The sequence below is a fragment of the Macaca nemestrina genome, chromosome 5, assembly GCF_043159975.1.
Source record: "Macaca nemestrina isolate mMacNem1 chromosome 5, mMacNem.hap1, whole genome shotgun sequence".
In the NCBI taxonomy this organism is placed as follows: domain Eukaryota; kingdom Metazoa; phylum Chordata; class Mammalia; order Primates; family Cercopithecidae; genus Macaca; species Macaca nemestrina.
The window spans coordinates 90,087,028-90,375,385 of NC_092129.1; the positions used below are offsets into that span (position 1 = coordinate 90,087,028).

General features: G+C 35.6%; 1 protein-coding gene across 4 annotated transcripts; it reads right to left on the reverse strand.

Moving 5' to 3' along the window:
• Nucleotides 1-33,011: 33,011 nt before the first annotated feature.
• LOC105498558 (fucosyltransferase 9) lies at nt 33,012-228,780 on the reverse strand. 4 transcript variants are annotated; one of them, XM_071096708.1, is made up of 4 exons: nt 228,646-228,780; nt 128,476-128,564; nt 52,644-52,839; nt 33,012-35,930 (listed from the first exon to the last, which is right to left on the reverse strand). In XM_071096708.1, the coding sequence occupies exon 4, from the start codon at nt 35,920-35,922 to the stop codon at nt 34,843-34,845; it is 1,080 nt and encodes a 359-aa protein (XP_070952809.1). In that variant the 5' UTR covers nt 35,923-35,930; nt 52,644-52,839; nt 128,476-128,564; nt 228,646-228,780; the 3' UTR covers nt 33,012-34,842. The 4 variants fall into 4 exon arrangements, 3 of the variants coding, with proteins under 3 accessions (XP_070952809.1, XP_011769007.1, XP_070952808.1); XM_011770705.3 differs by lacking the exon at nt 52,644-52,839 and adding an exon at nt 63,796-63,898; XM_071096707.1 differs by lacking the exon at nt 52,644-52,839.
• Nucleotides 228,781-288,358: the final 59,578 nt, after the last annotated feature.

The following is a 288,358-nucleotide window of genomic DNA, read 5'->3' on the forward strand; positions in this document are numbered from 1 at the left end:
TGAGACTTTGCTGAAGTTGCTTATCAGCTTAAGGAGATTTTGGGCTGAGACGATGGGGTTTTCCAAATATACGATCATGTCATCTGCAAACTGGGACAATTTGACTTCCTTTTTTCCTAATTGAATACCCTTTATTTCTTTCTCCTGCCTGATTGCCCTGGCTAGAATTTCCAACACTGTGTTGAACAGGAGTAGTGAGAGAGGGCATCCCTGTCTTGTGCCAGTTTTCAAAAGAAATGCTTCCAGTTTTTGCCCATTCAGTATGATATTGACTGTGGGTTTGTCATAAATAGCTCTTATTATTTTGAAATACATCCCATCAGTACCTACTTTAATGAGAGTTTTTAGCATGAAGGGCTGTTGAATTTTGTTGAAGGCCTTTTCTGCATCTATTGACATAATGATGTGGTTTTTGTCTTTGGTTCTGTTTATATGATGGATTACATTGATTGATTTGCATATGTTGAACCAGTCTTGCATCCCAGGGATGAAGCCAACTTGATCATGGTAGGTAAGTTTTTTGATGTGCTGCTGGATTTGGTTTGCCAGCATTTTATTGAGGTTTTTGCATCAATGTTCATCAGGGATATTGGTCTAAAATTCTGTTTTTTTGTTGTGTCTCTGCCCGGTTTTGGTATCAGGATGATGCTGGCCTCATAAAATGAGTTACGGAGGATTCCCTCTTTTTCTATTGATTGCAATAGTTTCAGAAGTAATGACACCAGCTCATATTTGTACCTCTGGTAGAATTTGACTGAATCTGACTTGTTTTGGACTTTTTATGGTTGGTAGGCTGTTAATTATTGCCTCAATTTCAGATCCTATTATTGGTCTATTCAGGAATTCAGCTTCTTCCTGGTTTAGTCTTGGAAGAGTCTATGTGTCCAGGAAATTGTCCATTTCTTCTAGATTTTCTAGTTTATTAGCATAGAGGTGTCTGATGGTAGTTTGTACTTCTGTGGTTTCGGTGGTGATATCCCCTTTATCATTTTTTGTTGCACCTATTTGATTCTTCTCTCTTTTCTTCTTCATTAGTCTTGCTAGTGGTCTATCAATTTTGTTGATCTTTTGAAAAAAACAGCTCCTGGAGTTGTTGATTTTTTGAGGGTTTTTGGGTCTTATCTCCTTCAGTTCTGCTCTGATCTTAGTTATTTCTTGCCTTCTGCTAGCTTTTGAACGTGTTTGCTCTTGCTTCTCCAGTTCTTTTAATTGTGATGTTAGAGTGTCAATTTTAGATCTTTCCAGCTTTCTCTTGTGGGCATTTAGTGCTATAAATTTCCCTCTACACACTGCTTTAAATGTGTCCTGGAGATGTTGTGTCTTTTTTCTCATTCATTTCAAAGAACATCTTTATTTCTGCCTTCATTTCGTTATGTACCCAGTAGTCATTCAGGAGCAGGTTGTTTAGTTTCCATGTAGTTGAGTGGTTTTGAGTAAGTTTCTTAATCCTGTGTTCTAGTTTGATTGTATTGTGGTTCTTTTATATTTGCTAAGGAGTGCTTTACTTCCAACTATGTGGTCAATTTTGGAATAAGTGTGATGCAGTGCTGAGAAGAATGTATATTCTGTTGATTTTGGGTGGAGAGTTCTGTAGATGTCTATTAGGTTCACTTGGTGTAGAGCTGAGTTCAATTACTGGATATCCTTGTTAACTTTCTGTCTCATTGATCTGTCTAATGTTTACAGTGGTGTGATGAAGTCTCCCACTACTATTGTGTGGGAGTCTAAGTCTCTTTGTAGGTCTCTAAGGACTTGCTTTATAAATCTGGGTGCTCCTGTATTGGGTGCATATATGCTTAGGATAGTTAGCTCTTCTTGTCAAATTGATCCCTTTACCATTATGCAATGGCCTTCTTTGTCTCTTTTGATCTTTATTGGTTTAAAGTCTGTTTTATCAGAGACTAAGGTTGCAACCCTTGCTTTTTTTGTTTTCCATTTGCTTGGTAGATCTTCCTCCATCCCTTTATTTTGAGCCTATGTGTGTCTCTGCATGTGAGATGGGTCTCCTGAATACAGCACACTGATGAGTCTTGACTCTTTATCCAATTTGCAAGTCTGTATCTTTTAATTGGAGCATTTAGCCCATTTACATTTAAAGTTAATATTGTAATGTGTGAATCTGATCCTTTCATTATGCTCTTAGCTGGTTATTTTGCTTGTTAGTTGGTGCAGTTTCTTCTTAGTATCAATGGTCTTTACAATTTGGCATGTTTTTGCAGTGGCTGGTACTGGTTATTCCTTTCCATGTTCAGTGCTTCCTTCAGGAGCTCTTGTAAGGCAGGCCTGGTGGTGACAAAATCTCTCAGCATCTGCTTGTCTGTAAAGGATTTTATTTCTCCTTCACTTATGAAGCTTAGTTTGGCTGGATATGAAATTCTGTGCTGAAAATTCTTTTGTTTAAGAATGTTGAACGTAGGCCCCCACTCTCTTCTGGCCTGTAGAGTTTCTGCAGCAAGATCCGCTGTTAGTCTGATGGGCTTCCCTGTGTGGGTAATGTAAGCTTTCTCTCTGACTGTCCTTAATATTTTTTCCTTCATTTCATCTTTGGTGAATCTGACAATTATGTGTCTTGGAGTTACTCTTCTTGAGGAGTATCTTTGTGGCATTCTCTGTATTTCCTGAATTTGAATGTTGGCCTGGCTCACTAGGTTGGGGAAGTTCTACTAGATAATATCCTGCAGAGTGTTTTCCAACTTGGTTCCATTCTTCCTGTCACTTTGAGGTACACCAATCAGACATAGATATGGTCTTTTCACATAGTCCCATATTTTTTGGAGGCTTTGTTTGTTTCTTTTTACACTTTTTTCTCTAAACTTCTCTTTTTGCTTCATTTCATTCATTTGATCTTCAATCACTGATACCCTTTCTTCCACTTGATCGAATTGGCTACTGAAACTTGTGCATGCATCACATAGTTCTCGTGCCATGGTTTTCAGCTCCATCAGGTCATTTAAGGTCTTTTCTATGCTCTTTATTCTAGTTAGCCATTTGTCTAATCTTTTTTCAAGGTTTTTAGCTTCTTTGTGATGGGTTTGAACATCCTCCTTTAGCTTGGAGAAGTTTGTTATTACTGATTGTCTGATGCCTTCTTCTCTCAACTCTTCAGAGTCATTCTCCATCCAGCTTTGTTCAGTTGCCGGTGAGGAGCTGCATTTCTTTGGAGGAGAAGAGGTGCTCTGATTTTTAGAATTTTCAGCTTTTCTGCTCTGGTTTCTCCCCATCTTTGTGCTTTTATCTACCTTGGGTCTTTGATGATGGTGATGTACAGATGGGGTTTTGGTGTGGATGCCCTTTCTTTTTGTTAGTTTTCCTTCTAACGGTTGGGACCCTCAGCTGCAGGTCTGTTGGAGTTTGCTGGAGGTCCACTCCAGACCCTGTTTGCCTGGGTATCACCAGTGGAGGCTGTAGAACAGCAAATATTGCAGAACGGTAAATATTGCTGCCTGGTCCTTCCTCTGGAAGCTTTGTGTCAGAGGGGCACCTGGCTGTATGAGGTGTCAGTTGGCCCCTATTGGGAGGTGTCTCCCAGTTAGACTATTCAGGGGTCAGGGACCCACTTGAGGAGGCAGTCTCTATGTTCTCAGATTGCAAATTCCATGTTGGGAGAACCACTAATCTCTTCAAAGCTGTCAGACGGGGACGTTTAAGTCTGAAGAAGTTTCTGCTGCCTTTTGTTTGGCTATGTCCTGCCCCCAGAGGTAGAGTCTATAGAGACAGGCAGGCCTCCTTGAGCTGCAGTGGGTTCCACCCAGTTTGAGCGTCCCAGCTGCTTTGTTTACCTACTCAAGCCTCAGCAATGGTGGATGCTCCTCCCCCAGCCTCACTGCCACCTTGCAGTTCGATCTCAGACTGCTGTGCTAGCTGTAAGCAAGGCTCTGTGGGCATGGGACCCTCTGAGCCAGGCGCGAGATATAATCTCCTGGCATGCCATTTGCTAAGACCATTGGAAAAGTGCAGTAGGAGGGTGGGAGTGTCCCAATTTTCTAGGTACCATCTGTCATGGCTTCCTTTGGCTAGGAAAGGGAATTCCCCGACCCCTTGTGCTTCCTGGGTGAGGCAATGCCCTGCCCTGCTTTAGCTCATGCTCCATGGGCTGCACCCACTCTCCGACAAGCCCCAGTGAGATGAACCTGGTACCTAAGTTGGAAATGCAGAAATCACCTGTCTTCTGTGTCACTCACTCTGGGAGCTGTAGACTGGAGCTGTTCCTATTCAGCCGTCTTGGAACCTCTCTCTGAACAAATCTTTCAAAAGTGTGCATTGAGTTGAAGTTTAGAAAGAAAAAAGAGGAGGCAAGGATTGATATGTTTATCAAATTCACATCCAAGTGTTATTTCACATCAGTGATACTTTTGAAAAATGATTTTCACTTTTAATAGATCTCTCATCCTTTTGCTCCTCTCATTTCAAGAGATTTTTCAGTGGAAACTTGTCACAAAGTTCTTAATCAGTTTTGAAAAGTTTTAGCTGATGGTCACCTATGTGTGTTTGTCTAAAACAGCTTGCCTAAAAGGCAAATTCTGAGGCAATGTAGTGTGGTGACAACATGTCTACTTTCAGGTGAAGCAGTCTCCAATTTAACTCAGCCCTCTGCTTCCTGGCTCTGGGACTCGATAGTCATTGTAATTTCCATCTCCACCTGGGTAAGAGGAGGCCAATAATTTATCCTTCTAAACACAATCATGAGAGTTAATGGTATGAGTTTATGTTAGCAGCCTGAGCTTCTGATTCATAGCAGGGCTCCGTTTGCTCCCATGCCATGGCCTTCTCTATTCTTGACCACATACATGATTTTGCTCTGTCTCATCTTGTCCCAGCCTAGCTTTGGCCACTGAGCCTTTTCCATTCATTGAAAATACCTTTCACCCCACTGCTCCAGAGATATTGCAAATACCTATCTTCCTGATAAATACATACTCTTTTTACATAGCACTTGTCACAGCTGGCAATTTCTATTTATTTGTGTGATTATGGGTTGGTAAACTTCACTAGGGTAGGAGTCAGGTCTGTTTTTCTCTTCATTGCATCACCTGTCTCTACTTCTTGCCTGGCACTTAGGAATCTCAGAAAATACTTGAATGTATAACTGAATGAAGTGGAGAAACAGAGTTCTTAAATTCTAATATAAGATACTTCAAAAATTTTGTGGACAGAGTCAGCATTGTTGAATAGACAGGATGCTATCTTTGGAGTCAGATGAATCTGGGTTCTGTTCTGTCAGTCAATGAACCAATTATCTTTAGACAACCTCTCTGAAACTCAGTTTCTACCTCTGGAAAATGGGGCTAAAATATTCAGCATAGAGTTTTGTCTTTTGAGTATTAAGCAGGATAATGTAAATGAAAGACCTACTTTAGTGCATGTATTTGGTATTCATACAATAAATGATAGTGTTAAATACACATAGTAATAATTATAATAATATATACATTAAATAAATAATTGTCCATATCATATATAAAATCTTCATTCTATGTTAAAGTTAAATGTAATCTGCTTATAATCATTACAATTTAATAAGGAGCAATGGCATATTTTTTCCTCTAGAGTAGCTAGAAAGAATGGCAACAGCATTTTTATCTGAATAATTCAAGAGAATGCAGCCTAGGAGTATGCTTTGAGCAAGTTACCAGTAGAGCCAACAAGTAAAACACGTTAGTAGTTGACAGAGAATGATGTCTTAAGGATTTTTGGAGCAAAGAGTATTCGAAGAAAATAACTGAGTTATTAGTTTAGGGTGAAAGACACAAGTAGTAATTCCATTTTACTAAAGGTGCTTCTGATAAATTGAAAGGCAGATTAGAGATACATTTGAGAGCTGAAGACAGACTTGTTCCTTCTCCATATGACCCTGCTTTATGTAGGTTTATGAAGCTTTAAGTGCTTAGAAAGGATTAATCTATTTGATACTTTTGTCTCTATATAAGAGTCTTCTGTATAAGAAGGAGCCGTTGATCAATTTTCTCCTTCTACTGACTTCCATCATCACAGGTGGAGTGCTGTGGCTGACAAAGGGGGCCTTTGAAATTTATAAATAGGTCCACGAGAATTTTTAATAACAGAAAGGCTGTGGGCTGGGCAAGATGTCACTAGCAGAAAGCATCACTTAAAAGCTACATGGGAAATCTTTAGTCATGTTGTGGCTTTGGGTTACCCATACAAGAGGCGGAATATGCATGGAACATGAGTTAGTGACTAACTCCCTAATGAGGAAAAACTCATTGTGGAAAAGCTGCAGGCCAGAGAACACTTTATTACTACTTGGTATGCAGCATGCTTAACAGTCTTCCAATGGCAGAGGAGCCACTTTAGAATTTATTATATACATTAATTTGATTGTACAGTGATGTATTTGTTAGACAAATTACCGCTGGTCTAATTAAAGACGGTCCTAAAGCCACCTGATTACTGATTTACATTACGTTATTTGATTCCAATGTATTTGTGGAGACAAATTAGATGTAATTTCCAGGTAATAAAACTTAAGTGGTGTAAAATCTCAAGGTTACTAGATAAAACATGAATTGAGAACCTCAGCCACATCACTGAATAATGTGAGCCACTGAATGAGGTATTGTGTATCAGTATTATCATATGCGATGTAGGGGAGTCAGAAGACTGCTTCTTTTTTCCTTTTATTTTTAGTCGACACATAATAATTGTACACATTTATGGGATTTATTGTATGTTTTCAAAGGCTAGAAAAGTGGATTTTGAATGTCCACAACACAAAGAAGATTGTTTTAAATTTATTTATGTTGTTGATTTGTGGGGCCCTCTAGTTAGAGGCCACAGTTTTTTCATCTGAAAATCAGTTGTTTGGATTTACTCACCATGGTTGCTTTTAGAAAAACTAGTAAGATGCGAAGACATTCAGTTTTCAGTGCTGTGCAATGAATGATAGATGATGGAAGCTATTTCTTGTGATGATCCTGAGCCCAAGAAGAAACAATCCACGACCTCAGAGTGTAGGTATTTCTATGTTGTTTATCCTGTAACCTGTATGTGAAGACAATATGTATGTATATTAATTATAATTTGCCATAATACCATTGAACATCTGGCCAGAATATGTGTTTATTAACTCTAGGCCAATAATTAAACTCGTAGGAAAAGGCCCTACTACTTATATATCTGAAAACAGATTCATTTCCAGTTATTCCAAATTTAATAATCCTTAGATTCTAATATTAAATACTCTTTATTTGAAGTTAGAAAGATGGCTTTGGTGGCCAGATGGATCTCTCTCAATATTTGCTATCTTTTTTTCATTTGGGCCCATTAGTGAAGTTTACTGCTTCACTTATTTTAATTATGTGACACTAATAGTTTTAAACTAATCTACTAGAACAGGACAGATTTTTAGAATCCTAACCCACTAGTCCATGAAGGGGTACATGGAGATGGAATCAGGAAGAGGCCTGGATTAGAAGAACGTAGATGGTGACTGTTAGGAGCTCTAGAAACAGGAGCCCATCCTAGGGAACTGATTCATCATTAGGAATGAGAATGTGTGCAATGTCTCTGCCCACGGCCCTCCTCCTCTTTTCAAATTGTGTATGCGTGTGTGTGGGGAGGAGGCTGTGTGTGTGCGCGTATCTGCATGTGTGCATGTGCGTGTATGTGTGAGTTACTAACCCAAGGTGTTTATAGAGGACTTTTTCCCTCATTTTATTCTACCTATGGTGGTGGGAGCCCTAGGTGTATGGGAAGTCCTATGCTTGCTGATTTTGCCATCTGACATTTGAGCCAAACATGACTTTCCTTATCTTTTATTAAAGATGTCTTTTTATTCTTATATCTCTTTCCCACCAGAACCTACAGGCTAATTATATGTATGAAAGAAGATTCTTCCTCTGTCAGTGGTCAAGTATGCCTTTGTTTTTTGTTTCTAGTAAATTATGCTTCTTGAGCTTCTTTGTAATCTATTATAACCATCCACCTTCATGATGTATTTATTCCTTCTCAAAAATGGCACTTCTATTTTTTGCACATTAAGCTTCTTTAATAGAATTATTTTTTCATATCTTCCTGTTTTTACCATTGCTTTCTGTTTTATTTCAATCATTGGGTTTGTTCTTTCTTCTTGGATGGGACCTGGCTTGTGACATATAAAGCAAATTCAATAAGTTCAGTTTTTAAGGTGGAAAGCTGAGATAAGCTTGACTGCAAATGTCTAAGATCCTATTTTATTTATTACATGTTCTAAAGGTAGATTAGAATTGAAAACGCTATCAATAGAATCATTCTGGGCTTATAGTCATGCAGTTATCAACTTGAGAACCCAATCCTGGGGCTTTACATTTTTAGATACATAACTTAAGATATATTCAACCATCTCAGGAAAGAATAAGCAAGACACAAGAAGCGTATTTCTGTTCTTGCCATCAAAGCCTTACAGCTGTGCATAATCTCTGTGTTACAGTTTCTTCTTTAATGAAGACACTGAAACTCAATAATTCGTATAATCTCTTCTAGTTCTAAAAAAAGATAGTTGGATTAATGCTTTTAGCTTATCACTTTATTTTTCAGTTTCTACTGAAGGCATTTTTGCAATTAAGAATTAAATAAATATTACCTAATTAAATGAGTGTGATTTTTGCCCATACTTCCATATGTAATACAAATGTAAGACCTCTTGCTAATTAATAACCAAAAGATGGAAGATTAGTGAAGATGAATTAAAACATTGTGTTGATTGAAATGCCAAATGTTTAAAAATAAATGCTATAGTTTGGATATTTGTCCCGATATAAATCTCAGGTTGCACTGTAATCCCCAGTGCTAGAGGTGGGACCTGGTGGGAGGTGTTTGGCTTATGGAGGCAGATCCCTCATGGCTTGGTGCCATCTTCGCAATAGTGAGTGAGTTCTCATGAGATCTGGCCCTTTAAAAGTGTGTGGCCACCATTCCTTTGCTTGCTCCTGCATTCACCATGTGACATGCCTGTTCCCCTTTTGGTTTCTGCCATGATTGGAAGTTTCCTGAGGCTTCTCCAGAAGCGGATGCTGCTATGCTTCCTGTACAGCCTGCAGAGCCATGAGCCAACTAAATCTCCTTTCGTATAAAGTATCCAGTCTCAGGCATTTCTTTATAGAAATTTGGTAATTTATGCCTTCTTTCTTTTTTCCATGGTCAGTCTAGCCAAAAATTGATCAATTTTATTAATCATTTCTAAGAATCAGTTTTTGGTTTCATTGATTTTCTCTATAGAAATTTCTATAAAGAAATGCAAGAACGGTCCAGTACAATAATTATTTACAGTGTTATTTTCTTGTTACAATTACATTCATGTGGAAATTTTGGCTGAATCTTGGTTTGATGAGCAAGAAGAATAGTGGTGGTCAACATGTAATAAATAAATAAATAAATATTTATTCACTTTGTCTCTGCTTGCATGTTTGTTTCATGATAACTTTTGAAGGAGAGGAGTTAGTGAACATTGAAGTATTCCTTAAGTGTGCCAAGAATTTCCCTAGATTCCATTGTAGTATAGACTCTATTCTTGACTCTAAATTAAAATTGAGCAATTTTTTCTAAGTTTTTTGTATTCTTAAATTGGCTTTTAGCTCATTTGAATAATAATTTTTGAATCATAACTTTGTGTCAGGCACTAAAAAGTAAGCAATCATGTTAGCATTAGTATAGAGTCAACACATTCTCCTCAAAAGTAAACTTCTTTCAAATACTGAAAAAAATGATTTGGGGTTAAATATTATATTTCACACAAGCGCAAATTTAATAATGTTGGCAATCAAAATATAAATTCATAATACAGTGTTTTCCATCTTGTTTCCATATGCAACATGTGTTTAAAATAGCTACTTAGATGTGATATGTTTGGTTTCCCTAGAAATTTATCTTTCCATTACAGAAGCTAAACATCTTGATCCAGTTAAAATCATTTTCTTACACTATGATAAAAGCAAGTTTATTGGAAACATAAGTATCAATTTATTTATGACAGCTGATACATACACACATGCATACACACATATATCTCATACATTACTACAATATAGTAAGTCCTCACTTTGTTGATAGGTTCTTGAAAACTATGTCTTTAAAAGCAAAAAGACATGTAGCAGATCCCGAATAAAGTTGTTTCATTCAATGTACTTTTGTTATAATGTAGATGAGAAAATAAATGGTTTTGTTATATGTCATTCTGATTAAAGTTGCAATTTCCAAGAAATTACTGAGGACATGTATTTCCGTATTACTTTCCATATGGGTAAAAAAGCTTATGATTCCACCAGCACTATCAAATATAAAATTCTTATCACAATTTTCTCAGCATTTATTTGATCTTTTAAAATTTGGTGGGAGGTATAAAATAATTTTTCATTATTATTTTATTTGCATTTTCTTAATAAATGTTGGATGTATTCCTATGGGAACTGTCCACTGCTTATTTACTGGAAGCATATTTTTTAAAAACCTTTTTAAACAGATTATTGAGGTATAACTGACATATATTTACAGTATATAATTTCATAAGTTTTGATATATGTATACACTTGTGAAGCCATCATTGCACTAAAGACAATAAACATATCCTGTTGAATTTCTGAAAATGTTTGTTGAGTTTGCCAGTAAGTCATCAGGCCTGGAAATGTCTTTGTGGGAATATTTTACACTACAAACTTAAAATTTGAAAACAGATATTGGGTTATTCAGATTATTTTTTTATTTTGAATGAGCCTTGGTAGTTTGTGTCTTTGAAAATTTTTTCCATTTCATCTAAGTTGTCAAATTTATTGGCATAGAGTAGTCCATAATATTCCCTCATTTGCTTTTTAATAACTCTAGAATATGTAGTTCTATAACTTCTCTCACTTCTGGTGTTGGTAATTTATGTCTTCTTTCTTTTTTCCATGGCCAGTCTAGCCAAAAATTGATCAATTTTATTAATCATTTCTAAGAATCAGTTTTTGGTTTCACTGATTTTCTCTATAAAGTTTCCATTTTCTGTTTTGTTAGTATCTGTCCTCATTTTTATTATTTACTTTCTCCTACTTAATTTGAATTTAATTTTTGACTTGATGCCAGACATTAAATATTTTATCTTGTTGAATAATATATACATTTTAAGTCTGTAAATGTGTTTGAACTCTGGTTTGGACACAGTTAAAGTACTTGGAGATGGTTTTGTTCTGTTAAGAATTGCTTTTAAGCTTTGTCAGGCAGAATCAGAGCAGCCCGTACTCAAGGGTTAATATTTCCTCCTACCGAGGCAATATATTTTGAATCCTTTACTGAAAGTCCTGTTAATTTCAAGGTTTTCCTTTACTCACTGGTAGGAACACAAACTAGTCTCAGCCTTGTATTATTTCCAAGGATTGCACACATGAATCCTTTGAGGTTGTTCTTTCCCTGGCCTCAGATAATTTCCCCACATACATGTTTTAAAGAGCATCAGCTGATTTCTCAGCTGAATACGGGAACCCTCTGCAGAACTTCAGATCTCAATCTCTCTCTCTCTCTCTCTCTCTCTCTCTCTCTCTCTCTCTCTCTCTCTCCCCCTCTCTCTCTTTCTCTCTCTCTCTCTGTCTCCATCTCTGTCTCTGTCTCTCCTGCTATTTGGTACTGTGCTTTGAAAATACGACTGGTTGCCTTTGCCTCTCCAGACTACCAACTCTGTGTCCTCAACTCAGGGATCTTTTTAATCTATTTCTGTTGACGTTTCGGAAGTAGTTTTACTTGTTTTTCACCCATAATTAATTTCCTCATTTTCCTATTTATTTTTGCATAATAGACAATGTCTTAAGAAGATAATTTATAGAAAACAATCAGGAGCTCAGGATGACTTACCATCCTTTAAAGAAGATTTTTATTGCTTCTACTGGATACCTGAGATCACTATTAGACCACATAACTTGAAACTGTGCTTGGGGCATGAGGTTTCCTGTTCTACCCACATGATCTGACTGCATTCTGTACAAGAGCAGTTCCTTCTTTCCTCCTAATACTGCAATGTGGTTCTTTGGACCCCAGCTCAAAGCAGACAGTGAAGTGTGGCAGGATTACGTTGTTTATTGGTCCTAAGTGCTGACTTTTGCCACCCAAGACTTGTGATGATGTTAGAAATGCCTGAAATAAAAAGCAGCTCAGCTTTTAGTGGTGAACAATTATGATTAGATAATAATGCAGAGTAAAATATTCCCAATTGTCAAGTTAAAATCACTGGATTCACATTCTTTCCAGTGCCTTGGCCTTTTAATTCTTTTTCATCAAGCTATTTGTTTTCAGAAGATGATCGTTACAGTTCATTCAGCATCTTAATGTTTAACAGAAAAGTTTTTCTGAAACATTTAGTCCACTGATTTCAGAAATGAAAGTCATGCTATTTTTCCCTTTAAATATCAGTAAGCAGTGTGTTGTAGCTATAATGTCACTGTCTTAAATATTAAATGTAGTATTACTTTGAATCTTCTAAATTATCACAATATTAAATATTAAATAATATATTAGTTATGACAACTAAAAATGTCTCCAGAATTTGCTAAATATCCCACGGGGAGCAAAATTACTCCTAGTGAGAACCGTTGCTACTGGAAGCAGGAAGGCATTTTCCAGTCTTTGCAGCCCATGCTCATAACCATGATACTGCACCATCTACTTGGTACTTTCTGCCCTGGGGAATACACTCGTTTCCACTAACTATCCCACTGCTTATTTCTCATTTTACAGACAGAAAACTATAATTAATCTGAATTATTTCTTTTTCTTCTCTGTATTTTACACTTCCTTCCTTCCTTCTTTCCTTCCTTCCTCCCTCCCTCCCTCCCCCCCTCTTCTTTCTTTCTTTCTTTCTTTCTTTCTTTCTTTCTTTCTTTCTTTCTTTCTTTCTTTCTTTCTTTCTTTTCTTTCTTTCTTTCTTTCTTTCTTTTTCTTTCTTTCTTTCTTTTCTTTCTTTCCTTCCTTCTTTCTCTCTCTCTCTCTTTCTTTCTCTCTTTCTCTCTCTTTCTTTCTTTCTTTCTTTCTTTCTTTCTTTCTTTCTTTCTTTCTTTCTTCTTTCTTTCTTCTTTCTTTCTTTCTTTTTGACAGAGTCTTGCTCTGTCACCAGGATGGAGTGCAATGGCACAATCTTGGCTCACTGCAACCTCGGCCTCCTGGGTTCAAGCGATTCTCCTGCCTCAGCCTCCCAAGTAGCTGGGACTACAGGTGCACCCACCAAGCCCAGCTAATTATTGTATTTTTAGTAGAGACAGGGTTTCACTGCATTGGACAGGATGGTCTTGATCTCTTGACTTCATGATTTGAAAGCCCACATCAGCTTTCCAAAGTACTGGGATTGCAGGTGTGAGCCACTGTGCCTGGCCCTGTATTTTACCTTTTCTACATGTCATCGGGTTCCCTTTCCTTACAATTCACTTATTTCTTGTCCTAATACCTGCCCTGTCCATCCTGTCCAGTTTAAATGCCATGTACTTTCTAAAGCCTTTCCTCATCATCTCATGTGCATTTCTCTCTCCTTTGAATGCGGTTTCTCCCCTGAGTGTGTGAGTTTTATATATATATATATAAAGATATATCATGAAAGATGTGAGGACAAAATTCACTGTATTCATGCGTTGTCTTCTAAAAATACATCAGAGTTCCCTGAGTCCAGTAGGGACCAAGTAAATGTTTGTTAAATGAGTTAACTGCTGTTTTGTGAGAGGGGAAACTAATTGTCTTTCCTAAACTTCTTCTCCAAAGGAACTGCTTCTTTAGATTCCATTATGGACTCGTTATACATTTATCATCCAAGAATTCAACTGAATTATACTCTTCCAAAGTTACTATTTCTGTGAACTACAAATTCTTGAAGCATTATGTCCCATATAGGGACTAGTTAACATTTTGCTTCCAGTTATTTGTCTGAAAAATGAGCTTCTTTCCTTCTTTACTCTTGATTTTTTTGAATAATTTTAGGAGTTGGGTTGTTTGCACAAAATTTGATTTTTCTGCCAGTGTTGAAATATTCATAAATTTTAGAATCTGTGAGAAGAGAATTCTATAACTAATTAAAATTAAACCTGAAAAGAAATATACTCAATTTTTGTTCAGTTTTCCTTATGACACAATTGTTTCTTATGTATTACTTTATTAACTCAGAAATAAAAGCAAATTATAGCCATATTTCAGAAGGAATCATCTACTAGTGCCTTTCAGTAGTTCATAAAAATACAAATGAATTAAAACGATTATATACATTTTGGAAACTTTATGGTATATCCTGCTCTGAGAAAGTTGTAATTCACTGTAACATATTAAAGGTCATAAGAAATCCTACAGCAAAAATTAATCAATGAGATATTGGTTCAACCTCATTTAATCCAGCGTTTCCAAACAGTAGAATTTAGTGGTTGAGCATTGACGTCCTGGAGGCAGATGACCTGCTCTCACATTCCAGCTCTCACACTTTGTAGCTGTGTAAAGTTGGGTGAATTTCCCAACTTTTTGGTTAGGAAAAAAAGAGGTAATGCTAGAACTGTAGTGTTGGGAGGATTAAATGAAATAATACTTGTAAAGTACTTAGAATACAACCTTGCCCTCTGAAAACTCTCAGTCTATATTTACTATTATAATCATTTATATATGACCAGGATTTTTTTCTTTATTTTGGGGAAAGAACTATTGGAATCACTGTGGTATACAAACTTTGCGAGGACTGTTACAAAGATTTTGATGCAGTAGCCAATAGAAGGAAGTCTGCCCAGATAAATTATTTCCTGTCTCTGAGTGCTTACCTGGGGGAAAGATAACTGACCTAAGCAGGGAACAGTTAATGCCTGTATGTGACTGGAAACAAGTTGCAAACTCAGAATTATGGAGCTGAGTTTTCGTCTACCCCCATGGACACTGAGAAACATAACAGTTCTATATCCAGAGAAAAGAATAAGGCATGAAGATGAGAAAAATTAAAGAAGTTAACACCCTTCACCCGTGCACAACACAGACACACACAATTACACATGAGCATGTGCACGTGCACACACAAACACACACACACCAACCCACACATCAAAACACATGTGTAGAAATCCAAACTTGTTCACATAAGTCATACTCATACCTGTAGAGCACTGCGGAGATTCCTGCAGGCTTCCCTGTTCCAAGTCCAGGACTCTCAGAAGGCCTGGCACCTTGAGTTCTCTAAGCCACTTAAGAATAATATCATTAAGCCCCCTTTTTGGCTTATTTTAGCTCATGTTAATATATCTTATTAGCATTTTTTTCAGAAATACCTGAATCACAAATTTCATTACAACAAAAGAACTTGGTAAAACCTCAAATTCTTCTCAAATTTCAAAAGTAGAGATCAATAAATCAATATAAACATGAGATTTCTTATAACTGGATTAAACAAATGGTTTTGAGCTTTAAAAAAACTCATCTTTACCCCACAGGCACAGACAACCGAAGCAAAAATGGACAAATAGAATCACATTAAGTTAAAAGTTTCTGCACAGCAAATGAAACAATAAAGTGAAGAGACAATGCCCAGAATGGGGGAAAATATTTGCAAACCACCCATCTGCCAAAGGATTAAAAACCAGAATATATCAGAAACTCAAACAACTCTGTAGGAGTTGTAACTCCCACAGAGCAGCAATAACAAATACTGGTGAGGATATGGAGAAAAGGAAACCCTCATGCACTGTTGGTGGGAATGTAAATTAGTACAACCACTATGGGGAACACTTTGGAGGTTCCTCAAAGAACTAAAAATAGAGCTACGCTATGATCCCTTTCCTAGGTAATTACCCAAAAGAAAGGAAATCAGTAGAGTGAAGAGATATCTTCACTCCCATGTTTATTAGAGCACCATTCACAGTAGCCAAGATTTGCTTGTTTTTTTTTTTTAATCTATTATTTTTTGAGACAGGGTCACATTCTGTCACCCAGGTTGGAATGCTGTGTCATGATCGACTTCTGAAATGGATCCACTCACCTCAGCCTCTTGAGTAGCTGGGACTACAGGAATTCACCACTATGCCTGGCTATTTTTTTTTTATTTTTATTTTGTTTTTTATTTTTTTATTTTTATTATTATTCTTTTTTGGTAGCCGTAGGGTTTGCTATGTTGCCCAGGCTGGTCTCAAGTTCCTAACCACAAGTAATCCATCTGCTTTGGCCTCCCAAAGTGCTGGGATTATAGGCATGAGCCACCACACCAGGCCCACAATAGCCAAGATTTGGAAGCAACCTAGGCATTCATCAACAGATGAATGGATAAAGAAAATGGCATACATATACACAATGAAGTACTATTCAACCATAAGACAGAATGAGATCTTGGCATTTGCAAAAACATGGGTGGAACTGGAGATCATTATGTTAAATGAAATAAGTCAGACAGAGAAGACAAACTTTACATATTCTCACTTATTTGGGGGAGCTAAAAGTTAAAATAATTGAACTCATGGAGATCATGGAAGGATGGTTACCAGAGGCTGGGAAGAGTGGAGGGGTCTGGGGAGGACAAGTGGGGATGATTAATGGGTACCAAATATAGAAAGAATAAGAATTAGTATTTGCTAGCACAACAGGGTGACTATAAAAATAATTTAATTGTACAATTAAAAATAATGAAAATAGTACACAATTGGATTGTTTGTAACACAAAGGATAAATACTTGAGGTGATGGATACCCTATTGACCTTGATGTGATTATTACACATTGCATACCTGTATCAAAATATCTCATGCATTCTGTAAATACATACACTTACTATGAACCCATAGAAATTCAAAGTTTTAAAAATCCTTTATTTAGAGGTTTAGATAGAAACATGACACACTTATGTATCATGTATAAAAGTTGGAAATCAGAAAGTAGTTTAGTAACAAAACTAAAGATAGTGTCAACAGAGATTATTAATATGCTTGCTTAATTATCTTAATGAAATCATGATTTTTTAAATTTTACTTTAAAATTTTATAAATAAATTAATGATTTGGCCCATAAGGACATAATTAGAAAATTTTGACTGATTGATACAAATTAAATAAGAAGATTCTGAGGTGAATTTTGTGAGTTAGAAAACTCACATGAAATCACATTCCCAGCAAAACTGGAAATACTTTGCCATCAAATTAAGTGACTGTAAATAAAGCATCTCTTATGAAATAATCCAAACATGAATCCATAGGTGATTAACTGCATAAAGTTTTCTGAATAATTCAGGTGAAATAAATGATATAACATAAAATCAATGTCTTCTCCTACTTTTAGGTAGAATAAAGATTTTCATCTGCATATTTCCTGTTATTAAGTAACTATTGAGGGTCTAGGGTGCCAATATCAGAGAATTTTGGGTTTCGGACTTGTTGAAAAATATCTTATTGTGTCTTAATTCATTGGCAACTCTAAACAATGATTCTACTGTTTTTCTAAGACACCTAGTGAGAAGGACGTTAACGTTTTTATTTCTGGATCTGATTGAAGATACAACATTTGCTGATTTACCATTTTAGAAAGTAGACTTAGATGAGACCAGGCGTGGTCCTATACTCCTGTAGTCCCAGCTATTCATTAGGCTGATTTTGGAAGATCTCTTGAGCCCAGGTTTTAAGGTCAGCCTGGGCAAAATAGCAAAACCTCACCTATAATAAATAAATAAATAAATAAATAAATAGATTTGAATGACTACTTTACAAGCTGTAAAGTTGTAAAATTCCTTACAATTTGAATGTGAATTCTCTTCAGCGTCTGTGGTTTCCTGACTTTTTAATGATCGCCATTCTAACAGGCGCAAGATAATATCTCATTGTGGTTTTGGTTTGCATTTCTCTAACGACCAGTGATGATGAGCTTTTTTTCATATGTTTGTTAGCTGCATAAATGTCTTCTTTTGATAAGTGTCCATTCATATCCTTCGTCCACTTTTTGATGTGGTTTTTTTTTTTTTCTTTTAAATTTGTTTAAGTTCCTTGTAGATTCTGGATATTAGTCCCTTGTCAGATGGATAGATTGCAAAATTTTTCTCCAGTGCTGTAGGTTGCCTGTTCAATCTGATGATAGTTTCTTTTGCTGTGCAGAAGCTAAATAGGAATGCTTTTACACTGTTGGTGGGAGTGTAAATTAGTTCAATCATTGTGGAAGACAGTATGGCGATTCCTCAAGGATCTAGAACCAGAAATACCATTTGACTCAGCAATGTCATTACTGGGTATATACCCAAAGGATTATAAATTATTCTACTATAACGGCGCATGCATATGTATGTTTATTGCAGCACTATTAACAATAGCAAAAACTTGGAACAAACCGAAATGCCCATCAATGATAGACCGGGTTAAGAAAATGTGGCACACATACGCTATGGAATACTATGCAGTTATAAAAAAGAATGAGTTCATGTCCTTTGCAGGGACATGGATGAAACTGGAAACCATCCTTCTCAACAAACTAACACATGCACAGAAAACCAAACACCACATGTTCTCACTCATAAGTGGGAGTTGAACAATGAGAACACATGGACACAGGGAGGGGAACATCACACACTGGGACCTGTTGGGGGGTGGAGGGCAAGGAGGGGGATAGCATTAGAAGAAATACCTACTCCATGCAGGGCATTAAATCCTAGATGATGGGTTGATGAGTGCAGCAAACTATCATGGCACATGTATACCTATGTAACAAACCGGCACGTTCTGCACATATATCCCAGCACTTGAAGTACAATAAAAAAAGAAAAGTAATATTCTACAAAATAACTTGCTAGTATTCTTCTAAAGTATCAGTCATAAAAGAGAAAGGACTGTGGAAGTATCTCAGAATGGAAGAAATTAAGGAGACATGACAACTAAATTCTATGTGTGAACTTGGATTAGATCCTGATCCTGATAAGGGTCATTTGTGGGGCAACTGGTAAAATTCAGGTTATGTCTATAGATTAATTAATGATATTGTACGAACTTTTTGTTTTTGATCTTTAAACTATGTTAACATTTGACAAGATGTTAATAGTTAAGGAACACACATAATTAATAGTTGGATGAGGGTTATAGCAGAACCCTGCAAAAATTTTTAATTTTTTTATAATTCTTTAGTTCTTATAAAATGGAAAGTTAAAACATTAAAAAATGTGGAAATACAATTCTTAAAGACTTAATGAATAAACTAGCACTATCTTGTGTCACTTTAGTTCTAAACTGACACATACACACATTCACACATACACAGAGACACACACACAGAACAGATATAGTTTTATTTTATGGTTAGAGTTCATTTCTACACTAAAATGATCATTGCTATTTTGATCCTAGTAAGGATCGAAAGAGTGCTTTTTCCTACTTATAAAGTAAGGACAACAGTTATCTTCTTAATTGTTTTTCTTGCTTAGTCCGAAGCTATCTTTTTTTTTTTAATTTTTTTTAATTTACGTATTTTGAGACAGAGTCTCACTCTGCTGCCCAGGATGGAGTGCAGTGGCACAATCTTGGCTCACTGCACCCTCCAGCTCCTGGGTTCAAAGGATTCTCCTACCTCAGCCTCCAAATTGGCTGGGATTACAGGCGTCTGCCACTACGCCCAGCTAATTTTTCTATTTTTAACAGAGACGAGGTCTCACCATGTTGGCCAGGCAGGTCTTGAACTCCTGACCTCAAATGATACACCCACCTCTGCCTCCCAAAGTGCTAGGACTATAGGCATGAGCCACCGCACCTGGCCTGAGGTGATCTTTTAAAAATAGACATCCTAAAGTGTAGTTAGCACAGAATATAAAACGTATATGTCTGTAGTATCCACATCTGCACTTGGTGAGCCTTCTCTCAGATGAATGGGATCCCAGCCACTCCCTCTCCCCTCCTTTTCTTCTTCCTGACATCTGCTCCTACCTTCTATGCCATGTTCTGCTACCGTTTTTTGCTACTGCATTTCACATATATATAATATATGCATTTGTTTCTCTTTTCTATCTTATTCTAATCACTTGTCTGTACCTGGAATATCATTTGCTGTCTGTTTCCCTAACTTGTGAAATCACATTAATCCTTAACTTTCTAGAATAAACTTTCTTTTAGCACCTATAGCTTGGGTCTACCTCTCTAGTACCTACCCTGCTTCACTTGGCAAAAGTAATTCTAGGTCACAGATTCTAGTTTGTCCTGTTTCACTACGCTCAACTAGGTCATGTTGTAAAGGCACTTGAGCCTGGAGATGATTAGGTTGAGGGCAAGGAGAAAGAAGTAAGATAAAAAAACATTGGCACTAGCATAATTTGGGACATAGACTTAAGGGACACCTTTTGATGCAGTATTCAGTCTGAGTGATCATTTGCAAACATGGTCATTTACTAAACTAAGTAACATGTGTTGACAAATTTAATAAATGGCCAAATGGCCATACAAATATTTTCTTGTAATTCTAAACTCTTATACTCTAAAATTAGAATTTTGGCATGATATAATTTGGCTTTGAATAATTAAAATCCTGAGTTTTAGATCTGCCTCTGGCTTTGGGGCATAATATTTAACATTTTGGCAGAATCTGGCAATCCCAAATGGACATTGAATCTTCGAGAATAATCCATTTGGTCTCTTTTGCCAGATTGTATGTTATAGGTATTTGTGTCCTTGCTGGTTTTGGGTAATTGGGCATATTTTTCTCCTGAATTATAGCGAGCAATCTGTTGATAAAGGTATTCCAATTTTTAAAAAATCCTTTTTACAGTATAAGATAGAGTGAAAACAAAAGACAAGGAGGGCAAAACTCCATCATCCATCTGGAAAGGAGTTTCAGTTTCTTTCAAGCCAGTTCTATGCTCAAAAAAGGTTGTTGGACTGCTTACAATATGAGAAATTCTGAATTATCACTATTGCCAGCTTACTTCAGATGTAATTCCCAAATCAGAATGTGTTCAGTGTGGAGTTTTTTTTCAGCGTACCTAACTACTGAGCATAGGCTATCAAATATTTATATTCCTCCTGTTTGTAGGAAGCATCCAGTCGTGTTCTAGGACTCTTCTCTGTGATGAAAACCACCTTCTGTCTAGAATAGACAGAATAGAGCAGTAACTTGAAGATCTATGTTTTGTTTTGTTTTGACAAAACAAAGTGATAGAGTGACTGGGTCTCACTGTATCACTAAGGCTGGAGTGCAGTGGCACAATAATCACAGCTTAGTGAAACCGCGAACTCCTGGACTCAAACTGTCCTCCTGCCTAAGCCTCCTGAGTAGTTAGTACTCCAGGTACATGCCACCATGCTAGGCCTGAAGATCTATGTTTTTAACAAGAACAACAAAAATATGTTAAAAGACAATGATTTAATAGTGACCGGTGGAACTGAAGTAAAGGTGTATTGTAAAAATGTTTGTGTTCCTTTTAAAATAATAGCTGAGATATTGAGTGCTTGTAGTGCCAGATAATGTTCTAAATAATGTATGTGCATTAACTCATTTAATCTTTACAACAATTTAGGAGAAAGTGTCATTATTCCTGCTTTTCATATAAGAAAATTAAGGTGAAGAGGGGTGAAATAACTTCCCCAAGGCCACACCACTGGAAGTGGAAGGGCTGTAGAATGTGAGCAGTCCAGCCTCAGAACCCAAACACTTAGAGCCACGATATCACATGGTTTCTCTCAGCCAAAGGGAGACATTGTCCACTGAAACACCTTGGAACCGGCCATGAGGGTGGATAAGATGTTATGATGCTAGTTTACATTTTTTAATGATTTAGAGTTTTAAAAAGATACATTTCACGGCTTTGCACACACCCATACATCTGCTCATAATTATTCAGTGACTTTAAATCATGCAGCGGTATGAACCGAATCAAACTAACTCAATGCAAATCAACCAACCTAGTTTACATTTATCAGTTTGAGTGTCAAGCTCCAAGTATTCTGACCTTTTCATTTTTAAATCACTAATGCTTTATCTAACACTATTCTTCTTCATGAATGTACAACTAAAATGAGCCATTTTTATTCATTCTATGCTGTTCCCAAGACCTTGTTCATGTCCTCATTGGAAGGTCTATCCACATGTCCTCTCTGCTTGTTTAACTAAATTCTTCTTTCAAGGACAGTCTCACAACTCATTTCTTCCAGGATGTTGCTAATAACCTTACTTGCCTCTTAGGCTTTGAACACATCTGAAATATCTTTTGCATCTGAAATGTATTTTGCATCACAACGAATATGACCCTGGACTATAATCTTAAGGATGCTGAGAATTCACTGGGCAGAAAAGCTGTCTGAGCCCTGGGAGGTGTGAGAGGTATCACAGATGATGAAACGTCATAGGGTAACACAAGGGAGCGAAAAAGAGCTTAGAAAATTTAATATAAGTCAAATGTTAACGGACAGTATATGATCCGCTCCCAAATAAAGAATTCGTCCTAAAAACTATGAGGAACCAATGAAAAAATCGTAATCAGTATGTGACTTTGGGGAAAAAAACTACTGGTTAATCAACATTTTAAGCTGAATTCTCTCTGTATCACTTTTCCTCTGTTTTTTTCCAGCGGTGGCAGTGTCGAGTGTAGATTTTTTGAGACTTAAGAAGTTACTGCTTTGCCCCAGGTAAGAGATATTGAAGGCCCTATTGACTGAATGAAGCCATGCAGTGGATCAGAAGAAAATGACATATTTGAGAGAAATTTCATAGTCAATTCAATGTGGGGAAAAGGAAAAAGAAGAATTAAGGATAATTCTAAGTTTTTGGCTTAGGCAACATGATTTATAATAGTGCCCTTAAGGGAATAAAAGTTTAGAGGCCATTCGGTGTTTCCATTCCCTTACAGTGGGCTATCCCTGTTAATGGATCTGCAGGAAGTTCGATGACAGTAGGAAACTGGATATAAACACTTGGGATCTTAGCATATTGGTAATTGTTGATTCTGTAGGCCTGAATATAAACAACCAAAAGAGTATGTAGAATGGCAGATAATTCAGAATGCAAGGTGAGACATTTCCAAAGCCAAGATCAAGGCAGAATAGAGAAGGTTGAATGGATTCTCCTATTCCCCATGCATACAAGCCCAAATCATTAACAGGTCTAATTGCAGCCCTGAATCCATTAAAGCAATGCAAGAGTAAGGAAACAAAGCATGTAGAACATTTTATATATGAACACTGACTGTCCTTTTTGATGCAATATTTGTAATGAGTGTATAATCTGGAAAATATGTAGTTTTAAAATCTTAATTCAATATATATATAGAATCTAGATTTGCATCTGAGTAAAAATGAGTCTTCTCAAGTGAATAATTTTGATTGTAAGAATTACAAATAACCAGCACTAGCTAGTATACATTTAAATTGAATTCTTTTATTTTAAATATTCACATTACAGGAATTCATTAGGTCAGAATAGAACATCATTATTTACACATTCAAGGAATAACTCCAGTGCTAAATCAGCGAGGTACTTACACTGAATTTAGGAAATATGACTGAAGAGTTTCTTCTTACACACACAGGCTCAAATCCTTTATACATTTATTTCTGCCTTGGAATCTTAGCACATATTGCTGAAGTCACTATTAATTGCTGAACAAAATTTCACAAAATTATAGCAATCACATCGTGTATTTATAAGCCTAGAAAGACATCCATGAGCAGGAATCCATGTTGTGACAGCATGTTTAAGGGAAGAAAATTTCAAATGACATCTCCAGTTTAATTTGTGGAAAACACAAGTTCTCCAAATAGCTGAATATACAGATTTCCTCTGGTATCTTGCCTTTCATGGCTTATTAAAATATTTGCTTAGCTGCCTTAAAGTGTTATGTTATTTACAGTTTAATCAATGAAGGGAACAATGTGGTAGCAAACTAAGTGCCCAGATCAATGCTAGCTGAATGTCACACACTTACCATATCTTGGTTGGTAAAGTTGGCATCTACAGTGCTAGGACTGGCTACTCCTCATTTGAATTAATGCTTTACTCCCAGGATGCAGCAGGACTCAGCTGCATGAATTTCACTTGGAATAATAGCTAGAGTCAATTTTTTCTTATCATTATACTAACTTCACTGAAGCTGTTAAATTGAACTGGAAGGAACCAATCTTCTGTAAATAAATAAATAAATAAATGTATAAATAGGATTCCCATCATTTTAATAACATTGCAATGAAATTACCTTCCAACAGTGTAAATGCTTACATCATGTTTTAAGTCACTAAGAGCTACTTTCTAGCCTTAATATATTACTATGAATGATTAATTTCATAGGAGGAGAGATGATTCATCCACATATATTACCTGTTTGGAATTAAGCCCTTTCAAAAGAACAGGTGTATTTTCTGAATAAAAGAGAAAAGCTAAACAAAACAAACCCTTCATTAAATGGAATATTTTTTGTTATTTTCAAAGACTGCTGTAAATTATCTGCATGCAAAGGCTCCTCTGCAGCCAACATTTGTATTTTTATACAATTTTTATTACTTAAGTTACTAAGTAAAAGGGTAGGCCTACTTTTTCTTCCCCTAGTGATTACACTGGTTGACTGTCAAGGCCGCCTAGATGTTCTATGTTATTGCCCAATTTACTGTTGTGCAGACCTGACCTCAGGTGACTGGCAGTAGTACTGATTTTGGCAGTGTATAAAAAGATATACTATTCTCATTATAGAAAAAGCTGCCAGAATATTATGTTCATAGAATGAAACTGGTTAAGATGATATTTTCACATCTTCATGCTTTATGCTATAAAGTTGCTATACAGTAAATTGTATCACTTGCCAGCAAATAATTTGTTGTATTTATTGCCAACAATAACTCCAAAAATAAAGTTTTGGGAGAAAATTTACCACAATATGCTGCAAAGTTAGAAAAAAGAAATGCAGCATTGTTTATCGGCTCATTAGCACTAAGAATAGCATTTTCACTTTACCAAATGTTGAAAAAGGACTTTTGAAAGGACGTGAATCATGCAAATGGATTGAGACAGAGCCTGTGTGTGAGTGGCAGTGCAAATGTCCCCAAAGCTGCATGATTCACCAACTGCATGCATTTTTTCACCTAATATAAACACAACCTTAATATAGTCATATAATTTCTAACACATCTTATTTCAAACATGCATTAGCTACTAAAATAAGATTTTAAAGAAAAGCCGATGTTTGATATAAAATAATCATGTTTTTTTTTTTCAAGTGTGGAAAAATACTCTACAAAAAAATAAATAGAAAAATGATTTCTGATCAATGTGTGATTTTTATCTATAAAAATCCAGATGACTAATTAGTGTGCTTAAAATAACCCTATTGGGTCTGCATCGCAATAATACATACACAGAAAGTTAATAGCAAGAAACAACTATTAGCACAATGCAATTAAATTCTTATCAGAAATAACATGAACCTATAAACTGTACATTTGGCATTACATTTCAGGGTATTTTTAAGAGTTTGATTAAATATGACAATACAATAGTGCAAAATTACATCACATTAATAAAACATACAATTACCATCCAAATAGTTTATGGATTACTGACCCTTACAATTCACATATTGGCTAGAATTGGCACATTTTGCTTCAGAACAATAGTTTTGACCTTCCTTGAATGTAAGTCATTTTATTCAAAGTTATACTTGAACTACATAAAAAAGATATTGGCATATGTGTGTCTATATGTGCATTCTTGAGGGAATGAGACAAAGAGAAATCATGTAAAGTCCCAACTGTTCATTTTCAGAACTTCATTGCAGTATTTTGCTTCAGTAACCTTTTAATCAGAGCTCCTGAAGCAATTACAGGTTAACTTTTTCCCTACCCCTTGTAGTGATATGGCCACATGGAAAGGAGCAGTAAGAAAAAAACTGCAAGAATATATGGCAGTTCGTGTACTGTGCCAGGCTAATTAAATTGGAATTTCTAACCAATTCATCAAGATTTATTAAGAGCTTCTCATGTACTTCTAATGTACAGTCCACCACACTCCCTTTACAGATTAAAAATCTATGGCCCAGAAATGTTAGTGAATACAGTAGATTGTGAAAACTGAAACTTGGGCTTTGATCCTTAGTTTACTACTCCTCTTCTTGTTTCTCATTGACACTTTTCTCCTTTTTGCCGCTTTGTGAGCTTGAATCTAGATACAGACTTGTTAGCTCTTTACTTTTTCCATTTAAAAATCTCTTCTCTACATTCATATTGTCTTGGAATCAGAATGAGACATATTATTATAATGAAGATGTTTAATCTCAACAATTTCATTCAAGTAATTTTGACCAGTTGCATTTCTGCAAGCATACATTACTTCCTACCTTCATCTCATACATTATTTACCTCTTAGGGATTCTATAACAATGCCATTTTTTATATTGTCACAATTACTCCCTTAACCCTGATTCCTACCAAACCCAATCTTTCTTTTAAGCACATGAATATATATTGTTTTGAAAGCTGTCATAATGACGACAGCTCTAAAGATTTGCACTTTTATTTAAGGATAAAAAGGCATCATTATTTCCCTAATTTCCTTCCTCGTATCCATTTCCAATGACAGGGAGCCTGTTAGACTTCCAGAGCAAGAGCTTTCATTGATTTGAATGTAGAGCATCTATAAGCTGAAAGTTCTTTTTTTTTCCCCCCTTCTAAGTAAAATCTTGTTCTCAAATATGACAGTCTTTGTTTTTTGATTAATTATTTAAAAATCATATATGAAATATTCAAGATAGATTATCTTTTATCTAAAAAGTAAACTCCTTCCAGCTTTACATAGATAATCAGATAATCTTCATTTGCTTAAGGACTCTTGAGGAAGAAAACCAGTAAATGAAAAGCCCGATCTCATTACAGTCCCTGGAGACATGTATTCCACCCTAGATGAGCTCATATCCTCTGACAATCTCACCTTGGATAAGGATGGCATCTTCAGGATTATCTCATTTGAGGAACTGAAGATGGCTAATGAGGCCAATCTGAGACTGGAGATGTGATATTGTAACTGTGGCCCATATTTCTCACATAATGAGTAGTAGTCTTGGGTTTTTAATTTAGTCTTTGGATACGGCTTCTGCAGAGCCCGCCTTACTATTTCCTGAATCCTCATTAATCTAAATGGAATGCAGCCATGTGTAGAAAGTTAGCACATTAGCATAACTTTCTGTAGAAATGGTCCTTAAAATTGTTCAGATAAAAACCTATATTTGTTTTCCACAATAAAATTCCAGCAAGCTATAACTTAACTTACTTTACATACACAACTAATTCAAAATTGTTTGGTTTCCAGAGAATTCAGAAAAATAAATCAGTTTTTGAAGTTTTCTAATGTTACTGACATAACAGACATTTCTAATGCTCTTTAAAGGAACACAATTAGAAACTACTTAAAAATACTATCTTGAATATCATTCCCTTTTTCATATAGAAGAATAGAAATTTTCCTTGAGCCTATTTTTTTGTTCTAACACAGTACGGCTTTAAAATTGTACACTTGAACAATTGAGATTATTCATGTCAAAACTATTTATTATGCAATTAGGGTAGCCTTAATCACAGTCTGGCTAACAATTATTTTATTTCTGCACCACTAGACAAATATTCCTGTTTATTGAAGTTATACCCTAACATTTTTAAAGTAACTTTTAACTTTTTTAAAAATTAGTTTTACAAAAAGTACATGGAGACTTCCTAAGAAATCATTAACTAGTCCTGTGTCAAAACTAGTGAACCAGCTGAAGTGATAGATTAAGTCAAACTGCTAAATATTCCTAGGCATTTTTCTTTACCAGAAAATGGTCTCTGAGAATCTTCTTGCTATCTATTCTGTGAAATGAACTATACCAACTGATAGTAAGTTAAATTGACTATTAATTTATTGATTGCTCATAACAGGGAGAGAAAATTAGGCCTCCTTGAGTTCCAATTATTTTAAGAAATGGTATATGTATTTAGTAATGCAAACAATGCCTATTCACCACCACTGCCAGCTCCTCACACCTCTTCCATTACTTAGTAATTATGGGAAACATGAATATATGCTTCAGCGCTGTATTTATTTGTTTCCCTTTTGCTGAGTGTTGTTCCTTCGGCTTGTATAAAATTTCAATGATTCCTACAAGCTGCCTGTTTAACATCTTCAGAGTTTTAGACCTAAAACTGTGAAAATAGCCCTGGATTCCTCACAATTATCTTTCATAAGAATAACAGATAACACTTGAACACATATCTAGTCACTTGAATATAATTTCTCAGAAATATGCTACCTCTATTTTACAGCTGCAAAATCTGAGGGTAAGAGAAGTCGAGTAACTTGCACATAGCTAGTGAATGGCAGACCTTGGATTCAATTCTAAATCTGTAGTTGTCAAAAATTTGGATGCTGCAATTCTTTGCCATATCTCAAATGCAAATTACCTTTCTATCTATCAGGCAGAGACTTTGGAACCCAAGAATGTGATCTCTTAAACACATACAATAGAAAAGCAGATCACAGAAGCATATATCCCAGTAATTGTCTAGACCAGTCTTTCCTGTTGCAAAATATAAACATGCAGTTAGAACCTAGAAAGTAAATTAGAGATATTTTTTTCAAGATATGTAGCCTTTTATTTTCCTAAAAGTTCCTCCAGGACAAGAACTAGTGATTTCCTGAGGTATGCCCACATTACTATTACCTGTGGAGCCTTTACACCTGTTAGACTTCTGGGCTTTTCCTCAAACTAAATAGATTAACTCTCTGGAGGTGGGGTTTAGACATCTACGATTTTAAATCCTCTCCAGATGGTTCTAATGTGCATTCAAGTTCGTGAACTACTATAAGCAACTTGCAACTGGAAAAAAAGTCTGGAGACTAGAAATAACTTGCCCTAAATCACAAGACTGGTGAGTTCCATGCTCATGTGTGAAATAATTAGACATAGAAAATGTCTTGGATCTTGAGGTAGAATACTTTACCTATGTATTTAAGAAGATTCCAGGTGAACCAAAGACAGATAATAACTCATATGTAATAGAATACTTCCCATCTAAACAGGTGGGATGCAAACCTCAAAACTAGCAGGACACCAGAACCATCTGGGGAGATTTTTAAAATAAGATTCCTGGTCCCATCTCACACCCAGAGACTCAGAAGCTGTGTATTATTAACAATCTTTCAAATGATTTTTATGCATATGATCTAGGAAGTTTCAAAGGCATATGCATGTTTGAGAACTGCTAGTTTAGGACAGGGTGGTTTACCAGTTATAGCAGAAACAGAATAATTTTGGAAATGTATTAAAAGCATGCTCTTTTTTTGGATGGCAGGAGGGCATGGATTATTTGAAGAAATTCTAATTTCATGGCTCAAAGCCCAGAAATCGGTATTGTTAACACTTCTGGTGATTCTAGGTCAGGTGACCTAGGAAACGTGCTTTGAGTAAAACTGAGAGGAAGCAACTGGTGTTAGAGAGGTTATTTTTAAATAAAAGTATTTTTAAAGTAAATCAAATGCATGGACATATGTTGACTATGAGTTAAAAAATAGCTAAATGTTCTAAATGAACTCAATGTAGCTTACTTAAAATTATGCTATTTTATCGTTAGCTTGGGATTGCCTTAGGTATTTCCAATGACTCCCTAAATTTTTTGCATCAATAAATATCTTCAGATTTTTGTAATAAGAATCTTCATGGTACAGAAAACTCTAAAATATTTCAAAATAATGCCCCAAATATGATTGATTTTTCTGCAGGCAGTTAAGGTGTCAGGGAGTAGTGAGTTCAAAAGTCATAGACAACTAAAGGGAGGGAGGAAACAGGAGGAATGTCAGTTAATTGAGCACTTTCTATATTCCAAGCTCTGGATTAGGTTCTTTCCACATGTTAGTTTAAATAATCAGTTTCATACTTTAAGTATCTACCCAGAGAAATGAGAAGGAAATCTGTATGGAATATTCTAAAAAATTACTTTGTGATGATTATTGAAATTCCATTAGGAATTTCATCCATATATCAAATTCGATCTTAGATAAGAGTAATAGTGCTAGAAGAAACTTTACAAACAAGGTCCAGAGAGGTTAGGTGGCTTTTTCAAAATCAGTTTGTTGAACTCATAACCTACGGTAGCACTCATATTCCAGGTTTAGCAGGCTGTTACTTAGGTTCTGTTAATCATTTTATAAAATGCATATGAATATGGATACATTCAATATGAATTACTAAAGGGGAGAACACTTTGGATAGTAGTGAAGCATACCCATTTGCAAAATGCTACAAAATCTCTAAATGAGACATCCAGGAAAAAAAAAAAATCACTTTAATTGACTGATTGCAATACAATGGAATGAAGTTAGGAGAGAGACTATATTTCTCTCCATGTGGTTTGGTAATAGATATCCGCCCTTCACAGTGCTTGCACTTTATACTCTCCTTAAATACCAATTTTCTTTCCTGTTAGAAACAGTTGATATGTTACTAATATTTGCATAGAATGTTAACGTGATCCAAATCCTTTCTAATCTTTCTTGCGATGTTACTTCTTTTGATGATTTACAATGTGGTAAGATAGAAAGGAGTTAAAATGCCTTACTTTTGCATCCAGGCGACAAACTGACTAATCAAATAAATATAAAATATCATCTCCAGTTGGTGCCAAAAAACACCATCAGTACTCTTAAAAAATATTTTACGACAACTAATGACTTTCATTTATTTATTCAACAAATATTTGATATGACCCTCCTGTACATTAGGCACTGTGCTTATCCTTTAGGTTCTGATGTTTGTTATATTTAACAGCTTGATTGTAATGGTTAAGAAGTTTTCTAAAATGAGATCAGAGTTCAAGGGAGCTCAAAGATATGATCAAACAGTCATAAGGTAAGGACCTGAAAGTTGTGGTAACTTTAATTCATGCAAAAAAAAATTCTAGGTGATTACCTTAAGACTCATGGAATCTAGTTTAAAAATAGACTGACAAAAATATCAGAGGCATAGTTTCCTATTCTTTTCATATTTAACCTCCAATTGGAGGCAAGAATTGAAAGGCTCAGCAAATAATTCCTAAATATTCTGTTGCTTTACACATCAAATGCTCTGAGCTTTCTAAGCCCCTCACAATTAAAAAAAAAAAAAATTCTGCACAATCTGAGATTATCAGGAGTGTTACAGTAAATATAACTATTTTAAGCATGTATTTGTTTCCCGCTAAGATGATTTTTTTTTTCATTTTCTGCTTCATATTGTCAGATATACAGCTATCATAATATATATGGCTGTCAGGCTCTCATGTCTTTCTTGTTCAGGGTGTGGTACTCTGGATGTGGACAATTCAGTATATATTCTTATTAGTAAGGTCTATAATGACTAATATTTATTCATTCTTACTGATGACTACAATAATTAATATTTAAATATTTAGAGTATTGAAGGTAATAGCTTTTCAATATTTTGAAATAAAACATTTTAAACGGTCTGTTCCCTTTTTGTGTCCACAATTTAATTCCAGGCATAATTATTTGTTTGTATAATCAACAGCAAACCAATTTTGTTGAATCAGTATATCTTTTCCATAAGTTTCTTACAAAGCATTGCAATCCACAGGATTTATTAAAGGAGTGGCTGTGAACCATACACTTTCTTGAGGGCTGTATTTCACTTAAATGTAGTGATAGCCCATTTCCTTCTGCTGAACTCAACTCCTAAAATATTTAAACCAGAACGAATGCTAACAAGTTTGATGTTTTATTTATCGTATACCTTCAAAAGTCGAAGTTCTTCTACACGAGGTATACCATTCTATAGGTCCTAAAAATACCAATAAGACATTCACATTTGTAAAAATTGAGACATAATTCTATGATAAAGTAGGAATGCGATTGAAAAAAAAGTGGGATTTAGAGAAATAGGATCCTTAAATCCTAATCTTAACTATTGTCACTAGCTGTGATGTGTGTGTGCATGTGTGTGTATGTGTGTGTGAATGTGTGTCTTGAATAGATACTTCTGGATCTAGTTAATTCATAAGTAGAAAGAAAAGCAATTATAATTTTTATATTATAGCAATTATAAACAACAAAATTATAATTCCTTCTAGCCCTAAAACTCACAGATCAATGGACCAGAGCTAAATGGTTCCACTGAGTCGTTTAATTATTTCACTTCAAATTTAGGAAACAGTCTTCTGGGACTTAGTAATGGGGTTTCAATGCACCTGTTAGACACTTCGTACTGCCTTGACTTGGGTCGTATTATCAGTGTGTGATTATAGTCATAGTCCAACAAAGAGCCTAAATTTGTAGTCAACAATAGAGACAATGCCTTTAGGTCTTTCAGTCCTTTCAAATCATGAACATTCACTAGAGCCAAGGTGGGTTGAAACAATATCGAATGCCTTTCTGCCTTCAAAAAAGCAGGTGGCCCAGACACAGTGACTCATACCTGTAATCCCAGCACTTTGGGAGGCTGAGGCAGGTGGATCACTTGAGGTCAGGAGTTCAAGACCAGCCTGGCCAACATGGAGAACCCCATCTCTACTAAAAATACAAAAAGTAGCCAGGCATGGTGATACATGCCTGTAATCTCAGCTACTCGGGAGGCTGATACAGGAGAATCGCTTGAACCTGGGAGGCTGAGGTTGCAGTGAGCCGAGATCATGCCACTGCACTCCAGCTTGGGTGACAGAGCGAGACTCCATCACAAAAAAACAAAACAAACAACAAAAAAAAGCAGGTGCTTTCTAAACTTGTTAGCAGTGTATCCTCTTTAGATCTCTATGCTTTTTACAGGTCAAAAATTTGACAAATAAATGTAAATGTATGAATTTGACTGTCTTAGCAATTAATTAAATATGGATGGAGATCTTATTGAGGAGGACATCCACATAAAAATATTATTTCTTAATGCATTGTGGTTAGAAGAGGTAATACAGAGAGAATAATATATTGGGTCAAAAGAGTTAACAAAGTTTGCAACTCAGAAACATGTCAAACAGCTAAGCAATTGGGGAAATTTGCTACTTTTTTGCCCCATTAAATCAGCATTGACTCATACAAACTTCATTGAGAGTAGCACATGCATGTAAACAGTCTCAGACTGAATTGAAAGGAAGTTTTTATATGTCTGTCCACTTAATTGTAAGCTCATTTTAGGCAGTGATAGTACCTTGTTCATCTTATTTCTGTGGGTGTTAAGGCAGTGTCTGACACTGCGTTCAATTTTGGCTTAAGAAATATACCTGAGAATCAAACAATCCTCTATTCATTACAGGAATATTCCTCTGCTCAAATCTTTCTGGTGCTAGGGTGAGCTTATTCTCTCACAAGATAGTCTGGGTAGCTGGATCTACGCCCTTTTTACTGAATTCTTTTTGAATTTTGCTGATGTCAACTTGTAATAGGACTACTGGAATAAGTCACAAATAGACCCAAATGGATGTCCTCAGAACATTCTAATTTTTGGATGGATTTTTGGCCTGAATGGAATAAAGGCACTAAAGATTATTTTGAGGAATGCTTTCCTTGAAGAATCTTTAGTGGCCCGTCTTTTTTCACCTACTGTCTCTGCTTATATCCAGCTCTCCTCTTCTCTAGCCTTATGGAGGAGAATGCTATAGGCAGCTGCACGTTCAGGAATATACTCTTCAAAATTTTCATGTAATGGTAGGTTTATTTTGGTTCTGTAAAGCCCTGAACATCATGGTCGTATGTGCTATGTATGAATAATTACCAAAATGGGATATAAAAGTCAACTCCAATTAGTACTTCTAAAGTAGAACTGTCACTTCCTTGAAACAAACAAACATTTTTCTGTGAATTCAATTGCATTTATTTATTCATCCAACAAATGTGCATTGAGATCTTACTCTGTGCTAACACTGTGCGTTTTCTATATATCCCCACTTTATTATATTTAACATCTTATATTTAATTCCTTGGTGATAATTTTATTTAGGCTCTCTGAAATGATAGGACTCAAATCAAATGATAGGGCTCATCATTATGAGCCAAATCTTATATCCATATGGTAAAATAAGACCATTTTAAATAATAGGGCTTCAGAAAAAAAATCTTAAATTGGTAAGTAATTAAACATTTTTCATAAATGACACCATTTATAAATATATTTATAGGTATCATTTTTCTTTGTTATTTGAGGAAATCATTTGTTTTATTATGACAATGACTGTTATCAGTAGCAGAAAGAGAACTGTCTTCGATTTTCTAAAATATTATTGGGATTACTTCCCAGGTGCTGAAAATCACAACAAATTGGATATTTAAAAATACTTGAATAATTTAAGATCATGCGAATAAGTAGTTGCAAATCACCTTAATGAAAATAAATGAGAAGTCTAATAGCTTTCTGAATAGAACAGTTCTGCTTCGTATATTTCTAATTCACTCCATGAACAATTTCACCTTCACAAATGTGGTAAACAGGTAAAAAATAGATCAAATAGAGACAGTTAAACACTTCGTTCAACTTCAGAGTCAAAGAGGTTAGAATTCAATAGCAACATGTTCTTCCTTTGTTATAGTATGCAAAGTTGGAACTAGACATTATAATACTCAGTGAAAATTTTTCATTCTTTAAGATGCGCATCTTCATTTCCCAAATAGATTAAACAGCTGATCAGGGTAGAAACAATAATCAAACCACAAGCTTACATTATAGACAACTACAAAAATGTGAAAAAACAATGTTTACAAATGATAATGAAGAATAAATTACTCTCCAGTGCACATAATTAGGTATATACAGGATAATTTAAAACCAAATGGAATGATTGCTCATGCTGAGCTTTTAAAAATCTCCACCAAAATATACATGTTACCCTAGAGAGGGTGATAAAAATAAATTGTGACACAATAGTAGTATGTTGCATCTCTTCTTATCCTCAATACTTGGATGATATTTCATCAAAATATTTATCAAGTGTGCAAGTGATGAAAAATTTTAATTCCAAAACCATTTCTCTAAATTACCAACAGATTTATATTCTTGATGCCTTTTCACATGATCACAAGCCAAGCAGGCATGTGATTCCCAAAATCGTGGAAGATTTACAGTGAAATCCTTCCTCCAGTTAAAGTAACTAAGGTATAACTTATTGTTTTTGTCGACTTCCTTCAGATACTTTGCTAGCTCACTGGGAGAGTTATAATCTTCCACATGAATGAATGAATCTGCTGGAATGTAATTCTCATAGTTTTCTCTAGATGGTCCCAGAACAACAGGTACAGAGCCAGCCAGAAAAGCATTGTAGAGCTTTTCTGTGATGTAATCCTTGTGGATTGAATTTTCAAAGGAAAGATAAAATTTACAAGTAGATATGGTAGGAATCAAATTTTTATCATTGACATATTCTCCAAATGCTTGCCCATAGGTATGGATTTCAATGCTTTTGCTTAGCTCATTGTAATACTTGACCCTGGCATGCTCAGGGTTCCAGTTACTCACAACCCAGCACACCAACTTCTCTTTGCTTGGCACTTCAAACACAAAGGGATTTGTGCTCACCGTCAAGAAGCCATAAGGCACTTGGATATCTGAGTCGCGGCGATAAGTCAGAGTCAGGTTAAACAAGTGCTCAATGCCACTCTTTTGAGGAGTGTGAGTTGGTGACTCCAAATTCATCCAAATCCATTTCTGGAAGGGTGGCCTAGCTTGCTGAGGTAAATTTGTCAGATCCCAACTGATGTCTCGGTGATGGATCAGAACTGCATGGGATTTGTTGTACAGTGAACGGTCCGTTGTGAGATGGCATCCTTGGATGTTGAACATTGCTTGGCAGGATGTAAGGTCAAAGGTCTGCCCAAATGGCCACACCCACACCAGAATAGTAGTTTCATTAAAATAATCAGTTTTGGTGGAGAAGAAGTTTTTCATTTTCAGCACAGAGCTGGCTGATTCCATTGGACTGAAGATCCAGCTGTTGGTAGGTTTGATGTAAATGAGAAGACATGCCATGAAACAGCCCAGGATAATGCAGACAATTAAAAATGGGCGAAGAATTCCTTTGGATGTTGATGTCATAATTTTTTCTATGAAACAGAGAAAGACAGAAGGGGAGGTGGGGTGGGAATGAAGAGATAATCATAAATATATTTGAGATATATTTAAAATCACAAATATGAGATAAACAGGTAGTAATCAACTGCATTTTCCTTTTCAGTGTTATCAAACCATTAAGAGAAACAGAACTTTCCTCAAAGCCAAGAAACTGCTTTCAAAAGGAAGTTTCCCAAAAACTCTTCTAAAAGTACCAGCATATCTTCAAACCAAGAAACTTTTTTTTTCAACGCTATGCTTAACTGTTCTATTTTTATTTGCTTGTAGAAAACTGGCACAACCTAAACTGTTATCTCTAAAGCCATGACTAGAAGTTTTAGTATTTTGTAACCACATCAGATTTGTAAACATTTCCCAGTTGATATAATCACTTATTTACTCTCATATTCAGACTGTACTATAACTTTGTGGTTCAGATGGAATTCAATAGAAAACTAAACTGTTTTTTAAAAAGTTACATTTTTGTTTTTCTCGTTATAAATTTATCTTCACAGTTTGCAAATGCATTACTATAATCATCCGGTAAAAAAAATGGCAACTCTTGATTTGATACATTTTTAAAAAAAAGTACACTCAGGCAAATTTTATAAATTTAAAACTCACAGTGTTTTGTTTTTATTTATATATTTTTCTTACAGTTTTCTTTGTTTACTTTTAATAATTTGTTAGTACATCCAATATCTACCAAGATGTAATAATCAAATGTTCTATTTGTATTGGAACAACTTTCTCACTTATATAGCTTAAGGGCTTTAAAACAGTTTTCCTTTGTATTAAGATGATACTGGTATTATAAAAATAAATGTAAACAAATTCTCAAAAAAGGGCTGTATTTCATGAAGAACAACTTTGATTTCAAGGATTTTAACAGATTGTGGCTAAAAAGATGAGTGAAGCCTTTTTTTTTTTTTTTTTAAAGAAAAAAAGTGTCTCTGAGTTTTTTTCTCTTCGGCATTCATGCCTCTTTATGGGTATGAACACAAAAATATATTTGCAAAAACTGTTTCTTGATAAAATCCTCACAGATCTTTGAAATTCGTGTTGTTTCTCTTATGAAAATAATATGGCCTATAAATTTCAGACTCATTAAAGTATTTTGAAATTTTGATAGAAGCTAGGATAGGAACATTAGATGTTTCCTTCAAAAAAGGGGAGAAATTGCCCTTCATTTAATTACCTAAATTTATGTGAACATTAAAAAAAAAAGCACATTCTTTTGCTGTGTAGTTTTTTTTTAAAGCATGTGAGACTCTCTGAGTATCTAAGCTTGACTGTGAGTCCAAAGATTTTGGACATTGCATTCTAGATCACTCCCAGAACTACATTAGAATCAAATATTGCAGCTTCCTGTCAAAGTTGGCTTTAGTTCTACAGTCAATAAGAAAATGAAAACAAAAGGTATATATTAAATATGTCTAGGAGCTAAATTATTAATCAACCCTTGGAATACAGAGAAAATCAGGAAAGAATTATGAAGGAAATTTCAGTTATTCAGAATTAAATGACACTGAAGGTTCTACATGCCAAATTTTGTTGTATATTTAAACAGAAGGAAATTATAGGTTTGCATACTTTCCAGAAAAATAATAAATTGGTCAACTCAAGACGCCAGACAAAGAAAAATGGTAAAATGCTAAAAAAATAAGAAGGAAAAATGTTAAGGTAAGGACCAGAAATTTGAAATGAGTAATAACATCACAAGTTTTGAAAATACTCAAACTGTAGGCAAGAATAATGAAGAAAAAAGAAATTCAAATTTAATATCAAAAATAGCAAATATTTGTTGATTTAGCATGGATAAAAATGGCAGTAACTATTTTGAGTAATTTTCTGTTGAAAAATTTGAAATATTGCTAAATAGTTGTATTTTTGTACAAATATTTGTAAAAGAAAAATTCTGATTCAAAAGATAACAGTTAAAGAAATGGAATTTATAAACAATAACAACTAAAAGCAAATACTAGGTCTAAATAGTTTTCCAATAATATCAACAATTTAATAAATTGGGAATACCATCCACCTTTAAAAAAATCATTTTAGAAAATATAAAAATAAAGAACTCATGAGGTCAATTATAATCTTGTTACCCAAGCAAGATATGACTTTTTAAAAAAAAAGTCATTTGTGTTTGTGAACACAGATGCAAAAATACAAAAATTTAGCAATAATAAGTATTGGAAATAGATCATGATGTGATTCAGGAGTAAGTTTATAGAAGTTTAGTTGCATTTGATCCTAAGTATAAATTTAACTAATTAGACCATCTCTCAATTCCACCTAGACTCCACAATTTACAGACTGAAAAACCTTACCGGAAGGGTCTCTTTTCATTGGAAAAACATTAACTTCTAATATGCATGATTTGACTGACTTTTGCATTGTTTTCTTCCTGTGAGACCAATGTTTAATGGTTTTTAGAAATGAAATGCTCTGATTGACAGTTTCCTTAAATCCTTCTTGAACTGAAATGCAGTGGCAAAAACTATTAAATAAATGACGTCAGTTCAATATAATCAGGTTACAACTGAAATAGCCACCATTTAATAAATGCTCACCCTTAGCCACGCATTGTGCCAAGCATTTTACACACATCATTTCCTTTGATCCTTCCAGAACCCCTAAAAAGGACATCTTTTCTCATTCCTTCACAGATGAGGAAACTGAAGGCCAGAGATACAGGTAACTAGCTTAACCACTGGATTGTGCTCTCTCTTTTCTTCTATAATCTACTTTGAACAAATAATACAAACATGAATAATCCATTTGCTTTTCGTGTCTCAAGTTTTGTTGTCTTGATTTCCCTGGTCTCCACCTTTTATTCTGTAATTAAGAACCATTTACCCATGAGTTAAATTAAGATTAATTTCGCTTAACAAGAAGGATATCTGACACATATATATGGTACTTATCAGTGTCAAACACTGATTTGAGCACTTATATTAACTTACACACACATACACATGTATTAACTCATTATATCCCCATTTTATTGATAAAGAAACTGAGGCCCAAAATGATTAAGTAACTTGTCCAAAACCACACAGAGAGTTAATGGAACAGAATACTTTTCAAGCCCAGGCCAACTGGCTTTAGAATCTGGGCACTTGATAATTAACATTTTAGATCACTGTTTCCCCAGGTTGCAGCCAGAATATGCAATCATTTTAGTGATATCAGAATGTAAGCTTTGTGAGGAGCTATGTTTTCTTCACTGCTGTATTGTTATCACCAGAATGTAGCAGATGCTTAATAAATGCTGTATATCTCATAGGAATGAATGGGTGAATTGCTGCATCTCAACTATGTACAGATATTATGCTTGATAGGTAACCAGATACACAAAAATGAACCAAATATGAATGAATGAATATGTACTTTGTTTTTTCCTCTGTGCATTTACCATGGAGCTCTCTATGGAATGACTCCCATTAAAATTGGCATGTGGCTATTCCTACCACTAGATGAGCAAAATCTCCCAGTCCTCTCTTTGTTTTGTCTCAAAGTTAGTATCTACCCAGAACATTTTAGTTTCATGTCTCAATTTCTTTCTCTCTCTCTCTCTCTCTCTCTCTTTTATTAGTCAAATGAGGAATTGGTCACTAGACAGGAACAATGTTCCTTCTACGGTGTGATTTCCAGTTTTCATGCTTCCTGGATATTTTATATAACTTGAGGTTTTCCTTGTTAACTCTCTGCTCACCCTCTCCCCTCAATTTTTCACTGCTGTCAGGGTCAATTACTAAATAACAGGGGCAGTTATTCAGTAACCCCTACTTTGTACAGAGCTGTCAAAAAAGTTTGCCCCTTGGGGCCAAATTGACATCTCCTTGACAGAATCCTTTTCACCTATTCCTCATAACTAAAATTCAGTTGGATACTCACTGTGTCTTATACTGGTAATCAATACAATCTATTTTAAAAACACCTGCAGCAGTGTTTCTATAACTCACTAGAGATAGCAATAAATGTATAGCACAAAGCAAATTGTAACAGTAAATAGGATAATTAAACCTTTTCAATTATTTTTAGTAGTTTCAAGTACTATGAAAGAATGTAACTTAAAGACTTTACCATCAAAAATAATAGAATCTGTGCTAAAAGTACTGCTTAACAAGACGTGGTATGTATGATTCAATTTTCTGTTAAGAGATTACCTATAGTCATTCTTTAAGAACTCTCTACTGAATGTTAAAGAATGGAAGATAACTTGAAATAGAAAAAGATTCGAGTTGTAATTCTCAAACCACAGATACATATCAAGGTATTTTGAAGAAAAAATGTGAAACTAAGGAGAACAGGAGGCTCCCTCAAGGAGAGGCAGTCCTACTGTATGTTTTGATTTTGCGGGGAGGTAGGCATTGAATCCTTATTTTAAATGGAAAGAAACAAGAGCATACTATAGAACAAAGTTCAATGCTTGCTTAAAATGTGGAGATGGAACAGGATAGCTGAGCTTGTAACTTGTCACTTGGGGCATTATACCCAGATTGCAGTCACTACCTACCTCTTCAACCCACCTCCCCTATCTCTCATTAGCAGGATGGTGGAGTTGGAAGAGATTTTCCCTTATGCCATTAGGAGTTGTTGGGTCAGCACATTTGACAGTCACTGTATAGTACATTTACTATTTTGTGTGTGTGTGTGTGTGTGTGTGTACTATCAAACCATTCCTAATAAGACTTTTTGATAGCTGGTAAAAATATGTGAAATACGTAGACTATTTGAACAGAACTTTAGATCAACCTGAGGATCTTCAAGATAAATTCATACCGACTCCAAAGACAACAAATGAATCACTGACAAATTGAAGGGTGAATTAAAGTTAGCAAAGGCCTCAGAAGCAACCTCAGAAACAAAGTTTCTGTCTGACTTTCTTCTGCCCTCCTGTCTTTCACCACTCATTATCTCCTAAAGCAAGCAGTACAAACTAGAATCCCTCTTTCCCAAGGCATTCATAGAAACAAGAACCCTTTTCCTCCAAGGCCACTAATAAAACCTAAAAATATTCCTACACCTTGCACCCATCTTTCTGTGTAAGAACTGGCCATGAAGAAATTTCCTGACCTACCTTGTTCGATTGTAGGTCATAAGACCTGCATTCCGAGAAGATCCTGCCTTTTACCAGAAGGAAGGAATGCTACAGAGAAGCCAGGAAGAATCTTAACAGACTGGTCTTGCTGGGTTTCTCCCTTTGTTTATTTACTTTATTTTATTTTGCTTTTTTGAGATGGAGTCTCACTCTGTCACCGGGCTGGAGTGCAGTGGTGCGATGTCGGCTCACTGTAACCTCTGCCTCCCAGGTTCAAATGATTCTTCTCCCTCAGCCTCCCAAGTAGCTGGGATTACAGCTACACACTACCACGCCCAGCTGATTTTTGTATTTTTAGTAGAGATGGGGTTCCACCATGTTGGCCAGGATGATGTTGATCTCCTGACCTCATGACCTGCCCACCTCAGCCTCCAAAAGTGCCAGGATTACAGGCGTGAGCCATTGCGCCCGTCCCTCCTTTGTTTATCATTATTAGATCAGACCTTTTTTGCCCAGTCACATTTCTATATGACTGTCCGTTCTTCATTAATCCCAAGCATAAAAATGAATAGTTCACCTTGAGCCTTTGAGTCTTAATTCTGAAGGCTCCCATGTAACATAAAGCTATGATCAGAGAAATTTCTTATGCTGTTATTAATTTTTAAATTAATCTGTCTATTATACTCAACTATTCTTCTATTAATCTGTCTTTGTTAGAGGGGAGTTGGCCATGACCCTTATCATGGGGAGGAAAGAGACCACCACTTTTCTATTCCCACACTGGCAATTGCTTCCCCTTCTTCCCCTAATATTCCAGGATCCAAAGTATGTATATTGAATCCTTCAAAGTATATCCATAATTATCTAGATTTTCAAATAAGCCAAAACACCCCACAACAATACTATATGTAAATTCTCAAAACTACAAGGAAATCTCTTTATTTTATATAAGCCATTGGTGTTATCTGACTCTCAACTATTAGTAATCTGTTTATGCAGGCTCAAATACAAATTTGCTCCCCATATAATCACTGTGATCTTCACTATCATAGTATTAGTACAGGATTCTGCAAAAATCTGAATACTACACTGAATGCTTATAATTTAAATTGGGTGGCTTATCTTTTCTTTTTAGGTTTTTTGGTTTTTGTTTTATTTTACTCCTGCCTACAATTTTTATGCAAGATTAAAAACAAAAGCTTTACGCTTTAGCTAGCTATTATACACCAAATTATATTCTGCCTCAGAGTCCTGTAAAATTTTATATATTCATCACTGTGCTTTGAAAAATTCCCTTGAAACTTCAAATTCTATTGAACCTCTCTAATGGGCATTCCTCCTCTAAGTTCTCACAATTTTCTCCATTAAATTCTGAGCCAAATATCTCTTGCCTTTGGGAGAAATGCCATTTCCTTTTTTGGCATGAAGACACTGGTTGATCTCTGGAATGCTATAAAATTTGTGTTTGTGAACCTTTCTCAAAGATCCTTAGATATAATCTCTGGTATTTCCACAGGTAAACCTTTATTTTATTTCCTCAAGCCCTGAGGAAGTTGCCACCAAATTATACCAATTTTGATCACCAACACTTTTCCTAAATATTCCTCAGAATGCTCTCTGGTAGTAACAAGTCCCTGATTCATTTCTGCAGTGGGGTTGTCTTTAGACAGTCCAATGCATGTCTTTGTAATATTCATTTTTGTTCTTTCATTTTTGTCTCAGACATTCGTTTCGACAGGCAAGAGAGCTGGCAACTACCACTTTTCCTGTACTGCAAATTTCTTTATTTTAGGCACCTTCTACCATCTCTGTCTTTGAAATTTTCTTTTCAAATTCAGGGATTCGCCTCTCTTAGTTTGATCTTTCATCTGCTTTCTCTCCTCTCCACTCAATCACTAGTCCTTCATCACTGTCTTTGTTAACTTTAGAAGCTCTGTTTATTGGCTTCAGCTGCAGCTAGAGCCATGCGATCTGACATTGAGCCCAAGTGTAACCTGGCTCATGCTTCACGTGCCCTTGGGGAATACCACAGACAGGACCAGGAGGTTCCTTGCTGGCATTTTTTCAGAACAAGCTTTCCAGCACCCTTTGAGGCCAGCAGTCTTTCATAACTTAGCTGTCAGTACCAGCACTTTCCATGATTATTGTCAGGTTTTAGTCCCTTGCAGCCAACCAGTGCAAGCCAGGAGAACCTTTTAAAAACAGTCCAAAACTCTCATTTTGGGCTGTAGTCTTTTGGACTTTATAAATGAGAATGTCTTCCTTCTAGATGATAAGGTAGGGCAACTAACCCAGTGACATCTTGACATCTCCCTGTCCTTCATATCCATACCTAACCTAGAACCAAATCCTGCCAATTTTACCTCCAAAATATTCCTTACATTAGTAAACTTCTCTCTATTTCCCTAGGTCAAATGTCCATGAATTCTTGTGTGGAAGACTGATATTTCTTTGTAAGTGGTCCACCTGGTGCTCCCTTTTGATCCTTTCAATTTGTTCACCGTACAGTAAATTAGTAGTCCTCAAAGGATGACTCTAGACCAGCAGCATCAGCAAGATCTGGGATCCTGTTAGAAAGGCAAATTCTCCTACCGGAACCCAGACATATGAAATCAGAAACTTTGGAAAGAGGCCCAGCAACATGCTTTGAAGACCTCTCCAAGTGGATCTGATGTACACTAAAATTTGAGGATTCCTCCAACAGGGTGATGTTTCAAACTGCAGATCACATATTACCATTCTGTTTTAAGCCTGTTGATGAATTCCAATTGCTTATAAGATTAAAAAAAAATGTTAAAAGTCTTCATGTAGCTTAAAGAGCCCTGGATAATGGAGACACAGCTTTTGTCTCCAGCTTCAGCACATGCCAATGTTGCATTCCCTCCATCACCATACTTGTCCCTCTCACAGAGCTGCTCCACCAGCCCCCACCTCTCCCTGGCGCAGATTCCCTCCTCTCTTTACTGATATGCTCCTTTTCACTTTTCAGCTCTCAGTTCTACTGGCAGTAGCTTATGGAAAAATTCCTGACAGTTTCCCCACCTTCCCCCAACACACTAAATCAAAGCCCCAAGTACACATTTTATAGTACCACGTGTCATTTTTGCACAGCATTTGCCGCAGTATCAAGTTTACCTAGATTTGTGTGAGTATATGATTAATGTTGTTATCTCTGTTCAATTGTAACTAGGCTCATAAGGCAAAGATTGGGTATTTTCACTCAGATTTCAATCCCTAGTGCCTAAAGCATACTTGTCATATTCTTGCTCTCAACATATGTTTTATGACTGACCAAAGAGCTAACAATCATTCAGCATTTCCAATGTTTAAACCACCAAACTAAGATTTTTATATAAATTTTACCATTTAATCTTCAGGAAAAATATATTTCTTACTGTTCATTTAACAAATATTTATATATATATTTGTTAGATGAACAATATATGGGCATGTGTTTAAACACACACACACACACAAACATATATGTATATTTATTTCTATGTGCCAAGCATGGTTCCAAGCATTTTGCAGGTAATAATTCCTTTAAATCTCACAACCAGATGAAATACGGGTTAGAATCACATCAATTTTTCCAGATGAGGAAACTGGTGTACATCTTTCTGCCTCAGGCCACACATATTGCTTTAAGAATAAACTGAGTGCAGTGGCTCACTACTGTAATCCCAGCACTTTGGAAGGCCAAGGCAGGATTGCTTGAGCCCAGGAGTCTGAGACCAGCCTGGGTGCCACAGAGAGACACCTTCCCTACAAAAATAAGAAAAATTAGCCAGGTGTAGTGTCAATGCCTGTAATCTGAGCTACTTAGGAGGCTGAGACAGGAAAAGTGCTTGAACCCAGGAGTTCAAGGCTACAGTGAGCTATGATCGTGCCACTGCACTCTAGGCTGGGCAACGGGTCAGGCCCCATCTCTAAAAATTATATATATACATTCACACACACACATGAAAGAGAGAGAATATGAAGATTTCAGTTAACAGTTGCAAAGACTTTTATGAATTATATGACTGAAAATTGATTTTATGATATATATTTCCCTGGAGTCATTGTTAATTAGAACAAACTAGATTCACCAACACTTCCCTGTCTGTTCTCTTTCTGGAAGCCAATGGCCAGGAACAGTGGTCACGTGCCATCAGGAGAGGATAGAAAGGTGAATCAGAACAGTGAAGGAGTCTAGATTTGTTTTATTGTTGGAGTGTTTATGAAGCAATTCAAGGAACATCAAGGATTAATGATGCATTAATTGCTGATCCAAAGCCTCTGTGATAGTTGTATCCCCTCCTAACCACATTCTCTTTCAGATAAATTCCTTATGTGCTGCTCTGTTGAGTCAGCTTTGAAAATTAACTAACCTCAAAGAACCAAGTTGCCTAAAAACAATATAGGGAGAGAAAAGGAAGATTGTAAGTAAACATTTCAATTATGTCCCAGAGTTTTCCACACATCATCAGCTGATATATTTTTTTAAATATTTGCAAGTATTTATTTTAATTACTGAAAACAAAATAAAGAATTCTCTCTCTGTAAATTTTTATAATCCAAATTCCCTGGATCTTACCAAACTACTGTATAAGGTCAGACATTTACTGACCATATTGTGAGAGTTTGATCCTATGTTGATCTTACCACTGGGCATTTCTCTTCTTTCCCCAGTTGTTTCTGTAAAGGACCACAGGAGTTTTATATGGATTCCAAACATTTCTAGCAATTACAGTCTGCACCCACCCTACTCGCCGTTTATCATTTGGCTGCCACTCGTCTGAGAATCTGTCTGATGCAAGCTCACTTCTGCTCCTCCCTATTGGATGTGTGGGCCCAGAATCCCAAATTCAGTAGTTCCTTGACCTCTAACTCTGCAACTGCCAGTCTGGCTTCATGTTGCAGCTGAGGAAAACTGACTTTCTGCATCAAACTTTGTTGCTGATTTCAGTGGCTTTGAATTCACTGAAACACTCACAGCTTAATTTCTGGTCCTCTATCTGCTAATGATAGAGGTTTTAGTCCAGTTCACAGGGCAAGGTAGAGAATCCATGGGAAACCAACTGCTTTACCCTCCTTGACTCTTTCCTACACCCTTTTTTCTAACATTAGGCCAGGCCGGCAACCTGCTCTAATCTTTTGCTATTATGTATACATAAAATTCTTGCTCTTCCAGTTTGTGAAGGTTAATTTTATGTGCTAACTTGCTTGGGCCATAGGATGCCTGGATAAATGGTTAAACATTCTTTCTGGGTGTGTCTGTGAGAGTGTTTCTGGAAAAGATTAACATTTAAATTGGTGGATTGAGTAAAGCAGATAGCCCTCCCTAATGTGGGTAGACATCATTCAACCCATTTTAGGGCCTTAATAAAGCAAAAAGATAGAGAAAGACTGAACTTGCTGTCTGCCTGACTGGTTGGACTGGAGCATGCATCTTCTGTCCTCAGGTTTCCTGGTTTTCAGCCCTTAGATCTGAACTGGAATTGACACCATTGGTTGTCTGGGTTTCAGGCCTTCAAACCACTCAGCTTTTCTGGGGCTCCAGGTTGCAGATGGCAGATTGTGAAACTTTCTAGCTTTCATAATCATGTGAGCCAAAACCTTATAATAAATCTTTTCCTATACAGATAATTCTATTTTATATGTATTCTATATATATGATAAATCTCTTTCCTGTTGGTTCTGTTTCTCTGAGAACCCTAATACACAGTTACAAAACAAACACCATCATGCATATAAAGGGACGTTAACATACTAAGAAGAAGGCTGCAGGAGTGAAAGAGAGTATTACTTTAGATGGGGCATTGCTATGACAACAGTTTCTGCATCAGACCAAATTTTGCAGGCTGATCATCTTTTGAACTCATGGGAAACTAATTAGCACCAGCTTTGCTGAGATTAAATAAAAATGTATCACTATAGTTAATGAGGAGCTCTGAAACTTCAAGTTCAATTTACAATAAGAGAACAAACTAAATGGAAAAAATAAGCCACAAAGAAGTCAACAGCCTAAAAAATAATATGATAAAAGTGTAGCTAAAGAGATTTTTAGAAAAAAGGCAAGTTTAATCAACTTGCAGCTGAGTAATCTGAAAATGAACTAATGAACATACTTTTTAGAAACTGATGTTACTAGAAAAAAGGTGGAAAGGCAGAGTTTAGAAGTGAAAATCCAAGAATGAGAAATCACTAATCTTAGAGAGATAAATTTCTCGAACCTTAGAGGAGAGGATTTTTCTTATATCAGGAAATTTCTTTGGCTCCATTTCTTTCTCCATAGTCTGAACAGAACATCCTCAAGGGTCATCTTATACTTTTGTCTGATTTCATTCTTAATAAACAATCTTGTCAATATTAAGTTTACCAAGTTGCTAACTACTCAGAAGAAAGTTCCAAATTTTGTGAACACAATAGTGAAAATGGAGGCCACTAGAAGAGAATACATCAAAGAGAACATTCTTGCTTTTTCCCCTCCCACCAGAATGGAAAAGGCATCTGTCCTCACACCTAAAGCTGATCCCTCCTCATTAAATTATGAAATCTAAATGGGTAAAGTGATCTCATTCCATAGATTATTTTATATTTTTGCTACATCATCCTTTTCTATGTTTTTACTGGTTGTTTTCTATCAGAATTTAAATAAAATCAAAGTTCTCTTATCTTCTATTAAAGAACCTCCATCTTCCCACACATTGCTCCTCTGTTTTCTCAAATAGCCATGTTATTCATATACCTGCCTAAGGCTCTGACTGGAAGTCATTATTTATTTCTTCAATTCCCTAAATCCTACATCTAGTCAATTACTATATTGAGTCCATTGAAATGCTGTGGTATTTGTTAAATCTCACTCCCTGTCTCCATCCTATTGTTACTTCATTGTTTAGGCTTATATCATTTTCTGGATTATCATAATGAACCATTCACTATTATAAATGATGTTAGTCTTGCTTTCCTCCAATTCAAAACAAACACGATGGCTTGAGTGTTTTTCCCCCCTTTCATTCCTTCTGTTAAAAAAAAAAATTCTAAAAGTATTGTTGAGGAGGAAGGAGTTAAAGTAGCTAGCCTGTAACTCCTGCTGACTATCAGGGGATTCCCCTGGAGAATGGGGAAGGAGGGTTGGTGACCTGGTCTAATCTCTTTGTAAACATAACAACTGGGGCCCAGGGCAACAGACTAAGAATGTTTGCTAAAAAAAAAAAAAAAAAAAAAAAAAGCATTTTTATCTATGAGCTACTTTGAGAAAGTTGTTCTTGATTTAGAATTGCTTACTGTAAAGAAACCTAAACTTTGATGAATTTATGAGACATGGCATAAAGGGAATGTCACATAAGCTATACAACAATCTTAGGTACAAAATAGAGATGCTTCTCTCTCAGACCACAGCAGAATAAAACTGGAGATCAACTCCAAAAGGGACCTTCAAAACTATGCAAATAGATTGAAATGAAATAACCTGCTTCTGAATAATCATCAGGTCAACAATGAAATCACGATGGAAATTAAAAAATTCTTTGAACTGAATGACAATAGTGACACAATGTATCAAAACCTCTGGGATACAGCAAAGGCAGAGTTAAGAGGAAAGTTCATAGCTCTAAACGCCTACATTGAAAAATCTGAAGAGCACAAGCAGTCAATCTAAGGTCACACCTCAAGAAACTAGAGAAACAATAACAAAGCAAACCCAAACCTCGAAGAAGAAAGGAAATAAGCAAGATCAGAGCAGAGCTAAAAGAAACTGAAACAGACAAACAAAAAAAAGATATATGAAACAAAAAGCTGGTTCTTTGAAAATAAAAATAAAATTGATAGACCATTAGCAAGATTAACCAAGAAGAAAAAAAAATCCAAATGAGCTCAGTCAGAAACAAAATGAGAGATATTACAACTTACACCACAGAAATACAAAAGATCATTCAAAGCTACTAGGAACATCTTTATATGCATAAACTAGAAAAGCTAGAGGAGATGGATAAATTTCTGGAAAGATACAACCCTCCTAGCTTAAATCAGGAAGAATTAGATACCTTGAACATACCAAAAACAAGCAGTGAGATTTAAATGGTAATAATAAAAAATTACCAACAACAAAACAAAGTCCAGGACCAGTTGGAGTCATAGCTGAAATCTATCAGACATGAAAAGAATTGGTACCAATCCTATTGAGACTATTACACAAGACAGAGAAAGAGGGAATCCTCCCTAAATCATTCTGTGAAGTCAGTATCACCCTAATACCAAAACCAGAAAAGGACATAGCCAAAAAAGACAACTATAGCCCAATATCCCTGAAGAACATAGATGCAAAATTCCTTAACAAAATATTAGCTAACCAAATCCAATAACATAGCAAAAAGATAATCCACCATGATCAAGTAGGTTTCCTACCAGGGATACAGGGATGTTTTAACATATGGAAGTTAATAAATGTGATACATCACATAAAAAGAATTAAAAACAAAAATCACATGATCATCTCAATAGACACAGAAAAAGTATTCCACAAAATCTAGCATCCTTTATGATTAAAACTCTCAACAAAATCAGCATAGAGAGGACATACCACAATGTAATAAAAGCCATCTATGACAAACCCACAGCCAATGTAATACTGAATGGGGAAAAGTTGAAAGCATTCCTTCTGAGAACTGGAACAAGACAAGGATGCCCACTCTTACCACTTCTCCTCAACGTACTAATGGAAGTCTCAGACCAATCAGACAGGAGAAAGAAATAAAGGACATCCAAATCGGTAAAGAGGAAGTCCAACTGTCACTGTTTGCTGATTATATGATTACATACCTAGAAAACCCTAAAGACTCCTCCAGAAAGCTTCTAAAACTGATAAAAGAATTCAGCAAAGTTTCCAGATGCAAAGTTAATGTACACAAATTAGTAGCTCTCCTATACACCAACAATGACCAATCTAAGAATCAAATCAAGAACTCAGCACCTTTACAATAGCTGCCAAAAAATAAAAAATGAAACACTTAGGAATATACCTAACCAAAGAGGTGAAAGACTGCTACAAGGAAAACTATAAAACACTGCCAAAAGCATTCATAGATGACACAAACAATAGGAACCATATCCCATGCTCATGGATGGGTAGAATCAATATTGTGAAAATGACCATACTGCCAAAAGCAGTCTACAAATTCAATGCAATTCCTATCAAAATACAACCATTATCCTTCACAGAACTAGAAAAAATAATCCTAAAATTCATATGAATCCAAAAAGGAGTCTGCATAGCCAAAGCAAGACTAAGCAAAAAGAACAAATCTGGAGGCATCACATTACCTGATTTCAAACTATACTATAAGGCAATAGTAACCAAAACAGCCTGGTACTGGTTTAAAAATAGGCACATAGACCAAGGGAACAGAATAGAGAACCCAGAAATAAACCCAAATACTTACAGCCAGCTTATCTTCGACAAAGCAAACAAAAAACATACAGTGGGGAAAGAACACCCTATTCCACAAATGGTGCTGGGATAACTGGCTAGCCACATGTATTAAAATGAAACTAGATCCTCATCTCTTGCTGTACATAAGATGGATCAAGGACTTAAACCTGAGTTCAAGATGGATCAAGGACTGAAATCTAAGACCTGAAACCTTAAAAATTCTAGAAGATAACACTGGAAAAAACCTCCAGACATTGGCTTAGGCAAGGATTTCATGACCGATAACCCAAAAGCAAATGCAATAAAAACAAAGATAAATAGCTGGGACTTAATTAAATTAAAGACCTTTTTCATGGGAAAAGGAATAATCAGCAGAGTAAACAGACAACCCACAGAATGAGCGAACATCTTCACAATCTATACATCTGACAAAGGACAAATACACAGAATCTACAATGAACTCAAACAAATTAGCAAGAAAAAAACAATTCCATCAAAAACTGGACTAAGGACATTACTAGACAATTCTCAAAAGATGATATACAAATGGCCAATACACATATGAAAAAATGCTCAACATCACTAATAATCAGGAAAATGCAAATCAAAACCACAATGTGATATCCTTACTCCTGCAAGAATGTCCATAATCAAAAAATCAAAAATTAATGATGTTGTAGATGCGGTGAACAGGAAACACTTCTACAGTGCTAGTGGGGATGTAAACTACTACAACCACTATAGAAAACAGTGTGGAAGTTCCTTAAAGAACTAAAAGTAGGACTACCATTTGATCCAGCAATCCCACTACTGGGTATCTAGCCAGAAAAAAAAAAGTTGTTATATGAAAAAGATACTTGCACATGAATGTTTATAGTAGCACAATTCACAATTGCAAAAATGTGGAACCAGCCTAAATGCCTATCAATCAATGAGTGGATAAAGAAACTGTGGGTTGTATATACGATGGAATACCACTCAACCATAAAAAGGAATAAAATAATGGCATCTGCAGAAACCTAGATGAGATTTGAGACTATTATTCTTAGTGAAGTAACTCAGGAGTGGAAAACCAAACATTGTATGTTCTCACTCATAAATGGGAGCTAAGATATGAGGATGCAAAGGCATAAGAATGGCACAATGAACTTTGGGTACTCAGGGGGAAAGGGAAGGAAGGCATGAGGGATAAAAGAATACAAATAGGGTGCAGTGTATACTGCTTGGTGATTTGTGCACCAAAATCTCACAAATCATCACTGAATAACTTACTCATGTAACCAAATACCACCTGTTCCCCAATAACCTATGGGGAAAATTTTTTAAAAAAGAACTATGGAGAAAAAAATAAAATGGAGATGCTTTCTAACATAAATGCTTCCTATTGGGTGAGGTGACATTGTAGACTTCTATTATCATCAACCAGAGATTATATGTCTAATGTGAAAAAGAGGGCTGTGGAGGCTAATAGGGTGTTTCAGACCTCTTCTTGCCTCTTCATTGATTGAACCCTTAAACTACAGGTAAAGCTTCATACTGGACACAATCTCTCATTGAAGTGAGTCTGATATGACAATCTGATTTTATATTAACTTAATGTTTATTATATATAATTTTGAAAATACACACATAAGTAAATGAAAGCAATCTATACTTCAACTCACAGAATTAATAACAATTTCTAGTCTTTACTGTATAGATCTATTTCCTTATCTTAACTATATATTTACCTATCTAGTTTCAATGACTAACTCTGTATGTTATTTTTAAAAATAGTAATGAGAACCAGTAGGTAAAGATCACTTTTCTGCTGCTTTTCTTTTCTTTTTTTTTTTTTTTACTTAACAGTAAGTTGGGAGCATTTGCTTAAGTCATCAAAAAAATTTCATTTTTATTTACAATAACCAAATGAATGGGTAAAGAAAATATACACAATAGAATACTGTTTAGCCATAGAAAAGAACAAATGCTGAGCTTGGAAGACATTAAGTGACATAAGTCAGGCACCAAAAGATAAATACTGTATGTTCTCATTCATATGTAGAAGCTAAGAAGGTTGTTCTTACAGAAGCAGAGAGCAGAATAGTGGTTACTAGAGGGAGGAGAGTGTTGGCAGGGGGATAAGCCAAAGGTTGGTGAACTGATACAAAAGTATGCATGTGTTAAAATATCACACTGTACTCCATAAATATTACAATTATTATGTGTTAATTAAAAATAATAAAAAAAACCTTCACTTACATTTAAAAAATGTAAACAGGAAGATCATCCACTGGTTTCTGGACTATGTGGGGCACATGGCACATTATTCTGACAACACTTACTCTGGACACAGCACACCTGGTTTCAAATCACCACACCTGGATCTACGTTGGCTCTCTGTGAAACTTTTGGGCAACATCCCCAACCTTCCATGTCTCAGTTATTCATCTAAAAACTGAAAAAATACCACTATGCTAGATTTGTGCCTATAAAATGAACTGATACATGTAAATTCCCTGGGACAGTCCCTGGACATAGCAAACACTCAGTAAACATGACCAGGAATAATTGTTGCACTTACACATGCATGACTTAAGATGTATACTTGTTTTGTTATTGAATATGAAATTGCCACCAATAGCAGTAGCAATAATAAACTTTGCATTTCCTCTGAGAGACAGGATTGCAGAAGATTTTCCATGAAGTAACCTAGTTACTTAACCATCGAGCAATAGGTCACCTCTCACAAAAAGAAAGTGGTATTTTACAGCATGAATGTGTCACTAATTGTCATTGGCCACAATGTAAAAGGCAATTTGCTCCATTTTAACTTGATTTTGTCTCATCTTTTAGAGTAATTGCTGCACAATTATTTTGTCATAAGCTGTATGTTCAGTAGGCAAATCTGGCTGTACGAGATTAAGAAATTCATTTTCTCTGATGTGCTTTGCCCCTCTTTGACCTTCAATTTATGAAAACATATTTTTTTTTCAGGTATTCTCTTTGGGAATAAATGATTTTCACTTATTATCATTTTCTTAATTTTTATTGTTCTTATGTATAATAATTCCATTTTTTCTTTCAGCTAGCAAAGTAACTTAACCAAAACTTTGCATATAAAAAATGTTCATTAAATACTTTTAAGTTCCTGTATTTATGTAACATAGTGTTTTGAATAGAATCCCTCTTAAATAATGCACAAGTGAAAAAAAATTGCTAAAGTAACATATAAATCCTGTTGAATAATAAATACCTTTGAAAGATTTTTATCTTAATAAGAAAGATGCTCCTCCTCCGTGCTCCCATAGCTGCTGTGCATCTCTTTGACATAGCACTTGCATTAGAATGACACTATAATTGATTTGCCTGTGTTTCTCCCCCATTAGACCATAAGCTCCATGGAGGCATGAACCAAATTTGTTTTGACTTTCTATTCTTTGTACTTAGCACAATTTCTGGTACACAGGAGACATAAATATCTACTAAATGAGTAAATATGTATTGAACAAATAAATATAAATAATGAATGAATGAAAGTTCAATCAAACATTCTAACTTGATAGTTTTTTTCTTTCTTTCTTTGGAATGAAGAAGGACAAATCTTCTATGGTCATATACAATACGGGATGACTATACCTAAGATCCCAATAACTATAAATTTATAGCTGTAACGATTTCATTGCATTGAGAGAATGAGGTTTTTGCTGCTTGATGTATAAAATAAGACCCAGATTCTTCAGAAATCCCAAAATGTGGGAAACTGCAAAAGGTTTGTTTCTTTTTTAAATTTTTTTAATTTAGTTTTTTTTTAAATTGTGAAATCAAAGTACAATGAGATCCTTAAAGCAAAAGAATATATTTTTTTCACCATGTGATTTTATGAACTGCAAATAGTGAATGCTGATGTGAGGCAAATATTGGCACAGTGCAAAAGGGAGATGCGAAATGGATATCTCTGTGTTTATTATATTAAATGATTAACATAATGATAGCAAAGAAGACGCTTAGATACTACAGTTCATATTCCTTCCACTTATATTTTAGTTAAATATCACATATTTAGTGACACAATAGAAACAACAAACCACGTATATTAGCTTCTGGTTCAAGACTTTTTCCATAATACAATGTCTCCCCTTTTCCTAAAATGAGGAAATACAGTTGTGATATTAAGAATTCAAAATGGAAAAAGTCCAAATTGAATTCATCAAGTGGGTTAGGATTAAAACTTAAACAAATGTAAATTCAAAAGGGAAAAGTCTTCCCTGGATATTGAATTGACCCAGTGGCTTGTCTTGGCCATCCTGGTACACATCCTTTCCTATCATTTTCCTGCTTCCAACACTGCCATTATGTTCTAGGCCTGTGCACTCAGCAAGGTCTGGCATCATGGGAGCTGAGGAGAATGGCAGCGTAGGCAGACACCAGACTTTGTTCTTCAATGTGATGCTCTTTTAGTCCTTTTAAGAATGGGAGTTCCTCACACTATGAGCAAACAAAGGCTGCCCATCAAAGATGCTTCTGCTCTGGGGAAAAAGATGTCTGTATAAATATTCTTGGTGGGTGTAATTCGAATGGAAGAGTAATAATTTTAAGAAGAACTAGTTCTTACTAAGCCTTTAGTATGTGGCAGACTCTATGTTGAGGACCTTAGTAACATTAACCAAAAAATGATAATAATTTTAATACCCTATAGGATCATTTTGAGAATTAAATAAGATAATATATCTAAATGTTTAGAAACTGCCTGGCTCATCCAGGGGCTGGATGAAAGATAGCTGTTACTATATTTACCTCATTTAATCCCAATGATTCCATGCAAAGGTGGAGAGAAGTTCATTTATTTGGAGGCTTTGGGGCTAGAACCCAAACCAAGCGCTTTACCAGGAGTTAACTTCCTGTCTTCCAGGAATTGTGGTTGAATGAGAATTAGGAGTGTAGTCAGAAACAGGTATGTTTTCTGCTTTTTTATAAAGTAACTGGTCAAGCTTTATTTAGCAAATTCTGTGAACCTTAATTTTTTCATCTCTAGATGAGTATAACAATACCTACCTAGGAGGACTGCTGCAGGGGAAATTTAACATAACATGTAATTACATTATCTTCCTTTCTGAACTTTGTCAATGCATGACCTTTATCCTAGCTGGCCTGTCATCTAATCTACCTTAGGGTTGGGTAGGATAAGTAAATTCAGATTTATTAGAGAAGGAGTAAGAAGAGAAAGAAGACTGTAATTTTCAGGTTCTGACATATAGTAAAAGATACAAACTCAATTATTTTTAGAGAAAAAATGTTTAATGCTTTTAAACATATCAAGATTTAGGACTGAGAGAAGTTCTCTGGGCTTTGACCTAAGTGAGGAGTATCACATAATTTAGGGTAATATTTCAAAGAGAGAGAAGCGGCCTCTCACAAACCACAGGAACGGCCAACAGTATAGTCAGACACCTGAGATCTTAAGACAGTTCTCCAAATTGCCCTTGTTTTATGTATAGTATGGGTGGGATGTAGAGATGGCTGGGAAGCTAGTTAGAGGGGATTACCATAATGTGATGAAGTGATGAAGTAGCTGTGGAACTGCAGAGCCTAAGACTAAGCGGCAGTCACAGCCAGACCCCTGAAAAGTCACAGCACCAAAGGAGCTGAGGAGAACCAAGACAGCCAGGCAGCTCCACATAGTGCCCTTCCTGGAGAGTCCCAGATTACAAATTATCCTGGCCTCAGAACCAAAGCCAGCAGGGCAAGCCAGAAGCAAGGAGTCAGGAAGCGTGGCCCTGAGGTTGGCGGATGAGACGATGCCTTTACTCATTCTATTGAATTTCAACTGAGCAAGAAAAATAGGTGAAAGGAGAGAATATCTGAGTGAATAAAAAAGCAAAATTTCCCGAAGGGATTGTTGAAATCCATAGTCAGCAAACTATATGGCTGGTGGCCAAATCCAGCTACTGTCTAATTTTTAAATAATATTTTACTGTAAAACAGCCAAACTCACCCTTTTATGTATTGTCCATGACTGCTTTTGTGCTACAATGACAGAGTTGAGTAGTTGCAACACAGACTGTATATTAGGGTTTCCCGCAGAAACAGAGCCAATAAGATATATATATATATAAATATACCTTACATATTATGTATCCTTATATACGATATAAAATATTTCAAAAACATATTTTATAAAAGTAGAAGATAGATATAAATAGGAGGGGATTAACTAGAGGAGTTGGCTTATGTGATTATGGGGGGCTGAAAACCCACAGTATGGAGTCCACAAGCTGGAGAATCAGGGAAACCGGTAGTGTGGCTCAGACCAAGTGCAAAGCCTGAGAACCAGGGAGTGGACCGTGTAACTCTCGGTCCAAGGCTGAAGGCCTGAAAACCGGTAGAGAGGGAACTGGCGCAAGTCCTGGAGTCTGAAGGCTAGAGATCCTGGAGTTCTGATGTCCAAGAGCAGGAGAAGCTGAAGGTCTCAGCTCCAGAAGGGGGAGAGAGAGAGAGAGAGAGAGAGAGAGAGAGAGAGAGAGAGAGAGAGAGAGAGAGAATTCTTCTTTCCTCTCCTCTGCTTTTTGTTCTGTCTGGGCCTTCAGCAAATTTGTTAGTACCCAGTCACATTGGTGAGAGCAGATCTTCCTTACTGAGTCCGCTGATCAAAAGTCAGTCTCTTCTGAAAACACCCTCAAAACAGACATCCCCAGAAATAATGCTTTACCATCTATCTGGTTATCCCTTAATCCCATTAAGTTAACATCTGAAATTAACCATTACAAACTGAATGGCCCACAAAGCCTAAAATATTTGCTCTCTGGCCCTCTGTAGAAAGATTTCAATTGCTGGTTTATAGCACCAGGTAAAATTTATTTTAAAGTGTAATGTTCATTTATTTATTTATTGTTTCATAATATTTGAGGCTCAGGTAGAAGGCCAGAGTAGTTTTAAACAAGAAACTCTATATTTTCAATTTACATGCCTGTTAAATCTGCATTAAACTAGGTGCCCCGTGGTATTTGTATTTACGTAAGTATCACAGCTAACCACAGAACAGGTACAATATTTGGTTTTTGATTTATATATTTAGCATCGAGACCATTAATTTTTCTGTTTTTTTCAAAGCAACCATATAGCTTACACATTTATTAGCAGACAATGTAGTATTCGGGATGTATTTTGTTGAGACCAAAGATGGAATGAGACAGATCGGAAACAAAAATACAATGCCTTCCCTTTACTCAATAAAGACAGAGCTGAATGTGCTATCTGGGAAGGAGAACCAGGTGACGGGGCCATGGACTTGGAGAAGCACTGTTTCTTTCTCTTTAATGAGCTCCAAGATTTCTCTCCTAAACTGTAATGTCAGGTAACTGGGAGCCACAAGATATTCCTTTAGCTTTAAATAGTCCCTGAAAGACACTTGATATCTTGCTGAGGACATTTTCTCAGTCCAGCTCCAGAAAACAAAAAGTCTTCAATCTAGCTAATGCCTAATTATTAAGGTAAAATCGTGATCGGAATAGCAACACAATTATTTAGTCCACAGCAATGTTTAGTCTAAGATCCCGAAAGTTTTTGAAGTCAGCCACCCCTTTGGAATAGATGAATGCTTTAGAATCTGATGACTTTTTTTCTAAATGCACATATATGAAATGGATTGCATTGAATTTCAAGGAGCTTTGGTTTGTGATGTTTTTAGGTCATCAGTTTAGGACTTCAGAACTCGTATGTATTGCAAAAGTCTTTGAGTTTACTATTATTTACTTTCTAACTGTGCATTCTTATCTTCCCTCATTTATTTCCATCTTCTTCAACTTTTCTAATCTAGTCACACTTTCTCAGTTCACTTTATTGTTTCTTTCCCTGGATCATAAAGCACGATGAACTGGGGACAAACAAGACCAAATGTGTGTATTTTGTTAATCATGGTGATAGTGAGCCTCTTAGAGACCCCTGTGTCTATTTCTGCCAGAAGAAAAATCCTGGTGGGTATTGCCTCTTCGTTCTCTGCCCGCAAGTATTGCTATACGTAACTGGTGAAAGATGACTGTGTCAATCTATAATCTTATCCAGTAGGGATGCTTATTTTTAGGTGTAATTTACTTCTTTCTTATTATAATTTGCCATCATTTAATTTGATTCTGTCCCCATGTAGATGGAAAACATCTGTTCATTTTAACGGCACTTTTTATATGCTTGAAAACAGTTATTAACAACCCTCAGTTCACATTTCTTTAATAATAATCTAAGTTTCTTTAAAATCTCTATAATAATGTGCTGCCTGTAAATATAAAGCTGGAATTGTGAGGACATTAATTTTGAGTCATTTTACAGGAGTGGTGAAAAGTTTGTATTTATTTACTCACATCTCTTTAATGTGTTGCTTGTGGATTTTTAAGGTAGTGCTTGAAATGGTCTGTGACTGCAAAACCTGTGAGGGAATTACTGGGCCACAGGATTGCATATTTCCTGTCTCAACTAGTAGAGCAAATTCTTCATTTTAGAAGTCCTAAATACTTTTTCTATTTCTCTTAATCTTGATTCATATAGTAAAATTTCACATTCCTTTTTATAAAAACTAAACAACAATCAACACAAATAAATTATTAACTATTTTGTTTTGCAAAATGGTTTTTAATAGAAAATTTTAATGACAACAATATGGCTATCACATTTAATGTAAAACTTAAAACTCTTTTAGCAATGCTGTAAGAAGACAGCAACAGATCTTAGAAGATAAACAGTATTAGAGAAAACAAAAGAAAATTTGTGTGTTTTTTTTATTTTAAATGTCCATAATACATTTTAAATTATCTTATTTATCATATTGTAAATATAAAAGACCAGATGTTTCATCTTGCCAAATTCATACCTTTATAAGACAGATGTAAGAATATTTTATCTGATAAAATAGTCACCAGTTTTTTTTTTCTTTTTTGTTGTTGAATAGATTTTAAATGAAGCAAGAACATGAATCGAGGAAACCTCTAGTTAATAGAGAGACCGAGAAAAGAACATACTGAAGTCCCAATTCTTGCCATGGAAGAGGCAAGGTCATATGATTATGTGTGATACATTCTTCAACTTATCCAAGAAATATGATTAGTCGTGAACTTTATGTTGAGTACTGTTCAAATTGCTGTTGAACGGTAGGCAAAGAAGATGGAAAAGTTCTCTTCTCTCATGTAGCTAACATTTTGGCGAAGGATGGCAGACAAAACAAACACAAGTAAGTAAGACAATATCAGTTAAGGCAAGTCCTTTGAGGAAAATAAAATAAGGCATAATTCTACAGAGAGACTAGTGTCTACACAAGTAAGATGATACAGGGATTCTTAAGGCAAGACTTAAATGACAAGTGGGAGCCAGCACCTCATCTCAAGAAAAATCAGCAGAGAGGAACTTAGGGAAATGGAAAAATGCCATTGTGACTGGACAGAATAATGTGTGTCTGTGTAATTACTCATATACTATTCCTCACAAGAAATGCATTTTCTGGCCTTTTCCACAAGCCCAAATTCAAACCTCTCATTTTCTACAAGTCCTCCTCTAAATCCATAAAACCATTCATTTTGACTCCAGCCTTATAAAAATGTTTCTGTTTTTAAATTTTTTTCAATGGTACGGGGAACCTTCCACCTAATCTTATGTTATGTAAATGTTTGTACATGGCTCTCTTATATCCTCAGAGTGTACAGTGCTCCCTTCAAGATTGAGAACCCTATCTCTTTATTTTGTCCTCCATAGTGCCAATCTTTTTGGACAAATTAGAATTTCGTGCATGTTTATCAATGTATTGTACAGACAATCTTTTGGTTTGATGAAGAACCTGCTTGTTTGCTGCTACTTGTCAACCTTAAACTTTTAGTGTTTGTCCAGTTTTTTTTTTTTCAATAACAGGTTTCCTTTCCTCCTTCTCTTGACTTTTGGCAGCAATCTCTAAACACTGGTGGTATGATGTAGAAACCCACACTCTACTAAGACCCCAATTTTCAAGAAAGGGGCAAAAATATACAGGGGTCAAGTATTTAATAAACTAAACATCTCTCAGTGTGGTAGTGATGCTTTCCAAAAAGACATAACAACAATCACCTGAAATTGTATTCAGACCCATAATCATTACTAAGCATTTTGACAAGAATAAAATGATACGAAAAATGTATATGGTGGTAAATGGCAATGTTTCCAAGAAAAATGTTAAAAGAAATCTTTCATTCAATTATCTCACACAGATTACAATGGACTGAATGTTTGTGTCCTACTCTCCCAAATCTATATGTTGAAATCCTGACCCCAGTGTTTTGGTATTAGGAGGTCGGGATTTGGGGAATTCATTAGGTCTGAGAATGTAGCCCCCTCTCCCATAAATAGAATTAGGGCCTTGTGATAAGGATCCCAGAAAACTCTTTCCATCATGTGAGGATACAAACAGAAGAGATCCTTCACCAGAACCTGACCAAGCTCACACCCTGATCCTGAACTTCCAGCCCCTGGAGCTCTTAGAAATAAATTTCTGTTGTTTAAGTCCCCTAGTCTACTGTCATTTGTTACAGTAACCTGAACTAAGACACTGATGTTTGGAGGAAATACATTCTACCACAAGAATTGTCAAATAGTAGTGAACCACAAAAGGTCTTAGATATTACATCAGACAAATTCTTTATTCTGTTAGGTATTTCAAGACGAGGGTAGGATGGTATTTCAAGACGAGGGTAGGATGATGTTTCAGGACACTTGACTAACTTAAGGGTTAGGATGAATGAAGGGAACCAAGAGTAGAAATCCCATGAGGTGATGGAAAGTCTTTGATAAGGTAGAGGGATTCAAAGGTTTTCTGCATGCTGCATGCAGCTAAAGCTGCTATTTAGAATTTTTACTTACTTAAGGTTGAAGATATCACTATTTTGTTTTTATCCTGCTCCAGAAAAATAAGTCATGCATTAAGATAAAATAATCTTGGTATGTACAGAGTAGCAACAAAAGCAAAATGTTTTGTGGGCCATAAGTGGAGGAGCTTGAAGGAGTCTAGATTACAGGAGGAGGAAGAGCGTCTCAGACAACTATTGTGTCTCATTTCACCATTCTCTAAGCCTTACTGGGAACTCCAGCCCCTGTTTCTGTGGTGTGACGGCCTCCATTCAGCCCTCCAGTAGCTGTGGCAGTTGGAACCCAACAGTGCCTTTTCTTGGGCTACAAACCAACTGCTTACTGCCTTGAGTATAGAACATTATTGAGCTCCTGCAATGTACTCACGCATGAGCAACCCAGAAGAGCACGGCAGTTAATGTCTGAGGAGTCAGTCTTATCCAAATGAAGGTTGGAACTGACAGATAAATGTTTTCATCTATCATCCTCCAGGAAAACGGCTCTGAAGCCTCTTCAGAATGTGCCATGGGCTTGAGTCTCAGTCACGTATTTGGTTGCCAACTTGAAAATGCATTCTGGAATCAGTTATCGCTCCTTTTCATTTTCACTTGCCCTGTTCTGCACTTCTGTTTCTTAGGATTGTATGCTCCTCCAAATGACTGGCAATCAAGTCTTTGTCTCAGGCCCTTTTCTCAAAAGTACTACAGCTGAAACAGTGAGAATGTAGGGGAAAAGCGGGGGAAAAAGCAGAGTGAGTGAACTACGTGTTGTCCTCAAAAGAGTAGACAGTTACTTCATTTATGAACTAAATCACTGTTACGAGTAACTTAGAGAAAGTGGGACAGTTTGTTTTATCACTGGAATTTTCTTTGAATATCTACTTGACTCAGAACACAATCCTCAAATGTCCCATTCTCCAGGGTTTAAAAATATGTTGTATGAATGGAGAGTTAGAAAAAGATATTTCTTACTAATCTCAGGACAGTGGCTCTTTTGTCATTATTATATACTTTATTGATTTTTATTAACTTATAAAGATATCACAGGAAAACCACTGTTTTCAACCTAGAAGGCAATGATTATAAGTGACAATAACATTATTTTCTTATTTTATTACTATTCAATAGCACGTGTGTGTGTGTGTGTGTGTGTGTTTGTGTGAGAAAGGGATTTCATTCTGGTTGAACTAGCTTTAACTAGCTCATTAGCTATTCTTTTGAAAGAAAAAAAAAGAACAGTTTGATTTTGATATACTGTTGTACATAATCCTAACTTATTAATATGGGTATTTTTGTTTCAGTTTATGGTTAGAATAAATCCCTGCTGTTAACATTAAATCTTACTTATAACTTATTTTAAACTTTGATTAGAGTCAAACTTGGGTTTCTGCATTTATCAAATAAAACATTTAACTCTAAGCATGACAACATCAATTTGACCTACTGTACACATTATAAACTACATATACTTAGCAACTTCATGAGATTTGGATTGAAACTCAATTTTCCTGAATTATTTCACATCACCAACTTATAGATAAGAAATATTTCAAATGGCAAAGTGAATATGAGGTTCTTATTATGCTGTCTATGCACATTTCCTTCTCTGAAATATTATATTTATAATTTCATTAGACTTTTCAAAACATATCAGAATGCAAGCATTTTTCAGTATCTAATTCAGTTAGAACTGCAAATGAGTCCTATTTGTTTTCAGGGTTGGTTTTATTTCATTAAGTCAGAATTACTTGTTTTATAATTTCATGTGAAATAAATAACCTGTTCACAGGCTAATGGGGGAAATCACTCACTCAAGTTTTCTCCAAATTTCTTTGGTTGGCAAAATTAACCTCTCACTCATCTTTGCCATAAGAAATTAATTTACCTTTCTTTTCAAAAGGAGAAAAAATTGTTTCTTTAAATTTCGCCAAATGGGTCAAAATAATAAACAATTTTAAGGAGCAAAAGAGAGAAATTTGGTAAACACACGGCATTTAAAAGAGATTTGAATATGAGAGAAACAAAGTCTTAATCATAATGCCTAAGTCCTTTAGAACAGTTCTTCAATTTAAAAAAACCTAAAGAGAGAAAGATTTACATTTAAAATGATTATGCCCATCTCCAATAAATAAAACTTTTTTCCTGAAAGATAAATCTAATTCTGATCTTCAGTCGAGACCTCCCCCAATACAAAAACAAAACACTATCCGCAACAAAGCCACCCCCTCCACCCCTAGCAATAATGAAAAATAAATTATTACTTTCTAAGAATTATGATTGTTTTATTTAACTTATACCTGAGATTCATTTAGTACTTACTCTGTGTCATAACTATGCTGAGTTCTTTATTTGCACAATTTCACTGAACTCTCAAATAACCTTATCCTCCATGATAATGACATGAATTTACTGTATTTAATTGGGAAATGAATGTAAAATACAACTGAAATCATCAGCCCAGCTTACTTTGAAGTTAGAATTAAAATCAGCATATTTGCTTCATATTCATCAGAATTTATGTAGGCAATATTAAATCGCCCATCAGCAGATTAGTTACTCACTGCTTGGTAAGTCACTGTAGTGGACCCTGTAGGGCATCACCCAGCTCCTTCCTTCAGGGTCTTGGTACTCACAGGTTTCCCCAGTTGCTGGGCATGTTGACTGCTGACGATATATGTAAAGAAGAGAATGTCAGCTCACTTTTATTCCACATATGTGCTTCTACTCCCTTCTGTTCAGACCTAGCAGCATCTGTACCCATATGCCATGCTTTCCTGCCTGTTGCCACAGACAGGATAAGCTTTATTCCTATGAGAACCAATCCCTTGATTTGTACAGTAAGTCCCATCACCTTGTGACTAATAAAAAAAATTCAGCCCTGTTCTATCATCATTTTTTTTTCACTTTCTATGGGATTATTCCCATCACAATACAAAGACGTCTCTCATCTTAAAAGAAGTCATCAAACTTCTCTTGACTCCACGTCCCTGCCATCTACTGATTCACTCCTGTATTTCACTTTGCGGCAAAACTCTCTGAACTAGTGGTCTACATGTTCACTTTCTTCACTTTTTCTACTTCTATGCCTATTACATACATTCCAGTTGGCCACTTTCCCTTGCTACTTCATGAAACTCTTCTATTTCCCAAGTTTAATGGTCAATTCTCAGTCTTCATCTTATTCACTCTTCCTTTACTTATGAATGGTGTTTGATGCAATTGCTTTCTTCCCTTGTCCTTCATAAACTTTCTGCTCTTAGGTCAAGATACCACCTTCTCTTAGTTTTCTCCGTTTCTGGTCACTCTTTCTCTGCTCCATTCTTGGTAATGCCCATTCTTTAGCAGTCAAGATTCAGGTGTCCCAGAACTTAGTACCTGGTTCACATACCCAATTTTGTTCCACATATATGTGCAAAGTTACCAATTATGTATTTCCAGAGTAGATCACTCCCGAACTCTAGATTCATATATCAAGATGCCTACTTGATCCTTCCATTTGAATTTCCCACAGACATCTCAAATCCATGAAAAATCATCAAATAAAGCTCATCAAATCTCAAATTTGTTTTCAGATAAAAGAAAAATTGAAATTCAATGTTCTACTCAGTCTTCTCCACTTGTTTTTTTCTCTGTCTTACCTGAAGGCAATTTCATCCTTTCAGTTGCTCAAGCTATAATCTTGGGATATATGGTGGACTCTACTCCTTCACTTGCATGTGTACCCAATTAGCAGGAAATCCAGTTGGCTCTACCTTCAACTTATATTTATAGTTTCGCCTTTAATGACTTCTCTGACCTCTTCTTCTTCCCTCTCTTTTCCCCCAATTCTCTGGTCACTCCTTTATGGCCACAATGGCTTCCATGTAGCATCTTGAGCACAGTAGCACTCTCCACCCTAGGTCATGTACAAGCTATTGTCTCTACCTGGAGCACTCTTCTCTCCTACACTTTTGTTCAAATGTTTACCTTCTCAATGAGGCCCACAGATTTCAAGTTGCAACTACTCTCCTCTACTTGGCACCCTCCAAATTTCTTACTCTACTCTTTTTATTATCCGTAGTACTTTTGAGATCATTATTTACTTATTTATGTGCTTCTACTAAAATAGAAACTACAAAAGGACAGAAAATCTTGTCTACTTGGCTCATCTGTAGTGTCCCACATGTCTAGACAGTTTCTGGCACATGGTAAGGGCTTCATAAATATTTGTTGAGGGAATGAAGGAATAATTAGTTTGGTGCCTGGTACATGTAAATGATTGATAAACATTAGCTATATTTGCAATTTCCATATTACCCCTCCACCTCGTGATGCTGCAAGTGAAGGCAGAAGATCTTATGGTATTACAGTTGTTTCCTTCTTTATATCTTTGCTCATTGCTGGCTCTATTGATGTCTACACATATTTGCCATCAAGTTGGCCCAGGCATTTGATTTAGAAATTTTCAAGATCTTTATTATTATTTTCAATTTTCAAGATTTGAGGATACATAGTTGCTTATTAGGAATTAAGGTTCACATCCAATAACTTCCAGTCCCAGAAATAGTCTTTAAATTATTCTTAATTACATTGCTTCTCTCAAACTTAAAATAACCATTTTACATTTTCAGGAATTTATTTTAGGAATCTCAGTAATGAAAGCATTTAATCAGTGAGTAAGAAGTTACAAAGTTAATATACAGTCAACCCTCCGTATCCATGGGTTCTGTATCCATGGATTCAACTGACTGTGGATTGAAAATATATTTTTTAAAATGTGTCTGTACTGAACAACTACAGACGTTTTTTCCTTATCATTATTCCCTAAATGATACAGTATGACAACTATTCACTTAGCATTTACATGGTGTTGGGTATTATAAGTAATCTAAAGATGATTTAAAGAGTACGGGAGGATGTGCAGGGGTTATATACAAATAGTACAATGTATGCAATGACAAAAAACTACACCATTTTACATCAGACACTTGAGCATTCATAGATTTGTGGGAGATCCTGAAACCAAGCCCCAAGGGATACTGAGGGACAACTATGGAGTGCAACATACATTTATCAGCCTCTTACTAATAAGTATCACATTTTGTCCAAATATCACATTTAAAAAAATAGTATAGGAAATATTTTATTTTCTTCAACCAATGGCATTCCAGAATGAATGGCTCTTACTTTCTGATAAAAGTAAAGGATCAAAGGCAAAATGATAAACTTCTAATTTTAACATTCAATTTAAAAAACATTGTTCAAAGTAAAAACTTGCGGCTCCTGTGAGGAACTCAGAGCAGCATATTGGCATTTTAAATCAGTTATATACAGCATTATTAAGAAAAAATATAAAAAGATATCTTTAACTGCTGTATTATACCAGTAAGACAATGTTTGAACAACCGACAATGCACAGACTATGCCAACATTACTATGCTTCTCCGGTCTAACATTGCGTTATCATATTTAACTGTCCTGGCAGTATAATTACCTCAAAGGTTTCAGTCATTAAGCCTGTCACTTATATGACATTCTTTAATAGTAAAAGTACAGAGGATCTCATTTTCTTTTTTTTTTTTTTAATTGTTTCTGAAGCAAGTGAATTGTGTGCGTGCTCTGTCTTTCGTTTAAAAATTTTTTACTTTTATTCTGGATTATATGCTTTTGAAATTAATTTCTGAATAATTCCTGGGGCTGAATCACCATACATCCTTGGGGAATTTTATTACACACTCAAAACCACAAGCTGAAGCTAGAATTTACTAGCTAATTCTCAGACTTTTGTCTGACAGGAAAAATATACTTAATAATATAAAAACAAGGCCAGGTGTGGTGCCTCACACCTGTAATCCCAGCACTCTGGGAGGTCGAGACTGGTGGATCACTTGAGGTCAAGAGTTCAAGACCAGCCTGGGCAATATGGCAAAACCTGTCTGGACTAAAAATACAAAAATTAACCAGGCATGGTGGTACGCAACTGTAATCCCAGCTACTTGGGAGGCTGAGGCACAAGAATCGCTTGAGCCTGGGAGGTGGAGGTTGAAGTGAGCCGAGATCACGCCACTGCACTCCAGCCTGGGTGACATATGACAGAGCAAGACTCAGTTTTAAATCCACAAGCGACAGTCAGTTGCAGAAAATCCAAGTTTGGCTTTAGCTATATTATGAAAATATAAAGGTCTTTGCATTGGGTTGGGTCTTTTTTCTTTTTTTTTTTCTTTGCCTTAGGTTAATTGCTATAATAAAGTAGAGATCACTTTTTATCTTTATCACTGCAGACTATTGTGAGTCAACTCTTTCTTTTTTTTTTTTTTTTTTTTTTTTGAAACAGAGTCTTACTCTGTCACCCAGGCTGGAGTGCAGTGGCGGGATCTTGGCTCACTGCAACCTCCACTTCCCTGGTTCGAGCAGTTCCCCTGCCTCAGCCTCCCGAGTAACTAGGATTACAGGTGCCCACCACCACGCCCAGCTAATTTTGTATTTTTAGTAGAGATGGGGTTTCTCCATGTTGGTCAGGCTGGTCTCAAACTCCCGACCTCAGGTGATCCACTGGCCTCGGCCTCCTAAAGTGCTGGGATTACAGGTGTGAACCACCATGCCCGGTCCGTGAGTCAACTCTTTAGTTATCCTCTCTTGTGAATTTTCTCTCTTATCATTTAGTGAATCTGAGACAAAGATTTACATCACCCTAAACGATTTTACTTTATACTGACCCATTTTGTCTTGTGATTCTAATTGCCCCATGAGATTTCTTTAGAGAATTCCTCTAGCCCATCTCTGACTAATAGAAATTCCTGTGATGATGGAAATGTTCTACATGGGTGCTGTCTCATACAGAAACCACTAGCCATACATGGCTATTGAACATCTGAAATATGGCTAGTGTGACCAAGAAACAAATGTTTACATTTTACTTAACTTCACGTAGTTTTGTAAACCAAAAATAAAATTCTAAGCGCCCCCAACCAACTGAATGGACCCCTCCTCTTGGCCAAGGGCATTCTACAAAAACCCCGAAACACTAGTTCAGGCCGTGATGGGAATGGGTGGTCAGACATGCCTCGTTTTACCTTCCTTTCTTTGGAATTTGGGCATAGCTGACCAACTTTAACATTAAAATGGAGATCTTAAGACTGACAGAGCAGACTCTTCAGGTCTGATAAGAAACGTTTACAGTCTATTCTCTCTGAAGTCTGCTACCTGGAATAATAGTAACCTTGATCTCCAAAACTGTTTATCTTAACCCAGAAACTCCCTTCTATTGATTCCAGGTCTTTAGAGAAACTCTTTCATCCAATTGCCAATCAGAAAATCTTTGAATACACCTAAGACCTGCAGAGTCAACCCCCATCCCCAACGTAGAGTTGCACTGCAGTTCTGTATCCTGAACCTATGCACATTTCACGTGTATTGATTGATGTCATATGTCTCCCTAAAATGTATAAAGTCAAACTGTAGCCTGACCACCTTGGGCATATGTTGTCAGGATCCCCTGAGATTGTGTCACAGGCGTGTCATTAACCTTGGCAAAACAAACTCCTGAGACTTGTCTCAGGTACTTTTTGGTTTACAATTTAAATTTAAATAGACACATATGGAAATTCTGGTTTTAGCTACAATATGTGAAGTGCTTAGCTGGGCACAGTGGCTTGTGCCTGTAATCCTAGCTACTCAAGAGGCTGAAAAAGGAGGAATACTTGAAGTCTGGTGTTAAAAGAGAAACTTCTTAAAGGAGTTTAATTGAGCAATGAATGATTCATGAATCAGGCAATCCCCAGAATCACAGCAGATTCAGCGAGACTCCAGGGATGCTTCGTGGTCAGAACTAATTTATAGACAAAAAAAGGAAGTGATATACAGAAATCGGCAGTAAGGTATAGAAACAGCTGGATTGGTTACACGTTGGTGTTTGCCTTATTTGAACACAATTTGAACACTTAGCAATCTGTGAGTGGTTGAAGTATAGCCACTGGGATTGGCCAAGGCTCGGCTTAGCTATTGTTACAGGCACATACTCTTGTTAGGTTTTCAATCTTGTCTGCCTATTAAGCTAAGTTACAGTTCATCCACAAGTACTCAAATATAGAAGTATGAAGTCCTTCTCAGGCCATATTTAGTTTGTTTTAACACTGGTAAACATAGCAAGATCCCCTTTCTCCAAAAAAAAAAAAAAAAAAAAAGAGCTTGGAAGTAGTTACTGCTATCTTTGAAACAAGGAAACAGAAGAACAACTTGTAATTAATCACTTTTCTTTGAGCCATAAACTGGTAGGGACATTTAAATTAGTAACTTTCATGAATTGTTGAAGCTGGTTGTGAACTAGCATGAGAGTGAGAAACTTGTAAAGGATGCAGTCTTGGAGGACCTCTCACATTTTCTTAGAATTTCCAAAAGAATCTCACAAGGAAGAGCCAAAATCCTCTCCAGGCTCTGAGAGGCGGAGAGGAAAATAACCTTTGTGAAATACACCTGGAGCAATCTCCATGACAAAGGTCTCCTCTCCAAGGGAAAAGACTTTACCTGAGCCTTATCTGGCCTAGAGGAAAGGCATTCCCTATCATCCTCTAGCCTTTCTGAATGACCTAATCATAAGATTAAAGAACACCTCTCTACCACCTATACCTTAATATCAGGCCAAAAGGGCTCCAGTATAATAGCAGAGAATTACAACGGAAAGAGTGCCAGATGTAGCCTCTATTTAAGGAAGAATTGTTAAGTAAGCACAAAAACAACACTGGAGACAAAATGAGGACACTAGTTAAGGTTGGTCTGTGACACATAATACTATAACAATCATTAAACATAAATGTGTGGTTTTATGTTAGTCTGACCAGGAGTTAGATTATTTTTAGGGCCTATTTTCTTCAATTCACATCAACTGATACACTACTTCTGGCTTTCAACAAAAAATTACAAGGGAGTAGAATAGTAGTTACTAGAGACTGGAAGGGGTAAGATTACAGTTAGATGGGGAAGTGTAAGTTCTGACATTCATGGTCTGTAGGTTAACTATGGGTCACAATAATATAGTATATTTTCCAATAGCTAGAAGAGAGGATTTCGAATGTTTCCAACACAAGGAAATTGCAAGTCTGTATTTGAAGTGATAGATATGCTAATTACCCTGATTTGACACATGACATACATACTGAAATATTATGCTGTATTCCATAAATATGTACAATTATTACATGTCAAGTAAAAATATCAATAAAAATCAGAGGCATGCTAAAAGGCAACAACAAAATAACATGTTTTGAAGAGAAAAAGCACGCATCAGAACTAGACTCAGATATGTCACAGATTTTGGAATTAACAGACAGAATTTAATATAGCAATGATGAATATGTTAAGGGCTCTCTGGAAAACATGCAAGAAAAGATGAGAAATGGAAGCAGAAAAATGAAAGTGCTAAGAAGGAATAAAGAGGAAATGGTAAAGATCAAAACCACTGTAACAGAAATGAAAAAATGCCTTTGATGGGTTCATCAGTAGACTAGACACAGATAAGGAAAGAATCAATGAGTTTGAAGATATGTCATTAGAAATTTCCCAAACTGAAATGCAAAGAGAAAAAAAGAATGAGAAAGAAACAGAACAGAATATCCAAGAACTATAGAACAATCTCACACAGAATGACATATGCATACTTAGAATATCAGAGGAAGTAAGAGAAAACAAAGAGGAAGAAACATTTGAAGTAATAATGATTAAGATATTTTTGAAATTAATAACAGAAATCAAACCACAGATTCAGGAAGATCAGAGCACAACAAATAAGATAAAATGCCAGCAATTTTATATCTAGGCAGTTTACATATTCGAACTACAGAAAGTCAAAGACAGAACAAAAAGTCTTGAAAGAAGGCAGAGTGAGTGAAAACTGCCTACAAAATTCCTACTTTGAATATAAGGACTCAGCTAGTTTAAAAGTAAAGGGATACACAAATACATGCTATGCTAATTGTAATTAAAAGAAGGCTGGAATAGCTATAAATTTCAGAAACAGCATACTTCAGAAAAAGAAAAAGTATCAGGGAAAAGATGAACATTATATAATGATAAATGTTCAACTGTCCAAGAAGCTAAATAACAATCCTTAATGTCTGTGTGCCTAACAATAAATGAGTATCAAAATACATGAGATAGTAACTGATAGAACTGCAGAGAGAAATAGACAAATTCATGTTTGTAGTTGGAGATTTCAACACTCTTGTTTCAATAATTGACAGATCAAGCAGGCAGAAAATCAGTAAAAATATAGTTGACCTGAATAGCACCATAAATAGCTGTGTGTGGCTAATGGCGCCTGTATTGACCCTACTTTCTTGCAATTCAATGTATGGTCTTTGGAACAGCAGCATTGTTTTTCTTTGGAGTGTGTTAGAAATCCAGAATCTCAGGTCACACCCCAGACCTACTGAATCAGAATGTTCATCTTTAGCAAAACGCTCAGTTAATTTGTATGCATATTAAAGTTTCAAAAACATTGTACTAGATCATCAGGAAAAACAAAAGCATTCTCCAGAATTAGACTGAAATGTCTACTACTACTATCTTTTGACTCTGATTATTAGCACTGGCTACTGCTAAATATCCTTGGATCATATCTGGAGACAGGAAATAAAAACAGCATGGTGGTAATTGGCATCCTCCAGAAGCCGAAAGAGAAGCAACACATTTTTAATTCTCAGGGCAGTCATTCTCCAAGCTCCTAAACACACTTTCCACCAAACACCACCTATGACTGTGTCTACAGCAGATTATGAACAGATTTTATATGCACTCTTCTTGTTCGAACCATAAATTTTATGTGTGGTAGTGCCTCAAATATATGGAGTGTGTCTTATGGATAATTTCACATATCCAGAAAAGCATCAGAATCAGAGAAGAGACATAGGCTTTAAGGCAGTGAAAAAATAGCCATCAGTCTATAAGAGATTATTCATATAATCTAGAAATGTAAAACAATGGATGGCCCAAATAATATTCATATGACGTCAATGGGCAATTTTCCCCTAAAAATGTGACTGGTTCTTACTAAAATGCCAAGCCCTTCAGTGAGAAGAACAAGAGATAAGGAGTAGGGATCATAAGAGATAAACAGTAGGAAAAACGTAAAGAAATTGTGGCATTTAGCTTTTCCTAACAGGTAACAGGCACAACTACAGGAAAGAATGGGAAGCAGACACAGTGAAGAAAAGAGGTGGAAGCAGACATGAGAAAACTTGAAAAGTTTTGCAGTAGAGCAAATTGTCTGGTCAACCCCAGCAAACATTTTCAGAGGAATGGTAGAATCTTAGACCCAACATTCTGTCATGCCCAAAGGCCCCTGAAAATATTTGGTGAAATAAGCAAACTACATTCTATAACTTGACTTGCCTCAGTGTCCACGTAGCAAAACCCAGTGGAGTCTCCAGCAATCCAGAGGTGCTGACATTTTCCCCCAGTGACCAGACCAAAAAGCACCCTCATCTTTGACATACTGTCACAAGTTTTATCAAAAATTTTAATAAACAAATAACTTTGACTAAACCGTGAGCCTATTTCAGTGGGTCTTGATGGCTCTTGTATTTGACATTGAGACCTTCCATAATGTGTTGAATGTACCTGCTAAGAAATCATTACCAAATGATGATACTACAGAATTATATTAAGGATTATTACACACAACTTGTTTCTGAACACAACATCCCTGAATAGCAGTATAATGCCAAAGATTCTTTCTAGTCTAGAAAAATATGTGTAAACATTCTACTTTAGCAAAGATCTGTGAATCAATTGTTAGTTTAAGCAGAAGGATTAGTTGACTTTTAGCATGCTAATACTGTTTGTCATCAAAGAAAACGTTGACTAGAAACATTTTATTATGCTGGATGTTTTGCATATTTTATCTGAAGTGTGGTAGATACAAGCAAATAGTTCGAAAGATAAGGACACTGCTTTCTAACTGATATTGACAGTATTTCTGTCCCCCAGTAAAAGAGTCTGTAAGTAGAATGCTCTTATTCTACTTTAGCAAGGCCACTCTTTTGCTGCATACATGATGAACTTGCTCCAAGGAAGTAATGCTAGTACTTTGTGATATTTCACTATCTTGCTGTATCTCATCATTGTCTGGGCTGTGGATCTGTATGTTTCAGAGAATATGTAGTGCTATTACAAAGAGATTTAATAAGAAATGCAACTCATTATGCAGATAACATACAAAAATTTAGGGCATTAAACGTATAATCTTGAAATATTGTTTGTACCTAGGATTCTGCCTAAAGTCAAGTATTAAGAAAAGTCTGGAGAATCTTTTGATCTCTTAGGATGTCAAGAAAATTGGCCCTTTTATGATTAAGACAGTGGACAATTGCAAGAAAAAATGCAGAATTTCAAAAATTGGAATGTGTGAAAAAGGAACCAAATGAATATTCTAGAAGTGAAAATATATTGCCTGAAATTAAAAACTCATCTGATGGGCTTAAGAGCAAACTGTGTTTGGAGCAGTGTTTGGAGGTGTGAACCCAAAAGTATCTGAGACAGATCTCAATCAATTTAGAAAGTTTACTTTGTCAAAGTTAAGGATGTACCCATGACACAGCCTTAGGAGTTCCTGCAAATATGTGCCCAATGTGGTTGGGGCACAGCTTGGAAGAAAATCAGTAAAATTATAGTTGACCTGAATAGCACCATAAATAGCTATGTGTGGCTAATGGTGCCATTTTAGGGAGATATGAGACATCAATCAAATACACTTAATCTGTACATTGGTTCAGGTCTTGAAAGGGGACAACTCGAGGCAGGGGGGCTTCCAGGTTACAGGTAGATATTAAAATTTTCTGACTGGCAATTGGTTGAAAGAGTTATTATCAGTAGAAAGGAATGTCTGAGTTATAATAAGAGGTTGTGGAGACCAAAGTTTTATCATGCAGATGAAACCTCCAGGTAGCAAGATTCAGAGAGACTAGCTTGCAAATGTTTCTTATCATACTTATGGTCTATGTTTACGTTAAATGCTGATCAGTTTTCCTGAATCCCAAAACAGAGGATAACATAATGAGGCATGTCTCACCCTCTACCATCCCGCCATGGCCTGAGCCAACTTTTCAGGTTAATTTTGGAATACGCTGGCTGAGAGGAGGGAATCCATTCAGATGGTTGTAGTGGGGCTCAGAATTTTATTTTCAGTTTACAGAGGAAAGAAGTCAAAATCCACTAGTACAAATTATTGGAATGGTGATTATCACTTCTTCACATCCCATGGTAAAAGGCAAAGTGAAGTGGGTGTGTTTTTTTGGATATCTGGTGCTCACATATTAATAATGCAGAAGTTATAGGTACTGATTTAAATATCTACATAATGTATAATACAGCTTTTATTGAACAGAAAATGTAAATTCAGAGGATACAGGTGTGAAATTGTATTTTAGATCCCTTAAGTATTTGTGTGGTCTGTAGATATTCACATCCACATTCAGGCAGTCACCTCTAAAGATGTCAAAATCAACCTGGTTATCTATCTATCATCTATCTATCTATCTATCTATCTATCTATCTATCTATCTATCTGTCTGTCTGCCTCTAGCTATATCTATATTTATCTGTATCTATATTTCTGTCTTAGTCCATTCAGGCTGTTACAACAACATATAATAAACTGCGTGGCTTATGAACAACAAATATTTATTCCTCACAGCTCTGAAGGCTGGGAAGTCCAAGATTAAGGTGTTGGCAGATTTGGTGTCTGGGGAACGCCTGATCCTCACAGAGGACATCTTCTAGCTGTGTCCGATTATGGTTGGAGGGGCCAATGATATTCCTTGAGCCTCTTTAATAAAGGCACTTATCCCATCCAGGAGAGCTCTGTACTCATGATCCAATCACCCACTAAAGACCCCATCTCTTAATATCATCACATTTGGGATTAAGTTTTGACATATAAATTTGGGGCAGATATAACATTCAGATGATAGCAAATTTCTAGCTATAAAGTCTTTTCCTTGAGTTTGATCTTGTGCCAATTACTGTTTCTACTCTGGTATCACAAAATGAATCCAGATTTTCCTCTACTGAGGAATATAATCCCTCTTAATTTACCCTATAGAAGTAGATGGAGGTTATCCAGTAATTACAATTCACCTTTTCATAATCATAGTTTAAAAACAGAATATTGTCTTTCATTATTTTTCTCTGTCAGCCATACACTCTCTCTCAATCATTAGCACCTTCTGATTATTATTATTTCTACTACTTTAAGTACATAATAAACAATAGTAAAGAAAAATCCAAATGTGATAATTTTGCTTTGTAAAAGATTATATATTAATCAATATGAATTTATACATAGATCTGCATTTTCATTTTTCTATGTTATCACCAAAGTCTATTTCCATAGATAAGAGCTAGTTATCTATGATAATGTATTTGTGAAAGTCATCAATATCTATTATTAGCCTCTCTCTTCCCCTTTTTTTGACTTATTTGGAACAATTTAGTGAATCATCAAGTTGGACAAATTTTTTATCATTGTATATAACAATTTAATAAATAATGCCTTGAGTTTTTATAGCACTTACTTTTTAAAAAACGTTCATACATATTATTTCAACTACACTTACCAATTGTTTCACTCCGGATTGACTAGAGTGACTGTTCTACAAATCAGGTAAAGCAAGTCTTTGCTATTCAAATAGAAACACAGTTAGTAATGGAAACCAAAGCTATTTATTCTGCAAACTCAGGCAGCATAACTGTGGTATTTTTCATCAGCACAAATTATGAGGTGCTGAAAGGACTGGGCAATTGAGAACTGTACTCACAGTTTCCTCCCCACTCTTTCCCCCGACTCTTCAACAGAGACACAATTCCATCATTGACACAGATTTCAGAATTCCCAGTTTTTATTCAGTGTGCCAAAAATTAAATTAGTAGTTTAAGCTTTGAGCCTGTTGGAAACAGGGAATGGCAGTACTTTTAAAAGCTCAATCAAAATGTCTGTAAGGGCAAAAGTCTAAAACCTTTTATCTTAATGTAACTAACAAGTGTCCTGATAATTCTTCTATCCTCTGATTTTATCTGTCAGCCTAATTAATTTTTTGTTTCTTTGATAATATAAATTTAAGCTAATGAAAAATTATATTCAAGGTAGAATCAATGAATATAAAGTAGGATAGCAGAAAGTAGCTGTGGCCATAACTAAAAGTTGACATGGTTAACTTTGTCACTAGTAAAGCATGGATCAGTGATGCAGTTTATCAAGACAATTTATTACATCTACTGCTAAAATAATCAATGTGTTTAGAATCCTGTTGATATAAGACTCATATATAAAATTATAATGCTTGATTCATTCAGTCATGTTTAACAGTTACTAAATACCATATTAAGGACTAAAATGGGAGAAAAATGAATGGAACTTGGATCCTGGCTCCAGCAGAAACAGTTTAAAGCATGAAGGGTGCTTTGAAACACCACAGGCAGATCTTACATGAGTGAAGGAAAACAGGTCAAAAAGATTTAGTCAGTATAATTAGCCTGTTTCTGAAAGCTTATTTTGGGAGATATTTCTACAAATTACACATTTTTAAGTCATTTTACAGACATATAGGTCTACCAACACATTTGGTCTTATAGAACCCATCTTAATAATTTATGTTCTAATTTCTCATGTCTTATTTCATTCTTTGATTTTTGGAAGGAAGTTATAGAGAAAAGATGCTTTTAATTTTTTTTTCTTTGGCTCAACTTAGCAGTATATCATCATTCAGAGGGATCAGCATCAATCCCTGCATCCCTGTGGTTGATGGGATCAACATTTTCTTCTGTGTTGATTCAAAAATCACTTGTCTTCAAACCTACTCCTGTCTTTTCTTTAGAGACAGGCTCATTTTTGCTTAATGATACTATGCAAATGAAAGGAATACATTTGTAAAAATATGATTTTTCTAGCTATTTATTTTCTCTAACTCTAAAGTTTTACTTGTAAACATCAATTATATTATCCAATCTTTAAGAATCACTAATAGAGGCCGGGCGCGGTGGCTCAAGCCTGTAATCTCAGCCCTTTGGGAGGCCAAGACGGGTGGATCACGAGGTCAGAAAATCGAAACCATCCTGGCTAACACGGTGAAACCCCATCTCTACTAAAAATACAAAAAAAAAAAAAAATTAGCCGGGGGTGGTGGCGGGGGCCTGTAGTCCCAGCTACTCCGGAGCCTGAGGCAGGAGAATGGCGTGGAGCTTGCAGTGAGCCGGGGTTGCGTCACTGCACTCTAGCCTGGGCGACAGAGAGAGAGGCTCTGTCTCAAAAAAAAAAAAAAAAAAGAATCACTAATAGAATAAGCATTATTAGAAAAGGTAACTAGATAAGGCCTCAACAATGATGACTTTTAATTAGCACTTTTGCAACATGATGTTCTGAAGAAAATATGATTAGTGGTTACTATAATGTTTACAACGTCATTTACCTGAACATGGACCTTTACCTTTACATTGATCAACATCAATCCCATCAACAATAGGAATGCAGCAGATAATCTACAAGCAAGTGCTTAAAAATAATTTAACAAATGATGTTAAAATTCTGAGGATTCAAGCCTAAGAGGCTGATTCAGGAAAAAGAAGCGAGAGTTTGAATTTTAGTCATTGATGGTATAGAAGAAAGTCAAAGGCAATTTCGGTGATGAAGCAACAAATCTAATATTATGAAAGCGGAAAAGGTGGTTGGAGATTCTTTCCGCTTTCTTTTAATGATCAAGTCTCCCAAGAATACTTGATCATTAAAAGAACAGAGCAAGTTTCTTATCTGAGAGCTGATTAATGAATGTCTGTCCCTAGAATTATTGAAGGAGTGATTAAGAAATTAGGAGATATACCTAATGTAAATGACGAGTTAATGGGTGCAGCACAACAACATGGCACATGTATGTGTATGTAACAAACCTGCACGCTGTGCACATGTACCCTAGAACTTAAAGTATAATAAAAAAGAAAAAAAAAAAAAGAAATTAGGGACCAATCTATTTTGCCCTGTTGCAAAAAGGTTTCCATCTGAAAGAAGTTAATAACTCCCTTTATCAAATCATAAATTCAAATAGATTAATATTTGATATTTCACAAAATGCTCCTGAAGAATAACTTGTCTTAATAAAATATCTTAGTCTCAGGAAATACACACACATACACACACATATCATATATATTATAGAAAATTTAACTTACTTTGTATAGTGTTTATTGCTTTAATATCATACACCTACACAGTGGGGAAAATCCTTCTCCACCATCTGTCCATTATGATATGAAAATGAATTAAAGACCATTAAACCATCACCTTGCTTTAAAAAATATAAATCAGAAATGGAATCTTTGAGAGTGTGTCCCTTTATTTATCTACAAAAATGACACAAATGTAAAGTTCAGGTAAATGACATTGTAAACATTATAGTAACCACTAATCATATTTTCTTCAGAACATCATATTGCAAAAGTGCTAATTAAAAGTCACCATTGTTGAGGCCTTATCTGATTTTCTTTTCTAATAATTCTTGTTCTATTAGTGATTCTTAAAGACTGGATAATATAGTTGATATTTACAAGTGAAATTATAGAGTTAGAGAAAAAAATAAAGAGCTAGAGAAATCGTATTTTCCCAAATGTATTCCTTTCATTTGCATCGTATCATTAAGCAAAAATGAGCCTGTCTCTAAAGAAAAGACAGAAGTAGGTTTGAGGACAAGTGATTTTTGAATCAACAGAGAAAAAATTGCAAGGCAATGTTGCTCAATATTCATATGATATTGATTCAAATTATAATTGCAGGACTGAGTAGTTCCTACTGAGGAGTGGTTTCATTCCTGTTTTATAAAACATTTATATAAATAGATCAAATACGATTTTGAAATCATAACTGAATTAGTTTTATAGTCTTCACTGGCATTTCTGAGGTTTAAATGTTTAAATTTTCCTACATTGTTTTTGCTTGATTGAGAGAACCATTAAAACCATGGTTGCCTTTAAATGTCATTATTTGTCTAGAATAAATTCTTTGTTTCTTTTTTTTTAATTATACTTTATGTTCTAGGACACATGTGCACAATGTGCAGGTTTGTTACATGTGAATACATGTGCCATGTTGGTGTGTTGCACAATTAACTCGTCATTTACATTAGGTGTATCTCCTAATGCTATCCCTCCCCACTCCGCCCACCCCACAACAGGCCCCAGTGTGTGATGTTTCCTTTCTGTGTCTAAGATTGTTCGATTCCCACCCATGAGTGAGAACATGCAGTCTTTGGTTTTCTGTTCTTGCAATAGTTTGCTGAGAATGATAGTTTCCAGCTGCACTCATGTCCCCACAAAGGACATGAACTCATCCTTTTTTATGGCTGCATAGTATTTCATGGTGTATATGTGCCACATTTTCTTAATCCAGTCTATCACTGATGGACATTTGGGTTGGTCCCAAGTCTCTGCTATTGTGAATAGTGCCACAATAAACATACATGTGCATGTGTCTTTATAGCAGCATGACTTCTAATCCTTTGGGTATATACCCAGTAATGGGATGGCTGGGTCAAATGGTATTTCTAGTCCTAGATCCTTGAGGAATTGCCACACTGTTTTCCACAATGGTTGAACTAGTTTACAGTCCCACCAACAGTGTATAAGCATTCCTATTTCTCCACATCCTCTCCAGCACCTGTTGTTTCCTGACTCTTTAATGATCGCCATTCTAACTGGTATGAGATGGTATCTCATTGTGGTTTTGATTTGCATTTCTCTGATGGCCAGTGATGATGAGCATTTTTTCATGTGCCTATTGGCTGCATAAATGTTTTCGTTTGAGAAGTGTCTGTTCATATCCTTTGCCCACTTTTTGATGGGGTTGTTTTTTTCTTGTAAAGTTGTTTGAGTTCTTTGTAGGTTCTGGATATTAGCCCTTTGTCAGATGAGTAGATTGCAAAAATTTTCTCCCATTCTGTAGGTTGCCTGTTCACTCTGATGGTAGTTTCTTTTGCTGTACAGAAGTTCTTTAGTTTAATTAGATCCCATTTGTCAATTTTGGCTTTTGTTGCCATTGCTTTGGTGTTTTAGACATGAAGTCCTTGCCCATGCCTATGTCCTGAATGGTATTACCTAGGTTTTCTTCTAGAGTTTTTATGGTTTTACGTCTAACATTTAAATCTCTAATCCATCTTGAATTGATTTTTGTAGAAGGTGTAAGGAAGGGATCCAGTTTTACCTTTCTACTTATGGCGAGCCAGTTTTCCCAGCACCATTTATTAAATAGGGAATCCTTTCCCCATTTCTTGTTTTTGTCAGGTTTGTCAAAGATCAGATGGCTGTAGATGTGTGGTATTATTTCTGAGGGCTCTGTTTGGTTCCATTGGTCTACATCTCTGTTTTGGTACCAGTATCATGCTGTTTTGGTTACTCTAGCCTTGTAGTATAGTTTGAAGTCAGGTAATGTGATGCCTCCAGTTTTGTTCTTTTAGCATAGGACTGTCTTGACAATGTGCGCTATTTTTTGGTTCCATATGAACTTTAAAGTACTTTTTTCCAATTCTGTGAAGAAAGTCATTGGTAGCTTAATGGAGATGGCATTGAATCTATAAATTATCTTGGGCAGTATGGCCATTTTGATTCCTCCTATCCATGAGCATGGAATGTTCTTCCATTTGTTTGTGTTCTCTTTTATTTCATTGAGCAGTGGTTTGTAGTTCTCCTTGAACAGGTCCTTCACATCCCACGTAAGTTGGACTCCTGGGTATTTTATTCTCTTTGAAGCAATTGTGAACGGGAGTTCACTCATAATTTGGCTCTCTGTTTGTCTGTTATTGGTGTATAAGAATGCTAGTGATTTTTGCACATTGCTTTTGTATCCTGAGACTTTGCTGAAGTTGCTTATCAGCTTAAGGAGATTTTGGGCTGAGAGGATGGAGTTTTCTGAATATACAATCATATCATCTGCAAACAGGGACAATTTGACTTCCTCTTTTCCTAATTGAATACCCTTTATTTCTTTCTCTTGCCTGAATGCCCTGGTTAGAACTTTCAACACTATGTTGAATAGGAGTAGTGAGAGAGGGCATCCCTGTCTTGTGCCAGTTTGCAAGGGGAATGCTTCCAGTTTTTGCCCATTCAGTATGATATTGGCTGTGGGTTTGCCATAAATAGTTCTTATTATTTTGAGATATACTCCATCAATACCAAATTTATTGAGAGTTTTTAGCATGAAGGGCTGTTGAATTTTGTCAAAGGCCTTTTCTGCATCTATTGAGATAATCATGTGGTTTTCGCCTTTGGTTCTGTTTATATGCTGGATTATGTTTATTATTTGCATAAGTTGAACCAGCCTTGCATCCCAGGGATGAAGTCCACTTGATCATGGTGGATAAGTTTTTTGATGTGCTGCTGGATTCATTTTGCCAGTATTTTATTGAAGATTTTTGCATCAATGTTCCTCAGGGATATTGGTCTAAAATTCTCTTTTTTTGTTGTGTCTCTGCCAGGCTTTGGTATCAAGATGTGTCATCTGCATAAAATGAGTTAGGGAAGATTCCCTCTTTTTCTGTTGCTTGGAATAGTTTCAGAGGAAATGGTACCAGATCCTCCTTGTACCTCTGGTAGAATTCAGCTGTGAGTCTGTATGGTCCTGGACTTTGTTTGGTTGATAAGCTATTAATCATTGCCTCAATTTCAGAGCCTGTTACTGGTCTATTCAGGGATTCAATTTCTTCCTGATTTAGTCTTAGGAGGGTGTACGTGTCCAGGAATTTATCCATTTCTTCTAGGTTTTCTAGTTTATTTGCACAGAGGTGTTTACTGTATTCTCTGATGGTAGTTTGTATTTCTGTGGGGTCCATGGTGATATCCCCTTTATCATTTTTTATTGCATCTATTTGATTCTTCTTCTTTTCTTCTTTATTAGTCTTGCTCATGGTCTGTCAATTTTGTTGATCTTTTTAAAAAACCAACTCCTGGATTCATTGATTTTTTTGAAGGGTTTTGTGTGTTTCTATCTCCTTCAGTTCTGTTCTCATCTTAGTTATGTCTTGCATTCTGCTAGCTTTTGAATGTGTTTGCTCTTGCTTCTCTAGTTCTTTTAATTGTGATGTTAGGGTGTCAATTTTAGATCTCTCCTGCTTTCTCTTGTGGGCATTTAGTGCTATAAACTTCCCTCTACACACTGCTTTAAATGTGTCTCAGAGATTCCAGTATGTTGTATCTTTGTTGTCATTGGTTTCAAAGAACATCCTTATTTCTGCCTTCATTTTGTTATGTACCCAGGAGTCATTCAGGAGCAGGATGTTCAGTTTCCATGTAGTTGAGTGGTTTTGATTGAGTTTCTTAATCCTGAATTCTAGTTTCATTGCACTGTGGTCTGAGAGATAGTTTGTTATAATTTCTGTTCTTGTACATTTGCTGAGGAGTGCTTTACTTCCAACTCTGTGATCAATTTTGGAGTAAGTGCAATGTGGTACTGAGAAGAATGTATATTCTGTTGATTTGGGGTTGAGAGTTCTGTAGATGTCTATTAGGTTTGCTTGGTGCAGAGTTGAGTTCAATTCCTGGATATCTTGTTAACTTTCTGTCTCGTTGATCTGTCTAATGTTGACAGTGGGGTGTTAAAGTCTCCCATTACTATTGTATGGGAGTCTAAGTCTCTTTGTAAGTCTCTAAGGATTTGCTTTATGAATCTGGGTGCTCCTGTATTGGATGCATATATATTTACGATAGTTAGCTCTTCTTGTTGAATTGATCCCTTTACCATTATGTAATGTCCTTCTTTGTCTCCTTTGATCTTTGATGGTTTAAAGTCTGTTTTATCAGAGACTAGGATAGCAACCTCCACCTTTTCTTGTTTTCCATTTGCTTGGTAGATCTTCCTCCATCCCTTTATTTTGAGCTTATGTGTGTCTCTGCACGTGAGATGGGTCTCCTGAATACAGCAAACTGAGGGGTCTTGACTCCTTATCCAATTTGCCAGTCTGTGTCTTTTAATTGGAGCATTTAGCCCATTTACATTTAAAGTTAATATTGTTATGTGTGAACTTGATCCTGTCATTATGATATTAGCTGGTTATTTTGCTCGTTATTTGATGCAGTTTCTTCCTACCATCAATGGTCTTTACTTTTTGGCATGTTTTTGCAGTGGCTGGTACCGGTTGTTCCTTTCCATGTTTAGTGCTTCCTTCAGGATCTCTTGTAAGGCTGACTTGGTGGTGGCAAAATCTCCCAGCATTTGCTTGTCTGTAAAGGATTTTATTTCTCCTTCACTTATGAAACTTAGTTTGGCTGGATATGAAATTCTGGGTTGAATATTCTTTTCTTTAAAAATGTTGAGTATTGGCCCCCACTCTCTTCTGGCTTGTAGAGTTTCTGCTGAGAGATCTGCTGTTAGTCTGAGGGGCTTCCCTTTGTGGGTAACCTGACCTTTCTCTCTGGCTGCCCTTAACATTTTTTCCTTCATTTCAACTTTGGTGAATCTGACAATTTTGTGTCTTGGAGTTACTCTTCTCAAGGAGTATCTTTTGTGGCATTCTCTGTATTTCCTGAATTTAAATGTTGGCTTGCCTTGCTGTGTTGGGGAAGTTCTCCTGGATAATATCCTGCAGAGTGGTTTCCAACTTCGTTCCATTTTTCCCATCACTTTCACGTACACCAATCAGACGTAGATTTGATCTTTTCACGTAGTCCTATATTTCTTGGAGGCCTTGTTCATTTCTTTTTACTCTTTTTTCTCTAAACTTCTCTTCTCACTTCATGTCTTTCATTTGCTCTTCAATCACTGATACCCTTTCTTCCAGTTGATCGAGTCAGTTACTGAAGCATGTGCATTTGTCACTCAGTTCTCGTTTCATGGTTTTCACTTCTATCAGGTTGTTTAAGGACTTCTCTACATTGGTTATTCTAGTTAGCCATTCGTCAAATCTTTTTTCAAGGTTTTTAGTTTCTTTGCGCTGGTTTGTAATTCCTCCTTTAGCTCAGAGAAGTTTGATCCTCTGAAGCCTTCTTCTCTAAACTTGTCAAAATCATTCTCTGTCCAGCTTTGTTCCATTGCTGGTAAGGAGCTGTGTTCCTTTGGAGGGGGAGAGGCACTCTGAATTTTAGAATTTCCAGCTTTTCTGTACTCCTTTTTCCTCATCTTTGTGGTTTTATCTACCTTTGGTCTTTGATGATGGTGACGTACAGATGGGGTTTTGATGTTGATGTCCTTTCTGTTTGTTATTTTTTCTTCTAACAGTCAGGACCCTCAGCTGCAGGTCTGTTGGAGTTTGCTCGAGGTCAACTCCAGACCCTGTTTGCCTGGAGATCAGCAGCGGAGGCTGCAGAAGAGTGAATACTGCTGAACAGCAAATGTTGCTGCCTGATCATTCCTCTGGAAGCTTCATCTCAGAGGTGTACCCAGCGGTGTGAGGTGTGAGGTGTCAGTCTGCCCCTAGTGGGGGATGTCTCCGAGTTAGGCTACTCGGGGGTCAGGGATCCACTTAAGCAGGCAGTCTGTCCATTCTCAGATCTCAAACTCCGTGCTGGGAGAACCACTACTCTAGAATAAATTCTAAACTGCAGCTTCCTTTATAACTAAAATAAACACTCCCAAATCCAGGAGTATTGTTCACTCTGACACAGTATACATTACTCAACTCATTTTATTAGGCATTCTCTTCCAAAGGAATAACACAAAAATAAGCTCACCAGAATAATGAAAAGATTACGAAAACACCCAGATTCTCTACAGTTTATCACATTTAATACTTATTCAACATATTCTGAGGAGCTCAAGGTCCTCCTTTGTGATGTTTTCAGTGACTTTGGTAACAGACTCTGAGGTATCATGGGCAGAATTATCACACTCATTTCACAATTACAACAAACAATGAAAGTGAAGGTACTGATCATATTGTATTATATAGGCTCAAAGAATATAAGAAGAAATTCTAGCAAAACACACATCTTGGTTAGCCTTTTTAGCCAGTCATAATTTCATGTCTTTCTCTGGGGCTAGGTACAGTTAACTCAGTTCCTTTGGGGATAAGTTTCTAGGCAAAAGCATTGCACTTTATTTCTTTCTCTTTTCTCTAACAAGGAACCAACCCAAATTTAATAGGAGCAGAGGGGAAAAAGAACATTTCAAACTAACATTGTCTGCCTATTATTTTATTTAACGGTAACATATTTCTATTTTTTATACATAGGCAGTCATAATTTGTACATTTGAGTTCCAAACCTCAGCACACATTAAAAGGAGATATTTCTTTTATACATTATAAGAACTGGATTTATGGTGAAATAAAATGAAAAGAGATAGTGCTTAGAAAAACAACAGCAAAAAACGTTCAAAGCCACTGAAAGGAGTTAACCAGCTTGCTTTAGGCAGACAGTAAGGGAAGGGTCCCTGAAGAACATCTGACTTGACCTGACCTACAAGCACCTACACCAGATATTTTGTGCAGATAAGGGAACTTACACAGGGGCTTGCCTAAACATGCCTGGAGACGATTAAGTGTCCACATGCACACTGGGGTGAATGGGGCAGAGCCACCTGGAATTTGTGCCTTATACAAATAGGGAATCCAGCTCCATCAGCTTATATATATAAGAGCCCTTGTACTGTGAAGGGCAACTAGCAACCTGCTTTCAGGATGCCCCTTTTTGCTGAAAGCTTTCATTTTCACTTAATAAATTCTACTCCACTCACTCTTCAAGTGTCTGTGTTCTTGATTTTTCCTGGTCATGAGACAAGACAAGAACCCAGACCTAGCTGAGCTAAGGAGATAAAATCCTGCATCACCAGGAATGAACCCAAGGCTCCAAGGGGAAAAGTTATACTCATAAACACCAACAAAAAAATTAGAAAGAGACCATGGTGAAAGTTGCACTGGCTCACAGCTGTCATCCTCAAAGTATTTGCCAGTTGGAAGGAAAATTACTGGTCCTGGACCAGTGTGAAATTTGAAAACTTTCCTGTAGCATTAGACTTCACTGGTGAAGAGAAACGCATCAACCTAACCAAGTGCCAGAAGTATCCTTTGAACACCAGCAAAATAACTATTACTTCTATGAAATCAAGTCTCCTACTGCAACAAAATCCTAAATTAAAATGTTGGAAGAAGCAGTTGGTTTTATAGCCTCCAAAAGAAAAGTTAAGAAAAAGCAAACAAACCACTGTTCTGTATTAGTTTGCTAGGGATACCATAACAAAATACCACAAACTGGGTAGATTAAGCAGCAGAAATGTATTTCCTCACTGTTCTAGAGGCTGGAAGTCCAACATCAAGGGGTCAGCAGGGTTGAGTCCTTCTGAAACTCTTTCTTGGCTTGCAGATGGCTGCCGTCCCGCTGCCTCATCTCTTGGTCATTCCTTTGTGTGCTCTTACCTCTGGTAGCTCTTGCTTTTTTTTCTTTCTTTTTTTTCTTTTTGAGACGGAGTCTCCCTCTGTCACCCAGGTTGGAGTGCAGTGGCGTGATCTCGGCTCACTGCAAGCTCCACCTCCTGGGTTCATACCATTCTGCTGCCTCAGCCTCCCAAGTAGCTGGGACTACAGGCACCCACAACCATGCCTGGCTAATTTTTTGTATTTTTAGTAGAAACAGGGTTTCACCATGTTAGCCAGGATGGTCTCGATCTCCAGCTCTTGCTTTTTTTATAGGGACATCTTGCTTTTCTGATAGTCATTTTAGATTAGGGCCTAATCACTTCTTTAAAGACCTTATCTCCAAAAACATACTGGAGATTGGGACTTCAACATGAATTTGAGAACACATTTCAGACCATAACCCTCTCTCCCCCTCTCCCAAAAAGACAAGAAAGACCTTTACAATAAACCTTTTGACACTGACTCTTTTTTTTCCCCCTTCTAACTCCCAATTAGTAACTTTCTGGATTTCAAAGAATCAGATTTTAAAATTGCTATAAAGCTTGCTAAGAGCATTCAAAAAAAAGGCAGGCATTATAGGGAAGTAAACCTTGACTGCTGTAGAATTGAGAGAATCTTTGCTCTGATGATTGGGGATCATTTTTCTGTATGCTAGAGAGAATACTTTTGTGATTTAAGAGCCAATTGAAATGTTAAGAAAGTTTGGGTATCTGCAGTGACTGTCATTGCCTCCTCAGCATGTGCTGTGCCTCTCTCCTATTGCACAGCAGCAAGCACTTTGAAGGACTGACCCCAGTGCATGAGACCTAATCCACTGCCTATGCCTGTCTTCCAATCTGCATATCCAGGAGTTGTCAGTTACACTGATTGATTCAGAGGTGTTCACATGAAATACTTTGTTTCAAACAAGATGAAGCCAAAAATTTTTGACTATTGGGAGAAAGGTAGTTATCTTTTTACTTAATCTAAGACATTCTCTTTATAATTGGACAGTATTATAGGAAGAAGTGATACTTACAAATGCAATCATTCTTTGCAGGCACAAAAATAGTTAAGTCACAGAATGAAGCTTTTCATGGAATAAAAAAGAGCCAATAGAATTATAAAAAATTGAGTGACTTGATCAGACTACACCCAGAGTCCACTAACCTCTGAACTCTTAAGTTAATAAATTTACTTTCTTTAAGAGAATTTAAGATGTACATTCTGTCTCATACAATCTTACTTTACAAAAAAGTAAAAACATGTTTACTTTAATACCTTACAATTTTCAACTAACAAGTAAAAAGTAACTAAGTACTGTTTGTTTGCTTTTGTATTACTATTGGAATCTAAGAAAAATCATAATTTTTAAAAATAAAATTTGACCAGATAATTTGACCATATAGATGACTAAAGGGAATAAGAAGAACAAAAACTCAACATTAACAGAGGATCACCATTTGTGAAGATGATTTTGCTGCTCTGTGTTCATGTATTTCTATCACTTTTGCTAATATCCAACTTTAAGATGCACAATGAATATTATTAATTTGATACTATAAAACATGTGTTGAACTCTGATTTAAAGAGTAATATAAACTACCATCACCCATTGTGTGGAAGCAAATGTTGTGTCAAACAAATTAACCATTGGATCGAAAGCATCTCTTCTACTTTTTCCTCTCACTCATTGAAAACTACTGCTAAAATGAGGTTAATGTGGCAGAAACATACAGTCTGATGATCAAATCCAGAAACAAAAGACAAATATAGTAGCTCCCCCTCCAGGAGAATTAAGATTTTGATCATTTCCTCTCCAGATTGAGATTGGCTGCTAGCCATTACTTAGCAAAAGAAATGTCTCTGAAAGGGACAGGAAATTAAAATGCAAATGGTATAAAGAAATAAAGACATTCTATTTTTTTAAGTGACAGCAGTGATTCTAGCATTCGTAATTGAAAACTATAAGGAAACTGGAGAAGTGAGATTCAAGACAAAGTGATAAATGAGGGACCTCAGGAGATGGGTAGTATTTCCCATAGTCTTATTTAACAAATTACTGTTTTTGTTCTGCCTGACTGAAGACCTTTGTAAAGGTCTGAGATTTAATGGTCATTATCTTGATTCAGATACCATTGTAGCAGAAATCATAGGATTTGTATTTTCTTAGCTAAATTCAGTCTGACTCTGACTTTTCAGGATATTTCTCAATTTCATACTTGAAAAGAGACCTGAAAAGTATTTATAACTTTTTCTCACACTGTCTACTCAGGCGAATCCTGCACACTTAGAAGAAATGTCAGTTTTTCCAGTATCCCCCAAATATAAATTAATGCAAGGCATCAGTTAATGTCTAATGTCCTTTTGTGATTTTAAAGACAGGAGGACAGGGAAAAATGAAGCAGCTGGCTCAGGGAGGGGCAGAGAGCACATCCCAGACGAGTTGAAGGGAATCCAGTCCCAGATGGTCTGATATGCTCTTCAATTTTTGATGTTCTTCAAAAGTTGTTTATATGTATTTCTTGACCAAATTTGGATTCTTAAAAATGTATCTTGGCAATTACCTATGACAATTAAATACTTTTTGTAAGTACCCCAATTTTATATCTACTTATTAAACAGGAGACACGGAAGGGCTTTTTAAAAGGCACTTCATTACTTTTACTGATGAGAAGAATTACTGGTTTCTCTATCATACCTAAACATTCTGAGTCCATTGAAGACTGTTCCTAATTGGATTTCTATAGTTTTCCCAGAAGGTTCCCAGATGCAGTTTGCCTAGCCTCTGTGAGGCAAAGCTCAGCTTTCACTGAACCGTGTTCATTGGAATGCAAACGCTTTTTATGTTATGCTTCTCAGGTATTGCTTTGAATATATATGCATTTTTAGCAACTTTCTTCTGAAAGGCAATAATTATCTATTTACAACTTCATCAACTGAATGTTCAATCATATTAAAGTATTTGTACTTGGCAGAATATTCATAGGCAAAGTCATACAACAAATCATAGTCCAAAATGCCTACACAGCGAATCAGTGTGCTGTGACCCTAAGTAGACAGGTACTTAAGTAAGTCCTAATGCAGTCCCTTCATCTTAAATGGCAGGGGCTGGAGAGCAGATTGCGTTAGAAGGACATTTTATAAAATTATAATTATTCCAGAATTTTTCAAGCCCCACTCCAGTGATTCACTTATTTAAAAAATATTTATTGAACAGTTGCTATGTACCAGGAGCAAGGCTTTTAATTATGAACAAAACAGACCTCACCCTGACCTTCCCAGTGCTTTTGGTCCAGTGGAGGAGATAAGCAGTGACATAAGCACTTAGAACTCAATACAAGGAGTGCTATGAGTGGGGACAGGGTGCTCTAGAAGACAGGGCGGGTGCCAGATGCCTGTGGGAGGGATATCCACATATATATCTAGGTCATCACACAAATCTTCAAATCTGAACCTCAGGGATTAGGTCTGGGCTGAATTTTTAGATTTGGATGTTAGCAGCGTATACAGCGTGTAACAGGTAAAACTATAACAGAGTAAGAGATGACCCATTAGATGAGCCCATGACCAAAGACAGAATCCTGGGTAGCACCAGACTTTAAAAGACAGGCTCCTTCCCTATGGTTTCTCAAAATATAATGCTGATCTCTCCCTATGTAAAAATGGGAACAGTTTCAATGACACTAAATATATCTCTGATTTTTTTCTATAAGCCTTGGCATCAAGTGGACCTGTGAATAGATGCGTCCTCTGATCCCATTTTGAATGCTTCTCTACTTCAATAATGTCCTTGCTGGTATGTCTTCAAGATTGCCATTGTTTTCTATCCCAAATTATGGAGCTTGAGAAATCGTTTTATGGTAAGAAGCAGGCTCTGGTGATTAAAAATAGTTTCAAAGCTCACAGTTATGTCTTGCTTATATAACTCCTTTTATACTGGATCGTTGCTTCCTGGAGAAAGAGAAAGGGTAAAATATTCCTTAGGTTCAAAATATCCTAGCTGAAACTCAAAGCTCATGAGAGATCTGGATAGTGAATCTGAATATAACAAAACTCAGCTCACAGCTTTGTGTAACTGGTCTCTTGAGAATTGAGGGGAGTTTTGTTCTGCAAAACTTTGGACAACGATTCTTTCCAGTGAACTAGCATATAGATGTGCTCTGAAGCCATTTGCAGTGCCCTAAAGCAAGGAGGAAGGCAGAACTGATGTCTTTACCTGGTAAAATCGTTAAGGAAGGCTGGTCCCTTAAAGTATGTCTGCACTTGGCCTGATAACAGGAAAACAATTTCATTTCACTTTAGGCACCAAAGACAAGAAAGGCAAATACAATTTCTTCATTCTCTTTGACAGATTTTCATTTCTCTCTGCTAAAATGTGATTATCTCCTTCAGATATTGTAATGTATTTTGGAAAAAAAAAATTCTATTATATATAATTACAATGGCTTGGCCCATAGAATGAGGCTCATATTGGAGTAGAGGTTACCCTAAAGATAACCCACTATCAAGTTTAATCAAAGAATTAAAGCCTCAAGCAGGGTTCTCCTCACTTTCCCTTTCAGGTTAAATTTAACATCTATTTTAGCCTTCAAAATGACTTCAGGTTAAAACATTTTTCTTGCTGTTACCTACTCTGCTAAGTTTGAAAATCATATTTCCAAAGTATCAATTAGCATTCTATTTGCTATCTACAAATCTAAATTATGGAATCACATTTTTCCTTTCTGTAGCCACGTTAATAAAGATAATTAGAAAGCTTATATCAGTGATACAGCACAAATCTCAAGACAAATCAAGTAACTTGCTATTATAAAACTTCAAAAGCTAAAACAGGAACAAAGTAGGAGTGTAAGAGTGTTATACCGCCTTTACCCCTAGTCCTAGGGAATGATATAAACCTTTTATTATAATTATCCCTATCAGGTCAGCTCCACACAGCTCATGTAATAGGTTTTAACTGTTCACAGATCCATGGTATTCTGGAAAGAGGTGGACAGTCTTCAGATTGGTGCTGCAGGTAGAACACAGGACAATTTTCAGTGGCACGTGGGTTAGTCTCTACTGCAACTGTGCCTTTTCTCCACTTTAAGGAATTGTTGAGCCTGAGCTGGCATCACCTCCTTCAATCCATCCTACACACTGCTGTCAGAATAAATCTCCAAAAGCACAGCTCTGGTTCTGTCATTCTCCTTCTTAAAACCCTCTATACCTGGTCCATGTCTGATGATTAAAGTGCACGTCAGGCCTCCAAAGCTTTACACCATCTAGCCCCTCACAGCCCATTGATCTCTTTCACACACTAGAGGCTCAGAAAGATCAAGTCCTCTTTTCAGTTGGTGCCTCACACTTCCTTCTCCCCTTGCTTTTTCCTTGGAATGCTGGATTCATCACCCTCCCCACTAATTTCCATATTTTGAAGTCCAGGTCTATCAAAAATACCACTTTGTTTACAATGACTTCCCTGATTCCTAATTGCTCCAGCTGGAATGTCTCCCTCCTGAATTCTAATGTCATTTTATCTGAAACTGACACCATTTAGTATAGCACACCAAGTATAGTATAACATCATACTACCGACCCCATTTTCTCTTTTTGTATTCTATTCTTGGACATGACTTATCCCTCCTAAGAGAATCAAGACCCAGGTAGGCAGAGTTTATCTTTTACTCTAGAAGTATAATTATTACAAATTATAGAGAATAGAATGCTGGTTACCACAGGCTGAGAAGGGTAATGGAGAAGGGGCATAAGGAGGGTAGGGTTAATTAGTACAAAAACGCAATTAGATAGAGTACAATTTAGTGTTTGGTGGCATAATAGGGTGACTATAGTTAACAATAACTTAGTGTATATTTCAAAATAACTAAAAGAGTGGAATTGAAATGTTCCTAACACAAAGAAATGATAAAAGCTTAAGGCGATGGATATCTCAATTGCCCTGATTTGATCATTACACATTGTATACTGTATCCAAACATCACATATATATAAATATGTACAACTCTTATATATCCACAATAATTATAAATAAAACAATTTTTAAAAATTCAGGCAAAGAAATGCTTGCTTTTTATGGAATGCATAGATATATTTTTTCTCACAATGTTCACGTTTCAATAAGGTTTTTTCTCAGCTTTGCTGACAATTACAAATAATTGAGTTTTGTTTGATGTTGATAATACACACACACCTGATCTAAGGCAATGGGAGTTCTGTGATTTAGTGAAATTACAGGACTTCTTTAGAAGGGTTATACTAAGAAAACATTTGTTTCAGGTTTTAAAATTATTCACTCACTTGGGCTAAAAGGGATGGAAGAATGAATTTTAAGTTAATATTTTCATTTTATCCCCAAAAATGTTCCATTGTGGTTTCTAATAGAGACTTTTTTTGTTTTTTGTCTGCCTTAAACTTGGTTACATGTCATCTAAATTAGTAATCATGTTCCTCATTATAAAAAAAATTGTTCTCTGGTGATAGAAGAATTAAATTTAATTCAACAAAATTACATAGAATACTAACTCTGTACATAATAAAAGCAGTCTATTATTTTCAAGTAGTTCAAAATCTTGATTTTTTTATTTTTTATTTTTTGAGACCGAATCTCACTGTGTTGCCCAGGCTGTGGTGCAGTGGCACGATCTCGGCTCAAGGCTCACTACAACCTCTGCTTCCCAAGTTCAAGCAATTCTCCTGCCTCAGCCTCCTGAGAAGCTGGGATTACAGGCACATGCCACCACACCTGGCTAATTTTTGTGTTTTTAGTTGGAGACAAGGTTTCGCCATACTGGCCAGGCTGGTCTCGAACTCCTGACCTCAGGTGATCTGTCCACCTCAGCCTCCCAAAGTGCTGGGATTACAGGTGTGAACCACCATGCCTGGCCTCAAGTAGTTCAAAATCTAACAGCCCACATTTTAAGCCAGGGTCACGTAAGACTAGTTAGAGAACATTTTGTTGGGATTTTTGTGCACGTACACACTCAGAATAAAGACAACATTTGGTTAGATTTTCATGTATTTACACTACTATAGGAGTGGCCACTTTAAAAATTTTACTGTCTTTTCAACCCTATTACAAAATATATACTATCTGGAGCAATATAAACCTCAGGCAGTACAAAATTGTTACAACTTGAGCTTCTCCAGGGCCGCTCCAGGCTTTGGAATATTTAAGTGTTTTGATAGGGTCAATGAAAGTATCAAGAACTCAGGAAGCAATAGCCTTCAGAGCACATTTCCACAGCTGGACTGATTATACTGTGTAATTTTTACTGAAAGCAAAACTGTAAATTTGAAAAAGCCAGCAATCTGAATCCGCTTCGATGCACTACAGAGTACTCACTCATTTTAATTATCCAGCTTAATGGAGAGACTTGCTTGATAATTAAATTCCCCAGAGCTCCATGAAGCTGTTAGAATCAAATAGTTATGGAGATAGGAGGGACTTTGGCAATCTTTCTAGACCCAATTTCCTATTCTCTAGGTTAGAATCTGAGACCCTGAGTGGTAGTTAATTACTCAAGATCACTTAATCAACTAGAACTTAGATTTTTACATTTCTAGAATAGTGATAAGTCTATTGCCCTAAACAGTTGGAAAGATTTTTAGTTACCATCAGCTTTGTGAGATATTTGGTGTGTTAGAAAGGGCTTTTAAGGAAGGATTGGACTTCAATTAATTGCACATGGGCTGCCCAGTTTCAACACTTTTTTTTCTTTCCAACATAAATGTTGCTTTTAAAGTCTTTGCTTTGTAGTGTTTCTAAAACTAATTTTCACTTCGGTACTCTTTATCCCATGTTCAGTGGTTCTTTTACCTTAATCTCTGATGTAGAACCATATCAAATGCACTTTCTTTTTTTCTGGAATATTAACTATATTGTAGTCCCAGATCATCTTTTATCTAGCGTGGCTGTGATATATTCAAAGAACCCCTGCGGATTATTTATACAAGCCTGAATCCATCGTGGCCGGCCATCAACGAGTGATGCTTTAGCACTCTGTATGAGATTTTTTGAAAAACCCCTGAGGTCTTCATCATTCAATTAGCATGGAAAGGATGAAGAGTTAAGAAATCTTCACTCTATATCCTACTAGTGGCAAATGTTCACATTGCTTCTAAATACATGAAGAAGATTTACTTCTTTCTTTGGGTTTAATAATTATAGTCATAAGCATCCTGAAGCTTAAGTTTTCTCACAAAACATACCAATCACTTTGGTATTTTTATTTTCCACAGTTGCTCATCTTTTTCTTTTGCTTTAGGACAAACATGAAGATAACGAAGATTTGGGGCCAGGCGCGGTGGCTTGTAATCCCAGCACTTTGGGAGGCTGAGGCAGGCAGATCATCTGAAGTCAGGAGTTCCAGACCAGCCTGGCCAATATGATGAAACCCCACCCCACCCCATCCACTAAAAATGCCAAAATTAGTCAGCTATGGTGGTGTGCACCTGTAATCCCAGCTGCTTGGAAGCTGAGGCAGGAGAATTGCTTGAACCCAGAAGGTGGAGGTTACAGTGAGCCGAAATCAGACCACTGCACTCTAGCCTGGGTGACACAGTCAGACTCTATCTCAAAAAAAAAAAAAAAAAAATTGGGCAAGTAGGGAGAAAAGATCATGCTACTATGATAGATAAAGCAACTCTCCCCATTTTGCATGGCACATCCCCTTGCATGTGAGAAGGTAATTGTGTTCGCACTGATTGTTACTCTTGGCCTGCTAATTCTTTGCTTTCTATTTAATTTCTGAAAGAGAAGCATTTGTGTGTGAGGTATTTTATATTTCATTATGATGTAATAAAGGAGCTAAAGCAAGCTTGATTAAATTACAGATATTCAAAGACAGACAGGGAATTTTCAGTTCCAAATTTGGTGCTGTACAACTGGGCTTGTCAATTAGCAGCAATAAAACCTTGGCTTGAGCAGACCCATGAGCATATTTAGCTGGCTCCTGGATTCATCCTTTGAAATAAATTTAAACTGCATTTTACCATTTTACAATAAAACAAAACTTTCACCAAGCAGTAATACTGTTTTATGGTAACATGGCAAAGAATGAGAAGGTACATAAAATAAGAATCTAGAGATATCCCTTTGCCTTCTTTCTGTGACAAAGTGGCACTCCAGAATTAATTCATTTCTCTTTAAATGTAGTTCTAAAAAGGAAAAGCAAAGAACATTTGCCATATGCATGATGAATAAAAATATTTTTTAACTTACCGAATTATTCAGTTCTTAGGAAGTACAGGCATTTAAACTGGACTAAAAAGATGTAACCCCTCAGATTTTCCTTTGTAGTTTGCAAATTTTTTATTTTTATGATTAAGTTAGGCCCACATTAAAAGGTAACCAGCATCATTAATAAACACTTTCCAGGATTAACTGTGTACTAAATTATAAAACAGATAGAAGGTTCTTGAGCTATCCACAACCCAGTAGATAGAACAGTATATCACTAAGATAATTTTTACAAAGCTGCATGGCCCAGAGAAGCCCCTGCAGTTGAGAAGCTCACGTCTGATAAAATAAGGTAGATCACGCCTCTTCTGTTCAATGCTACCACTCCTTCCCATCTCAATTTGGAGTCAAAATTTGGACAGGTGTGGTAGCTCATGCCTGTAATCCCAACACTCTGGGAGGTTTAGGTGGGGTCCCTTGAGCCCAGGAGTTCGAGTCCAGTCCTGGCAACATAATGAGACTATCTACAAATAATTAGTGGGGAGGGTGGCATGTGCTTGTAGTCCCAGACACTTGGGAAGCTGAGGCAGGAGGATCACTTGAACCTGGGAGGTTGAGGCTGCAGTGAGCAGTGGTCATGCCACTGCATGCCTGCCTGGGTGACAGAGTGAGACTTTGCCTCAAAAAACTAAAATGCAATGAAGTAAAATAAATTAAAATAGAAATCAAAATCCTTACTGTGGCTTTGTGACCTACATACAACCTGTGCCTTCTCCCCAGCACCTACCTAGATGTACTCTATCAACATCATTTCTTGCTGTTGCTCAAACAAGCCATGCACAGCCTGCCTCAGGCCTTTGCATATCTGTCTAGAGGCTTTCTTAAGATATCAGCATGGTCAGCTCCTTCACTTCATTCAAATCTTTACTCAAGTTTCCACAATGAGGCCTTCTTTGACCATCATCTCAAAAAAAAAAAAACTCACCCTTCCACTTGATATTTATCTTCTTCAGCATTCATTGCCATCCAACATACTATACATCATACTTATTTATCTTTTACATTATCCCTTTTCAAACAGAATGTAAGATTCTTGATGGTAGGAAATTTTGTCTCTTTCATTCTCTGCTGTATCTCCTGTGCCTGAAACACTGGCTGCCACATAGTAGCTGCTCCGTAAATGTCTGTTTAATGGATGAATAAATAATAAGATAAAAAGGAGGTGTCTACTAATAGCTATGATATAATAAAGAAATTAAATAGTATAAACAGAGAATGAATACAGTTCTTAAGTTATGAGACATTACATATCTGTGTTTCAGCAAGTGATATTCTTTCAATTTGCTTTCTTCTCAGTAAAATGGGCTTATGTGGTTAACAAAATACTTCTCTCTCCCATAAATACCGAAGCTACAGTGTTGCTTTTTCTTTAGATTCCTTTCACTTTAAAGTGAAACTAAGAATATATCTATTCTTAGAGTAATTGTTAAAGTGCATCTTTAATTGTTATGAATAATTCCACTTAAAATATGCAATGTTTGATAATAAATCCTAAAGATGAAATCAATTTCTTATTTTCTTTTATAATTAGCCTCCTCCCATTTGGAATCTTAATAGCTGAAATCGCAGAGATCCATGGTGTTTTTAATCAAATTAGCAAGCAGATTTCCTCCTTTATTGCTCTTCCATAAAAATCTGTTTAGCATAAAATGAGGATGCTGTAGCATTTCCAGGCAATATTTGATTATGTACAGACTTAAATGCTTTCAATTCTATCCAATTATTGGAGGGTGCATCTAATTATATCTTCACTTCTAATTCAGCAATCTGTTTTTCCAGTTGTTTCAATCTGGAATATCACTCTTTTCTCCTATCAGCACAAAAAAGATATAATGGCCCTGCGTAGCATTGATCAAGCAATTTCCCTAAATGAATAACTACTCTTTTTTATGGGCAACACTGGAAGCTGCAAACAAATACCATCATTCGTTCAACTAATTGGAAAAAAAATCACTAAGGAAGAAAGAGGATCTTAGAAACTAACTTTTCCCAAAAGCAGGAGTCACAGATGATATAATAAACAAGTTTGCATTACTCTACGTGTATGTGTGTGTGCAGCTGAAGGCTCCATGTTGAGAAAACATATCCAGGACAAAGTACTGAACAACAGCAGGGTAAACAGGAGAGCCAGTTTGGAGAGGAAGAGCACAGGGATTAAGGGGGACAGTTCACTATTTTATCTGGGAAGACTCATCTCTTCACTTGCTGAATTGGGGATTTCTAAGTACACAACCAGGGTTACCTATTTCCAAGTGGTAAAAATTAAATGCAGTTGGGTGGTGTGGAATAAGCAAGGGCAATCTGCTTAAATTATTTAAATGGGCATTTCTCTATCCTCTGTTATATGACTCCCTCCTAGCAACCTTTTTCAGGATAGTACATTCCCACTTACCTTTGACAAAAATACAGTGACTCGGCCATCTTATCTAAAATTTCAATCCACCCAATGATTTTATATTTTTATATTTTAAAAATAATCTGAATGGACAAATACTGGTAGTAAACAGTTCCAAATGACCCTGTGCTTAACACACATGTATTGAGGATGCGGTATTTCTGATAATTAGGGGTTGAGATATGGGGAAAGAGTATATTAAAAATGAGGAGAAGGAAAGGACAAAAGGGAGGGGATGGGAGGAAAGGATAGAGAGAGATAAAGAAGGAGGAGGAGATGAAAGATAGAAAGGATGGAAGGAAAAAAGGAAAGAAGGAATGAATGAAGGAAGGAACCTTATTTAACTATTAGTTTCTATCTTATGGGTCCTTATCATCCTCACTCTCTAGCCATACTGAAAGACAGTTTTCTAAGCACACTAAGGTGGTTCCTGTTTCATTCCATTCATTGCCTCTGCTCATATTCCTCCCTATCTGAAATGCCACATTCTAGGAAACAGTTTCTAAACCTCTAGAATTTTCCTGACCACCACTGTGTTTGATGCCTACAGCGCTGTTTCTTTCTTAGTGATTGAAATGCTTTTGACAAATATTAGTTTGTATGAGTACTTGCCTTCCTTGGGCCAGAAACCACTCAAGGCAAGGAGTTATACCTTTATGCTCTGGGTCTTTTAGGACCTGGCACAGTGCCTGGCATAATGAATGACATAATGAAAGACTCAATGAATGCTTATGGAATGAATGTCTGTGAAGGAATCCCCAGCTTCTCAATATTTTTTTCCTCCTACTGCATAGAAGAAATAACATCACACATAGCATTTATGTGTGATTCATGAGTCACACAGGAATAGCATTCATGTGTGATTCAGGCTGCTGATTCCTTATATTATTTATCCTTATCACAAAACTTACAAGGCCAATGGTATTAGTATCAGCATTTTCCAGGTAGAGAGCTAAAATATAGAGAGGTTAAGTAACTCGTCCAAGGTCATACAACCACATGAATACAGATAATTTGATCTGAAAGAGATAGTAGGTAAGAACACATTCTTTTTTTTTTTTTTAATTATTATTATACTTTAAGTTCTAGGGTACATAATTCTTTAGAGTTAAAATTCTCTTGGCTTCATTTCTAGCCATGACATTGATGAGTTATGCACTAAGCAAAAAACTCCCGTCTTAGTCCTTTTGGACTGTGTAACAAACACCATAAACTGAGTGTCTTATAAACAACAAAAATTTATGTCTCATCATTTTGGAAGCAGGGAAGTCCAAGATCAAGGTGCCAACAGATTAGGTATCTGGTGAGGGCCATCTTCTCACTGTGTCGTCACATGGCAGAAAGGGGCGAGTCAGCTCTTTAGGGCTTCTTTTATAAAGACTCTAATACCAGTAACAAGGGCTTCTCCCTCCTGACCTAATCTCCTCTTCTACCTAATTCTATAGCATTGGTGATTAGGTTTTCAACATAGGAATTTTGGGAGGGCCACAAACATTCAGACCACAGCAACCCTAAAGTTCACTAAGATTTTATTTCTCTTTATTTCTGAAATGTAGACAAAATATTTACCTCATCAAAACCACAGGCTTTTTATGAAGATAACATGATATAATCTATGTAAAAATAGTTTTTAAAATTATATGTTGTTATGAATTTATTTTATAATTATAATAAAATCTTGATTATCCTATGTATATTCTCCCCTATAACTATGCCCTTTCTTGGGTTAAAAAAATAAGAAACCAATTAGTTCAAGATGGATTAGAGACTTAAATGTTAGACCTAATACCATAAAAATCCTAGAAGAAAACCTAGGTAATACCATTCAGGATATAGGCATAGGCAAGGACTTCATGTCTAAAACACCAAAAGCAACGGCAACAAAAGCCAAAATTGACAAATGGGATCTAATTAAACTAAAGAGCTTCTGCACAACAAAAGAAACTACCATCAGAGTGAACAGGCAACCTACAGAATGGGAGAAAACTTTTGCAATCTACTCATCTGACAAAGGGCTAATATCCAGAACCTACAAAGAACTCAAACAACTTTACAAGAAAAAAATCAAACAACCCCATCAAAAAGTGGGCAAAGGATATGAACAGACACTTCTTAAAAGAAGACATGCATATGGCCAACAGACAAATGAAAAAATGCTCGTCATCACTGGCCATCAGAGAAATGCAAATCAAAACCACAATGAGATACCATCTCACACCAGTTAGAATGGCAATCATAAAAAGTTAGGAAACAACAGGTGCGGGAGAGGATGTGGAGAAATAGGAACACTTTTACACTGTTGGTGGTATTGTAAACTAGTTCAACCATTGTGGAAAACAGTATGGAGATTCCTCAAGGATCTAAAACTAGAAATACTATATGACCCAGCCATCCCATTACTGGGTATATACCCAAAGGAATATAAATCATGCTGCTATAAAGACACATGCACATGTATGTTTATTGCGGCACTATTCACAATAGCAAAGACTTGGAATCAACCCAAATGTCCATCAGTGACAGACTGGATTAAGAAAATGTGGCACATATACACCATGGAATACTATGCAGCCATAAAAAAGGATGAGTTTGTATCCTTTGTAGGGACATGGATGCAGCTGGAAACTATCATTCTCAGCAAACTATCGCAAGAACAGAAAACCAAACACTGCATGTTCTCACTCATAGGTGGGAACTGAACAATGAGATCACTTGGACTCAGGAAGGGGAACATCACACACTGGGGCCTATTTTGGGGAGGGGAGACGGGGGAGGGGGAGGGATAGCATTGGGAGTTATACCTGATGTAAATGACGAGTTGATGGGTGCTGACGAGTTGATGGGTGCAGCACGACAACATGGCACAAGTATACATATGTAACAAACCTGCACGTTATGCACATGTACCCTAGAACTTAAAGTATAATAATTAAAAAAAAAAGAGAGAGAGAGAAAAAATAAGAAACCTATATTAGCATAAAATACAGTGTCAAAAAGTGTTTGTATGTAAATACTATTCTGTATGCATAGTACATGTATTTTAAAAATATTTTTGAGCATGCATAAACAAAATAATATATCATGATCCTTCTATTAGCTATGTCTTTCTGAAAATTTTGTTAACAACCTGTAATGCTGACCTCATAGCATACCTGCATACAGAAAAAAATGAACTTCTCAGGTGGAGGTAGGACATACACAGAAGAGAGTGAAGAGACAGCCTCTGATGTAGGATTAGATTCACTTAGTTGTGTTATCTTAGTTAATGATGAACCTTTGAACAGCACTTCATCGAAGTCTGTCCCGATTCTGATCATTTTCTTCTTTTATAGATCTTCTGGTATTTGGCCTCTTGTTCACTTTTGGCAAGATGCACCAGCTTTGTCTCTCCAGGTTACTACCTTAGATCTGACATTGACATAGCCCAGACCTCTGCTGGCCAGGACCCGTATTCATAACTGGATTGTGCTTCATTTGTTTTCTATTTACAGCCAGAAGGAATAAAATTGAGTATTTCTCAAGATATGAGATTAATCTTATCTTTTAGTATCACTTATCACTTGTTAATATAAGAAGCAGCTGTACTGATGAACTTCAGGACCTAGAAATTTGCCTTAGGACTAGAAAATGTAAATGGGATTGATTTTCTTTGCCATATTTCTATATCCTGTTCAATCTCTGAAATTATTAGGTTTTAAAAGAATTGTACAGTTTCTTAGCAATATTCACAAGCAAAGAATCCCAGTGTGTAAGCTGTTGGTCTTACTACTGACACTGCCATTAAAATATATTTTCACCAATATACATATATTTTATAGGTGTGTTTGGACTAAGTAATCACTTCAGAGGGCTGGGATGTAAAATTGAGACGGGATAAAATTAAAATTGGAAGATGAGTATACAGCAGTCAAGAAGAGAGAAATTATAAACTGTAGTCAAGAAAAGTAGCCAAGCCATAGTTAGGAAAATCTCAAAGGCAACAGCCAGAATCTGGAGAAGTAGTAGCGTGCCAGTGGGTAAGTCCTAGCAAAGACTTGCTTATCACTGTCACATTCCCAGATCTCCCACAATCCCTGGATTCTCAGCTTGCAACATAATTCTTGAGTTCTCTTTAAAATTTTGAAGGGAGTTAATTCATTATGTTTCCTATTCCCACTGTTCTAGTTCATTACACAAAGTGCAAGCCTCTGTGAATATCTGCCCTCTCCTTTCTGTTCAGCCTTATACTGCTATGCTGCTCTGCCTTCCTCCCTTTTGACCTAAACCCCAGCTTCTCTGATGCCCCTGGAACCTTCCACTTTCTTGCTTTAATTTCCTCATTCTCCCTTGAGGCTTTTTATTCTCCTGCATCCCTCCTGATTCAGAGTCTTTTTTACAGGACTTACCAGAGCAGTTTGTATGCTAATAGAAAGATACAGAGAAGACTGCAATAGGAAACATTTCTGAAACTTATTTGTTCATGGAACGCTTTATCTTTATTCATAGAATAGTCAATAAAAATCTCTAATTACTAGTAGTATTCCAAACTTTGGAAAAATGATACAAAAGCCTATATATTCTGTCTAGATTTTACCATTAAGATTAATATTGTAAAAGTATAAAAACAGTAATAAAAATACATTTCAGAAGAAACTTATCATTAAAGGATAGTTTCCATATTGTGTTATAGATAACTTGTCACGAACATAATGCCTTTGAGATAATTTCAAAAATCTCATTAATTTTAATCAAAGAAATGAAAACAATTGCATGTCTGGCTATATTAGCAAAAATTGAATATTCTATCAAAACTCCTCTTTACAAACCAGAAACTGAAGTGTTTGTTTTAATTATTACCTAGTTCTAAGGTCAATATAACATAAAACAAATATTTATCATTCAAATGTAACTACATTTCTATGAAGATTTTAGGAATGTAATGCATGACATACTTCAGATATTTGAACGTTATGATTGAAGAATATGAGTATTCTCAGTGATGAGAGTAGATCATAATCTCAGCATGTCATGGGGGGGTTGCAGTAGGAGGTAACTGAGGTAATTGAATCATAAGGATGGGTTTTCCTGTGCTGTTCTTGTGACAGCAAATAAGTCTCATGAGATCTGATGGTTTTATAAAGGGCAGTTCCCTTGCATACGTTCTTTTGCCTGCTGCCATGTAAGATGTGCCTTTGCTCTTCCTTCACCTTCTGCCATGTTTGTAAGGCCTCCTCAGCCATGTGGAAATATAAGTTGATTAAACCTCTTTTTCTTTATAATTACCCAGTCTCAGGTATTTCTTCATAGCGGTATGAAAATGGACTAATACAGTGAATTGGTACTGGTTAGTGAGGTGCTGCTATAAAGATACCTGAAAATGTGGAAGCGACTTTGGAACTGGGTAACAGGAAGAGGTTGGAATACTTTGGAGGTCCCAGAAGAAGACAGGAAGGTGTTAGAAAATTTGTAACGTCCTGTAGACTTGGAAGGCTCGGAAGACAGTAAGATGTGGGAAAGTTTGAGACTTCCTAGAAACTTAAATGACTTTGACCAAAATTCTGAATAGTGATATGGACAACAAAGTCCAGGCTGAGGTGGTCTCAGATGGAGATGAGGAACTTGCTGGGAACTGGAATAAAGGTCACTCTTGCTATGCAAAGATACTGGTGGTATTTTGCCCCTGCCCTAAGGATCTGTAAAACTTTGAACTTAAGAGAGATAATTTAGGGTATCTGGAGGAGGAAATTTCTAGGTGGCAAAACATGCAAGAGGAAGTAGAGCATAAAAGTTTCAAAAATTTGCAGCCTGATAATGTGATAGAAAAGAAAACCCCATTTTGGGGTGAGAAATTCAAGCTAGCTGCATAAATTTGCACAAGTAATGAGAAGCCAAATGTTAATCACTAAGACAATGGACAAAATGTCTTCAGGGCATGTCAGAGACCTTCACAGCAGCCCCTCCCACCACAAGCCTGGAGGCCCCACTCTATGCAGCCTTGGGACATGGTGCCCCCTGTGTCTCAGTGGCTTCAGTGCCAACCATGGTTAAAAGAGGGCACTGTATAGCTCAGGCTATTGCTTCAGAGGGTGCAAGCTCCAAACCTTGGCAGCTTACACATGATGCTGAGCCTGTAGGTGCAAAGAAGTCAATAACTTAAGGTTGGGAACCTCCAACTAGATTTCAGAGGATGTATGGAAATGCCTGGATGTCCAGGCGGAAGTTTGCTGCAGCGGCAGAGCCCTCATGGAGAACTTCCACTAGGATAATGATGAAGAAAAATGTGGAATGTGAACCCCCACAAAGTGTCCCCACTGGGGCACTGCCTAGTGGAGCTGTGAGAAGGAAGCCACCTTCCTACAGACTCCAGAAGAATAGATACACTAACAGCATGCACCACATAGCTGGAAAAGCTGCAGTCACTCAACACCAGAGCATGAAAACATACAGGAGGGGGTCTGTACCCTGCAAAGACACAGGGGCACAGCTTCCCAAGACCATGAGAACCTACCTCTTGCATCAGCATGACCTGGATTTGAGATGTGGGGTCAAAGGAAGTCTTTTGAAGCTTTAAGACTTGACTGCCTTGTTGAATTTCAGAATTGCATGGGGCCTGCAAGCCCTTCATTTTGGACGTTTTCTCCCACTTGGAACAGGTATATTTACACAATGCCTGTACCCCAGTTTTATCTAGGAAGTACCTAGCTTGCTTTCTCCTTATAAATTACCCAGTCTCTGGTATTTCTTCATAGCGGTATGAAAATGGACTAATATACACCCGTTAATGTTAATTTCTATCTGCTGGTCATTTTTTTAAGACATGGAGATTAAATTGAGATTTGCATTATCTGCATTTAAGGCAATCAATAAGTAGTAGATATATTTTTCCAAAAGGGTGATCTCTGCCTTACTAGTGTCAAGCACTTTTTGTTTGAGAGTTTTACCTGAAAGCTCCATACTAAGTGTAAGTAGAAGTTTAAGAGAAACTTCTACTTTAGAAGAAATAACACATGCTGCAGAAAAGATAAGCTTTTGGGATCAAATTCATTTGCAGATACTTAAAAAAATCTGTTGTAGTGACAAGTGACATAAGAGTTAGACAGAAAGGAAATGAAAGGATGCCTTATTAATAAAGCCAATTCAGTCCTGGATGCTGCTGCCCAGCTTCGGAGTTGCTGACAGACTATACAATGATATAATTTCAGACTGTTAATTGTGTCCTCAACCTTGTTGCTAACCATCTGTGCTAAGAGTTTTTGCTCTTTTTTTTTTTGCATGAAGAAGTGCCATTTTTAATTTCACTTTCCCTGCAAAATCCAAGTGTCAAAAAAGAGGAAGGAACGCATAGGTGCTTGTGCTTTTTATTCAAGAATATTCCTGCACATACCCTTTTTTGGAAAACCATACTTTTTCTTTGTCAGAATTCTGATCTATTTTTATAATAAAACAAAGAAAAAAATAGACATGCAAAAAAGAAAGAGTAAAAAATAAAAATCAAGCAAAAATTGCCCTTCACCTTTGCTCAGATCATCCTGACTCATTCATCCAAACACTTTAATTCCTCTTTCCTTGTCTACAAAGTCATTTTCTCCAGAGATATAGAAAACCCAGCTTTGTATTGGAAAACCATTGCTGCCCTATTTTTTAATCAAGAGAGGGCATGAGTAACTCAGAACTAGGGTTTATGCCTTTTAGTAGCTTGTCACTGAAAGAAGCAATATGAAAGTAGGAAAGTATGTACAATGTCCATCAAAATAATAAACAGGGAACTATATAGCAATTCAACAGATGAGCAGTTATGAGCACAAAGAGACAGGTTTGCCTTCTTTTAGTCATAAGTGGGATGCTCCATAGGCCCTCTTAGACTAAACCTTCAGGTATCTCTTAATATGTAACTTTTAAATAAACTTTAAATTTCAGAATAGTTTTAGATGTACAGGAAATTTACAAAGAGAGTAGAGAAAGTTGTTGTATATTCCAAATCCAGTTCCCTCTATTTTTAACTTCTTATATTACTATGGTTCTTTCATCAAAACTAATGAGTCAATATTAATATATTATTATTCACTAAACCTAATATTTTATTCATATTTTCTTTTTTGCTTATTTTCTTAGTTTTTATTTTTCCCTCTGTTTTATGTTGCTAGAAAAAGGAGGTGAAATGTCATTCTCATCACATCATATCAAGTTATTATTGGCTATTAATACACCTTACCATTCTTGATGTTAACTTTTATTACTTTGCTGAGGCAATGTTTATCAGGTTTTTCCACTATAAAGTTCCTCTTTTTCTCCATTTCTATACTGTACTATTTGGGAGGAGATTATTATGTGCAGCTCACAATTATGGACTTCAAATTTATGCTTCTTCTACTTGAGGGTGAAGTATCCACATAAATTGTTGGGAATTCTTCTGTATGACACATCTGTCTTTCTCCCTCATTTATGTATTTAATCATTTATTTATATAACTATGCACTCAGGGATATTCATTCTATACACTGGAGTATAATATAATACTACAATATTTATTTTGTTTATCAAATTACTCCATTATGTGTTACTCAAAATTGGCCACTGGGGACTCTTTTGGTTGGCTCATATTTTTTTCTTTTGCTGGGCTCCCATTCTTTTGCTTTTTTAAACACTTCACTGTTGTGTCTCATGGTTTCCATGCCTTACAGCACCTCACAATATGCCTGGAATTAATAAGTTCTTGATAAATATTTGCTGATAGATCTCAGATAACCATGAATCTAAATTTTTATTTGATATGTATATAGAAGAGAAGAAAAGGTAAATGTCAAAGATTTATAAACTCTGTCTAAAGGTTTCCATTTTCTCATATCCAATTCTATTTGGGGGGATGCAGTCTGCATGCTGTAAATATCAAGTCTGATTCATAAGTCATTAAAAGTTGATATTCATAAGGGATACTAAAAGTTATATCAAATTTGTTATTTGTGAAATTTGAGAATGGCATTTTGTTTGAGAGTAGCCTTGCAATTATTTTTTTTTCTGCTATTGTTTTAAATCCCACAATGCTTCTACCCTCTCAAACACAGAGCTTTACCACACTTACTACTACATTTCTTTGGAATAAAATTTGTTCTCTTCTGTGCACAAAAGCATTGTGATAACATACAAATGCTGTGAAGAAGATATTCCTAAGCATAATGTAAATCTTTCTGTATCTGCTGATCACTTAATGGATACATAGTATTCAAAAGGATTGCCAGTGTTAGGTACATTAAAATGTTTATTATAATGAAAATGTAAAGATAAAATACAATAAACATAAATTATTTCATAACTGCAAGAAGGATGATCTGACCTAAGCATAATGAGTTCATTTCTTAGTAAAATTAAGTCAAAACTTTTAATTGTATCTGTCAATATTTTCAGGAAGCATTCAGAACCTCTTTAGATAGTTTTGAATACTGAGATATTTCTCACTGAATCCAACTTCTGGTGCCCCATCACATATCAACATATCATGCTCAAAGCTAAAAGGTTAAATGATTCTACTCATTCAAGTATTAGGAAGTCAAGACAAATCACTTTCTAATTACTCTTGGTGACATTTTACTCAAATGTATTTCTCAATCATCTAATGCAGTATATGGATGTGATTTTTAAATATGCCCACTGATACCCTATCAATATATTTCTCAGGCAAGTAGGAGATAAAGACAATCTTTAAGGATTGGAAAAAATCAATCTATAAGCCATCAGTTCTTTTACATGACTTCCTTTTGATCTTGTTAAGGAATTCTATTACCTTCATCTCAGAAAAGTCATTTCTTTGGCAATGGGTAATTGATTCAGGCTATATTAGCTATCGAATATATCACTAAGATATGCTGCTTGAGAAAGCCACTTGAAATCACAGAGATGACAGTGTTGGTCTTGGAAAGAAATGTTTGTTTCCCACTTTCTTATTTCAAAAGTACTTTTCCTTTTACTTTACATTTAAAAAAATTGTGGTAAGAACATGTAATAATATCTAACCTTTATCAGATTTTTAAGTGCACAGTGTAGTATTTGTTCACTATTAGCACAATGTTTTACACCAAATATCTAGAACTCATTCATCTTCTGTAACAGAAACTTGACACCCATTGAACAGCAACTCCCCTCCCACTTCCCTCTCCCCCAGTACCTTTTTTTTACTGCAACTGGCAGTTTTGCATTTGCTGTGCATGTCTTTATGCAGTATACTTAGCATCCATGATATTATTATATTCCCAATGCTCATTATTTCCTTTTATGTTGAATCATGGTGAGGAATAATTAAATTGGCTGGCCAACTGGTTACCAGTCTAAAGCAGTTTGAGTATTGGCACTAAGGTGAAAACCTTGCCATTCCCTCCTTAACACCTTTCACTTGGGGCCAATAAGTGGTGCTCATTCAATAAAGTCATTGATAGAGTAATTTTCTTTCCAAGCAACATATTAGTCCTCAACTTAGTAATGAATATTTGTAGCAATACAGCAACCTGCACCTTTTTGAAATGCCATGTAATTTGAATGTGTCATGCAGCTACTTGACAAGATTACATATTAGACAATTCATGGGGGACCAAGGACAAATAAGTTGAAATTGGTCCTGCAAAGTATAATTTAGGTTATTCATCAAAAAATAATTTAAATTAACTGGAAACTAAGTAAGAATAATAAAAAAATTAAAATATTCAAACTATACTACACGAGAGTAGTATAGTGTGGTGGTTATACACATGAGTTTTGGAGTCTGTTGTTCCTGGTTATAATTCCTGCTTTCTGTGGACTTTTGGCAAATTATTCAACTTTATTAATTTTCAGTTTCCCTATTTGGTAAAATGTAGTGAATAATGTATCTCTTTCATCAGATTATTGCAATAATTATTGTAATAATCCCATGGAATGGTGTATATAAAACTTTCAACACTATAATTGTCAAATAGTGTTCAGTAATTGGTGACTACTTTTATGAACTGAAGGAGAAATTTATCATATTGAAATATTTGGAGAAGGATACAGAGAGTTTTATAAAACAACAGAGCATTGTTTGCAATTTCTAAATATCAGATGTTAGATAAATGTTCCTGAATAAGTAATTGGTTAAAAAACTATGGTCCAAACAAAGAATGGAATATTATACTGCTCTTAAAAACAATACTCTTGACTTACATGTCTTCACATAGAAAACATCCATGATATAGTCACAGGACAAAGGAACTTATAAAATTATGTATGGTATGATTTCATTTTGTGAAAAAACTGTTATTAGCTGTATATGTGCACAACAAATGCATTTGAAACATATACATCTAAATAGTAATATTGTTTAATTTATCTTTGGCTATTACCTAAATTTTTATAATGAATATGTATTAATTCTATAATAGAAAACTATTTTATTAACTGTTTTTTCTCTGTTTGTTCAAATATCTTCTTTTTGTTTTCCTCATTTAACTCATTCCAAAACTCATATATCTGAAAACCTTGTTATCATATTGTGTGGGCTTCTATACTTAGGAGTCAAAAAAAGAAGTACTTAAGGATATGTCTTTGAAATCATTAAAAAAATTATGCCTACTTACTTTAACTATTAATATCCTACAGTAAAACATTAAACAAAATGAAACTATCCTCATTCAATAGTTAGAAAACCATAAGACATTACAAATAAATTATACATCTTTGAAGATAAAAAAGCAAAATTTATCATTTACTTGAGAGACTACTAATTTAGCAAGTAATTTTAGCAAAGTATAAACTATACAAACATACAAAACAAAAACACTTTAGGTTAGTCTGTAAATTAACACTTTGTGATGCCTCCGGTAGAGGTGTTCACTGAGTAGTTTATAGTCATTGAAAATTTATTCTATGTTGAGCAGTAATATCAATGTATGAATTACACACCTTAATTTAGTTAACTGCCTGAGGAGACAGACGGTAGTTTCATCCTCATTTTATAGATGAGAATGTGGAGCCTAGCGTGGTTAAATAATTTTGGTCCGGGTTCCTTAACCAACAAGTTGTAGAGCTGAGATCTGAACCCAACGTTTGTTAGCTGAATTATAAGATCTGTCTTATTCAAAAAATAATAACCAATTGATCACTCAGATGTTCACAATGATTTCACTACTGTTTTCCTTTTTTTTTTTTTTTTTTTTGTTTTACTTCATCCCTGTATTCTACTCCTAGCCGCTTTCAGTGATGTAAGTGAAGCACCACAGAAGTGGCTTCTGGTTATGGACAAGTTTCTTAAAAGTTCCACCTCTCTAGAGCTATTTTTTTTTTATTGGCAATGAAAATTAGTTTAGAACAACAGTAAGAAATACATTTTATATTATTACCCGGTACACACACATACAAATGGTCCACACCTTCCCTAAAAGACAAGAATATTATTATTATTATTATTATTTAAAAAGTGCTCTGGGGACTCCAGGGAAAGGCTGGGAGGGGAATTGAGGGTAAAAGACTACACATTGGGTACAGTGTACACTGCTCAGGTGATGGGTGTGCCAAGATCTCATAAATCACCACTAAAGAACATATCCATGTAACCAAACACCACCTGTTCCCCCAAAACCTATTGGAAATAAATAAATAAATAAATAAATGGTATAGATACATCAAGTCCTCTGAAGCGAACAGAATAATATGCTTTTTGTGTATTTGCTTTGAATGTTGCACTAAAAGTCTGCAAACCGTTTTTTGCTTGGGCAATTATACTTCATAAAGGTTTTCAGAAAGCTTATAGGAACTAATATATGCTCTTTACATTTTAGCACAAATTCCATTACAGTATATCAAAACACATTGTAAAATATTTTCTCGTATAAAAAATGAGTGTGTCTAAATCGCCAAAAACAGAACATAATGAAACATAATACAGATGAGTACCTGTAAATGTCTGGCAAAATGTATGTAGCTTAGTGCTAACAAGTCCACCAAAACTGTCACCCTTTCTCTTTTGGTGTCAGTCCAGGGACAATTTTCAGCTTTTTTGTGAAGAAAAATATTTCTCTATATTATGTACTTACTACAGTCGAATTAACCTTCCTTATCCAAACCCTCATGATTCTGCTGTGGAATGCACGCTTACACACACTAATGACTACCTCTTGGGTGTGCCAAGATCTCATAAATCACCACTAAAGAACATATCCATGTAACCAAACACCACCTGTTCCCCCAAAACCTATTGGAAATAAATAAATAAATAAATAAATGGTACAATACAATATAAATATGGAAAGAGAAGGAAAGAAAAAATAAGCTGAAAATGAGAAAAATCAAGCTACTCTTCAAGGTGTTATTTATACAATGTTAGATAGTTGAATTTTCGTAAATAGTCATTCATAATACATTCTATTTTTTTTTCACCTTTCTTCATGCAGGTGGTTACCATAACATTTATTTTGGAAAATAAGTAATGTATAGCCTATTGTCATGAAAATTTAGAGTAAAAGAGAAATAGGAACTCATGGAAGAAAAAATCATGCTAGCAGTACTTATTTAGAAAGGGCTGCTCCATACAAGCCAGGTACTGGGTTCTGCACATAACAAATACACACCATCCTGTGTCATTCTCAAACCAACAGTGTAGTTGGTAATATTATTAACCCAGTTTTATAAGCAGGGATGACCACAATGGTATACTGATTCCTCAAAAAGGATCAGGAGAAAATGTTAAATTTTGAAGAATTTCTAAAATAATTTGAGTTCAGAAATGGTTGCAGAGTAGCAAGCAACAAGTTTGCACTGTCATGGTAAAGAGAAAAGCAAACCTCCAAGAGTGTCCTCTCACACTGTAAGAGTTTTAGAATGAGTCAGAAGAATAATGATCACTTTTTCTATTGTCATACTAAGTTGGAAAACATGCGTGTGTAGTTCAATTAAAATTGTGTCAAAGAAAACAAATTTTACTGTATTATCTTGAAGGGGGAAAGATAATTACTTTTGTATCCTTTAAAAATAATATGTAAAAACAGCTTGGATATTCATAATTGTAGCAACAATTAAAGTGCTTGAAAGTTTCACTCAGGCTCATGAATTGCAGTCAATCTACAGAATTTCCTTAATGTCCAAGAACAATCTCTCTGCTTTTTAGAGAGATATTTTCCCAAAAGGAAGGGAGTTTAATTTTTCAAGCACTAAGTGGAGACCATGTTATTGTGTTACTGAGACATTCAAGATGATGGTGGAGAGAGAATATTAACTAATGGCATTATTAATGCGACGTTAGCATTCACTCCAGGTTTCGTTTTTACTCCATCTTATTTAATACATGAAGACAGGTTAAGTTTCTTATAATATCTATAAAATTACAGAACAACTATCTCTCATAGCAGAGAAAGTCAAATTTTAATTTATTTTCCTTTTCCTTTTTTAAATTTATTTTTTAAATTAATTTTTCTCATACTGCTTTGTCTCATACTGCTTTTTTACTTGTCAAATTTAAAAAAAAAATACTTTTCAAATATAAAGTTAAAAAAATGGTCTCCCAAAAACCATGCTGAGATTCGTACCCTCTCTCCCACCTCTCAATGCTGTTTTATTGAGGAGGTTCTGATTATTTGTTTCCAACTGATGCTCAATTTACATAAAATTTTGATTCTAGCCAAAGCTAAGCCCTACAAGTGTGGTAAAATTATTTTTTTTGAAATTTAATTTAAAAACTCAAGGCATAAACAGGAAAAATGTTCAAAAATGTCCACTCTTCAGAACACTATCACTAATTGACTGATAATTCATCAAATCTTTTCTGGAAACATTTACTTACTTCAGTTATACTACCTATATTTGCCCGACTTATAAGAAGTATAAAAGTAATAGAAGAATTTATTTTTATTATTAAAATGTAAGTAATTTAAGTGTATATAAAATAAATAATACCAAATTTTACTATCAAATACCAAGTTAATACTAATTGCCACTCTTTCAACCCATTCTCTTCCCCAAGAGGTAATCACTTTTGTTTCAGTGTGTCCTATATCCTTTTAGAACTTTTTCAAAACTTTATACACATTTGCATATATTTAGATATAATTATACATATATATGATTTTTAAGAGATAATTGAGACTCTTCCATTTTTTTTATTCTGAGACTTGCTTTTTATAGTGAATAGTTTGAGGCTGTTTTATTTTTTATTTTTATTTTTTGAGACAGGGTCTCACTCTGTCACCCAAGTTGGAGTGCGGTAGCACAATTGCAACTTACTTCAGCCTCAAACTTTCTGGGATCAGGTGACCTCCTCCCACCTCTGCTTCCCAGATAGCTGGGACCACAGGCACATGCCACCATGCCTGGCTATTTGTATTTTTTGTGGAGATGTTTCACCATGTTGCGCAGGCTGATCTTGAACTCCTGGGCTCGAGAGGTCCTTCCTACTTAGCCTTTCAAAGTGCTGGGATTACAGGTGTAAGACACTGTGCCTGGCCCTTCAGTTTGATATTTTAATCTGTCTTTATATACTCACCAAATTATTTTCAATGGTTGCTTAGCACTGACTGGTAAGAATATATTATTATATATTTTAGTTTTCTCCTATTGATGGGCATTTTGATTGTTTTTAATACTTTGCATTCTAAATTTGCAATAAACATTTTGGTGAAGGCTTCTTAGTGGTGAATACGAGTGGTTTTGATGAATAAATCACCACAGGTAGAATTACTGGGTCAAACAATATATGTTTTCAAAATTTTTGTAAGTATCACCAGTATGCCATCCAAACAGGCCCAACTTGCTTGACCTGGAATCAAATTTTCCACACACTTAATAATGATGAATGTTATGAACTAATTAATACAGTGCAAATGAAAAAATTCCCCATTAGACCACAAAATTGGGTTTGTCAGTTCATTAATTGGTAAGGTTGGACATTATTGTCTTTATTGGGATCATTTTTATTTCCTTTGTGAAAATGACTATTCGTACTTTATTTGTGTCTTTTATTATGTCATTTTGCATAATTAATTTGTGAACAGTCTTTACATATTACAAAATTGAACCTTTGTTTAATTTTGGGGGGAACATTTTCTCTCAGGTTTTTAAATTTAAAGACAAAATTAATTTTGTTTATAGTATCTTTTGTTGTTATACCGAAGTTTTGATAATCAGGTAGTTGAATCAATTACTTTAAAAAGTTTATTGCTTGTTAAATTTGGCTTTAAAAGCTCTTTACAATTTTCTTTTTTAAAAGAGTAGTTTCAAAAATTGACAAATGGAATCTAATTAAAATAAAGAGCTTCTACACAGCAAAAGAAACTATCAGCAAAGTAAACAGATAAAATCTGCAGAATAGGAGAAAAAGACACATGCACACGTATGTTCATTGCGGCACTATTCACAATAGCTAAGACTTGGAATCAACCCAAATGTCCATCAGTGACAGACTGGATTAAGAAAATGTGGCACATATACATCATGGAACACTATGCAGCCATAAAAAAGGATGAGTTCCTGTCCTTTGTAGGGACATGGATGCAGCTGGAAGCCATCATTCTCAGCAAACTATCACAAGAACAGAAAACCAAACACCACATGTTCTCACTCATAGGTGGGAATTGAACAATGAGATCACTTGGACACAGGAAGGGGAACATCACACACTGGGGCCTGTTGTTGGGGGGGTGGGGAGAGAGGAGGGATAGGATTAGGAGATATATCTAACGTAAATGACAAGTTAATGGGTGCAGCATGCCAACATGGCACATGTATACATATGTAACAAACCTGCATGTTGTGCACATGTACCCTAGAACTTAAAGTATAAAAAAAAAAAAAAGTATGCATCTGATAAAGGTCTAATATCCCAAATCTCTAAGAACTTAAATCAACAGGCAAAAAATAAACAACCCCTTTAAAAGTGGGCAAAGGACATGAACGTAGACTTTTCAAAAGAAGATATACACATGGCCAATAAGCATTTGAAAAAAATGCTCAACATCACATTAGAGAAATGCAAATTAAAACTGCCATGAGATATCATCTCATACCAATCAGAATGGCTGCTATTAAAAAGTCAAAAATAACAGAGGCTCACAAGGTTGAGGAGAAATTGCTGATGGGAATGTAAATTAGTTCAGCCATTATTGAAAGCAGTTTGGGGATCTCTCAAAAAAGTTAAAATTACCATTAGGGCCAGCAATCCCATTATTGGATATATAACTAAAGAAAGATAAATCATTCTACCATGAAGGCACATGAGCACGTATGTTCACTGCAGCACTATTCACAATAGCAAAGACACAGAATAAGCCTAAAAGCCCATCAATGATAGACTGGATAAAGAAAATGTGATACATATGCACCATGGAATACTATGCAGTCATAAAAAAGAATGAGCGTATGTCCTTTGCAGCCACATGGATGGAACTGAAAGCCATTGTCCTAAGAAACTAATGCAAGAACAAGAAAATAAGTATCATATATTCTCACTTATAAGTGGGACCTAAACATTGAGTACACATGTACACAAAGAAGGGAACAACAGCCAGCCACTGGGGCCTACTTGAGGGTGAAAGGTAGGAGGAGGGTGAGGATTGAAAAACTACCTTTTGGATACTATGCTTATTACCTAGGTAAAGAAATAATCTGTCCATCAAACCCCTGAGACATGCAATTTACCTATCTAACAAACCTGTACATGTACACCTGAACCTCAAGTAAACGTTTAAAAAAAAGTAGTTTTTAGCAAAAGAGATTATTAATCCTCAGACCAATAATAACCTGAAACCTCTCCTAATAACAGTTTTTCATGAATTATTTTGGTTGATAAGCTTTGATACTTAGATTGAAATTTTCTACTCAATTATTTAATATTATTACAGATGGTTCATTTCCATTTTAATCATCACTTTATATTTCTCATTCACCGCCTGGCCATGCTATAATCTCCACAGGAAAGTTAAAGCATACAGAAATGATATTGCGTCTACCTCCATTGAACTTATTTAGGTGAAAGAAGTACATTTATAATAGTAAATAACATGAATTAAAGTGTAGTTTGAATTTACAAACCTGTGTATATAAAGACCAACTCAGTCTCTTAGTCTGAAGCAAAGGCAGAGAATCCTTTGCTTTAAAATGCACTGAAGCCTAACAACTCATTGCATGTAACTGATAATTTGCAATATGTCCTGGATCTACAGAATAGCATAACTATGATATAAATACTTTTCCACTTTGTTGAGTGAGTGCTTTGAAGACCTAAGAACTTTAGGGAAGCAAAGAATGACATCTTGTTGGAGGTGGGGCCTGAAGGGAGGTGTTTTGGTCATGGGGGCAGATCTCTCATGAACAGTTTGGTGCCTTCCTGGCAGTAATGTGTGACTTCTTGCTCTAGAGCTGGTTGTTTAAAACAGCCCGGCACCTCTTCTTGCTTGCTCCCTCTCTTGCCACGTGACACACTGGCTCCCCTTGCCTTCCTCCATGAGTAAAAGCTTCCTGAGACCTCACTAGAAGCTGAGAAGATACTGGGGCCATGGTTCTTGTACAGCCTGCCATACCATAAATTTCTTTTCTTCATCAATTACCCTATCTCAGGTATTCCTTTATAGCAATGTAAAACGACTAATGAAACATCCAGAGGCTGTGGACGAGTTTTAACCTGTGCCAATATGAGAGAGGCTTAAGCACTATTGAAGGCAGAAGATGAGGGAGGCACATCAACCCTGAAGACAGCACAAAGAGGGAGGAAAAACAGGAAATGAGGTCAATCTTCACTCGCTGAAAAGCTTAAATATTGTGTGCATGTGTTTTTAATTGCCTAGAGCACTTGGTGGAGAACCTGACAGTAAAATTACAAAAGAGAAGCATGAATTAATGACATAGAAAAGAAAGCAGCTATAATGAAAATAAATGAAGTTGCAATCTAGCTCTATAATGCCTTTAGGAGAGTTAACAGGAGCCTTTGAAAATGAGCTGGGTAGTAACGGAGCATGGTTCAAGTAGTGGTCAAGGAGCATTTTTAATGAAAGGTACTGAATGCATTTGATCATTCACTGTTGCAGGGGGCTCTGAGGGTGCAGGTGGAGGTTCAGAAGACTTCAATTCTAGCCCTGTTCCCTCCCACCTATGTATCCTTGACCCAACTCCTTCATCTTTCTAAGCTGTAGCTCCTTCACATAAACATTATAAATAATATTAGTCCCTGTTAGATAATTATAAAGACTGAGCTTACATGTATTAAGTGCCAGCACAGTGACTTACACATAAACAACACCAGATTTAAAAATGCTAACAGGCCGGGCGCGGTGGCTCAAGCCTGTAATCCCAGCACTTTGGGAGGCCGAGGCGGGCGGATCACGAGGTCAGGAGATCGAGACCATCCTGGCTAACACAATGAAACCCCGTCTCCACTAAAAATACAAAAAAATTAGCCGGGCGTGGTGGCGGCGCCTGTAGTCCCAGCTACTCGGGAGGCTGAGGCAGGAGAATGGCAGGAACCCGGGAGGCGGAGCTTGCAGTGAGCCGAGATCGCGCCACTGCACTCCAGCCTGGGCAACAGAGCGAGACTCTGCCTCAAAAAAAAAAATAAAAAATAAAAAAAAATAAAAAAAAATAAAAAATAAAAAATAAAAATGCTAACAGTTATTGCTATTATAATAATTAAAAACTTTTGTAATCAATATCACATTTCAATTTGCCATTGTCACAATGTAATTAAGGTAGAGAAGGAATTATGATTATCCCTAAATGAACGAGATGAGATAAACTGACTTGCCTCATAAGACGACAAAGACATTGAGCTTCTGACACTAGGCCTCATGGATCTTCTGGTTGTGCAATTTGGAAGAACAGTTAACATAGTAAGAGACAATAAGAAATAAACACAAGATTTAACAATTATGTAGCTCCTCCTGGGTAGAAAGAGTATGCTATTTATATGTTTTCTCTACATGATTTCTTTACATCATCATTACCATCCCATGTACTAGAATTCCTATTTTACAGATAAAGGAGGTGAGATCCCTATAGCTTAAATTACCCATGTAAGATTACATCAGCCAGCAAACGGTAAAAATAGGAGTCTCTTGTTATTCTGTCTGAACCTAGAATGCAAGCTCTTTTCATGAGGTCAGGCTGAAATGAGTCATCTGTTGATGGTGCTGGAATAGGTTGTAGGACAGTAAGACAGAATGCAAGATAGAGACATCATTTGGAATGAGTTAACCAGGACTTATGTCACTAACACATTTCTCAAAAATAAAAAAATTATATATCTTTTTGGAAAGTTTAGCCAAAAGAAGAGAAAAGAAGAGTTATTTTTTGCATGGTGAAAGAATGGGGGTGGAAGTATAATGAGAGAAGCCAATATTTCAGAAACTGAATGTCATTTAAAAAAAGAAAAGGAGGTGTTCAAAATTGTTGACTATGGAGGAGAGCAAAATTCAGGAGGATGAGAGTCAGAAAAAAATTTAGAAGTGGCAGGGTCAGCCTTCTGGAAGGAGACTGGAAGGCATTCTAGAATGGAATATAAGCAAGTAAGAACACAATTTATATTAAAGCAAGAGAAAATGCAAAATAAATAAATAAATAAATAAAAAATAAAGATTACCAAGTAATCTATGTAAGTATGAATTTAGAGAAAAGCAGCCTTAAGAACTAAAAAGTTTAATAAAAAGACATTTGTGATCCCACAAAATGTATAATATATGATTTCTTGACAATAAAATAAGAAATAAGTTTTCTTTAACAATTTAACTAACTTACATAAAATGTGCTTACCTTTCCATCCTAGTTCTATTCCTCTTTTCAATGAGTACTACCTTTCCACATCTGTTTCATTGTTGGATACTGATATAATACTTCTCAAGCAGAAGAAGATTACATTAAAAACAAATTTCTACTTATTTCCCCCTCTTCCTCATGAAAGGCCCTTGGCATTTTCCATCATTTCCTCTGTGACTTTTTTCACATAAGTTATTTCAACTATAGCTTGAGAATAAAATGTCCCCACACTCCTAGGAAATGATTGATATTTTTCTGTAGCTATGGTAGCAAGTAGTCACCAGAAGTGGTTTTAAAACCGCTGAATCAGTGACAGCTCCAGAAACTATCAGAACTGATTTTCCACAAAGTTGAAGAATTAATGACTCTGCATCTCAGTGAACATGCATTTGCAAGTCAACCAACTAGTTATAACCCTAACTTCCTAAAGTCAGTTAATCCGAAAAATATTCACTTCAAAGAACACACTTCTGGAAGTTGATTTATCAAAGGAATTCTCACCTGAAAACCATATTTCTACAAATGACATAAACACACTTATGTCTCTGGAAGTCAACCAGTAACTGAACTACACTCTTCCTCAGAGCCCTCTATAATATTAGCAGTCTTCTCTGCTCTGAGAGACTGTGCCTGACAATTGTATTTTGTTCTTTTTAAAGTAAGTGATCACTTCAGCATTGATTTTTTTGTTTGTTTGTTTAAGATATTGACAGCCAGTTTTTAATCTTTTGGCAGCTGAATACTCTGGAAGTTAATAATTCATGCAACAGTCTCAGAAAGAATATATAGTCATATCCTTTGAGTCAACAATTTAATTTCTAGAAATTGGTCCAAACTGACACTATGTAATCCTTATTATGCATTTTTTTGCATTTAATCCTTACAACAGCTCTACAATATAAGCTTGTTTTTGTTTCCATTTTTATTTGATGAAAGCGAAATATTTGACAAATATTTAAATTGAATTGTTATTTATATATACAAAAACTCAAGTACACTCCAATACCCAAGATAAGAAAAGGGTTAGGCAAATAGTCATTAGAAGGGCACAAAAAAACCAACATGTTAAAATGTTTATGACTTGACACTGAGTAGAAAATCAAAACAAAATTATAACTATACCATGTAAAATTATGTGTACCCACGGATTAGAAATAAAAGGAAACATAGGCAAATAATTCTGTGAATTTCTGTGGTAGGTGGATTCTGAGTGGATTGGCCTTTTAAATATTGCTTTAATGTTGTGTAGTAAGAAAAGTAACCTAAAGTATAGTTTCTGCATTTGAGAGTTCCAGCCACCCATCCAAGATTGTATTGGAAATTCCAATGTCCCATAAGATTTCCGAGAATTAAAGGTGTTCTAGAAACTCATGATTATTTAGGGTCTTGAACTTCTACACTAGAGAATTCCCAATTCTATTCATGTGTTATCTACCATAAATGTTCCTTCTTCTCTGATTGCTTTGACCTGGACGTGAAACTGAGTCTCTTTAATTTCCCCTAAAATTTCACACAAGGCACATGTAATGTTAGCAGAAGTTTTAGATGGAGAGCTGTTATATCACAGCAAAGTGCACAAGCTAATATTGAACACAGTCCATCACTTTACTAAAATTCTTTTGGCTACCCAGCACATCTCATCTTCTCCTCCTTGAAGACTTACTGATAAGTTTCCCTCACTTTATCACATAAAGCATCTTCCCATCTTCAGTGTAAGCTCTGAGTATAATGAAGATTTGATCTTGTGCTCTCATAAAATCAAGAGGCATATACTAAGTTTTACCCTTTAGCAACATAGAGATTTATTTTAAGGCAGATTATATTTCAAACATAAAAGTGGATGAATCACTATATTCATTTGGGGGATTTAAACGACATGAATTTAAGGTCACAAATTTTAAATTAGCATCCTACTGTGTTTAGAGTACAAAAGTGACATGAATTAAAAAGGAATGTAACATACAAAGTAAAAGAGAAGATTAATTTTTTAATATGAAGAGATAAAATAAAGATAATTTAAAATAAACTGAAATTAAAATTCAAAAACCTATAGGGTGATAATTGACTTTATAAGGATAGCAAGAAAGCCCACAGGATTTAAATAAGAGTTTAGGGTATTTTTATCTGTCTCTACTTATTCTAACTACTTGGTAACATAAATATTCACTCCACAGTGTTTTTCCTAGGGTGGCTAATTCACTGGGAAGTTTTTTTTTTTTTTTTTTTTTTTGGCTCTTTGTAGAGTAGCTATAGGGAAATGATAGTCTCTAAAAATAAAATTTAAGAACAATTTGAAAATAATAAATTCAGATTTTCTTGACATCTTTGTTGACTAATTCTTTCCCCAAAGCATGTAATTTGAAGCATTGACTTAGAACTGCTTATATCTGCATATTGAAAGTAAGGATATATCTTTATAAGGGATAAGAAAAGAATTTAAAGTAGTCACTATTATAGGCAGTCTTCCATAGACATTGATTTTGACCCTACTATCAAGGCGAAAGTAAATTAATGTTAATTTTTTAGTTACCAAAATAAAACAGTATGCTCTCCTGGGTTCAGAGGGTAAAAATACTGTATCCTCAATTTTCTCTGAAATTATTGGAGTTCCACAGGATTCCATATTACCAAGTATGTTCCTTAGTTCCTAGAAACAAGTAAGGATAAAATACTGTCCATGGTATGGAAGGTATTGGACGGTATGTGTGAGAACAATCCAACTATTTGTCCATCTATTTGTCCTACTCCATCCATCCATGCATCCATCTATACTCCATCTACTTCTCCTTGTGGAGGAGACAGATTTGAGATACCACCAAGACTCATTTTATGTTGCATATAGAATGGTCATCACAAACCGTGGAACTCTGGAGCATCTCCTATATGTGATTTCTCCCAGGCTACTCCAATTACTCCTAAAATTAGCTGAAAAAAAAATGTGCTTAATGTTATTTTGTTTAGATGTCAATACCGCAAATATTTTAAGTACCTGTTATTCACCAGGCATAATAGTAGAAAGTCTTAGTACAAAAAAAATAGGTGGTCTTGGCAGGGTACGGTGGCTCACGCCTGTAATCCCAGCACTTTGGGAGGCCGAGGCAGGCGGATCACCAGGTCAGGAAATCTAGACCAACCTGGCCAACATGGTGAAACCCCATCTCTACTAAAATAAAAAAAAAAAAAATTAAAAAAGAAAATTAGCCAGGCGTGGTGGCGGGCGCCTGTAGTCCCAGCTACTGGGGAGGCTGAGGCAGGAGAATGGCGTGAACCTGGGAAGCAGAGCTTGCAGTGAGCCTAGATCGCACCACTGCACTCCAGTCTGGGCAACACATCGAGACTCCGTTCCCCCCACCCCCCAGAAAAAGGTGGTCTTATAAAAAGGAACTCTTCTGAATAGTCTTTTAAACAAAAATAAAACAAGCAAAACAAGCAAATAAAACAGATAAAATAGACCTTTACTATGGTAGAAGGACTTTAAAACAGAAAAAAATAAAATACTGAGAATTCTGAACATTAAATATGGTAGAAAATTCAAATATATTTGATAATATTCTTTTCAAAACACATTTATGCATTGCAACAGATAACAAATGAGGTTTAAATATATAATGGATCACACTGATTTTGCATTTGCTTCCTATACCTACTACACCATTGTTTGAAGGTATGGAAATTGTTTCTCTATTGGGTGTATCTTCTTTTATTGTTAATAATCCCCTCATATTCAAGAAGCTCCTCAAATAGCCTAATAAAGTACGTTCAAATTACCTAATAAAATAAGCTCCCTTAGAAGTCATCATTGTGATTGGAAAGCAATAGGGAGAAAGCTTGATTTATTGATTAGTAAGAGTATGCTATAAATTTTCTCCATATTAAAACTGTGTGGATTATGAGATCACACTTACTTACAGAAATTGCAGCAGATGGGCATAGTGATGAGGATATTAAAGGAAAGGATCACAGGTTAGCTTGTCTTTATAAAATGACTTTATTTCCTCTGAGATACTATGTATAAATCTAACAAAATTGCAGCAGGGAAGATTGTTATCTAAGAAAATACAGGATGAATGCTTTTGTGAGACATAATTGTTTTGCAGTAAAAAACACTTTATGTACAGTCATGTGTCACTTAAAGATAGGAATACGTTCTGAGAAATGTGATGTTAGGTGATTTCATTGTTGTGCAAACATCAGAGAGTGGACTTACACAAACCTGGATGGTATTGCCTGCTACACACAGGCTATTGCTTCTAGGCTACAAACCTACGGCCTGTTACCATACTGAATACTGTAGGAAATTTTAACACAATGGTACTTGGATAGCTAAACATAGAAAAGGTACAGTAAAAATACAGTATAAAACATAGAGAAATGGCACACCGGTGTAAAGCACTTACCATGAATGGGGCTTGCAGGACTGGAAGTTGCACTGGGTGAGTCAGTGAGTGAGTGGTGAGTGAATGTGAAAGCCTAGGACATTATTGTACACTACGGTAGACTTTATAAACACTGTACAAATGCTCTATTAAACCTATAAAAAGATTTTTCTATCTTTAATAATTTAACCTTAGTTTATTGTAATTTTTTTTACTTTATAAACTTTAAAAGTATTTTTAACTCTTCGAGATTTTTTGTAATAACACAGCTTAAAACACAAACACATTGTATAGCTGTACAAAATAATTTCTTTAATCCTTATTCTATAAGCTTTTTTCTATTTTTAAATATTTTTATTTCTTATTTTACCTTTTAAACTTGTAAAAACTAAGATAGAAACCCACACATTAGCTTAGGTCTACACAGAGTGAAGATCATCAATATCACTGTCTTCGACCTCCATATCTTGTCTCACTGGAAGGTCTTCAGGGACAGTAACATGCCTGGAGCTCTCATTTCCTATGATAACAATCCCTTCTTCTGGAATACCTCCTGAAAGACCTGCCTGAGGCTGTTTAATAATTAAGTTTTTTTAATAAGTAGAAGTACACTCTAATGATAAAATATAGTAAATACATAAACTATAACATCATCATTTATTATCATTGTTATGTACCTTACGGAATTGTACAGTATGTACTACACTTTTATACAACTGGAAGTGCAATAGGTTTGTTTATACCAGCTTCATCAAAAACATGTGAGTTGTGTGCTGCTAAATTCTGATGGCTACAAAGTTACTAGCAGATAAGAATTTTTCAGCTCTATTGTAATCTTACGGGACCGCTGTTGTATATGTGGTCAATCATTGTCTGCAATGTTATGCAGTGCATGATTGTATTTTGTAAATTTTTTTTTGGTTCTTGCATAGGATTTCATTAAAGCGAAAGCATATGTGTGTCCATGACAGAAATAAATTAGCAATAGTAATTTCCCAGTCTGGTAGAACTTTCTTTCCTTCTTTTTTTTTTTTTTTTTTTTTTTGAGACAGACTCTTACTCTGTTGGTCAGGCTGGACTGCAGTGGCACAATCTTGGCTCACTGCCAAATCCACCTCCTGCGCTCAAGCAATTCTCCTGCCTCAGCCTCCCCACTAGCTGGGACTATAGGTGTGCACCACCACACTGGCTGATTTTTGTATTTTTAGTAGAGATGAGTTTTCATTGTGTTGGCCAGGCCAGTCTTGAACTCCTGACCTCAAGTGATCCGCTTGCCTCAGCCTCCCACTGAGATGGGATTACAGGAGTGAGCCCACTGTGCCTGGCCTCTAGATGGGACTTTGAAACTCAACAGGAAACAGACGTATCAGGTACAAATTTTGAATTTAAATGTGAATAATAGTTTTTTAATGATATAAAATTTGCCAGAATTTTATTTAAATTCAGTAAAAGAGCTTGATTATTTCTGGAAATTAAAAACAAATAATTCAACAAATAAGAATATTTCCATACAGTGTAGGCTTCTTGATGTGGTACAAAAGCTAAGATTAAGAATGAGGTAAGATTTGCTCTATGTAGATGCTCCATCCTTTACAAGTTGCTGATTCCAGGCCAGTCACTTAAACTCTCAGAGACTTTTCTTGTGTTTAAATGAAGAATGCTATTTGAATTTCCTACATTCTATGCTCACTCTAAGATTCAAGCTTTATGATGTATACACAGAAACCTCTAAACTCTGAGCATGAGACTAAAATTTAGGCATGAGGTATGCTCATTGCTAATGTGGTATCACTGCTTCTAGAGCTTTTCAGTAGATAGAGCTAATAAATGTTATGTATGTAGACCCATTTCTGTATCTATGTATTTTAAAATAAGAATGGGTTCACAAATTAATATCTACATCTCTAAACTAGCAATACAAGGTTAATTTTAGCCATCTCTCCTTGCTAATTATGACTTCTTTCTCTAGCAATATGAAACCTATCTCCCAATATCTATAATTTATTTACTTATGCATTCCACCCTAATATACATGCAAAGTACTTTCATAATTGCTAACCTGCGCTCCTTTGAAAAAAAATCAACTAAAATACAATGTCTATGTATAGTTCTTTGTATAGTTAGCCTCATCCTTTGCAGGTTTTGTCCTTTCAAAATACTGTTTTCCAAAATATAGGGTAGATCCTTTGACTTCATCACCTTCAGTAAGCTTATATATTACATTTGTAAGATGGTTAGGTTCACTTGTCACTTTTCCACCCCATTTGGGGATATTACATCTTATTCATTTTCTTTCTTTCTTCCTTTTTTTTTTTTTTTTTTTTTTTAATGTGTATGCTGCAGAGATTACTCATTGTGTTGTACAGTTCTATGGGTTTTGACGAGCACAGTAATTTGTCCAGCACCACGGACAGTTCCACTGCCATTAAAATTTCCTCATGTAATCAACGATTTTGTAGTTAACCCTCCTATATCTCTAACTCAATATATCTCTAATTTGGGCAACCATTGATCTATTTCCCATCTTTATGTTTTGGCTTTTCCAGGGTTTAAGATGCATTGAATTATATATCTTAAATATGTAGTCATTTGGGCTTCCCTTCTTTCACTTAGCAAAACGCACTAAAACGTTCATCCATGATGTGCATACATCAATAATTCTCTTTTTAAAATATTTGAATAGTATTCCCTTTTATAGATTTACCACAGTCTGTTCATTCATTTACCAGCTGAAGACAGCATATTAGTTATTTCCAAATTTTGGCAATTGAAGTCAAAGTTTCTGTAAATATTCCCGTATTGTTTTTCTGTGTCAAATATGTTTTTCAATTCACTTGGGTAAATACTTAGGAGTGGGATCACTGGATCATATATTAAGCAAGCATCTGACTTCATAGCAAACTTGCACATACGTTTTTCAAAGTGGCTGTACCATTTTGAATTGCCAACAGTAATGAAAGTAGTGAATGAGAGTCTCCGTGGCTCTGCATGCTTACGAATATTTGATATTGTTAGACTTTTAATTTATTTATCCATTTTTAACAGGTATGTTCTGGCACCTTATTGTGGTTTTCATTTGTATCTCCCTAGTGAAAATCTCCTCTTATTCTTATTAGTCATCCGTACATCTTCTTTGGTAAAGCTCAGATATTTTACTAGGAAAATTGGATTTACTTTCTTATTTTTAAGAGTTTTTTTTTTTTATATATTATGGACACAAATCTTTTATCAGATATGTGATTCACAAATCTGATGCCCATATTTTCATTCTTTTAAGAATGTGTTTGATGGAAAAATTTTTTTAAATGTTAGATTTTTTTTTTTTCTATTGATTTACTCCTTGTAATGAGGAGGGCTGTGATCAGCAAATTACTTTAGTTACAACAAAGCAAATACACGGAAGCTAATAAAAAACCCCCAAATTCCAACATGTATTATAGCTTAGAAGTACACATTTGGTATATTTTCTTCTCTATAATTTCTCATAAACACGGGATTCTATAAAACTCCATTTTAAGTAATAAGTTTAGGGTTTGACTTTTTTTCTCATTGAAATTTTAAAGTCATATTCCTTTGATGTGGTCTGAAGTTGGCCTTCAAAATTCCTGTTAGGTAACAGAACCAAAGTATTATATCAGTGATCCTCTGGAGCAGAGTTTCCAGTATGGAAGCTACCAGCCACGAGACAGCTAGGCACTTGAAATACAGCTAGCATCATTGAAAAGATGACTATCAGTTTAAATTTAAAAGCTGACACTTGATTTAGTTATTGGAACAGTTTTAAATATTTGTAGGACAATTTGGGCTTGTGAATCTACTTTTTCGAATGTAAATTTTATTAAGTCTAAGTATAAATCAAGTATATTCAACAAAACTTTAGTATCCGAATTGAGATGTTCTGTAAGTACACACTGGATTTCAAGGACTTAGTGTGAAAAAAAGAATGCAAAGTGTCTCGTTCTTTTCTTTACATTAGTCATATGATAAAATAACTATATTTGGAATGTACAGGGTAAATAAATAAAATATATCATTAAGACTCATTTCACCTGCTTCTTTTTACTTTTTAAAAAGTGTGGCCATAAGAAAAAATTAAATAACATATGCAGTTCACATTACAATTTTATTAGATAGCACTGCTATAGAATATGATAATATGTATTAAATCATATTTTGTGTTGCAGTGGACTCAGAGTTCTGAAATGGGGATGTTAATAACCTATCCACCACCACCTCCAATTCTCTGATAGCTTTATATCCTCAGACAGGAGCTTAGCAAAACAAGGGCTGAAGAGAATAGAGAGTAAGACTTGAGAAAGGATTTTAGGTCTGACGATATTAGGTGTTGTTAAGGAACAGCATCTCCTGATGCCCTAAACATACCGTAAATTGTAGGGACACTACTGATTCCTGATGGGTTCCAGTTCATAGTTTGCTTTCACCCAAGGAAAAGGGACTAGGCTGTTTTATTTCTTTCTCATTGACATGAGTAACACTTATTGCTTCATAGTATCTCTTAACTCAAAAACAAAGCACAGTATCCCAGAATTGTATTTCCTTCCTTATTTTTTAATAATGTGAAATGAACAGTAAGAGGTTCACATCTGTGTAAAGATTACTTTTCTTCTTTTCATTTAACTTATTAAGTTAACTTAATAACTTATTTAACTTATTAAGTTACATATATATGAATATATATACTCAATATATTCTTATATTCATATATAAGATTTAGTGGTATAGGCATTATCTACCCCAAATTAAAATCCATTTTCAAAAGATAACTAATATAAAAAGAAATTGACCTAAATTTAAAATTAGATTGCAAATTATATTGAGAACATAAAATTTTCCATGTCCAATATTTATTTACAGTTTTCTAGAAAACACAAGAGTATAGAAATTTTAAGATTAACTGTAAGATTTATTTTAAAATATGATTAGACATGATCGATATATTATCCTACCTACTATGATAGAAAATTATTTTAAACTTTCACTTTGATAGAATGTTAAAACTAAGTTTATGGAAGATCTCCTCATAGAAGCTAACCTTCTGAAATTATTCTGTACCTTGGATGGGTTTTAGTTCATAATTTTCTGAAACAATATAAATCATCTATAAGTTCTAACTGAACAATTTCTCCCATAGTCAAGCTAGATTGAGAAAGTAAATATATACTTACAATATAGAGAACATATCATGGGAAGCACATAGACAGTTGTTATACTACTTCACTGTCTTATCAAATCCTTGAGTTATTACATTCTAAACCTGATGAGAAAGAGAAATAAAGAAGTATGTTAGTTAAATGCACTAGATATACTATATATATAGCTAGATAACCACAAAAATCTAAAAGAAATAATGCATGATAAAAACAAAAATCTTTCTGTATTATTGCGTTCTTTGCTGATATCTATTTGTGATTTCTGTTAAATTAAAAAAAAAATGTTATTGATGGCCGGGCGCAGTGGCTCATGCCTGTAATCCCAGCACTTTGGGAGGCTGAGACAGGTGAATCACTTGAGGTCAGGAGTTCAAGACCAGCCTGGCCAACATGGTGAAACCCTGTCTCTACTAAAAATATAAAAATTATCTGGGCACGGTGGCAGGCAACTGTAATCCCAGCTCCTGAGGAGGCTGAGGCAGGAGAATCACTTGAACCTGGGAAATGGAGGTTACAATGAGTTGAGGTCACACCACTGCACTCCAGCCACAGTGACAGAGCAAGACTCTGTCTCAAAAAAAAAAAAAAAGTTATTGAATACCTTAAATAGTTACAATATATAAGGGAAATATCATTAAAAAGAATGAATGATCTAGGTTATAGTTGAAACTCTAAGAAAGTGAGTATAAGATACCTTGATAATTAAATATATTTAAAATTTCCCGTTTACAGAATAAATTGTGCCCATGGCACAAAAAACAAACTAGCAAAAAAGTTGCTAAATCATCTGGATGTATACAACTATCCGAATGCTTATAAAAATAAAGATCAAACAATTTGCTAATTTGCCTAAACATTTGTCATTTTAACGGTGATGTGTGTTAGCCAACATACATGATTAGCACAAACAGAGGTAAACGCTTTCAAATTGTATTGAATTAAGTACTCTATAATGAATAAGGATTAGATTTAATATAAAGTGTGAAACTGACCCACTGGCATTCACTTACCCCAATCAAGAACAAATATTTTTAAACTATGGAATAACTTAAAGTATATAAAGGGCAGATTCAGTTTTCTCTTTAAGATAATGCCCCCGCAAGTATGTTATATAAACTTAACCCCTGTCAAAAAATGCATTTTTGCTATAGAACAGACCCAAGGGAATTCGTACACTTAGCACTAACCAAAAATACTTGTTAAGTATCTTGTACTCATTGCATACACCCCTGTGCACACGCTTGCGCACACACACAAACACGTTTTGTTCTGATTTTATGTCCCTCAAACACTTGCATTTTTTTCTTTCCTAAAGCAGTCAATTTTAAAACAAAATTCAATCTGATTTCTTTGTGGATTTCCACATAGCCTTGGATTATGCTTGAAAGAAAAATAATTTAATTTTCCACTGAATTTAGTACCTTTTCCCCCTTATACTTTGATATTGGATTCAAACACATTTAAAGATAATACAGATATGAAGAAATTGATCTATCTTGTCTTTAAAAAGTCGACTATCACCTAATTGTTCTTTTTTCAAATGTGTAACAGTTTGTAAATGAATAACTATATTTTGTAATATTTGTTTAGGGTTTTTATGGGTGTGTGTGATTGTCATATAATTATCAAAGCATTATTGTAAGGTAGGTTTTAGTTTTCTCATTTTGAAAGGTTCTGATAACTCAGACAACTGGTACATATTAAGAAGCTGGAAGGCATTGTAGCTGTGGATCAAATCCAAACCTAACTTCAAAATGTCTCCTCTTTCTTATTACAATCTTCACTTGCACATGTCTTCTGGATGTTGTTTGTAGGGCTATTCTGCTTAACTATCTACTTTCAATACTCTTAGAGGTCCCAATTAGAAAAAAATAATAAAATGCTTTATAGAGTAAATTAATTTCTTTGTTGAAACTGTGTATAGCTGTCTTAGGATTGTTAAATGAGTAAAACCACAAACACTATTATTGCATATAAAGTGTGCAGTGTATTGGTTATAATTCTTCATATAAAAGATCAAAATACTCAATCACTTAATAAAAACTAGAGAAGAGGCATAGATATCCATATAAATTGGCTCCCAAACATCTGAGATATATATATATATAAAAATTATTTGCTGTCGCATTTGCTTTCATTGTACCAGTGTTTTCTTGTTTTTGTTTTTGTTTTTACCATCTGACATCTGATTCAATGCTTTCAAAAAGACCTTGGCTGAGAAGTCAGAAAAAATCAAACATTTAGAATTATTTCTAGAATGAGAGCAAATAGTGAGGGCCAGGAAGTGGCCTGAGTTCTTTTATCTATTTGGTAACTCAGATTTGTGCGTGTGTGTGTATGTGTGTTTCCCAAATCATGGTTATAATTTAAAGGCTCAGCATGCTGAATAAATCACACTTAAGTAATTGAGCTACTCTTTTGATTACTTTTGTTGATAATGTTTTATTTGAACTTAGTTTTTATTATCTCTATCTCCCTTTTTCTATTATGTGTAGGGAGAAAATCATTTTCTCCATTCCCTATATTTGTGTCCAAACCAGTCAAAAAATTATAGTGCATTTTTCTCTTTTGCTTTTCTACATGTCTTTCTTCCTACAATGGTAAGGCATCTACCTGCCATGGGGTAGAGGTGGGAAAGAGACACTCAATTTCTGTTTTTCAAGGCATTATTTTAATGTATAGTTCAACATCAGTCTTTAGAAAGCCCTTCAGTTTCTTCCTCCATATCAAGACCAGGCTTGATGGGTTAGTCTATTATTTGGATGTTTTGCCAAGACCCAGATGCTTAGTAACTTAAAGATGAAACATTAAGATGATTCACTAAGTGTTTTTACTTTTCATCTCGATGTTTGTCAACAAACATAAATGAGTGGGTTTGCATGGAATTTTATATAAAGGAGTTTCAAATCATGTAGAAAGAACAGGCCAGGCACAGTTGCTCAGGCCTGTAATCCCAGTACTTTGGGAGGCCCAGGCAGGAGGACCTCTTAAGGGCAGGAGTTTCAGACCAGTTTGGCTAACATAATTAGACCCTGTTTCTTCCAAAAAAAAAAAAAAAGTTTAAAAAAAAAAATAGGCAGGCACATTTGTGCACATCTGTAGTCCCAGCTACTCAGGAAGCTGATGTGGGAAGACTGCTTGAGTCCAGGAGTTTGAGGTGATAGACTATCATGCCACTGCACTCCAGCCTTGGCGATAGAATGAGACCCTTAAAAAAAGCACAATAGGAAAAAAGCCCTCAGGCATTCTTTTGAGGAATGCCAGAATAGGTGGAGAGAAAGAGTGCAGTGGTAGAGAAAAGTGGATGCTACAGCTCTTGTCTGTTCTTCCCAGCTTCTCTAGGCCAATCCTCTAGGGGATGTATCTTTCGAAATTCTTAATTACATTGACGGGATGCTTAGGGTTTTTGCTTTCAAGTTTTGGAGGACATTGCTGTGCTGAGTAATCCCAAGTCAACATGCGGATCCCAAGTAGTAGCCAAGGAGGCCCTGTGGCATGACAGACTCACTTTGCAATCCCAAGTTTCCTTTGGCTATCATGCAATATGGATAATAAGTTGAGGGGGATTAATGGGCCTTCTATGAGCAAAATGGCTCAGCCAAGAAGGTTTATGAGGTTCACAGTTTTAACCAGGTGTCAGAAGAGAAAAGTAGTAGAGACTCTGAGGAATCTGAGCATCAAGATCAAGGGCAGGCTGAATTAGCAAGGCCATTAGAAGAGACAGAGCTCAGAAAGAATTGACTGTGACAGGTGTCGGCAGCAGAGTGGGACTGGAAAGGCCCACTGAAGAGAAGCAGCCAGAAAAGGAAGGTTTCATGAAGGAGTTCATGTTTGAGTTGAAGACAATGACTCACCCTTATATTCAAGACCTAGCATTACAAGGAGAGTAGACACAAAGTGCAAAGGCCCAGGACAGTAACAAGCACTGCATGTTCAAACAAAAAAGAAAAACACCCCAGTATACCTGTAGCTATAGTTACCCGGGGCACTACGGGTAGGGTGGGTGTGAGGGGAAGGGTAAGACAACCAGGTAGCAGCAGGTCTTGATGGGCCTCAAAGGCCATTGTAAAGAGTTTAGACTTTATAGTGCAATGGATACAAGAGGGTTTTGGCTGGGGACTAGCATGATCTGAATATAATTTTAAATGATCACTTCAGCTGTCCTATTGACAATAGAGGGGCAAGGCTGGAAGCAGTAGCCAGTTCAAAGGCTATTACTGTCCTTGAATTGAGGACAATGTTGGTTGTTAGGTTTGGTGGAAATAAGTGTTTGGATTTGGAATACATTTGATATATTTGAATAAAGTATTAAATCCAATTCATTAGTATGGTCATTTCACAAACACAAATGCATCATTGAGTCATCACTTTTGAATCATTGTTAATTTTTTTTTGTAGAGAAAGATCAGTTTAAATAATAAAAATTAGATCTTTATTCAAGATACTTTAGTAAATTTGGGGGAAAATACACCAAAGGTGAAAAATATGGAGACACACTAGTTTTATATAATTGTTTTCAGTTGCTGTTGAATTAAAGATAGTGCAAATGATTAAGAAAAACACTACACAATCTATAAATGTGAAAGAACAAGGAAATGGCCCAATGGAGCATTATTTATTTAAAAAGAAGCTTCAGAGAACTCTGAAAGATGTTGTTAGAAATACCTCAGATATATTGAAAACTGAATTCCAATAATAGGAGCAAACTTCTTAATTCAGCTGACCAGATGAGATTAAAGGACATTGAATTTTGAAAAATAACGACAAGTACTATGTGCTGTTTATAATAAGTGAGCGTTGCTGCCAAGAGAGGTCATCAAGCCAAATCCTGTGACTGTACTTTAAGTAGAATTTTATGACTTCAAAATTTTATGACTGGGTCTTTAAGCTTTTTTTAATTCAACATACATTTTCTAAATGTCTTCTATGTAACAGAGAGTTGCTAGGGGTTATGGTCATAAGGGTTCCTAAGACACTCTCTCTGCCCTCGAAATCTTCACAGTCTAGAAGCGGAAGGGGAAAAACAGAAATGAACTGTGTGTGTACAAAAGAACTGTGTGTGTGTATCTGGCTTTGGGTACACATGTAGTAGCATTCTATTTTACAAGGTGTAAGCTTAATAGAAAACAGGCTATGCAACGTGAATGCAGAATAATGACAAGACACTGCAGCATGAATAAAGAGAAGCATAGCAAGGATAATATCATTTTGGGACTAAAAAGTAATATGGCCTCTGTGGAACAGAGTGTAAAGGTAAAGAGTGTAATGGAAGACATGCACAAAGCAGTGGAGGTGAGTTGGAGAGCCCCTAGGTCATGCTGAGAGCTTGATTCTCATTAACGCTAGTAATAATAACACCTGTTCACTATATACAGGCTCAATTTTAAGAGTCTATCCATATATGTTCTCATTCAGTCTTGTCAATGAGTTTATGAAGTAGTACTATTCCAGTTTTAGAGATGAGAAATATGATGCACAGAAAGATTAAGCAATTTGTCCAAGGTCATTCAGCTTGTAAGTGGTACAGCTGGACTGGAACCCAGACAGATTGATTCCTGAGTCCCATTCTTGGTGTGATATGTCTGCCTCTTCCATACAGCATGGGATGATTTGGCTCTAAAGAATTCCTTTTTCATAAATGTACATGGAAAAGAAAATTTTCCTGTTCACAGTCCAAAAAATGTTGGTTGGCTCTCTACATTAGGTAGAAATATGAATAAGAATCCTAGACCGAAAAAAAACAAAGCCAAGTGAGAATGAAAGAGAAGAAGAGAAGGAAATAACAAACATTTCTTAAGCATTTTATTGTGGAACAAATTCAGGGCTAGATGATTTAAAGGTCATCTCCCAGGTCCATATCTTTGCAGTATATGACCAAAGAAAAAGAAAAAAGAATGGCCATGAGAGACATGCATGATTTGGACTTGCTTCTACAGCTCTTGTTTATTTTCTTTATCTGAAATCTTTCAAGGGTTGTGCTTTCTTCTCATTCCTTCTCTCTCACTTAGCCGGCTTGAATGATCTGTTTTGACTCTATAGTTAAAGGGAATAGGATGTAGATCCTCGTGAGTTGAACAGGGTTGGATGTTCTGTAGAAGGCTAGCCTTGAATGATATAGCCTATTCTACGCATGGAGTTGTTGCAGGTGACAGAATTAGTAACACTTAGGATCACTGACAAACATCAATGTCTTAAGAACTTAAAATACACTAATGCTTGGCATACAGATTAGTAATTGTTATAATAGATGTTTGAAATAGATTTGTCCAAATGTATACATACATTTTATCAATAGAAATATTTTCAACACGTATTTTGGGGAAGGGAAAGCTGCTTTGTTCTTTTAAAACTTGCACACTTCAGGAAAAATTCTTGAGCTTCTTCCCCTGAGCTTTAAGCAGTACTAGAAACCTCATTGTACATTCTTCCTAAAGCATCTATTTTATTCAAAGATTGGAGAAAATGAAATTTATTCTAAAATAGAGAGACAGTATATAATAAATAAAATGCAGAATGTACATATATTTGTAAAGACTTATTTAATCAAAACACTTATGGAATCCCTATTACGATAGGTGCTGCTGTGGTTGTTGGGAATAAGGCTGTTGTTCCTACATATTTATGATTGTCTCATGCTAGGTGGTATGAAAATAAAATATGCAAGTTTTAAGACATGTATGAATAATTTTTTATGGAATACAGTGGATGCATATTTTGCCTTCAGATGCTGGAGAAAATAAATTATGACTGCTTTGATTTAAACTAGAGTTTAGCAAAGCTATGCACTAGAGATCTATATGGTAAACACTTTAGGCATTGCAGGCCAGGAGACAAAGTCAAAGATGTCCTATAGGTACCCATATATTATACAATTTATGTTTCATCTGCTCCACTCTGCTTTTGTAATATGAAGACAGACATAAATGATGTGCTATAGTTTACCAAATTCTGGTTTGGACAAAAATGAATTTTTTTTTATTTTTTTAATTTCACTGAGACATATGTCTGTAAAATGGTTTGATACTTTGTGTCTTTCAATCAAATCAATCAAGTTTAAGCATTCCCTCTCTTCATTTCTCTAGCTGTAATGGGGTCTTGGAATCATTAAACCAATGAAAGATAAGCCCTGACTTTTCTTGTAACAGGCCTGGGAGAGACAGACCAATCAGTCGCCTGGGAGCTTCTGATGGATAGAATAAGGTTTGGGCTGAGTTCTAGGTGTTGCTCCCAAAGACTGCAATGCACTTCATACTTATTCAGATGGTGTTTTAATTCCTTATCTTACATGTTAAAATACTCCCAGGAAGAAGGATCTGAAGATAGGAGATAAGAGGTAAACTCAGGCAAAGATTGTATAACACTCGTCTATCATCAGTCACATCCACCAAAAAGGACATGTCTCTTGGAACCGGGATTGGGAAAGTAGACCAGGGACAGACAGTTGATGACACTTCTTACTTCTTTACTATTTTTTGTCTATGGCAATAACAAGAAAAAATTGAATACTTCCTTTTAAAAGCACATGTTTTTAAGAGTGTTAAAGGAGGTCAAGATAAGATAAAGCAGGGTTTTGATATGCTGTTGCTCTTCTCCCAACAACCCTCCCTCCCCATTCTTCTGACAAAAATGGGGGAAGCACTAAGAAGATGGAAGGAAGGAAGGAAGGAAGGAAGGAAGGAAGGAAGGAAGGAAGGAAGGAAGGAAGGAAGGAAGGAAGGAAGGAAGGAGAAAGGAAGGAAGGAAGGAAGGAAGGAAGGAAGGAAGGAAGGAAGGAAGGAAGGAAGGAGAAAGGAAGGAAGGAAGGAAGGAAGGAAGGAAGGAAGGAAGGAAGGAAGGAAGGAAGGAAGGAAGGAAGGAAGGGAGGAAGGAAGGAAAGTGACGTTTTGTCTTGGGCTCACTCTCAATGACGTAGCTCCATACTTGCTGCCTGCTATCTTCAGTCAGGCTCCCGGAACTCCAGAACTCTAGGGGTAGTAAAAGGCAGTTCAGGTTTTCTCTCTTTCCTGACCCCTGGATGACTTCTATGAAAAGCTGACATTCATTGAACAAGCTATCCCAGTGTACTACAAAGCCTAGAGATAACTAGTGTTGGAAAGGTTAGGATCCACTGGTTTGTTCCCTTTAACATTGGGTTCTTAAAATTTAATAGGCATAAGAGTCATCTAATGACTTCTTAGAAACACATATTTGTGAAATATATCTCCAGAGATGCTGATAATAGGTACGGGTAAGATCCTGGATTTCCATATCTAACAATTTCCCTAATTTTTAGAGGAATTTGTTGCAGATGTTTGGGGATCATGCTGTGAAAAATAACAGATCAACTCCAGAGTGTTCAAAACAACCGAATAAAAAAAGACTATAGAAACTTATCATTATTTAAATAACTATTAAAACTTTTCTTGAGTATAAATTAACTGCATGCAAAATAATTCTATCACTATAAATTTTAATTAGAAAATTTAAGACACAGCTTTTCATCTAGACCAAAGACTCTTGGGAAATCAATAATCAAATGATAAAATTTAGCATAGTATGTTTTTTGTAATCAACAAAGAAGACATACTATTCCTAGCAAAAATATTAAATGGCTATTTTATATAATGGCTATTTAATTTAGAATAATATGATTTTTATTTGTAAAGGAGTGCTTACACTGATGAGGGATTTTAAAAATCAGAATTGCTTGTTAAATTCTCCTCAAACAATGAACGTTTTGGGAAAGGAAAAGAGTCCACTTCAATTTTAACTGCAATTTTTATATTAAATACAATAGTTTGAGATATGTGTTAATAGTACATGGTTTACAAATAAACTGAGTTATTAAAAAATGAAATACATTATATTGTTCAGAACATAGGGCAATTTACCACAAAGCAGTACTCTGACTCACTGCATACAAAGAAATGCATTTTGTTTTAAAACAGATTTATCTCCTTTTGAATCATTTTAAAACTTGAATTTCAGGATTTTAATAGCCTAAATAAAAGAACCACATTCTTCTGAACTTATTCCTTCCAGGCGTGAGCATTCCACCACTATGAATAAATTTGACTCTAAGTAAGCACGGAAGAACCCAGATTGCCTGATATGAAGCCCCGAGATGACTATCTTTGTTCTTATTTGTTCTTCTAATACACACTTACAATGTATTTTGGAAAAAATGAAATCTGTACCTGCCAAAAAATCTGTACCCACTCTATTTTGCTTGGAAAATTATACAAAATAATTTACACTTGTGTGGCCAGTCACGGTGGCTCCTGCCTGTAATCCCAGCACTGTGGGAGGCCAAGGCGGGTGGATCACGAGGTCAGGAATTCAAGATCAGCCTGGGCAAGATGGTGAAACCCCCATCTCTAAGAAAAATACAAAAAATGTGCCGGAAGTGGTGGTGGGCACCTGTAGTCCCAGCTACTCGGAAGCCTGAGGCAGGAGAATGGCGTGAACCCAGGAGATGGAGCTTGCAGTGAGCTAAGATTGCGCCACTGCACTCCAGCCTGGGCGACAGAGCAAAACTCCACCTCAAACAAACAAACAAAAACAAAACAAACAAAAAATAATGTACACTTGAGTAGTTTTCTACTGCCAACATTTTTGATCCATGTCCTTCATATATTTTATATCTGTCCTTCATATATGGACCATGTATGGCAAATATGCAGATCTAAATTCATCTTAACATGGGAAAATTAAAATAAAGTATCAAGCCATTTTTCATATAGTTTGGTCAAATAATATTAAAATATTTACTATAAAAGTGAAAACATTGCTAAAGGAAAAGGAAATAAAATACACAACCTAAATTTTCTGCTTAAGTATCCTTTTCATTTCAGAGCTAATCTACTCTGGCAAATGGGTAGAGAAATATAACCTTGGCGTTGAGTTTACTGAAGGTGGAGGGTTGAAAGCTCTGGATAGAAAGCAGGTACTAGGAATGCTCTTACCCTTAACAGTGTGTACATTATTCAATACATTTGTGTTATAGCATTCTTCTTTAGAAAGGCAGTGTTATTCTGACTTTTATGTAAATTGGTTTAATCAGATGATGTGGTTGTCCTTCTAAACATCTAGCTGAGATTAGCCCCCTGTTGTGCATTGAATTATGGCACCCCTAAAAGACATATTGAAGTCTTAACCCCTGGTACCTGTGAATGGGGACCTTATTTGGAAATACATCATTTGCAGATTCAATCAAGTTAAGATGGATCCACCAATTAACTTTATTATAGCAGTTATTTTACAACATATATATATATCAAAACCATGCTGTATATCTTAAATATATACAATTTTCATCCATCAGATATACCTCAATAAAGAAAAGATGGGAAAAAAAAGATGAAAATCACACTGGATAAGGTTAGGCCCTAAATCCAATTATTGGTGATATGAGAGAGCTTGGGAGATACAGAGACTCACAGAAAGAAGTCTATTGAAGAAGCAGCAGATATTGAAGTTATGCTGCCACAAACCAAGAAACTTGCTAGCAACCACCAGAAGATAGAGGGAAAAGAAAGGATTCTTTATGGAGCCATTGGAGAGAGCCTGGCACTATCGACACCTTCAGCTTGGACTTCTAGCCTCCAGAATTGTGAAAGAATAAATGTCTGTTCTTTGAAGCCACCTAGTTTGTGGTTATTTATTATGGCAGCCCTAGGAAATTAATATACTCCTCACAGATTTAATTTTAATTTGGGTAAGGAGAGTAGTTGAGGTAATGGTGGGATGCTGTAGTGTTGAGTTCTTGAATATAAAGAAGGCAGAATAAGAATTCTATTCACCTGAGAGATGGAAATTGAGGGCAAAGAAGAAGAAGGAAAGTGTCTAGAAAATACATATGCATACACACACACGTGTGTATGTGTTTGTGTGTGTGTGTATTTGCCCTGACTGAACTTAAAATCATCTTAAATAATGCTGTTGCATGATAATGTTGTTGAAATATTCACTGGTCTCCTCCCCTACTCCCTATTCAAGCATTTGGCCATTCCTTATTCACTTAGCTGATGTTGAAGGCCTGAAAGTCTGTTTCTGACTGTTATTTTCCAATAGCCCAAGGCCAGGGAAGTCTGGACCTGCCTCCTCCGCTCTTGGTTTTGTACAGTCTGTTTTAGTCACTCTAGCCTTCTGTCAGCTCTTCAAAGTGCTCTCCTGTTTCCATATGTAATGTCTATTGGCACAGCATGTCACACATTCCAGTGTAGCATGATGCATGAGAGAAACTAAGTTTAAACTGTTCTCTCTGGTATAATGGGAAGATGTTTTCTTTTCAAATTTGGTATACAGGGGGAAAACACACTTTCTACATGATATTTGATGTGGGTATCAAACTCAACTACATCTAGAGCTTAAGATTTTTCGGCCTGAAAAGGCTGATTAAAAAAAGAAAATAAAGGGGCTTGAACTTCAAATCCAATGAATCATATGTGATTGTAAGTAAAGTTATAGGCTTAAGGCTGTTTACATGTGGGGAAAAGAAAGAGAGAGCAGACTACTGTTACTGTGTCTATATAGAAAGAAGTAGACATAAGAGGTTCCATTTTGTTCTGTATTTGAGATGCTGTTAATCTGTGACCCTACCCCCAACCTTGTCCTTGCAAGAGACCTGTGCTGTGGTGATTCAAGGTTTAAAGGATTTTGGGCTGTGCAGGGTGTGCCTTGTTAAACAACTGCCTGAAGGCAGTATGCTTGTGAAAAGTCATCACCATTCTCTTAATCTCAAGTACCCAGGGACACGTACACTGCCAAAGGTCGCAGGGACCTCTGCCTAGGAAAGCTAGGTATTGTCCAAGGTTTCTCCCCATGTGATAGTCTGAAATATGGCCTCATGGGAAGGGAAAGACCTAATCGTCCCCCAGCCTGACACCCGTGAAAGGTCTGTGCTAAGGAGGACTAGTACAAGAGGAAAGAAGGCCTCTTGGCAGTTGAAACAGAGAAAAGCATCTGTCTCCTGCCCGTCCCTGGGCAATGGAACATCTCGGTGTAAAACCCAATTGTATGTTCTATTTACTGAGAAAGGAGAAAACCACCTTAGGGCTGAAGGTGGGACATGCTAGCGGCAATGCTGCTCTTTATGCACTAAAAAGGTTTATGGAGATGTTTGCATATGCATATCAAGGCACAGCAGTTTTCCTTAAACTTATTCATGTCACAGAGATCTTTATTCATATGTCTTACTGCTGACCTTCTCCCTACGATGATCCTATTATCCTGCCACTTCCCTTTTTCTAAGATTGTAAAGATAATGATCAATAAATACTGAGGGAACTCAGAGACCGGTGCCGGCGTCAGTCCTCAGTATGCTGAGCGCCGGTCCCCTGGGCCCACTTTTTCTTTCTCTATACTTTGTCTCTGTGTCTCATTTCTTTTCTCAAGTCTCTTGTTCCACCTAACAAGAAATGCCCACAGGTGTGGAGGGGCAGGCCACTCCTTCATTTACACATATAACACTAAGATAAGATGACTGTATTGTAGCAAAATATGTCTCAAAAGTGAACTCATAGCCCATTTGGGTCAGCTTTCAGAGAAAAAATTTATAATACCTCTTAGAGAAGGAACTGACATGAAAATTTATTGGCCAAAAAAATTCAAGGCAATTACAGATCCAGGGATTCAAATAAAAGGAATGGGAAGTAAGAATTAGAAAATTATCTCAGTAAAAAACAAAACATAATTATTATTTTTAATTAATGGCAATGACCTAATAATCTTTTTTTTAAAACTCAGGTAAATTTAGTGCTGTATTTATATGTAAAATTTCTGATATATTGTTCTTCCTTGTCGTTATAATAAATATGTTTATAATATATGCCATCTTTTGAATACCTACATCTACATATGAACATTTACATTAGCACACATAATTTTTAAGAAAAAACAACGATCTCTGTAAGAACATTGTTACCTATTTCTATATAAAGATATGATATTAGAAAGCTTTTTTCTGCATACAATTGTCATGACAAATCTGGAAAGTTTTACTGTTTTATTGAAATACCTACTGATTATTTTATAAGACTTTATACACATATTTTTACACACACGGACACACACATGAATACATATCCACACATGATATCAAATGAACTAAAGTAACTATTAAATGTATCTTAATATATAAACATTTTCTAATCATCATAGGATAAAATGATATAAATTCCTGGTGACACTGACCAGGTAGAAAAGGAGAATGTGAGCCTGTGCAACATAGCAAGACCTTGTCTCTAGTAAAAAAAAAAAAAAAAAAAAAAAAAAAAAAAAAAAAAAAAAAAATAGCTGGCAGTGGTGGTGCATGTGGTGCATGCCTATCATTCCAGCTGCTCAGGAGGCTGAAGTAGGAGGATGGCTGGAGTCCAGGAGGTCAAGGTTGCAGTGAGCCGTGATTGCGCCACTGCACTCCAGCCTGGGCAACAGAATGAAATCTTGTCTCCAGAATTAGAGTATGTAAAAGAGTGAAGATTTCCCCGTCTCCTCAAGGAGGAAACTTGTGGTCTCCTTAATGAAATAATTGAACCTGTAATAAAATGTACATTTTTATGTTCTTTTTTTTTTTTTTCCCACAAAGTTTCACTCTTCTTGCCCAGGCTGGAGTGCAGTAGTGCCATCTCGGCTCACTGCAACCTTCACCTCCTGGGTTCAAGTGATTCTCCTGCCTCAGCCTCCTGAGTAGCTGGGATTACAGGCACCTCCCCACCATGCCCGTTAATTTTTTGTATTTTCAGTAGAGATGGGGTTTCATCATGTTGGCCAGGCTGGTCTTAAACTCCTGGCCTCAGGTGGTCCACCAGCCCTGGCATCCCAAAGTACTGGGATTACGGGCATGAGCCACTCTGCGCCTGGCCTATTTTTATGTTCTTAATATTTTTTTCCCTAAAACATTATTCTTGAAGATATTTTAGTAAAACAAGACACCCACACAAACACGCCCACACATATATATTTGCATGAACTGAAAAATATTACTTAGGCATTTTAAATTTAGAATTCTTTGTAGAATTAAGAACACTTAGGTTAAAAATATTAAGTAGTAATTACATAATCAGATATGAAGTATTTAGTTTTGTTTAATAATTCACACTTGATTACACACGTATGCAATAGTACTAAGTAGAAATCCCGATTCCATCTTTAATCCTGATGCCTCCTAAACTTCCATTTTCATTCAAACACTAAGTCCTAATTCTAACTTTTAATGTGTCTTTCCCCTCCTTTTAATCCATTGTCACAGCCAAGGGTATCTTCACATATGTTAGGGAAATTACAGATTTTACACCTGGTGTGTTGTCACAAATGATAACTTTCTAAAACATGTCTAAACTCAGGTTTAACTTAACCCATTCCAGAGGTCAAACTGTTCAGTAGTACCTCACTACCTGACAACCTCACCATGGAAAAGAAAGGCGTTTCTTCAAATTCTAACCCGCGTCTTTACTTCTTGGCTTATCGATCCTCACTCCTCACCATACCTCAGTCATACAGCTCTGTTCTCCATTTCCCATAATTTTAAATTTCTTTAGCTATTTCCAGGACTCTTGCCCATATTTTGGCTGTTTAGTATCTCCATTAAAACTTGTGAAATTCTGCTAATCATCTAAGACATAAGTGAAATCTTTCTCACTTTATAAAGTTTCATCTTTAAATCCTCTGTACTCCCATAGATAATTTCATATTGATATGAAAGTATTTCCTTTACTTAACCTTGTACTATAATGAATGAATTCTCAAGTTTGTTTTCTCATTAGATTGTGAGCTTTTTTGAGGACATTGACTATTTTATTTATGTTGTACCCTTGGAGCCTAGAACAGCATTTTAAACATTATATATGTGTGTGTGTGTGTGTGTGTGTGTGTGTGTGTGTGTGTGTGTGTGTGCCTGTGTTAAATTCAAAGTAATAATTCATTTGAAGACACTTTTTGATAATTTTAAGAAATGGTGTGAAATGAGAATCATGGTCAACCTCTAGTGTGACCATTGCTATTACAAATGTTCCTTCTGATATCCCTTGGGAATGTTATTTTCCATGTAAATCTAAATGAATAAGATGAGTAAGAAGAGCATTACTTTTCCCCCTTTGGTATTGGATCACAAATAAATCGAATCAATTCTCACCCAACGTTAGCATTTGCAGAATGAACTAATAAATATAAGAAGATTCATTGCCATTCCATTGACCTTTTTGTTGCAGATTGCATAAAAATCTCAAGGGCTAGCTTAAAGTTCAATTAATAAAGATTGCGCATCATGTACAAGGTTATTTTGTTCTCCACACATTGAGTTTTTCAGTCTGTGGTAGAAACTAATTACTCAATCTCTGTACAGGAACACTAGGTATTTTATCAATGAATGTCTCCTTATAGAAATTTGGCTTTGGAAAAAAATTGATGAGTGTCTGGCCATCAAAAGGCAGGCATAAAATGATGACATTTTATATTCTAAATACACTAATAAATGTATTACTATCAGGCAAGCAGCAGAAAGTCTGAAGTGAATCTTATATACAAGAGGGCATAAATATTCAGGAACACTGTGATTTTGTGGCATTTTATCATTTTCATATAATGTTAAAGGAGACACTCCAAGTATGAGGTCTATGAATGGAAACATTGGCAACTATTTTTTTCTGAAGTGTTAATGAGATACTGTTTCTGACCTTTTAGAAAGAAATATAAAAGGTGACATATAAAGGAGGAAAACAGAAATAATCATAATAGCATGTACAGTTTTAGCTTAAGAAGGATAAAATTATCTTTCTGTTATAAAACCAAGTCACACATTCCATATGTGCATAAAGCTAAAATAGTAAGAGTGTTGTAAGTGAGGCCCAAAGAAATGAACTGGCTCCTCTATTCTCCCAAATTGTTGTGAGTCATCTTCAGTGATTTGCTTCCTAGAATAAGTCCAGAGAAAATTGTGAACTTTATACAGATTTTCACATCCGAAGGTAAAATATGAGACTCCTATTATTTACTCATCTGTTTGACAAATATTTATTAAGTACTACACATAAGGTTCTGATAATAGAGAGATAAAGGAGGCATAGATTAATTCTCCAAGCTCTTCACAGTACTTGAGAAGACAGATGCAAAAGAAAATTAGGGTACCTTGTGGTAAAGACTATGACAGAGACATGCACAAAATTTTATGAGGGCACAGAAGAGCTGTATACAACAGTAGCTCAGGGAAAAGTTACAATAACAGACTGTACCATACCTCATCTAAATCCCCTGGATTTCAACAGCACATTTGAAATTTCCTAAGATTTCCTTGTGGATAGGGTGAATAAATGTGGGTTGAACAGTTAAGTAGTTTGTTGAATCTGTAGTTGATAGATCTTTCCTACCAAACATCAATCTGGCTCACTATAAAACTGCAGGAGGTCTCTGGCATCTCTTATTCTTAAAGTAATTTTTAATGAACTATTTGATGACACATAAGACATATTGTATACATTTGGGAATGACTCTAACTGGGAGTTCTGACTGCTGTGCTATGTAATTTCCAAAGAGCTTCACAGGCTAGAACAGTGGTTGAAACTGACAGTGGAATTTAATGGTAAAAATATAGAGTTAAATTTAAAAGTCCACTACAGCAGTAGAATTATAGAAGGAGCTAGCTGTAGTCTTTTGAGTGACAAGAATCTAGAGTTTTAGCTAAATGAAAGATCACTGTGGATCGTGAGTGATTAAAGAAATGTTGCCTGGAACATTAGTTGAATCTTAAACTATAACAATAACTCTATATTTGAGTTTGGGGGAATGAGGCAATAGTTTGACTTTTTCCAAAATCAAGAACATTGAGTATCATAGGAGGGAGATCCAGAAGTTACATGTTTTGAAAATCATGCTTTATAAAGAGTAGTTGATGCAATTGGAGGTGTTTAGGAAAAGAGAAGATCTAAGAAGCAACTAAGATAACTATTCATTCCATCCATTTATTCAATCTGCAAGTCTTATTTTTTTTCTTTGTTTTTTTTTTTTTTTAAGTGTCAGTATGTTAGACACATGCTGGGAATAGGCAATAAATTAGACAAATAGCCTGCCCCTAGGATCCTCTACTGCAAGTGCAGAGTTCTTCACCTGGGGCCTATTGGTTGGGGTAGGAGCAGGGGTGGCATGGTATTTTGAAGATCTGTGCTCCTCTGGAAATTGTATGCATAATTTTTTGTAGCTTTGTCTTTTTATATGAAGGTGACTTTCTTAAAATAAATGGTGATTTAAAAATATTTAAGAAGGACTTGTCTAGTGGAAAAATTATGTATATTCACAGACACATAATGGTAAAATACAAAATGAATATACATTATGTGGGATACTATACTTGGGAGGAAATATGAGCCTTATTTTTTTATTTTCCCATCGGGAAAACAGAGAGCTCTGTCTAAGTAGAACTCATGGAGTAAGAAATGGAACTATATCCTATATCAAAGATTTTATTTGTTATTGTTTGTTTTTGTAATGTTCATTGAAAGTTATCAATCAACAGTTTTCACCTTTTCACCTTCTCTACAGCACCAGTATGCTAAAAGATGCCTCAGACTATAATATCCCCCTTGTACATTTTACTCATGAATTCATTCACTCATACAGCATTATATATATATTTAACTATCTTCTTTGCTGTGCTTTTCAGGTAAATATTTAATAAGCCCTGACTTGTTTGCTAATTTCCATGGTGTAAATATTCTCAGGCCAATTCCAAGCTACCAACATATGTCGCAAAAAGCAGGATTGGAAGAGAGCACACAACCCACTCTTCTGAGCCTGGGGAGCTGGCTCCAGCACACCGCTGCTTCTGTGATTCCCACACTATATTAGGTGCCAGGGTTATAAAGATGACTAAAACTGCTCCTTTTCTAAGGAAAATTCCTTCTAGCGAGAAGAGGAGTATGCATTTGGCTATTCTATTATTATCTTCTATGAATTACATATTCCTTCAGTATGTGTAGCCTAGATGCTGACCTGTGTCTTCTAAATCTGTGCTTTGACTTTGGATTCCTTGGGCAAATTTTGGGTGGTCTTGGAAAATGATTTGTCTCTATGAGCCTCACTATCTTTATCCCTTGTGGGAAGGAAGTAATTTATTCTATGACTATTGCTTAAGTGCCTACTATGTGCTGGATGCTCTAACACCAGAGATATGCAATGAACAGATGAAATAAAAATTTCTCCCCTCATTGAGCTTATGTTCTGGAAGGAAGATTTGAAAAAACAAGAAGCGAATAAAAACCATATTGTGCTAGATCATTTTGAGCTCCAGAGAAAAAAAAAATAAAAGAGAAAAAGGGGCTAGGGGTAGAGTAGAGTCGCAATTTTCAATAGAGTAGGCAAAGGTCTTGGGAAGGTGAATCTTAAGTAAAGATCTGAAAGAATAAGACACACACACACACACACACACACAAACACACAGGTGCCTTAAAAAATAACACACTAGGCAGAGGAATGGCAAGTGCAAGGAGGCTGAGAGAAGACCATGCTTAGATTCCCACAAGATCTGTGAGGGGGCTAGAGCAGTGAGAGTGGAATTAAATAAGTGAAAATTGTAGACAAGATTAGAGAGATTAAGGGAGTCATGGGACAGATTGGGTAAATTCTTATAAACCAGTGTAAGAACTCCAGATTTTAATCAGTGAGGTAAAAAGTCACAGAAGTCTAGAAGCAGAGGAGAGATATAAGCTGATTTATATTTTAAAATAACCACTCTACTCTGTTGAATATAGTCCACAGAAGAGCAGTAAGCTAGTACAATAATTGAGATGAGGGATCCTGGAGGGTAGGATTAGAATGGTTGAGTTGAGAAGTAGCAAGATTCTGGAAAACTTGAAGGCAGAACAATCTAGATTGACAGATGGATGGATGTTCTGAGAGAATGGAATCAAGGAAGCATCCGAGTCTCTTTGCATCTGCAACTGGATGTAGTTGCCATTTACTAAGTATGCCTGGTTTAAGAGTGATGATAATACTTTCCATTTTATATATAACAAATTTGAGATACATGTTAGACTTCCATGGAGAGACATTGTATAGGTAGTTGGATATATGATTCATAAGTTTGTAGTAGAAATCCCAACTAGATAGATTTTGTGAGTCACTAGATTATAAATAATATCAGCAAAAACATATAGTGCCAGACATTATTCTGTGCTCTTCACAGACATTACATCATGTAATGTGACAATAGCTCTATGACAGAGGTACTGCTATAATCCCTATTTTTACCAATGAGGTAAAAGAGAGGTAGACATAGAAAGGTAGAGATAGATCGCTAGCCCAGTTACACATTTAACAAACTAGTTGAGCTTCAATTCAAAGCCAGACAGCCTGGTGCAAAGGTCTGTGCTCTTAGCCATAATGCTCAACATGAAATTTGATGAAATCACCAATGGAATTACTGCCAAAGGCTGGAGCAGGACAACATTTAGAATTAGTAAAGATGAGAAGAACCAGCAAACTAGACCACAAAAAAAATTGCTGTGGTGTACAAAGAAAACCAGAAATGTACAGCATCCTGAAAGAAAAGTGAAGAATGGGTTTGAACTTCTACAAAGAGACAAACTTTGTCAAGTGCTGCTGATAATCCAAATAAATGAGGACTGAGACTTTGTCTGAATTCATTAATGTAGCAGCTGTTGGTATGTTAGACAGGAAAAGCCATGGTGAAGGGTAGGGCAAGCCTAGTTGAATGTATTCAAGTGAAAGTTGAGGAAAGCTGTCAATCAGGCAATGTAGTCATCTTTTTAGAGGAGTTTCCTGGAAAGAGAATCTGAGAACTGATATGTGAACTGGAGGGAAATGAGATAATAATAAATAATTCTTGTAAGTATTAAAAGAGAAATGAGATTTGCAATGTCTAGAGTTGGGTTTAAACATAGAAGATGCTTGTTAAAGGTGAGGGATCATTCACATTATTTTATGACATTATAGCTCATTAGTGCTTATTCTGTATATATGAGAATATGATTGAAGGGCTAATAGATGACTTCACGGATGATGTGACATTTAAACTCGTGTGTAAATAAGAATTTACCACATATCACAAAGAGGACATAGGTGTTCCAGACCAAGACAACAGTCTGAGCAGAAGCATGAGGTGAGAAAGGACACAGAGCACTATAAAAATTGTCCTACACTTTGGGTACAGTGTACACAGCTCAGGAGGTGAGTGCACCAAAATCTCAGAAATCACCACTAAAGAATTTATTCATGTAACCAAATACCACCTGTTCCCCAAAACCCTATTGAAATAACAACAACAACAATGATAACAACAACAAAAACTTGTATTTCTAGGACACAGGTTTGCATTAGAAACAAACAAACAAACAAACAAAAAAAACAATGAATAAAAAAATTTTATAGTTCCCTCTTGCCTGGAACAGTTTCCAAGAATAGCTTCCCTGTTCAAGTATGTTTTTAGAAATGCTGAGTTAAGCAATAAAAAAAGCTATTTCTCTATTAAAAAACGTTTTCAGAACTTGAGTACAGTAGTTTCCACTTATCCACGAGGATACATTCCAAGACCCCCAGTGGATGCCTGAAATCACTGATAGTACCAACCCAATATATGCTATGCATGAATTACTTTTTCCTTCTTCACAGTTTCATGGATAGCAGAGTCATTCTCATCATAGATTGCAACCTCAGCATATGATATTTAAAACTTCCTCATTTAGTACAGAACTTTCACTTTTTCATTAAAGAAAGTGCTTTATGTGTTCTCTTTGCCATATCCGAATTGCCAGCAGCCTTGTGCTTTGGGGCCATTATTAAGTAAAAGAAAGGACACTTGAACACAAGCACTGAGATACTGTGACAAGGTCTGATAATCAAGCCAGCTACAAAATGACTAACACAGAATGAATACACTAGACAAAGGGATGGCATGAGATTTCATCATGCTACTCAGAACAGCACACAATTTAAAACCTGTGAGTTGTTTATTTCTGGAATTTTTTATTTAATCTTTTCAGAACACTGGAACCACAAATAAGGGAGGACTATTGAATATGACATGCAGCGTACCCAAAACTTGTTTGACTTTGGAATCTTTCACAGAGCAGCATCAAATCTGAAGAAACACTGACTTAGATTAAAAAATGACATATACAATTCCAGCCTCATTAGTCTCAGCAAAACTTTCATATCCTTGACTTGCAGTGTACCAAACTAGGGCTCAGTAGTCATACAGATGTGGATTTAATTTTTGACTTTGCTGCTGTATAACCTAGGGAAAATTTTTCAACTCCTCTGTCCTTTAATTTATTCATTTGTAAGCATTGTAACAGTAATGTATGCCTTCCTCTGAAGGACTGTTACACAGATGAAGATGGTGTGTGTAAGGTTCTTGGTAATATTTTAGAAGTTCATTTTGTGTGTGTATGTGGATCCATATTCATGCAATAACTTTGAAGCCATTTTTATGCCTGGAAAAGTGATGATTATATGCTCACAAATAATATGGGCATGGAGAAATGCATATTTAAATTCTAACTCTTATTGCAGCGATATTTTCTGTTAAATATTCTACTTCTTAATACAATCAATTTATTAACTCTTCAATGAAATTTCTTAACATATATTGATATATATTGCCAAGATTAGCATATCTCTTCCTCTGGTCTTAAATGCTCCATTCAGTGCCCACACTTCTAGAGGATACTCTCAATCATAGTATCTACATCCTGTCATTCAGGTAGAGATGCCCAAACCACATCAAACTGCAAGCCACAGGGAAAAGATAAAGGAAAGTGTAGAATTATCAAGAGAAGGCTGTTTCAACAGAATCATGATCAAAATAAGAGAATCCTATGAAAGAAACGACTTTGCCAATTCATTCACTTATTTAGTAAATATTTGGTAGGCACCTTTAATGTGTCAAGAACTGTGCAAGGTACTGGAGATATGATGCTTAGGAAAATAGATGCCATCTCCGATTTTATGTGGGGAAAACAAGCCTAATGGCAGGATAGATACTAATCACAAAACCTCATAAGTCAATTAGAAATAACAACTGATATAGTGCCCTCAAAGGAAAGAATAGAGGCTGGGTACGGTGGCTCGTGCCTGTAATTTCAATACTTTAGGCGGCCAAAGCAGGAGGATTGCTTGAGCCCGGGACTCTGAGACCAGCCTGGGCAATATAGCAAGCTCTGTCTCTCTGATTGTTTTTTTAATTAGCCAGGCATGGTTAACTACTCAGGAGGCTGAGTTGGGAGGATTCTTTTAGCCCAGGAGGTTGAGCTATGATTGTGCCACTGCATTCCAGTCTAGGAAACAGAGCAAGACCCTGTTTCCAAAAAAAGAAAAGGGAAAGAATGGTATGAAATGTTATAAAGAAAAATGATGGAATTTGACCTCGCGTCTCCTGAATATGGGATGAGAGCTGAAAGATAAGTATAAGTTATTTAAGAGGAAGAATAGAGCTAGAATAATCCAGAAGCAGGAAATGACATATGCAAAGTCTCAGTTGTGAGTTGTAACAAGACACATTCAAGTGTATGAATGAAGAAGTCAGGTGAGGCTGGAGCACAGAGAGCTAGAAGAAGTATAATATTTGACAATTCTAGAAATGTCTGCAAAAATCAGATGATGCAGATTCCTAGAGTCTGTAATAAAGAATCTGATATTAATCTTAGCAGTTATAGGAAGCCATTAGAATATCTTATTTAGGGAATTACTGGTAACATTCTTTTTATATATATATGTTGTCAATATGTCTATCAGAAAACATAATACAGATTTTTCTTTATTTTTGAATTCCACACAAGTGTATCATAGGATAAATATCATTCTCCAATTGATCGGTGCACTCAGTATTATGTTTCAGAGATATTCCCATAAAGATATATACAGACCGAATTCATTCATTTTACCTGCTGTTTAGATCGATATTGTAAAAATATTCTGGATATTTTAGTTGGTTACAAGGTTTTTCTCTAATGTATTAATTTGATAAACATATCAATCAATGTTTTACTGTTAAAGTATTATTGTCCATTTGGAATACATCCTACTTGGTCATAGTATACTACTTTTTATTGCACTATTGGTTGTAATTTGACAATATTTTATCAAATATCATTTTTGTATCTATGTTTATAGTAGTACACTAAAATTTGAATTTCTCAAACTGTCCTGATTCAATAGAGTTTCAAGATTATGCTCGCATTATAAAATCAGTATGGAAACTTTGTTTCTGAAAATATTTTCTCACTCAAAAATCCTTAAAGATTCAACAAAACTTGTTTGTAATACCATCTGGACTTGGCAAAGCCCCTCCTTACCAACTTTTTATATGGAAAATTTTCCAATTGATGAGATTGCAGCATTGTTGCAAAGATTACCTACAAACCCTTCAACTAGTTTCAATTGTTAACATTTTGCCAAGGATTTGTGCTCTCACTCTCTCTCTCTGTCTCACTCAGTCCCTTTCTCTCCTTAACTATCTGAAATTACATTTTAAGTATTATGACATTTCTCAGCTATATATTTCAAAATATTCTTAGAAAAAGGGCATTCCTCTACCTGACTGCAGTACCATTGTCATACCCATAAAGGCAATAATAATTGCATATCACATAATATGGGGCTCATATGCAATGTTTTCAATTGTGTCTAAGATAAAACTGATTTCTTTTATGATCCAAGATACGATAATGAAGATTCATGCATTGTTATTGACTCATTAGTCTTCTTTAATACAGAAGAGTCCCAATGAATTTATGACTTCTTCTTTCCTTTGCTTTTTGAAAAATTGGGTTTTTAGAGAATTTTAGAAGAATATTTTACAATTTATTTTGTAAAATATTTCAAATTCAGTATTTACCCTTCTCATGGTTAAATTTAGGCTAAACATTTATGGAAACAATGCATGGATAATGCTTTGAATGATTTTTTTGTTTGTTTGTTTGCGTGAGAGTCAAATAATATCAGACTCTCCTTCACTTGGTGAAGTTACATCACTTGTTTAAGAAGGTGATCTACATGGTGTCAGTGTACATATTTCCCATTGCAATTAAAAAGTTATCTGCAGGGTGATAATTGAGGTGGGGTAAATAGCCTCCTCCCCACCTGAATATATTCTCAATGGTTTTATCATTTATTGATGATTCTTGCCAGAATTAATTACTATTGCATTAGATATTACAAATGTATTCTACTTTTGTTAGCTCGCATTCTAATTTTAGGCACTTCCCTTTCTCTCATACTTTCTTTCCCTTTGTTTGCATAATCCTATGTACTATTTTAATTCAATATCTTATAATAAATTAACATCTTTTTACTTTAGGTATTTAAATTACATACAAATATGACCAATAGGTGTGGCAGTTGGGGTGTGTGTGACTATTATTGTAGTAACTTTTTAAAAATAATTTTCTATTTCATAATGTCTCCATGATTTAAAGTTGATCTGTTATGACTATAGTTGCATCACTTTTTCATTCTTAATATTGCTTATTTTGCTTTCCCTTTTCCTTTTTGCTTCATCTTACCAGAGATGTATATCTTTTACTTAGGATCAGTTTCTGTCTTGATGATCATGTCAAATATATGTTTTATTTCAATTTTTAAATTTTAGTTTTATTTTACTATATTCTTTGAGTTGATATAATTATTTCCTCTTGTTTATAAAATTGAACACTTTCATCTACTTTTTAAAAATATAAATTATAGTCTATATCTAAGTATTGTTTTAACTACATCATGTTTTTTCAAAAATTAATATCTCACATAAAAACATTTTAAATCTCTACTGTGATTTCTTCTTTAATTCATAAACAATTGATTTTACAAATTTATTTCCAAAAGTACTTCCTTATTGACTGTGTTCAGAAAAAGTATATACAAGATTCTAATTTTTGAAATTTAGTGATACTATCTTTGTGGTTTAACCCCCCAAAAATTGTATGTATGTTTCATATACACATGCTTGAAAATAATGTTAACTCTTTCTTATGGGCTTTAAGCACCCTATATGTCCATTGGTATTTGCGTTGCTAAAACTTTATTAATTTGGGGGATTTTTCTTAATTTTATAGAGATGTGTTAAAATCTTATGTCTTCGTAGTTTTGTCAAGTCTCCCTATAATACAACCATGTTTTTAGGTTCCTTTCCGAATTATACAGGCTTATGTTTGATTTATTGTCCCAGTGCATTGTTCTTTCTGTGATTACCAGATATTCATCATTATACATACAAATTATTTCTACCTTAAACTGTACTTACCTTGCACTAATAATGCAATGCCATATGGGTATTGTGGATTTAGAGGACACACTTTTATAGCTTAAAAGCACTGTTATGATTCCTTTTTTCTCCACTCATAGCCTGGTTACTTCTTTATGTTGGTAGGGCAGTATTTCAATACAAGTTATTGGATAGAAAGGCATTCATGCCTCCTGTGAATACACTGAAAGCTTCGTTCAGCTCCCCATCTTACTCTGGGATGAGATTGATGTATACTGTTAGCAGCTCAGATTATTGTTGTACTTTTTGGTCACAATGCAGGAATATGGATCAGATCTACCTTCTAGCTGCAACAATAACAAGTAAAAGTAGTAGAGAAAATGTATCAAACAGCAATTTTAAATGTTGGTTGTGGCAGCACATGTTCTTTGAGAAAGGAGATGCAAACAAGCCCTGTAACTTCCCCAGATTCCTGACAGGTTGGAGATTTTAGGCTGCAGCTCAGGGAAAGGGACACCAGGTGGAGCCTGATTGTCTGCCAGGGATGAGAAGACAAGTGTTAGGAACTCAAGGAGGCTAACAGGGTAGATTCTCAGGGGAAAGTAGCCAAACAGTTCCACAGCACATCTTCAGATATATGCAGAAGAATCCCTTTGGCTATTTAGCTGGGCATTAATCAGCAAATGTGTGTATGAAAACTAACCATGATGAAACAAAACTACCAAAAAGAAGAGAAGGAACAACTCTTCAGAGCTCACATATGGCCAGGAATAGTTATAGTCTGTGTTCCAAACAGAGTGAACAAATCTTATAATTCATGGAACATCAAGAAGAGTATGTAGAAGAGTAATGGGATCAAAATTAATCCTTGAATTAAATCTGCTCTGGTTTTGCCTAATAAAACCAAAAACAGTCCTTGAAAGGAAAGGGTCAAAGCTGTTTACAAGTAACTTAGCTGTGCCCCATAACAAAGCTAAAAAATTTTAGAGATACACAAAAATATCCAGGATCCAGCAAGACAAAATTCACAATGTATGACATCCAATTAAAGAATAGCCAGTCATGCAAGGAATTGGAAAAATAAACAGTTAAAACATTACTTAGGTACAGACTACTAGAGGTAGAGAAAGGTCTGGGACATGTAAAGTATTTTTGAAAGACTCATTTTAAATTCTAAATATAAAACCATAATGTATGAAATTAAAAAATACAATAAATAAAATTAACCACATATTAGACACTGCAGAAGACAGACTAGGGAAACCGATGATAAGACAATAGAAATTGTCCAATATGGAACACATACACACACACACCCCACCCCCCAAACAAACAGAGAATCATACAACTATGGGGAAACTTCAAACCACATCACATACAAGTAATAACAGGAGTCCTAAAAAAGTGGGGGAATACAAAAATGTTTAAATATACGAAAGTTTAAAAATTTTCAAATTTGATGAAATCTATCAATTTAAAGAACCAAGAAGTTCAATGAACTTCAAACACAAGAAACATTAGGAAACTATACCACAGCATATCATAATAAAATTGCTTTAAAAATGAAATAACATTTTATTTTTTTATATTTTTATTTTTTATTGTTTATTATACTTTAAGTTCTAGGGTACATGTGCACAAGGTGGAGGTTTGTTACATAGGTATACATGTGCCATGTTGGTTTGCTGCACCCATCAACTTGTCATTTACATTAGGTATTTCTCAAAGCAGCCAAAGAAGACGACATATTATATAATATAGGAAATAAAGATAAGAATGACAGCATATTTCTCATCAGAAACAATGGAAGCCGAACAACAGCAGGGAAACATCATTAAAGTATTGAAAACAGAATTGGATAGCCAGTGAAAATGCCTTTGAAAAATAAAGACTTTCTCAGACACATACAAGAGCTAAAAGACATTAGCAGGTGTCTATTACCAGATATGTTAAAGGAAGTCCTTCAGAAGAAAATGATCCTTGTTGAAACATGGATCTACGCCAAGGAGTGATAAGCGCTGGAAATGGTAAATATGCAGTTAAAAGCAGAAAAAACATTTTCTCTATATCAGAACCTTTACTGTTTAGAGAAAAAACCAAAAACTATATTGTAGGGTTTGCAACTTCTACATAACATATTTAGAAGTAACATGTATGACAATAACACAAAGATTTGTGGGGAAGGCCTGACGTAGTGGCTCACGCCTGTAATCCCAACACTTTGGGAAGCTGAGGTGGGCAGATTACGAGGTCAAGAGATCAGATCCATCCTGACCAACGTGGTGAAACCCTGTCTCTACTAAAACTGCAGAAATTATCTGGGCGTTGTGGTGCGTGCCTGTAGTCCCAGCTACCCAGGAGGCTGAGGCAGGAGAATCATTTGAACCTGGGAAGCGGAGGTTGCAGTGAGTTGAGATCATGCCACTGCACTCCAGTCTGGTGAAAGAGCAAGACTCCGTCTCAAAAAAAAAAAAAAAAAAAAAAAGATTTGTGGGGAACATATAAACCTACTCTTGCAGTGTTCTCATACCATATGTAGAGGGCTATGTTACTTGGAGGTAGACCATGATAGGTTAAAAATATACACTACAAATCTGAAAGCAACACCAACAAATAATTTTAGGTAATGAGCCAATAATAGAGATAAAAGAGATAACAAAAACATTCAAATAATCCAAAATAAGGCAACTCTTGAATTTCCTTTTTGGCTCTGTAAGACTGTCATTTTTCTTTATCTAAAAACCAGGTCTAGATTTTTAAAAACAAGTACAAAAGGAAGAACAAAAGCTAAAAACTGGTCTTCACCCACATGCATAATATTTGTCTCCTTGCTGATGCCCATGTGTTGAGATGGCACGTGCCCCACTGACTATATAGGAGGCACAGGTGCTAACCAAAAATTGGCAGGCTGCACACTCCTGAATTGCAGGAAACCTATTCTCTGTGACAGCAGGGTCCTGATATCATCTTGTGCCTTTTAATACCTTAGTTCAGACAGTACGTTCCTTTAGTGTGAGGACAAAAAAAGAGAGGCCAAGCAGTGGAAAATATTAACTAACTGAGAAAATGCAAAGGTACATGATGGATAATGAGTTCTTAGTTAAGATTAAGGATTACAAACAAAGGCAAGAACTCTGTGCTCCAAACCAGGTTTCTGATACGAAGAAAAAAATAAACTTGGGTTCCTATTTCATACTGATTACAAAATTAAAGTCCAGTGAGTTCTTAGTTAAGATTAAGGATTACAAACAAAGGCAAGAACTCTGTGGTCCAAACCAGGTTTTTGATATGAAGAAAAAAATAAAGTTGGGTTCCTATTTCATACTGATTACAAAATTAAAGTCCAGTGAGTTCTTAGTTAAGATTAAGGATTACAAACAAAGGCAAGAACTCTGTGGTCCAAACCAGGTTTTTGATATGAAGAAAAAAATAAAGTTGGGTTCCTATTTCATACTGATTACAAAATTAAAGTCCAGTGAGTTCTTAGTTAAGATTAAGGATTACAAACAAAGGCAAGAACTCTGTGGTCCAAACCAGGTTTTTGATATGAAGAAAAAAATAAAGTTGGGTTCCTATTTCATATTCATTACAAAATTAAAGTCCAGAATATTCCTGATTATGAAAGGAAAAATCATATAGCTAATGGAAGAAAATATAGGAGAATATCTTTGTGACTTTAAGAAGGAAAATACAGGAGATTATCTTTGAGACTGTAAGATGGGGAAATATTTCTTAAGCAATACATATAGTACAATTTAAAGATGAAAAATGAGTTGATTCACTATATCAAAATTAAGAATTTCTGGTAAAAGACAAAGTTAACGAATAGGGGACAAACTGAAGGAAAATAACGCTAGATGTAAAGCTGACAACCAATTGATAAGCAGGAAAAATAAACCAAAGCTTTGAATCAGAAATTAAAAGAAAGGAAGACTGCATAGCTGGCAAATATGTGGATATAAATGCAGATGGAAGGAATACTGCACATGTCACATTTCAAAATTGGAAATTTGAAAACACAAAGTGTTGGCAATAAAATGTGTAGACAGGTGCATTTATGCAGTTTGGAGGAGAGTCTGGTAGTGTTATGTGAATATGTGCAGCCTGTGATTCAGGCATGGATGCCTTGGTTTACCCAGGCTCTGGTTCATGATGCTGTCATGGCATAATTATTAATAATACCCTCTTCCATTCTTAAAATTCGTTTAGTGTGGAGGATAAATTATACAATTGCCCTACTGATGAGTAGTAATTTTACATCTAATTTTCACAGAGAAACTTTAATATAGGCCCACAAAAGGACATTTCCCAATAAACATAACGATGTTGTTTTTGTCAGTTGGAGGGCTGGGTATCCGTTTCTAGAAGAACGACTAAATAATAGTTGAGGGATGCAAGGCATGGAATACTATAAAGCAATTAGAGACAATAAAGTAGAGTACATTGTGGAGATAGAATTAATTTATAACTATGCTAAACAACTCTATATTTCCAGGACATTTGAGTGTTTGCATTTTACCATTGGCCAAGATAAGGGAAGTTGAATTTATGATGTGTTGAGAACCTCCAGGGTAAGTTTTTTTTTCCTTATGATTGCAACTAGTTTCTGGGGTTTGACAAACCTGGCTTGTTTATTTGGCCAAAAAGACAAAGAAAGGCTTCCCAGGCAACTTATATTTTGCCATAGTTTGAATGTTTGTGTCCTCCAAAAATGTTGAAACCCTAAACTTCAAGATAATGGTATTAGAAAGTGGGGTCTTGAAAAAGGTGATTAGACTGTGAGTGCTCTATGCTTAGGAATATCATCAGTGCCCTTATAAAAGAGACCACAAAGAGCTAGGTAGCCTCTTTCACCAGGTAAGGACACAGCTAGAACTGCCGTCTATGAAGGAAAAGGGCCCTTATAGACATCAACTCTTCTGGTGTCTTGATCTAGAAATTCTTAGCCTCCTGAACCGTAAGAAATACATCCTTATTGTTTATAAGCTACACAGTATGCTATCTTGTTGTAGCAGCCCAAATGGACTAAGACATCCTTTGAGCTATGTCAGAAATGGTGCCTTGTACATGGCATATCTTTGGAACCTCTAATGTTTGCCTATACATTTTTTCTTTTGCTGTACTGTATTTTTTAAAAATTTAAATAAGAGACTTATGCGAGCATGCTCTGTGGAGTCTGATAAGTCCTTTCAAATAGTCAAACTGGGAAATACATACATTTAGCAATGTGGATAGATATTATTCAGTAAAACAAAAAACTGAACAAAACAACACTTTATGACACTCTATGCATCATAATATCCTTTATATAAAATGATTAAATAATAGACACACACGAAACATAGTATATTTTGCTAGGATGTATATATATAAACAGTGATGTATATCAAACATTAGAGTAAATGTCTATGGGGAGTGAAGACATACAAATGGGAATCAGTAATAAGAACTTGGGACTGAAGACCATAGTATGCTAAGTAATGCAACTGTCAGTGTCCAAGCCTTCAAAATAATTTCTATTTCTAATTTGTAGGTCAAGATCTTATCCACAAGATTTATAAGTTTTATGGCTCGTATACAGCTAGTCCCCTTAGTCCAATTTCTGAGACACATTTGCTGTGTTGCTAATTTGCTGATAACTGAGTATTTGAACAGTTAGTCACAAATGTGTGTGTGAGAAAATTAACTTCACACTCTGAAAAACTACTAGTCAACTTTAAGGTAAGTCATTTAAGCGCTAGCTCAATAGAATTAGAGATAAACCTGGGACATTTAGATATATATTCGTAATTGACAAGAATGATTTGGGACAAAATTGAAAACTGAAATTTTTTGTTTTAGTTTTTTATCCCAAAATGCTTTCTTCTTAGAGCACTTTCTGTAGCTTAAAAAAATACATGACTCTTATAAAATGTGCCAGATGGTCTTTCCAGGAAATTTAAGATCTTCTCTTTGACGGAATTCTTTGGAAAATCAACTCGAAATTATTTTAGTTGTAAAAAAGGAAATAAAGAGATATGATCTTCTAGACAGTCTGACTTTTAGTGTGATAAGTCACTTTAGTCTGTCTCTCTCTCTCTCTTTTAATTTTCAAGGTTGCTAAACACCTTCTTGTTAAAAATAGTCCATTGTTTCGGCTAGAATTAAGAAGAAGCCCCAAATCTCCACTAAATAGCTATTCAATTGACAAGTACATTCTGAAAGGTTAAGACCTAACTCAGGGAGTTATCATATAATGACATGTGAGAAGGAATGTTTTCTCAAATTATTACTATTTTTTAAATTATTATACTTTAAGTTCTAGGGTACATGTGCACAATGTGCAGTTTTGTTACATATGTATGCATGTGCCATGTTGGTGTGCTGCACCCATTAGCTCGTCATTTACATTAGGTATATCTCCTAATGCTATCCCTCCCCACTCCCGCTTCCCCACAATAGGACTCAGTGTGTGATGTTCCCCTTCCTGTGTCCAAGTGATCTCTTTTAATGCTTACCTTTTCTATGCCTGAGACATGGAAGACACTCAAGAAATAGTAGATGAAAGAAGGTGTGCATAAAAATAAACAGATGCTTAGATTAAATAAGATAAACACTATTATATCGAACAGAGTACTTAAAATATTTGAAGAGTTATTATGCTAAAAGTGGGTGAATTTCTTTTTTATTTCTTTCTTTTTAATTTGGAGGATCTGACAATCAGAGTTCAGATCGATAAATGGTAACTCAAGAGAAGCAGAGTTTAGTTCAGTATGACGAACTGTACTTGAAAATGGAATGGAAATCTGAGAAGAGGGTGTGATGCCAGCTGCTGAAGGGGTTTAAGTGGAACTCTTAACATTCAAGAACACTGCCACTCAAGAAAGATGCAATAGAGAGGCTGGAACATTGGATGAAAGGTAGAACTAGCTGACCTGTGATCAACAATATCATTCTACGCTATGTTCAATAATAACTTGTAAGTCAATGCATCCAGAGAACAGAATAGAATAAGTAAATGGTCAGCAGTCCCTTTTATACTATCTGCTACTCATAAATATTCATTTTGCAACTCCAAAATTGTGGCCTATGCTGGTTAATTATTAGCCAATACAATCTATTTATTTATGAGAAAGACAGAGCCCTTGTCTTGACTTACACACTCAGAAATATTAACAATATATGTGGCTCACCTCTTCATTCATTCATTTAAGTTTTTAAAGTGCCCACTTTGTTTTAGACACTGGTGATTCAGTGTTGATAAGAAAACACAAAGTTTCTACTCTCAGAAAACTAAATTCTGGTGAGAAAAGATATGTCACAAACACATCAAAGAATAAGGAAATAAATGTTCAGTGTGTGATAGTGAGAAGAATGGACTATAGGGAGGCAAGAGTAAAACAGAGAACCCAGTTAAAAAGCTACTTTTATTTCCCAACTAAAAAAAGTTTGGGAGAACTCTCATTTCTAACACTATGGTAAATGAAGCAACCAAATATATCCCTTATGGTTAATGTAGTCAAGACATAAAGTATCTAGAATCAAATAAACAAATAAATAAGAGGTAAACCCAATACACAAAGCTCTTTCTTGAGAAAACGATAACAATTTACTAAAAGACATTAAAGAAATCCTCAATAAGTTAGAGTTGGAGAAGTATAACATGTTTTTGAATGGAAAGGCTGAATACATTAAAGATGCAATTTCTCCAAAAAATGTAGATAGGTTCAATGTAATTGTTTAAAGATTTTAAGAAAATTGAAAACTAATTTTTAAAATGCATATAGAAAAAGAAAGGGACAATACTAACCAAGACTCTCTACAAGTATCAGATGAAGAAATTTGATATACAAAAATTGTTATATAATTCAGACAATGTGGTATTTGGAATAGGCAAATAGCCAATGGCAGAAATAGTTTTAAAATAGACCCACACATGTATGGAATCTCTATTTGTTATACTGCTGGTCATCAGGAAAGCATATACTATTTAAGGTGCTGGGATCTGGATATTGTTTGGAAAAAAATGAAAATAAATCTTTACATATGTCATTTTCAAAACTTGTTTTAAGAGGTATTAAATATTTAAATGTGAAAGGCAAACTTTAAAGGCTTTAGAGGACAATATAGGAAAATATCACCGTACTTCAAAGGTTGAAAAGTTTCTGCTAAAGAATAAAAAAAATCCAAACTCAAACGGAAAATATTGATAAAATTACTTAAAATAAATATTTTATCAGCTGAATATGTCATAAAAAGAGTAAAAACACAAGATCTGAACTGGAAGAAGGTATTCATAAAACTGGATTAAACAAATGACTATAGTGTTGAGAATACAGAATTTCTCCAGATCCATAATTACAAAACAATCAATAAAAATATTCTTAAATGATCAAACGTACATTTCAGAGGAGAGGGAACATAAACAGCCATTAAATAAAAAAAAAAGTTGCTCAACTGCATTAGCAATCAGGAAAACAAAAATTTATAATAACAAAGAGATGCCTCTTTTCACTCTACAGTTGGACAAAATTAAAATTCAGAGATAATAATGAGTATTGGTGAGGGAATGGAGAAACTGTAATGTTCAACCATTGCTAATGGGAGTGTAAATCAGCACAAATACTTAACAGTTTGGCATAATCTATTGCATTTGAAAATATGGAAATCTCAACTTTGTTGTTCTACTCTAGATATGTACTTTGTAGAACCTCCCGCACATACTTACAATAGACTATTACCAGAATGTTTGTAGTAGCATTGTTTTTAATCCAGAAGGACAACAATGAAACATCAAAAAACCACAACCATCATCTTGGAAGCCATCCAAATATTTACCCGTATTAGAATTTATATATACATTTTAAGATATTAAGACAATTGCCTAATGTAGAACAGTAAAAACAAATGAACTACAAATAGACACATCAGCATAGGTGAATCTCACAATCAAGATGTGGAGAGAAAGGAGTAAATTGCAGAAAAATATATACAATACTAGTTCATTTAAGAAAAGTTCGAAGACAATCAAAACTAAAAAATGTATTATCCAAGAAGGGTGTGTGTGTCTGTGTGTGTGTGTGTGTGTGTGTGTGTGTGAGAAAGGATACTTTTGAAAAAGTAAGGAAATGAAGAACATGTGAACAATTGCAAAAAATGGAGGGCAATTTAATTAGCATTTAAGGTGCCTCAAAATTGTTGATATTGTTTTATTTCTGATGTTAAATATTCATTGAAAAATATTACTTAAACTTTATGTATACTTTTTATGTTTCTTTCATGAAATATTTTACAGATATTATAACTAGTAAAAATAAATCCTAGTGTGAATAGGATTTTAGCAATGGAGATGGAGAGAATAGACAGATTTCAAACAATTTTGGTGTTATTGCTGATAAGATTTTATGATGTGTTACATGTGCATAATGAATGAAAATGTGATATTATAAATTAATCTCAGGATTTTGCTTTGAATAAACAGGGTACATGCTGTTGCTAATTCTTCAAATAAGGAATATGTTTACCAATGACATGAGAGTTCAAATCTGGACTCGCAATTTTTGAGAAGTATAATAGACATACCCAAGAACATCTGAAGTTGACAGTTAGATATATGCATTTTGAAATAAGGATATATAACAAGGCTGGTGATACAAATTTAGGCAAAAAACGCATACAGATGGCATTCATTTTAAAGCATGAACAGGATATGGCCACTTTACGAAAGACTGTGGATTGAAAGCAAAGGGGGTACATGGTCAAGACATGATTTTTCAAATATTAAAGTTAGAGTAAATGAGTTATTTACATTTTAACCATCATTGGAACATTTAAATACCTTATTTTTATCATAATTTTCTCAATATAGTGTTTTATTTGTAATAACTGACTTCAAATTTAGTTTTGAAATAGGCATAGTATACATACATTTAATAAGTAGGCAAAGACATTTTTTGTGGTTTGTTTTTGCTTCACTTCAGTTTTCTTCTTTCACTAAATTGCCTAAGGCATAGAAAAATATTACCTTAAAATTTCACTTTATTGATCTCTTTACTACTCTTATGTAAAGTCTACTAAAATAAATCCTAGATTCTAGATAATTATTAAAGAAGTTATTTATAGCTACACTTTTATATCCTCTTACAAATAACCTTTTAAAAAGTATTATGTCATTCTTTCTGGCTTTTTTTTTTTAGAAATACAATTAAGCTTTATTTGTGAGAACTATTGAGAAATAGATCACAGAAACTAACAAAAATAAAATGTTGAATATTGGTTTGATGAATATTTTGTTCATCGTGATTTGTTCAAATATAATTTCTTAAAAAGTGCAAAGTCACAAATATATATGAATTTGTATTTCTTTTGATATTTAATGTCCTGAGTTTATTCTACTTCTTCAAGTGTAAAGCAATAATATTGTCCGATACATTGTTGTAAAGTCACAGACATTCTTTTCGGTGAGAATCATTATTGTTTCCCCATTCTTTTAAAGCTGGATCCATTTTTATTTTGCCCTAATAAACTTTTATTTTCTTAGAGTTTATTAAATTTAGCAAGTAGTTTTTCCTATGCTATTAAAATACATCATAGTCCCGCCAATAGACTTTGATAGCTAACATTGTAGTAGAATTGTTATTTTTTCACAAAACTATTAAAAAAAGTGAAAGTTTCCAGTTCTGATTATCTTGCTTTTTCTGATGGAGGTGATACTTTTTACACTATAAACATATTGTACAATAATAGGATTTTTATCCTAAATGTCCTCAGAGGCGGTTTGTCTCTGTACATTAGAGGACAAACTGGTGATGCCAATATCAAGAAGACTAATAAAAAAATATTCCATTAAAAATGGTAGATTAATTTCATGCATTTATTTTCTTGCCTTTCAACAACCTAACCAAAATGATTGTAAAGGAATAACATGTCTTTAAATACTCAAGGGGAATGGGAAACAGAGAGGAATAGAGACACCTGAAATATTTCAACAATTTCAGGAGGAATCAGAAAGCAAATGAAAGAATAGTAACTGACTTAACTTCAAGATTAGTAACTGACTTCAGATGCCACCTAAATACCTAGAGAGAGGGAGAGTGACAAGAAACTAGTCAATATAGCTGTGGTGTCCTCGAAAAGCTCAATATTTGAAGGCACTGAGTGTTGTGGAAATTTAAAGTTGTTGAAAATGGAAGTTTGGTCGAAATAATGCAGATAGATCTGGTGTTTCCTAGTCTCCCTTCCCCACCTTTAAAAATGTACAGGGAAAAAATCTTGAATATCTATTTTCAAGAGAAATTAAAGCACAGTGCCTCTGAACATGGACACATATGAAGAAGAATAAAGAAATAAAGTGCAGATCAAAGCTAAATACAGGAAGGCAGCAAAGATCTGAAAATGAAATGGCGGGACTCTTTGAACCCAAAACTCTAGCCACAGGAAAATATCTTTAGATAGGAAGATTAAGGAGTCTTCTTTTCAGAAACAGAATGGTTGGGGGCGGGGGCGAGGAGAAGCAAAAGCCTAAATATTGATGTCTCCCAATGAAAAGACCAGCTCACTGATTAATCACTGTGTCTAACAAATTCCACCTAATGCATAAAGAGCTTCAATTAGCTTTGTTTGACCTTTGTTTAATTATGAATACCTAATTAACAATCACGAAAAATTTGATTAATACACTAATATGAAAGAAAGAGATCAAAGCAAGCACACTGTAAGAAGGTTTATAAGAGAAAAGGTATATTGAATATCTGAGCTATAAAATAAGATGTATTTCTGAAATAAAAGCAGAATTATATGAAGCCAGAGTAGCCAGAGAGCAAGAAAAAGCTCATGGAAATATAACCAAAATTAAAATTCCAATAGAAAATTTGAAAAACACAGTTGAGGAAATTTCTCAGAACGTAGAAAAAAGTAAAAAGGAGAAAGTTGTAATGAAAAAATTAAAACAATTAGAGTCATTCTGAAGGTCCAACATCTCATTCATATGCATCCCAGAAATAGAACATAGAGGAAACAAGTTAAAATTATTTTGATAAACAAGAATAAAATAACTAAGGTCATGATTGCAAGTACTCACTGAATACCTAAGAAAGTAACGTTATAAAGAAACTCTTACAGTGTGCATCAACTTGAAATTTCAGAACGCTAGGGATAAAAGGCAAATAATGGAGACTATAAAGTTGATGCGGAGGCAGATCACATAAAAAGGAACAACCAAAAGAATATTTCCAAATTCTTAACCACAAAACACTGGCTATTAAGCATTGACTACATTATTAGTTGAGTGTGAGGTTAGAATGAGGATAAAGTTGATATCACATAAATAAAGACTCCAAAGTGTATTTTCATGTGTTCTTTCAGACATTGTTGTAGGATATGCTCCAAAAAAGCAAGAGAGAAAACCCCGAAAGAGAACTCAGGAAACAATAATCCAGCCAAAAAAGAGCTATAGGACATCTACAGAATGATCACTGCTTGCTGAGACTAGAGAACAATCAAGCCAGATGGAAAAAGGGTGGAGAGCTCCAGTAGGAGAGTTTATAAGGTAAGAGGAGGGGAAAGAAGCCGATAGATTACCAGATAATTTTGAGTTTTTAAAAATTACATTAAAAGGCTTTTGATAGGTTGGATAAACTGTGGAAAAAATAGGAACAGTTACATAGAAAACCATGCACATTAATAAAGAAAAAGGAATTATTAACTCGAAGAACAACATGAAGTTGTATAAGAAAGAATAGTAGAGAATTTAGATCAAAAATGAGGACCTAGACAATCATAATAATATATAAACTGACTAAAGTTACTAATATTCTTAGTTTATGAGATTGGGTAAAAGGGATATCTATGTGTATGTGATGGTGGGGGAGCAACTGTGCAGATCCTAACCTCATTACCATAACACAAAGTCAAAAACTAACAATAACATTGATGAATGAAGTCACAGCATCATAAGAAAATTATACCAGAACTATGTCAGAATTTTTGTATTTGTGAGTATTGTGTCTCTGAGCTGTTAATCAGGGGGAAGGCAAGGGCTGTGGAGGGAATGGAAGTGTTTCTTTGCTCGACTTTTTGTATTATTTAATGGTTTTATGTTTTGTGAGCAGATTGCTCTGATAAAAATTTTGCATATTCATAAGATAATGAAGAGAGTCATCAGTAAACTAATATTTAGAGTTTCCTTATTACAGTCTATTTGCTTATCTGATATATAAACTTCACCAAAGTGTTCCAATTTGTAAAATAAAGCCAACAATATTTGCAGCTGAGCAGTTCATGTGGTATATTTAAGAACTAAATAACAGAAACATGTCAACTGCCCAGGGGAAATAACACTGCAAACATAAAACAGTGTTATAAATATGCCTATGTTAAATTTTAATTTAATTAGGAGTTTAGTATTTATATTTCTATATATCAACAGTATAATACATTGACGATAATTTATTTACTTTAGACTTATGAAGCCAATGCCAAGTATATATGTTGTTCTCAGCAGTTCCATTTTCAAATGAAAGAAATCAGATGACATTTTCAGTTTTATCTCACACGGCGAAATGCTAAATAAATTATTTTAATAGACCTAACTATTTTAGGTGAAAACTCAAAAAGTATGTGGATATTTGTCTCCCTGGATGAAGGAAGGCTGCAATTTATATTCACAAAGCAACATAAATTAATTCAACAGCCGTAATTCCCAGATTACCAGCAAGGTTGTCTATCAAGTGAACTTGCAGTCCTTCACATTGTGTAAAGATATCTTAATAATCACTTTATATCCCAGCCGAAAATAGTCTTCCTATATTTCCTTAAATCTTGACATCAAGTTATAAAGTACCATTTGGTGTAGAAAATGCAAACATGCAAGCATTCTTTATGTAGTATCAGCTCCTAAAGAAAGGGTCTGAAAATTTGGACTATTTCTGAATCCCATGGATATGTTACCCACCAATAAACTGACTGCCCTGAGTCACAGCTTACTTCAGACCACTTGCCCAGTCATTTCATTATTTATAGTAAATAATAGGCTGGTGACATAGTCTGAACAATGCCGCTTGTGTAACTATCCTTTCTGGTACATTTTAAGAGGTAGAAGAACAAAGCCCACTCTAACAACAGGCTATTTGGGAATAAAAATATTTGTTAATACCTACTGCAAAACATGTAGGAAGGGGAAAGAAATGTCATTCTTTTACTTACGTACATATTAAACTTTAGAATCCTACAGACCTCTTTCATTGACCCATTGTCAAATCGGTCAGTGAGCTTAAGTTGACATAAAATTTAAGGAATCGGCTGATACTAATTTCAGCTGATGAAGCACTAGCCTGAATAAGACAGACAGTTTTAAACATCTAAAGGCTTAAAATGCGTATTAATTTCCATTAGATTCAGTTATACATTCGTATTATAAGAAGATCCAAGCCCGTATAACATTTGACCCATTAATTTTCCTTTCAAAATATAGTGAAATGAATGAATTACTAAAAAGGAAATAAAAAGTTATACATAAGTAACTTGAGCTTGTATATATGTCAAACCTGCTTTTGCAAGGAGAACTAGTGTGTGTATATATACTATTATATATATTATATACAGTATATGTACTATATAGTATACATACTAACATATATACTATATATAGTATATAATATATAGTATATATACTAATATATATACTTATATATATACACACACACTAATATATATATATGTTTGTCAGGAAAGTGAGATTCATTTCTGAAGCACAAAATTTCCATCATTTTCTTATGGATTCTAAATATGAAATGGTACAAAATTAAAATTTAGGATTCCATCGTTTCTCAAGTTTTCTTGGTATCAAACCCTGGTCAAAGACTGTTTCTGATGTTTCCAAAGGGAACGTGAAACTTTGATTATTTTCCCTACTGTTTAAAGTCTTCACCATTATTAGTTTCAAACTTGGCTCCTAACACAGCCAACTTTTTGTTGTATTTCTGATTTATGTGCTATAATAGTTTTCTGCTAGTAATTGACAAGGTAGAAATACACACGTGCACATACACACACACACACACATCTATATAATACACAGATGTACTGCCTAAAACCTAAAATCTGGCCAGGTGTGCTGGCTCATGCCTGTAATCCCAGTGCTTTGGAGGCCAAGGTGGAAGGATTGCTTGAGGCCAGGAGTTTCTCACGAGCCTGGGCAACACAGTGAGACCTCCATCTCCACAAAGAATTAAAAAAAAAAAAAAAATTCACTGGCCGTGGTGGCGTGAGCCCGCAGTCCTTGCTACTCAGGAGGCTGAGGCAGAAAGGTTACTTGAACCCAGGAGTTCCAGGATGAAGGGAGCTATGTTCATACCACAGCAACAGCACTCCAGCCTGGGAGACAGAATGAGACCCTGTCTCTTAAAAAAATAATAATTAAATTAAAACTAAAATCATCTAATTATTTTATTGCCTATATTTTATACAGTGACAATATTTGATTTGATTATAATAGCAAATTTTTAGAGATAAAGGTAATTTTTCTTCTAAAAAGTATAGTTACGTAGGTGACTATATTGCTTTTAAATGACCTTGTTTTTGAACCCCAATGTTCGAAGGAACAAAGAGACTCCAAAATATTCTTTAGGAAATGTCCATGAAGTATGAAGTGAGAGCAGTTATGATCCTATCCCTTTTACAAAGAAGAAAAGGGACATGCCAGAAGGCTAATTTTAGTTTCTTCCAAGAGCCTTATAATTAAACAAAAATCTGACTCCTAACTATATATTAATAAACTTGGCTTCTTCAGGAAATTCATATCCAAACTCAATATTACTTTCATTATACCATTTGCTTTCTTCCCAAGATATGACTAGGAAGAAAGTCATTGCAAGACCCTATTCTTCTAGCTCTGCTTGTAAATGCTGTGTTTTATTTTTTAACAAACCAAAGAAAACAGATATCATCACATTTTATGTAAACGGCTGTGCTAATGGGCCACGTGCAGCTGCCAGGCAGGCTGCATTCTCAGGGATGGGGACAGTGTGGATATTGTTTGGTGCAGCACAAATTTCATGTTAACAACCAACTACTGCTAATATTCACTGAGATAATAAAATAACAGGTTTTTAGAACTGGAACCATTTGGGCTAATGGTTTACAACCTTTTCACTAGTAGATATTTTTTATTATTTTAATTGCAGGTCCTAAATTTTAAAAGATTTTAAGTCAGTAAGCAAGCCATAATTATATTGTTATTTTGTAATACTGAAAATCTAAATGGAATTTTAGTTGGGTTTGAAAACTCCACTACTACCTCTGGGTATTCAAGTTGGGAATGAATGAATGGGTCTTTCTTCATTCCACAGATGACAGATGTTGTGTCAGGATGAGGGCTGTCCAAGGTTACACAGCTAATGAGAGGCAGCACTGGATATAGAACAATTTATAAGGAGGGAAACAATTTGTTAAAGCACCATCTTGGGCCCCTCATTAGCATCTCGCCCCTTTAATGTTTCTGTTCCCCATCACTCTTTCAGGCCTCTATTCTTCTAGCTCTGCTTCTCATGCTGTGCAAAGATTTTAATTAATAGTAAGATATTGATAATGTTCAATCTATTTCTCAACCTGACCTCACTCTTGATATTTAGACCTACATATCCTATATCCTATGGAATACTACACACTCACAGACCTTTAGGCCTTTACTTGCCCTGCATGTTTATCAGTAATACCATCCTTTATCTTTTCAATGCTTTTTTTTTTTTTTTTGAGACAGAGTCTCGCTCTGTCGCCCAAGCTGGAGTGCAGTAGCACAATCTCAGCTCACTGCAACCTCAGCCTCCTGGGTTCAAGCGATTATTCTGCCTCAGTCTCCCGAGTAGCCAGGACTACATGTGTGTGCCACCACGCTCATCTAATTTTTGAATTTTTAGTAGCGATGAGGGTTCACCATATTGACCAGGCTGATCTCGAACTCCTGACCTTGTGATCCACCCGTCTCGGCCCCACAAAGTGCTGGGATTACAGGAGTGAGTCACCATACTCGGCCAATGTTTCTTCTAATGACAGTTCAAATCTCAGCTTCTCTGTGAGACATCTGATTTCCATCCTCCCACTATATCCAGGTAGAAATAGCGTGGTGTTCCCTGTGCTCACATTACAAGTCAGAGCATTTGTTCTGTTTTCTGAATGTTTGTTCATGTGTATCTCTCCAACTAGATGGAAAGACTCCTAAAAGTAGAAAGAGTGTCTGCTTCTTCTCTGCAACTCCAGTGGCCTACATATGCTGGCTCTGACATATGCCTGTCAAATAAGGCTTTACGTGTGGTGCATAATTACTATCTGCTCAAAATACTAGAAAGTATCCACTGGCCACATTTACTCAGACTTAGAGTAACTATAAACTTTATATAGCTATGTTTGTGCAATTTTTATTTACATCAAAGTACTTCAGTTAAAATATAGCACAAAATGCTAAACTTCAAAAAATCTTCTTTCACTAATGAATTAACCAGTGGACTTCATTATTTAGATAGAAAAAAAAGTTGCCTTTTTCTGGAAATGCATGGAACACAAAGGCATTATAAAAATAACTATGTGCATACCATGTAGAGGTACATGCCAAGCTTAGTGAATTGTAGACATCATTATGGACTAGTAATTTTATGGACTAGTAATTTTAAATGTGATCCTCTCCCTTGCTCTGTTTTTAAAGATTCAGACAATTGAGTATAAAGAGAGGAAAAAAATGCTCTTTCAGTGTATTTGACAAAGATGTATTTCTGATGCAAGCTACAAGGTGCTGCAGAGAATAATAGCAGAAAGATATAACTTTTTATACCATTAGTGTTTTTAATGCACATTTTCCATATTTATAATCAGTCATTTCCATGCTGTGACTGCTTAGAAATAAGGTGGTTAAGAAGTAAGATAAGAAATATATAGAGAGGGTAGTGTAGTGGTTCTGAGTCTGAGATTTATAGTCAATTAGGTTTGCATCTTGACTCTGCTACTTGCAGCTATATGACCTCAGCAAGTTAATTAACATCTCGAAACCCCTAGTTTCTCATTAAGAAATGGAGCCTATAATAGAACCCTATTTATTTTCTTTTCTTCTTAAATAGAAATAAGGTTTCACTATATTGCCTAGGAACCCAGCCTATAGAACCTATTTCATAAAGTCATTGCAAGGATTAAAAAGAATAATTCATAGAGAGTATATTGCACCACACCTAGTTTAATAGTAACAATAAATAAAATTAACTATTATTGGGCTGGGTGTGGTGGCTCAGACCTATAATCCAAGTACTTTGGGAAGCTGAGATGAGAGCATTGCTTGATCCCAGGAGTTTGAGACCAGCCTGAGCAACATGGTGGAACCCTGTCTCTACAAAAGAAAAAAAACCTTAAATTTACATTTTAAATATTAACTATTATCATGTATATAATTATTGATTGGCTGTTGTCAAAATTTTGGTCATAGATGTTTAGGGATAGAAGAGATCTTAGTGACAATTTTTAAAAATGCCTTGAGTCTTGCTCCTTTGTTAATGTAGTAATGGTTAAACTACCATGGCTTCCAGGTGTTCAGATTTGCAGCACATTGCTCTTTATACTCTTCTCTAAAATGACATTTAAACTTCATTTTTAAAATAATTGATTTGCCATGGGCAAACCAATTTTTTTACTTCGAGAATTATTGTATCTGTGATCATTAATCAGAATGAATAATAGAGGCAGAAAATTAATAATTCTTATATCTGGGCAAATGTGTAAAAATTGTTATAAATTCTCAATTTTTGCACCATATCGTTCAGCTTTATCCTCTCCATAATAACTACCTCCCAGAACATACTATCCCTTACCAGACAACTAGAACAAATCCCTTCTAGTTGTTCTACCAGACAACTAGAACAAATTGCTCCCAGAGATAGCCCCACATACTTCCTCACTTACAGGAGCTGTTTTAATGACTGCTCCTGCAGAACAGCACCTCTGATCTGCAGTCAATTTCCAACTGAAGACACATCTACTGTCAGAATTCTGTCCTAATTCTAAAAAGTCCTCTACTACCTTTGAAATTTCTTTACTTTCAATTTGTTCATAAAATGCAAAACTAGATTTCAAAGAATTTTTATCCAATATGCATTAGCGACCTTGATACACTGAGATTGTTTTAATATCACTTTTGATCAACTCATTTTGAGAGTGCTCATATTTATTTCTGTCAGGCAGTAATATTACATATATGTGCTAAATTTAAGCGAGAAGACTAACATCTATCTGATAAGCCCCTACTTACATACACTTCAATGTTTCTATTTAGATTACTGCATCCTTAGCAAAGCAATGAATAATTCAGATCCCAAGAGAAAAATGATTGAAAGAGAATCTAGGATATATTATAGATACACATACACATTCTGGTTTGTAAGTTAAACTGCATACCGATATTCATATTCAAGTTTTTATTCAAAATTTTATAATAATGGTTTTCCATGTAATTTTAACTTAATTAAATTAGTAAATTAATTTTTTTTTTTTTTTGAGATGAGGTTTTCTTCTGTCTTCCAGGCTGGAGAGCAGTGGCACAATCTCGGCTCACTGTAACCTCTGCTCCCCATGCTCAATCAATCCTCCCACTTCAGCCTCCCGAGTAGCTGGGACTGAGGTATGCCCCACCACGCCCGACTAACTTTTTGTATTTTTTGTAGAGACAGGGTTTCCCCATGTTGCCCAGGCTGGTCTCATACTCCTGAGCTCAAGAGATCTGGCCACCTTGGCCTCCCAAAGTGCTGGAGTTACAAGCATAATTACGATTTTAAGGCTTGTATAGTATTACATAATATGGTTTGCCATATTTAACTTTTCTCATTTTGTGGGACATTTACAAGGTTCCCAATATTTTGTTATTATAAATAATGCTTTAATAAACGTATTTAAATAAATACTTTTTTTTCTATAATTCAATGTTGCTCATATAGCTTCACAGAAATATCAATTCTGGAACAAAGAATGTAAACATTTTAAATATGTAATTATTTTTATCAGACATAATAAGAGAGGTGCCACCTCACTTATCAGCTCATCAACAAGGTAAGATAATATTTCTCATGTGCTTTTTGTTTGCATAATTTTATTATTAAGGAAGCTAATTATTCTGTAATTCATTCACTACTGTTTGTAAATTAAAGAATAATTTATAATTTATTCATGAATTGTGCCCATTAATATTTTTTTCTTTAACCGGTATCTGTTTTAATTATTGTGTGTGTGTGTGTGTGTGTGTGTGTGTGTGTGTGTGTGTGTGTGTGTGTTTTAACTGTGCTTTAGTAATTTGCTCTGTTGGCTGGGCAGAGTGGCTCACGCCTGTAATCCCAGCACTTTGAGAGGATGAGGAGGGCAAATCACGAGGTCCAGAGATTGAGACCATCGTAGCTAACACGGTGAAACTCCGTCTCTACTAAAAATACAAAAAAATTAGCTGGGAATGGTGGCGCGTGCCTGTAGTCGCACTACTAGGGAGGCTGAGTTTGAAGAATCGCTTGAACCTGGGAGATGGATGTCGCAGTGAGCCGAGATCGCACCACTGCACTCCAGCCTGGGTGACAGAGCCTTGAGACTCCATCTCAAATAATAATAATAATAATAAAACAATAATAATAATTTGCTCTAACTACTTACTAATCTTTCTTGAAATTATCTTACCAAAAATTAGTCATTTCTCTGAATTTTAAAATTGATTTTTAAATTTCCTAAAGGTATTCTATTGAGATTATTAAAATTAAATTAACTATATTTTTTAAAATCTTGTAATTAAGTTTTTTCCAATCTTCTCGTTTGGCAATCTGATTACTCATTCCATTAAGCCCAGCAAAATATTGTAGATCTCATTCATTTCTTGGTAAGATGATTCTTTTTTTTTTTTTTTTTCTTTTTTTCTTGAGACAAAGTCTCGCTCTGCAGCCCAGGCTGGAGTTCAGCGGCGTGATCTCAGCTCACTGCCACCTCCGCCTCCCGGGTCCCAGTTCAAGCAATGCTTCTGCCTCAACCTCCCGAGTAGCTGGGATTACAGGAATGTGCCACCACGCCCAGCTAATATTTGTATTTTTAGTAGAGACGAGGTTTCACCATGTTGGCCAGGCTGGTCTTGAACTTCTGACCTCGTGATACGCCCGCCTCGGCCTTCCAAAGTGCTGGGATTACAGGCGTGAGCCACCGCGCCCGGCCGATGATTCTTAACTATCGTATTTTACATTCGTTTCTTCAAAAAGAATCATATTTTCTTTATTTTTTTTTAATTGGGTATTATCTGTGTACAAAAAGTCTTTGGATTATATATATATGTATACTTTTTTTTTTTTTTTTAGACAGTCTCACTCTGTCGCCCAGGCTGGAGTGCAGTGGTGCAATTTTGGCTCACAGTAAGCTCCACCTCCCGGGTTCACGCCATTCTCCTGCCTCAGCCTCCCGAGTAGCTGGGACTACAGGCGCCCGCCACCACCCCAGGCTAATTTTTTGTATTTTGAGTAGAGACGGGGTTTTGCCTTGTTAGCCAGGATGATCTCGATCTCCTGACCTGGTGATCCGCCTGCCTCAGCCTCCCAAAGTGCTGGCATTACAGGCGTGAGCCACCACGCCCAGCCTACAATTATATTTTTTCCAAAGCATAACTTTCCTCATTTCTCCAGTAACGACTTAGCCCACTGAAATCTGAAGTTCGTACCTAAAATTACTTAAACTGCTTTAAGTCTCACATTTATTTATTGATTTATTCGGATGCTAATCAATGTGATAGAAGCAGGATAAAACTAGTTTGCTATGTCATCAATAATGTTTCAATTCTCAAATTAATTGCTTCATTCATAACAATTATTTGTTGAATTCCAACTAACACTCTTTAGGCTAAGTCATACTATTATTATAGAATTTGACAATGCAGTTCTCTTCATCTTCATATCGGGTATTTTTGGTTAACTCACCCATCTTTCCATAGTCTTCTAGTATCTCTCTGATCTTCAGGCTACTATGAAGACCATCTTCTAATCATTCCTTAAGTATTGTTATTTCTAGGAGAGTTGTTTCGTTTCTCAATATTACTCTTGTTTTTCTTTTCTTATACTTTCCTCTTGGGCAAGCCAAACTATTTCATAACCTCAAATATGACCTGTACATGGTTGATTTCCAAGTTTATATACCAGCTGTCACCTCTTTCCAGAACTGCATTTCAAACTCGTCACTTCTATCTGGATGACTAAAATGATTAATCCAAAGTTGGATTCATTTATTTTCTTCAAAATCATCTTTTCTGTTGGAATTCATTAATTCAGATAATGCATAATGATAATGACAAAAATGATGCATGATAATAGTGACATTATAGTAATAATAAAAAAGAAATATTTATCCAACACCTATTATACTCCAGACACTATTTTAAGAGCTTTACATGCACTAACTCATTAATCATCACAAAAATCCTATGAAGTAAACATATGTATTATATATTTTCCTAGTAAGAATATTTCGGCGCAAAATTTGAGGAAATTGCTCAAGGACATACAGATAAAACAAAAGGTAGAAAAACTAGCTTTATAGCCTCCACACAAAGTTGGTTCTTTTTTTCTTTTTTAAAAAAGAAACACAACCACAATTCTATACTTCCAACCACAATTCTATACTTCCAAGCTAAAGGACATACTGATAAAATAAAAGGTAGAAAAACTAGCTTTATAGTCTCCACACAAAGTTGGTTCTTTTTTTCTTTTTTAAAAGAGAAACACAACCACAATTCTTTACTTCCAACCACAATTCTATACTTCCAAGCTAAAAGCTAAAAGCATCAGAGTCATCCTTGAGTCATTCTTTCCTCTTATATCCCTAAATAATTTACCAAGCCCTGTCAGTCTGGTCTCTCACATACTCAATGCCCTTCTCATCACCTCTACTCCCCTTTGCTTTTTCAAGCAATCGCCGACTCTTATTTAAAGTGTAGCAAAGACTTCCCGCTTCCAATATTTTATATTTTCATGATGCCTCCAATACGATCAGGTGTGACTCCATCATTCCTATGTTTAAAGCACTTCTGTTTTCTGTTTAAAATCTTTCTGTTTCATACAGGATAAAATTCAAACTTCTTGGCAAAGTGCTAGAGGTCTTTTATATTCTAAAGTTATATTACATTTCTGGACATTCCTCACTTGCCCCTCAACCCTACCTCAAACATGTGTTCTCAGTTGTAATGATTACTTATTATTACCTAAACATGAGTATGTGTGTATACAACATATATGTATATATTCATATATATATTCATAGCCTAACGAATTTATATATATATATCCATAACCTAATGTATACATATACACACACACACATATATATGTATACAAATATATCCATATCCTTTAAGCTAGGAATTCCTCATTGGAGAGGTCATGCCTTACTGATCTATATTTTTAAAACTTAACAATATACAATACTCTGCATATGGCAGCTATTCAATAAGTTTTGGCTGAACACATGAATGAATGAAGAAAGGAATGAAGAAATAAAAGAATAGAAAGCTTTTAGGTAAACATACACCTGTGATGTTCATTTTTAAAAATTCAGCCTCTCCTACAGCTGAAAGCAATTGAGTGTGCAAGATCCAAGAATTAGGCAAGACTCTGGAAGAGGTATACCACACACAGTTTCTCTAAATATTCAGGGAGGAGAATGAGGAAAATCTTTACCATGTCTACTCTGCAAGTAATGCCATTCTCAAGTAGTTCTGGAAATAGAGTACATGTACTTGTATTTGTGTAAGTTATACGAAGGTTTTTATGTACTCTATCAGCTTACTAATACTGGGAGCTTGCTTTCCATTTCAGGAAGCTGGCCTATGGTCCTATTGCTTTAAGAAGATAAATGGATTACAAAATCACCATCATGGTCGGAATGTGGAAGAACATGTTAAATTAGGAGAACAGTAGCCTCTTTTTTTACAGTAATTTATGAGTGGTGACAGGAATAAATGGCTTTGGATGACAATAGGGCTGTCAGTACCAAATGATAATATCACACTTGTGGTTAAATAAGCCACATCTGTCAGGGAGTAAGATGTGTAGAGCAATCAGTACACTTGTTAGAATCATAATGCTTATATTAAAATAATTCTGATTATCATTCCCCTTAGTTCTAGCTTTTAATTTAAATTTCTATCCTGATGTATTAAATGTGCATTTTAATGTGAACCATACTAAATCACTTTAAAGAAATAGATGACAATATGAAAAATTCTAAATAGAAAGAAAAAAGAAATTAAAACTGAGCCCAATAAATTTACTTTCTTAACTATTTCCTTACTATAAGATAGTTTTTGGCATAAACACAAAAACAAAAATCAGGGTTGTATAACTCTAAACAATGCAGTAGTGACCTGAGTCATTTAGCTGCACAAATACCTGACAAGTGAAATGACAGCATCTAAATCATAGATTAGCCAGGAAAAGAAAAATAAAATGTTTGTACTAGAACAGTTGCTTGATAAATGTATCCTACTTTTCTTCAATGTTTATTTTTGATAAACGGCCAGACTTTGGAATGACTTTGCCTTGACATTTATCTCACAGTCAGCAACCATTATCTTGCGACAACAATCTATTCCTTTCTGTTATCTTGCAGATCATAACTGTTAATTATGCTCACTGAGCATTTCCTATCAATTTTGTTATTTATGTCATAGAGGGTCAAATTTTCTAATAAAGTATTTCAGACATATAGCTTGTAATTAAAAATTCAAAATAATAGATCTATAGCAGTTTTGTAGCTGTTGTCTACATACATATCCCAAAGGAAGAAATGTTATGAAAAGCAAAGTAAATGCTAACAATTTTTTAATTCAAATTTCTTTAAATTGCATATAAACTGCCGAGAAAGTTCACAGACTGGGAGCTTAAAGAGATAGAAAAATATTGTACTTATTAACATACCGGTCACATCCCATCATATTAGATGGAGTAGCCACATGGCCAATTACTTAGAGAACTGAGGAAGTTGCCAGGAATTTGTTACTGTTGTCAATCTTCTCAATAAACATATTTTTTTCCAAGTGTTGTTGCTCCTATGGCTACAGGAGGCTTCTCAGGGCATACAAGGAACGGAAAAATTGAAAGGCAAATCCTTTAAGAGAGCGTTGTTTGTATGGCTAGTTCATTTCAAAACATTCATACTGAACAGCTAGACAATGAATTTTACTGGTTAGACCTTGATGGCCCCGCCATGAGCATTCATTTAATTGCCTCATATTACAGGTAAAGAAACTAAGGCTCAGAATATTTTTATAATTTGGTCAAGTCTACCTAGACAGGAAGAGAGGAAAAGCAGCCACGTGACACTAGTAACTCTTCCAGAAACATCTAATCTAGTGTTCTTTCTACTAATCATTGTTCTTAAAATTCACATGGAACTTTTACTAAAAATATAGATTTCTTGGTCCCTACCCCAAATGTGGAGTGAAGCCAAGGAATCTTCATTTTTACTGTCTAGAGTATTGTGTTGTAGCAATCTAAGAATGTATTTTGAGACATACTTTTCTATGCTACAATATTTCTTCATAAACATAAAATAATTGTTCATTGTTTTGGCTAGCACAGTAGCTTTCTCAACAGATTTCTTCACTATTCAGTTCTAGAATAGCTAATGCAGGCTGAGATGGGGCGAAAATTGGGGTGTGTGTGTGTGTGCGCACATGTGCACACGTGTGTGTTAAGGTGAAAGATAAAGATGAAGAATGAGTTGGATAGAAGCTACTTACAAATAAGCCAAGAAGAGAGGACAAATCAAACTGATTCGAGATCCACCTGCTTTTCTATATTAGAGCTACTTTTATGTTTGTATTTTTTTCAGTGTAGATCAGTGTGTGTGCTGGGAGCCAAAGAAAAGTTACTTCCAAGTAGAGATTTTGTGCCAAGTTCTCCCATAGGAAATGAGAAGACTCTAAGAGCTCTTTGCTCTAATGATGCCATCAGCCCACTCATTTTTTTCTCTGCTGTCCTTACCATGCACCTGCAAGTCAGCCACATTCTCTTAGTACATTGCCAGTATGGTGTGATGAATGCTCAAAGAAAACACATCATTTTCCACATGATCCAGTACTATACTCTCTATGCCCCTCATTCAGTTCTCCTTCTCAGCAGGGAGACCCAGGCTGGGTCTCAGTACTTAACTCATAGGTAACTAGTTTCTGATGAAGATATGAGACTATTGGTTGAATATCATGGTAATAACACTAATAATAGGTGCAGGATGAGTTCTTTGTCACAGAGAGCCAGTATGAACAAGCAGCTTATCTACTAGTGGTTAACCCTGAGCTAAGAAAAATGAGGTAATTGTTCTACCTCAACGTGAGTAGTTCTGGATCTCCTTACATTAACTCTCCTGTGAACTTTGGTAGCAATTGAGCCATTGTAAGTTCTAAATTGATGGGAATGTCTGTTAACCCTAATAGTGTAACCAAGCGATTGCTGGTTCATTCAAGTCATTGTCTCATTTTGAAGCTTTTCCAGTGAGTTTAAATAACAGAAACAATTACTTAAGTTTTTAATTCAATTACAAAGACTTTACCATGAGCTCCTTTCCAGTCTGAATCTCAGTGAAATTGGCTGAGATAGTTTGGTGCATCTGCCTGGTGCACAGGGTATAGGTGGCATCTTCAGGATCCTTCACCAAATTCACTCTCCAAAGATAACACTTATTGCTTCCCACTTTATGTACTCACTGTATCCAGTAACTTTATCCATCCATGACCCTGCAATGCTTCACTGCCTTTATTTATCTCACAAAACAGTGAAGCGTATGTTATTAAATATCTACATTACATACCCCATGATATAGTTAGGATATTTGTCTGTGCCCAAATCTCATGTTGAAATGTAATCCCCAGTATTGGAGATGGGTCCTGGTGGGAGGTGTCTGGATCATGCCCCTGAATGCCCCTGAATGGCTTGAGCTATTCCCTTGGTAATAACTGAGTTTTCCTCTGAGTTCACATGAGATCTGATTGTTGTAAAGTGTCCCCCGCAAACTCTCTCCCTTGTTCCTGGTTTTGCCATGTGATGCACTTGTTCCCCCTTTGCCTTCTGCCATGATTGTCAGCTTCCTGAGGCCTCCCCAGAAGCTGAGCAGATGTTGGCACCATACTTCCTGGAAAGCATACAGAACCGTGAACCAATTAACCGTATTTTCTTTATGAATATACCCAGCCTCTGGTGTTTCTTTACAGCAAGGCAAGAATGGCCTAATACACCCTAAATAGTCAGCCAGCTTATATACTTATCATTTTCCATAAATCCACAGATTCTGGGTTGATGTTTTATAAGCAACCTTAAACCAGGAACACCCTGGTAAGAGCATTTCATAGATAAGGTATCTTTTTCTTGTTCATTTACAAGGAGGTTTAGTCATTATCTTTTCACAAGGAAATTACACCAAATTCCCTGCTCTACATCACTCCAGCAACACCCCCATTTCTGTTTCCTCAGAAAGTTAGTGAATGGGTGGATTATAGGCCAGCTGCTTTAACTCTTTTTCTCTCCAGTATTAAAAGACATCATTTAACTGAAGACACTGTTGTTGTTGTTGTTGTTTATCTTTGTTTTAATTTAAGATTTACTTTTTTTACAAAGGGGAAACAGTTTATTTTCCTCTTATTTTTATAAAAATATTACCTACTCATTGTAAAATATCCAAGCCATACAAAAAGGTATAATGAAAAAAAAAATCACCTGAAATTTCACTATGCAGTGATAACCTCTAGGTGTGTAGGTTTTCCTCTCTCCATCCTATCCTCCCTCCTTTTCTATTAGCTATCTAGCTACCTACGCTATTTGTCTTAAAAAGTCAATAAATACGCATGCATGGGGAAAAAACATAGTATTAGAGAATGACATAAAACAAAGAGCAAAGTCCCCTTCTCTGTTCTTTTGCAGTCCTAACCAAATTTTCCAGAGGTTAAATGTTTGTTTTCTCACTCAATTGTTTACACAGATAGCTCCAAATAACATGATTTTACTGATATTTTCTTGGTTTATCAACTTTTGAATATCATTGGCTGACTCCCAGCTATAGAGAGTAAAGATTCAGTTCACTCATTTACTTCCTATTTCTTTTTTCTGCCTATCAGTTTTAATAATATACTACTATTTTGATTTCTATTTGTTACTTTCTAGCCTTAAATATTTATATGTTTTTAGGTTATTTTTCTTTTTTTCTTTTTTTTTATTATTACACTTTAAGTTCTGAGATACATGTGCAGAATATGCAGGTTTGTTACATAGGTATACACGTGCCATGGTGGTTTGCTGCATCCATCAACCCATCATCTACATTAGGTATTTCTTTGAATAGTATCATATACTACACAAACCGTGGTATAGTTATAAAATAAAGTATTGTTAATTAAGCCACTCCATGGGAATTATAAAGATCAAATTGACTTCCAAAGTGTGGATCAAATAAGACAAAATAATATGTAATTCTGCTTCTGTTTTCTGTAACTCAGTAATGGCATTGGTTCACTTTTTCCCTTTCGCTTCCTCAGGAAAGAAGTACTCTGGGAGAATTCCACTACATAAAACAGGAGAGATTAAGAGCTTTCTGAGTTTGCTGATGATTATTGTGATAGGTTAATTACCACCAGAGAGGAAAGGATTACAATATAAATAATGTTAACAATGAAAAGTAGCTAGACACCACTAGAATGCAGAACAGGACTACAAGGCTTACATGGGCAGCTACATGAGTCTGAGATTAAAAAGATCTTAGAATCGTAGTGGAGATCAGTTTAACAAAATAAAATCAGAAAAAAATATAAAAAGCATTAAAAATTCCATGAGACTTTGCATAAGTCTACTGTAAGGTATTAAGAAGGAGTTTACCAACCCCACTGGAAACAAGAAAATAAAAAAAGAAGCAGTTTGATGCATTTTGGGGAAAGGCAAATGTGAAATGAAAACTGATACGAAGAATGAAAGCATTTGTAAAACTATACCCAGGAGAAACTAGGAATGCTAAAAAAAAATAAAGAAGAGAAGACTTAGTGACTTCTAAGATAATGATATATGTTATGATTATTAGGATTTACACAACTCCAGAGAGAACAGAGCCTAAGAAGTATCTTGAGAAGTTTAAAGAATAATGGGTGATAAAATCATTCTTAGGGGGAGATGTAGTTAAATACATTAACTAAATACTAGATGTAGTTAAATACATTTAACTAAATACTAGATGTAGTTAAATACATTTCCGGAGGTTAAATGTTTGTTTTCTCACTCAATTGTTTACACACTCTGCTTCAATGACACCATTATAAAGTGGATTAATATTCATGTGCCATAATAGGAAAATCCTAAAATGAAACAGAAATAAACTATAAGTTCTCTCCTATTCTTATAACTTCATAATAATATCCCATGGAATTACTAGTAAACTTCACTTTTAATGCTCATTAAATATAGGATACATTTTAATGTGAAATAACAGGTTTATACAAAACAAAGTAAAATGGCAACAAATTTACTTTCTTAGACTCACTGTTTCAATGTTACAGAAAGTATTTTTTATTAATTGAATTCCATCCTTTAAATGCTGTAAATGTTCAGCTAAAAATGTCTCTGTAAAGGTTAAGTATGCTGGCCAGGTGCCATGGCTCATACTTGTAATCCCAGCACTTTGGGAGGCCCGGGCAGGCAGATTACTCGAGGTTAGGAGTTTGAGAACAGCCCGGCCAACATGGTGAAAACCTGTCTCCACAAAAAATACAAAAAATTAACTGGATATGGTGGTGGGCACCTGTAACCCCAGCTACCAGGGAGGCTGAGGCAGGAGAATCGCTTGAGCTTGGGAGGCAGAGGTTGCAGTGAGCTCAGATAGCACAACTGCACTCCAGCCTGGGTGACAGCGAGACTCCACGTCAAAAAAAAAAAAAAAAAAAAAAGTAAAAGAAAAAAAAAAAAGTAAAAGAAAAAAAAAAAAAGAGAGAGAGAGAAAAGAAAAAAATTATGCTTAATGTTACAGATAAACTTTAATGTGAATAAAATATAAAAATTTACTTAAATGGTTACATCATTTCAAAAAATACACTATGTCGATGATGTTGGAGGCACTTAACAATTCAAAATAATCGTTCTGTATTTAATGGTTCTAAATGTTTTGTGTTGTATAATTAAGTTTAATTTAGTATGTAAATGTTATTACTGAAATATTCTTTGGTACTTGAAATGAATTTAAGTAGGTATTCATATTATGTGGAAAATTCTAGGATTTGATCGTTATTGAATTAAACAGTTTATTTCCAAAGGATGGCTCTCCATAAGTGAGTTTGCATCTGTTCAATTTGACACTAAACAGAAAGGTTTAATTCAGAGCAGGATCATTCCTTGTGTTTAGATAATTAGGTGAGAACAAGATAAAATTTTGTAAAGTGTAGCTTTCACAAAATAAGATCTATTAATAAAGGAAGTAGGTGATTGTTCTATGCAAATAATAGACACAATGTGTTTTTATGTGTCCTCTTTTTTAGTATTAAAATCACATTCAATATGTGATTATAGAGCTATGAGACTATAAAATAAGTACTGAAATACCATTCAGAAAATTCACCTCGATAAGCCTGTTCTAACCATGCTTCCATAACATGAAATATTTTGGCAACTCCAATTTAGGAACTGTTTTCAGAGACCGGATATGACTCATGAAAGAAAAACAGCCTCGTTGCTTTACATTCACACTTTGCAAAGAAAAAGGGATAACATTTTTCTGTACAGAGTAGATATTATGGGTCAAGCTGAGAAATCATTCCACAAACTAAATTCAAAACAAGCACTAAAAATTAGTCATCTTCCAAGGTAACATCAGTTAGAAATGAGCCTCGGAGTGAGGAATGATGTAAAGAAAGGCGTAGTTGGTCAAGATGATTTTAAAAATCCCCTCCAACATTAAGATTGTTATTATTTTTCCTGATCCAAGATTCTGTCAAACTCCACCATACATATCAGTCATTCCTCCTCTGTGGATGCTTATGTACAAGTCACTATCATCCTTCTGCCACATACCCATGGTCCAGAGTAAAATCACTGCTTTAAAGTAAAACGACATTAACCTTCTGGTATGTGTGTATGCAGGTGTGCACACAAGTGGTTGGACTAACATTATTCTCTGACTGACCTTACATGAAGTCAGCGCAGATCAAGATGGAGAAATGAGTCTAAAAAAACTGGCACAGTGAAACCACTGGGATATTTAGGGAAGGACTGCATGCACGTGTCCTATGTACTAAATACGCAACATTTTATACTCCATTTAGCAGAAAATACACTCTCCTTTAGTGTGATATACACTCTTGGGGCTTTCTCCGTTTTAGTTCGCAAACTACATTATCCTCTACGTAGAATTTTTTGTATCAACATTCTTCAAATATCAATGATTTTTTAATTTAAAAGCACCACGTACAGCAAGATATTAAAAATTAATATTTTATGTATTCTATTAAGACACCTAAAATCTATTGCTACATTTTCCTGGCAAATGCAACTGCCATTACTGTTTTTCTCAAGTGACGCATCAGATTGTTTAACGTATCATTAGTCCCAATATAAAAGAGGGGAAAATTTTTGTAGTTAGACAATTGTTGTACCTTTTTTCTTGTGTCTAAAAATTCCATTTACAAGTGTACAAAATTCTACTGAACAAGGATAATCAGTACAGATAATATCATCACTATAAACCAGGCAAAGTATACAAAGTACAAAACAACAAGAGGTAAGATTGCCAGGTTTTTAATTTGTCTTTTCCAAGTAACCACATTGCTAATGATTAACACACATTACCAAAGGTTGGTACTGCTTGGTCTCACTGCATTAAACATTTATAAATTTATTATTTAGTTCTTCAAACATCCCTTTACATTTTCTTACCTGAAATTGTTATGTGTTTAACTTTTACTCATTTCAAAAAATTCTACTGCATTAGGTCTTCAAAGGGATTTCCAAAGTGTTCAATTACTTTTAACTGCGGCTTTTTTTCTGGCTTTTTTTTTTTTTTTTTTTTTGGAATAAAGCCAGGTTCCCAGTCTTTGCACTTTTACTCTTACTCTCTTAATCCACTTGTTCCAGGGCTTGTGAAAAGGGGTTTTCTTTCATGACTTCCCCAACAGTGAGGGTTCCTTTCTAGCTTTAAAAAATTCAAGCTTAAAAAAATTTAAACTGGCATCTTTATAATGCTGTAGCTTTTGCTCAGTGAGGAATCAAACCCTTTGAACAATGAATGCTTGTCTAAAGCAACTATTCATAGAAGTACTGCCTTCTGGGGAATGGAAAAAGTTTTTACCTACTGACAAACGGGAGTAGCATAACAGAATAGAACTGCACCCAGTGCAAAATGCCTTGTGTTTTCAGCTCTGAAATAAGGAGATCAGTTACAGCCCGTCTGCTATTGACCCGTTATAAAAAGTAGAGAGTGCTGAAGAATATCAAACAAGATCAAGCAGCAGTCCAGAGGAGATCATGTGTCTTCTTTTTAAATGTCTTTAATTTACAGATTTTAAAAATGTTTGGAGAGGCTGGAGGCTTATCTACATGTGTGAATTACAACTTGATGAAGGAGTTTTAGTGAGAGTCTGAGAGACAAAAAGGACAAATCTTGAGAAAATTGTCGAGTATGTATAAATAGTTTTAGCGCTTACTTCAAAAGTTAGTCTTATGTTATATCATTTAGGTATCAAAACTTCCTAAGGCCTCTGAGAAGAAGCCAAACCTCCTGATGTCTCTTACTCAGCTTTCTCCAACAGCAGGCTCCTATGCATAAGATTGCTCTTCATTCTGTGCTCACACTAATTTTCGGTAGCAAAAATGGTGACACAGAATTTCCCTAATTCAGCATTTGGAAGCAATAGGTTTTAATCCAGGTTAGGGAGTGGAGAAAGAGCAATTTAGAACTTTTAAAAAATAAGTTTATAAAATCAACATATATAAATGATGGCCATTATTATACTGATAATGTTGAGTTTCTTAGGAGTAGCAATAAAAGTGCCTTAGCAATTCAGTTTCTATATTTCTTTCTGTTTCCTTATTATTCACTGCCTGTGTCTGAAGCGTATGGTTTACTGGGGTTTCTCTCTTCCCTCTGAATTCCAGAATTGTCTGATTTTCCACACTTTGGCACTTCCTAATGTTAGATATAAAATAACGAAGTAGACACTCAAACTGCAATATTTTACCACTCTTCTAGGTATTCAAGCATTAGAAAAATAAAAGGTTGACAGTAAAACATGAAATGTAGCTGCTTTCATCTATCCAACCTCTCTTTTATAATTATTATTATCCACAATTAAGAATTACATACAGACGTCCCTTAATTTCTGATGGAATTACGTCCCAATAAAACCTTCATAAATTGAAAATATCATGAGTTAAAAATGCATTCAATACAACGAACCTACCAAACATTCTAGCTTGCTTAGCCAGAACACTTTTATTAGCCTACAGCAGGCGAAATCATCTAACACAATGTCTATTTTATAATAAAGTATTGAATATCTCATGTAAGTTATTGAACATTAAAAGTAAAAAATAAAATTGTTGTGTGGGCACTTGCAGCATGGTTTCTACTGAATGCATATGCATTTATGCCATCTTAAATTAAAAAATCCTAAGTCAAACCACCGTTAAGTCAGAGACTGTATATATATAGTAAATATGTAAGACACAATTATCATATTCAGTGGTTCATTAGATGACTAATTTTAAAATCTTAGGTTTTTATTTTTTTATTTTTCCTTTAAGGATGGAGACTCACTTTGTCATCCGGGCTGGAGAGCAGTGGTGAGATCATAACTCTGCCTACTGAAACTCCTGGGCTCAGGCGATCCTCCTGCCTTATCCTCACAAGTACCTGGGACTACAGGCACATGCCAGCACACCCAGCTGAGAGCTTATTTTGTTGGATACTAGGTATATTTGCTTATATTAAGATTGTGCTTTCTTCTTTATTACTAATACCCTGACTGAATTAGTGATAGTCATGGACAAAGATGTTGTAACTTCCTGCATGTTTTATTGATCATGAGCAGTCTAGTATAAGTTACATAAACAATTAATAAAAGGAAACTAAAAGCAGATATACATGTTTGTAGTGCTGATTCTCCACTTGCCATTTTAGTGCCCTTGGCAAAAGAAAAATGTTTCTAGATCTCATATGTATGACTTTGACATAGAGACTAACCAAATTCTATTTATCTTTTTTTCATCCCACTCAATGGGAAATAAGGATATGTGGGTATTTGAAAAGTTGAAAGCAGATATTGATCATTATTTTAGTCTTAGACAAGATAGAGTCCAAGGCAGAAAGCATTAAATAAGATACAAATTGTCATTTCATGCAGAAAAAGAGAATATATAATGAAGGTATAACAGGCATGAAACTTTAAGCAGCAGCAGAGACTCAACATATCTAAAATATAAATTATTTTTAAAAAGTAGAACTTAAGCTAGATAGAAATAGAAGACTTCAAATGCAAGACTAAAATGCAAGACTTTGATATAATATATTAATATATTATATATATTATTTTGATATTTTGATAAATTGTTTAGACATAGATGACAAATAATAAATTATATTAGAAATAGAATAACTGTACACTAAGCTTCATGTAATAGAGTGGCAGATTTCTTTTCAAATATCTAGAGTCTGGCCAGGGTCAACGGCTCACACCTTTAATCCCAGCATTTTGGGAGGCTGAGGCAGGCAGATCACTTGAGACCAGGAGTTTGAGACTAGTCTGGCCAACATGGCAAAACCCCATCTCTAGAAAAAAAAAAAAACAGAAAACAAAAACAAAAACCAATTACCTATAGTGTGTGTAATTGAAAACAGACCACACCACAAAGAAATAACCTGTACAACGAACCCTCATGATGCATGTTTATCTATGTAACATGCCTGCACATTTACCCTTGAACAAAAAAGTTTTTAAAAAAGGGAAAAAAAGAGAGGATTTAAAAAAAAATCCAAATAAATTACCAAAGCAGAAATTGCATGTACTAAATATGATCTTTGAGAAAGATACACTAAAATTTGAAATTAATGGTTTTCAAACAGGAAAATGTAAAAAAAATAATAATAATAAATCAAAAAACCACACAACCATTACCCAGAGATTTAAATTATTATCCTAGTTATTGGGTCAAATAAAAATTAAAAGTATAGTCACATGTATTCACAAATTACTGAGCAGAAGTATGCTGCACATCAAAATTATATCACATCACTAAAGCTATGTGCAAAGGTAAATGTGTAACATTAAATGTTTTCATTATTAAATAAGAGTGAAAAATCAATGCACTAAGCAGACCACTCATAATTTATAAATCAATTAATCCTAAGGAAAAAAGTACAGTATTAAATAAGAGCAGAATTTAATGAACTTGGAAATATAAAACAATATGTTCATTTTTCGTGTTTATTGGTGTAACCAATAAAACAATATATTTGATTACTAAATCAAGGGGCATAATTTTTGATATAATGAAAATTAGTTTAAAAAACCCTTGGAAATCTAATGAAGAAAAGGGAAACACAAGCACAAAATCAGAAAGGATAAAAATGAAAATGACCACTAATATTTCTTTAGTATGTAATATGTGTCAGGCACTCTTATAAGAACATTACCTATATTATTACATTTAATCCTCACTTTTAAACCATGTGTTGTAGGCACTATTTTTTCTTGCTCTTTCAGACATACAAAGCACTGAAATACAAAGGGATTAGGACTGCAAACAAGTTTATAAGGTAATATGTGGTTAGGGCTCTTCCATGTGCTGACATCAATATTTTTGCCTAAAATTCTAACTTCAAGTATACTGGATTGTTTCACATTTGAATCTATTTGCTGCATTGCATTATGATATTCATTGTATTCATGTTATATGCCCTTTGTTTATAATTTTGGTGGTCATGTGTGTTTTCATTTTATTTAGGCTGTAAATCCTTTAAGTGCAGAAGGATTTTTCTTTTATCTTTGTAGTCAGAAGATTTAGCAGAGTGTTTGGGTCATAATTGTTACTCAAAAATTGCTGACTAAATACATGAATGAGTGAATGTATGAATTCTATAGAGCATATACACACTATCATGTGGACTTGGTCTTGGGTAAAAGTGCTCAATACTACAGTAAACAGCTGTTACACTGTATGGTCCATAAGGACCAACACTGAATCTATCACTTTCATTTTTGTTATAACCCCAGCACTGGGCACAATACCCAGCTCAGAGTAAAGACTTAGTAAATCAGACTTGATTGAAGGAGTGGATGGATCTGTCCCATCATCTTGACTGATAAGGACAAAATCCCTGGGCCAAAAAGACCTTAAGAACTACGGTCATTCGATGAAATGGACTCTGAAACAGCTGAAGATTTCATGTTCTTGTCATCTCACTTACTACAACAACATTCTCTTGCAACACCTTATGATATCCTGTGCTTTATTTAGCACTTTAAACAGATCCAAAAATTAGAAGTGTGATTTGTCTGATTTATTTATTTTATATATCATATGTTCACAAATATAATTTCACAATTTCCCCAAACCAAAAATTTAATTCTATAAATAAATATTATATACAATTTATCCTACTAGTTTAGCCAACCAAATACTGAATAGCTTCCCATAAGAACCTTGCAAAATTGATAAAAAACATATAACACATAATATTTTGGCCAGTGCTGTAATGATTCTTTATTTAAATATGTCTGTTAATACATTTATTTTATTAAGTTTGAATGGTTCAGGCTCAGGTTCAGTTGCTGGGTTTTGTTTTTTTTTATTTCATTGAAAATAGAAAGATTTCTTTCTTCCATTTAATGTAGTCATAGTTCTAATAGTACTCTGGATACATAGCTTTAAAGTTTCTAAATTACAAAAGTAAGTGAAATGACGAAATGAACTAAAAAATGCATTGCTTTAATGCTTCTTAGACATGTAAAATCATAAAATCTAAAATAACCCTGAAAAATAAGTAAAAAATTAATTAATTTTATTGTGATGAAAATAAGAATTATTTTGACATCTTTCTCAGTAGACCAGGATAAAGGCTTGCTAATTAATCTGATTCGGTACTTGCATTCAAAAGAATTTTAAAATTACTTTACTTTTGGTATATTTTCAGTGATGATTGGGCTTTGTGGTGTGCATGGCTGGATGGTAATTGAATTAAGACAAAAAAAAAAAACAGTAAGGTGAAGACACAATATTATTTTCAAGACTTTATTTTTATATTTTAAATTTTTTGACCTTATTAAATATTTACTTGCTTTCTAAGTTTTCCCTTCTATTCTCTCCATTCCACCTTCATGAAGGAAAGTTGACACACTCTTTTCAGATTATTTTTTCTTAATGTTTCAAAAAGTATCTTGATTAGCAAAACAGCCAAAAAACTAGAAACTTTTCATTACAGTATAGTCATTTCCCCAACATCTTTCTGGCACTTGGCATCTGAGTATCTGTAGTGAAGCCACGTTGGTTCCATTGGAAAATCCTCTGATGTTCTCCTTCCTAATCCTACTTTGTTTGTGCCACAACCTGGCCAGGTTAGGGAGCACATGCAATTTGACTTTCCAGCTTTCTTTTTGTTTCTGCCTTGACTTAATCAATTCGGAGTTGAGGAAAAGAAACTGTGCTTGATGAATAACAGAAATTGGTAAATACTTGGAACCTTGTGATGCATTTTCTAAGAAGCTATGGGGTGAAAGAATTAAGGAATAAAATGCAGAGAACTCAGCAGAGAATAAATACCATGGAAAGAAAGAGTGACAACAGTGGCCAGACATTTCAGTTCTTTTTAGTGACACTTTCTGATATAGTTTGACTGTGTCCCCACCCAAATGTCACCTGGAATTATATTTTCCACAATCCCTACATATTGTGGGAGGGACTCAGTGAGAAGTAATTGAATCTTGGGGGCAGTTACTCACATGCTGCTCTTCTCGTGATAGTGAGTGAGTTCTCATGAGATCTGATGGTTTTATAAGGGGCTTCTCCCCTTTTTGCTCAGCACTTCTCCTTCCTGCCATCATATGAACAAGGATGTGCTTGCTTCCCCTTCCACCATGATTGTAAGTTTCCTGAGGTCTCCCCAGCCATGCAGAACTGTGAGTCAATTCAACCTCTTTTCTTTATAAATTACCCAGTCTTGGGTATTTCTTCATAGCAGCTTAAGAAAGAACTAATATACTTCCCAATCCAACCACAATTCTCAAAGGTTGTGGAAAACCAACAGTCCTTTTCCAGAGACATCAAGTGGGTCTGGATGCTTGCTCTTCACCACCAGCATTCTAATCCAAGGACAAATCATGTATTTAATATACAATATTGATTTGCAAATTTCCAGTTTACTAATTTTACTATTATTTTATAGTTATATTTATTACTTATTTTTTTTTAGAGATGGGGTCTTGCTCTGTTGCCAAGGCTGGAGTGCAGTGACACAATCTCACCTCACTGCGATCTTGACTTCCCGGCCTCTAGCAATCCTCGCACCTCTGCCCCTTGAGTAGCTGGAAGCACAGGCACACACCACCATGCCCAGCAAATTTTGTTCATTTTTTTTTGTAGAGATGGGGTCTTACTATGTTGTCCAAGTTGGTTTTGAACTCTTGGCTTCAAGCAATCCTCTCACCTCAGCCTCTAAATGCTGAGATTATGGACGTGAACCACCATGCCTGGTCTATTTTATTGTTTTCAAAAAGAATTTCAAGTCAGTCACGTAGCAGTATCTATATTATCAAGAATCAAATTTTCAAAAATCCTTTATTACTCTTTCATAGGATAAAAATGAAAAAGAGACATGATAATCTAGCCCCCTATAACAGGGCGCCCCACAAAGGCCAGGCATGTAAATTAGGTATAGCATATAGTATATAATGTAACCTAAAATAATGTTTAGCCATTTTTTCCAGAGCTGAGATTTGGCAATATTTACTACTCAGTTTTTTCACATTCCACATGGAATTTAATCTCTTCACATCAGAGAATCCAAATATTTATCTGAAGAAATTGCCCCAACACACACACACACACACACACACACACACACACACACACACACAGAGGGAGAGAGAGAAAGAGAAAGAGACATGATTCACTTCACAAACGCCTGGACAATATATGCACACATCGCTCAGTTGATCTGAAATAGCAATGATGTCTTACATTATTAAGTGTTTTTATTACCCACATAATGTGTTACATTAAGTAATTAGAGGTAGTTGTCAAAATAAATTAAGTAAACTGCATTGCAATGTAAGAAGAAAAAGAAAAAGAGACTTGACAGCTACATATCCCTCCATCATTCGTAAATGAATTAAAAGACTCTGAGGTAATCTTCCTAAGCAGTTCCTTACTGAGATTAACATTAAAAAATAATCTTTATCGTTAAAATGCAATTATAGGATATCTCTGAGATCAATGCTACTCAAAGCGTGGTATGTAAACGATTTGTTTCCAAGTCCCACTGAGATTAGTTCAGAAAGAGAGGATAGGCATTTAAATAATTTTAAAGCAATTTGACAAGAGCAAGATATCCAACTGTGTGGTTTTGTATTTCACCAAAATATCAGTTGCTACTGAATTGAGAGGAAAACAAATCTTCTGTTAGAATCGCTTGAAAAGCACTGGTTTAAATAACGAAGAGAGCAGTTGCTCATGACTAAAAATCTAAACTACAAACTAAACAGGCATTGCATTTTTAATTAAATGGAATGATGGTAAACAGAACCCTATTTCTGTTCAAAATTTTTTAAATGGTGATTTGAACATCTTTGGGGTCAGGAGATCGAGACCATCCTGGCTAACACGGTGAAACCCCGTCTCTACTAAAAGTACAAAAGAAATTAGCCAGACGTGGTGGCAGGCGCCTGTAATCCCAGCTACTCAGGAGGCTGAGGCAGGAGAATGACGTGAACCTGGGAGGCAGAGCTTGCAGCGAGCCAAGATCCTGCCACTGCACTCCAGTCTGGGCAATGGAGCGAGACTCCATCTCAAAAAAAAAAAAAAAAAAAGGGTGATTTGAACATCTCGAACTATTGAATTTTACCTCAAATTAGATTGGGGTAAACACAGAGACAGACTGATGGGTGTGTGACCTGTGCATTCACACAGGTCCCTCCTCTCAGAAGGGTCCTACACTTCATTGATTACTCTGCTGCTGCCATCTTGAAATTCTTAATAACTTTATCTTTTAAAGTGTGTTTTGAAATCTAGTGTAGTGATGGAGCATGCATATGAGCAGAAGAGAGATGTGAAATGTACATAGTCACCCGTTCCTTGCAGCCCTGTTTGCACATGGCCTTCAAGATGCCTTGTCAGCAAAGAATTCTGGTAGACCCACTTCTCCAAGGTGGGTTTTTTATTTTTCAGTTTTCTAATTTTTAAGATGAGGATTATATCTGCCCCATAGAATGATTATGAAGAATAAATGACAGATAGCATTTTATATGCTACCTGACACATAGTAACTATTTAGTCCACGTTAGCTAATCCCGTATATCACTAACTTCACCCTTTCACTATCATCTTGTTATGATTATTCCAAAATTCTGGTTCTCTCTTTTCTGTGAATGAAAATAACAGAGATGCTCAAAACACAAAAGAAATAATTAAGATAAGCAAAACAGAGTTTAAAGAGGAAGAAAAGTCAAAACTATTGTCCAATTTGTGTTTCTCACTCCAGATGCTGTGAATTTGGGGGGCCAACATGGGAGTCTGGTAGATCTCTCATTTATTCTCATGCTGATACAAATGGATGAGTATTAAAACCAACCACCTCTTCCTTTTCAAACCTCTTTCTGACAGTTTACCTTGGCCACAGGCTTTGACACAGGATGGCCTCATATGAGACATGGAAGATGTAAGAAAGAGTTGTTTACTCACTCAAGAAGGACAGGACTAAGATATACTTCCTTTATTACAATGAGATATATAAATTGTGTATCAATGTTTTTATTCTTCAATTTAAACACTGAATTTTATTAGTGAGCAGCATGTGTTTTGGCATTTTGATGACTGACATCCCAGGAGACTGAATGTTACTAGCTTGCATAATTCTTAGAAAGAGATTCCAGAAAAGCAGCCTGAGAACTAAGGATTCCAGAGGACAGCACCCAAAAGGCTACAACCTTGGAAGGAAGAGATGATTTGATGACTGTATGTCCCCCTTTACTTCCTATCCATTACTTTCTGACTTAGACCAATCAAACTCTTACTTCAAGAGGAACCATTCCATAATTTTCCCTTGTCTTTTCATATTTATAAGTAATATTTATTTAATATGTGTCAGACACTATTCAAAGAATTTTACATGTAGGAACTCAGGACAAAACTACGAAGAAAACACTTTTATTATTATAACTATCTCAGAAGAAAGGACAGTGAAACACAGTGAGAGTAAATAATTTCCTGAAGGTTACCCAAGTAGAAGGTAGCAGAATCAGGATTCAAATGACTACAGCATTCCTGCTGTTCCACACCTGGTTTTACTGCAGATGCGCCACTCAGGAATATCAGATTTTGAATTAGCTCCGATTGTACTTGGTCAGTTCCCCCTCTCATTTCCCACAACTGGCACTTAGGACATGTCCAAGAATATTTTATGAATCAGTGAGCACTTGCTAATCAAAGCATCCAGTGCAGATCTCTTTTCTGGCTTCCATTCCACGAGAATACACTCATCTTCTCCCAGATGTAGCATTAAGTATCATAGGAACTTAAATCAACATGACAGTATGAATTCACTATCCATTATTCTCTCCTTCTAGTCCCAGCTTCATAAGTGGGAGTACCATTTATCCCTTTGTCCAATTTGGAAACCTTGCTTCTCTTTGTCAATCCTTCATTACATCTGACACAGCAAAATCTTCTTCTCAAGCTACAAACACTTCCCATTGAGTAACAGTGGTAGGCATGTAATGATTTCCAATTTTACTACTCACTTTTGTCAAATTTATCTTTCTGACACTGATAATCCACTTACCCACTGTGGTAGGCAGAATGAACTCCCCTGTCCCCCAGAAGATGCCTGGGTGGGAATCCCTGAAAGCTGCGAATATGTTACCTTATATGGCAAAAGAGACTTTGCAGATATGATTAAGTTTAAGACCTTAAGATCAAGTGATATCCTGGATTTTCTAGAGGGCCCAATATAAACACATGGGTCTCTAAAAATAGAGGCCCTTTACTTGCTGTGGTCAGAGGAAGGTATCTCTAGAAGAAGGGTCAGGGCAATGAAACTTGCTGACTTTGAAAAATGGAGGAAGAACCATGAGCCAAAGAATGCAGGCAGTGTCTAGAAGATGGAAAAGTCAAGGAAACAAATTATCCTCAAAAGCTTCTAGAAAGAAATATAACTCTGCTAACATATTGATTTATCCCAGTAAGATCTGAGTTGGACTTTGTTTTTGTTTGTTTGTTTGTTTGTTTTTTGAGGCGGAGTCTCGCTCTGTTGCCCAGGCTAGAGTGCAGTGGCGCAATCTCAGCTCACTGCAAGCTCCGCCTCCTGGGTTAATGCCATTCTCCTGCCTCAGCTTCCCAAGTCGCTGGGACTACAGGCGCCCGCCACCACGCCTGGCTAATTTTTTGTATTTTTAGTAGAAACGGGGTTTCACCGTGTTAGCCAGGATGGTCTCGATCTCCCGACCTCGTGATCCGCCGGCCTCGGCCTCCCAAAGTGCTGGGATTACAGGGGTGAGCCACAATGCCCGGCCCGACCTGAGCTGGACTTCTGACTTAAGAGAACTGTAAGATAATAAGCTTATCTTGCTTTAAACTATCAAGTTTCTGGCAATTTGTTACAGCAGGAATAGAAAACTAATACATCCTCTATAAATCGTCTACTGATGCCCTAGAGATTTCAGGAAACCTTTCTTAATTTTTGTTGTCTGTCTTAGGTCATCTTATGTTTTCTCACATAGTACCTATGTTTGTTTTTGTTTTTCTATCATAGCCCTTGTTTTATTTTCATGGTGGTGTCAGGGGCTAGAGTAGGGAAGGCAGGGAGGCTGGAGGAGAGCGAGGCTCCTGCCATCTGTAATTAGAAATGCATTTCCTTTCTGAAGCTAAAATCACAAAGCACATATACAATGAAAGTAATTAGCTATCTCAGAAACAAAACCAAAATATTTGTTTTTAAGTGTATGAAGTAAGATTTGTGAAATACCCACAATTCTTATTGAAGTAATTTGTTAGCAATATCAAGGAGAAAGAAACAAGATCGCAACTCAGAAAACAAATTGCAACAATTGTACTTTACTTCAGGAAAAAAAGAGACTATTTTGTAACTAAATGTATACCTAGAAGCAGAGGCAAATGCCCTGTGAAGCAATGACGCTTAAACATAGCTATTTTCATGGCTCCTGAGAGACGCCTGAGAGGGTCACACATACTTCTAACATTTGCGTAACTGAGGCATTTCTACTATAATTGGATAAGACTACTGGTTCTTAGCATTTCTCCATAACATTTTCCTTTCCATTCGGTGACACTGTGAGCACATGTTGTATTTGTAATTTCCTGTTCTTCAATGGGGCTCCAAACCGTATGAGCTTCAGGTCATATAAAATTTGGATTCTGCTCTGTGTAATGAAAAGTGAAGATCAAATACAGCTTGGATTTGCCATTTAAGCCTGGTAGAAAGAAGAAAGTGCACAGCTTCAGAGACAAAGTTTTCTAGTCACTAGGGTGTATTGCCTTATTAAGGAGATGTTCTTTTGGATGCCACTAAACTCAAAATACATGATTAATTTCTGTCACTCTGACAATTTTTTCAAGTGTAGCATTCCTTTAGAGGAAAGCACAATGATCTGCTGACACCACTTCCCAGATTGAATAAAAATGGTCTTTTCCACTGTAAAATAATATTTTGGAATTTTGGAACAGACATGCCTATATGATAGATAAAATATATATCTTCATTAATTACTTGCCATGTTGCCAGAATTTGTGGAGAGCAGCAGTGAAGAAGCTGGCTGTTTTCTCTTACAAAGCTTGCATGTTCATATGTGGGAAGGGGGCATGAAATAAACAAGTTAACAAATAAGTGAAGAAAATCATTGCCCATAGAGTTAGGGTGAAGGTCTTCGGGATGGGTGGTAACTCCAGGCTTCTTTGAAGCAATGGCATTTGAGTACAAACTTAGAAAGGAAGGAGCCTTTCCTGCAGAGATATCTGAATGGACGGTTTAAGGCAGAGGGAGAAACAGGTTCCAAAAACCTTAGATAGAGTCATGTTATAGGAGTTGTAAGATAATATTTTTCAAATTGGTCTGTGACCAATTTGTTGGCCTTGAAATCAATTCAGTGACATGCAACAATTTTCTTAAAGGAAATAGAACAGAAAAGAATAAGAAAAATCAAAGTGCATTGCATACGTTAAGAAAATAATTTTCATAAAATCATTGCTTCAGGGCTGTGTGTGTGTGTGTGTGTGTGTGAATATCTGTGTACTGGTCATGGTATATAAACATTGTTTCCCCCTTTAGGTCCTAGTTAAAAAACAACAACAACAAAAAACAAACAAACAAACAAACAAACAACTTTGAAAGACATTGTTGTAGAGCTTATCGAGGGATCTGAATACTATTCCACATGAAATAAGACACTGAAGAAATCTTTTAAGCCACATATATACATACAAAGAAAGAATGTGAGCTGCTCAAAAGCTGAATCTACTGATTTACTCTGATTTCTTTAGCAAGTTCAGATTGATGTATTGGAAAGCTGAAAATTATACCCTAGTTCATGGTGGATTTTATACCTGGGTGGCCCTTTTGAGGTTCAACTAGCCATCCTCCTCCTGGAGGCACCCACACTACATTAAGCTGCCTTGGGCAAACTGCAAAAAAGTACCCCCCAGGAATGGGCAAACAACGAAAGGGGGTGCTTCCTCTGAAGTCTTGCAGCACGGTGATAACTTCCCCAGGGTGACCAGCTCACAAAGCTTGGCTTGCTCAAGCTGAGTTGCAGCCCCAGCTTTTCCCATCCAAGCACCCTTTCCTCTCCAGGAACTACACAGCCATGTGCAGGGGCTACTCTCCCACTTCCTCTGTTTTGTGCCTCATCAGCCAAATTTCAATAGTATTTGCTATCTTGGATGATAATTGCTTACTTGTCAGTCCTGGGATACTTAGGTAATTTAAACACTTAACATAGTGGTAAACCATAGTGTCTGGTTTAAAAATTCATTTTTAATAAAGAGAGTCATGGAAAAGTATCTGGGAATCAACAAAATCGTTATATTAGATGATAACGTCAGAAACTAGATGTATGTGGCACATGGAACAACACAAAATAAAATCTAGCTGGGATAGCATTTGAGAGTCTGGCCAAATTTTGTCTGGCACTTTGAGAGTTTCTCTCATTCCCTTATACTTCAACTTGCTGATTTCAGATCTTGCTTTCCTCTAATACCCACTTTTCTTTCTTCTGGTCTGATTGTTGCTGGTTCTTTGCCTCCTGCTCTGACATTTCCACCAGTCATTTTATGCCAGCATTATTTACCTTTGCTTTCCAATTCTCACCTCTTGGTTTGACCCCTCAGTATAATGGTGGATCCATCAATTTGGCCCATCTTGTCCTGCTGAAGGATTCATCTGCGGCATGTTAAACTCCCTAAATCTTGACATTCTCCTGTTCAGTGAGCCTGGTCAATCTCCACCCCTTTCACTGTCACTCAAATTATATTGACTCCCCACATTATATCTAACTTTAGCAAATGGAATCAGTCACCTGGTGTATCAAGCATTTTGAAATATTGATGACAGGTAGAACATATAAGGCTGTACATATCAGCAGTAATTAATGTTAAATAGTGCAAATTCACTTACACTAAGATAGTCATCATTACTTAATGAAAATGATTAATTTATACAGTACTCTCATACCTAGCACAATAAAAGATTACTTAAAATTCATATGACTCATTGAATACTATAATTAGGGAATTAAAAAGAGTATTTATGAAAAATAATTTTTATTATGAAGACTTAGCACAGATTGTGGCTCTAAATAATGTAATTTCAGCTGTGTTTAATCAGGGAGGAAAAAAGCACAGAACAAACTGTTGATCAAGATTCCAGTTTCTAGTCTAAGAGTTTCAATTTATTACTGGTTTGCTGGTTTGGAGATTCTGTGTCATAACAGATATCAAATAATATAAGAAGAAAATAAGGCACATATTTGATTCAGCAGCACTGCTTGAAAATACAATTTATTTATTTGTATGTTTTGTGTTTAGTTTACCAGGCATAGCAGAGCTTTTCAAAGGATATGGATTTTGGAATGTTTCCACTCAAATCTGAGCAATTGTGAATGCAAATGGGTCTGCTATTGAGGTCTGTCTCTTTGTGCCAACAAAAGTTAAATGATTAAATTTCAAAATCTCAATGAAGAATCAGTCAGGTTTAAGGACAATTATTTAGGTCATGCTGTCTGTGCTCAAGGAATCACTTTTCCAATTTAGAGGCAAATTATAGGTAATGGAAAAATCACCAAGAATAAAGGCTTTCATTTGTACACATACGTATTAATGTTTTTGAACGTGGGACATGTACAAAACTTTTGTCAGTTATAATACCTATTGTATTTTTGTTCTTTCATCTCATTCACAGCCACTTACCGACTTACAAATGTAAATACAGTTACTCTTACATATATTTTAAATCAAGCATTACTTTTGAAAGTGTGCCCCTGAGCCAAAGTGACACTAAGGCCAATAATATCAAATAAAGCCAAAGATCACAGGTGCTTGAAACCTGAACTTGTAAAGACTAGCAGCTGTTGATCAGATTTGATCTGATCAGAGAGCAACGTGTTGGTTTTTAAAAGATTATTATTTTACTGATATTGATTTTCCTATTCTCATTTCCATTAAAAATTGTCTTTCCAGCTTCTCTATTTTATGCTCTTAAAAAAAAATTCCATGAATATAAGATAGTCAAGTGTCAGAAGAGGCACCTTGGAGACGGTCTGACTTAAGTACTTCGAGATTACAAAAAGCCCCTGTGGGGACATTCTTTCGGACTATTAAAAAATAATATTCTGTCCGGGCGCGGTGGCTCAAGCCTGTAATGCCAGCACATTGGGTGGCCGAGACGGGCGGATCACGAGGTCAGGAGATCGAGACCATCCTGGCTAACACGGTGAAACCCCGTCTCTACTAAAAAATACAAAAAAACTAGCCGGGCGAGGTGGCAGACGCCTGTAGTCCCAGCTACTTGGGAGGCTGAGGCAGGAGAATGGCGTAAACCCGGGAGGCGGAGCTTGCAGTGAGCCGAGATCCGACCACTGCACTGCAGCCTGGGCAACAGAGCAAGACTCCGTGTCAAAAAAAAAAAAAAAAATATATATATATATATATACACACACACACACACACACACACATATATATATAAAATATTCCATTCAAAGATTATTCACAGCAATTGTGCTCTTGAATAAGTAATAATTATAATTTTATTAATTTTCTTCAATGAAAAGTTAAATGTCTAAAACATTTAATAATTTACTTCTAGTATAAATCAACAGATCTCAGATTTGGGGATTTTATAGACAGAAAATGTTCAAACAAAATAATATTGACATTTTCCCAGTAAGAGTAGTAAAACAATTAAACAAAACCAACCAAACAAACAAATAAGTATGACTGCCATCTATTGTAATTATAACTTAACAAAAACAATGTCATTTGACATCAAATAATGTATAACAGTTATAACCTTAGAATATACAACAATCCTGTGAATTGATCAAATCTAAGTTTATGAAATACTCATCACAGGTAAAATGTATTTTATTTTGCCACACTCATAAAAATTTAGTCAAGAAACACATTGGTCCAGAGACTGATGTCAGATAACCACCACTATAGAGGCTTTTAAATGCTAAGTACATATTTTATCGGCACACAGGGAGCTTAATAAAGTGTCTTAAAATTACTTGCTCTAAACTCTAATTTTCTTATGTGTGAAATGAACAGAATAATGGGAACTACCTCATAGAGGTGTTGTGAGAATTCAATGAGTTAATACATCTATAAAACTCAATGGACTAATACACTTAAACCCAACGGGCTAATACAAGACCAAAAAAAGGAGGGTTTGGGGCTTCATTGTATCTAAGATTTGATTCATCCCTAGAATATCCATCTTTCAAGTCTACACTAAATAACTCAAAAAACAGCTGTAAAATACTGATCTCTAAGTTTATAATATGCATGATGGAGTGTATAGGGAAATGTACTGCAAGTTACTATGCATAATAAAAGAATTTACAGGAATAAATAGATGTATATTCCTGCACACAACAAATGTAATATAATGGTAGTTACAGAATTTAGGTAGTGGGCACATTTTAAATTCTTTTACATTTTCCACTGGACAACTATCTACTACTTGTTCACTAATAAAAAAAAATTGTTAAAATAGGAAGCAATGAGATGCAGACATTGTTTCAAACACTTATCTGGGAATTCCCATAGTTATATTTAAGGTTAGGATTTCTGCTGCTTGCCTCCATGTCCATAGTTGCTAGTTGTGATGGTGCCCCTATAGACACATAACCATGCTTGCCCAGAGGCTGTGGGAGGCTCTGGTGAATGCAGGGACAACTTGGCATCCAGTTCTCACTGATCTGACCAGGATGAACCTAGGGATGTTGGGGTGGTGAGGGAGTGAACTGAACAGAGAGTCTGGAAATAACTGAAAGTTATAAGATGGTTTCTATTCTGGAGGCAAGTACTTGAAAAGTACTTGGTACAAATTTGACGATAAAGTTCAGGAGAAAAGTGTCATTAGTTGCAAAAACATGAGACAGAACAAAAATGTGCTGACTACATAACTTACTACAAAACACTTGTTTAGTAGTTTTATTCTGTGTTTTAAAAAAGTAATTTTTTATGTGTGCATATATATATGTGCATGTATGTCTGTGTGTATGTATAGATTTATATTTTGAAATACTGACTGTGAAACAATAAAATGTTTTTATGAGATGGTGCTATTTTTCATAATTCTATGTTTTCCTTATAATTTCAAACAAAACAAAGCTAAGATTTTTTAAAAGTATTTTTGCAACCTGTGTTTGAGATATGTATGGCAATTAAAACCGAAAGAATAACTCCGTGTGAAATCAGAGCAGGCCTTCGTCGGAATGATTTTAATATCACCGGGAAATAATTATTATTTTATTTCTGAAAGAAAGAAAAATCCTTCAGATGTCTAAGTAAACCAATTTTTAAAAAAGAAGAAAGTCAATTGTATAAATATTCGGCATTCTGCAGAAAAGTTTGAGATGTTTTAGTGATATGTCTTCTCCTGGAGTCCAACTATTATAATTTCTGAGAAAGCTCTCAAAATATGAAATACACTTATATAGTCACTACTTTCCTAAGCACAAATAATAAAATGAAGATCCATTTCAGGCAAAATAAATTCTGCTTCAATCACGTGGATATTTCCATTAAGTCTTTCTTGTTTTTAATTATTCAGATAATAATGGTAATTCTCTTATTTCTGTATAAGAACAATAACAGAAAAAATACTACCCTTCAATAATATTTTTCCATTAAAGGGTTAGGTCATAACAACAAGAGACTCATTGGGATTAACAGGAGGCAGAAATGGTGACTTTGGATGTATCAACAGATTGTTTAATATCCTAAATAGAAATTCAAAAAGAGAAAAAAAAAACCACTTAGATCAAAGTGTTTTGGAGCTGGAAAATGCCCTTAGACATATGCCTTTATGAATGAAAAACTAATGCCCAAAACAGCTAAATGTATCACCTCACAAGTCCATTTCGGGGCCAGTTAAACGGCAGTCAGCTGATTTTGTAAAATTTCCCCACACCACACTGCCAGTAGCTCTAAAAGGCTGCCATTATTTTCCTGCATAGAAACGGGATGTTGGAAGGAAATCCATATACAAAATCATTTACCTTAATATGGGTAGATGTCTGTTTACATTCAGGGAGCAGTAAAAGATTACATTTAATTTTGAATTATTTACACGAAGCTTATGAAATTTCCATATCAGTTATAAATCATGTATTCTACCAAGCACAATAGGGAAGAATTTGAGTAATAGAGAATCCATCACTCTGATTTTCTTGGCTTCAGAACACTTAAATAAGAATTCAATACATAAAATATTTTGCTGTGTATCAGGCATTCTGCTGGCTGCTTAGGGGTACACATAAACCCTGTCCTCAAGAAGTTCGCAGTCTACTAGATGGGAAGTATTGATGTATAAATATATGTACAAAGTTGTGTTTTGCAAGATGGATCACAGGAGAGAAAAACTGGGGAAAGGCATAAACTGGGAGGCACACTGGCCAAACCTAGAGAAGAAACAGAACGAATAAGAGATGGGGCAGATGATGGCGAGGAAAGGGGGTGGGCAGTTGCAGGTAAAGACACATGTAGGCTCAAATCTGAAACTTCTAGTGCATCAATTCCTCTTCCTTTCCCACCCTCTCATTAAACCCTTTAAACAGTAGTAAAAACAAATGAAAGTGATAAAAAGGTCAAGTACAAAGAAACTGCTATAACATCAATCTCAACAAACTTGGCCGTCTTCCAGTGTCTTGGTGAATGTTACCATTAAGCCAAATCCAGGGATTCATCCTAGATTGCTCCTTGGCCTTCAATGCCCACATTCCATCATTCAAGCTCTAATAATTCTACCTCCAAAACAGGTACCTTTTTACATAGATTCCCCTCTATCCACACTGCACTGTTCTTGCCCTCCTCATCTCTTTCCTTTGAACTGTAGTATCTGGGTTTAGTCACTTCAATCCTTAACTCCATTGCCAGGATACTACAGAGTAGGATCATCAAGAAAATAAAATGCCAGCTCCATTGCCTGTCGTGAAAGGTATTTTGTGACCTCATCCTTCGGAATGTCACATGACCTCCTACTTCTTCCTTCCCTTTTCTACTTCCAGCTTTATTCTCCAAGAATATCAAAGATTGCTAGTTCTAGGAATGTGCCATGGTTTTGCATTCTTGTGCCTTTTCACTTGTGGAATACTAGCTAATGGGCAGTACTCTTTTTAGACCACATGACTGCACTAGTAAGTTGATGGATAAATAAATGAATTTATTGTAGCTCTGAGTTGAAATTTTCAGTGCCTCAAATAGAATGTGTTTTGTTCTTCTAAATGGTTCTCAACTAGATGGACCATTTAAACAACTAAGCACTGGCACTTGGTTAGGCAGTGGGAAAACAAGAACAATCACTTATAATCTCTGCAAACAATATAGCATTCAATATTCAGAACAAGTCAGAAATTTTAAAATTTTATATAATGTTATAGGTCACAAACATGATATGATACATTAGTTATTGCTACTTCACATGTAATGAGAACCTAATAAATACTTGAAACAAGAAGGAAAGAAAGCAAAAAAGCAAGCAAGAAAGAGAAGGAAAGAGAAAAAAATAGTTTGAATTTAAAGTTCAAGAGATACGGGCTTCTAACATATTTTAAGCCAAGAAAGTCTTGTAGAAACACTTTATAAGAAAATCCCACATGGAAAGGAAGTATGTTATTCATTTCATACATATCCACAACGTATTTGCTCATTGCTAAATGCTTGGACTGTTGTAGGTGGAGGAGATATAGTAAAGAACAAGATAGATAAGGTCTCTGTCCTCTGCTATCTTACTGCTAGCAGAGAAGATAGATGCTAAGCAACAAGAGAGATTTTCAGATGGTATAAATAATAGAAAAGTACAGGTTTGGCTACTTATAATAGGGTGACGGAGGAAGCACCTGTGAGGAGGAGGTAATGCTTGAGTTGAGACCTGGATAAATGAAGAGCAATCCAGGCACAAAAAATATCACATGCACAGGCCCTGAAGTGGGAACAAACTTGCCAAATTCAAGAGACAGAATGAAGAAAAATGAGATAGTGGGTGCACAGTGTAAAATGAAGACAAAATAATAGGTTCAGTAGAAACTTAGAGGCATTTTTATAAATTGGTGAGGAGCTAATGGAGAATAGGTAGTATAGGTATTAAGCACGAATGTGATTGTTGTTTATCACCATAAACATACTCTGAGGACTGTGAAGTTCCTCCCTTTTCTCATGCCTGCATTCCACATAATTGGCACTAATTGCACTCCATTGCTTGGTTATCACTAATGCCATATATGTGTGTGCACATGTATATAACTGGATGATGCTCAGTTCAATTGAATAAACATTTGCTGAGCATAAATTATGTGCCCATCACTAAGTTTAGTGATAGAAGTACAAAAATGAAAGTTATGCATCTAGTCTTAGAGATTATTCAATGCAGAAAGAAAGGCAGGTTCACTCACATAATTTTAGAAGAATACATTACGTGCTAAGGTAGAAATATTAAGCATTGAGGGGAGGCCTGATTATTCCAGGCTGGTTGTTAGGGAAGGTTTCCTGGAAGAGGTGACACCTGAGTTTTGGGTTAATTAACCAGGCCAAAGAGGATATTCTGTGCAGAATGAAAGCACAAGCTAAAGAAGAGACACATTTTCATGTAGATGGTGCATAGAAGGTAATTCAGGTCAGTATCACTAAAGCTTGAAGTAGGAACTGGGGACCAGTGAAAAATGAGATTTGTGACATAAACAAGAACTAGATCAAGAAAGTGTTCAAAGTCATTTAAAGCTATTCAAATACTATCCTGAGATCAATTAAAAGTCATTGATGGGTGTTGAAGAGTAGATTGAACCTAGTCAGATTTGCATTTTAAATATATCTCTGGCAGCTGGTGGGGAACATATTGGACATATTTTTCCCCAGCTACCATTCTGGAAGAGAATTGCTTTTCTAGAAATGCCAAATCTCTTCTGAATTCTTTAAACATTTTTTAAAAACATAATAGAAAAAATTTAAAGGAAGTTACCTGATATTTTCCTCATAGTCTCCCACATTCTTTTTCAAATTCATTTATATTTTTAATGCATAATGGCAAAGGAGAAGAATTAAAAATGCGTTTTTTTTAAGCCAGTTATTCTGCCAATAGAAGCCTGAGATGGCCTGAGTTTTCTAATATTACTCATGTTTCAGATTCCAAGATTGCAGTGAATTCATCTGACCCAGATATGACAGAAGATCCTCTCTGATGAATATGTGCAACCTTTCTGAGCCTCTCTTTTGAAAACTTTACTCTTCTTCTGATTTGATTCCATAATTGGAAATTAAATGGTAACTCTTGCCTTCTTAAAAATATTGTAATTACGTATTTTGTATTTCTTTTACCTGAAGTTGTCCATTGCCATCTTATACCTCTTACTTAGGAGCGCTTGGCCTTGTGGCAACGCTCTGAAGCATCACTCTCTGTTCAAGGCACCACACACCTGCAGTGAGGATGCAGGGATTAGGCGTGTGTTTCAGATGTCCATATTAGGCTCAAGTTAGCTCACTGGTCTGGAAACTTCTAATACCTTCAGAATCATAGCCCAGCTTAAAGTTTTAGCCAATATTTCTCTGCACATTTCACTGATACTACAAATCAATCACTCTCCCATTCACCTCACCCATCGCTGCAGCAATTATTTTAAGAACTTGTGCTTCTGCCATTTTGTATTCACAATTGACATAACTGGCTAATGAAAATATGATATTGTTTATAAGTACATTTCTTGACAGAGAAGATAAAAAGGGTCTTTTTTTTCTAACATTCAAAAAGATTTTTTTTCACACTAAAGACTAATGACTAAGCATTTGCAGAGTTTTATCCAGATAAAGATAAGAATAGTCTGAAGGGTTAATCTTTAAATTCCATTTTTGCTGCCCCTACTTTCCTCTTTTCAGTGTTTGCTGTTCCCCAACTTCTTCCATATCAAAGTCATTAAATATCAATACCACCAGTTTCTTCTTTAATCTAGGCCAAATATTCTTATGCTTTCTCCTCAAAGGATCATATGCATGAATGTGTTCATATTCACTTGCTTACTTGTTCTTTCATTATTTAATTTATTTACTGAATTATTACACTTATTTATCCCAAATCAAAGTTTGAAAGACAATCTAGTACTATTAAAATCCCTGCATTAAGCACCAGAAACCTGGATGCAATTCCTAGGTTTGTAACAAACTGTGTGAACCTCACAGATAATTTAGCCTCCTTAGACCTTAGTTTACTTATCTAAAAATGGGATTGATTCAATCACTATCCACTTATTTTAATTAGGTTTTCAAAACCTCTTACAAAAGCTAATAACTGTTAACTCTCCAGAAAATTTAAAAATGCCCATACCCACATACATATACAATTTTGCATTTTACTTCTTGGGACTCATAGAATCCTAAAACCTGTGGATAAATGTCTCAGAGATTCACAGGTTCTTGGTTAAGAGCCATGAACTAAAAGGTCTCTACCTTTCTAGTTCTACAGACCCTTGCTTGTCAAGGTGTGGTTTCCAGAGTAGCAGTTTACTTAAGTGTTTGTTAGAAATCCCCCATCCCAACCCAGACCTATTGAATAAGAATCTGCATTTTAACAATATCTTCAGGTGATTCACATGGACAGTGAAGTTTGAGAAGCACAGCTATAGTTTGGTTTAAATAAATGTCATATGAAAGCAGGAAGGAAGGTGGGATTATTATTAGGATGGATTGGAGGTGCTTTCCTTTTCTTTTGTCTCCTTTGATACTCCAAAATACAGACAAATCACAGCAATGATTTTTAATCTGGGACTCAGCTTCCTGGATGAACTGAAGAGCTCTCCAATGAAAGAAACTTAAGGTTCTGTCAGGAAGAAACACTAATTTACATTATGTTATATTTGAGTTAATAATAATCGTGATTAAATGTTCATGTTATCTGGGGAAGTTATCACCGCTAAAGGCCCTACTGACAAAATGGGAAGAACTGAAACCCAAAAAATTAGTTCAACTAAGCAATTCTACTGATAGTCATTTTTGTGAATTACTTAGCATTTATGCCTAATAATCATCTGCACCATCATGATTATGCAAACCATGAATAGACTCAATGTATCAGATTAACATTGCTCTTGGTTTTATTTAATTATAATAGCAAATTTCAGATATATATTTACTCTTCATAATTTGTTACTCTTGCAGCATGGAAATCTGCTTAGAACCTTACAGAATTAAGGCAAATATTATTTTTAAAGAACATCTTGAATGAAAATTATGTTCTCAATATTAAGCTATTTATTTAGCATTTATATAGAATATCTATTCTGAAGTGTAAATGTTTTGGCTCAAAATATATGAGAAATCTAAAACCAAAAGTATTCTTTCGCAGATGGGAACTTTCCTAATATATCTACTTAAAATTAAGGTATCTTTTGAAGTTCTCCTGGGTAAATATTACATTACATTGGTCTTCAAAACTGTGGGACAATATTTCCAAAATCACCTCTTAAAATGGAAGAAATTAAATGTATTAGATGAATGAATTAAGAGATAACAGGAAGCTGAATTAGATATAAGAGAAAATAAGGTTATGGGTGCAAAGGAAGACGAGATGAAGAGTGTGAACTTCATGTCTAAATACAGAGTGACATTTACTGTTCCAAGAAAAGAAACAGGAGGAAATAATTTGTTTTCATTGCATTTATGCATTTTTTGTCATGTCAATAATAGTAATTCAGTAATGCTCCCAAAATAAATAGGATCTCTTCTCTCTCTCTGACTTTCTCATTCTCTCTTCATCTCTCTTTTTTCCTCATTTCCTCTTTCCCTCCCTCCCTCTCCTCATATGTGTAATAGCGCATTTTGGTTTTATGGAAAGGATATAATCTATTATAGAGGATGATTATATCATTTTTTTCTAACAAAGGTTTCTTCTCTTTACTAATTTCATCACCTTAAGTGAATTAATTGAACTGATGACTTTTTGTCCCTCTTTTATCAGAGCTTTTAGAAAAGTGTGGCTAATTTGCCTATGTTCTCTTATTTAAATCATTTGCTTATCTCCTCTTATCCAAACCACTGGTACCTTGTAGTTTCCAAACTACTTTTCTCATGCTTCTGCTTTGTAATAGGCCATTGTTCCAAAACTGATCTTTCTTACAAAGTTAAAAGTTGAAAAAGCAAGAGAAATCATGGCTAATTTCTTTTTTTCACCGCCAGTTAAGAGTTTTTGTAACTTTCTTTGCACCTGTTAAGCAAGCACTCTGGGTTCGATGCAGGGGTAAGTTTGGGGTCTGGATTGGCATAATTTAGGGCACAAGGATGTAGGTGGTGGTTTTCTAAGCACATATTTAAATTTCCCTTATAGTAGTAAGTGTGTGATACAGAACCACTCTGTTCTGTTGCATCTCAAACGGATTCATGCTGGTTGATTCATTTCCTAATCTAGGGCATTTACTTTCACTGAAATATGTACACACTAGTTTAATAGAAATTATTAAATAAACACAATAATTTAAAAAATAATTTAAGAACATGTACTGCTCCTTACATGAATTATAATTTACAGTATTGCTTTTTTGTTTTTCTGCTTTTTTTTTCTCTGCCGGTTTGGTTTCATATTGGATATTGGATATAATCCTAAATAAAACAGGGACAGTATAAGTAGGTAATAGGGGTATAGTGCCTAACCATAACCTCATAGGCAATTATCTTTTAGTAACAGTTATAATGACAAAATGCTCCTCTACTCCTTCTAATGATGACATCTTCCCAAGTTGGTACAGAGGTTGCCTCTGCTCCTGTGCCTGCTTCATTCAGAAGGATGATGTGCTAGAGGAAGGAGCCAAAAGATATGAAGATCAAGAACTAAGATGAAAATAAGAAAAGAATACTGAAAAAGTGCTACCAATGGGAAGTCAGATTGATCCTGCTTATCCAGCACTGTATAGAGTTTATATTTTCTGTCTTCTTGTTTGTTCTATGGTTTCCCTTCCTAAGTTAAATGTCCGTGTCCCTTTTATTAAATTTTGGAGGTTTTTTTCTGAATTTAGGGTGTTTAAGTTTAGGATGAATGCATGTGTGTGTGTGTATTTGTGTATATATTTAATGAATGTGTGTTTTTATATGTAAGCATGTATATGTATATGTGCATCTGCATGTGAGTATATTTGTATATGTGTTTACATATTTGCTAGTTTGTATTTGTATGTACATAAGAACAAATATGTGTTTGAATTTGAGTGTGTATGAATATTTATATTTTGGTATATCGGAAGACAAATTTATGAAAGAAGACAGCTTGTCTATATAATTGTTTAGCTTGAAAAAATGAGTTTTCCAACATATTCTGTGCTGTTTATACAACTAGTCTGTGTCAATACATTTTTATGTGCCTCAGGAAAATAATTTTAGGGGGAAGGGAAATTGACCTTGGACAGTTTTCCAGGGATTTGGACAATTTTCAGCCTATGTAATTAATTATTTCTTATATGTTTTCTGGACCTGCTGTTTCAATTGAATGTGGAGTCATTTCCCTTTATCAGTAATTTTATTCTATCTGTGAATTTCTGTACCCAATTTTAATGGTGGCACTGTCTCATCAATCAGGAAAATGCTTCTATTCAATAGAAGTTCACTAACTGTTTAGCAGCTTTAATTAGTGATCAAAAAGTTCTCAGTGAGACTGAGATGTAAGGTCTCATAAGCTGAAAAGTATTACAATTACTCTTTCTTCAGTGAAACTCAATCCAATATATTCAAATTCTTAGAACAAAGCTTGGCAGTGGTTATGAAACTACTGATAACAATAAGCTTTTAATATTTTTTCATACTTTTACTAGCAGAGTGGTTTGCTTTTACGCTTCCTTTCTTTTTATCTGCATAAGGTGTAATTAATTATACAGAATTTCAACTCTCATTGTAGAGAGCTGGAAACCACATGTAGTTGTTCTTAATAGCTTGGAATCTTTTCCTAGCAGCCTAGGAACTTCTTTCCGGGAATCAAAAAACTGTCATGCCGAGTTGAACAGGATGCAAATCTGGCCTGAAGTTTTCTTACAATTGCTCTAATAACACGTACTGTTCCCCTACTCCTCAGGTTACCATTAGGAATAAAAGCATATTATCTCAGTAGGATGCTGTTATCTCTCCGGTTACACAGCCTGCCTATAGACAGGGCCAGGCTTAAATCGGAACCTGAAACACTGTGAGACCACATGGACGGAGATAATGAAGAAGGGACTCCCAGTTTACATAACCTGGTTAAGAACAGGGAGTTCTGAAAAGAAAATATGGGTAAATTTTACTGCCTACTTTCATGTATAGAAAATTATATTACATTTCCCCCTACTGTTATAACTTTGAAAACATTAAAATTTTCAAAGTTATATTTTCAAAGAATTTTTTTGAACTAGGTATCTAGGAGAGTAAAATTTAAAGAAGTAATGTACTCTAGAGTTACTCAAATATTTAATATGTAGCATACAAGCATATTTGAGTACTCCTTCCTTTCTTTTCTTTCCTTACTATTTATTGTCTTTCTAGTGTCCTTTACTAAAAGTTAACATGCACTATGAGAAAAAAATTAGTGACTGAATGAGATTGGAAACATAAAATTAAACAAGAACATTCATAAATTAAGTTACATAATTTAAAAATGCGTATCGTAGTCTCTCTGTAGTCATTGGGGATAGAAAGTTGACACTGAGTTTCCTAGCAGCCCTTAAAAAGAGGTTCATTCAATAAAATCAGTAACAAAATAATTACAGCTCCTTCAGAAAACAAAGTGTGAGAAACATTCTCCTGTAGATTATCATAAAAGGACTCTGTATTATGTAGTAAACTGGATTTTTTTAAAAACGACCTTTTTTTAAATGTAACAGTATGTTTCCCAGGGATCAATGTAAACTGAAAACATAATGCAGATACATCAGTTCTGCAAAAGGTGAGAATAATGTGGTCTTGGTACACAGGTCTCAAGTTTAGAATATTTAAAGGAAGAACTGCAAACTGAAAAGCCATAGGCCATATGGGGCTACAGATTTTTATTTAGTTAGTTCGAATGCCTGGGAATAAGTATTTCTCAAACTAACTGAAATAAAGTCCTAGTTTTGTTTTAAAATTCTTATCCATCAAGAATTTTGTAAAATATACTGAGAAATAAATTATTAGGAAAAATATATTTTAAAAGACTTAAAAATAGAGTAAAGTATTTAAATTTGGGGCCAATTTCCTTAGAGCAACAGTCAGTTCTCCAAAATGTACCAATCAATATAACTAAGTTTTTGATGAATAGTAGATGGAGCAGGTCAAAAGTATGCTTCCTTATAAATTGCTAGGGAATAAATATTCTGTTGCTCTATTGAAGGATACACTATCTGTTAAATAATTACTGTCCAGTTGCGGGCAGATAATCTTTTACTAGTCTAATTTGCTACACTGGGCCATGATCTTGGGGGGTAGTCACCCTAACTCTACATAAAGGTAAGTCCTCCCAGTATATGATTACTAGTCTGACTGCAATGCTTAATAGCGCCAGCAAACCATGCAACCTCTCTGAATTAGTTTTCTTATCTACTAATCTGTCTCAACAGCCTTTCCCAATAACTCTTCAAGGTTAGGGTTAGATTATGATTATTGAATTTAATAAAGATTGCAGTAATATAGATGTGTGTCAATACTTTGGAATAATGCAAAATGTTATTTACCAAAATTAGGTTGTTTACACACATATACTCAAATGTTCAAATTGCCAGGAATTAAAAATATGTGAAATAATCATCTCTAGGCACTGTTAGAAAGTGCCTAATATGTAGACCTACCTAATGGGAATTCTTTCATTCTTCCACTCACGATTTTTTTTAAATCATGTTTATTGAAATATGATTTGCAAACAGATTATTAATCTTTTTAAAGTGGCAAGTTCTATGAATTTTGACAAAGGCCTACAGACCACCAGTGAATATCAAGATATAGCACAGTTCCATCACCCCCAAAATCTTTCTTCTTGTCATTTTAAAATCAGCCTCTATTTCCCACCCTAACCCCTGGGAACCACTAATACGTTTTCTGTTCCTAAGTTTTTATTTTATTTTTTTTTAACGTCGTATAAATGTAATTGCGCAGCGTGTAGCCTTTTGAGTACAATTTTTCACTGGGCAGTAGTTCAATCCTTTTTATTGTTAAGTAGTATGCCATTGTATGAATATACCAGTTTGTTATTTATTCAGCAGTTGATGGACATTTAGGTTGTTTCTAGTTTTTGGCAAGTATGGGTATTCATTCACACTTAAATATTCATTATATTTGTATGCAGAAACACATGTTCATTCTACTTGAGCAAATACCTAGAAATGGTATTGCTGGGTCAGGTATCTGTATTTTTAACTTTATAAGGCACTATTAAACAGTTTCCAAAATTGCAGTACCATTTTGCATCCCTTCCAGCAATGTACCATTGTTCCAACTGGTCCACATTTTCACTCGGACTTGGTTAGGTCATGTTTTTGTTTGTTTGTCCTGTTTTTGTTTTGCTTTAATAGCTATACAGTGGTATCTTACTCCAATTTTAATTTGCTTAATTTTCTTAGTAATTATCAGTGTTGAACATCTTTTCACTACTTTTTTTACCAACCACATATCTCCATTGTTAAAATGTCTGTTCAAATATTTTGCAACTTGTTTTATTGGGTTATTTGGTTTTGTTCATTGAATTGTGATAATTCTTTATATATCCTGCATATCAGTCCTTTATGATACGTATTTTGTAAGTATTTTCTTCCATATTCTGTTGTTATTGGGTGGAGTATTCTATAATTATCAGTTATGTCAAATTGGTTGAGGACGTTGTTCAGGCCATCTATACAGTTACTGATTTCTATTTGTTCTATTAACTACAGAGGAGTTCTAGTCATTAGAAAAATCCACAGTTGTGGACTTATCTTTTTATCCTTTCAGTTTGATCAATTTTGCTTCTGGGATTCTGAAACTCTGTTCTTAGCTGCACACATATTTGGGATTGTTGTTGGTAAATTCATCCACTTATTATAGAATTTGTGATCTGTGATAATATTTCCTTTCACTTCTCACCTTCATTTCAATCTTTCCTGAACTTTCGATTTTTCTGCCATTATTCTCCATCCTTTCATGCAGATTGCCCACTTTTTCCTATTAGGTTCTTTAAAACATTAGTCATAGTCCCTGTTTGATAATTTCAACTCCTGGGTCATCCCTAAATCTGGTTTGGTTCATTGCTTGAAGTTGACAATGGGTTTTTTTTTTCTTAAGTTTTGTATATCTTATAATTTTTCAATTAAATGTCAAATATCAAGTGCAAAATAATTGGGAATGATGCCAATCATTTATACCTAGAAACAGAGTATACTCTTGCTACTCTAAAGTCATTAGTTTGGGGCATTGAGTTAAGCTAGTCAAGAGCTGACCTTTAGGGTGCCAAAGACTTTACATTCCTCTAGCCTTGTGCTTAGGATATGGGATGCGAGCTTGAATAGACTGGGATTTTGTGTTTTATCTGAAGTGACAGCCAATCCCTTACTCTGCACCTGTTTTGCCAACAGGCTCCCTCCTGTCTCCCACCCTGCTTCCAACATTTCTCATAAGTACCTGGTGGAAGTCCACATAAAAGCCCCAATGGGTGACATCAGATTACCCTTTTGTGAGGGATTACCAGAGTTTCTAAACTGTCAGTCAGTCTTTGGCAATTTGTAACAATTTTAGCTTTTTACAGAATTTCTTGTTAGATAATTTAAATAATAATAATTTTTATCATCGCTTGTATGACAGCCAGGTCCTATTCTATTCTCTGCCACGTATGACACTATCCCCATGACTCATTTCTCAGTGGAGGAACCTATCATTTCCTGAAAACCTAGATATTTGTTTGCCCAGTGAACTCAGTTTTACAAGAGTTTTAACAAAAGTTATAGTTTTGTAGTTCATCTGGCTTTGTCTTGTGAGGCTGGGATTGACACTGTTTCCAGTTTTGTTCATCCTAGTTAAAAGAGGAACTCCTCTTGTTCATGAGTTTTAATTCTTGTGGAAAAAAATGTTATACCACTGTGATTTAATAATTATTAAAACAGATACCTTCTTTTCTAAGTACTTACTTCATATTGTCATGGAAAGTATGATTCTAATTAACTCTTCAGTGCTCATTATATTCTTCTTCCTGCATTACTACATAATATTCTGAAAGTTCCAAAATTCTCCAAGTTGCTGATTATCAGATTGGATTATCTAATTGTCTCTTGCTAACTGTCTACTTGGGAAATAGACTCATTTTATTTGTTACAAGCTGAAATGATTGTGTCTTCTTATTCTTAAGTATGGAGAAAATGTAACATTTGTTGAATGAAAATTTACAGTGCCAGTCAGTTTTAAAGATTTCTACATATTATCTAATTCCACATTCAAAATAATTAAGCAAGTTGTTATGTAATAGGAAAAAGAGTCTTAGATATACTAAGAAATTTGACTTTAATCTCTCAGCTAGATAGTTGATAATTATCTTTGTTTAATTAAAAATGTGAAATGTTACTTAATGTTTAATTAAGCATTACTTTGCCATTAAAAGTCATGGCCAAAACTGCAATGACTTTTGCACCAATTGAATAGTTAACTCAATAAACAAGTAAGAATTTAATTGTAACCAATATCTGGTTATAGCTCTGTGGTTTTTTTTTTTTTCTATGTAATGCAATGTTTCCATGAAGCCCTATTATAACATAGGTAAATATTTGTCTTTATTGTTCTAGAACTTGCTACTTTGCCCCCTCTTATCTCTATAGTATTTCTATGTTTTTCTATTGTTTGATATCTTCCTCTTTTCTTCTGCACAAGATTGCCACTGACATGCTCCAAGCAAACCAGTCATTTCCTGACCTTCCATGCTTCCCATAAAAACATATCTTTCTTTTGTTTCATTCATTCCAACCTTTTTGTTCTCTGAAATGACACACATATTTTATAAGTTCTAAGGTATTCACTTGTTAATGTTGCTATTAAATAACAGGGCAGTGTTAGGACAAAAAAGTTACAAAAACCTGTTTTATATGAAGAAAACAGCAAAACATTGGCTAATCAAAGTCCAAGAATTTAGAATTCTTAAATTTCCAAAATGGCTCTGGAAAAAAACCAGAAAAATACAGCCCTTGAACTGAAGTGAAGATACAGCCAGTCCTTAGATAACCAACAAATAGAGAATAAGAGCCAGAGAACCCATCACTTTTTCTGATCCTTCAAGTTCACTGCCCAGAAGGAAAGGGCAGCTGTCCCTTAGAGACAGTCCTTTTGTTTATGTTTTTGTTGTTTTTAGAATATGAGTAAGCAATAAAAGTCAGAAGAAATTGGAAAATTTGAGAAAAGAGGAAGGGGAGAAATGCACCAGATTTCAGGGTTGGCAGCACTGGTGATAATGACAATAATGATTAGGTGGGGTAGTGACAGAAACTGCAAAGGTAGGTATGAGCAGCAGACATCTATCTGAATGCAAGAGAAACAAAAAACTATGACAAAGAAATAAAGAAAGAACATCTGTCCATTAGGGCAGAGAAAGGGACATGTATTCATCTTCAGTCTACTTCTTTGAAAAAGGGGAAAGGCAAGATGCTTTGAAATTTCTAATGCAGCATTAGAATAGAAGTCAATTCTGGATAATATAAATAAGTGACTCCAAACCTTTTGATAATTAAACAAAGTCTTACATTTAATTTTGTGACCCTCTCTTCGATGTCTAAAAGTATAAAAGATTTATAAAATCTTAAAGTTTCACTATACATGCAAAATTTTAAATGTTTCGGGATGTCTTAAAACTAGGAATGAGTATCAGGATATGAATATTTACATGACTATAAGTAAAACAATGGTCATTAAGAAATTTTATAAATTATTTCAGCTCAAATATTCTTTACATCTTCCATTCAGTTATTCCTCATGGGACATAATTGTCTGAAATATCTGAAAGTAAATTCAACATTAACAGACACTGTTACTTTCAGTTCATCTCTACTAGCATTTATTGGATACTCACCATGCTTCAGTTGGGGTGGTAGGCGCTAAGAGAACAAAGAGTAATAAGCAACAAGGTTTAATTTCAAAGTAATCCAGTCAGGGAAACATAAATATATAAGGCCAACATGATGTTGCAAAGGCATAAAATGGTACAAATGAACCTGCCATTGTGTCAATACAGAGAAAGGCATGTGTCCAAGCCTAGTGCATAGGAAATGACTATTAGAGATGACAATTATGCTCAGTCTTGAAAAAATTAAACATATTAAAGCAGTATCGCACCTTTTTGTTTTGATTATTTAGGAAAATTTTGACACCTTTCAAACTATAAAGCATTGGAGAAACATTACGGCCATGGGAAACATGTAATAACACATTTTTGCTTAATGATTTTGATTTACAATACACTGTAATTACACAAAATATATATTTAATATATTTTGTGGTTTGGGCTCAAATTTTTACTTCCTGATAGAAATTCTTAATTCTTTAACATGCCCTGTGCTGTAACCTATATAGGTTATAGTCAGGAATTACTAATTAAGACTCTAATATTGCAGTTTAAATACAATATATTTGCTCCAAAAGCTTCCTTTTTATTTTCTATCTTAGTGACAGGTTCATCAATCTCAGGTAACAAAAGTTTAATGCATTCCATCATGAGGAAATAGCAAGGATGAACATATATCGTACCACAGACAAGAAGCCTATCCAAACAGTCACTTATGGAAGTCTTTCGTCACTATTGGGAGACAATTTCCCATGGGTCTTTCACATTTCTGCACATCTTATGAAAGAATCATTGGCTGCTTTTGTTTTGAACTATTTTAAAAAGATGTTTGTAAAGCAAACAGCCTTAGAGGACAGAAATAGTATCTTCTGGAACAAAGGGAGGCATGCTCATTGCCCATTATAAAAGCGTAGAATTCCTTAAATTCAGGGTCTTTTTGTTTGTAATGTGTATACTTCATGTTGCCTTGTGGAAATCGGGACCCAGGGAGCAGGACAAAAATGTTGATATTTTTGCTACTGCTATTGCAGTAAAAAATAAATTGTCCTTCATCTCTGACCTAGGAGTCTATTGTTTTCTACCAGCATCCATTCAACTGTGGCAGGTTTTCATGTTAACTTGTGAGCAGGGAAAACTCTCCGACGCTTCAGAGATTTTTATAACGTTAGTGATGAGGATGGGAAGCTGACAAACTCATGGCTTTCTGGAAGAGGAAAGATGAGAGCCCTGCAGACCTACTAAATACTAAAAGTTAATTGGGTTATGCCATGAACCACCACCACATCACTTGAAACTAATAGTACACATGAAGTCTCTCTCCTTCCCTTCTCTCTGATTCCTCTCTGTCCCTCTACCATGACCTCGTTTATTTAAACAGAAACATAACTAGGGTCAGGGTATCCATATCCCTGATAAATATCAAAGGACATATGCACTCATCCATGAATGTCGAGAAATTTCAGGAAAATAAATATTTGAAAGAAGTCCTTAGGAATCAGTAACATAGATGTTTACAAATTATATGGGCCACTAGGCAATAGACAGTCCTTAACTTCTTTCCCTTTTAATGAGGAGGAATCAAGGAGGTCATTGCAAGCTAAATAACAAAAATAGGTAAAGTATGGATGCCAGAATTTTTCTCTAAATGGAACAAGTTCCTTGTCTGAGACTGGAATCTGGAGTCCAGTCTCAGACCTGCAGCACTGTAACAACTAATACTAAGATTTGCACTGGGTAGGCAGAAGCTTCTACCTTCTTTCAGACAATAGTTAAGAGTAATGTGTACATATACTGAGTGTGAAAAGGGGAACTCCATAACCAGAAACCAGGTGAATCATTAGAATTTTGGCTCACAATGGAAAGGAGGGGTTATGGATCATATTGCTTCTCAAGGAATCATGGCAAATGCTGCGTTGACTTACAGCTAAATCTCTCCTTCATGTCAACCGTAGGTCCACTTGGAAGTAATGAGAAAATCTATCCAAGCTTTTTGCAGTGGGACTTTGCTGCTATAAGAAAGCTTTACTCCTCTTGAGGAGATTTTTCTGAGACAGAAAAACTCCTGTGGAAAACCACAGATAAGGCATTGACTAGTATTTGGGCTCTTACTGGCCTGGATTGTGTCTAGAATTCTGATAAAATTGACCCACTAGAAAATTGAGAAAGAGACCCAAAGAAACCTAGGTCCATTCTTGAGGTCATCAACACTGTGCAGAGAAACTTCCGTATCCTTGATGCTGTAACTGGGAGAGCTTAACAGATACAAGATAATGGGGCAACTAATGCTCTAAAGTAAGGTGGATGCTTTAAAGTCACCACTGTGTCAGCCAAGACTGAGTCAGCCAGAGGTCACAAACCCCATACCCTAGCAAAAACAGCAATGTATCTGTGGCTTCCGAGTCAAGGGATTCCCAAGGATGAAATAAACGGTGCCAGCCTCAAGAGTCCTGCTCCCAATATAGAGTATTGGGTGGACAACAATATTCTAAGTTAATTTGGTTACGCCATGAGCCACTGCTGTATCATTGAAACTGGGATAGTACATATGAAGTCTCTCTCCTCCCTTGCCCTCTGATTCTTCTATGCCCCTCTCCCATAATCTCAGTTTATTTAAAGAGAAACATGACTACAGGTCAGGGTATCCCTATTCCCAATGGGTATCAAATGACATATGCACCTATCCAAGAATGTTGAGGAATTTCAGGAAAATAAGGGAATAAAACTTTTAGGATATTTGGATATGGACACACAAGTCACGTTTTAAACTGGATTTATAGAAAGAAAAAGATTGTCTGATTTAGCTAATGGGGTTTAAGCAGGATTCACAGTGGGAAAGGCAAGCTAACATGATCTCATGAGTGGAGCCCTTTGGGGCAATTCAATGTACTGTTGTTTTTTTCTATATCCGATTGTATAGTAATTAATATATTAAGTGCTTATACTTCATCATCAGTTAAGTGCCTGGGGAGATTATCACAATTGGGAAAGGCCAAATGTAGTGAAGTGTTAATGGGACACGTAAATCAGTTTCTGGTCTTGTTCTCTACTTCCTCCCAGATGATCCAACAAAAACAGTATAAAGAAAAAGAGAGGCCGGGCGAGGTGGCTCACGCCTGTAATCCCAGCACTTTGGGAGGCCGAGGCGGGCGGATCATGAGGTCAGGAGATCGAGACCATCCTGGCGAACACGGTGAAATCCCGTCTGTACTACAAATACAAAAAATAAAAAATTAGCCGGGCGTGGTGGCGGGCACCTACAGTCCCAGCTTCTAGGGAGACTGAGGCAGGAGAATGGCGTGAACCCGGGAGGCGGCAGAGTTTGCAGTGAGCGGAGATAGCGCCACTGCACTCCAGCCTGGGCGACAGAGTGAGACTCTGTCTCAAAAAAAAAAAAAAAAAGGAAAAGAAAAAGAGAAAAGAAAATCAGGCCTTGATTGCAGACTCGAAGGGAACATGGGCGCTAAGAGATGCAATATTTTAATACAGCAGCACTGTATGATCAGTGAAACAGGGTAATGAGAGCTAGAAACTTAGAAGAGATTATCGCCAACTGAATCAAGTTGTTAGTCTCACAATCCCAACTATCCATGTAACTGAATCCATTGCACAGACTAAACTCTTGGTATGCTGTCTTGGACTGTACCAATGCCAGCTTTTCTATACAGCTGGCTTCTGAGGACAAAGATCAAGTCACATTCATGTGACATAGCCACCAATATACATTTGTAGTAACCTCCCAAGTTACTACAGGTTACTCCCAGGGGTACCAAGATTCCTCTGCCATTTGCCATCAGTAGTACATAGGTCAGCATGAATGTCCCTACTCTCTATGGTGCAAAGCTTTCACTCTACAGATGATGTCCTGTTAATGAGCCAGTCAGGAGCTTCCATTGCAATGGTCTTGACTGTGGTGCTGACACACTTCTATCAACCATGGCAGCTGATAAATTCTGAAAAAAAATCAGGGTTCCAACTGTCAAATAAAGTTTCTTGGGACTATATGAGCAGATTCACAATGTTCAATCCTTCTGGTAGTCAAAGAAAAACTGCTGTCTCTTCATTCGCAACAAACAAAAACAATGTTCAGGATCTTACTGGAACCTTTGGGTACTGGAGATGGTATGTTCTTCACTTGGAAATTCTACTCGGACTTCTATATTAGCTGGTCCAAAACATCAGCATCTTCTGAATGAAGCATAAACCAACACACTGTGTTAGCAGGCTGTGGCCTTCTCTTGACATTTGGGGTCCCACATCCCTAATTAACCTGTAAGCTACCAGTTTCTGTGACTAATGATTTTTCTAATTGGAGCCCCAGGAAAATGTAAGCAGCTTCCATTCACAGGAGCCCTTTGGGATTTTGGACAGATCACCTCCTTAACATACAGGATATACTCCTACCAGGTACACCTCATTTGAAAAGTAGCTATTAGCTTGCTGCTGGGCTCTTGTCAGAACTGAACTCCTGTTCCTGAAGACCCTATGACTGTCTGGCATACTATTTTCATTTTGGGGTGTACCAATTCAGATTCAATGACAAATAAAGATAAAAAGGGGTCCTATGAACCTTGCTTATCAAATAGAAAGAGTATATTCCAGCTTGTAGCTCGCCCGGCTTTCCAGTGGCATCTCAGCTTTACATGAAAAAGTGGTTCACTCAACTGTTGCAAGTGCCTTAAATTTAACTCTCTACCAGACCTGCCATCCCACACCAGACAGCTCGGACCATGATTTGATCTACATTCACCTTAGCCATAGCAAAAAATCCATTGGAAATAGAGGAGATGGTCTCAGCTTCTGTATTTCCCATGCGATACCTGTCAACACCTCCAGATGTCTTTCCCACGCCCATTTCTGTAACTCTTGCTTAACCATTCAGTGCAGACAGACAAACACCATTAAGCTGTTGTTTTAGACAAATAGGACAAGTTGGATTGACTGCCTTCATGCAGCCTTTTCAAAACAAGGAGTACAACCAGTCACTCATACTTAACTTAGTGGGTTAAATTAATCTCAGACCCTGTAGGACCCTTGAAAGTCAGCAGGAATTGACTAGTGAAATAGCTCAGTTGGCTCCCTACAGTGACACATCGTTATCATTAACACCTGTGTCTTGTAGCTCATCTCATGTCACAGATTTCCCCATTTTTCCCTGAGGTTCTCTAATCACATTACCCATGTAACTCAGTCACTTTCTTCACACAATGAATGTCATGAAAACATAAAGTAGTAAAGAATTCATAAAACAGTCAACAAGTTAGGAGGTATATTTTTCCCTCATGTAAAAATCGAATACTTTATTTTTTTCTCTTGGTAAACCAATATTGAACATAAATGAATCACATCTTTCATGAGCATAAGCTGTTCCTATTATAGCATAATTCAGGCACCTTCAGAAGCTTTTCGAGGCCATTATTTTTTCCAATAACATAAATATTATAAACTTTGGGTATAAAAGTAATTATCCAGTCCATATTCTAGGTCAGATGACATGTAATACATATTATTTAAATGCTGCCATATACTTCTCCCAAATTACTCAATGAGTATATATTTTATCATCCCAACTATATGTCATCCTCCTTTTCTATCACTGAATAGAAACTGTTCAATAAATATTCACCAGAGTAAATAAAATATAGATAATTACAAATACCTTTTAAGGTTGTCTAACTTATTAAAGTGGTTTTTAAACCTTTGATTATGAAATAGATATTACATATACTGTTCATAACCTCCTTCCCTGCATCCTCTGCATGTACCTCTCTGTGAATATTCCTTGAAGATTTAAGTTTCTTAAAAGGTAAGCATTTCCTACTTACTGTAAAAGTATATACTTAGTTACATTTCCATTAACAGAGTACCCTGTGACCTCCAAGGACTGAATCAACCACTGAATTTGTTAGTTTGGGACTACCTATGTTCGTTCTCCTAATAGGTTCCAGCATTGTCCAAAAAAAAAAAAAAAAAAAAACTCTATCATAGTTAAAATTAATATAGAAAGCAATGGAAACTTGCTTTTTTTAAGGAACTAAATCATTTTTGTTGTCTAGCCTTAGCCACGGCATGCCTAGATCCATGCTACACAAGACAGATTTTTATTCATTTTTGGTCTTTTTGAGTTTTTCCTGGACACCCTTGTTTAATACCAAGGTGACATTCCCTAGGTTAAAGCAGCTGGTGTCTCATCACTCCTTTCTATTTGTTCTTGCTGGTTTCTCCACTTAAACTTTAAGCTGCTTGGGGTCAGAGTTTAAATCATACTTACTCTTGTGCCTGCCATCATCACTTCAGTTCTTGCCCCACAGGCCCTCAATAAAGAGAGGCTGAATTACACTCTAAAGAAACTATGTCAGGGGAGCCCTAGAGATGTAGTTTTCCTTTCAGCCATATTTGCATCTTAATGCGCTATAAGAAGACCAATGCCTAAGATCAATGCCTCGGCTTTTGAACCAGACACCCAGCAGTACAAGATCACTGATTCCCCTAGTTTACATCAATCCAACCACGTTTAGATAATACAGTATTGTTCCAGAAAATGTAATTGAGATACCAAAATATGTCACCATGTTATTCTTCCTAGATGAAATCATGGTGATGAGCCACCATCACCAAGAATACATTTGAGAGCTTATTTTTTACGCATTAATGATGATGGTTTCCCATTGATTTAGTCATTCACTTTCATTGATCCCTCTGGCTATCAGTGAAGAGAAAGCTAAAAGTGCCAGGATTTTCATCTGTGGGCCTGGAATTTTGTGAAACAAATTTACCTTCCCTGACCACCTGAGCAATTCACAGTCTATGGAGGTAAAAATTTAAAAATAAATAAACATATGGATATGAAACTTTATCTGTGATAACATAAATATTGAATCAGCATGGAAATGAAACAAGTGTATTTTGTTTACAGAAACTAAAACCTGTTTTTTAGGAGTACTTTTCAGTCAATTGTCTATAAAAGTTTATATGGAAGCGTCCATGACATGCTATTAACATGAAAAGACTTACACTGCATAAGTGAGGAATTTCTAATAAAAATTGTGCAAAAATGTTAAAAGATTTTTAAGTGGGCTAGTTGCAGTTTAATTTTTAAATATTTCCCAAGCTTTAACCTGAAGGTGGGAGTGAATGAAGAAGTCTGGTTGACTGATTACCTTTAACTATGGTGTGTTGGAAGACTAAGCATTGAGATGGTCCTTGAAGAAGCACAGACATTTTATTTCATTTTATTTTCAGATTTCTTTAACATTAATACTAACTTCTCCTTTATTAATATCTTAAAATAAAATAAGTGGAAAATTTTTTTTATTTTATAGAAGACAAATACAGCAAGGAGTCAGGAGACCAGGATTTGAACTCTGTTTCTCTTAACCACTCTGCAACCTTGAGCAAGTCATTAGAGTAATAGAAATGGAATGCTCTCTATATTTCTAATCAACATCTGAATGCTGTGACTCTATTAAGAATGCCAAGCATCCCATTTACAGCTAAATGAATAAAATTGTGTTTTACACAATCAGTCACAGGTAAAAAATCACACAACTTAAATGTATCTGTAAGGAATTTTAATTGTACATTAGAGTTTATGAGAGTATCACTTTATAGCATTGTTGTAAAACTTTGGTTGAATCATCACGTTTATTCTGAAATATTCATTTTACATATTTGCTCTTTGAGAATGTGTTCTGCTGAATACTCCCTCCAGAATGCAAGATAGAAAGCAAAATTATGAATATTTATGTAATAATTTTATACTTACAAGTGTAATTTGGGGATTATTTGAATTTATAAAATTTGCATTTTATAATATAGACATGAATTTATAAATAAAATGCAAATACTTATAAAAATGTAATAATGCATCCACCACAATGAAAAAGAAAATATAAAATATATATTAAAGTATAAAAATATTGTATGTGGTTATCCTTTGAATCCTTTTGCCTTCATAAGACACTAAATTGTTTCGCTCTGTATCTAATATCGTAATTTTAGGTATGTGTGAGGTGTGAGTATGTGTGCTTTCTTTTTTAAAGTATTTTTATAAATTTGTCTAGAATTTTATTTAGTTTAATTCATCAATTAGATTACACAAAATGGTTTGCCTTTGATGCTCAGATTTTACTAAATAAAAGTAATAAAAAGACTTTATTTTAAAAAACTTATATTTTTATTGCTATAATTAAGGAGTCATATCCTAAAATTCAAGCGGGAAAACAGTTGTTATCCCAAATACCAAAATAATAGAACTTGTATTTAGTTACCTTAATTGGATTAAATAATTTAAGCCAGTCTCCAAGGGGTTGAAGTGTTTCCCTCTATGTCTCCCTTCCTGCAGCTCTCTCTTCCTCAATCATTCTTTCTCTTCATCACACACAAGGCAAAACATGGTTTCACAAGGAACATTCAACTAACAACAACTTGTTGATAGAATAACCTATATAATTTCCATAATTTTAAATTTATCTTTATAATGTTTAATTTATATTTAACATTGCAAATATTTAATTTAAACCATCATCCTCTAGGTGGCATATGATTATGAGCATTATAAGATACAGTTCAATGGTACTTAAAGATATGCCATTCCAATATTGGTGTGCCTTACCTCCCCATATGTTATATTTAACTGTTTAGTCTGTCTTACTAATGACAATGACCTTAAATCCTGGCAGATCTTGACTTTCAGCTCACCAGTAATTCTTTATAGAAATTCTTGCCATAATTTTTGGCGGACTAGTTATTTGCATTCTCACAGATAATTCTGAGACCTTGTTAATATTTTCATGTTAATTGGAATTATGTTAGAATACATTGACTTTAATTTATCATTAACATGATTATGGGCAATAACTGATCAAAGTATTACACCTTGCTTTCAATTTAGGATGTATCAGTCCCAATACAGATTAATTACTGTTGGATATACTGTGCATAGTAGTCACCCTACTGTTACCCAAATGTTAAACATATGTATGGAAATAATCAAATAATCTTTTGATTCAGCTCCTGACATACTTACTATCTTCATGTCATGGCCACATGTGGATATTTGCAGCAACTACAAATTTAAATACAGCTTTGAATGTTCTTAGTCAAGCCCTAAATATAACCAACTAAAATTTTCAAATTTAGAAAACCAACAGTAAAGTCATTATTCACAGCCCCTCTTGACTTTTAGTGCAGCTATCCACATTTACTTAAACCATCCCTTGTCAGTGGACTTGCTCAGTGCATTTTTGCCTATGTCTACACAACAGGGAAATAAAAGCTCAGATGCAGTTTGAATGAAAACAAACCAACAAAAATTCCTGACATTGGAGAAGGTATTAAGGCAATATTGACTAACAAATTCCCTAGATGATGGTTCAACTGTCCCCTCCTATTTCTTATATAGCCTGAGACTTGCTCCTTTAAGGTGATGAAGCATACATCTCTCTCCACCAACTGCAAGAGCAAGAATGGCACTTTAATTCGCATTCCCATCAAATTATAGTGATAATAATATCAGGAAATTTATATTGACACAATGGGCCACCTTTTAAAGTTCCTAACCTTTATTTCTGGATATACTTATCCATATTGCTTAGAACACAAGTCCTATGACCAAGGGTTCCATGGAGTAAAATGCCACGTTGAAATAAATGTCTTTTTATCATTTGTCTAAAATATTAAGCCATAAATTGTGTGGGGTAGTTTTGTTTTTAAGATTTCAGTACATGAGAAATTGAGAGCACAAATTTTATTATTTAACTGACCCCTCCCGATGTTCACTTATTCCTCCATCCCCCTTGCTCATATTCATTCATTGAACACAACTCTATTTTCTCGCACTCCAACTAGAAATCATAAAACAGTAAACATGGTTTCAGAAGAAATGACTACTGCCCTAAGGAAACTTCTACAGGAATACCGTCTGGTGCTAAGATACTACACAACTCCAGAAGCACCCAAATAGTGCAGGAGCTTCCTGGTACAACGTTTTCTAATCCTCCTATATCCCTGTTTTAGCCACTACACCTAAAGAAAAATAAGAGCTTTGGCTGATTGCAATTTCAAAGAAGATTTTAAAGGGTAAGTTTGGTGCTACTCTCATCTCCTTCAAGAAAAAGCTTCTTATCCTCAAGCGTTGCTGAGCTTTTGATAGTGTTGCTGCTGAAAGAGATTCCCCGCCCAGGCAGGTGCTCCGTTCTTAACCTGGAAGTAAGACCAATTCCGCAGGAACAGGTAAAATAGGTGTGTTTCCTGTACTCAGCTAAGACGCCTCTCAATGAACAGAACAAACCTAAGCAATGCAAATTGTTCTGCGCTTTAAAACAACAATGACAAAAAGTTTGGTTCCAAAGGGTTTGTTTTCTGTCTTTATTTTTTCATGCTTGATCATACCCTTAACAGCCCAGGTACTGAGTAACACACAAAGTAACTGTACGGAAGCCAGGATCACAGCGTGTCTGTGTCAATTTCCTGAGGTGACTGTCAGAAAATCTGGAGAGGCACCATTGTGTCGAGGGAATGAGCTCAGAATTCACCGAGGACCATTCACCCTGGGAAGGAATAGGACGGGGCAGTAGGGCTCGCGAGCCAGGCTTTGGGGAAGGCGAGAAGGTGGGTCAGGGAGGACTTTGTGGAGAAGGCTTTGTCAGCGCGAGATCCGGTGAAGGGTGGCAGATGGGGGCGTTTGCGCACTGGCATAAGGTAGGAACGCAGGGACGGTAAGAGTAGAGATGACCCTGTTTGGGGTGACCAGAGGGTCGGGGCCATCTACTGCTGCTGCTGGTGTGGGAGCCTGGGGGCTGGAAGGTGAGGCGGGACTGTGAGCTGCAGGCAGCTGTCCCCGAGAGGGAGAGGGGTTCAGGTTGCCAGCAGGTGGAGTTGAAATCAAACATCCCCTTGGGGACCACAGAGCAGCACCCTCCCTGGACCCTCTGCCTGGAGGACGGAGAATCACAGCAGCTGGTTTGGGGTGCCTCCCAAATCAAAAGATGTTCTCTCCGCGCCAAGCTTTGAAGCCCGACCCCCGGCACTCTCCCGCCTACTCACCAGTCCTGGGGGTAAAGCGCCATCCGGGGCGCTCGCGAGGGCTGCGCGGCGCAGGAGGCAGGCAGGGCCAGGCGGCGGTGGCGGCGCTGTCCTAAGAGCGCGACGGGAGCTGGGGGACACCGAGGCGGCGACAGCGACGGGGGCGCGGGGAGCTGCAGGGGAGAGCAGTGAATCTGGAGCTGCTGCGCCGCGCGCGCTCTCTGCCCATCTCCGGCTTCGCTGAAGCTGCTACAGCTACTGCTGCTGGAGGGGAGGGGGGCGAGGGGGAGGGGAGGAGGCACGCGGTAGGGAGAGACGGAAGAGCAGGAAGGGTGGGGGGTGAGCGAGGGGAGAGGGGTAGATGGTCGCCCAGAGTTGAGGGGGTGGGGAGGGAGGCGCGCAGGAGCACAGCAAAGGTTCCCACCAGATGAGCTCGGGAGGGGAAATGGAAGACGAGGCCATGGGTCTCTCCCTCGCCCTCCTTCTACCCAACCGTTCTTCCCCCTTCGCGCCCTTTCCTTGGGCTCTTCCTCTCGTGGCTCAGGCTGGGGGTTACCCAAGCTTGGCAGCAGCCACGGCTTCAGCGCGCTGGTGCGAGTGCTGAGTCCGGGAGGCAGCCGCTACAGCTCGCCGCGCCACCGGCCTGTGGCACCTGTGCGCGCACACCGCCGCCCGCTCCATTGCGGCGGCTCTTGGACCAGGATCCCGTAGCCTGTCGCCCTCCTTCTCTCCGCTTTCTGGACAGATTATGATCCTACATGTGCATCCATGACATCTGTATAGTCCCCCTTTGGTGTTTGTTTCCCTGGCCGCTCTTTGGCACCGGCTGTCCCGCCAGAAGGCGCCAGCAGGGAGCTCAACGCCGGCAACCATCGCCTGCCCCTTGGAGCTGTTGCCTGGGCAGTGGTGGCCTTGGTTGTTTACCGCCGGGGTTGACCAGCTAAAGAGGTAAAAAAAAAGAAATATATACATATATCATTTTGACCCAATTGCCTCGGACCGTGTTCTCAATGATCTAGGAAGGTTGTAAGTGTGAAGGGCATAGTGACAGCCCCATTACTTTCTGTCTTGGTTTCCTTCCTCCCTTTTCTCAACATCCTAAAAACCTAGGGATTGAAAGATCTCTGAATCTCTTTATCACAGAGGTTTTCATTTCCCCCTGCATTTTCCTAGGGTTAGTCCCGCTTTCGTAGTGTGGATTTTCTTTTGCTCTATTTGACTCTAAATCAATCCTGTATATTCGCAAACTACAAAGAGGTGCATGCAAATAGATATTGTACTGAGGACAGATACACGCGCGAGATCGAGAGGGTGAATTAACACACATTCAGTAAATATAAAAACAACTGAACATTATTAACTGATTTCCGTGAGCCGTAATTTTACTTTATAATTTTCACGTGGTAATTGGGAATAGACAGGGAGCAAGTAGATTATGTGTCTAAAAGATATGACTAGAAAAAAAAAAAGCCTGGTAAAACTCTCCTCAAATAACATAACACATAAGGTGAGCTAATTATTCCCAGACATTCCCAGGAGGGAAAGAGATTCTGATTTTGTTTGGCTGGCTGGTTGTGTTGCTTTAAAAAAAAATTTTTTTTTTAAATGAAGTAATCCTTCAGTTGATGGAATCATTTTTTAAAAAGCCTAAAGGATCATAGTCTCTAGAATAAATAAAGTAGGCATTTCGTTTTACATGTGTGTCTTATATAACAAATGTTCTCAGATTTTAAAAAGTGCTCTCTTGACTGTAAATGGAATGTGGAAAAACATTTTCAGTGCAATAGGCCATACCTAAATATTGATTAAAAACCTCTAGATTTTCCTGTATACATTCACATGAAGGAAAAAACAATGTTGGAGATAAAGTGTTACTTGATGGGCTGAGTGGCATCAACTTGCTAGACTCTATCCTGTTGAGTATATCTGCTAATGAAAATATTTGGTTCAACATCTACCCAATGACCTGAATGAGAGAACCACCTCCTTATTTAGGAACAAACATCTAATTATTCGAATACACCTCCCTTTTAAAAGGCATGTGTTACTATCTTCAGAGATCCAGAGGTGTACCATGCAAATTAACCCACTGTTATTCTTTCCTTAAAGACCATAGAAAGAAAAGGTTTGCAAAGACTTACAATTCATTCAGCTCCCTAAGTCTTCTCAGTGGTGCCTATATTACAGAAGTGAACAATAAATTTTGTAAATGCCAGTGGCCACTTGGGCAGAGGATGGTTACCAAGAATTAATTAAATCTCTGTTTTCTCATTTCTATTTAAAATATTTCTCATCCCTTCCTTATTAAAGTAATTTACCTTTGAGAATTTTTGCTATTTTCTTCCTATAATTATGAAACTATAACGCAATAGCTTATAGTCTCATTTTATGGTTCTAAAATGGCAAAGACAAAAATGCAAACTATAATGCCTTACAGCCAAGCAAAGGAAAAGGGTGATGTTTGGGGTAGAGCAAGCAAGCTTCTAACTCCTGCCTCCAGCTTACATCCCCAGCCACTTGGCCCGCCAGAGACAAGAACAGGATGATAAGCAATGGAATGGCATTGAACTCTCCTGTTGAAGGACTTGTGTTTCAATGTAGATTCTGAGCCTGGGTGAAAACTTCTCTGTCACCTTTACTACAGCATTCTTACCCTTTTATGCTTCTTTCTCCTTCTACATCTCTATTACTGTTGTACTGTGTTAAGCATTACACCATGGGAAAATTAAGGAATTAATACAATAAAAGCTTAATTTTAAAACCCTGACCCTTTGAACTTATTTAATTGAAAACAAATTCTCATGCTGAAATTTTCTAAAATCAGAAAGATTCAAAACCCTGTCTTTGAGCTGATATTGCATGAGTGCCAGATATTGGTTAGCAAAGGAAATATCATTGCTCTGTTTATTGAACACATATCCAATGAGCACTCCCTGTAGGCAGGCAATATGTTAGGTCCCAGGGATATCACAGTTAAGAAAATTGCTAACTGTGCCTTTGTGAGGCTTAAGAGTCCAGTGATAGAATGAAAAAAGCTTTATCACTAAGAAAGATGTGCTAGTAATAATGATGATCATGACAAATTTCAAGCTTAAAGAATAAATATTTAATAATTTAGTTATAGACATTAAAAAGATTAGGAGTAAAGGAAGACAGATTATGAGCCTCTGCTGTCACCAGCCCTTATGTGAGCTGCTGAAGAAACGAGGAGACTGAAGGGTTAGTTAAGAAAGTCACATTTGTTGTAGTAACAGAATACAGTGGATACTGTTTAGGCAAGAGAAAATTTTGGTGAGCCTTAACTTTAAAAAATAAACATCTGCTTTTATTCAAAGTGAGAAAAATGGAGAATAATAAACGTTTCTGAGGTTGCAGACACTTCTAAAAATTATATATGTACTATATGATTAGCACTGCTGAATGCATAGACTGAATCTATTATAAAGACAGTGGCAAAAATGAGCATTTTCCCTTTTTCCTCCCAAACAATGTACCAAAGAATCAAAAGGAAAAAAAGTCACAACTTTTTTTCAGTAAAATCAAAAGATAGATAATCTGCAGTTTCCAAAATTTGTATATGAGATCCCAGAACTGCTGAGATCAACCAGAAGTTTCAGAAGAGAAAGAAAGAAGGGCAGAGAGTGGGCCCAATGATACCTAATTTGAGAATATGCAAAAAAAAAAAAAAAAAAAAAGATTCTTGAAAGTGACACTTTCACTCAGAAGAACAAAATCAATTTCCATTGATTACAACAATGGATTCAGGAACTAGAGTTGGGGTATAGCTGCAAATGGAGGAAAGAAAGAAACCTGACAAATGTAGAGGACTCTGTTGTGGCTAATCTCAGGAAACCTACAAAAATATGATTTCTGAAGCTAAGATCTTACTGTGACTTATGAAACCTATATATCTTGTTTGCACCAATCAGTGTAGGACCTGGAATTTCCAACAATCAGTGTGGCTAGTGAAAGAAGCCCACTTGGATGTGCCTTGAGGGAAGTAATGGAGGGATACACAAAAATGAGGCAGAGGAATGAGTCTATCTCTGTAAAAGCAGTGAAGAGAAACCCTTTGAAAACCCCAGATATTATTTTGCTCTCCTTTTCCCAAGAACCTAGATGAGAAAAATTTAACTCAGTTATATATGAGTAATTGAAGAAAGAATGGACACACTGTCGACACAAAAGCAGTATAGGAAAAGACTTGCAAAGGAGTAGTAAAATGTTTCCATTGTTGAAGAACACACACCACAACAATGTTGTCATGGAGAAGTTGAAAAATTTGTTCTAACATTAAGGCAAAAATTTTCAAAAAGGCACAATGAAGGAATTGCTTCTATAAATTAAAACTACAAGGTACAAATGCAAGAACTTGGGAAGGGATGATGACAGACAATAGGAGCTGGTGACACATAGCTGGAGAAACTCAGAAAAGAAGTGAAGAAAAAAAATACCTTCACGAATTAAGAATATAAATGGAAGAATTACGAGGTAAAATGCACACTGAGATAGACACAGGCAGGAAAAGAAGAGAGAAATGAGGAAGGCTAACAAAATAAAATGCAAGTAAAGAAAAACTACACAGGAGTAGAGAGAATACAAAAGATGGAGAAGATAGGGAATGGTAATCCAATAGATATACAATTAGAGAAAAGAAATAAATGATGGGAAAATAAATATGTAAATATATTATTAAAGAAAGAAACATTCTTCAAATGAAAGATGACTTGAAATTTCACTTTGAAAAGAAACAGCGATTACCAGGAAAAACTGCCCCAGAATCATCAACATTGAGATGTGTCCTAGTACAGTAACTAGAATTTAAATACAAAAAAAGAATTTTTTTAGACATGCAGGCAAAAGCAATCAGTAACTTATAAAGAAAAATACTGATACTGGCCTCAGAAGTCTTCACTGCAACTTTAGTGGAATCGAGCCATTCAGTATCAGTGGAACAAAGCTTACAAGAAACCAAAGAAAATAAATTGAGAACTAAGGTTTTTTTTCTTTTCTTTTTAGCTAAATGGTTTTTCAAGTACAATGGGAACAGACAAACAATGGTGAACATGCAAGAACTCAGGGACTATTATTCTCATGAAACTACCTTCAGGAAATCACTAGAATAATGAATGAAATTCGGCTTTCTAATAAATAAGTAAAAGAGACATGCTGAATCAAGGACTGATTTTCAAGTTAATACATTCAATGTATTTATCTACTGACCTACATGTTAGAATATGAGAATTAAAGCAATATAATGCAATATAAATTTTATAGAACAAATAGACTCTGACAATATAAAAATGATATGAAATATAATGGCATCCATTGTCTAATGGCTGGGAGTCCAATAAAACCTCTTTTTTTTTTTTTTTTTTTTTTTTTTGAGACGGAGTCTCGCTCTGTCACCCAGGCTGGAGTGCAGTGGCCGGATCTCAGCTCACTGCAAGCTCCGCCTCCCGGGTTCACGCCATTCTCCTGACTCAGCCTCCGGAGTAGCTGGGACTACAGGCGCCTGCCACCTCGCCCGGCTAAGTTTTTGTATTTTTAGTAGAGACGGGGTTTCACTGTGTTACCCAGGATGGTCTCTATCTCCTGACCTCGTGATCCGCCCGTCTCGGCCTCCCAAAGTGCTGGGATTACAGGCTTGAGCCACCGCGCCCGGCCCAAAACCTCTTAAAAGAACAAATAAGTAGCATGACATTTAGCCACACAAAGATGAAATGTAATCCAAATTATTTGATAAATTATCTAGTCAAGCAGGAAGGCATTGAGGAATAAGAAACACTAATTTTTATCATTACTTACTTTAACAGACTAGCAGAAACATTTCTTACTTTAACTTAAAAATAGAGCGATGCAGATAAATAATTACAAAAGTAACACAGAACAAAATGAAAATCTTTGTAAATATTAAGAATACATATATAGGCTGGGCGTGGTAGCTAACACCTGTAATCCCAGCACTTTTGGAGCTGAGGCAGGCAGATCCTTTGAGCCCAGGAGTTTGAGACTAGCCTGGGCAACATGGTGAAGCCCAAACTCTACAAAAAATAGAAAAATTAGCCATGCGTGGCGGCACAATCCTGTAGTCCCAGCTACTTGGAGGGGCTGAGGCAGGAGGATCGCTTGAGCCTGGGAGATTAAGGCTGCAATGAGCCATGATCGTGCCACTTCACTCCAACCTGAGTGACAAAGAAAGACCTTGTCTCAAACACACACACACACACACACACACACACACACACACACACACACACACACATACAGAGAGAGAGAGAGAGAGAGAAAATAAAAGAAAACAGAACACAAAATGAAGGAGTTTTACAAGGTAACAATTGAAAACATAACATATGTTTTACCACCAAATACATGCACAAAACATAACAATGTAGCAGAACCAAAAGTAAATATTTCCATTATATCAATAAATGTAAATAAAATTTTCTCCTGTTCTATAGGCAAAAGTAAAGATTTTTATATTTTATCACAGAAAATAGAGTTCTATGTTTTATATCTACAATAAGAAAACTCAGAACACTTAACAAATAAAAAGATGAACAAACATATATCAGGGAAATGGAAACAAAGAGTAAGCAGGCATTGCAATCTTAATCAGAGATTAGGTGGCATAAAGCCTAAAACATGTTAAACAAGATAAAGAAGGATATTTTAAGGTGGTCACAAAACAGACACCTTCCTATTAAAACAAAACAATTATGAATATCTGTGTAGAACATTATATATCACCAACATTCCTACAGCAGCAATTATAAGATATTCAAGGAGCTAGCATGAAGCCCACGGTTAATAAGGGTCTTAATACTTTATAAAATGTAAGTAAAGTTTTGAATATTAAATGTCATATACACTTTTCAGACCAATCTCACTTAAGAGCATCAGTGCAAAAATCCTAATTAAAATATTAACAAATGAACCTGAATAGCACATTACTCTATCAACACTAAGTATATTTTTCTTTTTTATCAAAAAAGTTAGGAATGTTACTGTATTAGAAAATCTATTAACGTATTTGGTCACTTCCCTTACCTATAAAATGGAACTGCAATATTAGTATCCACTTTATGGGATCATTTTTTCATTGATTAAAAGAGTTATTGCATGCCAAATCTTTAGCAAAAATGCCTGGCATAGAGTGAGCTTTTCATAAATGCTATCTGTTGTGTTTATCGGCACTCACAAGATATTAAAATATAACTATGCTTGCAATAGTAATATAAGTCTTCTTATAATTTTCTTAAATAATTAACTTCTTATGTTAATTTATTAATATTGTATTCTCATATTTTACCCCTTCTCCTTGGGGTTTTTTATTATTGTTCTTTTAGGCCCTCTGTTCTTTTTGTAATTGAAATCAATTTGTAAAGTCAGAGAGTACCTAAGACCAACCACTTATTTTAAAATAATTTCAAATGATAATAGTAATATATGAGTGCACTGCCTCTGTTTTAAATAGACTTTTTTTAGGGCAATTTTAAGTTCACAGCAAAATTTAGCAGAAGGTAGAGTTTCCACGTAGTGTCCATCACATACATGCACAGACTCCCCATTGTCAACATCTCTCATGAGAGGGGTGTATTTGTTATAAGCAATAAACTTATATTGATACATTATCATTACCCACTGTCTATAGTTTACATTAGGGTTCACTTGATGTTGTGCATTCTATGGATTTTGACAAATGTATAATGGCATGTATCTATTATTGCAGTATCATACAGATAATTTCACTGTCCTAAAAATTCTGTTTCACCTATTCATCCCTCCCTCCCCACCAGCTGCTAACAACTACTGATCTTTTTACTCTATCTATAGTTAGAGATGTCCTAGAATATCATACGGTTGAAATCATATATTATGTAGCCTTTTCAGACAGGCTTCTATCACTTAGTCATATGCATTTAAGTATCCTCCATGTCTTTTATTATTATTATTAATTATTATTACTATACTTTAAGTTCTGGGATACACGTGCAGAACGTGCAGGTTTGTTACATAGGTATAAACGTGCCATGGAGGCTTGGGGTACCCATCAACCCGTCATCTACATTAGGTATTTCTCCTAATGCTATCCCTCCTCTAGCCCCCAACCCCTGAGGGGCCCCAGTGTGTGATGTTCCCCTCCCTGTGTTCATGTGTTCTCATTGCTCAATTCTCGCTTGTGAGTGAGAACATGCGGTGTTTGGTTTTCTGTTCTTGTGTTAGTTTGCTGAGAATTATGGTTTCCAGCTTCATCCATGTCCCTGCAAAGGACATGAACTCATCCTTTCTTATGGCTGCATAGAATTTCATGGTGTATATGTGCCATTTTTTCTTTATCCAGTCTATCATTGATGGGCATTTGGGTTGGTTCCAAGTCTTTGCTATTGTGAACAGTGCTGCAATCAACATACGTGTGCATGTGTCTTTATAGTAGAATGATTTATAATCTTTTGGGTATACCCATACCAGAACATTGCTTGCTGTGCTTAAGAATCAGATCAAAGTGAGACAGATGACCAAAAGCAACAGTGTCCTCAAGCTATGATAGGTCAAGGCACTGAAAAGCCATAGGTACTCTATCCTGGGCAATTGCAAAGACAAATATTTTGTGCTCAAACATAAAATCACAGCAGATATATTTTCTGATGTCTTGGCAATGAGCTAGCTGGGAGCTGTGACTCCCCTTTACCCTAGTAGAATGGACTGCAAAGCTATCAGTTCCCCAGGCCTCTAGGTGTTAACATCACTGTATAAAGAAGTCTTTTGCACAAATGGTATTTCAGGTCTTGGGAATAAACATCCCCCTAAAGAGCTGGTCCCTAATCTGACAACTGCTCCACCCCTTTTTAAACATTCTCAAGGGCACTCTCACCGTAGTCCTATAAAATTTAGAGGAAGAGAGGACAGGTTTCCTTCCTGGAGAACAGTGTCCTTTACAATTTCCCATTGTGTTTTTACCCTTATATGCTTCTCCAAGGGAGAAAAGAATGTGGCAAACAGCATGCTGTATCTTGCTGTTCCTCTGTTTATAAATTTCCCCAATAGAGCCTGTTGTTTTGCAGACCTGGTGGCATTGTGACTTAGCTCTCTGCAGGACTGTAGGGAAAAACAGACAAATTCACATTGCTCTTTTAAAAATATTTATATTTGATTTAAGTACCATAGTTCTGTTAGTGGCATATAACAATTAATTAGGTCATAAATTCACTAGTCACATTTTAGTGCTTTTAATAAGATTTCAGAGAAACAACCTTCTCATCAGCAATAAATCCACAAATTGTATTTCAGAATGTTACTTCGGAAGGTAATACTTTCAATTTTTATTGATTCTAATTGGATGCAATTTTAAAAGGCACAATTTTCTAATACTGAAACCAAGCTCTAGAGGTGTACAAAATCTAGGCCTCAATCTCTCATATACTATATGTGAAACTTATCAGTAATCTGACACTGAAAATCCTCTATGAGAGTAACATTTATAAACTTAAGATGTAGAAATATATGTGAGCTACAAAAGATTATTATTAAATAGTAGTAAAAGTATAATACAATGATTTACATAAATTGTGAATTATATTTACTGCAATAAATAATAAATATACAGAAGATGCTGTACTTTAAATAGCACTTTAGCTAAGAGACCAAACAGTACAGTTCTTCCAGCAAAAATGGAAGCTTATCATTCTTTCTTATGTAACAGCCTCAGGGGTTTCAATCATCTCTCTCTTCTTGCCTTTTACTATAAGCAGTCAGGAGGAACAAAGACCCTCCTTCAACACTTTTCCTAGAAATCTCCTCAGGTAAATTTCCAATTTTATTGCTTACAAGTTCTACCTTTCACAAAACAATAAAGCAAAGTTTAGCCATGTCTTTGCCATTTTATAACAGGGATCACCTTTTTCATTTCCCAAAATATATTTTTATTTCCATTTCAGACCTCACAGTAATCACCCTTAGTGTAAACATTTCTTGCATGTACCTCAAAACTCTTTCAACCTCTACCCATTACCCAGTTCCAAAGCTACTTCTACATTTTTTGATATTTGTTATAGCAGTACCTCATTCTTTGTATCAAAATCTGTATTAGTCTTGTTCTCCAGAGAAACAGAATGTGGTAGGAGTTCTTAGTAGAAAGAAAATTTTATATATGTATATACATACACATACATATGTGTTTATAAAGAGATTTACTATAAGAAATTGGTTCATGAAATTATGGAGGCTAAGAAGTCCCAAGATCTGTAGTCAGCAAGCTGGAGATCAAAGAGAATTGATGCAGTATTCCAATTTTGCTTCCCAAGGCATGAGAATCAAGAGAGCTCAATAAATTCCAGTTTAAGTGCAGAAAAAGACAAATGCTCAAGCTCAAGCAGCCAGGCTTCCTCTACTCTCAGGAAGGCCTTTTTGTTCTCTTTAAGCCTTCAGTTGATTGGATAAAGCCTGCCTCAACTAGGAAGAACAATTTGCTTTACTCACTTGACTGATTCAGTTGTTAATCTCACCTAAAAGTTCTCTTATAAACAAATTCAAAGTAATGTTTAACCAAATGTCTAGGCACCCTGTGGCCTGGTAAAGGGGAACATAAAATTAACCATCACAGGTGCTGAAAAACTTCATTTTTAAAGCTTGTGACCCTTTGTAAGTTTGCAGAAACAACTTCCTTTCATGAGCCAAAATGTAGTATATAGCTTTATCTATGTCTAAGGAAGGTCAGGAAATGTAGTCTGTAGCTGGGTGGACATAAATTGACCTTAAACTTGGAGGTTTCTAGTACTTCAAAGAAAAAGAGAAGAATGTATACTGGAAACAATCTATCTCTCTCTGCATTCACATGCATGTGAGTTGCACATTATTCCCCTACTTTTTGTACCTACAGTAGCAATAAAGAGGTCTTCTATACAGATGCCTTCAAAAAATTTTAAGAGGCCATTGACAAACTTAACCAGATAGGTTGCAGAATATTAAGTGTTTTATTATGTTCTTCTTGTCTAAGTCCAATGATCTTCTTTAAGATAACTTCTCTTCTTTTAATTTTTATTTTAGGCTCAGGAGTATATATGTGTTTGTTATGTATGTGAATTATATGTCACAGGGTTTTGTTGTACAGATTATTTCATCACCCTGGTAATAGGCATAGTACCCAACAGGTAGTTTTTCAATCGCCACTGTCCTTTGAACCTCCACCCTCAAGTAGGTACTGATGTCTGTTGTTTGCTTCTTTGTGTCTATGTGTACTCAATGTGTAGCTCCCAATATAAGTGAGAACATGTGACATTTGGTTTTCTGTTCCTGCATTGGTTCACTTAAGATAGTGGCCTTCAGCTCCATTCTTGTTGCTGCAAAGAATGTGATGTCATTCTTTTTCATGGCTGTGTATTTTTCCATGGTGTAAATCTGCCACATTTTCTTTCTTTAGTCTACCATTAATGAACATTTAGGTTTATTCCATGTCTTTGCTCTTGTAAATAGTGCTACAATGAGTACATGAGTGCATGTGTCCTTATGGTAGAACAATTCATATACCTTTGGGTATATACCCAATAATGGGATTTATTGGTCAAATGGGCATTCTAAGTTATTTGAGAAATTGCCAAACTGCTTTCCACAATGGCTGAACTAATTTCCATTCTCATTAGCAGTGTATCAGCATTCCTTCACCAGTGTCTGTTATCTTTTGACTTTTTAATAATAGCCATTCTGACTGATTGTGAGGTGGTATCTCATTGTAGTTTTTATTTGCATTTCTCTAATGATTAGTGATGTTGAGCCTTATTTTTGATATCCTTGTTGGCCATGTGTATGTCTTCATTTGAAAAGTGTCTGTTCATGTCTTTTGCCCACTTTTTAATGAGGCTGTTTGCTTGTAAATTTGTTTAAGTTCCCTATAGATTATGGATATTAGTCCTTTGTCAGATGCATACTTCACAAATATTTTCTCTTATTCTGTAGTTTGTCTGTTTATTGTATTGATAGTTTCTTTTAATGTGCAGTAGCTTTTTAGTTTAGGCCTCATTTATCCATTTTTATTTTTATAGTAATTGTTTTTGGCATCTTTACTCTGAAATATTTGCCAAGTGCTATGTCCAGAACAGTATTTCCTCGGTTACTTTTCAGGGTTTTTATAGTTTTAGGTTTTGTGTTTTAAGTCTTTATTCCATCTTGGGTTGATTTTTGTATATGGTGTAAGGAAGGGGTCCAGTTTCAGTCCCTTACATATAACTAGCCAGTTATCTCAGCACCACTTGTTGAATGGGGAATTCTTTCCCCATTGCTCCTTTTTGCCAACTTTGTTAAATATTGGATGATTGCAGGTGTGCAGCTATACTTATAGACTCTCTATATTGTTTATTTTCTCTGTGGGTATGTTTTTGTACCGGTACCATGTTGTTTTGATTACTGTAGCCTTGTAGTATAGTCTGAAGTCAGATAATGGATGCCTTCAGTATTTTTCCCACCTTAGCATTTCTCTGGCTATTCAAACTCTTTTGGTTTCATATAAAATTTAAAATAGTATTTTCTAGTTCTGTGAAGAATGCCATTGGTAGTTTGATATGAATAACATTGAGTCTGTAAATTTCGGGAGGCAGTATGGGCATTTTAGCAATACTTATTCTTACTATCCATAAGCATGGGGTGCTTATCTATTTGTTTGTGTCATCTCTGAATTCTTTCAGCAGTATTTTGTAAATCTCATTGTAGAGATCTTTCACATCCCTGGTAAGTTGAATTCCTGGGTATTTTATTCATTTTTGTGGCTATTATGAATGAGTTTGCATTCTTTATTTGGCTCTCAGATTGGATGTTACTCATTTTTGCACATTGTTTTTGTATGCTGAAACTTTGCTGAAGTTGTTTATCAGATACAGGAGCTTTTGGGAAGAGACTATGAGGGGTTTTCTAGGTATAGAATTATATCATCTGCAAACAGAGATAATTTGATTTCCTCTCTTCCTATTTAGATTCCTTTTATTTCTTTCTCTTGCCTGATTTATCTAGTTAGGACTTCCAGTACTATGTCAACTAGGACTAGTAAGAGTAGGTATCCTTGTCTTGTCCTGGTTCTCAAGGACAATGCTTCTGGGTTTTGTTCATTCAGTATGATGTTGGCTTCGAGTTTGTCATAGATGCTTCATTATTTTCAGATATGTTGCTTCAATGACTAGTTGTTAAGGGTTTTTAATATGAAGGTGATGACAGCTGGCAGCTGTCCAAAGCAACCACTGCCATGGTACCAGCTGTGGTGGGGTGCAGGTGGTGGGGTGTCGGTTTGAGCCATGGGTACTTAGGTGTGGATGTTGAGGCGAACTGTCCCTGGTATCTGCTGCCTTGGGAGCCCACCTCTGGGAGTCACTGCTGTAGGTCCAAGCTGGGCTAGGCCACTGTTTGTGGAGGAATGGCACCAACAAGCATGGAGGGACCCCAAGGCAGAACTTGACCCAAGGAGGTGCCATGCTTGTGCATGGAGTGTGGGGGCTGGTCCTGAACGTGGAGCAGTGGCTGCATTTCAGGGCCCTGTGGTGGGAAGTGGGAGTGGCCCTTTGCAATTGGGACCTGGCCAGTGTCATACCCTCCTTGCCGAGGGCACCAGGTTCCTGTGCCTTTGTGGGAGGCTCAGCATGGGGCCACCCTAGGATGCCTACCAAGGATCCACCCTATGTTGAGGTGACAGCTGAGTCTGGTGCTCCCAATGGCTGTGTCCAGGGCCCCAATCCACTCCTGAAGGCACACTTATGGCATGGTCATGAGCTAACGAAGGGGGAGCCCCTGTTCACCACTGAGAGCTGGGGCTGCAGGGGAACTTGCAAATGTCATCCCATCCCCAGAACCTGGCGAGGGCCGGGAGCCCAGCCCCAGGCTGCAAAGCATCAGACTGGGCAGCAGGAGCAGCTGCAGAAGCAATGGTGGTGGCATTGTGTCCTCTGTGCCCCACATCCCTAAGACAACTGACTGTACCACCCCCATCCTCACATGGCCTGGCAGGACCTGCTCCCAGGTCCAGAGCCTCCACTGCAGCTTCGACCTTGCTCTCTACCACATCCTGGGAGCCTACAAGCATCTGGCCAATGGTGCAGCTGGGACTCACAGAACTGGCCCAGGAAGCATGGGGTTCATTTGTGCGGAGGTGACCAGGGCCACTGTGCCACCTGCACCTTGCCTGCTGCCACAGTGGTGAGACATGGAGTACGGGTACAGCCTGGGACAGGGTCAGTTGGGAGCCCTGCCCCTCCCAAGTTGGCAGGATGGGAGCTCCCCAGGAACAGCTGTAGTCACCCAGGTTGTGGCTGTGGGCCCAGGTTTCCAGATGGTCTCTCAGGGCCCAGAAGGGCCCACCTGTCATGGCAAGCTCAGAGGTGCCTGCTCCCCACGCCTGGCCTCATCCTGCTGCCAGCACTCTGAGATGGGAGCAGAGTTAGTGCCAAGCCCTGGAGCTGTCACAGCTTGGCCTGGTGTGCAGCAGGGCCCCCTGCTGCATCAGCCTCTCCAGACTTTGGGCACCAAAAAGTGTGGGAGGAGGCTCATATGAGGTGGAGAGCAACTCAGCCTGTGGGCGCCCCTTGGCCTGAGTGGTGGGAGGCAGACAGGCCCTTCCACAGAAAGGGATAGGTCCTGATGAGACTCCACCTTCAGCCAGGGAGGGCCTGAAAATTGGGGCTGGGCTGCTAGTCCTGCAGACTGATGTGGGAACTTGTGATGCCTTTTCTTTGCTGCTCATGGCCACCTATGAACCAATTGGCATGGACTTCCTCCCCTCTGAGACCCATAAAAGCCCTGGGTTCAGCAGATCAGAGGAGAGGGCAAAGGGACAATGAGACAACTGGCCTACAGAGAAGAGGTCCCCTCTGTGGGTCTCCTCTGAGTTGTTCTAACACTTAATAAAGCTCCTCTTTGTCTTGCTCACCCTCCACTTTTCTGCATACCTCATTCTTCCTGGATGCAGGACAAGAACTTGGGCCAAGGCACCACTGGCCACAGAGGTTTCTGGACAGAAAAAGCAACATTGCAAAAATCCCATATCAAAGGGATGTTGAATTTTATTGACAGTCTTTTCTACATCTATTGAGATGATCATGTGGATATTTTTAGTTTTGTTTATGTGATAAATCACATCTTTTGATTTGCATATGTTGAACCAACCTTGCATCCCAAGGATAAAGCCTACTTGATAGTGGTAGATTCACTTTTTGATATTATGCTGGATTTGAGATTCAGTTTGTTAGTATTTGGTGAGGATTTTTGCATCTATGTTCATCAAGGATATTGGCCTAAAGTTTTCTTTCTTTGTTATGTTTTTGTCAGGTTTTTGTATAAGAATGACGTTGGCCTCATAGAATGAGTTATGAAGAAGTCCCTCTTCCTCAGTTTTTGGGAATAGTTTCAGTAGGAATGATATCAACTCTGCTTTATACATCTAGTAGAATTCAACTATGAATCTGCCTGGTCTTGGGCTTTTTCTGGTTGGTAGGGTTGCTATTACTGTTTCAATTTTGGAACTTGTTACTAGTCTGGTCACAAATTAAATTTGTTCTTGGTTCAATCTGGGGAGGTTGAATTTTTCCAGAAATCCATTCATTTCTTCTAGGTTTTCTAGTTTGTGTACATAAAGGTGTTTGTAGTAGTCTCTAAATGGTTCTCATACATCCATGGGGTTGCAGGTAATGTCCCCTTTGTTCTTTTCCAATTGATTGTGTTTATTTGGATCTTCTTTCCTTTTCTATTTTTTAGTCTAGCTAATTGTCTATCCATCTTATTTATTCTCTTAAATAACAAATTCCTGAGTTTGTTGATCTTTTATATGATGTTTCATGTCAAGTTCCTTCAGTTCAGCTTCAGTTTTGTTATTTCTTGTATACTGCTAGCTTTGGATTTGGCTTGCTTTGTTTTTTACTCTAGCTGTGATGTTAGGTTGTTAATTTGATATCTTTCTAACTTTGGATGTGGGCACTTAGCACTATAAACTTCCCTCTTAATACTGTGTTAGCTATGTCCCAGAGATTCTTGATACATGTATCTTTTTTCTCATTAGTTTCAAAGATTTCTTGATTTTGGCCTTAATTTTATTGTTTATCCAAAAGTCATTAAGGAACAGGTTGTTTAATTTCCATGTAATTATATGGTTTTGAGCAATTTTCTTTCTATTGATTTTTATTTTGATTGTGCTATGGTCTGAGAGTGTGGTTGGTATCAATTCAATTTTTCTGAATTTGCTGAGAATTGTTTTATGACCTCTTGAATGTTCAATTTTAGAATATGTGCCATATGCTATTGTTTTGGGGTGGAAAGTTCAGTGGATGTCTGTTAGGTCTGTTTGGTGGGATGTCAAGTACAAATCCAAAATATCTTCATTAGTTTTCTGCCTCTATAATCTTCCTAACACTGTCATTGAGGTTTTGAAGTCTCTTACTATTGTTCTGTGGTTACCTAAGTCGCTGTAGGTCTCTATGAACTGTTTTATAAATCTAGTTACTTCTGTGTTAGGTGCATATATATTTAGAATAGTTAGGTCTTCTTGTTGAATTGAACCCTTTACCATTATGTAATGCTCTTCTTTCTTTTCCAACTGTTGTTATTTTAAAGTCTGTTTTCTGAAACTAGAATCGCAGCTTCTGCTTTTTTCTGTTTCCCATTTTCTTGGTACATTTTTCTCCATCCCTTTTCTTCAAGCCTATGGAGAGCATTGCATGTGAGATGAGTCTCTTGAAGACAGCATACCAATAGGTCCTGCTTCTTGATCCAATGTACCACTCTGTGCCTTTTAATTGAGGCATTTAGCCCATTTACATTCAAGGTTAATATTGATATGTGCTAATTTGATCCTGTCATCTTATTGTTACCTGGTTATTATGCTGATTTGATTGGGTAGTTGCTTTATAAAGTCAATGATCTTTGTACTTAAGTGTGCTTTTGTGGTGGCCAGTAAGGGACTTTCCTTTCCATATTTAACATTCCCTTTACGACCTCTTTTAAGGCATATCTGGTGGTCACAAATTCCCTTAGCATCTTCTTTTCTGAAAAGGGTCTTATTTTTCCTTTGTTCATTATGGTTATGAGGCTGCATATGAAATTTTTTATTGAACTTTTTTTCTTTAAGAATGTTGAATATAGGCTCCTAATCTCTTCTGGTTTGTAGGATTTCTGTCAAAGGACCACTGTTAGACAGATGGGATTCCCTTTGTAACTGACCTGCTGCTTCTTTCCTAGGTGCCTTTAAAACTTTTTCTTTTAATCTTGGAGAATCTGATGACTATATGTTTTGGGGATGGTCATCTTGTGTAGTATATTCCTGGGGTTCTCTGAATTTCCTGAATTCGATTTTTTGTCACTTCATATGGTTAGGCTGTGTCCCCACCCAAATCTCATTTTGAATTTCCATTTGTTGTGGAAGGGACCCAGTGGGAGGTAACTGAATCATGGGGGCAAGCCTTTACTGCACTGTTCTCATGATAATGAATAAGTCTCATGAGAACTGATGGTTTTATAAAGAGTAGGTCCCCTGCACAAGTTCTCTCTCTTTGCCTGCTGCCATCCATGTAAGATGTGACTTGCTCTTCTTTGCCTTCTGCCATGGTCGTGAGGCCTCCCCAGCCATGTGAAACTGTAAGTTCACTAAACCTTTCCTTTGTAGATTGCCCAGTCTTGGGTATGTCTATATCAACAGTGTGAAAAAGGATGAATACAGTAAATTGGTTTCAGAAGAGTGGGGTGCTGCTGAAAAGATATCCAAAATTGTGGAAGTGACTTTGGAACTGGGTAACAGGCAGAGGTTGGAACAATTTGGAGGACTCAAAAGAAGACAGGAAAATGTGGGAAAGTTTGGAACTTCCCAGAGACTTGTTGAATAGCTTTGCCCAAATGTTGATAGCAATATGGACAATAGAATGCAGGCTGAGGTGGTCTTAGATGGAAATGAGGAACTTGTTGGAAACTGAAGCAAAAGCGATTCTTGTCATGTTTTAGCAAAGAGACTGGTGGCATTTTTGCCTCTGCCCTAGAGATTTGTGGAACTTGAAACTTCAGAGAGATGATTTAGGATATCTGGCGGAAGAAATTTCTAAGCAGCAAAGCATTCAAGAGGTTACTTGGGTGCTGTTAAAGGCATTCAGTTTTATAAGGGAAGCAGAACATAAAAGTTCAGAAAATTTGTAGCTTGACAATGTGATATAAAAGAAAATCTTACTTTCTGAGGAGAAACTCAAGCCGGCTGCAGAAATTTGGATAAGTAACAAAAAGCTGAATGTTAATATCCATGACAATGGGGAAAATATCTCCAGGGAATGTCAGAGGTCTTCACAGCAGCCCCTCCCATTACAGGCCGAGAGACCTAAAAGAGAAATATGGTTCATAAGCATATAAGCTGTATATAAGCATTGTACTATAGTTGATAAAGTTATTTCTCCTGAGGATATGAATGATCGGTTCTGATACTGCTAAACATGTGGACAGGAATTGAACAATTAAGTATATAATAAAGTAAAGTAAGTAAATAAATAAAGAATGGTGGTTTCTCACTGTTGGAATGAGAGTTTACAGATAAACAAGGAAGCAGACTAGAATGATCCTGGTAGTAATAGTTCAGATGTGGAGACATCAGTAAGAATTCATGTTTAATTTAATATAGATACAGATGGTTACATATAAAATATTTATAGAGTTCATTCTTGTTATTTATGGTAGTTATATTCTGTAAAGCCATTAGAAACACTGACTTAGCAAATGATGAACCATTGTCCAAGAAAAAAATACAGGGTTACTTTTCTGTGATCCTCTGGTTATAACATTTTCATTAACCATCAATATGTAACCTGTTTTATGTGTATTTCTGTTTTAACTCACCTCATTTACTATATAGTGTTGGTTCATTAATATTGAGTTCCCAGCCAACAATACTATATATATAGTTACAAATTGTTCCAAGTTTGGCCATTAGGAGCTCTTTCAGTTGGCTCCTGTGCTCCTGTATAAGTGCTATATATATATAAAACATATATAACCCTTACCTGAAGGAAGCTTATCTAACCCAAGTATTTTCTTCATAAGGTACAGCACAACCTTCTCTCACGTAGGAATACTAGGAGAGCACTGTAGCACCACACTTGAGGGACCACTTTAAACAGGAAAATAACATAAAGCACAAAAACTGTGCAAAACATAATGCTAAGTATACCACAAAATGACACTTGTTTATATTATGATAGTTAAAACAAGAAGGCAGAATGTTGCCTTGTTCTATCTCAGTTAGGATGTACATGTCAGGTAACTCATTTTTTTTGCTGTCCTGCATGTGTATATAAATGTTCAAGTAGAAAAAGTCACAAGTATGTTTGTATCACTACAAATAAAGAGGATCTACTGTGTGTATGCAATCACCGGTTAGTGTATACACATCTATTTCTTTGCTCTGTTAGCTGAGAGAGTTTAAAATAAAGGACATTCTTATAATAACTAGCACACTTATTGTTCAGATCTCAGTTTCTAATACCATTCTCCAATGACAGGAAGCAAGGCTCCCTTGAGAGATGGTGGCTTCTAGAACTGGAGCAGAAAGATTAACCTGCAGCATTTTGAAGTCTCAGAAAGTAAAAACGTGCTAATAAAAAGGCCCCCAAAATACATCAGTGGAAGTACGTATGCCAACAGAGTACAGTAGCTAACTGAAGGAGCTCTTAATGGCCAAAGTTGGAACAATTTGAGTACAAAATGAAGTACAAGTATCTATGAGTACATACTGATATAAATTTAAAAATTTGGCAAATTAATAAATGAAGAGACAAGTCTTTCATGTGGAAGAATTCCAAAAAAATTATGTAGGTACCTTTCCTTCAAGCAGAGAGAACATAACTTTTCATCCCTTAAGTGTGGGCTGTGATACTGACTTACTTACTTCCAAAGAGTACAGCATGAAACAGAGGAATAAGAGTACCTTCACAGTAAAGAAATCTGACAATCACTATCTCAGCTGACCAAGGTTGACATAAAAAAATGACAAATCATGTTGATTTTATCTTTGATATGATGTGATGAAAATGGCACTTTACCTCTGCGACCTTTCTCCATCAAACCCGTAACTCAAGTCCAATAGTGAGAAAAACATCAGACAAACCCAATAGAGGAGTATCTTACAAAATACTTGACCAATACTCCTCAGAGGGGTCAGTGTCACTAAAACCCTAAAAATAAGAAAAGTTCGATAAATTGTCATGGCCAAAAAAGGCCTAAGGAAACATTACAACTAAGTATAATATGATATTCTGGATAATATCCTGGAACAGGAAATGAATAGAAGGCAACAAATAAGGAAATCTAAATAAACCATGAACTTCAGTTAATAATACTGTATTAATATTATTTCATTAATTATAACAAATTTGCCATGCAAATGCAAGATGTTAATAATGGAGAAAACTAGGTGTAGGGTATTTTGGAACTCTACTATCCTCTCAATTCTTCCTGTACATGTAAACTGTTATGGTGGAGAGAGGTTTTAGATTTTCTATCATTTTCTCAAATGAAATATTTTTGTCAGTTTTTGTGTTGCTTATCCGTCAAATTCTACTCCTTTTTTTTTTTTACCTTAACTCTGCAAAGGAGTGCTGTTGGTGTAGATGAGATGCGAGGACTGATGACATTAGGGAAGAAAATTTGAAAGGAGTTATGCAAGATATCTAAGAGTGCATAACTCCACTAGAGGCAGTTAGGATTGGCAGGAAATCATGGGTAGAATTAATTTTTTCCCATAATAAAGTCAGGACTATGATAAAGAAGATTAAAGAGCTATTATACCAAACACTTGTTGAATCACATCACTTATGTAATGAAACCAACACATTTGTACACAAAAGTGACAAAAATGTATTCCATTTCTAGATCTTATTTATTTATTTAATTTCAATAGTTTTGGGCCAACAGGTGATATTCAGTTATATGGATAAACTCTTTAGTGGTGATTTCTGAGATTTTGGTGCACCCTTCACTGGAGCAGTGTACACTGTACTCTGGTGTCGTCTTTTTATCCCTAACACCCCTCCCATCCTTCTCCCTGAGTCCATTGTATCATTTTAATGCCTTTGCATCCTCATAGCATCCTCATAGCTTAGCTCCCACCTACAAGTGAGAACAATGTTTGATTTTCTATTCCTGACTTAATTCACTTAGAATAATTGTCTCCAACTCCATCCAGGTTACTGCAAACGCCATTATTTCATTCCTTTTTATGGCTTAGTATTCCATGGTGTATGTGTGTGTGTGTGTGTGTGTGTGTGTGTATGGTATATATGATATATACGGAATATGATATACATCATGTATGTGTATTATATATGTATATGAGTTTTCTTTACCTACTAGTTGATTAATGGACATTTGGGCTCGTTCCACATTTTTGTGATTACAAATTGTGCTGCTATAAACATGCATGTGCAAGTGTCTTTTTCATATAATGACTTTTCCTCTGGGTAGATACCCAATAGTGGGATTGCTGGATCAAAGGTAGATCGATTTTCAGTTTTCTAAGGAATCTCCATGCTGTTTTCCATAATGGTTGTACAAGTTTACATTCCCACCATCAGTAGCGCAAAAGTGTTCCCCATTTCTAGATCTTTAAAGAATAAGGGAGTCGATACGTGAAGTAAAATGTTGTCCTTCATGAAAAATGGCTAAAGCTTTCAAATGATTTTTCAGGGTTTCTCTGGTGGCAAAAATAAATAAATAAATAAATAAATCATTGTACTAACCAAAAATACAAAGAAATAAATAAAGATTGGAAAAGATTTAGTAACATTGAACCAACTGATGGTACCAACTGCTCAACTCCCATTTTTAGAATCCATTAGAAAAAACTTTGAAGATTTGATTATATTAAGTGATAAGAGAGAAAAGGGCTTTGGGGCCAATAAAAAAAGTACAGAAATGATTGGTTTCTTACACTACTATTTAAATCTATCTAGCAGAGCAATGGGATTCAAGAAAAAAAAATTGACCTCTGAATAAGATAACATATTTTCAACACACACATATATAAGCAGCTGCAAAGTGGCCTGCAAAAGAGGAAAGGAATGACCTCTGTTAATGAGTATCACATGTTCTTCAAAAGTTTATAAAATGCAATGCGTACAATGCCCATTCCACATACCAAAAGAAAAACCCTGCTTGATCCAGTGCTGTGAACCTGCTGAAGCTTCAAGCAATCAATTGAATAATTAAACTTTCACAGTTCAATTTTAACAACCTTGAATGTCTCCATTATTTGCCAGAGAAAGAGTGACCAGAGGACTTCATTTTCTCAATGACTCTTCTCCTTATTTCTCCTTGGCTACATTCATTACTTTCGGGTCATACAAAATGTATCATATCATTTCAAAAAATTATCTTAAAATCAAATATCAATAGAATTATATTAAACAATAATCATTAAAACTAACAAAACATCACTAATTGCTTTTGTATTTGGCATTGTCTTTATTTTTATATGTATTGAGTTTTATATTAGTGTTCTGTATTATTTTTATATAAATATATTTTAACAGTTTAATAAGATCATTCATGAATTTGAAATGTCAGCTGCCCAAAAACAGATCCTTCATTTCTTCAATCAGTGATTTTTCTACTAGTTTTAAAATTCTGGGCCGGGCGCGGTGGCTCACGCCTGTAATCCCAGCACTTTGGGAGGCCGAGACGGGCGGATCACGAGGTCAGGAGATCGAGACCATCCTGGCTAACACGGTGAAACCCCGTCTCTACTAAAAAATACAAAAAACTAGCCGGGCGAGGTGGCGGGCGCCTATAGTCCCAGCTACTCGGGAGGCTGAGGCAGGAGAATGGCGTGAACCCGGGAGGCGGAGCTTGCAGTGAGCTGAGATCCGGCCACCGCACTCCAGCCTGGGTGACAGAGCGAGACTCCGTCTCAAAAAAAAAAAAAAAAAAAAAAAAAATTCTGACCATGAAGTTTGGGGAAGAACTCTTAAAACTGTGTTACAGATTCCATAGTTATTTATTTTCCAAAAATCTAGGTTTTTTCATAATAACTAGTCAATGTCAGGTGTAAGGCTACTGGATTTATTCTCATTTCTTGATTATATTCATAAGCACAAATAAAAATTTTAATCTAAGTTAAACAGGTCAGAGTAGCAACAGACATAAAACACAATGCTATGCTTTTTTTGCTATATCACTGCTTACTAATTTTAATTTTTAATTATTTTTAATCATGGCAAAATATGTAACATATTTGCTATTTTAGTCATTTCTTAAGTGTTCAATTCAGAGGTATCAATCACATTCACAACGTTGTACAACCATAATCGCTAATTTCAAAATGTTTTCATCAACTCAAATAGAAACTCTGCGACCAGTAGGCAGTAGCACCCTCTTCACTCCGCTCTCAGGCCCTGGTAACCTCTAATCTACTTTTTGTTTCTCTGAAGTTGCCTATTCTAGATATTCCATGTGAATGGAATTACAAAATATGTGTTTTTTGGTGTCTGCTTATTTAATCTAACACAATGATTTCATGTTTCTTGCATGTTGTAGCATGTATCAGAACCTCATTCTTTTTTATGGATGAATAATATTTCAATATGTTCATGTTATTATGAACATTATTATATATATACAATTATATATACAAACATACATATATATTTATATATATGGAATATTATTATATGTACAAAAGTAAATATATAATATTTAATTGAAATTTTTGAAACAATCCTAGATTTATTCAACGTAAAAATTACTTCTGTTGGGGTAAAAGTTAGTGATAAATAATAAAAGCATATATTTTATTGTAACCAGTTTTCTCCCCTTTTTAAAACTTATGGAGAAAATTATAAACTAACAAAGTCCAGATAATGAAATATTATTTCTGCATTTTCCCTTTTATTTTAATGTTTCTCTGCCTTTTCAGTATACATTTGCTATTGAAACATAAAACGTGCTAACTCAGTGAGATGAAATAGGACCAGAACAGTTATATACCTCCTCCCTAAGTTTAAGCTTTCTGTTATAAGACAAATATTTGTGGCATATCATAACTCTTATACCTGACAAGTCTACAGAATTTTCTACTCAAGATAGATCATAAAATTACAAAAAGATCTATCATTCTGTATAGTTCAGTGTATCAACTAAACCGAGATAACTTCTGCACAAAGAATACACTTCTAGGATTGATAGTGGATTGTGTGAAGTTGCCAGTTGTTTTCACTATAATAAGTTTAAAAACGAAGAATATATTTTATTCCAAAGACAGTTTTGGTGAGGTGTTTAAAGCATGGAATGTATTTCCCAATGATAGAATGTTTGAAAAATTAGTTAGGTTCCCTATCAATTCTGTTAGTTGATATAGAGCTGAATCTAAAAACTCCTGATATTGGGTGACCAGAACTGCTGTTTGATTTTTGTTTGGACCTCTGAACTTTTTATTGGTCTCCTGTTACCTAAAGGGCACCTTGCTTCTGCTGCCTCAAAACCTCAGAACTTTAGTGTCACTGGTGTCAGATGTCATCCACTATCCCGCAGGATACTTTGTCATCCACTATCCCGCAGGTGGCAGTCTTTCGGATGGCTTGCATGAGGTTGCTGCTATCCAGGGCATCACTGGGATTGAAGTCCCTCCCATCTTCCAGCAGGCAGCAGTAAGGTGGCCAGCTCAGCCGGCTGTTTGACCTTGATGCTCAGCAGGGCCTCCTCATACACCCGGGCCTGATGACACCCTTCTGCCAGAGTCTGTGCCAGCTCTGACTCCAGGTGCAGCAGAACCCCATTGAGCTGCTCCATCTGCATGGCATAGTGGGCCTCCATCTCCCTCAGCTGTTCTCCAAGCTGGCCTTAAGATTTCTCCTAGAGTCCAAGTTGATCTCCAAGGACTGGACTGTACCTCTCAGCTCCATGAGCATCATTTTAGCATTTCTGATTTTGGTGACTGCATGGTGATAACTGTGGTGCTCTCCTCACTCAATCTGCAGGGACCAGTATTTTCCAGTTCCTGTAGGTTCTTCTGAGCCAGCTCATTACACTGATCTGCCAGGATCTTGCTGGGGTCCTGAGATTTAGGGACATCTACCTCTATGGTCAAACCAGAATTAGGAAACTGGGCTTGTAAGTCTTTTTTTTTCTCCTTGTGGTTCTTCTTCATGAAGAGGAGCTCCTCCTTGAGAGCCGAGATCTGTCTTCAGCTGCAGCTGAGTGACATTGGTGTCATCAGTGACCTTCCTGAGCCCACGAATTTGGCTTTCCACAGATGGGTGTATGGCCAGCTCTGTCTCATACTCGACTCTAAAATCATCAGCAGCAAGATAGGCATTGTCAATCTGCAGAACAATGTGGGCATTGTCCACAGAATTTGCAAAGGTCTGAGCCCTCAAGTCCTCTATGGTCTTAACATAATGTCCCCAGTCTCTGATCTGGGGCCCCTTCTTCTCCAGATGTTCCCAGATTTTGGTTTCTAGCCTTCGATTCTTGGTCTCCAGGCCACTCACTCTGTCCAGGTAGGAGGCTAAGCAGTTATTCAGGCCTGGCATGGCCTCGTTCTTACTCTGTATGCCCTGCTATTTCTACCAGATACCTAGCCGACCCAGAAGCTGGAGGAGCTGAAAGAAAAGATCCAGAAGTTAGAGCCCATAGTGCTTGCATAAAGGATAGCCAGGCTGCTGGTGAGCAACTGGGTGGACCCCACAGACAGGCAGTTAGTGGAGAAAGTGGTGGAGTGGGTGATGAATCTCATGTCTCAGGGGAGAAAAGCAAGAGGACAGGATTCAGGTTCTGCTGAACTTCTGTTCAATTTTTCTTTTTCCTAAGTATATTCTCATTGGTGATTTCAGAAACAACTTTCTTCCTATTTATTCCATCCGGGACTCCAGTACATCTTGCCACCAGCATCCACACCTTATTCTTGGAAGGAAGAGCTCCTATCACCTAGGATTGTTGTAGAAACAGGGATTTAGTGGCAGATTAGAAGCAGAAACATTGACTAAACTTAGATATTTGCTTAATTTAATTCAACAAAATATGGTAAATATCATTTATCTGTATTCTGTAATGCTAAGATATATAGAGAATTTAAAGACAAATGAGACACAGTTCCAGACCTCAAGAAGCTTTCAGTTTATGGAGAGGCACAGAAGATATTAAGATCTCTTGGATAAAAGACCTGGTCTGGAAAGTATCATATACAAATGTCAAATGAAATACATAAATGGAGATATGAGTACATCTGTTTGAGGAGTCCTGGAAGGTTCACGGAGAAGTCAACAGTAGAAATGGACCTTGAATGATCTAGGGACTTTTAAAAATCAGAGTTGGGAGTGTGGCCCTTATGGGCCAGAATGCTTAGTAGTCATGTATAGGAGGTTTTGAAGTAAGATGCTATTGGGGGAACCCACCTCCAATATTTCAATGTAGGTTCTTTCTATTTTCCCTAAGTGTCGGCTGGTCTAAGAAATAAAGAGAAAGAATACAAAGAGAGAAATTTTACAGTTGGGCCACTAGGGGTGACATCACATATCAGTAGGTCTGTGATGCCCACCTGAGCCGTAAAACCAGCAAGTTTTTATTAAGGATTTCAAAAGGGGAGGGGGTGTGCAAACAGGGAGTCAGTCACATGCTTTAAGAGGCAAAAAGCAGAACAAAGATCACATGCTTCTGAGGAAACAGGGCAAGGACAAAATCAGAACTCCTGATAAGGGTCTATGTTCAGTGGTACATGTATTGTCTTGATAAACATCTTAACAGAAAACAGGGTTCAGAAGCAGAGAACAGGTCTGACCTCAAATTTACCAGGGCTGGGGTTTCCCAATCTTAGTAAGCCTGAGGGTACTGCAGGAGACCAGGTTGTAGCTCAGTCCTTATCTCAACCGCATAGGACAGACACTCCCAGAGTGGCCATTTATAGACCTCCCCCAGTAATGCAATTCTTTTCCTAGGGTCTTAATATTATATTCCTTGCTAGGAAAAGAATTTAGCAATATCTGTCCTACTTGCACGTCTGTTTATAAGCTCTCTGCAAGAAGAAAAATATGGCTCTATTCTGCCACAGGCAGTCAGACCTTATGGTTGTCTTCCCTTGTTCCCTGAAAATCGCTGGTATTCTGTTCTTTTTCAAGGTGCAATGATTTCATATTGTTCAAACACACATGTTTTACAAACAATTTGTACAGTTAATGCAATCATCACAGTGAACCTGAGGTAATGTACATGCTCAGCTAACGAAGATAACAGGATTAAGAGATTAAGGTAAGACAGGCATAAGAAATTATAAGAGTATTATTAGGCAAGTGATAAAATGTCCATGAAATCTTCATAATTTATGTTTCCTCTGCTGTGGCTGCAGCCGGTCCCTCCATTCGGGGTCCCTGACTTCCCGCAAAAAGATGCAGCTTTTTAATTCCTGATTTTGGAAGATATTAGAGAATTAAAGGTGAAAATTATAAAGGAGCAGGACATGGTGGCTCATGTTTATAATCCCAACAATTTGGGAGGCTGAGGCAGGAGGATTGCTTGAGGCCAGGAGTTTAAGATGCACCTGGGCAACATAATGAGACCCTATTTCTTAAAAAAAAGAAAAAAAAAATAGACTGGTGTAGTGGTACATGTCTCAGCTACTCAGGAGTCTGAGGTGAGAGGATTACTTCAGACCAGGAGTTCAAGGTTATAGTGAGCTATAATCATGCCACTATACTCCAGCCTGGGTGACAGAGCAAGGCCCTATCTCAAAGAAAAATAAAAAAAAAAAAAAAAAAAGAAAGACAAAAAAGAAAATTAAAAAAGGAGAACATCCTCTGAATGCATACTCTCTTGCCTATGTTTGTAAATATGACAAGCCTGTACACACAATTTTATTGAGAAATGAAAGCCAGTTTGGGAATAACAAACTTTTTTTTGTCAATACCTGAACTTGAATTTAATTGAATTCAAAGTTTTAAATGAACACTAAGCTAAACATCTATTTTAACTTTAATATCTTTAATAAAGCTTTGTAGAATTTTCTTATTAAACATTGCATAAGTAATTTCTGTTTGTTACAGAAAAATTAAAGAATACTAATAAAATAAAAGTAATAAATCATTCCAAATCAAAATGTTAGTAACATATGTCAATGTAAGAACAGGCACTCAGTGTTTTTTTGCTACACAATAGGAATGTCCACATAAAAATAAGAAAATAAAAAGCAATTTATCAACATTGAATCTTTGGGAAAGGGACAACATTATAAATTTTGAACAATTTCTGTATTATTACAGATGAGACTTCTTTTAAGAAGAAGTTTCCGGCTACTAAAAGCAGGCAGCTTTTGGAGAAAGCAAATAAAAAGCACAGAATGACACCACAGAATTCTTAATTTGGAGGGATGAAGGCCAGAGGAGAAGGTAGATAATGAAAGATGGAGACTGTATTAATGTTGAGTATGCTGACACAATAGACCCCAAACTTTCAGTACCAAAAAAAAAAAAAAAAAAAAAAGACCTGATTTATTTATTTTCTTTTTATTTTCTTTTTTTTTTCTTTCTTTCTTTTTTTTTTTTTTTTGGCACAAGGTCTAACTCTGTTGCCCAGGCTGGAGTGCAGTTGCACAATCTTGGCTCACTGTGACCTCTGTCTCCCAGGCTCAAGAGATCCTCCTACTTCAGCCTCCCTAGTAGCTGGAACCACAGGTGCCTGCTCTCTTGCATGGCTAATTTTTTGTGTTTTTTGTACAGACAGGGTTTTGCCATCTTGCCCAGGCTGGTCTCAAACTCCTGAGCTCAAATGATTCTCCTGCCTTGGCCTCCCGAAATGCTGGGATTACAGGAGTGAGCCACCACGCCCGGCCTATTTCTTTCTCAGTTAATTGTCCTGGCTGTTATTTGGGTTGATAGCACATTTTCTCTTTGCAGACATACAGGGCAGACTGATGGCTACTTTGCCATCTTCAATATGTGGATTCCAAGGTTAGCAGGGGCATAACCATCAGCCAGAAGTGGGGAATGAAGAGCATAGAGGTTGCTTATAGGAGGTTTATTTGAGCCACTTTTGGAAGTTGTACGCATGACTTCTCTTTACAGTACCTTCATTAAAACAACCATGTGTCTACACTCAATTGCAAGGGAGGCTAACTGTAGTCTAGATGTGTTCCCAAGAAGAGGCAACCATATCTGTTTATCTGCTTGTGTGTTATCTGTTTGGTGGACAGCTGGCTAGCTCAGCCACAGAAATGATTCTACTTTAGGTACTATTTTGTATTTAATTATGGCATACTGAAGAAAACCTCTGGGTGGACTTATGTCCACTTTATATTGCATAGCTTCTTTTCAGCAAATACATATTAGTGTATACATATACATGTTAGTAGCAAATATATATTAGTATACATTATTAGTATAATGAAAAGATTTTTTTAAATAAGCAAGGTTAATATTACTCCAGATATTATGATCCAGAATACACCCAATGTTAATATTTATGCATACATATGTCTTTTTAGATAATCTATTGACCTATCATCTATCTGTTTAATAATGCTCCATTGAATTTGTCCAATATTTCAGTTGTCAGGAATAAGGTCAGATCTTGCTATTGTAAGTGAAAATAAATTTATTTTAAGAAACCAGATAGCTCACAGATTCAGTGAGAGGTTCTAGAATACCAGGTTCTGATGTTACTCCAACAGGAACAATGCAGCCAGTAAAACTGCCCAATCACATGATAGAAATATTTCTGTCATCAGAACCTTTTGCTCCACACCAGTGATGGTGGGGGAACTGGATACCATATTGCTAGCCTAGTTGCTCCAGAAGAACCAAATGCCTCTATTTCCATGCTTTCCAGAACATGTGAAGTCCTCTCACGTAGAGAGCATCTCACAGCATTCACTTTGCATCCAAATCTTGCATATGTGCATATGATTTTTAGAATCCAGATCAAATACTTATATCACTGATCTCCTGTAATAAGGAGCATAAGACTTTGCATTAGAATTTAAGTCTTTGTAGCAGATAGGAAGGCAAATTATGAGTTATTGAAGTAAGAATTGCGTGAACCCACTTAAAATACTTGCCAGCTCGGAATGGTGGCTCTCACCTGTAATCCCAGCACTTTGGAAGGCTGAGGCAGGTGGATCCCGTGAACTCAGGAGTTCAAGACCAGCCTTGGCAACATGGCGAAACTCCATCTCTAAGAAGAATACAAAAATTATCCGGGCATGGTGGCACCCACTTGTAGTGCCAGCTATTTGGGAGGCTGATGCAGGAGGATCCATTGAGCCTTGAGAGGTTGAGGCTACAGTGAGCAGTGATCATGCCATTGGACTCCAACCTGTGCAACAGAATGAGACCCTGTCTCAAAAAAATAGAGCAGAATAAAATAAAATATTTTCCAATGAGATTTGTCTCAAGTATTTTTTTCTTAATGGTTATTTTAAAAGTTATTATTGTTATATTTTTAACTAGCCAGCTACTGAACTGTACTCTAGTTTCAAGAGTTTTTCAGTTTATTTTTGTGTGGTTTTTAGATAGAGAATTATATTTGCAATAATGGTATTTATCTTTTCATTTTTAATATTTATGCCCTGTTTCATTTCTTTGTCTACAGCATTAACTGTTTTACCAAAGTTATCTTAAATAACACATGCTCTTTCAAGTCCTCTCAAATAACAGAGATAAATACTTGATGATACTTGTAGGTATAATGCCTCTTTTAAGTAGATATTTAATAATAGGAAAACATTACTGACTCTAAATGCTTTGCTGACCCTGTTTGCTTAAGGAATTATCTTTATGGTTTGTAAAGGAGAGAACTAGTGGTTCTAAGATTCCAGTATAAAACTAGTAATTAGACTAACTTAAATAAAAAATAACTTTAATTATAATAAAACTAGTTTAAAAGTAGATTAATATAGAGGAGAAAATAAAATCACCAATAATTTCATTGTTCAAGATGGCCTGATAACTATATGTGCATCTCTGCACATCCTTCCAAAAGCCACTGCCGACACACACACACACGCATTTAAAAAAACTGAATCATATGAATGTTTTGAATATACTATTTAATTATAAATTAAAAGTATATTATTGTGTCAATCATTGTCATTTTATTGCAAAATTTGATATAATTTATTTATTTAATCCAGAAAAGTTTTAACTGCAAACATGTGTTATGGGATACCTGATTTCCCCCAGATCTAATCTACCTCTTCGTTCTAGTCCACATTTTAAAAACTCTTCACTGAGATTTTAAAATTTAGTAGTCTTCACTTTTGAAGCCCTTTAAGGGCTGAATTTTTGTTTTATTTAGAGTATTCTGAGTATTTTATTATGGATGAAATAAACAGTGTTTTATAAATCAACATGTCTCTATATTTTATCATGTAGACTGATTAGCCAGTAAGAATAATTTCTTATCTTTATTTTTAATTTTTCTGACTTCAAAGTCCAAATTCATTCAGTCTGTGGAAAAGTAATGATGTGCAAAGGAAAGATTAATCAAAATAAGAACAGATGCAAAAAAAATTTTATTAGCTTCCCACAGCATACAACTTTTACATAACTTTGTGAAATTTTTCCATTGTTATGTTAAATTTGTGTGATGTAACATCAGTTAATGATCCCTTGAGAATATGAATTAATAATAGAAGTCCACTTTTGTTTTAAAGATTTTAGATAATCCTGAAGCAATTCTAGATAAGTAGAAGAAAGTCCTGAGTTTGAATAAATGAGGCTGGGTATAGGCAGCCAATTAAAGAAATTTCAGGAGCAGTAGTAGAAATTTTATGTGTGTGTATGTGAAATATATCAGCAATTGTTGTTGTATTTTGAAAATTTTTTTTTTTTTTTTTTTTTTTTTTTTGAGACGGAGTCTCGCTGTGTCACCCAGGCTGGAGTGCAGTGGCCGGATCTCAGCTCACTGCAAGCTCTGCCTCCGGGGTTTTTACGCCATTCTCCTGCCTCAGCCTCCCGAGTAGCCGGGACTACAGGCGCCCGCCACCTCGCCCGGCTAGTTTTTTGTATTTTTTAGTAGAGACGGGGTTTCACCGTGTTAGCCAGGATGGTCTCGAACTCCTGACCTCGTGATCCGCCCGTCTCGGCCTCCCAAAGTGCTGGGATTACAGGCTTGAGCCACCGCGCCCGGCTGAAGAAAATTTTTAACTATGCCTCCTCAAGACCCATTAAACTTTCTGTTTGCATTAATTTTGTCTTAACACTCAGAGTAAACCAAATAGAACAGAACTTTAAAATTTTCGTTCTGTGTATAGTTTACATTAATAAAAACAAAAGTAATAATATTAAAAACTTCAAAAATATGGATGAGTAAAATAAATGCAAATCATCCTCAGTCTTATTATACAACAATAGTAGCATTTCAGAGTTTTGTCTTTCATATATACTCACAGAATGAAAACATACTAAATATATCTGTTTTAGTATTCTCTTTTCACTTAATTTTTAAATGTCTTTCCATGTTATTAAATTTCTTTGACTCACAATTTTTAACTACAGTGATTTGTTTTGTACATTTGAATGACTCATATGATCATATTTTTCTCAAAATTATTATGTTTATAAAGAAAATGCATAGAAAGTCCTGTGACTATATCTTTATGTATGTTCTCAGTTGTTACAATAGATTCTTAGAACTCGACTTTTATCCAAAATGACCTAACAAAATTTTCATATCAAAATTTTATTCAAAAATTACTATTAAAATATTATATTTCTTTGATACAATGTAATTATAAGTTAATAAGACAAAAATCCCCTTATGTCCAAAAATTAAAAAATTAAACACCAAAATACGTGAATTTAAGCTAAAATAGAAAGCCTATACAACATTTTATATCTTTCCTTTCTAGGAAAAATGTTGGAAGTTAAATAAATAAATAAATAGAGGCTTAAAACTCATGGTATGATTTCAATTTCAGGTAGTCATTTTTAAAAAGCAATGACATTTAAGAAATGAGGTTGAAAGCCTCTAAATAGTCAGAGGCTAAATGAAGAAAGATGTATACTGTTAACACTAAATCTAACTTTTTGGAAAATCTCTAATGTGGCTGCTCTCACTGGCCCAGGAGGAATATATTTCAGAAATCTAGACAGGAATCAAATCATGTATTTCAGCTGAATGGGACCATTCTGTCGCATATCCATGAGATGCTTTTAAAATTGTACTGAGGCTATACTCTACTGACTAAATATATGCACTTTTAAGTCTTGACTTTGGAATGTTAAAACAATTCCACTTATACTAATTTTTTATTACAGTGGCTATATCTAACAACCCTGGAAAAAGAGACCAGATTTTGAGAATTCGAATGGCTCAATTTGATGAACATCTGTCTTAACAGTTTCCACAAGCACTAAAGCTAGCACTTTCAGGACTTGAAAAACCGACAAATCAAGTCAAGGACAGTTCTTTTTTAAAGACTTAATTGTATTTTTAATTGACAAATAATAATTGTAAAATTCCACTTCTGGATATATGTCCAAAGAAACTGAAATCAGTATGCCAAGATATATCTGTACTGTCACATTCGCTGCAGCGCTATTTACAAGGGCAAACAGTTCTCTTATGGCCTGATTTCCTTGCGGTTGTATAGATGTGGACAAACATTAATTCAGCTGCAGCGTAACTTTTAAATTTAATTTTCGTATTTTTTCCCATAACGAGGTTGAAAGAAAAACATAAAGAAGTGGTAATCATAAAAGTGAATAAACGTGATTTCCACAGGGTGGGAAAGGTAATCCACTATAAACTGGCTATTTATTTTATTTGAGCTTGTTCATTTATCCATTTATTTGTTCTTTTATCAATGACTATGCAGTCTGTATTCACACTACTGAATCAGACACTGGAGATTCCAATATGAAGAAGACAATGTACTTTGGAAGAGAGAGAGAGGTTGATTTTTATGATAGTATGATATGCAGTACTATACAGGTTCTGTATTTGGGGTCGCAGTATTATTTAGTATTTCAGAACTTTAGCTCTCAAATATTAATGAATGGATTCAAAGTCTGCTCCATATCTCATCAGCCAGGTGGTCTTGGACAAGTGTTTAATTCTTTAGTTCCAGTTTTCTCATCTGTTAGATAAGGATGATAACATTACCCACATTATGGAATTGTTTTGAGGCATAAATGAGGTATTATCTGTCTCTATAATAGTGTGTGACACATAACTGTATATTAATGTTAACTACTGTTATTCGTGCTCTTGTTATTAAGGAATAATTATGCTAAAAGGTGAAAGAGAGAGGATGACTAACACAAGATGAGAAGAAAAGGGCATCATGATTAAGCAGAGAAGGGAGGGAGAGGCACTCCAAGTGGGAGATGGAGAGAAAATAGTGCAGAGCAGTAAGGTGTAGATATGCAGCACAGGTTCAGAGAACTGTGACCTTTTGTACTGAACTCGATGTGTAATGGTGAGTCATCTGAACTTTATCCTGAAAACTTCTAAGCCTTACAAGAAAAGAAGTAGCATGATTAGATTTGGATATCAGAAATATGGTATAGTAAATGATGTGGAAAACAAATCTGAGTGTGGGCAGCTGAGATTAGAGAGACTCATGAGACAGACCTAACTGTCCAAGTGAGAAACTGAAAACATAAATTAAAGCTTAAATATTAAAGATTAAACCTGGCATATGGTCTACAAATTATTTATGACACATATGTGATGAAAAGGTGGGATTTAAAGCTGATGCCCAGATTTCCAGCTTATGCAAATTGATGACAATGTTATTAGCCAAGATAGAGAATATAATAAGTGCTTATTATAATATTTAATATTATTTAGTTCTTAATTTGTGTCAGGCTCAAGCTCCAAATACTTTTTTTTTTGAGACGGAATCTCGCTCTGTCACCAGGCTGGCATGCAGTGGCATGATCTCGCTCACTGCAACCTCTGCCTCCAGGTTCAAGCAATTCTCCTGCCTCAGCCTCCTGAGTAGCCGGGACTGCAGCCAAACACCACCATGCCCAGCTAATTTTTGTATTTTTAGTAGAGATGGGATTTCACCCTGTCAGCCAGGATGATCTCAGTCTCTTGACCTCACGATCCGCCTGCCTTGGCCTCCCAAAGTGCTGGGATTACAGGTGTGAGCCACCACGCCTGGCCTCCAAATACTTTTTTTTTTTTTTTAAGAGAGTCTCACTCTTATTGCCAATGCTGGAGTGCAATGGTGCTATCATAGCTTGCTGTAAACTGGAACTCGTGGACTCCAGTGATCCTCCCATGTCAGAGCAGCTATCCCGTCCACCATCATGTACAACTAATTTTTAAACTTTTTGTAGAAACAGGGTCTCACTATATTGCCCTGGCTGATATTGAATTCTTGACCTCAAACTATCTTTGCACCTTGGCCTCTCAAAATGCAGAGATTCCAAATATTCTTAATGCAATAACTCATTTAATTCTCACGATAATGCTACAAAATAATATTTCCCCATTTTACAGATAAGGAAATTGTAGGACATGAGAAATAAATAATTTTCCAAGGTCATATAGTTAGCGACCAGGAGAGTGGAATTGCAAATATGGCTGAATAGTTGCAGAGGTTATGCCCTTGAGCTCCATGCCACACAGCTCTGCTACTGAGAAGAGGAACAATTTTGAAGGAGGAGTTGGCCTCTACAAAGATAGATAAGGCTTAATGTAAAGATTTTGGTTCTCTTTTGAACATCATTCTATACAATTAGTATCAATACAGTGCTATATTCGTTCATTATTTTAATAACTAATCAACTTGACTGTGTCTTCATTTTGTAACATAATTAAATATAAATAAAATACATATACATAAATTTATGTATGTACATACACACATATATACATATATATAAAAATATAACACTTCCAAACAATGGACTAGTTACCACATCAAAATAATGTGGGCTTAGTCTAGAATGACTTATTATTCATAAATATATGATTGTTTTTAGTGCTTAAAATTTTTATTTTTAAATGTTCATACTATTATGCCAAGCTTTTCTTTATCTCTTCATGAATAGAGATTCTATTAATATTTCCCAGACCCCATAGCTAATTCAATATTATTTACTTCTGTGGATCAGGGATGGACACCAAATATAATATTACACATCTTCCACCTATGTCTCGAGAAATCACAAGCATCTTCTTAAACTCCATATTGGCTTATTACTACATATTTGTGTTAATTAGATTAGTTTTATCTACAGTAATAAACTCTTAAATATGCTAATGAACAATTCTGTCCCTGTATTATTTGATTGATGCTGTCATGGGACCCATTGATTACACATTTCAAACTGCAAAATGTTAATATGTCATTTTACTTAATAAATGACTGCACATATTGAAATAAACTCAAGGGCTAGGTAAATTTATAGATCTAATGGGAGTTCCACTTTTCCTGGTTATGTAGCCTCCACAAGCTTTAAATCAGTGATTACACATTTCTTATTAGGTAAGCAAATCTAAGACACCAACAACATGAATACAGGCCATGAAACAAATGAATGATTTTCTCAGATGATATGAGGGGGCAACAAAGCATATGAATAACTATTATTGGTTTCAAATTATAATATCTATAATAATTTTTATTAAATTAGTCTTTCAAAGTAGGGCAGATAAGAGAAATAAAAATACCAGTTTAATTTTCTATGTCTCAAACAGAACTGCAAATGTATTCATTTATTAACGTTCTACTTGAGACTGCCAATCTTGCAGGTGCTCAGTTTTCTCTCTTACTCTCTACAGAAGTTGTTTCAATCTTTTCTATTCTTCCAGATCTTCTATGAAACCGGGTACTTGTTCATCATCAGATGATGATTTTACCTCATAAATTTTAGAGAAAATGAGAAGTATAGGTAAGAATTACCTCACCTTCCTTTTTTCCTCTCAGTAAAATTCAAGAAGTGACTTTCCTCCTAGGGCCATTCTCTTACGTAGCATTTCCTGTCTTCTCTTCCAGGAACGGACTCCATCAGTTGTCCCTCTCTCTCTCTATCTTCATTATCTTCCTTCCTGGTATCTGTTTCTCAACAACATTTAAAGCTTCTTGAATCTCCTTATCAATGCTAGTTTTCTAGGACTCCTGTAACAAAGTATCACAAACAGGATGGTTAAAGGGAAGAAACTTATGGTCTCACAACCCTGGGCTACCTCTTCGTAGCTTCTAGTGGTTTCCTGGTAATCTTTGGTGTCCCCTGGCTTGCAGACACTTAATTCCCTTCTCTGCTTTTGATGTCCTGTGGTGTTCCCTCTGTGTCTCTGTTTTCACATGGGCATGTGCTTATGAAGATACTAGTCATATTGGATGAGAGGTCAACCCTACTCCAGCATTCCCTCATCTTAACTAGTAACATCTGCAATACCCTAATTCTAAATAAAAAGTCACATTGCAAAGTACTGGGGATTAGGACATCAAAATATATGTATACTTTTGGTTGGGGACACAGTTCAACCCATAACACTACCTTAATAAAACAAAATACTAAACTTTCAAACATTCCTTAACTAGACTTTCTGTTTCAGCCACAATTTTTATCTTTTCTTTCCTTTACAATCACACTTTTAAAGGTTTTGCAAACAATTTTTGCCTTTACTTTCTCTGCAATCCACTTTTTAAATCAAGCTTATAAAGAAAATTGTCTTTTCTTGCGTGTGTGTAAATGTAATTTGCCCTGATTATGCAAAAATAACACTCAGCCTGATAGTTCTATTTCTCAGTGGTAATTAATCTATTAACATTTTGATTTTATATGTAACAATAAGCTATCATGTATTCAGCATCTGGCTCCAGATATATTGGTAAATATAACTCATTTTATTCTCACTATTTTGAAGATGAAAAATATATGTAAATTTAATTTTATGGGCTTTGTTCACATGAGGCTCCCCACTGGGAAATATATTCTTCTTCGACTGCTGATAAAACTTGGTTTCAGTAAACCCATGAGTTTGGGATCCAGACTGACAAAAGTGTGGAAGTGTGGTTAAATTCATCAAAATAGTTTCACCCTTTAAGCTTCATGGTGGACAGGCAGCTGGTTTTCTTCTAGACTCAATGTGCTTTATTTTGAGTCTAATGTTATATAATATATATTAGTCTGTGTGTGTGTGTATATACACACACACACACAAACACACTAACATTTAGTGTATTCAGGCCACCATTATATTCATTTATACAGGTTGAGCATCCCTAATCCGAAAATCCCAAATCCGGTATGGTCCAAAGAGCATTTATTTTGAGCATGAGGTTTGAATGTCGTGTCTACACTCAAAAAGTTTCATATTTTTGTATGATTTTGCATTTCAGATTTTCAGATTAAGGATGCTCAACCTGCACTATGCCAACAATCTTCTAAGTGTCCTTTCTTCTAGCCTTACTCTTTTCCAATCAATATAACAATAAATAAAAATAAATAAATAAAGAATACAAGAAAACATTCTCACTTTACCTAATAATAAAATAAATATAGAATATAAGGAAGTTTAAAAAATTCACATATCACATCGGCATAGATAACAAGTATTAATAGTATTCAGTCTTGGCAAGATTTTTCATACTGTTAGTGTAAGTGTTGATGTCCTGGAGGATCACCAGCAAATTACAGAACCACTATAACTGGTTTTTCATTTGCCAGTGAATAGTGTTGAACAATCCCATCAATAAATGTTACCTGAGACAAAAATTTCACAACGTCTTATTATTTCTGAAAGCCACCCTGCCCCCGCCATCAATTCATCCTCACTCTTAGGAAATTACCTGTAAGAAAATGAAGCAGTGTTCTGTCATTAGAAATACAACTTTCTAATGGTCTACAATTACCTTTGTCTTTTGTTCCCTGTTATTCTCAGTTGGACAGGGACTTCCTTTGCAATTTCATTTTATTTTTCCTTAATCATTAATGCCCCTCTTCAGAAGATTAATCTCAACAACACAAATATACTTAACATTTCTTGTCTTTTGTTTTAAACTCAATTTGTGTATTTATCCATTTCCACTTTACATTCCCATTTGTTGACTCTTCTTTATAACAAAACTTCTCAAAATTTTTGCATAAATTCTGCCTTTGTCACTATTAACTCTTTTTATTTTTTCCAACCTTATTAAAGAACAAATAACAAATGAAATGTATATATTTACTGTGTACAACGTGATGTTTTGAAATGTGTACACATTGTGAAATGATTTCCATAATCAAGGTGATGAACATATCCATCACCTCACCTAGTTTTTTTTCCAGTGAGAAAATTTAAGATCTAGACTCAGCAAATTTTGAGTATAAAATACAGTATTATTAACTAAAGCCACTATGCTCTAGATTAGATCTTTAGAACTTATTCATCCTGCATAACCAAAAATTTGTACTATTTATCCAGCTTGTTCTCATTCTTCCCACCTTCTTCCCTCTGGCAACTCATCATTTTGTGTCTGTTTCAATGAGTTTGCATTTTTTTATATTCCTCATAGAAGTGAGGCCATGCAGCATTTGTCTTTTTGTGCATGATTTATGTCACATAGCTTAATGTCCTCCAGATCTATGTCATCACAAATGACAGCATTGTCTTCTTTTTTAAAGGCTAAATAATATTCCATTTTGTGTGTGTATGTGTGTGTGTGTGTATGCATATGTGTGTGTCTTTTTGCTTATAATTGTTTTGGGCATTTTGGATATTTTGTGGTTCTATATTATATATATATACATTTATGTATAATTTTCTTTATCTGTTTATCTTTGTTGAATGATTAGGGTGATTTCATGTCTTGACTATTCTGAATAATGCTGCAATTAATATGGGAATGCAGATATCTCTTCAATTTACTGACCTCATTTTCTTTGGATATATACCCAGATGTGGGATTGCTGAATCAGATAATACTTCTATTTTTAATATTTTGAGGAACCGCCATATTGTTTTCCATAATAGCTGTCCTAATTTACATCCTCACAAACAGTGTACAAGTTGGCACACAACTGTCCATTTTCTCCACATTCTCACCAGCACTTATATTTTTTGTTATTAATAATAGATATTCTAATAAGTGTGAGATTATCCCTCATGTGATTTTAACTTGCATTTCCTTGAAAGTTAGTGATGTGGAGCATTTCTCTTTCATATTCCTGTGGCCATTTGTATGTCTTCTTTGGAGAAATGTCTATTCAGGTCCTTTGTCCATTTTAAATTGGATAATTTGTTTCCTTGCTGTTGAGTTGTATGTGTTCCTTAGATATTTTGGATATAGAACCCCTTATAGGACATATGGATAGCAAATATTTTCTCACATTCCTTGGATTGTCTGTTGACTCTGTAAATTGTTTCCTTGGCTGTGTAGAAGCTTTTTAGTTTGATGCAATCCCATATGTTTATTTTTACTCTGGTTGTCTGTGCTTTTGAGACAATATTCAAAAAATCATTGCACAAACGAATGTCAAGAAATTTTTCCTTAAGTTTTCTTCTAGGAGTGTTACAACTTCAGATCTTTAATTACATTTAAGTCATTACAATTAAGTTACATCTAAAGTATTATACATTTGAATTTATTTTTGTATATGGTATGAGATAAGGGCTCCATTTCATTCTTCTGCATACGGATATACAGTTTTCTCAGTGTCATTTATTGAAGAGACTGTCCTTTACTCTTTGTGTCTTCTTAACACCTTTGTCAAATAGCAATTGACCGTAATGTGTGGAATTATTTCTGAGCTCTGTGTTCTGTTCCCTGAGTCTATAAGTCTGTTTTTATGCCAGTATCATGCTGTTTTGGTTGCTATAATTTTGTAGCATATTTTGAACTCAGGTAGTGTGATGCTTCCAGCTTTTCTCTTTTTGCTCATGATAGCTTTGGGCGTTTTATAGTTCCATGCAAATTCTAGGATTTTAAAAAATTTCTGTAAAAAATGTCATTGGAATTTTAATAGAGAGTGTATTGAATTGTAAATCACCTTGGGTAGTGAAGATATTTTAACATTGATCACTTTAGTCAATGAACATGGGATATCGTTTCATTTATTTGTGTCTTCTTCAATTTCTTTCATCAGTGTTTATAGTTTTCAGTGTATTGATCTTTCACCCCATGATTAAGTTTACTCCTCAATATTTATTTTTTAATGCTACTGTAAATGAAATTTTATTGTTGTTGTCTCTTTCAGATATTTCCTTTTTAGTGTACAGAATTGCTGTAGAATAGCTACAGAGTTTTGTGTGTTGATTTTGTGTCCAGCAACTTTACTAAACTCATTTAGTAGTTCTAACAGTGTTTTGGTAGAGTTTATGGGGTTTTCTATATATAAGATCATGTTTTCTGCAAACAATGATAATTTAATTCTTCCTTATTGATTTGGATGCCTTTTATTTTATCTTGCCTAATTGCTGTGGCTAGAACTTCCAGTACTATGCTAAATAGAAGTTGCAGTGTAGGAGTAGGCACTCTTGTTTCTCATCTTAGCAAAAAATCAACTTTTTGCTCCTGAGTATGATATTAGCTGTGGGCTTGTTGTATATGGGCTTTATTATGTTGAGGTATATCCTTCTATACCTAATTGACTGAGAATTTTCACTATAATAGGACATTAAATTTCTGCAAATGCTTTTTCTGCATGGACTGAGATGATAATATCATTTTTATCTTTCATTCTTTTAATGCAGATGAGCTTCTTTATTGGTTTGTGCTTGTTAAACCATTCTTGTATCTCACAGATAAATCCCACTTGATCATTGTGTGTGATCCTTTTAATGTGCTACTGAATATGGTTTTCTAGTATTTTGTTGAGGATTTTTGCATGTAGGCTCATTAGAAATATTACCCTGTAATTTTCTTTCCTTTTAGTGTTCTTGCTCGGCATTGGTACCAGGGTAACACAGGCCTTGAAAAATGAATTTGGAACTGTTCCCTGCTCTTCAATTCCTCACAGATTTTGAGAAGGACTGGCGATAATTCCTTAGATGTTCTGTAAAATTGACCTTGTGCTCATCATCTAGTTTTGGATTTTCCTTTGTTGAGCAATTTTTGATTACTGCTTCAATCACATTTTTGTTATTGTTCTGTTCAGACAAGGTGTATTTTGAGATTTTTTAAAAAATATAAACATAATTTAAAAAATTATAAACACTATAATTATCAAAAATTATAAACACTATAATTTTCTAAAATTATTATTTTTAAAGAAAATTACAGTGTTTATCACTATAGGCTTCCCTAGTAGAGGTGCTTTTGCTGTCTCTCATAAATTTTGGTGTGTTGTATCTTTATTTTTTACTATTTCAAGATTTTTAAAATTTCTCCTTTGATTTCTTTTATGATCCTTTAGTTGTCTATAAGTGTGTTATTTAATTTCCACATATTTATTGATTTTCCTATTTTTGATTTCTAGATTCACATGATTATAGTTTGATTGATATGATTTTGGTCTTCTCAAATTTGTTAAGATTTATTCCGTGGCCTAACATGTAATCTATCCTGAAGAATGTTTCATACACATTTGAAAATAATGTTTTTACTCTGCTGCACGTTGTGGACTGTTCTCTATTTATTTGTTAGGTCCATCTGGTCTCTAGTGTTCTTCAGGTCCACTGTTTTCTTTTGATTTTTCTGTCTGGATGACCCATCAATTGTTGAAAGTGGGGTAAGAAAGCTTCTTACCATTATCATATAGCCATTCCCCCCCACCCCCATAAGAAGTTCTGTTAATATTTTCTTTTATATTTAAAATATAAACTAAATTTAAATTTCTATTTAAAATATTTCAGTGCAACAATGTTGAGTGCAAACATATTTATAATTAGTATATCCTCTTGATAAATTGATCCTTTTATTAATACATAATAACCTTTGGTTTGTGTCAGTTTTTCACTTAAATACTATTTTATCTGATATAAGTATATTCTCTCCTGCTCACTTTTGCTTGGAATATCTTTTTCCATCCTTTCATTTTAAACTATGTGTGTTCTTAAAGGTGAAGTGATTAGAGTTGGATCTTATTTTTTCATTTATTCAAACAGTCTATAGTCTCTATGATTAGTGAATTTAATCCATTTACATTTTAAGTAATTACTGAAAGGTAAAAACTGACTACTGCAGTTTTGCTTATTGTTTTCTGTTTGTAGTTCCTTTGTTTCATGTGTCTTTCTTTGTGATGTGATGATGTTTTTGAGTGATATGCTTTGATTCCTTTTTCTTTACCTTTTACATATAATATTACATATTTTTCTAGTGGTTACCATGAGGCTTACATAAGACATCTTATCACTAAAGCAGTGTATTTCAGACTGATAACAAATTAGGCTGCATACAAAAACTGCACATTAACTTCTCCTTTCCCCATATTTTAAGTTATTAATATCAAAACTTAATCTCTTATATACAGTGTATCCATTAAAAAGGTATTAAAGTTATAGTTATTTTTAATTCTTTTGTCTTTTAACTTTTATACCAGAGGTAAAAGTAATTTATTTACCACCATTATATTATAAGAATATTCTTAATTTGACTGTATTTCTGTTTTATATTTGCCATTATTTTAATGGCAAAACCACAACTACTTTTGCACCAACCTAGTACTAAATTTTATACTATAATATGTTTTCATGTTGTTAGTTAACACTTTTATCTTTTTAAACTTGAAAAACTCCATTTAGTGCTTCTTATAATGCAGGTTTAGTGGTGATTAATTTCCATGGCTTTTGTTTATCTGGAGAATTTTTTTTCTCATTCATTTTTATCTCCAATGAACAACTTTGCCAAATACAATATTCTTGATTGGCAGTTTTCTTATCACAGCACTTTGAATGCATTGTCTCATTCTTTCTTGGCTTGGAAGGTTTCTGCTGAGAAATCCATTGATAGTCTTATGAACATTCCCTGGTATGGGACAGATTGCTTTTGTTTTTTTGTTGCTTTCAAAATTCTTTGACTTTCACTTTTGAAAATTTGATTACAAAGAGTCTCGGTAAGATGTCTTTCTATTTAAGCTAGTTGAGGGCTTCATGGTCTGGATGTTTACTTTTTTTTTCTAGATTTGGGAAACTTTCTGTCTCTAAATAAGATTTCTGCCTCTTTCTCATTCTCTTCTTATCTTGGATTCCTATGTGTTCTGAGACCTATAGGCTGTCATTATTCTTTTGCATTCCTGTTTTGTTTTGATTCCTCTGACTGGGTAATTTTAAGTCACCTACAGATTTTCCTTTCTGCTTAATCATGTCTGCTGTTGAAGTTCTTTATGGGATTTTTCAGTTTAGTAATTGCATTCTACAGCACCAGAATTTCTGTTTGATTTTTTCCATGGTTTCTAACTTATTGATGAACTTTTTATTTCATTGACGTATTGCTTTGCTGAATTTTGTTTAGTTGTCTACTTATGTTTTCTTAAAGCTCACTGAACTTCTTTAAAATAATCGTTTTGAATTTTTAACAGGCATACTGTAGATATGCATTTCTATGGGACTGGTTACTGATGTTTAATCTATTCCTTTTGTGGTGTCATGTTTTCCTGATTATTTGTGATCCTTGTGGTTTTGCATTGGTGTCTTTAGGAAGTAAGTACCTCTCTCAGTCATTACAAACTGGTTTCAGCTGGGAAAAACCTTCACTAGTAAGTCAACCTATCCAGTCATTCTGGGTTGGCTGTCTGGTAGAGTTTGTGGGGTGCGGGTGGGAGTTTCCACTGGAATCCTTGGCCAGGCTTGCCTGGGGCCTTGAGTACACAAGTAGACAAGCCTGATACCTGGGTCCATAGAACAATGCCTGATGCCTGGGTGGGGCAGGATTGGAGCCTGTGTCTGCAAAAGTGACCCTGAATCCTGGGTCTATGGAGGTCAACCTGGAACTGGGATGAACCTTGGTCCTGAGTACGGTGGTACCAGTCTTACAGTGGGACAAGTCTGGCATCTGACTCCGTGGGGTTGAACCTCATACTGAGTCACTGGGAATGAGTCTAATGCTGGTGTCTACTGGGGCAAGCCTAGAACCTGGGTCCATGGAGGCCATCCTGGTGCCTAAGACTACGAGGGGAGGCCTGGAGCCTGGGTCCACAAGTACAAACTGGGTCCTGGGTCCACAAGGACTAGCCCTGGTGCCTGGGTCCTATGGGGGAGGCTTGGATCCTGTGTCTGCAAAAGTGACCCTGAATCCAGGGTCCACAGAGGTCAACCTGGACCAAGGGTGAGCTTTGGGCCTGGGTACACTGGGACTTGGCAATTGGACAGCTTTGGCATCTGATTCCCTAGGGATGAGACTGGTACTGAGTCCCTAGAACTGGGCCTGATGCTGGAGTCTCTTGGGGCAAGCATCCTATGTCCATGGTGGCAGTCTTGGTGTCTTGGTGCCCGAGATCATGAGGACAAGCTTGGAGCCTTAGTCCACAGGGACAGCCTGGATCCTGGGTTCAGAGTGACCAGAGTGACCAACCTGGGATCAGAGTTCACAGGAACTGGTGTGGCATTGGGGCTGGCCTGGAGCTGGAGCTGCAGGGGTCGGCCTTGTTCCTGAGGCTATGGCTCTGTCCTGGCACTAGAGCAAGCCTGGAGTGTCAGGGGACAGTCTAATGCTGAGATTCATTCTGGTGGGCCTGATGTGATGGTTCAGTTCCTTTCCCTATGCAGAGAGTATCTTTCTCTGTACTTTGCTGCCTGGGCTTGTGGGAGGGGTGAAAAGAGCAATGTATAACTGACCTCTCTACTCTCTTCAATGTATCTTTTCTTATTTCTGTGCTCCACGCAGGTTCTGTAATATCTCACCTGGATACCATAGTTTTTGTGAAGGTAGTTTTGTGTGTGGATAGTTGTCAGACTGGTGTTTCTGTGAGGGGATGAGCACTGGAAAGTTCTATTTTATAATCTTTCTGACAATACTCCTCATCTTTTAAATATTTGAATACTTTATATTTACTATTTGATTATGAATACATACATATATTTTAAAGAATACACACAATATATATTTTCAAGAATAACAATAAGGAAAAACATTTATTTATGCACACATAAGTTTAACAAATAAATCATGAATGCTTTTAAAATGACTTAGGCTGGGTGCTGTGGCTCATGTCTGTAATCCCAGCACTTTGGGAGCCTGAGGTGGGTGAATTGCTTGAGCTCAGTGGTTCAAGATCAACCTGGGATACTTGATGAAACCCCCCCTCTACCCCCCCAAACAAAATACAAACATTAGCTGGGCATGATGGCACCTGACTGTACGTCTAGCTACTTAGGAGACTGAGATAGGAGGATCGGTTGAGCTCAGGTTCAAAGGTTGCAGTGGCAAAGGTTGCAGTGAGGTGAGATTACACTGTTGCACTCTAGCCTGGGCAACAGAGAAAGACTCTGTCTCAAAAAATAAAATAATGATTAAAGATGTTGAGCTTTTTTTTTCATATGATTCTTTGCTGCACATATACCTTCTTTTGAAAAGCTTCTGTTCATGTCCTTTGCCCACTTTTTTATGGGGTTGTTTGTTTTTTCTTGTAAATTTGTTTAACTTCCTTATAAATGTTGGCTATTAGACCTTTGTTGGATGCATAGTTTGCAAACATTTTCTTCCTTGCTGTAGTCTGTTTACTCTATTGATGGTTTCTTTTGCTGTGCAGAAGCTCATTAATTATTAGATCCCATTTGTCAATTTTTGCTTTTGCTGCAATTGCTTTTAGTAATTTTTACTTTTGTTATAATTGCAAATGAAATATTTGGCCATGTCTATGTCCTGAATGGTATTGCCTAAGTTGTCTTCCAGGGATTTTTATAGTTTTGGGTTTTATATTTAAGTATTTAATCCATCTTGAGTAATCTTTGTATGTGGTGTAAGGAAGCGGTCCAGTTTTAATCTTCTGCATATGGCTAGCCAGTTATCTCAGCACCATTTATTGAATAGAAAATCCTTTCCCCATTGCTTGTGTTTGTCATGTTCTTCAAAAATCAGAGAGTTGTAGGTGTGTGGTTTTATTTCTGGGTTCTTTATCCTGTTCCATTGGTCTATGTGTCTGTTTTTGTACCAGTACCATGCTATTTTGGTTACTATTAAAACCAAAAAAAACCCCAAAAAAAACAAACAAAAAAACCACACTAGTGGGTTTGTGGAGGAAAAAGAATGCTTCACACTGTTGGTGAGAGTGTAGATTAGTTCAACTATTGTGGAAGACCGTGTGGTGAGTCCTCAAAGACCTAAACACAAAAATACCATTCAACCCAGCAATCTCATTACGGGGTATGTACCCAAAGGAATAAAAATAATTCTGTTATAAAGATACATGCATATGTTCATTGCAACACTATCCACAACAGCAAAGACATGGAATCAACCTAAATGTCCATCAATGATAGATTGGATAAAGAAATTGTGGTACATTTATACCATGGAATACTATGCAGCCATAAAAATGAATGAGATCATGTCCTTTGCAGGGACATGGGTGGAGCTGGAGGCCATCATCCTTAGCAAACTAACACAGGAACAGAAAACAAACACTGCATGTGATCACTTATAAGTTGGAGTTAAATGATTAGGACACATGGACATATAGAGGAGAACAACACACACTGGGCCTATCAGGGAGGTGCATTGTGGGAGAAGGGAGAGAGTCAGGGAAAATAACTAATAGGTACTAGACTTAATTCCTGGGTGATGAAGTAATCAGTACAGCAAACCCGCATGACACAAGTTTACCTATGTAACAAACCTGGAGCTTGCACGTATACCCTTAAACTTATAAGTTAAATATATATATAAATAAAATACTTAATCTTCTTAATACTTTTTCATTCTCTAAATTTTCCTAAGTATTTTCTTGCTTTACTTCCTATTTACACAGTCACTATCCATTTAAATATTAGAACATATAACAAATACAAAAAAGCACATTACCTAAACATACAGGCTAATGAACAATTCTAGAGCTAAGACAAATTAACCATCACTTAAGTACAACGTAGTACATCACAAGCCTTAGGAGTTCCCCAAAACTTTATTAGGATACCTGTATAAAAAATAAACTTTATTTTTAGAGCAATTTTAAGTTCACTGCAAAATTAAGTGGAGTACAAGTTCTCATATACTCTCTCTCCCCTCATATCTACAACCTCCTGCATTATCAATATCCCTCCCCATAGTAGTCCATTTGTTACAATCAATGAACCTACATTGATGTATCATTATCACCCAGACTCTGTAGCTATATTAGAATTCACTCTTGGCGTTGCACATTTTATGGGTTTTGACAAATATATAATGGCATGTACCCATTATTGTAGTATCACACAGAATGCACAGCCTTAAAAATCCTCTGTGCTCCACCTATTTATCCCTTTCCCTCCTACCCTCTGCTAACTACTGTCTCCCTAGTTTACCTTTTCCAGAATGTCATATAGTTGGAATCATATGGTATATAGACTTTACAGATTTTTTTTTAAATTAGTAATGTGCATTTTAATTTCCTGTATATCTTTTCATGTCTTGATCACTCCTTTATTTTGGCACTGAATAACATTTTATTGTCTGGATATACCACTGTTAATTTATTCATTCAATTACAAAAAGACTTCTTGGTTATGTCTAAGTTTTGGCAATTATAGATAAAGATTCTATAACCATTCATGTGCAGGTGTTGTGTAGGCTGACATTTTCAACTCCTTTGAGTAAATACCAAAGAGCATGAGAGCTGGATTATATGGTAAGAGTATGTTTACTTTTCTAAGAAACTGACAAACTGTTTTACAAAGTGACTGTATCATTCTGCATTCCTGTCAATAAATGAGAGTTCCTATTGCTCCATATCCTCTTCAACATCTGGTGTTCTCATTTTTTATTTTAATTTTCTAAATAGATCAACAGTGGTTTCTCATTGTTTTTTCTAATGATATAATATGTTGAACGTCTTTTCATATGCTTATTTGCCTTCCGTATATCCTCTTTAGTGAGGTAACTTCTCAGGTCTTTTGCCCATACATTAATCAGATTGTTCATTATCCCATTGTTGAACTTGAAGTATTTTAATATGTCTTCCCTTCTAATCTGTATACCTGTTATTTCCTTTCCTTGTCCTATTGAATTAACCATGTCTTCCATTCAGTGTTAAAAAGCAGTAGAGAGAGGGAACATTTTTGCCTTATTGCTGATCTTAGTGAAAAAACTTTAATTATCTTGCCATTAAATATGATGTTACCTGTAGGTTTTCTGTAGGTACGTTTTATTAAGTTGAGGAAGTATTGCTTTGTTCCTAGGTTTTTTTATCACTATGAATGGGTGGTGAATTATGTCAAATACCTTTTCTGTATCTATTGATATGATTATGTGATTTTTCTTTTTTAACATGTTCACATGATGAATTACATTAATTGATTTTCAAATGTTGAATCAACTTGTCAGAGCTTGTATAAATGCCACCTGATAATAGTGTATAATTCTAATTATATATTTTTAAATTTAATTTGCCAATATTATGAAGATTTGTGCTTTATGTTTACATGAGATATTAATCTATAATTTTTGAATGTGTTTCTCTGGTTTTGGTATTAGGGTAATGTTGACCTCACAGTGTTAGTTGGGAAATATTTCTCTGCTAGTATCTTCTGAAAAAAATTCTAGAGAATTGGAATAATTTCTTACTGAAATATTTGGTAGAATTCATCAGTAAATCCATTTGGGTCTGGTGTTTTGTGTTTTGGATGGGTATTAATTATTGATTCAATTTCTCTGAATAATATAGGCCCATTCATATTGTCTATTTTTCTTAAGTTTTATCAGATTTTGTCATTCAAAAATTGATCTATTTTATCTAAGTTAACCAATTTGTAGACATAAAGTTGTTTATAATATTCATTTATTATCCTCTCATGCCTATGAGTTCTGTAGTTAAGTTCACTCTTTCATTTCTGATGTTAGTCTTTTGTACCTTCTCTCTTTGCTAGAAGCTTATTAATTTTATTGATCTCTTTAAAAATCAGATTTTTATTCTGTTGATTTTTCTCAATTAAATTTCTGTTTTCAATTTCATTGATTCCTGCTCTAATTTTATTATTTCTTTTCTTTTGCTTACTTTGGATTCAATTTGCTCTCCTTTTTCTAATTTTCTAGGGTGGAAATTCAGATGATTGATTTTAGATCTTTTTTTTCCCATATGGTTGTATTCAGTACTATAAAATTCCCTGTTAACTCTGCTTTTGCTGCATCCTGTAAATTTTGATTAAGTGAAGCACTTCAAAATATTTTAAGATTTATCTTGATTTTTCTTCTCTGACTCACGTGTTATTTGGAAGGGTGTTATTTAATCTCAACATATTTTGAGGTTGTCCAGCTATCTTTCTGTTATTTATTTCAAGTTTAATTTCTTTCTGAAGTGGGAGCCAACATTGTATTATTTCTATTTTGTAAATTTGTTAATGTATGTTTCATGGTGCAAAATATGATCTGTCTCACTGAATATTCCATGTGAGCTTGAGAAGAATGTGTCATCTACTGTTGTTGGATAAAGTCGTTGATAGATGTCAATCGTATCCAGTTGATTAATGGTTCTTCTGTGTTCAAATCCATCCTCACTAATTTCCTGCTGGATCAGTCCATTTCTGATAGAGGGATGAAGTCTTCAACTGTAACGGTGAATTAACTTACTTCTCCATGCAGTTCTCACTTTTTGTTGTTAAATGCGTACATATTAAGAATTGTTATGACTTCTTAGAGTACTGTCCCCTTTTTCACTATGCAATGCCTTTCTTTATCTCTGATAACTCTTCTTGTTCTAAAGACTGCTCAGCCTGAAATTAATATAGCTACTTCTACTTTCTTTTGATTAGTGTGTCATATGCTGTTATCTATCCCTTTACTTTTAATTTATTGATGCCATTATATTTAATGTTGGTTTCTTGTAAACAGCATATTGTTGGGTCTTGGTTTATGATCCACTCTCACAATCTGTCTTTCAATTGGTTTATTTAGATCATTGGTGTATAAAGTGATTATTAAGATATTTAGACAACAGCTACCATATTTTTTACTATTCTCTATTTGTTGCCCTTGTTCTTTTGTTCCTGTTTTTGTCTTCATTTTATTTGTCATTCTGCAATTTTAACTGAGTATTTTATGTGATTCTATTTCTCTTTTCTTGGCATAGCAATTATAGTTCTTTTTGGTTTGTTTCTTTTCTTAGTGATTGCCCTAGAGTTTGCAATACGTTTTTACAGTGAAACTAAGTCCACTTTCAAATAACACTGTACTGCTTCATTGGTAGTGCAAGTACCTTATATTAACAAAATATTCTAATTTCTCTCTCTCATATCTTTGCATCATTGTTGTCATTAACTTTGTTTATACATAAGCATACATCATCAAATATATTATTATTATTTTGAACAAATTGTGATTCATTAAAAATAAGAAAAGAGAAACTTTTTTTAACCGTCATTATTTTTTCTCCATTGCTCTTCTTTTTTTTAATATAGACTAGTTTCTGACCTATATTATTTTGGTTCTCTCTGAAGAACTTTTAACATTTCTTAAGTGGCATGTACACTGGCAACAAATTCCATTTTTCACTGAGGAAACCTTATTTCCCCTTCCACTTTAAAAGCCAGTTTCTCAGAGTACAGAATTTTAGGTTGGTAGGTTTTTCTTCTCAACATTAAATATTTCACTTTATTCACTTCCTGCTTACATGGTTTCTGAGAAATCAGATGTAATTCTTATATTTACTTTTCTATAGATAAGATCATTTTTTCCTCTGGATTCTTCTAAGATTTTTTTTTAATCTTTGATTTTTTGCAGTTTGAATATAATATGTTTCTGCATAGTTTGTATGTTTGCTTTGTGCTTATCCTGCTTGCTGTTCTCTGAGTTTCCTGGATGTGTCTGTCATCCATTTGTCTGAAATTAATTTTTGGAAGTTATCTGTCATGATCGCTTCAAATATTGCTCCTGTTTTTTGTCTCTTTCTCTTCTTCTGATATTCCTGTTATGTGTATGTTACAACTTCTGTGGTTGTCCCACAGTCCTTTGATATTTCGTTCTGTTTATTTTAGTTTTTTCTTTGCTTTTTCATCTTTGTCTATTGTCATATACCCAAGCACAGGTATTTTTTCCTCAGTGTAGTAATGAGCCCATCAAAGGCATTTTTATTTCTGTTAGTGTTTTTGATCTCTAGCATTTCTTTTAGACTCTTTGATAGAATTTCAATTTATCTGCTTACCTTATTCATCTGTTCTTGGATGTTATCTAGTCTTTCCATTAAAGCCCTTACTTAGCGCATGAATCATAGTTGTAAAAATTTTTGGCCTGATAATCCCAATATTCCTGCCATTTCTGTCTCTGATCCTGATGCTTGTTCTGTCTGTTCAAACTGTGTTTTTGCCTTTTGGTATGTATTGTATTTTTTTGTTGAAAGGTGGACACGATGTACTGGGTAAAAGGATCTGTAGTAAATAGGCCTTTAGTAAGGTAATCGCAAACTGTGAGAGTAGAGAAAGCATTCTCTATTCCTATGATTAAGTTTCAGTCTTTTGGTGAGTCTGTGCCCCCATACTATAGGCTTAACCAGTGCCTTCTAGTACTTTTCTCCTTAGGATCTAGTAAAATTTTTTCTCTTAAGGGCCAACTTTATTAAGAACAATGTGCCCAGGTGTATTTCAAAATGGTTACTTTTCCCTTTCCCCTGCTAGAAGCAGAAGGGAATTTTTCTTTGATATTCACTGTGGAGGTCTGGTAGAACTCCTCGTGGTTAAACTCACAAAAGTGTGGATGGAGGCTCCCTTTTGACTAGATCCTCCTGGAATTTTTAACATTTGAATCTGTCCACAATGAGTATCCAACAATTTGTCAATTACTGTTCTGGTTTTCCTACAAGACACCAGTCCCCTAGGAAGTTTCTGCTCAAGTAATGTGATTCTCTGCATCACCCTGTCTGGCTCTCTGATTTTAAGGCAGTGGTTTGCCCTGTGCTCTCATTTTTCTCTGATGGATCTAAGAGGAATTGTTGATGTTTTAGCTTTTTACTTGTGAGGGTCAAGTGGTGACTTTTAAGCTTCTTACATGCTGAACCAGAGCATATGGAATTTTCCTTGTGTTGCTTTTTAGAGTTAACATTCATTTATATTTACCCAATTTTTACCATTTACATTGTTTGTTTTGCTTTCCTGTATATTTATATTTGTATCTGAAATAATTTTTTTGTCCTTGAATTATTTACTGTATCTATTAGTGTAGGACACTAGCAATGCATTTTTCAATTTTGTTTGTCACAAAACATTTTTATTTCTTCTCACTTTAGAAGGACATTTTAGCTAGATATAGAATAAATGTTGACCAATGTTTTCTTTTAGTGCTATAATAATGTCTTCTTTAAAACTTATTTCCTTGAGAAATCTTTCTCATACTTATTGATTCTATTTTAAATATAGTTTAGTTATGCATCATTTAATGACGGTAATAATTTCTAAAAAATGTGTCTTAGGTGATTTTTTTGTTGTGTTAACATCATAGAGTGTACTCACACATATCTAGATGGGATGCCCTCCCCCTTACTCAGGTTATATGCTCTAGTCTATTGCTCCTAGGCTACAAACCTCTACAGTGTGTTACTGTACTGAATACTGTAGGCAAGTGTAACCCAATGGCAAGTATTGGTGTATCTAAGCATATCTAAACATAGCAAAGGCACAGTGAAACTGCAGTATAAAAGATATTTTAAAGCAACTGTGCATAGGGTACTTTTGCGAATGGAGTTTATAGGACCAGAAGTTGCTCTGAGTGAGTCGGTAAAAGGGATGTGGGTATGAAATCCTAAGGATATTACTGTATACTATGGTAAACTTTATGAACACCCTAAAATTTGATTACATTAAATTTGTAAGAAATTTTTTCTTTCTTAATAAATTAGAACTTAGCTTACTATAATTTTTTTTTACTTTATAAACGTTACTTTTTAAGCATTTGACTCTTCTGTAATAACAGTTTAAAACACAAACACATTGTACAAAAATATTTACGTTCTTTATATTTGTATTCTGTAATCTTTTTTCTATTTTTAATTTTTCTTTTTTACTTTTTAAAACTTTTGTTAAAAATGAAGACACAAACATACACATTAGCCTAGGCCTATACAGGATCAATATCATTAATATCACTGTCTTCCATCTCCACATCTTGTTCCACTGGTAGGTCTTCAGGGGCAAAAACATGCATAGAGCTGTCATCTCCTATAATAATAATGTCTTCTTTTGAAATACTTCCTAAAGGACCTGCTTGAGGCTGTTTTACAGTTGACTATTTTTTTAATCAGTAGAAGAAACACTCTACTTTTTTTAATAAGTAGAAGACATACTCTAAAATGGCGATACAATAATATAGTAAATACATAAACCCGAAACATAGTCATTTATTAATATTATCATTATCAAGTATTATGTGTTTCATTTTTATAATACTGGAAGTGCAGTAGATTTGTTTACACAATTGTAACCACAAATGTGAGTAAATTCATTGTGCTACAATGGTAAGATGGCTATGATATCACTAGGCAAGAAGAATTTTTCAGCTCCATTTTTATCTTAAGGGACTGTTGCTGACCAAAACATTATTACTGTATATTTTCTTTTTCTTTGAATGTTATTAAGTTTTTCTTTTTGTTTTAGTTTTCAGTGTTTTGATTATGGTGTGAATAATCTGATTTTGTTTGTATTTATTTTGTTTGCTTAGTAGCGCTTTAATAATTGATAGTTTAAATTCTTTCATCAGTTTTGAAAAATTTTTAGTGTGTCATTAAAAATTGCTACCATTCCCTGTACTCTTTCCTTCTAAGTTTCTAGTTACACAAATGTTAGAATTTTTCTTTCTTTTGCAATGCCTTTTATATAAGTTTTGAAATATGTGTGTTTTTTGGTAGTTTTTTGTAATTAATTAGTATTTTAATTTCATTGTCACCAGAAAATGGCTGATATAATTATACTTCTTTGATATTGGTTGTCAATTTATTGTTTTGAAGTTAATTTTTTGTTAATTATATATGGTACAAAATGTGCATTCAGCAATTTCATGGTGCAGGTTTTTATATATTTTCATTACATTAAGTGTGTTAGCTGTTCAAATCTCTTGTAACAATTTTCAATTTTGTCATTGTTCAATGTATTTATTATTCAGAGAGAAGTTTTACAATGTTTTGATTCCAGATTTGGAATTATTTTCATTGTAATTCTGTAAATTTTACTAATATATTTGGAGCTTATACTCTTGAAGAATACAAGCTTAAAACAATTGTATCTCAACTCTGTCATTTATTTTATAAAATAAGCTGTACTCTTCTATAACATAGAGCTTTTCCCCAATTACTGGAGTTCTTACTCCAGAACATAGTTCCTAATGGAAAAAAAGAAAGAAAAGAAAAGATGTTTACTCATTGTACTTTAGCTACCAAATTCTCAGTAAGGAAATGCTTTATCAAATCTTATTCTGTGAGATATTTCTGGCCTTATTGTTTTTGAACACTACTTGTGGATTTTGAAAAGTTATTTTATTCCACTGCAATTATTATCCTTTTGGTACTCAACTTGTCACAACTTTAGTCCTTGAGGGCTTTTTATATCTGTTTCCTTGTTGTTTTAATGTCACTTCATTAATTTTTAAGTCAATTAAATTTATTGTAGAACAAGATACCCTAGCCTCACATAATTCTTTCTTTGCCCCAGACTAGGAAGTACTCATTGCTACAAGAAGCTCTTGTTCTTTTAGTTTTTCCCAGATTGTTTTTTTTTTTTCCCAGATTGGTTTTTTTTTTCAATTCTTCACATTTATTTATTTTTACCTTCTTTTGTTTCTTCTTTGCAAGATATATACACATTTTAAACGTAATTAGATTATACGTATACAAATAGAATTGGATAGAGATATTTCTGCTAATAGTTGACATTTAACAATAAAAGGTGAGAGTATTTTGACGCAAACTTTATTTCCTTAAATGATATATGAGACTTTTAACTAAAATGTGAATTTCATGTTGCTGAAATTTCAGATGTTATAAATGAGAAGTAAAAGATTAGACAGAGAATAAATCTGGTGGTGAGATTAGTTTTGGATCAATAAGCATCATGGCAAAATAAGAATAAGGATGTAAACAGACTATTTTTATCTTGAATTTCTTCGTCTGACTATCCTTACATTTAATGTTCTGTCCTGTATTATGCAAAGCTGAAAAGAAAAAAAAAACATTTACTTTCTTAATATTTTTAAAAATTCTGTGTCTCATTTTTATTAATATGGCATCCAGCCTATTAAAATTTTAATAGCAACATCAGCTATTATGTGAATACTTACAGTTCACATTTCTCAAATAGGCAAATTTGTTCAATTCTTAGATAAACAAAAACAAGGAGTATTTGCTTTGAAGTTAGTATTCAAAATTGGCCAATTTCAAAAGAAATATTAAAATGCTTTGTTGATTTGAATTATTTATGTTCTGGAAAATAACCCGCCATTACTATATAAAATAATTGTTTTCAAAATTCTCCTCTATTGTATGTAAGTGGCCCCAAATCTAGTCATTTTAAAACATTGGCATTATGTATATTTTCTTTATACCTGGTGACTATATTAAGCTTGCATTGATTTATTGTAGTTACCTGTATTGTGCCTGGATAAAAATTTTTAAAATGCTAGTACCTTAGCATTTTTATTTTCTTCACAAAATTAAGACATGTTATAAGAATTAATCATTATTTGAATTCAGCTAATGTGGAGTAATAGTTCATAAAGAAGCCATTACTCTTCCTATGGTAATAACAAAAATGTGTTTTTCTTTTCTAAATAACCATTTCAATGACAGTACTTATCTGCATAAGTGGGTGAGCTCATATTTAAACAAAGGAGTCATAATTAAGAGAGTCTTAACCCTGAATCCTTATCTTTTTGAAACGTTCTTCTATTTTGATCTTTCAATGTCCGGATAATTATGCATTGGAGAGTGTCAGAGGAACAAATCAGAAAAATAAATATGTATTTAACCAATATTTAGGCATGTCACATGAGAGGTCCAGGTTTGGAATGGGTAGTATGAGAATATAAGCAGTAATGTCATCTTTACTATGGACTTAAGGTGAGTAAATAATATTTTAGAGTGACACAAAATAGGAATAATTATTCAATTAGAGTCTTACATTTTGCCAAAAGTCCACACTAAAAGTGACATTTCTGCTTATATTCTTTCCCTCTCCCACTCAAAATTTTCCTCATTTTTTGTATATGGCCCTATTTTCTACCTAACAGGCTAAACAAGAAATTTGTAAAATGACTTAGTTTGCCTTTGTCCTTCACCCACTACATTGAGTAGATGACCAAATACTATTGATTCTGTCTTTAGAAAGCTCTTCATCTTTCCTCTCTGTATGAACGCCATATAAAACTGAAATCTTTATTTTTCTAGAGGGTAACTATTATATCAACAGTTATATTAATAACTGTAGCTTTGCTCTATTCAAATGCTTATCACTAACTTTTCTCTGATTTATCTTTCTAAAATAGAAAATGTTTTCTTACATTTCCCTTGCTTAAAATATTGCAATGGTGCTCAAGACTTTGTAACAGGGCAATAATTCATGAGTTTGCTTGGCTTTGCTCCTCAATGTTATTTCTCTCCAGTTCTTTTTTATCCTTATTACTAAAGTATTCACTCTGGCTATATTCAATAATTTACAGTTTCTCACATACTCCTTTGCTTGACAGAAATGACTTCCCCAAATGCCCTCCAACACAGACTAACTCCTACAAATCCTTTGAGACTTTGCTCATGTGCTGCTAGGAGATTAGGTAGAAGGTCTTGCTAAATTCCCCAATATATTGTATGTCAAGGACTACTTCATTTATTGCAGCTAAAATGGGAAACAAAAAAGTTATGGTTCTTGACTTTATGTTAGAGTTTAGTGATGAGAGACAGAAAAAAGAAACAAGCAAAAATAAAACAATCACACATTTTGTTTAACACTTTACAGGAAACAAACAGAAAACTAAGAATTAATGAGAGTGAATGTGTAGATGAGAAATCTCCTTTGGGTAGGATGGTCAGAAAGAGGTGAATTTTAGCTGATACCTAAAAGACAAGGAGCAGCACAGATCTGCCTTGAGTCCTGTTAGCATTTGATAGTCAGCTTCCTCCACTCACCCTAAGCTTCTGAGATCTCCAATCTCTATCACACTGAATAATCTTAGAAATGTCTAGAATAGAAAGGGTTTACATTGAATTAATTTATTTCGGAGACCCATGACTATGTTGCTTATTGTTTCTTACATCTTTTTCCCCCATTCAGCATATAGTCTGAAGAATGGCATAGCATCATTTTTATAAGCCTTTCACAAGCTAGCTAGCATTTCACACACTGTCTTCCTCCAGCATTGGGTAGTGTGCAGAAACAATTCCCATTCTAGCTTTGTAATTTTTCTCTAATTTGCATTTAAGATTCTTATAAATTACATCCATACTTTCAGATTACTTAAGTCTCATTTGAATAAGTGTGTAGCATTCCAAAAGCCATCATCAAGAGTTTTTGTTTGTTCATTCATTTGCTTGTTTGTTTTAATGCATACAGCCTCACACAGGGCACTCCATTTTAAAGTATTTAAGGAGAAAATGGTTAATAAAAGGAATTTGAAAACTGCTCAAGTGGGAATATTTAGAGTTGCATACATTCTCAGTAAAAGTCTATTTTGTTTTAGATTTGGTCTCAGCTTCCACAATGCCGACTTTAGTGTCAGCAAGGATGAGAAACACGGAATCAAGGCAAGAGCAACAACATTTTGTAAGCTGCAAAAGAGACGGAAAAGTTTATAAAAGGAAAATAAATCTCTGAACCCCCAAATCACTAAAGCAAAGGGAAAAGTCAAGCTAGGAGCTGCATCAGGCAAACCTGCCTCCTATTTTTTTCCTAAATAAGATAGCTGCAAAGAGAAAAAAGCTACATACCTCCCTCACAGTGTGCCCACAAGGAAATTCCTTGTGGGTCTCAAAATCTTTACCCTGAAACAGTTCTGTTGAATTTCACCTTGGCAATGTAAATTGATACCTTATCTTCACAGATGTGGGGAAAGGGGACAGAACTCAAAGTCATCTCAGCTCACCTGAGACAAATGCATATCTGATTTCTTCTTCTGCCCTATTGTTTATGTAAAATATACAGATTCACGGAGTCAGACTAAGGCATAAGTTACTATTCCTCTAGACCCCTCCCCCACATTTAAATTGTGTATTCAGTGAAAGGATGATCGAAGACTCAAAAGAATGCAACTCTTTGTCTTTTATCTACCTGTGATCTCAAAGCCTGGAGCAGGCTTCCAGTTGTCCTGCCTTTCTGGACCAAATCAATGTACGTCTTACACATATTGATTGATATCCCATGTCTCCCTAAAATGTATGAAACCAAGCTGTATCCTGACCACCTTGGTCACATGTCATCAGACTTCCTGAGGCTGTGTCACAAGTGTGTCCTTAACTTTGGCAAAATAAAGTTTCTAACTAGATTGAGACCTGTTTCAGATACTTTGGATTCACAAGTGGTAACAGGCTCATCCATCTGAAAAAGCCAGATTCCAAGCCTGACATGAGGAAATCTTAAGACTGCACAATGTCTACTGAATAATTCTCAAGAATTACTGGAAGTATCAAGGACCATGTAATCGTAAGTGAAGGGGAAGCCTAACATGAGGAAGACTGGCTAAAAGCCATTTAGATGCATTACTATTTCTAGATCCCCTAAAAACACTCCCTGTTTAGTAAATTGCCTCTTTCTCAACCAAATAGAAATCTAAAAGTAT

Excerpts from the sequence above, each read along its gene's own strand:
- LOC105498558 (XM_011770705.3), bottom strand. The coding sequence starts at position 63,832 with ATGCCCTACAGGGTCCACTACAGTGACTTACCAAGCA. Across the intron at positions 35,931-63,795 it reads CTACAGTGACTTACCAAGCA|AAAAAATTATGACATCAACA; the intron begins GTGAGTAACTAA and ends TCTGTTTCATAG.